General features: G+C 44.6%; 5 protein-coding genes across 27 annotated transcripts in view; 4 read left to right on the top strand and 1 right to left on the bottom strand.

The window, feature by feature from the left end:
- Positions 1 to 84,805: 84,805 nt before the first annotated feature.
- On the top strand, positions 84,806 to 160,298 carry SMAD3 (SMAD family member 3). 6 transcript variants are annotated; one of them, XM_083851251.1, is made up of 10 exons: positions 128,935 to 128,977; positions 129,055 to 129,482; positions 138,520 to 138,713; positions 139,595 to 139,729; positions 140,426 to 140,500; positions 142,272 to 142,322; positions 148,059 to 148,271; positions 149,585 to 149,722; positions 152,071 to 152,215; positions 155,484 to 160,298. In XM_083851251.1, the coding sequence occupies exons 3-10, from the start codon at positions 138,629 to 138,631 to the stop codon at positions 155,605 to 155,607; spliced, it is 966 nt and encodes a 321-aa protein (XP_083707377.1). In that variant the 5' UTR covers positions 128,935 to 128,977; positions 129,055 to 129,482; positions 138,520 to 138,628; the 3' UTR covers positions 155,608 to 160,298. The 6 variants fall into 6 exon arrangements, 5 of the variants coding, with proteins under 5 accessions (XP_083707374.1, XP_083707375.1, XP_083707377.1 ...); XM_083851248.1 differs by lacking the exons at positions 128,935 to 128,977; positions 129,055 to 129,482 and adding an exon at positions 84,806 to 85,395; XM_083851249.1 differs by lacking the exons at positions 128,935 to 128,977; positions 129,055 to 129,482 and adding an exon at positions 112,575 to 114,233.
- Positions 155,750 to 182,337, bottom strand: AAGAB (alpha and gamma adaptin binding protein). 6 transcript variants are annotated; one of them, XR_014588871.1, is made up of 14 exons: positions 182,176 to 182,337; positions 176,027 to 176,217; positions 174,969 to 175,065; positions 174,173 to 174,262; positions 171,811 to 171,894; positions 171,455 to 171,578; positions 170,710 to 170,756; positions 167,727 to 167,809; positions 166,951 to 167,044; positions 166,166 to 166,270; positions 165,596 to 165,645; positions 165,389 to 165,480; positions 162,622 to 162,766; positions 155,750 to 162,536 (listed from the first exon to the last, which is right to left on the bottom strand). XR_014588871.1 is itself a non-coding variant. In XM_083851261.1 (13 exons), the coding sequence occupies exons 1-12, from the start codon at positions 182,246 to 182,248 to the stop codon at positions 165,403 to 165,405; spliced, it is 1,116 nt and encodes a 371-aa protein (XP_083707387.1). In that variant the 5' UTR covers positions 182,249 to 182,337; the 3' UTR covers positions 155,750 to 162,766; positions 165,389 to 165,402. The 6 variants fall into 6 exon arrangements, 5 of the variants coding, with proteins under 5 accessions (XP_083707387.1, XP_083707386.1, XP_083707385.1 ...); XM_083851261.1 differs by having other exon boundaries at positions 155,750 to 162,766; XM_083851260.1 differs by lacking the exons at positions 155,750 to 162,536; positions 162,622 to 162,766 and adding an exon at positions 162,811 to 163,806 and having other exon boundaries at positions 182,176 to 182,336.
- IQCH (IQ motif containing H) lies at positions 167,822 to 253,117 on the top strand. Of its 6 annotated transcripts, XM_083851221.1 has the most exons (24): positions 167,823 to 169,836; positions 169,939 to 170,045; positions 180,154 to 180,220; positions 180,838 to 180,932; positions 183,355 to 183,477; positions 183,831 to 183,928; positions 184,282 to 184,396; positions 189,051 to 189,173; positions 199,640 to 199,751; positions 200,376 to 200,504; positions 201,532 to 201,746; positions 202,998 to 203,525; positions 204,156 to 204,222; positions 209,506 to 209,589; positions 211,916 to 212,091; positions 216,152 to 216,424; positions 218,315 to 218,506; positions 229,326 to 229,446; positions 231,192 to 231,478; positions 242,128 to 242,295; positions 245,288 to 245,413; positions 246,786 to 246,847; positions 250,027 to 250,135; positions 251,486 to 253,117. In XM_083851221.1, exons 7-24 carry the CDS (start codon positions 184,343 to 184,345, stop codon positions 251,585 to 251,587), a joined length of 2,928 nt encoding a protein of 975 aa, XP_083707347.1. In that variant the 5' UTR covers positions 167,823 to 169,836; positions 169,939 to 170,045; positions 180,154 to 180,220; positions 180,838 to 180,932; positions 183,355 to 183,477; positions 183,831 to 183,928; positions 184,282 to 184,342; the 3' UTR covers positions 251,588 to 253,117. The 6 variants fall into 6 exon arrangements, with proteins under 6 accessions (XP_083707348.1, XP_083707347.1, XP_083707345.1 ...); XM_083851222.1 differs by lacking the exon at positions 184,282 to 184,396 and having other exon boundaries at positions 167,822 to 170,045; positions 201,532 to 201,757; positions 202,985 to 203,525; XM_083851219.1 differs by lacking the exons at positions 167,823 to 169,836; positions 169,939 to 170,045; positions 180,154 to 180,220; positions 180,838 to 180,932 and adding an exon at positions 182,360 to 182,481 and having other exon boundaries at positions 203,007 to 203,525.
- Positions 253,118 to 256,180: 3,063 nt separating this feature from the next.
- Positions 256,181 to 258,714, top strand: LOC310905234 (uncharacterized protein C15orf61). Of its 2 annotated transcripts, XR_014588875.1 has the most exons (3): positions 256,181 to 256,548; positions 257,206 to 257,321; positions 257,978 to 258,113. XR_014588875.1 is itself a non-coding variant. In XM_083851268.1 (2 exons), exons 1-2 carry the CDS (start codon positions 256,218 to 256,220, stop codon positions 258,103 to 258,105), a joined length of 459 nt encoding a protein of 152 aa, XP_083707394.1. In that variant the 5' UTR covers positions 256,181 to 256,217; the 3' UTR covers positions 258,106 to 258,714. The 2 variants fall into 2 exon arrangements, 1 of the variants encoding a protein (XP_083707394.1); XM_083851268.1 differs by lacking the exon at positions 257,206 to 257,321 and having other exon boundaries at positions 257,978 to 258,714.
- Positions 258,715 to 268,397: 9,683 nt separating this feature from the next.
- Positions 268,398 to 285,821, top strand: part of MAP2K5 (mitogen-activated protein kinase kinase 5) — a 129,535-nt gene continuing 112,111 nt past the window's right edge. For 4 of the 7 annotated variants that reach the window (XM_083851243.1, XM_083851242.1, XM_083851241.1 and 1 more), the window contains exons 1-4: positions 268,399 to 268,666; positions 274,805 to 274,853; positions 279,004 to 279,071; positions 283,898 to 283,967. In XM_083851243.1, the coding sequence (XP_083707369.1) occupies positions 268,532 to 268,666; positions 274,805 to 274,853; positions 279,004 to 279,071; positions 283,898 to 283,967 (322 nt within the window). In that variant the 5' untranslated portion in view covers positions 268,399 to 268,531. Of the gene's footprint in view, positions 268,667 to 271,709; positions 271,920 to 274,804; positions 274,854 to 279,003; positions 279,072 to 283,897; positions 283,968 to 285,821 lie in introns of all 7 variants that reach the window. The other 3 variants (XM_083851244.1, XM_083851239.1, XM_083851240.1) reach the window with 3 other exon arrangements.

Below are 285,821 nucleotides of genomic sequence, written 5' to 3'. Positions count from 1 at the left end.
TGCGCAGGTGCTTTTGGAGAACTCTTACTAGTGGCTTTGTGTGATGCCTCGCTGTGAAATGTTCCCTCTGAAATGTTTGTTCTTGGAGCAAAGTCATCCCTGGAGTAGCTTGTCTGGGGCTAGTGGGGTTGACAGGGAAAATTTGGGCTATTTCAGGATGCAAATCCCTGCAGTTCTTAGGAACTTGCTCATGTGTACAAGCAGCTCAGATATAATCAACAGTGAAAACATGCTGTTTCTCTTGGAAGCTGTTTACATAACACTTCAGCAGTGTTTAAACCCAGATGTATTCATATGGAAAGGCTGCAGTGTCAAAAAGCAACGTGACATTACCTTTTGACAGCAGGGATGGAAAAAGCACCCATCTGTGTGCCACAGGTCTGGGACCAAAGCCCAGCAGCGTCCTCTCCCTGTGTCCAGAGCCGCAGCTTGCTCTGAACCCTGATTTCAGGGAGGGTTTGTCATTCCTCATAGTTTTTAAATTTTTTTTAAAGATGCTGGGTGAAGGTTGGCATTTCTGGTTGTGTTGTGGTGTAGGTTACAGATGTCCCCGGTTACGCAGGGGCTGTACCTTCTGGCTGCAGACTGCAAATCCCTGCAGAAGGGAGGATCTGCTGTGTCCTTAGGTCACCTCTTCCAAATGGAAATGATTGTCTTGGTGTCTCATTCCTATATGAATTCATTCACATCTGGAAATACTCTGCCCCACTAGTGTTAGTGGCACTGAGCTCTTCGCCTTTTCTCCTTTTCTGTAATCCTCCTTCGCAGTATGATCTTATGAATCCTTGCAGGCCAGCCTGGTTCACACCCAGGATGCGTTTCCCAAGCACTTCAGCCTTGTCACCTGCAGGATTTGCCATGCTGAGTCTTCACAGCCTGGTGGGATGGTGGCAATAAATGGGCAGGCGTCTGGAGAGCCTGATCCTCAAGCAATTTCTTGTCTTGCACTTTGCCTTGATCTAGGAGTAAAATCCCTTTTGTCTGTGTGTGTCACCGAGTAACAATAAGTTGCCAGCCTTCCTGAACACCAGACACGCTTTTGTTTTGGCCTTTGGCCCTGGGACTTGATGTTTGCTTGTATTTACAAGCCCAGTAATTACTGTCCTGAACCTGTTATCAGTGTAAATACATACAAGGGAAATTGCAAGGTTATGGTTGAAGCTTGCAGATTTTTAGACTAACAAATATTTTAGCCTGGAGTTATATTCAACTTTATTTTTCTTTTAAGTGGCTCTGGGTAAGATGAGAAGTTGCCTGTCAAATTTGATGGGGTCAGTAAAATTCAACCATGTTCTACTGTAATTAACATTCGAAAAGAATTTGCTTAGGAATTAGCTGTTGGCAGTGAAAAGCACCTCCTTGTATGGAAACAGAGGAAGCCCATCGGGGTTGATACTGTCCTGCTAGTGAGGAGTAGGAAGGGAAATCCATCTATTAATGCTTGTCTTCCTGACAGCTACTTGAGGATTCATCACGGGATGCTGACTAGATCAATCACAAGTGTCGGCTCCCTGTCATTCGGAGGTGTAGCAACCATCCTAGCTAGCACCGAGTGGAAGAGATTTCTGTAATGATGGGAAGAACATGATAATTAAGTGTTTAAGAATGCGATGGTCTGGAAGTTGAGTTGTCACTTATTTCATCAGGACATGCAGCCTTAAACAGGTTGTCCTGCTGGGAAACAGACTCAAGCAGTGCCTGTGGTTCATTTCTGTGCTCCCCAGCTCAAAGTAGGGATGATGCATTGTGCTTTCTACAGTGCCCTGATGGAAAGAGATCTGAGTGCTGTGGCCACAAAGAAGTTGCTAGCCTTATTGCTTTGGCCAGATTATTTTTCAGTGTGAAAATTAGCAAAATTTCAGTTTTCCTGAGTGGCAGGAAAATAGCCCTGTGTCATCATCGCTTAGTGACAACTGCTTTGACTTCAGATTTCAAAGCATTAAGGAAAAAAAAATCTGAGATCAGAGGGAAAGTGAGGTTTCAGTTTATCAAAGGTTTGGCAGTTCGGCTCTATCTGCAAAATCCTTTCCTAATAAATAACTCAACAGGCTTTTTCAGGGAACAATAGTGTTACTTAATAGTGTCCTGTAATTGAGGCGGAAATTGTATCGATATACACCCAAAGGCAGTTTTTTCAGTTGATGTAGATTAGAGCTGCAGGGACAGGAGCTGACTTCAGATGGTGTTGGGCTCAGCAAGCAAAGATGACTTCTGGTAGCTGAGTGCCATCTCTGAAATGTTACACAAGACTGAGCCTGAAAGCGTTTTTCTTCTCGATGTGGCTCCGAATGAATGTGTGCTTGCTGTTTGGAGCAGTAGGAGACTTATTTAAAAAAAAAAAGGCACTTAAACATCAGTGAGGACTACAAAACGTAGGGTCAAGCACTGCTTCATGCAGTGGTTCAGGTAATTTGGCTCATTACCCCGACAGCATGGCTGCTAATGCTGAGTCCAGATGATCACTTTAAATGTCAGCTCTCACGGATTTGCTTATCTTTTGCTGACCCCTGCCTTCGAGGGTCACCCTGTGTGTGTGGGGTGGGTGTGAGCAGAGCGAGGTGGGCATCTGCTGATGTAAATCAGCTTTTGCAGAGCTTGCATTTGTTATCGGCTCAGCTCTGCTCGGTCAGGGCCATCTTTATGACCTCTTCTGTGCGTTTTCATGGCAAACATGCTTTCCTCTTCTGCATCACCAGGTCGGAGCTATTTGGGCTTTCCGATGTTATCTCTTCCGAGTTTACCTTTGTTATTGCCTCAGGGATGTCACGGGGGAAGCAGAAGGGAATCCAAAATCTAGTAGCTCACATCAGGAAGGCCCACCTTGATTTTACAGCACTCTTGTAAAACAAGAAGCCTTCATCTCCAGCAAGGGACTTTTTTGTTGGATTTGACTTCGGGTTGCACTACTGAAGTGTGCAAATTGTTGGGATGAGAGAGGACAGGGTGTGGGGGGATCCATCAGGTGAGGTGGTCCCAGGTCAGGGACCAGCCACGGCTGGGTGTGGGGAGGTGCACGCCACAGCCAGCCACTTGGGAACTTAATCCCTTAATTTCCCCTCATCAAGTGGGTCAAGATAATAATAATAATAAAACAGGCTTTCTCATGGCGATGCGAGCTGTAATTCGGGACAACCTTTCTCATTTAGCAGAGGAGAGTGCATCAAGTTCCCGTCTCTTCTTCCAGCAGAAGCTGCCTGGAGAGCGGTAATGAGCTGCCCTGGCAGCACTACAAAGGGCTCCGCAGGAGCAGGTACGCGGGGATGAGGTAAGCGGCGTTGGGGTGAAAGAGGTGTGGAAAGTGCACTCTGCACACCTCGGGCTTCAAAGCCGGCGATAATTACTGCGTTTGAGACTGTATCAGCAGTCAGGGCTGTGAGTCAAGTGGGGCAGGAGGACTTTGTGTAGCGCTTTTGTCCCAAACTCCGCGCCAGTGCCACGCTGTGTGAGCGGGATTCCTGCCTGGGGGAGCTGGGGTTGCTTTCTGTGTAACCGTCACCCTGCCTCTGATGCATCTGTTCATTGTGCCCTGCGAATCCGTGAATATGATGGGACTGTAATTGCTTTTCATCTCAAAACCATGAAAAGAGAAAATTACACGTGGGGTGGGTGGCAGCAAGACAGATCTTGCACGGCGCTGGCAGCCCGGAGCTGCCTCTGCGGTGCCTCCTGGCAGGTCTCTGCTCTCCAGGAGTTGCTCTTGGTCCCATCTCGCTTCCCCTGGGCTCTGTGGTCACTGCAGGGGCTTGGAGTTGAACTCACATCGTGGGGCAGGTGGCCCTGAGAAGTGTGCTTTTCTTATAAGCACGTGCAAAGTGCAGCGTCACTTGGTGTGTAGCCAAAAAAAATAGGTCTCAAGTGGGAATTTTCAGTAGATCTTGATGAAGGAGGTCAGCATGTGCTCATTTTACAGAGCAGAAACAGATGAAGCGACTGTTCCCAAGTCAGCACCACGCTAGTGGCGAAGCTCAATAAAATGTTTTGATGTGCAGAGCTGGAGCTGCCCAGCTCCATTGCCTTAAATCACTAAATCGAGGTGCGCATCCCACCCAGCGGTGCTCTGCCTTGGTGCATCCCCGAAGGATGCTGAGGTGGGTGGTTGTAGTGAATGCCCTGAGATGAGGGCGCTGGAAGTGATGGGGTTGGGTAAGGGAAGCCCATCTCTAGGCCTGAGGATGCTGCAGGTGTCCCTTTTGCCACAGGGACAGGACGCAGCGGTGTCCCTGCGGCATCCTCCTGTACTCCTGGGGATGGCTTTCCAAAACAGGGTGCGCTTGCTGAAGGCTGAGCCCCGGGAGCATCGCTGCTGCTTCCCACAGCCCTGGGCTGTCTGCTCAGGGACAGCTGTGGGAGGCAGGCGGGATGTGGAGAATGTCCCTTTTTGTAACTCCCGGGGTTGCTTTCCCCGCTGGGGACAGCTGGAACAGAGGCAGCCCCGGCGCGCACAAAGGCAGTGTCAGACGCTCCCTCAGCCGCTGTCGCCAGTTTTATCTCGGAGCATAATAGCGATGAAGGGAAGCGGTCTAATCTCTCCGCGAGGGCACTCGATGAAACTTTTCTCCCTAAAGGGCTCTTGTGCCCTCGAACAATAAATGCCATGGATGCGCTGCCAGCCCGGGGACGCTAATCGTATTCAGGCCCGTGGGTGCTGCTTTCCCAGGGCTGCCGGGGGGGTCGGCACCGCTGTGGCCGCTGCCCACGCGAGCTGGCGGCGGCGGGGCCGGGTCTGGCGAAAGCGGGGATGTGGGGTCGGATGCTTCGGCCTCGTGATGATGGCCAAGGCCGATGTGTCTCGCCGTACAGCGTGCCAGCACGGCACAGCGTGGGAGGAATGTGGCCCCGGGGAGCCGCGGCACCAGAGGGGACCGTGGCCTCAGTGCGGAGGTCGGGAGAAGGAAACACAGGGGGCTTGTCTAGCGGGCAATAAGGGATGTGTTGTTGTGGGATGAATGAGCTGATCTAGTGGATGTCAAATGTTTACTCTGGGCTTCCACTGGGCGGTCAGGCGAGGACTGATGGCTCCGCTTCCCCTCCGAGCCATGAAGACTCTGTAGGAGCACCAGCACCCGTCTAACGTGGTGAGCTGTGGCCAGCCTGGGTCATCCTGCTTCTGCCCCTTTCATGGCTGAAGGCAGGTCACTAGTGGGAATGAGGAACGCGATTTTACTCAGTGTTGCAGGGCTCCACAGATCCCATTACCCCATTCAAATCCCCCTCTTGGGCTTCATGTAACCAGAGCAAGCATCTGCCACTGGTTCTGCTGTGCGCCCAAACGCCTCTCACTGTGGTGAAGGTCCCCAAGCCCTGGCCAGGATGACGGGCTGGGCAGTGAGAGGTATCCACGGGGTGCACATGGAGTGGTTCCCACATTGATCATGGGTACGAGCTGCTCAGGTGGGTGATCAAGGCAGTGCAGCAGCCTAGGTGATGCTCCAGCATGGTCTCTGTGTGGTGCAGAGACATTTTGAATGTGCTATAAATATAAAATCAAATGCATAGTGAAGTTGATGGGATTTCTTTCTATTGAATTTCATCGTACTCTGGCCCCAAAACAAAAAATTGTTTTATTTCAGTGTAAAATAATAAGGAATAATTTCCTTAGCCCCTAAGCTGCAGGAGTGAGTGCGAAGATGAAGGACTTCATCAGCACCCCAGCTCACTGCTGCACTTGGGCAAGCTGCATGAACCAAGGAGGTTTGCAGCCTGGAGAGCTTGACTTGTGTTGTCTGCTCCTCCTGCCAAAGCTCCAGTCCCGTTTATTAGAGAGAACTTCACAGGCGTTTAATATATGTTCCCGGGTTTAATTTACTACTTGGGGAAAGGTAGACAAGGTGACAAAGTGAACTGAAATATGAAATTACTTTAATTGCAGAGGAGGACAGTTTATAGGCTTCAGAATCCAAGTAATTTATTTTAATGATCTCCTCTGCCCTCGATGCATAATTGCTATTCGCGTTTAGAGCTGGTTTCAGTCGAGGTATGCAGTGAAAGCTGGTTGGACCTGTTCAGACGGCAAAACTTCTAGCAACTAATAATCTGGGATGAAGAACAAATTAAAAGCAAAATCTATTGTAATGTCAGAAACACTTCTTACTTGAGACATCGCTTTTCACTTAATTTCCTCGGGGCAGCTGTGGTCCATCTGCAAGCTGCAGTCCAAGGCACGCCGCATGCCTGGCTGAGCTCTCTTCCAACCCTGCATGGCCAAAAGCTTGGAACATCTCTAAAATCTCTAGGAGCTAAGATGGCCAAGGGGTAATGCTTCCCTCGGGGAGAGGAGAAGAGAAGTGTTTCTGGGGTTTCTGCCTCTGAAGTTCATTACATTGGTGGATAGGAGATTTGGGGGGATAATAGGGGGAAAAAGTGGACTTCAAGAGGGAATGGGTGCTGATTTTTTTGCATGAATATCTGTGTGTGGCTGGTCCTGCTTTGAAACCAGCTGGAGACTTTGACCCTCAGGGAAGAAGAGGTGCCCGTCGTAGCATTTTTGGGTCCCACACTGGGGGGGAAAAAAGTGGATATTGCTGAAATCTCTTATCGGGTGGTGGTGCACATGGCCTTCATGGAGCTTCCCAACTCTTCTGATGCACCTGTGCAGCTGCTGGGGCTGTTTGGACAGGCAAGGCTTGGCACAGGGAGCTGCTGGAGGTGTGGAGAGACCTGGTCTGGCTTCCCTGTGAAGGAGGTGGCCGTGTGATTGCCCAGCTTGGCTTAGCTCTGCCTTCACAGCTCCTCTGGCATCCGTCTCTTCAGCTGAGCTTGGGCTGGCTTCCTTAGAAGAGCTGATTCCTTCAGAAACCCGAGCATGGTGTTGGGTTCTGGTGGCGGAGTGAATTTGGATGTCACCTGGAGAAGCTGGAAGGCGATGGTGAGCCCAGGCAGGTGGGATCTGTGCCGAGGGGCTGGCTCTGCAGCCAGGCTGGTGCGCCTTCCTGTGAGGAAAGGAGGTGAAAATACCTTTTTCTTAAAAAGGATCATTAAACCTTTTGGACTAGACAGCCGTGGCACAGAGCTCTCCTAGCACTGTCTTCCTAGGATGGTTTTTGAGTTTTTTTTCAGACTTTTTTTTTGAAACCACAAGGATAAGCTGTGGGCTGAGTGAACATGAGAGTCCTCAATGTCTGTTAGCTCTGTGCAAAGCTATCATGAATATGTGGAGAAAAATGAGAAGAGAAATCCAAAGGCACCCAGCCCTGTGCTGTGAGCTGGGATAGCCTGGCTGGGATCTGGTGCAAGACTGCCATGGGACTTAGGGAAACTAAAATCCCTCTTCCCCCATAACTTTTCTGCCCACGATGGTGTTGGGGCTGGGCTGGATCAATTCACTGCAAACCACAGCTGCTGGGGATCTGGCCTTTAAGGCTTACCAGCAATATGAAATGGTAAATGAGTTTTCCTGAGCAGTTCTGTCTTCTTGGCCAGATCGCTCTGTGCTCCTGGCCCAAAGGAGAAGTGTGACATTCCTCCCCAGAACAAAATCTCACAGGTCCCTCACCCCAGTGCTCAGACAGCCTCTGGCCCCAATCCTGTGCCACCTCCAATGTCTTTGCTTCAAAACTGTGCTAGAAAGAGCTATGTTAAAAAGAATGTGAAGGATGCAAAGTTCAGCTCTTAAAATTGGGAAATACTAGGATAAAGCTGCTTTTGCGAACTTATTTCAGCTTTCTTGTGCAATAACCTGCCCTGATTTCCAACTTGCTTTCTCCTTTGTGCTGCTGCTAGTGGAAGGAGTGATGGAGGAGGCCATATGGCCTTTCTATGCCCTTTTTTCATGCTTGACAGCATAGCGCTGCCAGCAGCTGGGAGATGCAGTGGGGGCAGAGTCCTGCTGGGCTCTGGATCTTTGCTTTGTGGTGTATGTGGCTGTGGGAATAGCGTGGTGTGTGCTGATGGGTTATTGTAGGGACTTGGGGGAGATGCTTGGAGGTGCAGATGGTGCCTCGTGGCTGCTGTGCGTCTGCCCTGAGATAGCTGGAGGCTCGAGGCTGCGTGGCACATTATTATATCTGGGAGCTAAAATAGACAGGGATGGCTGGGGAGGTGGTGCCCAAAAGCTCAAACGTTGGCAAAGGGATAGGGCACGTGGGGCTTGGCTTCCCCTTGGGTGTTTGGTGGGCTGCCTCCCCTAATCCCTGCTCCTGGGAAGCTTCCCGAGCCCAGCTTTGCTCCCAGACCCTCTGTGCCCACCATCAGTGGTGATCAGAGTGCAATTGCCAAATTTTAGCAGCAGCAGCCCTTTGCACCTCGCTCTTTTTACTGGTGCAGCCCATCTGTGGTGCACACCAAGCCCCGAGCAGGTGTGCTTGTGCCCAAAGAGCTTTGCCATGTGCCATTAGAGAACTGTGGAGTGAGCATCCTGGGAGAGGAAAGCACAGCAGAACAGCCCAGGCTGGCTCCCATGATCGCTTACGATGTCATCTACTTTTTAGGGAAAACATCTTTTTTTTTGACATTCATACTTTGTTTTTTTTTCTTTTAAGCTTAAGTAACGACAGTTTCCAGACAATTCAGACGTAGGAAGTGGGGATCGAATTGCTTTCTTAATCCTTTGTTTTTTATACGAGGGTGTGTGAACTACAAGAAGGATCTTGTTCAAACCCTCGCTTGCTGATTTATGTCCAAGCCAATGGAGAAAGGCTTTTGGAACTACGATGCTTCTGGAAAAAAATAAAAGGCAGTGGGAACACTGTGGGATTGGTGGTGCTGCTCAGCAAACAGAAAGAGGAAAAGGAGAGCGATTTCTCATTCTGTTTCTTAACTCCAAACATGACCCAAGGTTTTCATAAACTTACTGCTCAGGTTTCAGGAAACTGCAAATGAAACTGCATTCCTCTGTTTTTTCTTTTTTTTTTTCGTTTTGAGATGTAATAAAATATCATCACCTACAAGTCTGCGGCCTTTAAAAATATTCTCGGGGGGGCAGCCGTGGAGTGGAGGCAGATTGACTGACGGCTGGAATAAAGCCTCTTTATCTCTGGGATTATAATTTTGCTCTATTCTGAGGGCTGCAGCAGCTTCGTTGTCTCTTTCTTGCTGGCTTCCTCATGTGTGTTTCAGAGACCAAGCAGCATCCATCCCCCTCTGGCACTTGGGGAAGCTCACCAGTGGAGGAAGCTGAACTTCTCATCACCTAGGAAAATGCACTGTTCTTTCCAAAGCTGGTGCCTTGAAGGTCTCAAGTGTAACTAGTGGGGGAAAAGACACATTAAATAGGAATGTAAAAATAGCATGAGTTGGGGCAGGAGCAGTGGGGAGGGGGCTGCAGTGCCTCGGGGCTCCAAGCTCTGTCCTCCACCAGCTCTGCTCACCCCTTGTGCCCATTCTGGTGGCAGGAGCACACAACGCTGCTGTGCTGGAGCTTCAGCTCTGGGCAGCAAAGATCTGGGAAAGGGCCAGGATTGGAGGCAAAACAAATGCAATAATGTTTAAAGAGAGAATTGTGTTCTGTGGCTATTTCCAAGTGGTTTAGGCATGCAGAATTCAGTAGTGCAAGAGAAGAGGGTGTGTTTTAGCGTTTGGATCCCATGTTGAGATAAAGATGAAGAGCAGCAGCAAGCCAGCACCATCTTTTGTACAAGGACCCATCTTATCTCTGGTACAGCTCACTAGTTAGCACTAACCAATTTCTTAATGTCAATGAGATAGCTTAAGGAAAAAAATAGGCAGGTAAAACTAAAGGAGCAAAATCAGAAATGCACTCGCTGCAGAGCTCTCCTCTCTGGGGGCTCTGGCTGTTGGAGCAAAGGTGAGGCTGGGAACAGGGTGCAAAGACTGAATTGTCTCCAGCTGCTGGTGTTGTGCTTGACCCAGGCATAAAGTGGAGGTAAGGCTTCCCTCTTTGCGCACTGCCATCCCTTCAAGGGATGCTCTTCTGGAGGCACAAATGGAAAATGACTTGGAGCAAAACTAAAGGAAAAAAAAGTCAAAGTAAGAACCTGTTATGAGAAGCTTCACCTCTGTTTCCCAGATTTTCACAGATCATGTCAAAATTGAGGCCGCTGGACAGTGGGATGGGCAGGCTTTTTCGGCTGAGCAGATTTGTGATGTGGCAATGTGTGGGGATGTTCTCCTGCAGCGTCAAGGCAGGACAAAAGGCTTGGGGGATGCAAGGCCGGGATGTGACTTGGTGCCGTGTGGTCCCTGGTGGGCTCACCAGGAGGTCGGGGAGCTTTCCTGAGCTCTTTGCTGGTAATGCTGGTAATTCCTGGTGTTTTCCCTGTGCTCCTGTTGGGGCTGCTCTGGGGGATGAGGTGAGAGGTGTGTGGGTTGGGTGTGATCCAGCATGACCACAGCTCCTCACTGTGCTTGCGCTCCTTAGTAAATCCACCCAGGCCAGTAAATGCCTAGAGTGGAGAAATCTGGGAAGCCTAATTGCTCCTAATAATTAATCTTCAGGGTCCGTTACAAGAATAACACAGCATGGGATACCCTATGGCACACACGTGCATGGAAATGCCCCTGAGATGCTGTAGATGCTCAGCATGCTCTGCCATATATGTTGGAGTCTCTTGGGACCCGAGGCTCTCACCATGACTGAATTCAGACCTTGGGGCTGTGTCTTTCTTGCCTCATTTCCACCCAATTAATGCATTAATGGCAGCTCCTCACCCTGCCACCCCTCTCCTGCACAAATTGGTACAGTGCTCTTGGAGGGGCTGAATTTGGGAGGGACGGAGCAGAGCTCAGCTGAGCCCTGTGTAGTACAGAGCAGTCCCTACAGGCAGCTACAGCCCAGCACCAGAGACCCAGCTTCGTTGAGCAAAGGCAGTCAGAATGCCTGGTTAATTAGAGAAGACCCATTGCTGGCAGACACGGGGGATATTTATTTTTAAAGTCTGTTACTGACAGTGAGAACATGCCTCTGGCGAGAGATCTGAGGCTCTGGCTATGTAATTCAGTTCAAAAAAGGATTTACTTTTTTCAAAACCAAACCGAAGCCCGATGTCCCACCTCCTCCCGGCCAAGGAATGGGCGCGATCAATGAGGCAGTGAGCTGGAAGGGGTGAGGGCTGTTATTTACGCAAAGTTTCCACCTCCTTCCTTCCTTCCTACCAACTCCCCGTGACCCAGACCTGCCTGGTGAGGAAAACGGTTCCCCAGCCCTGCCAATTCTGGGATAAATAGGTCATCCAAAATATGCAAAAGCCAGTTCCAAGTCTTCCAGCAGGCAGAAAGACCTCAGAAGTCTTTGGATGAATGAAGCCCATAATAACTGCTTTGCTTCCAACCTGAGCTTTGAAGCTGTGGCTGCTCCAGGAGCAGGCACCTCCACAGCAGTCCAGGGGGGTAACGCAGCAGATGAGGAAGCAGCAGCAGTTCCAGTTTTATCTCCTTGATCAGACCCGATGGCATCTGCAGCCTGCATTATTGTAAAAATGGTATTTTATACCTCCCTGTAGATGGTGACTGTATTTTTGCAATCAAAATAGAGAATAACCCAGCCAAGGATGTCTTCATTTAAACCTTAGCGGTGTTTTCAACCTCATAAAGTAGAGCTGCCAGCTATTTCTGGGTGATTGGGATGATGTAGGAGGGTTTCCTTGAGGTAGGAAAGTTTGTCAAGTTTGCTCCAGCCACAGAAAACACCTGGGGAGGAATGGGTTGCATTAAAAATAAAGGATGGGGGGAATGCACCAGACAGCTGCTGGAAGCTCTCATCTGCCCATGTCTGCATGTTCCTATTTCCACCCTCCCCACAGTTTGGTTTTACAAAAATCCAAAAATCTAGTGAAATCCTTGCTTTTTGAATTTTTTCCTCTTTTTTTTCTCTCAGAAGTTTTCCTTTGAAAGCCAGCTAACAAGCTGCTGTTCTTGCTTCTGAACTACTGTTAGCACCTGATGAATCAGCAGCCTTGCGTGGGGTGAATCAGTGCTCATCACTTGCATGGACTTAAGTTGAAATTGAATCATTGCTTTTTAGTGTTAAAAGCAGGTTTTGAGTTGCTTCATGCACTACGCTGATATCATAATTATATATCCTGCAGCACATATGTATGAGCTAAAAGCGAATCATACCTAAAATACTATTTCTTCAGCTTCTCCTATTCTTTCTATTGCTGTCTTTGGCACACCTCTACTCTTGGGATGGGCTCGGTGAACATTTGAGGAGTTGTCTGTGTTCCTCCGAGTCCCCTGGGATGGCAGAGAGGGTGTGAGTGCGTGAAACAGTAGAACTGGGTCAGACCTGCAGAGTGCCATGGTCTGAACCGTGAAGGTTTCGACCCGTTGCGAGTGTCTTTGCGGGTCACTAACCCCGCGGCAATGATCTCGGCATCCCCGTGGCATTCCCTGAGTAGCAGCACCGCCGTCCACGTGCGCTGCGGTGTTACAGAGCCTCGAGGGAGGCTTTAATCTCCATCCCGCTGAAATAACAGATGCTTGTACCTTTGTGTGAGCCAGTAAGTTGTACACCGTGTCGATCGCTTCATCTGTGTGTTCTCCAAGGCTTTTTTGGAGGCTCAGGGTGATGCAGCTGTTGCACAGGGATGGGAAACCAGCAGGGAAGCTTTACACGGCTGTGCTGTGGCAGGGTGTTGCATGCGTGTTGGGTGCCCCTCGGGGTGACTTGGGAGGGACCTCATCTACCCACCTAGTCACTGGAGGAGTGGGTGTGAAAACGCTGGAAAGGTTACATGGGGGTATCCTACTGCAAAAACAGAAGCCAAATCCTTAAGCACCTTTGCCTATTTCTTTTAGAATGTATTCCTTCTTAAAATATCTTTGAAATGGGAACTTTCTCGTGCATTGCTGCAGCACCTTTCCTTCCCCTCCTGCAGGCTGTCAGACTTTTGGTCTTCCAGCAGCCACAGCCATGCAGACACCACACGCGCAGGCAGCAAAGCCATCCAGAGGCTGGCTGGCCCCAGGCCCTTTTGGGAATGGCCTTTGGGGTTTCTACCAGGAGTGCTGGCTTTCAGCTTTCTCCTTCCTTTTACTTCTTGCTGTCCTGCATCAATCTATTCAGGGTATCTTTGCTCTCAAGTCCACTATTAATTAGTGGAGTAACTATAGATCTCTCGGTCAGCAGTAAGAGCAGCCCTAGAAGCAGCTCAGAAACCTTCCCCGCAAGGGTTATGCTGTGGCCCTGATATTGCACGGAAACGGGCTTTGTGCAGCGGAGGCATCAGGCCCTGGGTAGCGAAAGGTGGGAAATAAAGGAAGCGAATGTCGTTAGTGAATGTCGAGTTAGTTATCAACAACTTCCTCGCATTGTTAGTCCTCCCTCTATTCCTGCTCCGCAGGCTGGCACGCGGCCAGGCGCCGTCAGCAGGTATTTCCCTCCTGCCCATGGCTTCATCCATCAGCATCCTCCACCAGATCCATCCTGTTGCGCTCCGAAGGAAGCGTTAAAAATAACAATAGGAGCGGTGCGGTGACCCGGGGGTGAGAGCAACTCCGTGTACGCTCGGTATCTGCAGATCTGGGACTGGTTGCTTAAAATGCTCCTTGTTGTCCTTACTTTGAGCAAATCTCTCAGCATCTGGCGATAAGCAAAGGAGAAGAAAGCGAAGTGCTGCATGAGGATCTTACACGGGATATAGCTTTTTTAAAAAGTGACGTGAAACAGTTTCTCTTTTGATGCACAAGGAAAAGCATAGGTCCTAAATTTGTAAAATTACAGTAGTTTGAGAATATGCACATCTATATTTTTTCTCCCTTTTATTTCTGAGCTCTGCTCTTTCCCCAAATGCTGTTAAGAGAATGGTTTTTTGAGGCACTGGTTTTAAACCTCTCCTCGGTGCTATTTCTACGATGAAGTCACCCATGTGAGATAAACAGTAGCGGATCTCTTGTTAGGAGGTGTGTGCGCTCTCCTTCACGCCTGACTTGAAGGGAAATGCAAGAGCTCTGCCATCTGCTCGGGGCAATGGCCAGTGCTGCAGCCTCAGGGCCTCAGCCCCAGGCTGCGAGCGGAGGCTGCCTCAGCTGCACAGCGTTTCCTGGCAGGGAGCCCCGTGTTTGCATGCAGCTACCGAAGCGATGTGCAGGATAGTAGCTCTCCATACAAACTGTTTATGTTTCTGAAAATATTCCTCTGCTCATCTCAGACGCAAAGCGCAGCTTGCTGCACGGGTGAGGGTCTGCACCAGGGGCTTGGGTGCCCAGCAAGTGCTGCGCTTCCCCTTCGTGCCCTGCTGTGGTGACCACAGCCAGGAGATGAGGGAGGGATGGGGGCTGCACAAAGCAACCCAGCTACCCTTCCTGCAGAAATCATCCCTTTAAAAAAAAAAAAATCACTTCTCTCAGGGTGCAGCACGGTGACTGGTGCACACGAGAGTTTAAGCTGTTCCATCGGTGAGCTGACAAACACCAACCCCAAAGGCTGCATTTGGTCATTTTAAGTTTCCAGTTGCAGAGGGTAGTAGTTGCACCTAATGCTCTGTTTATTTAAAGGATGAAAAAATACTCTGACAATCAGATTTTGTGCCAAGTGACAGTGGGGAAAATGTTTTTAAAGAACTAAATATGCATGCAGGCAGCTGGTACGCGTGAGACCCTGGAAACAAAGGCAAATCTGCTTCCCACTAGGCGTACACCTTATGGTGCTCTGCCCATCACGTTCAGGCATTTTCCAACTGCCCCAGTTAATGTTTGAACCAGTTTTAACTCGGGGTCAATATGTGGTGGGGTCGTGCAGTGCTGTTCACTGCAGCCTTTGCAAACACATCGGCTTTGCAAATTCTCCGTCCTCATACCCGCTTCCATCCCCTCTGTCTGCTTCCTATCTTGGGGAAAACGGTGCAAAAAAAGAGATTTAATCGCATGAACAGTGAGCGTGTCCGTGGGGCAGCTGATGAATATGCTGAACTGCATGGCAGAGAGAGGCTCGTTCTTACAGCCCTGTTTTCGTGGAATTGGGCTGCTCCCAGGATTCGGGGCAACGTGGAAGTTTCTGGTTCAATGGGGCCCCAGGGGCTGCAGACTATCACTGAGATCCCTTGGGGGCTGCTGGCGGTGTTAGGAGCATCTGGGAGCTGCTTCTCGCCTGCACAGAGCTGGGCAGGGGGAACTCCCTCTCGTGGCCAGCAGAGCAGGCTTTGCTTCTTGCAAATGCGCCTTTTGCTTTTCCATACCAAGAATATTTGAAAATCAGGTTTCATCTGTCGCTATCCAGGCTGGGGGGGGGAAGGCAATGCTCGATGGCTGAGCAAGCAGGAGAGCCCCAGGTCGGGGGGGCAGAGGAGTTCCCCGGCTGGGCACTGGGAAGGGACGTGCCGCAGCGCCTGGCCCCGGCTCATTGCCCGTCGCTTGCCCTTTTAGGAGGTTTGCAAATCACATAGGGACTGTTTTGCACTGTGTTCGCGAGCCCAGGAACCAACCATCATTCTCCCAAAGCCGTTATTCTCTTTTCCATCGTTTGCCTCAGAGAAACGCTGTGGTTTGGGGGTGTCTGACTGTCATTTCCAACCACAGCTCCTGCTCTGGTGCTTGGACAAAGCAGCCACAGCAGCTGCCCCCGACCTCCCCCGTTATCTGATGTCCTCAGCATTTATAAGCAGGGCAAAACAAGTGCTCCTCAGACTGGCTGGCTCCTCTCCGAGCTGGCAGCCCAGATGGGAGACGAGACTTGTTCAGGATGGTGCTCCCTGACATGGATGCTGCTGACCTGACCTCTCTGGGGGGCTGATGTCTCCTGCCTTTTTTTTCGGTGGCCCAACAGCAGGGAGCTTCCACAGAGCACCGAGCCTGTTTGTTTAAATTAAAATCAAGCGTTAAAATAATCCTTCACAACCGTTAAGTGAGCTTGCATGACTCAAGGCATGATTTCTTTAGGGCAGAGGAGTTATTTTCGTTAACTCTTCGCCGCTCGCTCCCTCTGGCAGGAGGAAAGGTTGAATTATCCGAACGTCGCCGTGCGGCCCTCCTCAGGCTGTTTTAAATCAAAGCAGGGTAGGTAAACGCTCGTCTGTGTTTCCTGCGCCGGCCTCGTGGTCCGCAGCCTATGAAGCAGCGCAGAGGGCAGCTGTTAAACAAAGTGAAAACAGCGGCGGGGCTGCGGGGCTCCCCGGCACGCAGCAGCTGCAGCCCGGCGCTGCGCTGGGACTCCTCGCCGGCAGCACCCCTGGCTCTTTGGTGAGGCAGGGAGGGCAGCAGGGTGGTGTCGCTGGGGATTTCCAGGGCTCATAAAGCCCCCAAAACCCATCATGGCTATGGCCGAAGCGATGTGTGGAGGAATTTGCTCTCTCCTGCTATCCCAGTGGTGCCGGAGCAGGCTGGGTCTGGGTGCTCCGGTGCTCCTGCTTTTTCCATGGGCTTGCCTGAGGGCTAGGAGCAATGAAACATGATGGGGTTCAGTAGTCATTTCTTGCTGGATCTGCACTCTGCCTTTCTCCGGGTTCTCAGGTGGGCCAAGCTCATCTGCAGGCTACGGCAAAGTGGCCGCTTTCTCAGGCTGGCACTTTTGCATTAATGCATATAATGCATGGAATTAATAAATAGCCATAGTGTGCCTTCAATGCAAAGCTGTTCCTTGAGTTGCTGTGGATTTTCCTCTGCTCCAGTCCTATTTTTCAAGATTGAATGCCCTGCATTTGACAGCTGGCTTCCGGGGCGGCTCTCAGCATCGCTCGGTCAGATGGCAGCAGCGGAGGTGCTGGCAGCACAGGGACAAATTCAGCTTCAAATAACTCCTGGTTGCCCCAGCAAGCTTCATCTCAGGGATGCTGAGTTCAGACGTGTGGCCGTGCACCCAGCTTGGCTGTGGATTTTTCCAGACAAGGTGCCCAAAGCCTTCACCTGCGGCACCTACCAACAGACTGGCAGGGCTTCTGTAGCTCTGGTTTTACCATTTCCGATCGCATCCGTAGGTTTGTGCTCAAACCACAAACACAGCAACATGGGAAGCAAATTCTGTTTGTTTTATTTCTTAAACACTGCCTCAGCCTGTGGCAGGATAAATCCCTTTCCCTTCCCAAGGTGAGGGATTACGCGCAGTCACGCGGGAAGGGGAGCTGCCTTTGGATGCGTTTCTCCTTCCCTCGCAATTGCTGTGAAGTGAATTTAATGCAGTTTAAGTTTGGGTACAACAAAGTCAAGCTGCAGATCAGAAACACATGTTGTAAGTGCTGCAGGCACCGAGTGAAACCTGATCTGCCGAGGTTTCCCTTAAATCTGCACTTTCTCATTTGGCTCTCATATTAAAGCTGTATTTCAGAGCTGTCTAACCCTCTCGAAAGATGATGAATAACAATAAAAACATTCACTGGAGGACTGTCATCATTTCCAAAGGAAGTGTAATAAATACTTTACGACAGGACTCTTTTTTTTTTCTATGTACAGCCATAAACTAGTTTTAAGTTACAACTTATTAAGCCTCTAAACAATTAGAGCTCAGCTTGTGGGTAAGGCGCTGGGGCTGGTCCTTGTGGGTTTGCCTCGTTTTTGGGCTTGGGGGACCCAGAGGGAGCCACTTGGCTTTCCTGTGCCTCAGTTTCCCCCTGTGATGGTTGAGTCGTGGGTGTTTGTGGCCACCGAGCTCACAGCAGGTTTGGGCTATGCTCTTGGTATGGATAATCAATGTCCTGATGTCCCCAAGGCTTGTCCCTTGTGCGAGCTGTCATTCCCCTCAAGGGTCCCTGTGTCTGTCCTAGCAAAGGTGGCTGTCTGTCCTGAGAAGTCTGCGAGAACCTTGGCTGGCTGGGGTCAGTGCCAGGACCCGGGCACTTTGTGCCTGCTTGCTTTGAACCCATAGCCCCACCTGCAGAACCCATGGGAACAAGTTTTCCCTCCCCATTGATTTGATTTCTGCTCCTTATTTTAGTTAAAAAATGGGATGCTGTTTGATGGCAAGAATTAAAAATAATAATCCAGCCAGTGTTTGTGTGAGCTCCCCCAGGCCGCCGTGTCTCTGCCTCGATGCACAATCCCTGCAGAAATAGCTGGCCCCACAGCTGCTCTGCAGAGCCCCTTCCCCCTCTGCTGCCTTAGCAGGGGAAAATCTGAGAGCAGCTGCCTGCAAATCCAATCAGGAGACGTCCAGATTGCCCTTTATTGTGCCTTTTATTTTGCTTTTGATTTTGCTTAAGGGTAATAAAAATAAAACAGAGGGCTCGTGGCCTGAGGACATCGCGTTTTGCAGCATCACCCTGCCCAGGGCGCAACATAAGTATGTAGGAAGAAAAACTTTTTTTTTTGCTCGTCTTCTTCCCTGCCCAGTCCTTCAGTTGTTGTTTTAGACGATGTCTCATGCCTGTGGCCAAAGAAGGGCTGCTCTGGGACTGTACGGACCCGGGGTGGATGGGAGGGGGCAGAGGGTGGATGCTGAGTGCTGGAGCAGTGCTTGGTCCTGCCAGAGCTCCCAGTGCAATGCTGAGGACTCCAGGGCAAGGGAAACCCCCTCTGCTCAGCCCTGCGGAGCACCTTGAGGCAGCTGAGCTCTGTCACCTTCCTCTTTGGAAGAGCCCAACAGCCACGATGCTCCTTCCAGTCCCTGGGAGTGGCTCTAGGTTAAAGATCTGTATGGAAATCCATGCTTAATCCTCTTTCTTCAATTAGGGGGTGGACAGTGATTATCGTGGTTTAGGATTTCTCCAAGTGGTCCCTGGAGGCATGGTCTGCCCGCTCCCCTGCAGTTGCAGAGAAACCACAGAACGAAGCTGAGACCTTCCTGGTGCGCCTGCAGGCAGCCGGTGCCACCAGGGCTGCCCTGCTCTTCACGGAGGCAGGGACAGGGGAAATTCCTGATCAAGAGCTGAAATAGGTTCTGAATGCAAAGCTTCATAAATTGCTCCTCTGGTCCTGTGCTGTAATTCAGCTGTGGCTTTTAAATCTGCAAAGGTAAAGTGCTGCTGTAATGCAGGGTTGAGGATGCTGCCAACTGATGCAACCCGACGCTGTCCGTGTGATGATTGCTTCTGTAATTTACTGATAAATTCACTTCTGACAACAGAAATTAATTTGTGACTCGAGTGTATTTCTAATGAAGGCTTTGCCCTTCTTGCTAGCGGCGATTTCAAGTTTCTGATGGTATGGAATTTTTAATCCCCACGGAAAAGGCAAGCAGTGGCTTTAGGGCCATTTGGGAGAAGGTTTCTCAATATTGATCGTGGGAAGTGCTGTTAGGGTGCTCGTGCCTGGCTCCTAGCGAGCCCTACGCGAGGCCCTTTCCCCTGGCGTATCCTCTGTTGATTCAGAAGGATCTGAAAAAACACTTTTTTTTCATGTCTCTTCCACATTGAAGGATGAAATTTCTTTACCCAGCTCCTCCCGGTGCTGCTGGGATTTCGGTGACTGGGTCGCCCTGAGCTGGGCACCTCGAGCCCTCGGCTCACCATCGCTGCCTCCAGCGGGGACCAGGGTCAGGGCAGAGGCACCCTGAGGCCTGCCCACAGCCCCTTGCCTCCCGCCAAGACTGCTGAGGAAACGCACTTTATTGGGCTGTAAGGACTGGTACAGGTGTTGGAAAACTGGCGCGTGGGGAGTGCTGCTAATGCTCCGGGAACTGCCCCGGTTTTGCTTGGATCTGAATCAAGGTCTGCAGCACGGGCTGCTCCCGGCGGCAGCGGGCTCCGCAGGTCACCTCGGCCCTGGCTGTTAGGAGAACACCAACCCATCCTGCTTTGTCTTTAAGTTCCTCCTGGTCGGGATTACGTGCTCCCCCGGCTTTAAATGGAAGCGCCAGCACAACTAAACCTTCACCCAAATCCAGATGAAGCCTCGCGCAGCCAAACCGGCAGTGAAGCAACTTGAAAATCTCCCCGGAGCTGCAGGGGCAGGAGGGGTTGGCATGGCTTCTGATGGTGGTGCAGGACGTGGGGTATCCTACTTAGGGCATTTTCGCTGGGCTGAATTGTGAAACCTTCCCAGCCCATGGACTTTGCTGGTGCTACAGCTTGCAGGAGGCCGGGGTCTGCAGCTGGAGCTCGTTGTGTCCCTCTGCGGTGCCAGCCATTTGTTAACTGGGCTCCAGCGAACCTGGCTACCTGAAATGAAAATGTATGTCTTAGGTTTTACGGCTGCTATGGCAAGTGAATGAATTTGTTTTCTTGTACCGAGCGGAGATTGTATTTGCTAGACATATTTGCAATTCAAACCTGCTTGTGCCCGTCAGAAAAAGAATTCACCACTGTCTGAAGGTCTCTTTATGCTATCACACGCCTCCTACACCGCGACTATTTTTACTTATTTCATATTTATTGAGCTCGTACCCTTGCAAATACTGTTACAAGGGAAAAGTGAGGGCTGATACCCCCAGTCCCAGCCACTGGGTTAGCAGAAGAGACCCCAAATTCTGGGGTCCCCTCCAGCACTTCCCACGCTGCAACCCCCCTCCACCTCCTCCCTTTGCATGGGGCAGAAACATTTGCCCAGAAGCAAATCCCCAAGGATGGCTTTGGGTTTGACATGCAGCTTGTCAGTTTGCTTGGAAGATGGGTTTTGTCCTTGACATCCAGGCAAAAAGAGCGGATTTATTCTGGTTTCTGCCAAGTGCCATTCGATCACGCATGGTGGTGATGCCACCGGGCGCTGTGCCTCGTGCCCAGCGCTGCGGGGACCCTCGCGTGCATGGGGATGTGCTTCAAGTTTTCCACACAAAGGCACAAATAGGAATTGGTGCAGCCTGTGAAACATTTTATTTATTTTCTCCTTTAAAGCCTTTCCAGGCAGACTTTGGTTTGGACTGCTGGCTCACTTATTTTTTTTTTAATTTTTTTTATTGCAATTAATGTCACAAACATTTCTCATGTCGCACTAGATGTTATTGGCAGGAGGGTTATTAAAAAGCAAAACAAACCCCAAACCTGACTGTAACCTGAAACATATTTGATCCAAGCTATTTTATATTAAAGAGGATTTGCACTTTGAACATGGAAGAATTTTTGGTTATGGGTCCAGAATATCTGAAAACCTCATTTTTCAGGTGCCTGGAAACCACCCTTTTGTGGCTTGCCAACACTCGCAGAGCCCTCTGATCTCTGCTGGGCTGCGTGGGCACCCTGCAGAGGTGGCTCTTGGTTAGGCTGTCCATCCGTCTGTCTGTCCCTCGGTGTGTAGTGCAGAAGTTGGGGTGATATGTTGTCACCTCAGAGTAGAAACTGGAGGATCACGATGACCCTGCCTGGCTTGTTTGCACAAGTCTTTACGAAGCACCAAAATCATTTGTAATGTACGTGGATTTGTAGCACATACCAGAATTATTGTGTGAATTGCCTTCAGAGAGCACCTCTGCTAAATGCAGTCTCTGATGACTGGCTCTGAGTCTAGCACTGATGGACAGCGTATTTTGTTAGTTGTGTCGTTCTGACTTGTTTTGTTGAGTTAAATGGGTCTGACTTGCAGATACATTAAGAATTCACATTACTCGGTGTTTGTTTACCGATCTCAAATCAGCCAATTCTTGTGCGCATTGAAATGTTATGTATAAATGTTATGCATAACTAATTCATGGATACATATGCATAAAAGCAGCATTAAACACAAGATCATTTGAATCCATGTCAGGATTCAAAGGATGCTCTTAGACAGGGAAAGGCAAGAGGCAGGGCACAGCAGGGAAGACGCTCTGCTAAGACCGATGCTGGAGCACTGCTGGGCTGCTGGAGAGGAGATGACAACCAAGTAGAAGGACCTCTGCAAGGCCCAGAGAGCAACTTCTGTCCAAAGGTCAAAAACAGGATTGGAGCTGGGTGAGAGGAGATGAAATGTCTGAGCTGGAAGGGACCGAGGAACCTGGTGCACAGGCTTGGCCCTGGACCCATCACCTCCTCCAAAACGGCAGCCCCGTGGCTGTGGACTCCTCGGAGGTGGCCGGGGATGCTCGCCTGCTCCCTGCACCTGGCATCTCTGCTTGTCAGGGGTTTGTAATCCTTCCTGCTGGAGGGAAGCTGCTGAGGCTTCCTTTTTGCACATATTTATACCTAAAAAAGTGATAGGCTCAGTTTCTCAGAAGCGTTTCCAGGTTTAATTTTCTCCTTTTTCCGTTTGCCAAGCCCAGTGCTGTAACAGCAAATCTTCCTTTTCTTTTCCTTATTTTCCACACCGAGCAGAAAGCTGCTTTTCCCATTGCTCTCTTTACAAGGGTCAGCCTTACAGCATCGGCAACGCTCAGACGTGGCGTCCAACAGCTTTTGTGTACTGAAAGCAGCATCAGCCCTGCATTGCCTGCGTCTCCCTACAAATCCTGCCTTTGGTGAAGGCTGGCTGTGGTGACCACAATCATTAAGTGCACACACCACTTGGCAACGAGCAGGTTGTTGATTTATACAGTTAGTTTAACCCTTTTTCCCCTCTTTGATGATCACTGTCCCCTGGCTGTTTGGAGTGATCTGGGTGCGTGTTGCATTTTTAGGCCATGCTGTGAGCAGTGTGTTGGGGAGTAAATAGTGCTTGGAAGTGGCCCCGACCTCTGCTCGGATGGATACTTTGGACACATGTGAATGCTCAGGCATGTGCTTTTAAATTAATTTTCCACAAATCCATGTGGCTTTGAAATTCTCTCTCCAAAACTATTCCTGCTGGTAAAACTTGATCACAAGGACGGGGAGCTGGGGGCAGGGGCCACGAGCAGAGAAATCCAGAGTGATAGCAGAGAAATACGATTGCATAGGCTCACCTGTGACCATTTTATATAGGTATCGGGTATACATCCAGTTCTGTTCTGAGCCAAAGCACTTTAGTTCTGCCTCCTTTGCTCTTGGCAGGTATTGACTCAGGTGTGAGCTGGACATGCAGGGCTCCAACACTGAATTCTGGGTTCAATTCATGCATGCAAAATCTGGAATTCGTGGAATTAATAGGAAAAAAAAAAAAGAATGAACCAGCTTAGCGCTCACCTGTTAATTCATTTTTTTACACCATGAAAAAAAAAACAATTTTAGAAGGCCTAGGCAGTATATGAAACAGGGTTTATTGTCTGGCAGCTGTACAGAAACATTTCATTACCATAGCTGGCAATAAATAAAGCAGACCATGCTGGAGGTCAGAGAGCAGGATGGGGCCACAGCGGAGGTGCCCAGCACCAGGCAGCCTCCCCAGCCACCCATTTCCCAGCTGAGCAAGGACACCGCTCCCCTGTCCCCGCTGCACCGCGCAGGGAAAAGCGCTGCAGGTACCCGGGCCTGTGCTGTGGCTTAGCTCCAGGGCCTGGGGATAAGGCTGAATATTGATAAAATAAAGCATTTCTCAATGGCCTGTGCCATCTAGTGGCAAAGCAGAGCTGGAGCCAGCGGAGCAGCGGGTTCATGCGCCAGGCGCGTCGTGCGCTGGGTGAGTGGAGGCCGCAGCACAGGTGCTGTTGGTGGTGGCCTCCATGGAGAGCCTCGCACCCGGGCTTGGCTTCAGGCTTTTTTTTTTACATCCTTACTCTATGGATATAATTCCCTGTCTCGGCTTGGTCTCAGCCGTGCTCACCCCTTGCCAGCAGCCCAGTGTCCTTCAGGTCTTGCTTCAGATGTGTGCTGAGGTGGGGGAGGCATCGCCTGGAAAGGGTTTGAGAGCATCACGCTGTGTTACAACACAGAGGACAAAAGCAGGGGCTACCCGTGCTTTGTGGGCCCCCCGTTTCTCTTTGCGTATTGCTCTGAGATACTCCTCAGGTTAGGGCAGCTCTTCCGAGGATTTCTGCATGCCCTTAGTGCTCCAAACCTTAGTGTTTCTCTGTCCTCTGCTGCCAGTGCCATTTCCTGATCTTGTCCTGAACCCTAACAAGTCTGTGATGAAATATTTCTGTCTGCTTCTCTCTAATCCCAGTTTCCTAAAGCAGGTTGTACTTAGGTTTGATACCCCCTGTGTCTCACATGCCTGAAAGTCCGCCTATTTTCCCAGCTCCTTCAGGTGGACCCCTAAAGCCCCTTGCATCCTCCTACAGACCGTGTCCTTGCTCAGGTTGCTGGCTGAGAGACAGGAAAAGGTCACCAAAAGCCTCTTCTGTCTGGCCACCGCCTGCTTCAGGATTTAGGTGCTAGGCAGCTTCCTCTGCATCCTGAAGTTCTTTGGTGGGCAGTCTCAAAGCCGGTTGCTGGTTGCCCTGCCCCAGCAGGAGGACTTCTCCAGCCGGGTCTCCTGGGCTCCAGCTCAGCACGGAGGGGCTGTTCCTCCGATGGGACTTCCCAGCCCACGACAAACCAGGTCTCATGGAGGTGTCGGGCTTCCATCCCTGGGGCTGGACGCAGTCTGCAGTGAGGATGATGTCCAGAATTCACAGCTTAACCCCCTCTTGGTAGCTCTTTGGAACGGTACGTCTTCCAGATACGGAGCAGTCGAGCTCCTTTTCGGGTGGCAGATGAGCAGCTAAGGTGCAGGGGCAAGTCGCACGGAAAGTAAGGCAGGTTGATGAGTCTGTAACCAAAAACAGAACCTGAAACAAACCATCCCATTAAGCTGTGTATTTACGCTGCTATTTCTAAACTAATGCTCTCCGCTATTTACCAAGCCTAAACCACAATATTTTACCAAGTGCTCCAGAATCCAAGATGCATTTTTGCAACTCCGAGTCAGTGGAAACTTAGCAGTTTATTTTTCCCTTTGGAAAGTAACCAGTTCCTATTTTTATCTTGGTTAAAGCCCACAGCGTCACCCATCAGACTCCTGCAGGCAAACATTTCCTCTGTCCTTTGCACCAAAACTGCCAGGCTTCCCAACAAATCAAACAGTGAATTGTTATTTGTGACCCCGATTCATTACTCCCAAATAGAAATGGAAAATGCCGTGGCAGGAATACAGAGATCTGTCAGTAAAGAAAACCAGGCAAACTATTAAAGCACATTTAATCTGGGGTTGCTGGATATAAACTAATCTTTCTTAGAGGGCTGGACGAAAGAGGGTGGGTTACATGTCTGTCTGCACCACTGTTTTTGTACCTTCCTCCCAAGCACCCAGTGCTGGCTGCTCGCGGAGGCAGGATGCTGGACCAGCCAGACAGTGCCTTTCATCCTGCATGGCCATTTCGGTGCTCCGATAAATGGGCCCAGTCTGTGAAATATATTGGGAGGTCTATTGGAGCTCTATTGGAAGATAAATAAATATATCTGCATTTTAACAGTAGGAGCAGTATTAAGCAAATCTGTACATACGTAGGAATATCACCTTAAATAACCCTAAATAATAAGGAGCAGCTCAGAGAGCAGGTGCTGGATTTATGAGCATGGCCGCGAGGAGCAGAGCAGACAAGGGTGGCGCAAACCTGGGGGACAAACGTGCCCGAGGGGCAAACTGGGGGGGCAAACATGCCTGAGGAGGAGGAGAGCTCAGACAGGGCCGAGAGACCCATGAGCACCACCACTGCTGCCAGCTTGGCTCCAGGCTTGGACCTCAGCTGGAGTCTCCGTTGGTGCCAACACAGAGGAGCGTCCCTGGGAGATGCACAGGGCAGAGCCCCCGAGCCAGGGGAAGCTAGCATCTCAATAATATTTTTATCTCTGTGTCCCAGGTTGCAGATGAGGTCTCTCTGGAGCTTGTAGGATTAGAGGCTGCGGTTTCTGGAGCTATCAGTGCACCACCACGGTGTTTTCATTAGGTCTGAGCGCAGATAATGTTGACTGAAACCTAATCTCTTACAATGGCTTTAACGGTACGAAGGCAGGAGGCAAAAAGAGGCGCATGAAGGGCAACCTAGGAGCAATGAGGGGTTTTCTCCTGCCAGATGCGTCGCGCCACGTGCAGCAACGCACAGCAAGGCGACAAACGTGCCAGTGCCCCATGGACACAAAGCACAAACAAACCGCGGGCTTTGTTTGCCAGTCGGGCACTTCCAAGCCAGCACAATTGTCTCAGATGTTAATTGCTCAAAGCGCACGTTACGTGGAGACTTAGCTGTTGCGATGAACTTTTGTTGAACCACGAGTTCCCAAGGGACACGGCTCCTGTCGTGCCACAGAGCTAAATGCCTCGGGGCTTCCAAGCAGAAGCCTGTGGGGAGGCTGCTCCTCCCCTGGGGCTCTGCAGGGCGAGGATGAGGAGCATGAGTGTAGTAACCGAGACCAAGTTGAGAGGATCCTTTATTCCTCTATTGAGACAGCTTGTATTAAGCCATCTTAAGAAATAGTGGCTTATTTTTAATCAGCTGTGACTTAAATCCAGCCTGATCTGCAATCCAGGCAAGAGCTGTGATGTCTTGGGGCTACCCTTCTCCGTTTGGAGGCCAGTAGTTCTTCGGGCAGATGCTCGTGGTTTGATACGCAGTGTGGAAAAAAAGAAGACCAGGCTTTTAGAAATACTTAAGGACCTTCTTCCTTCTTGTTTAATAATTTTTCAGTGCCTTCTCTTGGTAACTCAGGTATTTCTTCCCTGCTCAGCTGTTCTTGGATGTGCAGAGAAATGTCACGGGGGTTCGGTAGGGAAGAGCCCCGCTAATTACCCATCGCACTTAGAAAAAAACAAGAAGTGCTAAATTAATCATTAGCTTGAAAACAAAGAGCTGCGCATGTCCCACGCATTTCCATGCAGGTGGGAAATATTTTTTTCCCCCCGTCTGGCTGGATAAACTGTTTTACCGGAGGAGCCCAGCAGCTTAAACCCTCCGCTGGAGCCCGCTGGTCAGGGACACAAAGCACCTCGTGTGCGCAGCCGTGAGGGATGGCGCAGGCGCGCTGCGAGCCCCCGCGAGGTGCTGCACCAACAAAGAGCAAATTCACGGCCGGGTCCTGTCCCCCATGAGGTCATTTTCTGCCGAAGCTCGGCTCATTAGGCCGGCAGGCTTGTTGATACAGCTCGAAGCGAGGGTGATGAGTGTGACCGGGTTTGCTGAATGAGGCCTGCCCGCCGCTCCCGGCACGCAGAGGTTCCTCATTGTCTCCGGCTGGGAACGGGACCGTTAATTGCACGAGCTGCCCAAGATGATTCTTCCAGCCACGAGGCTCCGCAAGGTCACTCCTGTCCCAGCACCGCCGGGCTTTGACAGCGGGGCTGTCCCCGGGGGACAATGAGGTACGGGGCCGGGTCACGGCGCTTTGTTAGGTGACTTCCTCAGCTCCCCAGAGCAGCGGGTCTGGCTTCTGCCCAAACCACACCAAAACCACCCCGAACCCTTCCCGCATCCCTCCTGGTGTGCTGCGGCCTCGCTGGAGGGGGCTGTCGGTGCTGCCCCCAGCCCGAGCACGCGGGGTGGTTGTGGGTGGCAGGAGGCAGGGTGTGATTTGGGTAACCCCCGTCAGGGCTCACCAAATTCACCGGGAGCATTTCTCTGTCAGGTTTCAGGAGTCAGGTACCGCAGGTCCTGTTTTCAGAAGCCATTTGAGGTGTTCGACCCTGCAAATCATTGCACGCTAATTGCAGAGACGATTTACCGTGGAGCCACACCAAGGAGACGCCTAAATGACATTTTAGCAATTTTTGTTTTAAGCCAATTATTACTTGAATCTAGCTTGTTTATTAGTAATTGTGGGCTAAACCCCTTGACCCAGAAGTGCTCTTTTTTTTTTTTTTAACTAAAGCTGCGTAATAAAGTCATTACATAATTTGTAGTAAATTGCTTACAGAAGCGATCCTTTAAACTTATGACAAGTGAATCTTTCACTTCTCCGAATGGGAGAGCGTTTCTCTCCCAGCCAAGAGGCTGGGTCAGTGCTGAAGAAAGAGCTTACATGGAGAAAGCCCAGCTCAAAGCAGGCAAAGATGCGGCACGGCCAAGCAGATGTGGGGATGCTGCTGGGGTTGCAGCACACCACAAGAACGCCCCAACCCCTCCAGCTCAGCAGCTCCTGGATCCACCTGGAGCTTCTTCTCCCTGGTGTTTCAGCAGACAGAGCCAACTTTGTGACCAGTGGTGGATTTAGGGGTGGACTTGAGCCAAAATCTAAGTGCTGAGATTTGGGGGCAGCCAGACCACGGCATCTCTGCTTGGGTCCGTGTATCCTTGGGCTTGTTGTACACAGACGGTGATGGATTGCAGCAACTGGCCATTTACGTGGCATTCTGGAGATTAAATATTAGTGTGGGTTTCCTACTTGTTGGTCTGGATTTCGTTTCTGACCTGTGAGGAAGAGCTCCCCATAGAGAGAGAGCATCCCTCCTCTCCAAACCCCTGCCAGCACAGCTCTGCCAAAACCGAAGGGAGGATGCTTCAAGCATGGATTTTCCTGCTGCTGCCACGGGGTAACGATGAGAAGTGACGGGCTGTAGCGTATGGGCAGCATCACGGGAAGGGCAGCTACACTTCATTTTACTCCGACCATAAAGTTTGTTCACCAGGAAGCCCTTTTGGGGGAGCTACTTATTTTCTAATCTTGCAGTAATAACAAAATGATACAGAAGTCCCGGGGTAATGAAGACGAACTGATTTCCAAATACACCGAGTGTGGAAGGAAACAGAGAAGGGTTTCAGCAACGAGACAAAAAAAGAGTTTATTTTAAATAAAGATTACAAAAATAACCTACTGTCAAAGATGATGCGAAAACCATTAAATAGCAATTTAACGTAATTATAATCACGGGTGAGCTAAGGGCTAGTTTATACAATTACCATCAATCCTTCTGCCGGCATGTGTTATCTTGAGCCCTTGCTCCTGACTTCGGCCCTGGAGGAAATCCTGAGCTCGGAAAGGAACTTGGTGGCCACCGGGGCCACCGAGAGCGAGTGGCAGCCTTCAGAGGTGGACGGAGAAGCCGGCGGTGGCTCTGCCTTGCGCAGCTGGGAGTTAATAACGGGGAATGGCACCGTCCTGCCGCCGACTGCCATAACGCCGCGTCTCGCCGCTCGCCGAGCAGATGGCACCACCATGCTTGGCTGTGCTGAGATTTTATGAGCATGGAGGATCCTTATTTACTAAGCTGGCTGAGCTGTGCAGGCGCTCGCCGCTTACAACGAGCGGCATCGGGCGTCTTGTTCAAGCAGCCGGGCTGCACCGGGCTTGTCCACGTAATGGGCTTCTGCTCCAGAGGAAGAAGAAATAATGTTTACAGGCAAAAGGGATTTTAAAAGCACTTGCAAAGCCGGCCTTTGGCCTGCAGCAGTGGTGCCAAAATGAGTGCTGGGATCTCTCAGGAGCGGGTGGGAGAGTCAAGTGGGTGATGCTCATGTCTCACCGCAGCATTTCCAGTCTGAAACAAAGCCCCCTCTGCCAGCATGAACTAAGAACCCGAGGAAAAATAATAGAAATAATCTCAGAAATCTCGTTTTGTGCTGGTTCAAAGGTTTCTGGAAGCGTGGGAAGTTGATGAGAGAGACTCTTGGATAGGGTCTGGAGCTGCTCCCCCTCACCCAGGAGCTGTTGGGGTTGCACCGAACCACCAGCCCCAGTGCCCTGGGAGCCCCCTGTGTCAACCCATGCTGAGGTTTCCAGGTCGGTGTTAGCCACAACTTGGTCTGGCTCCAAGAAAAGCCGTTTGAAAAGGCAAAGGGAGTGAGTGGCAGCCGGGACAGAGGGGGGAGATGCCCAGCATCGCTGTCAGCAGCGTCAGAGAGCTCACTTCATCTGCAGGCGAAGAGGGGCTGGGGCTCAGCTTCGCGTAAAGGATTGTTCTTAGGGGGAAAATGTACTAATTAATTTGGTTTTCGTTTGGAAAAGGGGCCGTGATTTGAGAGCTGAAATTGTCAGATTATTGCCAGCACATAAATTTCCCCTAGAAATGTGGCTGCAGTTTATCCTAATCATATTCAACTTTAGGCAATGAAAATACTTCTTGCTATTTGTTTTGGCTTCTCTTGCTGTTACAGCGTCTGCAAAAATATGTCATGCATGAAATGCTCCCCTATAGTTTGACAAGTTATTCCTTATGCTCACTAATTTTTCATTAAGAAAAATGACAGAAACACCAGATACCCAGTAAGGTCTCTGAAATAGCTGTGCACCAAGATTAAAGACTGAGAAGTGGGGGTCTGCTGGAATTGCTTTGTCTCCATTATTTTAATGTGTTTGCTAAGAAGAAAGTCTCCCGACCCGTTCCTGCTACGATAGCTGGAAGCCTGCCTCTGTAAAACATGCACGATATGCTGTAATGGATAGGTTGTACAAGACAAATCCGCTGGCTAGCCTGAGCTGTTGCACGTGCGCTCGGCCAAAACCTGCCGATGGCTGGCTCGGGGTGCTGCTGTTGGTTGAAGGGGGGGCGTTATTATGGCAGAAAGCAGAAGTTCCAACAAAAACAAAGGGGTTGGTGTGTTAGGCAGCACAGGGAAAGTGAGCACCAAGAGTCTCTGCCCCAGCTCCAAAGAAGTCATTTGGGTGGATGTGCGCTGGGTGCAGGGGACCCAAGGGGTACCCAGGCAGCTTGCTTGGGGTGCAGAGCACCAGTCGTGGTCCGTGCTGATGGGGGTGACGTGGGGAGGAGCAGGAGAGGTGTTCTGGAGGTTAAAGACAAGGCTAATGGTAAGGGTATTTCATTTTATTTATTTTATTTTTAGGGTATTTTAAGGACATGTTGTACAACTGCCTCCATACCCCTGCCGCACCCAGTCTTGTGTCGTTGCATCCTAAAACACAGGGAAATCATTTCTAAATTAAATAATTTCCCATTAAATAGGATTTTAAAGCTGAAGTGGAGAGCCCTCAGTGTGTTGCTTAGCTGAGCACTGATTGCTAGGGGACCCAAGGCCCCTACAACCAAGCTGCGGTGGGTGAGCAAATCGGGATTCGGGTACCCAAAATAACAATTTCCCTTCAGACGAGCAAATAAAGCATGGAGCAACCTCAAAGATGTAGGAGTGGAGATCCCTCACACCAGCTTCCCAGGCTGCTGGTGAGGAAGGGGCTGAGGCTTTGCACAGAGTCATTTAAATGGTAATTAATAGCGTCTGTGCTTTTTTTGGCATGTTAAGGAGCAAGGGCAGGGGTGTCCCCAAGGACCTGCCTCGTCCCAGTGTCCTCATGGGGAGTCTATGCCCCCCAGAGCAGGGAAGGAAGCAGAGCCCCCGAATAGCTTCATTTCCTCCAGGACTTTCCCCAGCAGATGGGGTGAAATTGCTATTAAAAAAAATAATAAAAAAATAAGGAATCCCAAGACAGGAAAATATAATGAGCTACGGGCAAGGGGAAAAATAAATGCTGAGGGATATTTATACAGCATGGGGAGCAGATAGATCAAATCAGAAATTCCAATTAAGTCCATAATTTACTTCAACGGAAATAATAAAATTAGAGATGGGCCCAAGTGGCAAAATTCAGCCTGGGAGCCCGATCCAGACGGCGGGGTCTGTGTCTAGCACTCTGCAGCCCAGCCCGGCGGTGCTGGACCAACATCCCAGCGAACCGAGCGTGCTTTCCGCTCGGAAACTCCCAGCAGCTCAGCCGGGGGCAGAGAAATGTCGTTCAGGTTTTTCTCCTGCATTGTCCAGGCATCCGCATGGCACGGCTGGCTCGTGGGTTTGCCTGCACCGCTTTGTAAGAGGAGGGTGAAATCCCGCAGCAGTGGGCAAAATGGGAAGGGGCTGGACAAATGTTCTTGGTGCCATAACAAGTGGCAGAACCCCTTGAAATGCAGAGGAAGACAAAGGCTGGTGTGATTTACAGGAGGATGAGAGCATAGCATTTTTAGTTCTGTTTCAGCAAGACTCCATGCTGCAAATATTTATTATATTTTAAAAAAATGGTCAGCGTTTGAGCTTTAGGGTTTTGTACGTTGAAGTACAGTGCATGGCTCAGCCCCATCGCTGTTGTGGGCAGTGGATTTTGGGGGTCTGGGCAGGGGGGGTGGCGCGCACACGGTGCCATGACCCTGCACACAGTCAGGGCATCCCCATTACCGTTAACACTGATGCTGGTGCTGCTGAGATGGGAACCTCGAGGAATTTCAAGGGAAAAGCCTCGTTTTCTCCTGTAAGAAGTGACCCAAATGAGCATCGTCCTGTTGGCTGCCTGTGCACCTTACGTTAAATAACGGGGATGGGTGCAGGCAGGGTCACCCAGCAGCAACCAGAGCTCCCCCGCGGGCCAGCAGGTCCTCTTAAAATCACCTTAATGACACGCACAGCAAGGTCTCCTGCCCTGGCAGAAACTCGGCCAGCCTCCCCGCTGCAGTACCGGCTGCTGGGCTTTGCTTTCAAAGCCCCGCGTCCCCCCAGGAGAGCAGCGCTGGAGTTTCGCTCCCTCCTTCCAGCTCTTCATGTACCCAGCGCTCGTGAGTCATCTTTTCCACCCCCTGTTACTGAGCACCGCGTGTTGCGCCAACATATTTTATGGGCTGAACGCGCGTGATTGGAAATGCGTGTTTTCGGTAACGACACCGTACTTTCCCTCCCTCCGTCCCATTCAGCCCCCCGATCTGCAAAATGGTGAAAAGTATTTTAAACATGTAGCTCGAAATTGCACACCAGCTTAAGTGTGTCACTTTTTGGCACAGGCAGCTCATTTCTCAGCCGAGCTTTGCAACTAAAATTTCTGCTCCTCTCCTTTATTGACTACTTTTTTTTTTTTATTTATTTCCAAGTGCACAAATAGCCACTTAACAAAAAAAAAACGTTAACCCCTCAGCAACTGCTCCTTCTGCTGCTCGTGGCTTTGTGTCCACACTCATCTGCAGCCTTTCCCAGCACCAGGGGGCTGCTCCTTAACCATACTGAGCTCCTCAGCTTCTCCAAATTGTCCCTGCTCCTTCTCCTTCCACTGAGGCCAGCTGAAGGCTCCACCTGAGATGTCCTTCAGCAGACAGTTTTTTTGGTTTTTTTTGCCAGGTGCAAATGTAGGTTACTTTAAAAAGGATTGAATCCTCTGCAAATAGAGGTTAATTTGTGTCCTAGCATCTCATTTCAAAGGATCTCCGAATTTCTCAGATGTTGTAGCCTTTAGTGCACAGCATGATTACAAGGCTGCAAGCAGGATGGGCTGCATTTGCAGCTGGGAAAAAAAAAATAAAGAAAAAAAAAGAGAATATGAAATGTTTGTTGTGCTGTATGTGTTAAGGGAAGATGCCACCAGGCAAAGCGAACTGGGATGGGAGGCCTGGAGCACTTTGTGCGTGCTCCACCCAGAATATCCCAGCTGTGGAAGCTTTCAGGGACAGAACGGGGACAGTGTGGGACCTCCTGGCTCTGCCCCTCTGGGTGCTTGCAGGGCACAGCCTAGGGATGTATGTGAGCAGGGTGCTGGCCCCTGCACCTGCCTGATGCAGCCAGCAAAGGGCTCTGCCAGCACACCTGGAAGGGAGCATTGCAGCTGCCCTGAGCACCCAAAGGCACCGCCAGCCTCCCCTCCCCGACAGCTGCGAGCTTCCCAGGCTGATGCTCCATGACAGGTCTGATGTGAGCCAGGGCTTTCGTTTACACTATGTAGCAGTTAGCAACAGATGGAACCGTAAGATCAATATATAGTCCAAATAATTAAGAATCGTGTTTTTAATTGTGCCTTTTCAACAAGCATTTCAAATGCTGCTTAAATCAGCCGTGTGGTTGTTGATACAGGGAGCGGCTGCAATATATTTCTTTTTCGGAGACGCGTTGAAACTGCAACAAGACTGATCCAAGGGAGACGAGCAAATGCTGCCTTGCTTTTGAGAAAGGATTTTTGGCAGCTCCGGGGCTGGGTCATCACCACGTAAATGGGTTTTGATACCCAGAAGGGTAATTTGGTGGGGAAAGGAAAGCAGAAATGATTTTATCCTTCTTCAGGCTTTGGGCTTTATCCTTCCAAACGCTATGCTTTCAGTGTTGTTGTGTTTGGGTAAACTGAGGCAGGGTGGTACAAGTACGCAGCCCAGAGGAACAAAGCCTGCGATGGGCTGTGGCCCCCGCTGCAAGCAGCCCAGTGCGAGGGCTGGCACGGGCGGCGCAGAGCTGCTTGGAGCTGCTTGCAGAGTCCCGTTGGTGTAGTGCCCGGACCGATGCATGTTCTCAATACGTGTGGAGGTCTTGGTTCATGCACGAGCAAAATGTTTCCTGTGCAAATCTGGGGTCTTGGTTAACAGAAGTGCCGTTGCTTCTCCCGTGGGCATCCCAGAAAAGACATCCATCCCCACCTGGGGTGTCCTCGCCGGGCCTGGGAGTGCACGGGGGGTGTGTGTCTGCCTGGGATTCTGGTATTTGTCCCAGCCATTTGCTTCATTTCTTGTTCTAAGGGGTGACAGCCACCTAGTGAGGTCCTTTGGGGTTATTGCCATGTGGGGGCCGTTGGTTTATCCCCTGCTTTGAACAGAACGCGAACACAGAACTTCTCGAGAGCTGGACGCAGCCCGTGCAGGTGAAGTGCCCGGATTTGCCACTGGCCCCGTGGGTCCAGGCCCCCGGGGACCAAGAGGGGACCGAGGGCAGCACCCAGCTCCACCACCCCCAGCGCCCACCAGCCCCAGTCCGACCGCGAGCGCTGCCTGCGCCTGGTTACTCCCCGGCTTAATTTGTATTAAAGTTGGCCACATCATTCAAACAATCTCTGCGCTCCTCTGTTTGTGCAGGTAATGATGATATAGACTCATTTATGCAAGATTATCCTTTTATCACATTTCCAGACTCATTTATGAGGCTCATGTTTTCCCCCCAAGGGCATCATCAAGTGAGTTAAGTTGTACTATTTGCCTCCCGCAGTGAACTGGCAGGAGCCTACTTCATTGACTGATGAGGGCTGCTGCCTTCGCCAAATAGGGTCTGTGTGATGGATATTTTACTTGTGAATATTATAGCTGGAAATTAGCATGTTTATTGAGGTAGAATGCGTTTGTTTACATTCTGCTACCCATGGTATTACCTTTTATGACCTGAGCTATTTAGCTGAAGATAAGCATTAGTGCTCCCCATCTGGGGGAGGGGAGAGAGGAAATGAAAAAAATATATATACAAAAATTAATGAACTACTAGATATTGAATTATGCCTTAAATAACAGACAGAGACGCCTCTCTGGGAGCTGCCCCAGTGCCCTCACCTGGGCTGGACCAGCTCGAGCACAGAGGGCTGGGAGGGAGGGAGGCACTCAGCTCAGCCTTACCTATTTTTGCCTGCCAAAAAGGAGGCTCAGCAGGGATGAAGCCATCCCGCCTTGCTTGGAGCTGGAAAGCACCCAACAGCAGTCGGGTGCCCCATGATGAGGAGGGCAGGTGAGAAGTACCCCACATGCTGCCCTGTCCCCATCCTTCCAGGTCATTGCCTCGGCACACACAGAGAGCGCCATGGAGGATTAGGAGACCGGTTGTCTTTATATTCCTTTATAAAGGTTTTATATTCCTTATGAAGACTTTGTATTTGAGGTCGATGCTCTTTCTCCACAGTTGCTCTTATTTTTCTTTTTTCTGGGGGATGCCATTCATCCTTTTCCATGTCACCTTCCTGCCCAGGCCTGGCCAACGCACGAGGTCTGACTCTCGTTCTGCTCCATATCAATGCTGCCAAACTCTGGCAAAAGCCAGGGAAAGAGGGAAAGCTCCAGCCCATGGGATAATATATAAAGTGACTTTGGTTGGCTCAATTTTGGTAAAAAAGAGTCATTCCGTGTCTACTTAAAATGAAGGTGCATCGTTTGTTAGGTGAATTACCGGGATACAGAGCTAAGTGCCATCCAGTACAGCACTGTCAGTAGGGTCTGGAAAACAGCACGTTCCCAAATGCTACGAAATGGATGTTGTGAAACTTCCTTCAGCCCATACATCAGCTCTTTGGGCACCTTCTCCCCTCCATACTCAGAAATGCCCAGAGCATGGGGTTCACTGGCATGGGATTCAACTGCAAATGGCCAGAGCCTGTCCCGGAGTGCTGCATTGAGGACAGATTGCACTTGAAATGGTGCCTGCCAGGCCTCCCTGCACTTGGTGCACGTCTGCAGACAAAAATCTGTTTTCTATCAAGTCAAAGAAATACCCCTTTTTCAAAATTTGGCTCTGATTTATTTTTATTTTTAAATATATACAATCGCACGTGAGCAAGAGAGAAGGGAATGAGTGCTGTGGCAGCTCTGGGCAGCCGTTCCCTCGCCTCCCCTGGATGTCGGGTGGGAACTGTGCTACCAGCCACGTCCCCTGCTCTGTTTAGTGCCGTGCACATGACGGTGATGTTGGTGGCCTCGGAGGGCTCACTGCTGGCACCGGCAATGCCCATGCTTGGTGTGCAAGGAGCGACGCCCCCGGAGAGCCACGGACACAGTGCCCCGCCAGCGCCTGCCTATCTCGCTTTGCTTACCACGTTAATTTGCTGCTGCGTGACTCTCTGGGGTGAGATGGAGACAGATCTGACTTCACTGTTACGATAAGTAGTAATAAAAATTATGATTGCCGATATCTGGGAGGCACGCACTCGTGAGTCGTAAGATGAAGCGAATTAACAGCTTGAAAAATTGTTGGCCCTGGTAGAAAGCAACGCTGTAAATGTTGGGATTATTTCCCCAGTGACACTGCTGTCAGCAGAGACATTCTCCTGCCCTCACGAGAAATAATCTCCCCTTGCCCTTGGCTGTGCAAACCCCTGCAGCACCGGCAGCCCCAGGACCTCATGTGCAGGGGCTGTGGTGTGCTGGTGTAAAGAGAGGAGAAAAATAGGACAGCTCCCCAAAATACCAATGTTATCGACATGGTTAGGGCTGTGCAGAAGCTGCTGCTCCCTTCTACTCCCCCCCCAACAAATCTGGGCTCAGCAGTGGGTGATTGGTGCCGACACCGTGCCCTGTGGCTGATAGTTGGGAGCTTTTTAACAAGCATAGGTGAAATACTGCGGTTACACCTGGAAAGGAGTAGAAGTCTCTGGCTGTTGGATCTTCTTGATGTGTAATATACGGCACGTGTGGACGTGCTATTCACAGTGTGTGTAAATCTGCTTTCTTGGTGCCTGCAGGTTTTTTTTTTCCCCATTTCTTTTCTAGGAACAGTTGTGGGTTAATTTTTACCTTGCGGTGTGCGGGCAGAGCAATTGATCTGTTTATAGCCGCAGCTGCAGGGCCTCAGAAAGGATTTCTCCCGAGCAGGTCTTGAAATCAGTCTGATTCCTGGTTTTCGAGTTTTTGGACCCAGACGTGACCCACATTAGGTGGGTCATCATGTGAGTGTTGGCAGCCACGATGGTTTGACCCAGAGAACCTAGAAAGCCATTTTCTTCCCAACCTCTCCCCGACCATTTGATGGAAACCTGAAGATTTATCCTGGTTCTGTGTGTCTCTGCTCTCCAAAAGAGCTCTCGATGCTTTCGTTCCATGCTGTCTTCCTACCCTATGCTTTTGGCCTTGAAGATATGATAATGTAATAAATTCTTGGGGCTAATTGTGCGTTATGCAGCAAATATTCAAAGCAAACAGTTTGCTCAATAGGCTAAAATACATTTGCATGAAGTGTTCATTGAGCAATTATGAATAACACACAAGTTTTAAAAACTGCCTCTTTGTGGATAATTTGAATGTTTGCTGCAAAGTGCAGCATTTGCTGAATTAATGACTCATTACAATTATTTCACTGAGCTCTGGTGGCACTGCCTGCTGCTGCATGAAGTTTTTTTTCCTTCCATTGCACCTGTACCATCTCAGCGACATGCAATGCTTAATTTCGGCAAATTACTCCTACTAGAGCAATATGAAATACAACTAACTTGGGGGAAGGAGAGGTATACTTTAATTAAATCATCTTGCAATTAGTCCTTGAGTGATGAGGCAAGGTGCTTTATCTGCATGCGAGCGGTACCAAACCACCCAGGAGATGCATGGCGAGGGAGTTCCAGAATTGGACGTTGAGATCAGAGGAGTTATTTAACAAGTTGAGGTTTCTTAAAAGCAGTTATCCAGCTATTTGGGGGTTACATTTCATGGTTGCTCGGGACCATCCAGATTTACAGCATTACAACTGGTTCAATTCAAACTGGTATGTTCTGGAAGTGTATTTGGCCCCTAAGGACTGTGTTTTCTGCAGTAAAATAAATAGACAAATTCAAATATGCTATCAATCATATTTTGGGGTGAGGAGGATGTACAACACCATGTGCCCTCTCTATAGATACCAGATTTGGTCTTTTTTGATTCATTTTTTTTTGACACTCTGGTGTTCCTCTTCTCTCTGAAGCAATTTTGGTGAGCGCAACGCTTCTTCACCCCACAGCAGAGTTCTGCAGCCCCCAAAGCTGCTGCCGGGGCATGAGGAGCAGCGCTCATGGTCAGAGCACGCTGGAAGTCAGCCTGATTGTCCTTCTGGCACTCTTTGAAGGAAAAAATAAATAAATAAATAAAAGAGAGACTAATAGCCATTCCCACCAGGTGTGGGTGTGGTGGCCCCCTTTTTCCTTCTGTGGTCCCTTTTTTCCTTCCCCGACCACACATCCACCCTCAGAAGTCAGAGATACAGCCACCACGTGTCCAAGGAGGGACACAGACTTCACCATTTACCTCCCTTTGAACTCTCTCATGGAGGAGATGACTGGCTGTACGCCTCTGAATATAGAACTCCCCAGACAGTATTTAGCATGGTGTGAAGCTTTTGTAATGATTTATTGTCTTCCGTGTTTTGGACAGACAGAATATGTTTGCTGTCTGTCCATACTGGCAAAAAAAAAAAAAAAACACAACTGGGCCAGCATATTGAGCCCTCCGAAAGAGAAGAACGTCTTGCTTGAAGACATCGAAGAGGCTCTCAGGAAGCAAATGTGAATTCCTCTGGGCTCTGGTCTAAGCGTCCATCGCACTTGGTGCAGGCCAGCACCAAGCTCCACGTGCTCCTATAGCACACTATTCACATGCAAGCCCAGGAGAGCTCATGAGCATTGCATCAGCCTCCATATCTGAGCCTTGGACCAAGTTCAGTCAGAGTCCAAAAGTCCATTTCACTGATTTTGGCAATCGCAGGGTCAGGTTTTTCATGCAGACTGAGTTGGGGCGTGCTCGGGGGAACCTGGGCCCAGGAGGAGAGCGGGCAGAGGCCCTGGGGAGATCCTGCCCCTATGGAAGAGCAAGAGTTAAGCAAGGGCAGATGCAGGATAAAGCTACTTGTATCTTTCAGACCACTATTTCCCAGATTTAAAAAATAAAATTAAACTATTCAAACAGAAAACTAATGCAAGTTCAGTAGCAGGACTTGATAAAACCATCAAAAGCAAGGAAATTCAAAAGGGCAGCAGCAATTCTTCCCTCTCCTCCTAGCAGACCTGAGTGCTACGCGAGGCAGTGGGATGAGATCCAGGATCACACAGGCAATTTCATGCAAAATGTCACTTCTTTGTAATCTAGAAAACTGTGTATATAGCACTGTGACACCAGGTCCAGCTCACCTGTGAAGCCACTAGGTAGCACGTTCAGGAGTATATGTATATAAGTTCAACGGAGACAACAATAAGCAAAGAGCCTGGCTTGGGCGTAGATGTTTGGCTTGCATAAGATTGCATAACAACCTTAATGTTACTTAAATGTAGGTGTTTTGTGTGTGAGTGCACGCGCGTATGTGTGTATGTGCATTAATAGCAATTTGTGATAGATGCCTTTGGGGCCCACGCATTCAATAACAAAAAAGGAGTTTTTATGGGAGATAACATAACTGTTTGCAATTTGGCTATTCATTGTATCTTTGGCATTTTATGTACTGCATTAGCTGAGGCAATTTCATGCATATGGATATAATGCATTAAGTAGAAGCATTTAAATATAGTGAAACTAATTTTATGATGATTAGTTGAAGGAAAACATTGCATTCGTATCATCTATATAGGAGCCAATTTGCATGAAAATGCCCAAAGTTGCTATGCCAACATTTTCTGTGTTGTCGGTCGGGGTCGTCTCTGTGTCAAGACTTTGTATTAAAAATCGGTCTCCAGTGCCCGTGTCTTTTAATTCATTGCAAGCTGTAGGCCATTTGCTCACAAAGCGCTTGCAGTAAAACAAATGAATAGCTAAAATACTCATTTGCATGATTCCCATTTGAAAACGATTCCCCTGAAATTAAGGAAGCGTGTTACTCGGTTGTGAAGATGGATGGGCAGATGAGCCATGCAATTAATATTTTTCGGCATTCTCTTTTAAAGCCCTCCTAAGACTAAGAGCAACACATGCTGCCTTCCAGACAAATTGGGTCCCGCAACAGTTCCAGGGCTGCCATGGCAGCAGCTTGTTCCCGCTCTCTCCCCTTTATTGTCTCACTTACATTATGCAGTAATTAAAACTATTTACCATTCCTACTTATCTGCCATCTGCTGCCATTGAAGTTTCCTCTTCTTTATAAAGCCATCTTAAACAGCAACAAGGAAAGTGCCAGATTCAAGGACAAGGAGGGGGAAAAAAATTCTCCCGCGTTTTATTAATAGGTAGCAGACCAGGAAGAGGGTTGAGCACTACAAACGAGTGCATGCGTTTGTGCAGTGCGTCTTTTGCGTCCTGGCCATCGTGGTAAATAAGAGCTTTTTCTGGAGCAAACGTGGGTAAATAGATGCACCAGCTGCATGTAGGGATCCAGGCACCGCGGCGCAGATGCTCCGCTATTTGTACCGGGGAAAATGGGAGGAAGGACTGTGCTGGTCGCTTCATTCACTCCTGAGTCAAGTTGGGGGCAGTGAATGAAAGATTTTAATCTGAATGGACTCTGGCTTGGAAACACAGATGATTTTTAACAGATCCTTGAATGGGACTTGGGTTCCTGCTGGACAAAATCCTGTAGGAAGTACCAGTTGCAGTCAGGTTCGGATACTGGGGAGAAACTGCTCTGATGATGATGAGTCAGGGAAATGGGGACGGAAATACCCAGAGATCTCAAGCCACGCAAGGGTACTTGAAGGTCATACGGAGGAAAATACGGTGAGGGCTCGGGGCCCCAGTAGCTCTCAATCCTCCTGGGAGCTGCAGAGGCAGGCAGGGGGATGGCAGCATGTTGCAAGCCAGGTAAACGGAGCCTGCGGGAGCCTCCGGAGAGCCGAGCCCGGACGGCAGATTTAGGGAGGGCAGGACGTACCCCAGCAGGGCTGTTACACAGTCAAATGCGCCGATAAAACAGCTCCTGGCGTGCTGTCGGTAATAAAAAGTGAAGAAGCCGGCAATTACCGCCGCCCTCGTCGCATAACTCATGCTCCATATTATTTACAGGGACTCTAAAATTTAAAAAATCCCCTTGGCTTCGGGGCCTTCCCCGCTGCAGGAACGGGGGCGTGGGGCGCATGAGGCTGCGGGCACCAGGGGGTGCAAAGCAGGGGGAGGTGGGCACCCACGAGGGGTTCGGGCACACAGCAGCAATGCCCAGGAACATTTAATTTTGTTGGCCAAGTGCTAAAAAGCAGCTCGTGTTGTACATCCACCTTTAGTAAAAGTCCCTGCGCCAGCCGCGGGCTGTGTTTCAGCTACGGCAGCCGTGGCACAGAAGAGCCTGGCTGAGCTGGGGCTGAGGTTTCCTTTTCTTAGAAAGCCGCGCTAGTTTCAGTAGTTTTCCACCTTTTGACTATGACTGATTTTTCTCGCTATTAATTTGCTGTCAAAATGTTGGTTCTGTACTTCACTTTCTTTTGTAGAAGTCTGCGTTTTTTCCACCGTCTCCTGGCCTGAGTAAGAAGTCAATGAAAAGAAAGATGGGAAAATGTTTAGGTTTTTATTTATTTATTTATTTTAACCCTAAGTCTTAAACACCAGTGACTTTGGTGTAAAACGTCATCCAAAAACTGCAGCAGAAATCTTCCCAGATTTATAAAAATGCCCAACACAGGGAAAGCGATATGTTTGTACTGCAAGCGGAGCTGGCGAGTAGCTGACCCTGCGCTGGGGGGGCCGATGAGATCTCACTCTTCCCACATCTGGAAGGACTTTTTGGCTAGGTGTGAAGCAGCATCCAGTTTCCCAGCACTTTGTGCAAGTCCTCAAACAGAGTGGCAAGCCTGGTGCTTAAAGCGACAGTCATTTTCCAAGCCATTAAATTCCTTTGTTAACGTGCAAATAGTTTCCATTCCTTCCAAAGTACAGTAGGCATTGTTGCACCAAATTATTTACAGGCAGAGCTGAAACCGAAAAATGCAGGGCTCTTTTCTAGTCCTTTTGGTAACCTTAGCGGGCTTCTCCCCAGATCAGAAATGCTTCAAATTTGGAAAGATTGGGGCATCTCACTTGAAACCTCCTCGTGTCAGCAGGAGGATGCCCACTGGCCCCAAAGCAGGGCACCAGCTTCTTGTGGGTGCTGCTCCCCTTGCGGGGTGCCGGGGGTGCCCAGACCCTGCCACCCGTGGACTGGAGCATCCCCCGCAGTGCCAGGGAACTTGCAAATACACCTTTCATCCCGAGCTGAGAAACTGGCCGAGTTTCCTTTGCTCCGTGCCATAACAGCATCGCCATCCCTTTTAGTAAATGATTTTGCATCACAGCCCTGCAAAAAAATTACCATACAGATCCCATTTAAGGCAAAAAAAAAAAAATATGTAAAAGGAAATATTTTAGGTAGGAGTTGAATAGCAAATGTTTTTTGGTCTCTGTGGGGAGTAATGATCCACAACAAGGACACAATTCTATATGTATGTAATATTATCACATGCTTCAAAAAGCTTTTAAATCACATAAATGCAGTTATGGACCATTGTACAAAATAAACATTCCACTTGTGTTTAGGCTGTTTTTAGTTCTTTGATCTAAAGTGATGCTTGCAGATTTTATTGCTTTGTAAATTAAAGCGGCTTTGATTTGATTGAACTAAATTAATAAGACTTCTGCCTTGTTGCAAAATAACTGCTATAGTATATTTTGGCTGCACTGCACACAAGCAAACTGCAGTCTGTAACAATTCCATTGAAGCTTCATGGAGGATTTCAATACCTATTTTAATTAAAACAAAAGCCTATGTAGCACTAATGTGTTCCTTAAAGAGCAAAAACTTAGAGCATCCTTTTAAATCTATTTTAATATGTCTTAAGGACTAGAAGATAAATGGCAGCAGGAGCGGGCTCTGACAAGGTACTTTTTCTGTGCCTTTTGAGTTTTCTTCCTGCACATGTAGGGCATGTCTCATGCAGAAATCCCACAAAAAAAAGAACAAATCCTGTGTGGAAATGTGAGCAGATTCTGGGTGTCCTCTCCAGCACTGGTCCAGCAGCAGTGGCTCTGGCTGGAGGGCCACAAAGGGCTGGCATCACTGGAGGAGGGCACTGACCTTGTAGGTGCCCCAGAGGCACACAAATAGCTCACAGCAAGGCATGGGACACGGGATGACATTATTTAAAATAATGCTTCGAAATAACGCTCTGAGCTGCCCCATCCCAATGGCGCAGGGACAGCGAGGTGGGCACGGGGCCCCCCAGCCTCACCCGCCCAGGTGGTACCAAAGGGGTGCGAGCATCTTTACTCCACCGGGCAGGGCAGGAATTCGGGCTTGGCTGTGACAGGAGGGTGATGCAGGACAGTGCTCACCCAGGGTCATGTCTGCACCCATGTCTTTGTTTCAGGTCTTCTCCTCGAAGCAGAGAGGTCCTGCCTGGGGATACTGAGCTCCAGCCTCACGCCCTGGCCCCTCTGCACTGCAAGCTCAGTAGCGTGATAGAAAATAAATAAAAAAAAAAAACACAGCATGCTCCTCTCCCCCCACAGCAGCCCTGAATCCCCATCCCTCCCATCCTCGCTACCCGTTTCATAAATAATTTTAATATAGTACAGAGTGGCTCAAAACAGGAAACTCTGCTGTTTTAGTTTGGTCTGGAGTCAATTTTCCTAATCCCTGCGGTGGAGTTGCTAAGTTACCCTATCCCAGGGCCCAGCGCTGCTGTTTTCATGTGGAAAAAAAAAATCCAAAAAAAAAAAAAATCTGTTCTTCACTAAAGGACTGGCGTTCGGAGGAGCTGCGGGTCATTGCTGCGCGAGAGGTCCCGCGCGCCCGGCGCTTACAGCGGTGTCATTCAGAAATCACATTTACCACTGCTGAAAGCCGGCCAGCGAAAAGAAAAGTCTTCGCAGGCTTCGGCGAGGTCAGGCGGGTCAGACATGAGATGAAACGAAAGACAAACAGTGGCCATTGAAAGCTCTCCCTGCCATCTCCTCCGCCGTAATGAGCCCTGGCTGCGCGCTTGGACAGCGGCCAAGCGTTCATTTACCACAAATCTTCTGTAAATGATTACATTACCTTACATTAGTTTCTGTAGTACCCCCAACTGTTCCTTCCAAAGCAAGTTAAGCAGAAGGAAAGCTGCCACTTTCCTGTAATTATTCCCCTCGTCGGGGCCGCGGCGATGCTGCGCGTTCACAGCACCCGGCAGAGGAGGCATTGGGTGGCCTCCAGTGGTGGTGGGGATGTGGCATCCACGAGGCTGAAGGGCATGAATGTGTCCTAAAGCACTGAAACTTCCCCAGATTGCGTCCTGAGGCAGCAATGGACACCCGAAGGGTCTTTGTGCCTGCAGTCATCGGTGGCACGTTTTCTCCCGGCTGCCTTCCGCACTGCTGGAGTCTTTGGGGTTGTAACGTGGAGCTCGGCGAGGTGACCTGGGCTGGCACTGGGGGATTTCGTGGCATTTCCATGCCTCTGTGGTCCAAGCCAGGGTGTAAAGCTCGTGCTTTGATAATTCTCTGGCTTGCAAGCTCTGAGCCTGGCTTCATCCCAGGGTGCAAGAGCCTGGATGTCTTCGAGGAACTTCGTACCCCCCCCCGGAGCAGTTCCTCTCCTCTCCCCCAGCACCTCCTACTCTCCTTGGCCCACACCAAGGCTGAAGCAAAGCCGCTCTCCCGAGCTCCTCACCCTTCTTCCCCGGCACATTTCTCTGCCGTACCCTTTTATTCAAGCTGCACGTGGAGGGGCAGAGCAGCCGGGACGTTTCGGGTGGGTGTGCGCTCGCGCTGCCGGGGGGAGCCCATCCTTCCAGACGGCGGTGACAGCCACGCCGTGACTTCTCCCCTCTCCAGCGCTCCTCAGATGACAAATTCCTGTGGCTTGCAGTTCGGGGCCAGTTTATTTATTTTTTCCAGCCCTACATGTGCAGCCCATGTTGCAGCGAGGCAGAGTGATCTGTGTCCTGACTTGTTTCCATTTCTCCGAGGCACAGGAAATAGCATCACTCTGCGGGCCAAGATGTGAATTTACGCTAGAGGCTGGTGCCGGGGGAGCACGCTGCTGCGCACAGGGGAAAAAAAATAAAACTAAAAATCTGCTGTGGGACCTGCAGTGAAAAACAAGTGGCCCCCAGGGGCTGTGCACTGCCTGTGTCCTGCACAGCCCTGTCCCCGTTGTCCCCTCTGCAGGGAGCACTGATGCTTGCTGCCATCCCAGCGCTGCTCCCACGAGCATCCCTCCCCGTGTCCGCCTGTCCCTCTGCCAGCCTCCTCCCAAGACCTTCTGCAAATCTGTCATTTGTTATCGATTTTCTTTAAGCCGCAGCTGCTTGTAATTAATATTAACTTCGTGCACGTTTTTAATAACACCGGCAGGTCACAAAGAGAGCAGTGCTTTCAGTTGCGCACGCTTGAAGCTCGCTGCAGCTGATCTCTGCGGCGATACCAAAAGGAAAGTGGTGAGATTTGGCCAAAAGTCAGCAACTTGCTCTTGAGTTTGCCCTCGTGCTGGCATGAATGCATGCTGGAGGAGCATGTTCCCATCCCTCACAGTTACATCTGTCGCCTCGCCCCTGGTCTCCTGTTGCTGTTGCAGTGTTGAGGATTTTCCTAGGAAGGGAGAACGTATCTGTTAGTATGAATTTTGACATCGATAAGCAGCAGCAGTCTTTGCCTTGCTTTGCTCCCCAGCTTTGCACATGGCAAGGACACCTGCCTGCTCCCACCGGTCCCCGCCACCTTTGTCACCACCGAGGTGTCACCACCGATGACGCTGGATGAGCCCAGGTTATGTTAATTGCACGCAGAAGCTCATTAGGACTAAACCCATGAGCTGGACCCAAAATGGGGCAGCCCCAGCCCCACCAGCCCCATGGGTCTCAGCTCTGAAACCGATCCATCCGCGAAAGGATGCGAGGAATTAGGAACAGGGGAGGAGAAGCACAAAGGCGCTGCCTCCTCTGCCAAGCCAAGACGCTTGGCAAACCACAGCTTGCATGGGCACAGCGAGCACCTGCAGAGCACCAGGGGACCGTAGTGGGTCCCGCTCTTTCTCCACGGGATTTCCCCCCTTGGCACTGCTCCTGCTGGGCAGGGACAGCCCGGAGCAGGGCAGCCCTTGGGAAAGGCGGCCTCCTGCTGCCAAGGACCTCGGTGCAGGAGAGGTCCCTCCGCAGGGGGATGCTGGTGGGGTCGGGCTGCCCGCGGCACCGCGCGCCCTCCCGCAGCCGGCGCTGGTCTCGCTCCTGGGCGCGCGACTCCGCTGGGAGCCCTCGGGGCCTGCCGTAAATTAAAGCAATCAGATTAACAGTGGGACGTGAGATGTGTGGAGGAAAAACCCAATTTCCAGGCATCACAGAGGGGCCCCAGTTCGAACCAAAGCTTCTGCTACCAGGAAGTTTGCCTTTTGTTTGATCTATTTTGCACATCCCTATTAAATAACTAATTATTTAACATCTTTTAAAGCTTTGCTATATATTACAGCAGGCAGGGCACAAATGGCTGCTTTTAATAATATAAAAGCCCATTAGCTTCATTTACTGTTAATGTTAAAATAAACATGAGGCAATTTAGATATACTATTCCAATTTCACGGAAACTTTGATGTTTTTCTTCTCCACTCACATAATTAAGGGAAAAAACTACTAATGATATTAAGTTTGTACAGTGTTAATGACAGAAACAAGCTGCAGTAGAAATTGCAGCCATTAATATGGAAAAATAAAATATTTAACACGGGAGATAAATGAAAGCAATTTTAATAAAGTAAAATGAAGAAAATTAATTTTGGAAACTTTCAGCATTCTTAAAACGCTCCCGGTTTATGACACGTCTTGGTTGGGATTATTTATAGGCACTAGGGGAATCTATCCTCATGAATACTTGTAACAACTACCTGTTTTCTCCTCCTGTTGCCCTTCGCTTTCCCGAAGGCCAGATCCTGCCTGGCTCGCGCGCCGCAGGCTGGCAGCAGCCGAGGGCAGGCGCAGCCCCGCGAGGTGCGGGATGTCCGCGGGGCTGGAGCATCCCCAGCGCCCTGGGTGCGGGACGAGCTCAGCCCCGGCCCAGCTGCATCCAGCATCATCGGTTCTGCTGCTGGAGCTCCAGTGGGCAAAGAGTAAAATGTCCACGAGGAAGCTCGCTGTTACACCAGGGCTCGTCGGGTCTGCCCCGTTTGGGGTTTCTGGGGAACCCTGTACCCAGCCCAAGGCGTTGGATGGAATGGTACAGAACGTGTGCTTTCCCAGATGAACAAAGTTTAAAGTTGCTCATGGTTTTACCAGTGCTTGCGGCGTATTCCTGGCCCCAACAAGAGCAAAGAGCCTTGGTTTTGGGGGGCGCACACACAGCAGAGGGGCACACGCTGTTATTGGCACCTGCAGGCTGCAAGCACAGCCCTGACCCCGCCGTGGTCCGAAGGGGCTCAAACCATCGGCAGCTTCCCAGCACGGACACGCGGCGTCCCAAGCGGACGGCGTCGGGGTGACACGGGGTTAGTTTGGGTGACGTGGGTGATGCTTCAGCAGATAGTGCTGCGTCGGTGAAGGCTGAGCAGAGAAACAGCCACCACCGGGGCTTCGCCCAGGAGCGAGGCACTGGCGGCTTGCTCTCGAGGAGAGGAGCTCTTGCTGCGTGGCTCAGCCACTTCATCCCCCGTGCCCCGCTCACTCCCAAGCACCTCCCAGCTAAAGCAAGCCCAATCCTTTAGAAACTTCCCCGGTTTTCAAAATTTGGAGGAAGGGAGACTGGCACCTACTTAATATTTCGGCCTGCCTGGCGTCTCTTCCACACCATCAGCTCCAGCACGCTAACGCGTGGCGGCCCTTTTTAAGAGACCCATTTTTAGAAACAACGCAGAGATTTATGTTATTCTGATTCATTTATTTACAGGGAATGATTAATTAAATAAGTTCTTCTCATTGCCATTAATTGTTTTGCAGACAACCCGAAGAGATAATCATCGCCTGCTGACAATCACTTGCCATCAGTTATCCGCACGCGGCTGCTGGCGATGAATCACGGCCCCTACCTGGTGGGAGAGGCGCCGCTGGTGCCACTGAGGCATTTCGCCAGTAATGTATAACGGGGGAGGACGTCAGACGCTCCTTCCAGACAGCCTGAGAGATTGATATTCAAGCCAAAGGGAAATGCATTAAACTATTTAACTGCCTGGAAATCCAGCGTGATGAACATCCAAAGGTATCTTATTACTAGCTCACTGTAGCTTGCCTTTATTTATTTGTTAGCATTTTCAATTTGGTTCAAATTAGTTCTTGCGGTGGAAACCCTCTTGCTGCCAGGGCTGGCCCTGCTCGTGCTCAGCAGGAGACCACCCTGAATGTGAAGCTGAGGGGGGGTCAGACCCAGGCACGGGCAGGTCGAGGACGATGACAGCACCTGCAGGGACCCAGGGGCACCTGGTGAGCGCGTCCGTGCCGCTGAGCGCCGCTTCCCCGTGCCCGCCCCAGGTGCTGCACCTTGCAGAGCTGTGGCTCAGGGCCCAGAGCAGACTCGCCAGGCACCGGGATGCTCTGGCCCAGGAAATGGGAGGAAAGCAGGCGTCCTGTTTCCCCTCGCTGTCGTATTCCTATCAAATTCCCTGTGAGCCAGGCAGGGGCTGGTCACCACCTTCGCTCCCCTTTGCCAAGCCAGCGCTTGATTATTTTTGCCGGTGCTGCCCATTGCCACTTCCAGCACCATGCCTGGTAGATATTTTATTTAGAAACAAAATCAGAATTTCCCTCTGTGGCTAGCCAGGGCTGTGCCGTGCCCCAGGAAGTGGGGCGAGCGGTGGCCAGAGCAGCGAGGCACCAGCCAGCAGCGTCCCTGTGAAACGGGACCCCTGTGCTCAGCGACGGCTGAGCTTCTGAAACGTGCCAGAAGGACATTAAATGGAATGTATTCAGCGCTAAGAATTATGGTATCTTTAGAACCTAAAGTGTATAATTAAATTATAGCATCTGAGATTGGAATTGCTTTTTCACTTGTAGGGAAAAAAAAAAGAAAAAAAAAAGACATTTTAATAACATGTCATAAGTTTTACAGTTATTGGATTTTCAAATTGTTTACAAAAGCAATATTGTTAAATTGCATAGTTTTTTTTTTTCTTTCTTAAGTCTTTTGATAAAAAGAATAAACTAACAATAATGTTCCCAGGAGGTAAAACAAAATTGCGTTTCACTTTTGTTATTTGTTTAATTATCCATTCAGCCAGTCAGTATATAAAACTCATTTTCAGCAGATTCCTTCTGAAAAGTCTCCAGCTCCAGCTGTAACTGCGAAGAGCCTCCAACTTTTATTTAACATTAATAAGCCAAGGAAAATCCTGGCGGTTAAGGTACCACCAGCACCTTCCTGCGATTCCAGAAGGGATGTGGGCGGGCGGCGGTGTCAGGCTGCTGATTCCCAGCTTGTAGGGCTGGGGAGGAAACCGCAGGTCATAACGTCCCCTTTATTTTAAACAGGGAACTCCTGGGGACTCCTTCCTAAAAACCAGCAGCACCCAGCGGCCTGATACCAGCGTGGCTTTACTGGCCGTAATGCCAATCGCAGCTGGGTGAGTCTTGAGCAGTCCCGGGGGGGGGTTTGCGAGCTCTCCAGCTGGGGTTGCTGGAGGTGGTTTGGGTCTGGTGGGATTTTTCCTGGTTTTCTCCCCGCTGTTGGCACGAGAACGGAGGCGGCGTTCTGCAGGAGGCGGGTTTCTGACGCCGCAACCTGCGTGTCTGAAATGCGATTTGGCTCGGTGCGAAGCCCGGGGCTGCTCCCACGCTGCTTCCTGTGGTCGGGCCTTGGTTTTGGGGAGATTTAGTCCAAGGATTTAACTGACAGGCTTCTGCCTCCTTCAAAATTCCTGTAGTTTCATGCGTCCACCTCTATTTAAGTGTCTATTTAAGCGTGTATTTTTAACAAAGGTTATTTCCAAAGCCTCTTAAAATGTGATTTTATGACAAAGGGAGGTTCGCATAGCTGGAAACCTCCCAAAGCCCTCCGTAACCACCCTCCGTGTGACGCTGCAGGATTAGTCCGTGCCGTGCAGAACCTCCGTAGATGTTTTCTGTCTTCCTTCAGCGTCTTATCCCAGGGACCGGCTCCAGCTGTGCTTAAGGCAGCGACGCTGCCGTGTGCCGTCACCTCCCAACCCCACACGGCAGCAGGGAGCCGCCTGCATGCAGCAGGAGGAGCAGACCTGCTCCCGGCAGCTTGGCAGGACACCCCGGGACCAAACACCATGTAACCCCCCAGAGCAGCACCTGGGCTGGGTGCCTGGGAGGAATCGACCAGAAACGGGTTATAAAGAGGCAGAAAACCGAGCCATCCTTCACTGCCCACAGCCAGGGGGATGAAACAAAAGGGGAAAGTATCTCATCCTTCTGGACGAGCGATCTGCTCCTCCCAACACAGCGTATCGGCGTTTCAACGCTTACCCGGCGGTGTGAGGGAGGTTATTAAGAACAGCGAATGCCTTCAGTAAGCTCTCAAGTCATAAAGATGCTTGACTCCTCATTTGCACATTTCTCGTGGAATCAATCAAAGCGGAAAAGCTCGAGGATAAAAATCAATAAGGGAAAACTAGTACGTGCAGGGCATTGTAAGGCAGAGAGATACAGATGCAGAGGTGCAGGGCAATTATTTAGTGTGCTAATAGATGGGGAGATGATAACTCAGAATTGATCGGACGCTGCCTAAGCCGAGGTGATTTCGCAGCTCCAAAAGTCCCGGCCCAGAGGCTCTCACAGAGGGATGCTCGGATTAGCTGCGTGCTTCCCAGCCTGCTCAGCGCCAGGTATTGGCAGGTGTTATAGCCCAGGGGAGAAGCAAAATGAGCCTTGCTCTGGGTTAAATACCTAATAAAGCAGGGCTTTGCTAATAAGTGCCCCCACTCCTCCAGCAGATAGCCATTGCCCACTCCATCTTGCACAGTATGGATTCAGGGGCTGTCACTGCACCAGTGCACTACCCACAGCCTGCTCCTCCTCTGAAAACTGCACTATCAGCTGATGGCTTTCCACCAAAGCATCGCAAGGCTTTAGGGGATTAATTCGTCCTCCTGACTGGCCTGGAATTGGCTCTGTCTGAAAGTCCCAGTGGGGAAATCGAGGCGCAGGGAAGGTGCCCATGGCAGAGCTCACCCCAGCATCCCGCCCCGCTCGGACCCAGATGACCACTTTGGCTCTCCACCTCTGCAGAAGCTCTTGCACCATGATGGGGTGGTTTCCTGTGGTCTCCAGAGTGCAGAACGAGGCCTGCTCTGCTCGCACGCAGATATCTGTGTCAGTGCCAGAAGGGGGCTGAAGGCGACGTTGGAGCAGCAGTAACTGATTCGAGCCAAATTCAGGCTCAGCCAGCTGGGTCACTGGGATGTCTTCAAACACTGGTGATGCTGGAGGACGGAGAAGACCTGGTTGCACTATGAGAAGAGATCAGAAATGCACAGCATAGCTGCTCCCTGTAGGCTGCTCCTCTTTTTGTAGGGTGGTCCCGGACACGAGGCAGGGCTGTTGTAGGATGCGACAGAAACCTTCCCGCCCAAAGGCACAGATTTGGCATTCCCAGTGAGTATTTCTGGAGGAAACTTTGCTTGAACACCACAGAGAAGCCTACAGACCTGTTTTTCTTGGAAAGTGTGCAGGAGGGTAATCCAGATACAAACCACCTGCACGCACCCTCTGGGGAGGAATTTCGTGGCGGGGCCGTGGGCCAGATCCTGTTCTGATTCCCACTCCGGGTAACAGCTGTTGGACGGCACCATCCACTCACGGAAAGAAATGATGCTTCGGGGACAATTTCTGGAAGATCTGCCCTTAACCTGAATGGGGTGGAGGTTACAGCATGCAGAAGTCCACAGAAAGCCCACTTCTGCTGCGTGGCTCCAGCAGCGGCCCTGCATTGGTGCCAGCCCGCTTTTACTGCTGGAAATTTTGAAGACCAGGTCAAGAAATATGCCCAGAAAGCTGAGACTGAATCGGGCCTTGGGGCAAGGGCTGGCGGGTGACCGGGTGAGATCTCCCAGACCTGTTCCCTGCCTCGGCTGCAGGGCTGGTCCCAGAAAGGGGGCTTACAGGTGCTTGAGCACCTTGGGCTTCTTCTCTGCCCTTCAGCCAAAAGAAAAAAAAGGCAAGGAAAAACAAATTTCTCGGTAACAGCTGTGTTTCCTTTACAAACAAATGTTCCCTTAAAACACCCAAGATGATGAGTTGACAGTAATGAAGTAACATCTGTCCAATCAGCGCACTTTTTGGCAGCTCCCGAGCCTCCGAGTGAACGTTCCCTAATGCTCACCAGACACAGGCAGCACCTGCTCTCCGCTACCAGCCTCGTCCCGCCGCCTCGAAACGCGGAGCAGATGTGCGGGCTGAGATGAAAAGCTTCCCCGAACGATCTGTCAGTTTAATAGCGCCGATCAAACGCGCCGACCTCGGAGCATCCCTCGGCTTTGCTCCTGGCACCTTGTGCCCGGCTGGGGCATGAACTCTGCCTTCAACCCTCGCCTGGTTGCAGCAGGCACCTGGCGGGGCACTGGGATGCTGCTTGCCATGGAGCAGGACTGGTGCTGGGGCTGCTGCATGCAGGGATGGGTTAAAGTGGCTGCAAGGGTCTGCGGGAGCCGTGGAGGGGCAGAAAGCCCATACGTGTATGCATCAGGTACAGCACGGCTCTGGGCCTGTCGAGGGATGAGAAAATGCAAATCGAGGGCATGCAAAGAGGGATGTTTTCCATGGAGGATGGGGAATGTCGGTGGGACTGCACGCGGTGCTGGGGAGACCTGGCAAAGTCAGGTCACACGTGCCCAAAATGAATGAAACCAACCCAGCTGCCAGTGTTAGCTTCTTGGCTCACGCTTTCTTTACAGAACTCCGCAAAGTGGTGATTTAAGCCCAAATTCAGTAAGTGGGCATGCACCCAGGGCCTGTACGCCACGAGCCTGCAGCTGGGCGTTCTCCTCCCCACCAGCCCAGCCCAGCACCAGCACCCACCCCGCCTTTCCCCATGCAAGTGGCACTTCAGGGCTGTTTATTTTCGATTTAATTAGCTCAGCCCCAGTCTGCAGCTCAGGGGTCAGCGGGTCCCAGCCCTGAAAGGTGCTGCCATCGCTGCTTTGGTGCTATTCATTTTCCAACAGCCTGTTTCATCCCCTTGGCTTGAAGCACTAACTCCCCCCTAAGAGGAACAACGGGGAGGAGGATGGAGCAGGGCATGGCTGGAGCTGGCATGGGCATGTGTCCCACGCTGATTGCAGCACAGGTTAAGTGAATGGGAGCCTTATTAGTCATAAAAGATGTGATATGGAAACACTTAAGGGGACCACTCAGATAGAAAGAGCCAATTTAGAAATCTATTAGGTGCAAAAAGCACAGCATATGTGGTGCAATAAGGGAGAGCGATGCAATCACCAAAGCATACGGACACCTTCCCGTGTCTAAACACATCTATTAACTTGGCGTATCGGCTCCTGCGAGTGCTGCCACCCAGGATTATTAACGTGTCCTCGGAGCACCTGCAGGGAGCAGCCCCCGGCTCCTCTCCAGGCCCCAGGCACAGCCTGCATCCACCCCCAGCCTCTTCCCAAAACACAGGAGGGCAGGGGTGGCAGAGAGCTCTCTGGTGCTGCAGCTGCATCTCAGTTTCTCTTGATTTCAGGGCAGGTGAGGCTGTGGGTGCTCCAGAAACCTGTGCCCAGGTACCCAGCTGTGAGGCCCTGCTGTGGGGCAACAGCAGTGGGCTACCGGCCACTGCTGCTCATTGTCCTGCCCCATGGTTGGTGAGGGACATCCACTGTGGTGCTTGAGCAGCAGCAACACGGCCCAGAGGCAGGAGGGATGGGAGCCCCCGGAAATCTGGGGAGAAGGAGTCTTGCAGGGGGCTTGTGCCGAGGCTGTTGTATGGGGGAAACAGCAAATTGCAAGGCAGCGAAGCATGCGCAGGCCAGGCTGGAGACCGGACATCATGGTCTTGGGGTCAGGAGCGTCCCCAGAAGGGCTGTGTGTGAGTACCGCGTGCTGTGTGCTGCACGCTTTGTGCTGTGCACTGCGTGCTACGTGCTGTGCACCGTGCACTGTGCACCATGCCTTGTGCACCATGCGCTGTGCACCGTGCCCTGTGCACCATGCCTTGTGCACCATGTCCTGTGTGCACTACGCTCTTTGTGCACCATGCCCTGTGTGCACCATGCTCTGAGCACCATGCCCTGATGTGCACCATGCCTTGCTGTGCACCGTGCCCTGAGCACCGTGCCCTGATGTGCACCATGCCTTGCTGTGCACCATGCCCTGAGCACCATGCCCTGATGTGCACCATGCCTTGCTGTGCACCGTGCCCTGAGCACCATGCCCTGATGTGCACCATGCCTTGCTGTGCACCATGCCCTGAGCACCATGCCCTACATTCACCAGTCCCCCCGCGCTCCGCCGCAGGCCGCCACCGGAGGGAGCCCGCACACCGAGGACGGCCCCGGCGCTCGGTGCCGTGCTCTCGCCTCCCCCCGCTGGGCCCGGGGCTCGGGGACTCTCTGGGGCCGTGGCCGCACCGAGCCACCGGGCAGCTCCGCGCGTTGCTCGGCCCTCGGCTCCCTCTGCCTTTGGGATGAGGCTTTGGGATGGGGAAACCCTGGGGAAAGGCTGCCCTGCAGCGAGACCGGGCACCGAGCAGCCCCCTGCCTGCGCTGCTTTGGGTTTGCCGTCCCATAAATCCGGATTTGCTGTCCCCAATGCTGGGTTTGCTGTCCCATAAAGCCGGGTTTGCTGTCCCATAAAGCCAGGTTTGCTGTCCCACTAATGCAGAGCAGAGACGAACAAAGGAGGGCAGGAGGTGAGAGGTTTCCCCGGGGGCTCGCCCGCAGCCGCGCAGAGGGCTCTCGCTGCGCTTTGCATGGAGCACAGCAAGCTGAAGCCTCAGCCCCGGGGCTTACAGCCCTTGGATTTACGTGCATTGATTTCACACCTTCACTCATTTGCCTCGGCTTTCCGCAGCGCCTTCATGCAGACAAATTTAAGGCCCAGCAGAGAAGGAATATCCTTAGCCGGAAAATTCAACTGTGGCAAATTCGCGATAAAAGTCAATCTTCCATGCACCTTTGTTTTACGGTGTGCTGCAAGAGATTGGACGTTTATTTCATCCGGCCGAATGTTCACCCCGAGCAGGCTGAGCTCTCCTCGGTGTGAATCAAACGGAGCGGGATCGCCGTGTGCTTCGCCTTCCTGAGAGCTCTCAAGCTACCTGACGAGGCAGGGGAGGATGCTGGGGGGATGGTGGGGTCCTTTTTAGGCAAATTCCAAGCTGCTCTGACTTCCAATTGGCTTTAATTTTAGGAAAATCCAATTAACCATGTAGGCAAGTCATGCTGAAGTGGGTGCTAGCGGTCTAACACTGCAGCATAGCCGGGCAGTGCCACGTTCAAACCTTGGAAGAACACAGGAGCAGGAGCTGGGGTCATGCCCCCCCATTTCGGTCGCTGTTTCCAAGCTGTGGCCCCTTCCTTTGTGCTTCGGTTGGAGCTGAGAGTCCCTGGGGCTCTCCAGGGCAAACGCTGGCTTACAGCTTGTTTGCGCTTTCTTCCTGCCTTGTGCTGCAACCTGAAACAAGTCGTGGGTATTAACGCAGGGCAAAATAAGGTCTGTATTGATTCCTGCATCCTCTGCAGTGCCGTGTCTCTATCTCCAAAGAGGCTAAACCCAGTTTACGAATTTGGCAGACGCAATGTTAGGGCACTGCTAACACCGAAAACAAGGTGATCCTACTGGCTTCTGCGCAACACTGGGCATGTGCTGCAAGAAGCAGCTCGGCGCTGAAAGCTGTGGGGTCCCATCCTTGGGCTAACACCTTACCTGTCCCCGCAGAGGGACCCCGTCCTTCTGCAGGAGAACTGTTTTGGCCCCCTGGATTTGCTGTGCTCAAAGCTGGAGCTAGTGGAGGCATCTCCATCCAGCAGCTGCTTTGTCTGGGTGAAGCAGCACCGCTCCCGGCTGCATCACTGGAGCTTTCCCCAGGGCTGGAGGAGATAAGAAGAAGATCACCTCCGAGGCGGAAAACCCTGCTCGCCGGAGCCAGGGTGAGGTGAGTACTGCGTGCGGGGCTGCAGGCTGCTCTTCAGGACCACAGGCTGCACTTTCACCAGTGCATAGCTTGGCAGGAGCAGCAGAGCAGGATTTAATCCCAAATCCCCGTCTGAAAGCAGGGAGCGAGGCAGAGCTCTCCCACCCGAGGCAGCAGCCCCCACCAGGCTACAAACCCCATAGGAGATGCGGCTGAGCGGGGTCTGTGGGGCTGAGCCCACCATAAGCATCAGTGTTAGGGACAGAAAACCATGCCCAAAACTCCTTCTCTGGACGTAAAATGGGATTCATTACCAGTATCCCACAGGAATGCGCTTTAATACTCGGGGAATCCTGGAGAAAGTCTGTGGCTTCATACCCAGCATCTAAACACGGGGAAAAACCCTATTTCCGCATACCCATAAATGGCTAATTTTCTTAGACGAGGCTGCAGGAACAGGGTGACCTGGTTAGGGGTGATTCATGCCCGCCGCCGCGTTAGGCATTCCCTGTGAAAGGTGCCTTTCCCTCAATCTGCTTCACCGCCGGGTGAGTAACAGGGAACCTCGGCCCTCTGTTATTAATATGCCATCAGACCATATGCTCTCAGACTCAGCCCATATGTATTTTTTGAAAAGAACCACCTGTGACTAATTCTGCCTCCTCGGGGCAGCGAGGAAAACCTGCTTTGGTGTGGGAAACTGCAGCAGCATCTCGGTGGCTGGGTGCTCCTCTGCCATCCGTCCCCGTGCTGGCAGCAGTGGGACCTGAGCAGCCTCATTTCAGGGACCCAGTCCCGGGCCAGGCTCCGTCACTGTTTTCAGGGCTCTGTTCATCTCAGGTTATTTTAACAGCCGTCAGGAAAGGTTCAGCTGGGAGCTGGTATTTCACCTGGTGCTGAGCCACCGCCGGTGACTCACCTCTGCTGCCAAGGACAAAAAGGGAGAGCTGCTCGGGGGTGCCAAGGATGAAGGGCAGAGCTGCTCGGGGGTGCCAAGGATGAAGGGCAGAGCTGCTCGGGGGTGCCAAGGATGAAGGGCAGAGCTGCCCGGGGGTGCTGTGCCCTCTCCTGCGGCGGCCGGGAGAATGGCAAAGCAAACAGGGACCTCGCCCTCCAAAACAGGTGACCACCAAATAGGTCGCCTCCAAATAGGTCGCCTCCAGCCCTCCAAAGTGGGGAGCTCAAGATCTTCTTGCACCAGAGCTGGTGGCTTCGTATTTGAGCCTTATGTTTTCCTCACACCGGGTACTTCAATTCTGGGGCTTGTGCGTGTGTTTTCTCAAGCTCTGTTTTCCTCTGTTTCATTTTAAAGGCACTCAGAAGGACCGAAGCCTTTCTCCCAGCCCTCGGAGCTGCTGCAGCCCCGGGGTGTGCTGCTCTTTGTGCTGCCAAATGAGCAAATCCTGACCGTCCCTCTTCCCAGGGATATCAGGACAGCAGGTTAAGTGGCAGAGCCGTTCGGAGCAGTGGCTGTCACTCAGAAAGCAGCTTCACCTTTTTCATTTCGGAGGGGCTAATGCTTTTAGCAGCAGCGATCACGGGCCAGTGAAAGTCTGGGAGTAGCTATTGTTTGCAGATGCAGGAGAGAATGTTTGCTAAACACTTTATGAATCAGTGTTTAAATGGATTGAAACCACATGCTCGTGTGGCTTGGCGTGTATATTTTTTCATGGTAAAACATTAATGAAAAACTTTTGGGCAAGCCCGTTCCAGTAAGCCATATAGCCCATGCCTGTGCAATGCTGGGAATGCAGGAGGGAGATGGGCAGATTTACTGCTCTGGCAGAGACAACAGAAGCGTGCTGTATGGGAACGGGTGGGCACAACAGTGGGGCTGTTTCGCATCCTCTCCGTGCCCTGCCCATGCCACCAGCTCCGGCACCTGGGGTTATTCCTGTCCCTCCCAGGGCACCGAGGAGGGACTGGACGGCTGCGTGCGTGGAAACGCGGCCCCTTGGATCCCTCCCTTCTGTCTGCCTGGAACTCACAGAGACTTTTTTTTCCCCTGCAGACGGAAAATATTCCTCAGCGGAGCCCCAGTATTTGACTGACAAAACAATAATCTTCCTTTTAAACACGTCGAGCAGCCAGGTAAAGGGAGGCTTTGCTGGCATCACCCGGGATGCTCTGATGGCAGCTCCTGGTCTCGAGCGAGGGCTTCGAAGTGCAGCGAGGGGCTTTCTGACACGAGCCCTTGGCAGAGGGGATGCTCCTGAGGGCTCACAGCATGCTGCAAGGGGCGAGCACGACGGCAGCACCCCGCTGGCACTGCCCTGTGCCTGTGCCCAGGTGGATTTCCATCACAGGCTGGACCCACCTGAGCTTTACACGCCAGTTCCACCAGTGCCCAGAACTGGGTGTAGGAGAAAAAAAAAATGTTTGGGGGCATGTTGATAGATTTCAGTCGGTCGCTGGTGCTGTTCAGAAGCTCCCACTGCAAAGCCCAGAGCCCCAGCGGGCGGGGGCCAGGCCGGTTCCTCTGCCCCCTGCTCCCAGCACATGTCCCCACGTCACCCTCAGCACAGGGACAGCACCCAGGCATCCACCAACTTCATTTTTGGGGAGAAATAAGGCCAGCGGAGGTGTGTCATACCAGCAGCAGGTGATTTGCTGTGTGTGCTTGTTCCCTTTCCAGACTGCTTTCTTTTCTGTACCGTTTGGGCTGCTACTGCCTGATCATCCCTCTTCTGCTCCCACTGCAGAATTTCGCTCTTGATTTTAAGAAAAATCAGGAAGTTGTAATTTCCGTAAGTGCAGTGTGCACGTGGGATGCGAGGGGTTCATCCATTTAAAAGAAAGGAAGAGAGTAAAAGTAAAAGATGGCAGTAAAAGAGAAAGTAAAAGATGGCAGCGAAACTCAGAAAACAGAAGGAGGGAACTACCCCCAGAGAAGATGGGATTCAGGCCCCTCAGTGTTATGTACCATGTGTCAGGGGATGGAGAAGGAGTGGGTTTAACAGCTCTTTGCCCTTTTTTTTTTTATCTGCCTGAGCTGCAGAGACGTCTGTTCACAAGGGAGCTGCTGGATGGGTCAGTAGCTTCTTCTCCTGCCCCTGGTGTTGTACGGCTGGTCTCCAGCTAAGCCTCAGACCCCCAGGGTCTGGGCCTCCTGAGCAGTGGTTTCCAGTGTGTAGCATCAACACGTGTGTGTCTCTAACACCAACACGTGTCCCAGCACGGGAAGGGTTTGTACCGGTGAAAGAAACGCTTTCCCTGCATGAGAGCATCACAAGGTTACGGCAGCAAAAGCCCTCCTCGGCCTGGTGGCAGGGGTACCTGAAGGGCCTTGGCTGGCCCGTAAAGGAGGTGAAAACCCGTGGTCCTGAGCAGCAAAGCTGTGTGAGAAAAAGCTTCCAGAGCAGACCTGGCCCTTGTTTATGAATTACTTGAATCATCCGTTTAATGTAATACAGAAGGATTAACCCACTGCAGATTTTTGAAGGGAAGCTTTAGAAAGATCACTGTCATATATTGTAGTGTTTTTTTTTTTTTAGAACAATGACTCAATTTAATCTTTCAGGAAGCTATTATTTAAGCCTGTTAAATTCCATAGGATTTCTCATGGGACTGAGGATGAGAGAGGAAGACAGACAGCTGATGACCAACGCTGACTCTTCCAGCTGCTCTTTTCTGTTCAAGGCCTCTCCTTTAGCGGGGGCAATCTTAAATGTCACGCCTTGAACAAGAGACAGAGATATTTCAAGGTCCCCTTTCCCCGGTGATCTCATGTCTTCACCAGGGAAACCTTAATTACAAATCATAGTAACACCAAGGGAGATGTATCATGCCCATCCCTGCGCTCCCAGCTCGCCCTCCCTATCTGCTCCCTCCTCTGACGCTGTTTACAGCAGCCTCCCCGCGCCGGCGGTCGGAGCGAAGGGAGGAGCGGGGTTTTGGCTTTAGGGATCAGCACCAAAAATAAATCCCTCTGCCAAAAGCCACGCGGCGCTGGGAACCTTGAGAAATGCCCCCGCCCAAACACACAGCTGGGCTTCCTCGGGTGGAAAATTAGAGATCCGTGTTGGAGCATGTGGGCGGCAGGTCGCTTCTACGGAACTTGCAGAAACCGAAGCTGCCTTGCCATGGACATCCCCAGGGCTCAAATAACCAGAGACGTATGCTGGTGTGACTGAGAGGAGATCCTGATGGGCTGCGCGGAGCCCAGGAGGTCCAGGAAGAAGCCCCGAAGTCACCAGGGATGGCCACGTCAGGGAGGGCGCTGGGTCAGTGCTGCTCTGTTTAAAGCTCCCACCAGCATTTGATTTTCAAACAAGGTTATCTCCCGTCTTCAAGACATGTGGAGTGATTCTGCTCTCTCTTGAGCTGGTCTAAGAAAAGAAAGAGTCTACCGAAGTCCGTGATCAGCTGGTGTAGGGCAGGCCTACTTGGTGACCCCGCTTGCTGTGCTCTCCATTTCCAAGAGAAGTCTCGAGCTCAGCCGTCAGCAGTTTTGTGGCACAACTTAAAACGCCAGCTTGCTGTCACGTACAGGTGCCACAAACCCACCTGGTTAGTACCACTGTGGTCTTGGCACTGTCACAACACAGTGACACGACGGCCCTTCAACAGTACCACGCTTGTGCTTGAGTGACTTGGTGTAAGTCAGAGGACATTCAGGTGAGGGAAGCCAGGGTTTGGTAAAAGCAAGAGGGGAATCAGTTCTGGGCAGTTATCTGCTTATTCCCTTCCTGAGCATGACTTAAAACATCCTGTCTGGATACTTTCACATAAAATGAATTCGGGTTCATTCCACACTGCCGAATACACTGGATTAATTCTTTAATCTTAATTATCAGTCCTAGATCATTGACCTGTTCTTACACAAAATGCAGCTGGAGTTTTAGAGCATTGAGTTGGGAGATCAAGGAGTAAAACAGAGGTGTATTGGTATAGAATAAGGTTTAAACCATGGACAAATGGCTTCTCAGCTAGGACTGCAGGCAGCCAGCCATCTGCTGGTGCTGGCACCCTCTTGGCAGAACCGCTAGGCCCCGCAGATCTGAAAAGCTCCAGACCTTGCAAAACTACTCTAAAAGCAGCGAATTGCCAACATTCACTACGCACAGGCAGCACGGCCAGCCTTACGGACAGAGCAGCTCCAGCGCAGCCACACGGTGGTTTTTCCACCCGTACTTTAGCTGCACGCTTGTGACAAGCATGTGTGCACCGTGCACCGAACAACTGCTGCGTCCCCAGGCAATTCGGAGCCCGGGGTCACCACACCATATTGGACAATCTGCTTCCCAATATTTTGAGGTCTTTCGGATGTGGGTGATGTTGTCAGATGCGTCCCCAAGACTTCGCCCTTCCATCCGCCCCTTCTGATGCACTGAAGGATACCTCCGGCTTTTGAGAGCCCGCAGAGTCAACCTCCAAATTCCTATTTGCAGGAACGCATTAATGTTTGCATGCGGTGTCAGAACAAGATAAGTGTCTGTGCAATTAAGAAACAGCTGTTGCTGGCAGCCGGCCCTGGCCAGTCTCAACAAGGAGCAAGACAGGTAACCTGCTTTCATCAGACCCTGGGATCCCTTTCAAACCACCCCAGCACATTCACAACAATGAAATAGAATAAGCATTTTTATTAGCCTTTAGGAATAGCATGTTGGTTTGGGTCCAAAACATGAGATGAAGTTGTTCTAAGACATAATGCGCTGTGGCAAGGACAGCGTGTTTCCACAAACAACACCTGGCAGCGGGAATTAAAAACAATGCTGAAATCGCGCCAATCTAAAGATTTTCTGAAGTCGATAGCGATGCGAAACGAGGACAGGTGTGGCCATGTTTTCAAAATCGCCCAGGGCCAGTGTTTCAGGAACTTGGCACCAACTGGTGGGGCCAGATTTTCTAAGGAGGTCAGCATCCAAGATGTGGAGCTTGCCTGAAAACCTGCCCCATAGCACCCAGCAGAGAAATACATGGCTTGAGGGTGTCACAAGTTGTTTCCTCACTGCACCAAGCGCAAGGAGACCTGAGACCCCTCTCCAGACCCCTGGGCACAGCCTGGCAGTGCTGATTACCTCTCCTACTGCCATTCAGAGGAGTCCCTTTGCGCTTCTGGCAGCCTGTGTCTTGCAAGCAACTGCTGCCATTTCTTGAATAAAATCCGTGCAATTCCCTTCCTTTTGCTTTCTCTCCTTACATTTTTTCTTCTCTTTCACTATTTTTTCCCCCAGTTGGCTTTAATTTCCAAAGCATTGTGATTTGCCATTGTGATTTGCCATTGTGATTCAGCCATCGTATTCTAGCAGGAGCTCTCCCAGCGTGAGAGCTGTACAAACACCTCTGCCTGTCCCGATTTCCGTACCCAGGGCTCGGGCAGGGTGGAAGCGAGCCAGCTCCGCTGAGCCAGGGTGGGATGCTCAGCCCACCGGCCCCCGGGTTGGTGCCTGTTGCGAAGAGGTGCCTCCAAACCATCTCCTCGGGATGAGGTGGGAGCTGGATCTCGGCTCGGCACTTGGCATGGCTCACACTGGGCTGAACCAAACCCAGACAGGGACACCCATAAATTCTGGGAAAGTCTGGTTCTGAACTTTGTGGCTTGGACTCCTCTTTAATTACAGGTCACTGGTAAAGCTGGTTGGAAAACTTTATATATATTCTCTGCAGAAATGGCTGTTCAGTTCAAAATTTTCGCAATTTTTTTTTCCTTAATTATTGCATCTTCCTACTGAGATTTCACAGGAAGACGCATTTATTTAGGTCTCAATATTTTCTCTCAGATTCTGTTTTTCCAATAGAGGAGCCGATTAAGTGACAGAAAATCAAAACCCTCGTGTGCAGTTTTGTCGGAAAACTTGGAAAATTCCAACCAAAACAAAGAACTGTTTTAGCCGAGGGCCCTTTTTGTCAATGAAGCACTCTGTGAAAAGCAAAATTGAAACCAGCCCTGGTCGCAAAGTTAAACTGGTTTGCCACCACATCCACAAAGTGCTGTGGGAAGAAGCTGCTTGTTCACCCGCTGCTCCCATGCCGGGGCTGCCGAGAAGCCCAACGTGCAGCCGGAGGTGGTGCAAGCTCTGCTAAGTCCCCACCAGCTCGTGCTGCTCAGTAGCATCTCCTCTTCTCCCCTGCCTTCGGGGCTGGAGTGAGCCACAAATGCCACGTCCACGCACGGTGTGCTCGGGAGGAGGATCCGAGCAGGCAGATGTTCCCGGGAAGTCAAGGGTGTGGAAAGAGAATTTCTGCGACACGTCAGTGGAAAAAATAAGATGAAGGCCAAGTGTCTTAAGCAACGGTACTTCCTGCAGAGCCAAACAACAGTGAGGACAACCACCTTTGGGAATTGGTGATGTAGAAGTGCTCTTCTACCGGAGGAGGAAGCGAGGAAGTGGGAGGAAGCAAGTCAGCAAGAAAGGCCAACGCTTCTGAGCAGCTTGACCCACATCCCATTGAAGTCTGCATTTTATTATTAGAATCATTATTATTTGTATTGTGGTCGCATCAAGTGGCCCCAACTGGAAGACAGCCTCATTGTACTAGGCACTAAACAAACACGGAATCGGAGACACTCCCTTCCCCGCGGGATTCGCCGGCAGAGGAGACACACAGAGAGCTGCAGAGGACAGGAAATTCTCATTTACTGGCATGCACTGTACATAAATCAGCGCTCCTGTGCTAATAAGACTGTCTCCCACTACCCTGGTTCCCACCTAGGGCCTAACCCAACACCTGGTGGAGTCAGTGGAAACGCGGACTTGAGCACAGCACAAACCAAGACGTTTATTTCACCCTCCTCCCGCATGTCTGTCCACACGATACCTAAATATGCAAGAAGTCTGGTTTCCAGCCACCACCAGCTGAATAAAGACACAGCCACGAGACAGAGGAGAGACAGGGAGATATGCTCACGCTGCTCTTGGAGCTGCTGAGGCTAATTTTAGGTTTATCAGCCTTGACAAAGTCCTTTTGAAGACTGACCCGGGAGAGAAAAGCTAAGCGTGCAGCTGTGCAGAGGCCACGCACAAGGATCTCTCGTCTCCCTGGTTCCCGCAGCCTTCAGCTTCGTAAGCTGGAGATTACTGCAGCAGCCAGAGAAGGGAAACTCGAGATAGACCCAAGGCTGGTGGGTCTCCCAGATTAAGGTCACTTGTTTTGTAAATTATTTCTACATTCAGCTCTTTGCAGCCAAGTGTCTGGGAGCTGTTGCATGCGTGTTCAGAGACAGAGGGGCAGGAAAGCGCATTCCCCAGGAACCAAAGACAGCCCTTGCGATGCCAGACATGTGACACATAGCAGTTCTGGTTTACAACAGTTTTCATCCTTTTATTTTATTTAACTGACCAGTACCAGAAGTCCAGGTCTGGCAGGTGACTTTGAAATCCATTTGAAATGACGGAGAAACTTAGAATTGCAGCAAGTGGTGCTCAAAAAGAAGCGTCAGCCCGTGCTTCAAAGGCAAGGAGCAGGACCTTACAGTGGGACACAGCAGGAGACCCCTTGCACATCCATAAGCAGTGTATTTATGGACGGATGCATAACATTGTATATCCCCGATGCTTTCTTTTAGTGCCAATGTGGTGCAGAGGGACATGGTTGTGGCACTAAGGGACCTAGTTTAGTGTGATGTGACTTGGCAGGTCAGATCGATGGTTGGACTTGATGATCCTGAAGGCCTTTTCCAATCTAAATGATTCTATGATTCTTTTTTAGAGCCTCGCAGAAAACAAACAAACAAACAAAAGTCTCTATAACCCAGCTGAAAAGAAAGCTAGTGCTCCAGAACCGCTCCCACTGCAGCGGGTGGGAGTTCTGCCATTTTCCATGAGCACGACCAGGGCTGTTGTTGATGGAGGTGGAACAGAGCTGCTCCAATCTCTAGCAGAAGAAAACAAACGGGCTGCTAGTGACCTCCAGCCAGTGTCACTGCTTTGCTGATCGAGAAGCCGTGGCCAAAGGCCATCCTAGGGTGATGCTGAGTGCAGATTGACATTCCCACCATTGATGCACGGCTCCTATTCGTCTCATGCCAGACAAAGCCAACCCACCATCCCCAGCATACACGACGATGGCCAGAGGCAAACCCCAGCACCATGCTGCAAAGCTCGAGCCACAGCCGTGGGGGCTGTGATGGAGGGGTTCAGTGAATGGTATTTAGCAGGTCGCTGGGAGAGCCGTACCGTCTGCCTTCCCTGAAGCTCCATGGGGCTCCCTGCTGGTGTCCCAGGAACGGGGACACGAGTGCAGACAAACACGGCAGCTTCTGCCCGGGTTTGTGGCAGCTCTGAGAACAGGAAACTCTCTAGACAATTGTTCGGAGAGGTGTGGGCAGGGAACCACTGGTGGGCAGAGACTGAAAAGCAAGAAATCTTTTCCACCCCAAAGTGACCCCTACCCTTTTTGTTGCACACAAGGTATCCACCTTATCTCTGACTTGAACTGTGCTTCTTTGACACAGGAGGACTAATTTTGTCAAAATCAAGTACTCAAATGGTGATGAAATCAGGTGCTCACAAGGTTGGTAGTGCCACTAAGGAAGGATGCTCACTGAGCGTATTTGAACATAACGCACCCTTGTGTTATGATGTTATCTTCTATCCTATGACTGCATAATTTTCCTGGTAGGACTCCTGTCTCTTTCCATGTACAAACTTGCTTAGTGAACCATTATTCAACCTCTTGTTCTTCCTGGTTGTGCAATGTGTGGCCCCATGCCTTATTTACTGCACACTATTCAAATCCTGCTATGAAGACAGAATTATTCATTTCCTTACGAGCTCTCATAGGGCACTGATGACAAGCATTATTTTAATGGCAATAATTTATTTTTCACCGTTCCCCTGTGAGATGTGGGGGTGGTATTATTCTTGGTTTATAGATGACATGTGAGGCAGAGAGAAATTAAGTTCAAAAGCACTCACCAATTCTGGTTTGGGACACGATGTGTCTGAGGTCATAGGCCCCTGTAGCGCTGCAGCCCCTCGAAGCCCGGCTGACCTCAGATCCAGCTGGGAGTCAGGAACTGGGCGAATGAGGGATGCACATTTAGTGGCCATCTGGGAATACTGTAAAATGTCTTCCCTAAAACTGCCCAACAGTTCTGTTGAAGAGACAGGGATTGTACAGGCACTTTTCCAGGTCAGTTTTCAGCTGCATTAACCGCTTCTTTCTCTAATTTCCTCCTTAATTTGCTATATGCTTCCCACCTTCTGCAAGGAAAGGAGCAGGGGCCCCTCAGGCCACAGCCCCCATCAGCTTTCAGTCCTAACTCACCCCTAAGCAGGGTCTTGCCTGCATGCTGATTGAAACTGAGCGGAAACCCAGGACGTGGGTCTATAATTCGTAATAAATGGGCTGGTGGGGTCACAGACAGCTCAACAGGTCTGTGTCTTCTCGGGTTCCTTCCACAACTCCTACTCCTTTCCATTTCTAGTGTCTCTCCCCACTCTCCTTCTGCATTTATCTCCTGTCCCATCCTCAAACGTGGCCATTCCAAGTTTCATTGCCCTAACTTTATCTTCCAGGATCGCTGCAGAGGAAAGGCCAAGGAGTTATTGTAAAAGAGGCAAAATAACCGATGTTAGTCTGCCCTCCCTTCAGAAGTGGCTGAAATGTGTCAGTTGATTGAACTTAAATTAAAGAGAAAACAAAACCTCAAGGCAAACCAGACCATGGCAAGGCCTTTGGCATGAAAACTTTCAACCCAAGTGAGGAAAGTTTGGCAAAGATTTCAGCAAGCCTTAGCACAGAGGCAGAACTGCAGCATCCGCTGTAATAGCCGTGTTTTACTCAAGAAGGGTGCAGTGAGCTCATACTGTTTTGCAACTAAAGAAAGTGAGACGAGACAGTGATATTAAAGGTATTAAATCATTAAAGATTGCAGAGGTGGCAATCTTTGGTTCAAAGAGTCTGCACGCTCTTGCGCTGCCAGGCAGAGATGGCTGGAGATAGGGCTGAGGGCTGCATCCATCAGCAGGGGCACCACCAGGCTGTACGGTGGCTGTGCTGAGATTAACAGAGAGAAAGCTCGACCAAGACTTTCTAGATCTTTCCTTTCCTTTCTTCTGGGTATAGAAGCGCTTTATGAAAAATAAAAAAAAAAATAAAAAAAATAAAAGGAATCATTCACGTGTATCATTTAAAAATAAATAGGCTTTAAAGGGGAAAGCACTTCTTTTGCACATGCAGGACTGATTTGAGTCAGGGAGCCATGTGATGTGATCACTGAGCTAGGGGTTAGTAAAGGAAATGCAGAACAAGTTCTATCTTGAAAAAGGCAAATAAAGTCAGGGATGAGAGTACATCTATCTACAATTTCTATCTGGTCAATGGAGCTACGTGAAGGGGGAAGAATTCCATTCAAGCACCCTCTATCTGGCTTATCCAGGAGACCCTTTCTGAAAGCAGTCCCAGACACCAGGAGGAGACAGGGCTGAGTCTTCCTTAAAAGCCTCGTAGTGACCTACTTACTGTTTAACAGACTGCTGGCGATGCGCTTTGGCAGTGTGAGCTTACATTAACCAGAGATCAAGCAGAGCACAAAATTCAGATGTGATAAGCAGGTGAGCAGTGTCTGGATTTATCAACACGAGTCTAAATTCATTACCAGTGCCCAAAGCAATGGCTCTCTTTCTAGTGGCAGATACTAATCACAGATGTTCTTGATCCCGCAGGTTCCCAAAGGTGGAATAATCCATTCAAGGCTATTCTGTACTCTCCTCTAGATATTAATACGTGCTTTTTAGCCCACCTTTGCGCTGGCTGTTCTGTTGCCTCTCATACAGTTGGGCATAACGCTGGCATGAAATGAGCATCAGCACAACTCTTCCCCATGCACGTCCTTTGGGATGGGGAGCACTGATGCCCAGCAGTTGTTTTTAATTGCTGTGCTGTTAAGGAAATTTTCACGAGAGGATATCTATTGCTCATAAACTTTTCCTCTAGAAATTCTTCTGTTTAGAAAACAGAGTAACAACCATCCCTTAATATAATATATTTAAACATCGTGACAAAAATCCTCTCCGGAGAATCTGACAACGCACTATTCCACCAACATTGTAATGGATGGCTTTCTTCTTTTAAATGCCTTGCCATTAAAGTTTAACGAGCAATACTTACTTTCGTTCTAAACTTATTTTTCTCCTTGACAGATTGGATACTTAGTTTGGATTTGTTAACATAGCTAGTCATAAAAATGTCTGCTTCAAACAAACTGATAGATATTCTTTAGGAAATTGGGCTTTGATGCCTTATTTGATTTCCACAGCAAAATAAGTTCATATTTTCTTACTTGGACAAAATGAACATGAAGTACTATGCAGAACAAGCTAATAAGCTCATGCCCCTTTTTATTTGCCTGGAGTTTAAGTTTATATCAAGCATAACAGACAGTGTAGTTCAGAACTGATCCCCTAACTCGGGACCACACTTTTTGTCAACAAGGGGGTTCATTTGTATTATTTCTGGTCTATATTCACATGTTTGTAGGATTTTCTATCTTCTAATCCTTTGATCAAAAATATAGAGTGGCACAAGGAATAACCAGAAATGAAGTTGCAATTAAGGCTCACATCTTTACACAGAGGGTATCTGTGGCATCACACATCTTAACCGAGTGTCTGGTAATGTCCCTTGGAGCGTTCCCAGTTTTCACAGTTTTACATTGAATCTCACAGTATCGATATTTCTCTTAACCTTTCAGTTTCCTACCAAAAATGATTTCTATCCTTAAATGTGGAAAGGGAAGACTGAAAGTGTGAATTCTTATGCCTCAAGACAAGAACACATTTTTTTTAACCCCCAAAACAGAACAATCTGAAAGGAAGGAGAGGTGAGCCTGACTCATGAGTTTGTTACATTCGGTTCATCCTTCCTCTGATGTACTCAGATTCTTCTAAAGGTCTCTCGGTGGTCTTGCCAAGCTCTGTGCTTCAAGAACAAACATTTGAGGACAATCTCCTTGACTTCCCTTAGTGCTGTGATACTTAATGGGTTAGTTTATTGTTAAGGGTTACAGGAAACAAGTGAATCAAACAATTGTAAGAAATATTCACAGAAAAAAAAAAAAAAGAAAAAAAATGCTGAGCAAGGACATTCAGCATTGCTTTAGCATCATTTCCTTACAGCAGCTCATCTCCAAAGCTGCATTACAGCAGTTACTGATAAGCCTTTTCCTAGCTCAGACATGGGCAGAAATCATTTGAAATTTGAAGTCACTAAGATCCACTGGAAAGAAAAAGAAAAAGACCACAAATAGACAGTAGAAACCCATACTACATCGCAGCAAACATTTCCTAATTTACTGCAATGCCAGAAGATGATTCACCCCACTGTTCCTGTTGCATAATCTTCCCCGCAGCTCAGGAGAATGAAACTAGAAAACCAAAGGTCTCGCTGGGTTTTCAGTGACATTTATGTTTAGACTGAACTTTCAGCTAGGAAAGTGTGAGTTTTGCTCTGATAACAAAGGGAGGAACTGGTAGAGTAAGGTGTTGTTTCAGAAGTGATAAACTATGGAGCGTACCAGATTGCGATCTCCCTTTGCCCAGCGTAAACCCCGAGCCAGACCACACGCTTCATTCGCCCTTTGTCACTTTCACATGGGTTCCCTTGCAGTGACAACCTGTCCCATTCAGCCTGCCCAGTCCCCAGCCAGCACACACCACAAAGTCCCTGCAAAATGTGCCTGAATCCCCCAGGGCTTGGTTATTGGGGTGGAAGGAACTGTGGGGGCTCCCTGCTGAAGATCTTCCAGCAGCAGCAGGAGGCCGGGAAAATCCAGGTAGGACCAACAATTTCCAAAAGCGTCAGGCTGGCTGCACACATGCAGGATCTCCCTGGCTTACAGGGAGCCCTGGGTGTAAGCAACTGGGAAATTCCCCCCTTTGGCAGCCACTGGCAGCTGGGAGGGAGTGGGTAGAAGGGGGGAAGAAAATGGCAGGCAGCAAGGCTCAGTGCTTCAGAGCCTCTGCGAGGTGTCCTGTATAGGAAGCTACAGGGGCCCAATCTACCATTTTGTTCCTTAAAATAAAGTCGACAGCTACTGAATTAGTGGGTACTGCTGAAGACAGCCTTGTTAGGCCACGTTTGGCTGGGTTGGAGGCTGGGTGCCAGGCATGTTTCTGTGCTGAACGCTGTTTCACAAGACCCAGCGTGAGCAGCACACGATCCCTCCACACCTCAGCAGCTTTCTGCTCTCTGTTACACCACAGCAAACCTGGTTAGTTCCTCCTTCAGGGCAGCATTACTACAGGCAATGTAATTTCTTCCCCTCTCTGTCGAGAGCAGATAAATTTCCTTTATTCAGAGAAAAAAAAATGTTAAACATTCAGGGGGTGGCTTTGTCTTTTCACCGTCTCTGCTTCTGCGGGATTTCCACTGCTGCCTGATTTCACATCCCCTCCCTCAGGCCCATGTGCGGCATGGTTTAAATGAGCTGCCACTTCCCAGTTTGTGGGGCAGATAAGACATTTGCTGAGCGCTTGCCTCGAACAAACGCCCTTTGCAGCAGGGACGGGCGCTCTTCGGCACAGCCCCAGCTCTGCAGGTGCGCGGCGCTGACTCACGGGACGGAGCCGTCTCTTTCCTGCAGCAGGGAAATTCTCCTGCTGGCTCCCTGCCCCGTGCTCTGCCCTCCCTCCTGGTCCGGGCACGCCATCGGTGTCTGAGGCCGGGCCTGAACCATCCTGGGCCTGGCCTCCAGGGCCCTGGAGGAAGGGGGCGATCCCCAGGTGACAGCAGAGGCTGTCAGAGGCTGTGGGGAATCCCAAAACCGAAGAGGCCCCGGTGTTTGAAAACAAAAGGACGGGCAGAGGGCAACCTCAGTCAAATGGAGAACACTGTGAGCCCCATGTGAATGTTAATGACGTGAAGGTTCCTCGCCTTTTGCCAGTGGAGACCACAAGGCCGGCTGCCTGCGGGCTAGAGGGGGCTGCCTGACTCGCCGCCTCGGATCACTTCTTCGCGCCACCATGGGATGCGAACAGGGAGCTGGAGCGGGGCTTTTTCTCTACGAGCTAGAGTGAAGCTGAAATAGGAGCAAATACCAAAAAGGGAACAAAAACTCATCAACTCAACCACGGCTGTGGCTAGAGAAGGGAAGATGGGGTTTCACAGCCTCTCTCCTCTCTCATGAGGACCGCATGCCAGAGGAAGGAGGGGTAAGCCAAGTTGCTCCCCACCCAGGCCCTCTCCGTGGCAAGGAGATGAGCCTTGCAGCGTGATTTCCTTGTCCTGCTACAGTCACTGCCCTCAGCAGCAACGTGGCCACACGGCAATGTCACTTGGCTTAGGGACAAAGAGCCCTGCCAGCAGGAGGAGACATCAAGGGGTAGGTGCCTCCCGCATCCCTGAAGTAGTTGCGTTCAATGGAAAGTCGTCCATGAACAGTAAAGCAGAAAAAAAAGAGCAAACCGTGTGTGTTGGTGGAAATACAGGTCTTAGCTGGTAGGCTGAGCAGGGAGATAAAAAGCTGGGCCTGTGGTGGTGAAGATGACGCTGCGAGAGCACACAGGGCTTATGGATCACTCTGAGGACCTCACATGCAAGGCACATCAGAAGAGGAAATACAGATATGCACATATTTAAAGATACCTGTCATCCATAATCCATACAGTAAACAATTAATGTGTCATGCTCTGTACACTGAGGAGTTTTAAGAACTGGAGCTTTCCCTTGCTCTGATGAGCAGGATGGTGTCTCAGTTCACTCAGAGATACGAAGTTGTTTTGAAGCAACAGGAAGGCCCAAAAGGAAACTTTATAAATTGTAAATATTCTGCATTAAAACACTTGTGGAATTCTCAGGACCGGGCTGGAGGGAAATGTTTTCAGAACTGCTGAAGGACTGATACTTCTGATGCCAAGTCTCAGTGTGAAACAAGTGTTTATGGCCAAGTTGTTAGATGGTGTCTATAGGGTTTCTCTTGGAAAGGCTGGCACCACCTTAACTGTAGTTACTCTGGCAGGAGCTGCTACAGCTCCGATACTATCAGCCGTGGCTGCAGAAATGGGAAACAGCCTCTTGTTTGTTCCTCATTCTGATTCGGGAAGGGCATACGTACCTCCCATGAAGAACCCCTTCTTCCTCTTGTATCCTCCAATTTGTAATTTTTAATATCCTGTTTTAACTGGAAGTTAAGATTTTAGCTTCAAAAGGCTGCCCATATACTAAGAGTATGAAACTGAAGCACAGCATTAACTGCACATTAAGTTCAAAGTCCAGCAAAACAAATATATGCTGAAGTATTCACTCAAATCCATTCTAATTCAGGAAAGAAATAAGAAGATATTTCAGTGTTTTGATGAACAAATACAGCTTAAAGCATACACTTAATTTATTTGCAAACTTTAGGCCTATCCTGCTGCAGAAGACTTAGGAGATGTTCCCTTTACAGAAGATCTTAAAGAGATGTCTCCAAAGTCTAATGTTATTATTCTATCTTATTTCATTACAGGCTAGACTTTTCCACTTGAATTAATGCAAAACCATCCCTTCACACTGAGCTGAAAATAGCTAAAGGTAAAAATCGAATTTAACTCTTAACATGAAAAGAATGTTTGGCAGTATATGTTACCTGAGAGTGTAGGTTCTGCAGCACTTGTTTTCTATTTTATCTGTGTCAGCTGCTGCAGCAGTCAGGCCTTTGACATGCATTGTTCACTGGAAATGAAATTGCACACTGTCATAACAGTCTATTAACAGCACTGAATTTCTGCAGAACTTTACCTCTTTTCTAGAAGATAACATCTCTCTTTCCTTCCAGGGATAAAATAGCTTCCTTTCTTGCAAGGGTACATATAATGGTGCTATTGCTTGACGGGGATGTCAAGTTCTTTGATTATTAAGGAGAGGGGAAATGTCTTTGTTACACATTTCTGTTCTCCTTTTATCCTCTTCAGAGAGGCCCCCAGCTCAATATAAACAAAATAAAGCCAGGGTATCATTTAAAAACAAAACCATTTTGAAAACTCTTTGATCTCCTTGACTTCCTGTTAAATATACAATCGACTGTTTCTCTACATCCTCGACCACTAAAGATCTGATTTGCTCTGCAATTTATATTGTCTTTGGCACTACACTAAATTAACATAGCATTGGCTGTAAAATCTCTTAAAGACAAAGGCATCCAGCCCCTCCTCAGCTTCACCTTTGCCTTTCCATGGCCTCTTCATTGCGGCCCTGCCATCCACCTTTCAGTTACGTACAAGGACATAAAGGCTGGTCTGGCTGTGTTGTTGAACTCTTATTTTCCAGCTCCCCATCAGTCCAACTCAGACTGTCGTCCTCTTTCCCCCAGTCCAGTGAAAAGCCCTTATACATGTTAGTCCTGGAAAAAAACCTCAGGACCTCTTCACTCAGCATCTCTTCCACGTCCTTCTCTATCTACACAGTTTTGTTATTTTTTTCCCTGAGAAGCTTCTCCTGCCTTGCTCCACCAGGTCACCCTGTTGACTTTGGTCTTCTCCTTTGCCACAGCAACCTTGTCCTCCATTCCTTCCCGAGGCTTGTGTCATACTTGGGTGGGGGGAGTATTATTGCCCAGCCCTCCCCATGCCTCCCTGCCAGCCCCTCATGGCCGGGCCCTTCCTTCCCTTGTCCTCCCCATTCTGCTCACCTCCGACATGTCACGTAGCTCAGCTGCATCCCAGCCCTGCCCTTCTTCCTTTTCAGAGTTTAAGTTTACTAGTCTCCTCACGATGCCATTTCACTTCTCCTTCAATCAGCTTTATGCTTTTGTCCTCACTCCATTGTAATTTGAACAATTGTCTTCTTTTATTTAGCTATTTATTGAGGTGGGTAGAATGGGTGGATGGCAATGAGACAGCTCGCTGTCAGCTTTCTGTTCCTTAATTTTATCTCTAAACTGCCCAGTGCTCATCAGCTCTGGTGCCTTAATGACTCAGGCAACGTATATTAATTATTTGGGCTGAGAAGGGAGTTATATCTGATATAGATGAATAGATGGTAAGGTATTTAGGTCTTACTGTATTTGTGCAAAGCACTGCACATAATCTATTGAGTTATACAAGTAGCAACAGGAAGTCTAATCCTCTATACTGGCAAACTGTTGACTTGGTGTCTTCCAGATTTAATTACATTGAAGAAAAACAAAACATTGCAGCTTTAAGGACTAACTGCTCCATTAAGTGTAACATTTTAAGCAAGAGAAATGTTCGCACACAATGGAAAGACACATAATGTTGTTCCGTGCACAAATCAGATAAATTGTTCTCTAGCTTTAGTGACAGCAGAGACAAAAGGCTCTGTCTCCCACATCGCAGCAGCAACATCTGGGTGGCTGCCTTTGAATTTCTCCCCTTACTTGAGGCCTCTCTGTGTTCACACAGCAGAAGAAAGAGCATTGTTTCACATACCTCAGGTAGCACCATCGGCACAGGCCTGGAGCAGGCTGTGGGAGCGTGATGGATGCAAGTTTTGACATGACAGTGCAAAAGTGGGAATTGAGTTTGCATGCATCACGGGGAGATTTGCTGTCAGAATAATAGATCTCGTGGGGCTTTGAGTGGCTGATCAGAGAATTATTTTGCAACTCGCTTGGTTTCCATTCTTGTCTCAGAGGTATTCAGAAAATGAAGCCAATACTCCATAAAATAAAGGGCCCAGAATATCAAAACAAATTGCTACGGAGCACAGTCACTCAACTTACCAAGTACTAACCAAATGCAAAGCAAAGGCCAAATTCTCAGCTCACCTAAATCCATTCAAATCCCACTTTGCACTGCAGCATCTTTGTGTTCATCCTGTCTTCCAGAGGTCTCATAACCCCAGCAGCAATGGCCCTTTTTAGGATTCCTCTCCCATGAAAGCACAAACAAACGATGAAGAAATGACACTGATATTGGGCCTTCTTCCCTGCTCACAGCACCCATACAGCCACCTCCTCCTCGCTCCCCAGCTCCCATTTTATAGTCAGTGGGAATTGTTGACACTTGGGCTGCATAAAACCTTGTGTTCCACACAGTGTCAGGCTCCAGACCCAAGAGACCCTCAGGCTACAACTCAACAATTTTTGAGGAAATTTCATAACTCTCAGAATTGTCGGAAGAAATCAAAAATGAGCTGGCTAATTTCAAACGTCCCTCAACCTCACCAAGTTTGGTAAAGTTTTAAAAACAAACAAACAAGAACAGAAATCTGGGTTGAAAGTATACCTCTTTGTACTCTTTTATTTCAAATTTATTCTCTAGCATGACGTCCTTTCTTTCAGGAATAGTGCATCTCTTTGGAAATGGCTGGTTCTGCGAACCTCTGTCCCGCTGATTTGTCATTATCCCATCTGGTCAGAAAGAGCGATGGTACAGGAGGCGAGTGAACTGTTTCCCACTTACTGAATCAGCTTCACTAGCAGGAAGGTCAGCCAAGAAGACAGCCCCTATAGACCAGAGCACAGATATGGGCCCATTTTCTAAACATATGCTTAATGTAACAGTGCATTTAATGTTCTTTAAATATATAGAACAGAGAAATTTCCACACAAAGTGATTGCTTTCTTTTTGTCACGATACTCGTGCTTTCTATAGTTTGTCTACTTGACAGCAGTTTAAGCATTCTGGGTTTAGGCCACAACAAATACAAATTATGCAGTATTACAAATGGTACTGAGGTATATATGCACTTTTCTATGTGAAAATGAGAAATCTATATGAGAAATCAAGGAATCAATGGGCTTTTTACAACTGAGCTATGCACTCTGTCTTTTTTAACCCAGGGGTCTTCAAACTCTCTACAAACCCTGATTTCTTGCCTGTATTGGGTTTTGGATCAGCTCCCCCCAAAATTAAAGAAGCCAATTCTCTTTTATCCAGCTCCTTCTTTGCACTGTAGGCGTAAATTTCATTTGACTTTCTCTAAGCAGGGAGCTGCAAACAACTCTGGTGCCTTTGGGGTAGGCGGGGAAAAGAAGTATGGTTGATTCTAAATAAAAGTTACTTGTCAGATCAACCTTGATAGCAGAAATAATGAGGCTGATCACATGAGAATATATATTCAGGGTTTAGTTTAATCATCGTTCCGTATCAGCTGCACTGATCCAGCTCCGCGTGACTAAGTGAAATAAATGTTAGGTAACTGAAATTATCCCCAGCTTCCTTACTTTTTATTCTTCCCTCTAATACCCATAGCACTTGTTTAATTGACTTTAAAAATAGATATATTTGTAAGGGACACGAGTATATCTTTAAGAGGCATAAGTGTTGACAGGTAAGGAGAGGACAGAAGTTTCATGATGAGGTGTTTGAGTTAAGCTATGGAAGAGATTTCTAAAGGCAAAAAATAGTAGCAAGTTCATCAAAATCATGTGCCTTTAAAAATCTCTGTCAAGGCTGTGTTAACTTTCATTAACTTCCATTATCTTCACAGGAACTCTCTGAGTGCTGAAGCATGGGATTTTCAATTCTACTCCCAACTCCACTGGGGGAAAAAGACGGTCAATATTGAAAAAATTGCTCTCAGATACATTATAAAAAGCCTTATACACGGTGATGTGGCATCTTCACTTAAAAAAATACATCCCAAAACCTCGTATCAAAACCAACAAGCAGCCTTATATAGGCAGCTTTGAGCTTTGATTTGAAATCTTGATACAGATCCAACTTCTGCTGGTAAGCTCATCCAAAAAGAAAGAACAGATAGTGTAGGGTCCCAAAGTGTATGATAAAGTAACATTTGAGGTTTCCTTAATTTGTTTAGTATCTCAGGTAAATTTCTAATTAATTGCATTTGTTCTATGGCTCTGGCTTCCTCTGCAGTGTTCCCACCTCTCCTGGGTTTACTGCAAGCCTCACACAGGTGATGCTTCTTATTGCCCTTAGCTTCTGGAAACATATAATTGCATCAGAACATCAGCCCTCATTTCATTTCGTCTCTCGTGGGGGATGAGAAAAGGTAAGAAACATGAACCCTTTGAGATGGATGAAAATGGAAAGCAGGAAAAAGGAGACAGCATTATTATTTTAATTTAATTGCTGCAATTTTAGGCCTGTTTCATGATATGGTGGGGTCTTGACTTGGGAGTTTTGAATGCTTGAGTTGGTAATTCTGCCTTTAGCATCCATATGAAGAATTACGCTGTATGCTTAAACTGATTTGGTTTAGCTTTAATTTAGGGCAGTCCGCCCAGATTGCTTTCCCTGTTCCTGACAGTCTTGGCAATGCTTTAGCAGAGCCCTGAGAGCATTTCAGCCTCGCCAGCAAAGGGCCCTCACACAAAGCACTTTATTTCTCCCAGAACAAATAAACAAGGAGTAAACATCCCTCCTCACACACACACATAGAGCAGGAGTGTGATTCTCTTCTCCTTCTGTGTGATTCATATATCCAAAGCAGGGCTTGAGCTTTATGAAAATGTTATGAAAAGGCAAAGCTGCATTTTTTGCAATAGCGAGCAACCAGAAGACCAAAGAAAACTAAACCCAAAGTTTTTTTTATATGCACAGCTTGCAGGCTTGTTCCAGCTCAGCCGTGTCTGAGGACCACCACACCAATGTGACTGTGCTCTCTAAAAGCTAGTGAGATCCCCAGCAGAAGAGACGAGCAGGCAGATATAGTGGTCTGATTTTTATTTATTTGATCCTGAAGAATGCACTTTCTCTGGTTACACATTAAGCTGTCAGGAGGTGAAATCAGCACTTGGGGGTTCTACATGGAGCTTGAGATGTTGTTCCACAAAGCATGGCTATACAAAGCTTCTCCCATAAATCTGCAAGTTGTTTTTCTTATCTAAGTAAGCTATGTATAAATATTAACATATTATTCATAGACAAATAATTCTATGCCATTCCTTGCTGCTGCTGCCTGAAAAAGGAGTCTTGATTCAGTTGGGAATTATGGTCTCCTGTGGGGCCCCAACTGTATTTCAGGTCAAAAGAATTTAAAAAAAAATAAAAAGGCAATGGCACTTCTTAATTAAGTAAACCTCAAAAATGAAAAAGTAAGCAGCCTTTAACTGCTGGTTTTAATGTAGAGGAGCCACCACATAAAAACCACTGGCTAAACTCTATGGTAATTGAAATAAGTGAACTCCCACTTGACTTTGGTGAGGCAGGGCTGAGATCCAAGGCGTTTGTCCTCTGGTGTGTGTGCGTTCATGTGTATGTCACCAGCAGCCTCAAGCCCTGCCCAGGTTCAGCACAAACGCTGCAGCAGGCAGGTGGTGTCTGAGCTGTGCAGTTTGAAGCTGGTTGGGGATCTTCCTGTAGCGCGGGGGCTTGGTTCCAGCACACTGGTTTGGGTGGCTTGTGCTACCCAAGTCTCCAGCACAGTAGTGGTGTTTACCTCCTGGAAAAAAAAAAATAAAAAAAAATTATTTTTAATTAAAATATTCCTTGAGAATCCCTCTTGTGTGCAACAAGTAGAAGTGTATTCCTCCAGAAAGTGTATTCTGCCCTTAGAGGGTTTGACATGCCGGCAGTTGTGGACAAGAGGCTATTGCAAGTGGAACATGTGAAAACAGGGGCCTATTCATAAAAATAATATAAATATATTGACTTGTTAAAAGCCTTTGCTCAGGATCTTTTTTTAAAGTTCAGCTGGATACAAAATGCCCACTTCAAAAGCCAAAATGAAGACTTTAACAGATGTGCCCTGGCAAAGAAAAGGGTGTAGACACAGCAAGGAATTCAGAAGGGACAGACAGTCGTATATGGGCATAGGAAAAGAATCTCAAACGAAATGCTTGTGGCTGGGAGCTCGAGTTTTCGTGTTACCTGTAGCGAGCCTCTGGGCTTGGGACTTTGGGGCCTGGCCCATGCCTTTCTTTTTTGTGTGCAGCTATTTTACTGGTGCTCTTTGCATCATTTTACACAGACGCCCATCGCTCCTGCAACCAGAGTAGGGAAACGTTTTACAGGGATCAGTTTCCCTAAAACTGAGGACTTGGATCTTATTTGAAGCGACTTTTTTTTTTTAAGTAAGAAACTTCAGGTTGCAAGACATGGAGCAGGCCGTTGCTTGCGTGCGTGCAGCCTCTCGGAGGGCCAGCCTGGCAGCAGCTATTTGTATGCAAAGTCTCGGCAGCGCTGAGCGTTTGCAGGTGCTGGCTCCTCGCAGAGCTGAGTGTTGAAAATCCCCCACTCCGTGCTGTCAGGATATCTGCGCGGCCGAGTGGATGTCTATTCTAGTAGACAGTTTTATCGCCGGGTTAATTGGAAGCATATTAATTTGAGGCTGTTAACACGTTTCTAAAGATTAGATCAGGCTTTATCCAAGTGATTGTGGTTTGACTGAGGGCTCAGCCTCAGGAGGCCTCTGTGTCCCTGTCTGCACCTCTCTTCTGTACCACATTGACTGCCATCTCCTGTCCCTTACCAAGCACACGCAAACCAGGCTAAGAATTGTAGAATATCCCGACTTGGAAGGGACCTCCAAGGATCATTGAGTCTGGCTCCTGAGAGTTACCATCCTAGGTATTTTAAGATTTCAAAGTCAAGCTTTCAATGACCAACGGAGAACAGGATTAAAATTGCCCATGGAGCCTCTGTACTCCCTGTGTATGTTCCTTAGCACACTGTTTTTACTCTCATGGGCACGTATCTTTTTTTCCAAAGGTCTCCCATCTCATGTACAGTATGTTTCTTGTATCCTCAGTGTATACTGAGCTAGTATTTTGTCCTGTCCTCCCTGTTCAGTGTCTGGGCCTTTTATCTTATTTATGGTTCGCTTTCCAATCTTCTGATGAAACAATTGTCCATGTCTCTGCTGGCTTGCATATGGTAGTAATCTGTTGCCTCTGAGTGCTTCACAGACATCAGGGGGTATTCAGCCAGCAACGTTATTAGACTGTGGTGACAAATGGGGCTAGACCTCCAGAGACAGAAAGCTGAAATATAAAGGTTTTTAACAGCCTGTAGGTTCCTACAGATTGATTTCAGTGGGACTTGGGTCTCTAAACACCGTGGAGGATTTGGACCCTGGCCATTTTCGAAACTGTGCTAGACGTGTGGTTTTTTAAGGAGGTTTGTAGGGACCCCAAGCACCAGGACGTCCCGCTTTACTGGAGCAGAGCTCTCAGCAGCTTCCCGTGCAGCTGTGTGCCCGGCTGCAGACCTACCCCAGGGGAGCAACCAGGCCTCCACAGGGGGAGGCACTCTCAATAAACACACGCAGTTCTGCTTGAACTTGTCCTGTATCACCTGGGAATGCTGTGACAGAGAGGGGTAAACTCGAGTTTCCTAGGAGAACGTTCACCTGCCCTTTCTCTTCTCTGTAATCTCCTGTCACTGTCACCAAGCATCACAAAATTGGCTGAGGTTGAAAGGGACCTCTGGAGGTCATCTGGTCCAAAACACTTTTCAAGCAGAGATACCTAGAGAGGGTGCCGAGAACTGTGTTCAGGTGGCAAAGGTCTCTTCCAGTCTGTAAAACGAATAAAGTGGGGATCATATAGGCAGTATAACTGGATGCCTTCGGTTCATCTTCAGAGTAGCTCTGCTCGGTGTCCTGGATGGGGTGGGGACCTAGCAGAGGCCAGTGGTCACGTAAGGCAGAAGCAGAGAGGGCTTAGGGCCTAGGACTGGCCCGTCTGTGGCTCAGTGGGGAGATCAACTCCAGGTCAGAAGTGTCTACACAAATAATTGCCAAAAATTAGGAGAGTATATTAAAAGAAAGATTGCCCTGGACATGCTGCTACCTTGTCCTTTTTCCTTAGGCCAGAGGTACCATCACGGTCACAGACAGGATTCCGGCTTAACTAGACCTTTGGTCAGAGGTGGTTGTGTGATTTTTACACTACAGAGCCTCTTGGAACATGCAGCGAATTAACTTGTATGCATTAACTACTATGAATTTTCAACAAAGCAACTTTTTATTAGATCTGTGTATGTGTGTATGTTTTCTCATATGTAGAAGAGAATAATTGCTGCACCCTGGAAGGATTTGTCTGAGCTGGGTCTCAGAGTTGAAGTTAACTCTGAAGACATTAACTTTGAATGACCTTGCTTTTTTTGTGACTCACCCCAAAAGTTATTTTCCTGTAGGTTTGTTCTGAGTGATTAAGATAGGTTTGCTTGCATATAAATGCTGCTCTACATATATATATATATATGTATTACCTTAACCAAGGAAAGCTCCCACACTTTCCCTTGTTTATGCATATTATGTGTGACATAGATTGAAAGTTAAATGTCATAGCACTTATTTACAATGTATGAATATAACCTAATTTAAAACTCTCTCCTCATTTTCTCAGCTGCCTGTCTCACCCTTCAGTGCCGCTGCTACTTGCGTAACATGGAACAAATGGAGCTGAGGAGGTCACGGCCCTCCGAGCAGCTCCAGGAAATCCTTATCTGCTGTGAACTTCACAGGTTTGGCCACCTGTTTCTCAGCTGTCCTGGTCAGTGCCGTTGTAAAATTTCCTTCCACAAATAGGTAATGCCCACGTAGGAAATCATACTTAATATTTGAGTGAGTGAGAGAGAGATGGGGGCAGTACATTAAAAGCTGGTTCTCGACCACTCCCTGATTTTCAAACTAGCCACAATTACATGTTAAGACAGCCTGGGAGCTGTTTCAGCAGGCACCAGGCTCCCCAAAGAGCCGTCTGTTGGCTGCATGTAGCCAGAGAACAGCATGCTCTGGCCACGCTTCCTCCAGCCTGCCTGTTCCAGCAGGCCCCTGCACAAGGGTGTCGGGGAGGGCGCCGATGGAGCTGGCTTCACGTCTGCCCAAATATCCCTCGTTCCCTTCTCATTGCTTGAAGGATATAAAGGGAATGGTAGAGCAAAGCACAGAAGCGATTCTCCAGTCTCAGAAGCTGTTGAAATATTTCTAATGAAGGTACAGATGCATGTGTGTGAGCTTCAGAGGACACTTTGTTTTTCCTGCTAATTTTATGTTGTTCCTGAATCAAAGCCCAATTTTCCTTTGTGAAAGTAAATGCAAAATCCTGTTCTTAGTTATTGATTGATCCTATGAACGAACACGGTATGTGAGGATTATTTTTAGTAAGTGTTAAGGTGCTAGTACATTAGTAAATGACTAAGAAATGTAAGATAGCCATTAAGGGTATGTTCCTTTTTGTCAAGTGGATGAAATATGGAGGGCTGGGTTTTCTCACATTATTGCAGACAATATGGTATCCTTACTTTTCAGTAACAGCAAACTGCAACAAGTTAAGTCCCTGAACCTGTGCTACATCACAAACACAATCTTTAAAAAGGAAAGTAAAACATATATCAAAAATGAATGGATAGAATTATCCTGCTCAGAGGTGGCTTCCAAGATGTCAGATGTTGTAAACCAGAGAACAGATCCAGACCATGCAAAACTGGGACAGTCCTGCTTTTTCCTGTCTGATAACTTCTCCAATATGATAGTGTCCAAAACTCTCTGAAATAAAGGATGACTGTCTAGGGGTTCAGAAAGTCTTATTTTCATAGAACTGTTCATTCTGACAGATAACCCCAGCAGGCATACAAGTCATTCCTTAAAATGTAACATCCCTAATCTCAAAAATTACTCCTACACCTTGAAACCAAACATCTATTTGTTTTTACTAGTCTTAACAGTGCTGCTGTGGCCTGGAGTTTAGATCAGTGATTTAGCTGCCTATGCCTCATTTGTGATGCTGTAAGCAAAGTGAGACCCAATTTGGTTTAGTGTTTAGTTAATTCTATTCACCCTTTTGCCACTAAATCATTGTACAAGTGTGAGCAAACCACTCGGCTCTTCCTCTCCTTCCCCTTATTCAAATTTACCCTGTTGATCACTTGTGATATGACTGTAATGGACTGAAGATTAGCCCATGAATATGTACAGAAAATTCTGGAAGCCCTGCTGAACTGAGGCCACGGCATGAATTCTGAGTGTAGAGATGAGATCTGAGTATTCCTACAAACCTTCTGGCTGAAAAAAGTATGGAACGGTTGCCATGATTTTCTAGACAGAGTGGCTAGAAAGTAATGGATATGGACCCCAGCAGAAATGTGCACTGAGGTTATCGTGGCATAGTATTGACTAGTCTGAGGCAAGGCCTTCAGGCTTAGTTGTCTTCTGGGCTTCTTTCAGTTGCAAAATGTGCTGGTCTAAGAATTAGGAAACCAGAAAATGATGACTTTACTTATTATGATTCTAGATGTGGTGAATTTTATACCTCTTTAAAAAATAAAAAGTAAAACAGATATTAAATACTTGGTTCACACGTTCAGGTTATTCCCTACAGTTGTGAGAACTTTTTTCTTTTTTAAATGAAAGCTCAGATTAGTTAATCTCCAGCTACCAGGATCTAGGCCTTTTCTGAAAAACATAAATGCACGGCAAGTCAATGAAACTAGCAACAGTCAGTAATCTGTGCATCCTGCTTTTAAAGCAACTACTGTTTTAAAAAAAAAAAATCTGCATTGTTTTAGAAGTACTGAGGAACTACTTCCTCAAATGATGTTGGGATTGTCTACAGGGGCTCCACATCTCTGTACTTCAGTCATCTCAAAGCAGCCAAAAACTGGGTCAGGGCGATGATCCAAAATTTTAGTGGTGAGCCTCCAAAATTCAAGACACTCAGGGAATGTGTGTTGGGGAATAATACGAGAATTCTGGAAGAAAAAAAAATAGAGGGAGTATTTAATTTGTACCCAATACTGATATTTCAAAATTTGGTAGTCAGTTTGGAACAAAACACGCTGTTTGTTTTAAATCCCTGTGAAAGCTGAGCCAGTTGCCTTTGAGCTTCAGACGCCGTCTGAACCCATAGGTTTCTAACTTGCCACAAGGCAATCCATACGGTTGGCTGCTTCAAATCCGCAGGCACGGGAAGTTTTTGGATGCCGGCTTTCGAGGAGTCTCCCCACTGGGTTGCACTGGAACCTGGAATATGAGAATGTGGGTTGGCAAGAACCTGTGCGTCTGGGAGCTGCCGAGCAGCCCCGGAGGCTTCCCAAATTCGGCTCCCCGTCATCCCGTCTGGTAGGATGGAGGAAGCTGGGAAGCCTCTCTCAGCTCAAAACCTCAGAATCTGGGAGCCAGCCCCCCTGAAACTTTCACCCCTTTGTTCCTGGGCAGCTGTTGTGGGGAGCTGTGAGGCAGCTGGAGCACAGAAAGATGAACCAGCCTCGACGGAGGCACCTGGTGACTCTGCAGGTGGCCCCAGCCTCCTTGCTTGCTTGCCAGGCTGCTGTGCGCTGCTCAGCACCATTTTGGGGTGATTTATCACAGCACCGGACCACAGAAGAGCTATGGTTTGTATTCACACGGGCTCCCTTTCAGCATGAGGGGGTGATGCCAGAGACTGGGGAGTGTGACAGCCCAGTCTGCCCAGTTATGGAAAGTGAGGAACTGGAAATTTACCTGGATGTCATCTGGAGTTAGTCAAAACCGAAGCATCTCTACAAAACACCTAGATCTGAACAAACTGCCATTCTCTGACAAAAATGTTCCGTCTGAGAATTTCTGACCAGGTCTGGTGGTAAACATCTCCAGGATGTCATTTGTGCCTGATACAGGGCAAAAATTATTCGGGTACCTGGAGTCCAGGGTGGGAGGATGAGGGAATGGAACAGTAAATTAAAGGGGTTGAAACAGAAACTGCTGATTGTCCAAGCCTGACTGACCGAGTTGTGCTCAGCTATCTGTGTGGAAACGCTTTTTTTTTTTTCACAGAGAAAACAGCCACCTCAGGGGCCACATCCACTGTGCCCTGCCTGAGGGGCCCCTCGCTGAGAGGGGACCCGGTTGTTTGTGTTTATTTTCACTGCCTTCCCCTCGGTGGGATTTCTCCAAGGGGTTATGGCCGTGCTGACCCTCCCTGTCAGCCCACAATCCTGAAGACGATCTCACACCGTGGGGCTGCCTCGAGGCGGGGGGTCTCCACATTACAGAGGCCGAGGGCAGGGGGATCGGCCAGGCAGAACCCCCGGGGGTCTCCCGGTGTAGGGTGAGGGAGTTCCCGAAGGGCTCAGCGGGGGCTCCGCGGAGGGAAGGCCGAGGCCGCTGAGGGGGGCGCCTTCCCCCGGGCGCTGGAGCGGGGCTGAGGGCGAGGAGAGCCCCTGAGGGCCGGGGGCGGGGGGGGGGAACCCGCACCGAGCCCGGCGGCGGTGGCGGGGAAAGGGGGAGCGGAGTTCCCGGCGGGCCGGCCGCCTCCCCGCCCTCCCTCGGCGGCGTGAGTGAGCGTGTTTGGGAGGGAAGGAGGGGGTGGAAGCCGGGCCGGGGCGGCCAGCAGGCAATTTGCATGAGAGACAGACTGGGAATGAGCTGGAGTGGGCGCCTCTCCGCGCACACAGAGCGGGGCAGGAGGGGGGGGAGGAGGGAGCTGCCGCCGCCGCCGCCGCCGGGGAGAGGCGGCGAACTCCGGGCAAAGTTTGGTGCCGCGGGCCCCAGGCGCTGAAAGCAGCTCCGGGCCGGGCGGAGCGGGGCCGGGCCGAGCCGGGCCACCGGGGCCGGGCTTTGTGCCGCCGGCGGCCCAGCGGGGCCTGCGCGGCGTGGAGCGGAGCGGAGCAGGGGGCGGCGGGGCGCTGCCGGGCGAGCCAGCATGTCCTCCATCCTGCCGTTCACCCCTCCCATCGTCAAGCGGCTCCTGGGCTGGAAGAAAGGGGAGCAGAACGGGCAGGAGGAGAAATGGTGCGAGAAGGCGGTGAAGAGCCTGGTGAAGAAGCTGAAGAAGACGGGGCAGCTGGACGAGCTGGAGAAGGCGATCACCACGCAGAACATCAACACCAAGTGCATCACCATCCCCAGGTAAAGGGGGGGGGCAGGGCCTGGAGACGGGCACCCGGGGCCTGCGGGGTCCTCCCCCGGGCTCGGGGGTGGCCTGAGAGGGGGTCCCGGGGCCCTGCAGCCCCCCCCCCCGGCGCCGCGTTGGGGCCGGTCCTTCCCCGCGGGCTCGGTCCTGGCTCTATATATAGCGTAAAAGGGGAAAAAAAAACAAAAACCAGGCTGCAGAATTGGATTGCTGTCGAGTAACGAGAGGGGAAGAAAGTGAGAGGGGAATGCAAGGGGGGGGAATACGTCTCCAGCCGAGATTCCAAAAAAAAAAAAAAGTTGGACGCGCTGTGGATAACAGTTCTGCTTAGTGTGGATGCTCTCATTGTCAGAAAGTTTCAGCGTGTTCTCTAGTACCGTTACAGTAAGGTCGGTTTTCGATAAATATATCAGGGAAATGGTTTTGGTTGGGTTGCCTGCCGGCTCCCACGTTAGCTGGGCAGGCGCCGCTCCGAAGCGGTGCAGGGGGGGTGCTGCCAGAGCACCTCTTGGATGGGGAGAGCTGAAGGGGATTGTCTGGAGTGAAAAAGCCGTGTGGGGGTGAACGTAACCGAGTCTTTTACTACTACTAATACTGCTTTTGTACTGGCATAAACTTTATTTTTAGCCTCGATTCCGAGATCGGTCCGTAAGGCCGTTATAAATCATAAAGGACGTGTATATAAGTGGCCCATCTACGGAGAATTTTCCAAGTAACTTGCGAATAGCTGGCCGCGAGCGGTGTTTTATTGCTGCACATTTGTCGATTTCTGTGAGCCCGGCCAGATGACTGCCGAGGCTGTTGTTGGTTGTTGTTTTGGGGGGGTGCTTTTTTTTTTTTTGTGTTGTTTTCAACAAAGGCCAAAGTTCATTCCAAATATTTGAATGCTGCTTAATTGTACGCTTCTGCCTGAGAAAATATCTGTGTGTGTGTGTATTCATGCTTCTCTCTCGCGCAAACAAATGTATGCTTTCTTGGTTGTCAGAATGATTTAATATGCAGTAGCTAATACAAAGCAGCATCTGTTGCATGAAAAAGTAAGCAAGTAGCTTAGAAATGTGGCTGTTTGGAACTCCGAAATTTTTCGTCCAGCAACTGTGGTTCTTTATTTATTTATTTTCAACCGAAAAAAAAAAAAAAAGTCTCCTGGTCTTTTTGGTGCTGAATGACTGTGGCTAAGATTTTGTCCACTAACACAAATGGACCCCCCTGCCTTTGTTAGAGTTGCTCTGGCCTCTTCTCCTAGTTGAAGCACGGATCAAAACACGTAGATACACCTGATACAAATGCCTTAAAACCTGTATTTTGAAATTCTTGGCAAGCAGCGTGCTTTCCTCATCGATAGTGCCCTGTTTAAACCACTTCCCTTAAATACCTTTTCAAAAGGAGAAAATGACTTGAGCAGCCCTGCTGGTGGGACCCTGGACATTGTGTCTTGCTGATGCTGACCTGTTAGGGAGCAGGGCGTGAAGCCTCCTGGTAATGCTCTTACCAGTAACAAGGTGGTGTAGCAAAAGGGGGGGAGGTCTTGATATTTCATGATTCAAAGGAAGCAAAGAGAGAGGTGGAATAGGATGCTTTAACTTAGAAAAATATAATTGTAAAGCTTGAAAATAAGTAACAAGACAAGCAGATGTCACGCGTCATAAATATTATCACCTCTGGAGATTGGCCTGGAAGAGCCTACTGTGCAGAAGTGATCGTCTGTTTCTTGTAGACCTTACTCTGTTAAAGGAAACCCATGCAGAAATTAAAACATTTCACATCCACCTGTAACACTTGTAATTAGCTCCTTTTGTCTTGGTGCTAGTTTTTAAAGGCAATGTCGTGTGTAGGGTTGTTATTGTTTAATGTGCATATTACAAAGATGCAAGTGGCAGTGGTTGGGTTAGTTTGTGCTGGGCCCCCTGCAACGACTTACCAAGAGGCTGATACCTAGATACTGGGGGGTGGATTGGAAAGGAGAAACTGCTTGTCTGGAAGTTGGTGGCTGGACTGGAACCGTGGCAAGGCCTTGTGACTTTGTGCTGGGTCTTCTCTTCTGGCCTGTCCTGTTTGTCATAATGTATCTGCGAGTCTGACTGTCGTGTCACTTGAAATCAGCGTTTGCAAGACTGTTCTGGGACGGTTTTAGTATTTACTTTTTAAATAGTACTGCATATGTTATTTTACTATTTAGGCAAATAAGTATGTGGGGGGGACAAAAGGGGAAAAAAGCATCATTAGGGATTAGATCATGTTGTGCATTGTCTGTAATGCATCAGTAGGCTGGATTACAGTGGAGCTATGCCAGTGATGACTCTGGCCCAGCAGGAGTAGGGTAAGTCCAAAATTAGCTATTGTATCCATGAGACGAAGCAAGTTTCAGATGTAAAAGTGCTCGAGCTTTGCAGGAACATTGCCTGTGGGACCAAGGGCTACAGATGAGCTGGCAGCTTCACGTTCCTGTAGTGACCAGGTGGAATTGAGTGTAGGTTTAAGAAAGAACAAGAAAAACATACATTATTTTCGTTGTAGGGGTAAGGAATTATAAGGAAATATAAGGCCGAATTTGTTTCTGCTTTTATTTCTATCTGCTTGGAACTGGAAATACGCATGCTCCTCAGTACACAATCTCCCAACAGTTTATAAAACAAAGAATGGTTTATTTGGTTGTGTATTTGTTTAGCATGTGTTACTTTTCCAAGCACTCCATTTGTAAGATGGCAGACACCTCAGGGCCCAGGTTTCTGTTGGAAGGGCCTGTGGCAGACAGCAAAAGCCTGGAGAGACCTTCAAGGATTTCAGCACTGCACCGATGCTGGCAGGAATCTTCTTGTGTTGGTTTTTTTTTTTCTGCTGGAGTGGGAAATCGTTTCCACCTGAAAAACCTGCCAGTCTCAGACCACCTGGTTGTTCCTCGTGCTGCCGTTCGCAGTGTTGGATGGAGTGGCTCATTTAGAGTCCTCTCCTCCCTTCCTCCCCCTGCGGCCACCGAAATCTGTCCTGCTCCACAAGCGAGCCGCCTCTAAACCAGGGTGCACTGAGCGCTGGCGCTAGGAGCTGACCTAGTGAGCTGTGGCTGCGTGGCAGCAAGATATTTTGTCATACTGTGTCGGGCGATAAAGTTGAAAACACGCGTTCTTTTGCAAATTAAAATAAATCCTTTGTGGTAGTTGCGTTGATCTTGAAAGGCCAGCTCTCAGAGTGGGCATTTTTATCACCCTCTGGACCAGCAGGGGATTGAGTTCCCTTAGCGTGTGCCCCAGCACTGCCACGTGTGCGAGTTTACGGCCTCTCTGCTTTGCTCTGCAAACGAGCTCGGATCTACTCCAGCTGCTATCAGGTTGTTTGAATTTTTGGTGGGGCTGTTTGCTTCCGAGACCAAAGAGTGTGGTGGGCACGGAACCCGATGGTAGCAAAGCCAAGCACATGCCTGCAGAGCTTGGAAGCATCCCTGCGGGCTTCATCCCTGGGAGGAGAGCAGTAAGTTCACGATGCTCTTCCTGACCTGAAGAGAGGCCACGCTGTGCACCTGGCAAACCATTAGCATTTTGCCCTAGAAACAGCGCGTTAGGCTGAGTTTATCTTCTAAATAGGGGTCGGAACTGTAGAAGTCAGGAACATGTGGCAAGCACTTAGTAATTTCTGAAAGCACATACAGTCTGACTGGTACGGCAGGAGGTGGCAAAGGCTTTGTCTGGAGAGCCCTAGTGGTGCTGCACGTTAAGACACAAACCTTATGACATTCTGTAGTATATTTTCAATGCCTATTTTTCTTTTAAACCTATTACTGTTTTTTTTTGGTTTTTTTTTTTGGTTTTTTTTTTTTTAAATATCACCAAGGGGGGTTTAGGGGAGCCAGGAATCTTGTGTGTTAAGAAATACCTTCTTTTAAGTGGTGTTTTTTTTTAATTTAGAAAGTAGTTTTGAAGAGAGGTGGGTGTTATTTCTTGTGGAACTCATCTGATAAGGATAGAACGTACCAGCTGAAATGGAAACGCGGCACATTTGCTTTTTAAAAGAAGCTGAACAAAGTGTTCCTTATGTGATTTGCATGTCGGTGGGGAAAACCAGGAATAATAAATAAGTGATTTTAAGAAGATCTTGGGTGTGAGCAAAGCTTCTGTTATGGTGATAGCTGACCGCACAACATTTACGAGAGTTGACCGTGGTCTTAGGGCTGCCTTGATACCAGGAAAATAGGAAAACTACAAATACAGCAAGTGGCAGAGGCAGCCTTCAAGACCCTGAAGTACGTTTTCCTTTTGAGCCTGGTGTCCATCTAGCTTCCGTACCATGCAAAAGGCTGCTCAGTTCTGCGTGTCCCCACATAAATTCGTATTTTTAATGCCAGTTTAAGCCGTCTGTTTTTTAGTTTGGCCTGTCACCGTATGTAGGGAGCTTTGCTGTTGCAGCAATTTGTTTCAGAGCGTGCTCAAGATGAGCTTGGCGTTACAGCGGCGTGCTGGAGCGGCCCAGTCCCCGCAGGCAGACACGGCCCATCCTGCTCAGCTCCCTGCTGCAGGTAATTTTACCGCTACCAAGCAGCGTGCTAACCTGTGCGCTGACCTAGCTTTCTGGGCGGGTTTTTACGGCCCTGTCCTAAACTTTGTGCTGCCACGGGCGTGCTGCTGGCAGCACCCACGTGAGCGGGTTTGGCTGGGGCGGCGGTAGCGGCTTTGCAGGTTGTTTGTGACCGGCGTCTGCGGCGTCCGTGTGACTTCGCAGGTCGGTCTAAAGGTGAAAATCCGGGAAGTGCACGGACGCACGCGGCCTTTAGTCGGTGTACTTTCTGCCTGCGGTCACTCATGCCCTTCAGTGCCCTTCTCCTCTGCCTCCTGGTCATCTCGCCAGCGGGCCAAGCCCCACGGCCGGGGGCTTCTCCCCACGGCCCCTCCAGCTTCTCCCTGCCCTTGCATCAGTCACTGCCTCTGGTGTTAGCCTGAGGAATAGCACGTGTAGTTGACTTCTAGTTCACACTATGCCATTTTAAAAAACAAAGTGCTGCCGATGAGCTGAAGCAATGATGTTGATACAACCAGTTTGTGCCTCCACATTCAGTTGTGTTGGCCGAGGCGAAGGAACTGGGGAAAGGAGGTCAGGGAGAAAGCATCGCAGCCCCCTAGCTCAGAGCAGCCGCTGCTGGAATAGCACATCCGACCCAGCCCTCGGTAAGGCATCTTCTCAAGATGTAACCTCTTGGTCAGCTGGCAATGCTGTTCAAAACCTTGTCAATACGTGGGTTTTGTGTGTGTGCTTTTTTTTCCCTGAGAAGTATGGGCCGGCCAGCATTTTGCAGTAAAACCAGTGCTAAAACTCTCGACTCGAAAGCCCACAGGGCAAGGTTTGTGTAGAACACTGACGGGTTAATGGGGAAAAAATCGTATTTTACCATTTCTTGAGATGTTTTCAAATATTCATACCTCTGCTTTTTTTCTTCTCCCCTTTCTCGAGAGACTAAATATTTAAAATAGCTTCTGAAAGGACTCATAAGATTCTCATTATATTGTGTAGTAAGTGTTGAATCTTTGTGAAATAAAATGTTTAAAATGGTTGCTTAACTTTTATAGTATTAGGAAAAGACCCTGAACATTGCAGTCATTTAAATATAATGAGAAATAAATGCAAAAAATTGATGAAATCAAGAAATGCACACTGTACAGGATTATCACATCAGGGATCCAATTAAAATGAGCTCTTCTAATAAATATTGGTTTAATAATGTAAACTTGTGATCGCTTTATTATTGCAACAAAAATAAAATTAACAAGATTTAATGGACTGAGCAGTCATTAATTTTCACTTGTTAATTTATTAGGAGCTTCTAACACTGTTAGATGCACAATAATGCTATTATCCTGCATGAACTACTTTCTGAAATAAATAGGGCCAAACGGTGCTTGAATTAAATTGAAATCAGATTTTATTCCCAAATTATCTTTTTGTTTTTTTTTTTTTTTATTATTGTTGTTGTTGTTGTTGTTGTTTCTAGCTTTCCTCTGTTGAGTGCAATTAAATTTTCAGGGATGGGATGCAGCACTCTCTTCCAGTAAGGCTTATGAATAGTCCTAATTAACTTTTGTCCTTGTCTGCCTTGATGTGCTGTGCAAAAAGCTTTTTCCAGTCCAAAGCTGATTGCGCTGATTGGCAGCGAGGAGAGCAGACGGGAGCGGGGGGAATAAAGCCAGAGCAGAGGTTCTTGTCCAGACACTCCAGTCCTAGCGGGCTGACTCCACCGAGCTTAGCAAATGTTTGCTAATTGCGTTTGGTTACGTGCGCCTCCAGTCCAAGGAGAGCCGAGGAAGTTGTTAATAACCGGGCTCTCGTGCTTGGCACTGGTAGCACAACTTTCTGCACAGCGGAAGGGACGATAACGTGTCGCTTGTTGCATCTGATGCTGCTTTTAAAGGCGTTCTGAAGCCCTGTGGGCCTGATCCTCATCTGCTCGCGGGTCTCTTTGCCATCGCTGCCAGCCCGGCAGGACCGCCCTGAGGCAGGCGGGGCAGCTGGGCTGGGGCTCCTAGAAGCAGAAGGAAAGGGCAGAGCTCGCTCTTTTGGCCCTAAAGGCTTGGTCTGGAGAAGCACAGACCGTGAGCATGAAAAAACTACTTACATATGATAGTAGGAGCCTTTTAACAGCAACAACAAAGTAACCCTTGTCTTCAGAAGAGCTCAGCCAGGTAAGAAATCCCAACACCCTGCTTCCTAGAGGATCGGACAGGAATTGCGTGAGCTCCAGAATACAAAATCTTCATCGTCAACTACAAAGATGGGTAAACCATGGATGTTGTAGGTGCACTGCCTTGGGTGTCCACACCTGCTCAGTTAGAGACGAGGCAGGTTTCTGTGCCCTGCATGGCTCTGCGTAGCACAGGCAGACTTAGGCTGTTCAAAGCGAGCAGGTCAGGATATCAGCATGCCCTAGGAGTTGCTCGGAGCATCGAACCAACCTTCCTTTCTCTACGGTGGAGGTCTCCCCGTGTGCTCAGCGTGAGCAGTAACCGCTGACACTGGCCTCGCTTGCATCCCCAACACGCTTCTGCAGAGGCAGATGTCAGTGGGTAGGAGCAGCACTGCGGAAAGGACACCAGGAAGCGTGGGGAGCAAACAGTGGCTGTTCCTTCTGGGTTTGCCTTTGCCAAGTTTTCTGCTTGTGTTCAGAGTCACGCTGTTCCACGAGGAGTCGGTTTGATTGCATGTTTTAATTACTAGGAACTGCTGTTGATGTGGGAGAGATGAAGAAATAACAAAACTAATTGGCGAGCCTCATGAGAAGGCGTACTTAAAAATAACAATGCAGTAAAATTTACCTGCTAGCAGCGTTACCTGTGAAGTCTAGGAAAGGCGAATAGCTGATACCGATAACTTGTCACTAAAACTACGTGCACAGCCCACTTGCTGTTCAGCACGGAGGTTGTGCAGACAAACAAGTTGCCTGTTTCAGTGTGGTGTGGTGGGACTGGGGTCTGCATGTGCCTGACCCCGAGGCCAGCAGCAGCTGCTTGTGGATCTCCAGAGGAATATACATCAGCTAACAGAAGGTGAGTCTGTGCATCCTGGAGAGAAAACTGCAGGCAACAAGGTGTCAGGAGAGGCAGTCTGCCTGGAGCCCTCACCTCTTCCAGGGTCCTCAGGAAGGAAGGACCTCGGGGGTCAAGGTATTTTGTGGACCATCCTTAGCTCACTTCATAATTTGTTGTTATCTAATCTGGAAACTTCAGTAAACCTTTGCTTACAAATTGTGTTATAGAAGAGGTTGGAGATTGTCTTGGAATTGGTGATGTTCGTTACCAAAACACAATCCTTCCAGAAAAGGAACTCAAACCAGAAATTTCTTACTTTGTGGTGAGGTTGCAGCCAGCCATAGTTGAGTGATGGATGCTGATACTGACTCTTTTCAAACAATAAAAGAGGAAAAACTTCGTCCTTCCTGTTCCAGTTGCTTTAACATAAAAGAAGAAATTCATTGGCTCTGAGTCCCTTCACAGACCTAAGCCAGTTAGCATTCCCCAAAATACTGGGCATAGCGGAGGACATCTGTGGCAGGAGGTTGCATCTTTGTTTCTGTGCCGACTGTGCAACTGTTGTTAGGGCTTTATCTACTCAATTTGGAGAACACTTCTTCCAAAATGTCCTTCCCTAACTGGATGGTAAGTGTTGCTGTGTGGGAAGACAAAGACCCAACTACAAGCACCTTTAATTTTGTTGTACACAGAAAGAGCAGATGTGGTTTTTTTCATAGAGATACAAAGTCTGTGGTTTCTACACATGTGGAACTGTTCAGAAACGTCCTTTTCTTCGCGTTATTTGTTGAACAAATTGTTGTTCCCCTTGAGTCAGGTGCATAGCCAATTTGTAGCACGCGTGTAAAAGTATCTGAAAAATTATATCAGCGTTTAAAAAACACACTTTGCCTAAAAGAAAAGCTGACAAGCAGCTGGAGCTGGGTCTTTTCCCACTCTTTTTGCATTTGTGTAATTACACGGACTGCAGTAAATTTCCTTGATTTACATGCAACTGAAAGGAGAGTCAGGCCAGCCCGAGAAGGCGGTGAACTGAAAATGGAGGAGAGAGGTGTCTGCAGGTTGAGTACTATCACGGCTCTTTCAAATTCAGGGCTCTTGGGGCTTCTGGGGGCTCTCCTTCGCGGGACCGGAGCCTGCCCAGCAGACCCCGCGCGGCTGCGGCGTGTCCCGGCCCTGGGCTGGGGCGCCTGCAGGACGCCAGGCAGGGCTGAGCTGCAAGTTTGGTGAAAACGAGCCTGGTCTGCGAAGCGTTTTGTTCCTGGAGGAGCGCTCGCTCTCGTTTCATTGAGGGTTTTCTGATGGGCGCTAGCATGGCTTGGCAGAGGGCCTCTGCCTTTTGTAGCTGCGATACCCCTGGCAGCGGGGCTGCCCTTGGCAGCGGCTCCCCGGCCTGTGCACAAGGCATTTGGCTGTTCTCACCGTGGTTTCTTGTTTTTGTTGTTGTTTGCTTTGTTTTTTTTTTTTTTCTACTTTTTGCTGTTTGGCCAGCTTGCATGCCGATGGTGAAAGCGTTACAACGTGCTTCTCCTTGAGCACCCCGCCACCTCCCCGCTCACAGCCTGCAAACAGAGCAAAGAGCCGGGCTGTGCGCTCAGCAAAGCCCCCCAGCAGTCCCGGCCTCGAACTCAGAAGCTAATAACATCGATCCTTTCTTTCTTCCCCTGTGGCCAGCTTGTTGGAGGCAAGGTCTAGAACAGTTCCTGATGTTGGCCTGGAACCTGAAAGCTGAGCTTGGGTGAGCTCTGGAGACCCCAGGATAATTATCTGGTACGAGTTTCAGAGGCTGGGCACGGTGACACTTGCATCCCGTTGGGGTAATCTTGCCCTGTACCTGCTTCTTGGGCCTGCATTTACTGGACTCACTGACCACGTGCTTCACATGAGTCAAATCTGTCTTTAGATTTCCTCAGGTTTGCTTAAACTCGCTTTTTTGCCTGCTTAATGTTGTTTTATTTTCAAAGTCCTTTCCTTTTTGTCTTTTTTTAATGAGCAGCGGAGTCTTTGCAGAAGATTGCTGTTAGCACAATGGAAAGTGGAATCAGGCTGACTGGAAGCCGCTGCATTAGAGACGAGCTTTAGAAAATAACTAAATGTGAATTAAAAAAAAAAAAAAAAGATAATCGCTATCTGATTATCAAAGCTAATGTTACTGTTTGGCTGATTTCTGTCGCCAGTAGAAGTCTGCTGGCATTCTGCAGACTGTTTTGAGCTTTGCTCTGATTTTCATGCCATAAATAACTTGTGTGTAGGTAGGCAGCTGATCACTGAAGCTTTTTCCCAAATGTAGTTTTGTTTGTTTGGTAGAACTCTAGGCTGAGGGTTCGAGTATCGGGCTGCAATTGCATCTTTGCTTTTTCCAGCCATAAATGAATTCAGATAGGTTTTCAGTTGTGGATTGCTGCCTAATGGATGTACGTTATTTTCAGTCTTCCCCAACCACATCAGGTTTTGTTCCTTACCACCGTGCACCATTGAGCAAAATATTTAACCTACTTGTACCTCCCTCTTCACTACCTAGAAAATACAGCACTTACCTCACAAGGATGTCAGAGAATTTAAAAACGGTTGTGAAAAGCTCTTCAAGTCTTGAGAGGGAGTTGCAGAGCTCAGTGCCTCGCTCTTTTAAAAAGCTTTCTGTTGCTGCTCAGCATCTCTTTCATACTAAGAAAGCAGTTTTAATTTTCGTTGGAAACTTTCCTTGAAAATATGTAGGTGCTACGTCAGTGAGAATATTCGAATTCCATGGATGTTTCGTGGTCAACCTTCTCTGGCGTTGCATAATGGTTATCTATTCATCTCGGCGTGGTACCTCCCGTACACACGGAATATTTTGACTGGTTGATACACATCATGCCACAGTGGTCTGCTACCGAGCTTAAGCTTCAAGTCTGTTAGCACAAGGCCGGGGGAAACGCTATACATGTAGCCTCCTGTTTTCGTTTAAGTAGTATTGTATAACCATATGTGGATATAATGCCATCCAAATACAAAACGTTAAATGAAATAAATGTGTTCGTCGAGTGATTGCGCTGTCGCTAGCAGACTTTTACGGCCGTGACCCACAGCAGCGCGTGTTGGAAAAGCTAAACGCTTGCGTACCTATAGCTGGGCTCTTTTACCCAGCTTTTTGGCAGCCGCTGAGTGCTGGGCAATTGTGAGCATCTATTCGCTGTAAAACTCTTTTGCATCTGAAGACTTCTGGTGAGTTGTTCTGAAAGAGATGACTGAAAACTAATAGCTGGCCATCTGGCTGGAAACAACATTATTAATTAAGCTTTCTCTTTTTCTTTTAAATCATTTACAAGTTTGAAATAAATACTCTTTTCAAAGGTATTGAAGCAAGATGAATTTGAATTCTTGCTGTGGGGCGCAGTGTATTTAATGTATCTCTTCACCAAAGTTAAGGATCAAGAAGTAATGTGTGAGATCACGGTTATTTAGATTTCTGAAGAGCAAAACAACCCCTGCATTAGTCCTTGTGTGTTTTAAACAGTTACTTTATATGAAAGACAACAATCAAGCTCCAATGCTGTCTGCTACTCCCATTTAAAGGTAAAAAAATCTTTACTATGCAGTATCCATCAAGTCCTTTTAAGCACCTTTTTCATTACGGTCTTTCAGCAGCCTGTTGAAGGGACCGTGCGCTCCTGAAGGGCGTTCGTGACCTCTTATTTCATAACGCAGATCTCAAAGCCCTTTACAGCAGAACAGTTTTGGTCCCCTTCTGCAGATGGGGATAATGAAGTCCCGAGAACTTGACTGAGGTGCATGGGGCAGAGGTAAAGCAACATTTAGGGTGCAGGCATCCTAGGGCCTGCTGCAGCGCTCCGTGTAGAAGGTTGGGGTGACGTTACTGTCCAGAGGGCACCTTCCCATGCTCTGGATGGAAGCAGGAGTCAGTTTGAAAGCTGCTCTTCCTGAGTCATACCGATAATTCCCAACATATTCATGGCATCCATAATTATATTCGTAAAGCTCATTTAAATACAGGAAGAGGCCGCTAGCATTTTGTCTTTATCCAGGCTGTTTTCTGATGCTTCTGGAGGAGAGGCCATGGTGTCGGGATCCCCCTGTGTCTGGACGATGTGTTTTCATTCTGTGGCTAAGCAGGCACGGTCCTTGCAAGACCTTCTGCGATGGCATTCGGGAAAGGTGTGTCCCGTGAACACAAAGGCGTTTGTGGCCTCGTAGATGTTTGTTTCTGCTGACCATGACCTTTTGCAAACGTCATTGCTGAGATGATTTTTTTTTTTTTAAAAAAAGGACTCTGTAGAGCCGTGTGTTTTTGTGTACAGCCGTGTGGCTGCATAACCTACATGAAGAAGGGCTGAAAGTGCTGAGGACCTCTGTGGATACTTGAAAGATGACACGTCATTTAGTATTCGATTTACTTGAATCTTTTCCAGGCTTGGGATGAGCATATCTCTTTACTGTCGTGATTGGTACCTTCAGGGTCCCTTGCGATTCTTATTGATATGTCTGAAGGCCAGAAGAGTAAACTTCAATTCAAACCTGCCTGTAAGTACTGCAGTTCTCCAGATATCCTGGGGATACCAGGAGAGCAGTATAGCTGTGTAGGTACACGGGATGGTGTACGGCCACAAAAAGAGAACCTTTAAATAGTGCTCTGGCTTAGAAGAATTGTTTCATGTAAACATCCCCTCGGTTTCCCCTTTAGTTCTCCATTTGCTGATGGTGCCTGTGCTGTAAAATCGGAGTGCCAGGTACAGCTGAACACACGCAAGCGAGCGGAGGCCTTGGAAATGATGGCTTGAAATTGAGTTTTGTAAGCCACTGCTTTGCATGCCAGGCTCTACTGGTTTGAAAGCCCTGTTGAGATAGCTGCTTCTAAACAGGAATAAAAATAGACATTTGAGTGTTCTGATTTTAGAAAAAAAGCATTTATTGGATTATGATTGGCTGATGACTTTGAAGCTGGAGACAGTTTTATATTACAGAGCTTCTCACTCTGCTTATTCTCTCAGTTCCCGTTCTTTCCCCCCTCCTTTTTTTTTCTCTTTTCTTGCTTTCTATTTTTAGGATGGCATTTCAGAGTTTCTGCTACTGGCAGGCCAGCTATTCCAGAAGAAAAAGAAAGAAAGGTGGGAGGTAGAGCTAATGAGCACTAATAATCTGTTATTAATTTGGTTTTTGAGTACTTAGGTTGAAAGTTTGTATGTTTCCAATTTATCTGATAGTGGATGAAAGCTCTGCTTGCACTCGAAGCCATCGATTCACGCGTTCTGACAGTCCCTGTGCGCTGCGGTGGAAGAGAGGAGAAGTGGGAATTTCGGAGCTTCAGTTCTTTGTGTCCAGCAGAACTAGCTCCAGGTAGAAAATGGGATTTTAGTTGGCCTGCTTGTGGAGGAAGAAAAGAAGAACGCGTTGGGACTTAATGGAAAAAAATCATAGTAGTCTATTAACATTTGAACAAAAGGTGAATAACCCCTGTTTAGTATATACGTGTGCCTGTATGAATAAACTCATGGGATAGTGCTTCTCCGCTCAGCTCTAACGCTGGTCAGGGACCCCAGTCGCTCCATGGGTGCGATGAGTGCCTTTAGGACTTAGGTTTTCTTGCGGGCTTGGTTTGCTTTTCTTCGTGTGTTTAGGGGCTGCGGGGTTTTTAGGTTAAATACTGTTTTTCTTCCTGTGCTGTCGAAGTTTTAAACAACAGGGAGGGATGGCTGCTTGGAGGGCAGGATGAACAAAAGCGTTCTTTGTTACAAAAGCAAACAGTGCTAGTTAGCGTGGCAATGTGTAAAACAATCCAGGCATAGGTGTTCTTGTTTCTGAAGTCTCAGCAGGATTTAATTCTTGTTATTAGTCCAGTAAGTCATTTTTTCATCTCTGTGACTTATGGGCTGTCCCTTTTGTATGTGTAGAGCAGCTCTGAGTTTACATCAATATGAGGGAATAGTTGGGGAAGCATAAAGAACTTTGTCACACTTTTGCTTTAGAATCGCATTGTGATTTTACAAATCACATTGTATTTCATCCCTAATTGTGGTTTGCAGCACTTGAAACTATGAAGAATATTTTTCTAGATTCATTCGAGGGTTGATCGTTGCTAAAAGCTGGTCCAGCGTAGCTGCGTATGTAATGTATTGCTACATGTTAAATCACTGAAGAATTATTTTTAGAAGAGCAGGATTATTTCAAAACGCAGGCCATAAGTTTTCTAACAGTGATTCAGTAATTTAGTCCTGTCAGTCAGAGATTGCACCTCCCATTGACTTGAATCCAATGCGAGCTTGCAGGATATATATATATATATATTTATTTATATATGTATTTTATTATTATTATTATTTTTACAGTAAGTAAAGTTTCTCAAAGGTACTTCTCCTCCTCAGAACAGCACAAACGTCTCTTGTTTTGTAAAAGCTGATATGTGTAGCCTGTTTTGCTGGCTATCACGGGGACTGAGGTCTGCTTCTTAATCTGACGTTGGCAGCCCTGTGGGAATGCAGTGTAGAGGCTTGCTCACAAGCTAACCTTTCTCCGGTTTTGTTTCTGGTGTTACCTCCTGGCACAAAAGACTGGCGGAGTGAGCGAGTGAAGGGTTTAAATTTTACATTTGTTTGTACCTACTGCAGTGGGTTTTAGGGGCTGAGGAAGAGGTGACAAAGGAAACTGTTAGTGTGTGTCAGCAGCGGTCTACATGGATGAAACTTATCACGGGGTCTTTTCTTGGGGGAGACTTCAGCAAAGTTTTCCCCAGGTGGAAGAAAGCCACTACGAACGTGTGCCGCTGGCTGGCAGGTGCATCCAAGCCAGCTTGTAGTTGCAAGGCTGATGAAAGCTGGGGTAGCAATAACCCCCAATTTCTGTCAACTTTTTCTCTTATACTTTAACCCTGAATACTTTGTTATTGTGCCAGTAAGTGGCAAAGCAGATTTGGGCAGAGTAAACATCTGAGGCTGCACTTCTGTGTCTCGTTAGCGTTGTTTGGAAGCCAAGTTCATTTTAACAGAAGTGACAACTCCGAATTATCTTGTTTCCATGTGCTTTTACACTGTCATATCTCTGCATGTTATGATAATGATACATCAGTAGCATCATTTTGTTTATAATTTCCACTTCTCCAAGCATAGTTCTCGTTACCTACAAACCACCGTAGGAATATTACTCACCGGGGGAACCACTTGGCTTTGAAGATGCGACTACGAAGAAGCATTTTGTTTTCTCAACGTCCTACGCCGGTGACTGGTAGTTTCTTGTCGCTGTCATTTCCAGGGATGGTTCAATACAGCTTTGTGGCTTTGCTAGCAAAAAGGTATGTAGTGATTCCTTGGTGAACAGGCATCTAACCTCATGCAAAGCCTTTTACAGTTGGCCATGTGGCAACTGTCCTTACAAGAGCCTCTGAAGTGCCCAGCGCTGAGGATTGAGGCTCCCTTCTGATGTCCACTTCAAAGAGAACGCTGAATGATGCCTCCTTGTGCAAGGTAAGGAGCCTGCTAGAGGTCACATCCCTAATGGAGAACTTGTGCTACCCTTAGCCCAGCACTTTTCGTGAGGGTTGAAAGTGTTTTGCATGCTGGAACAAGGTGTTACAGCCAAGCGAAGTGTGGGTACGGGACTGCCTGGGGGTTGCCAGACTCTGCAGGGATTTGGCGTTCTTCGCGTGGAAGGTGAGCAGCCAGCTGACCCTTGTGCAACTAGTAAATGAGCAGCCTTTGAAATATTCCTACGTCTTCTTAACCAAGTCTGGCCCTGCAATTCGAGCATTTGTTAGCACACAGATAAGTTAATTATACCAGAGGCACCATTGCCCTGCGATTGCCTAATCTTTCCATGTGCAATCGTTGGTTACTGAGATATCTGGGATAATGCAGATGTGAAGTGTTACAGCTTTATGGGACTCTTCTTCATTGAAAATTGGCTAGATCACCGCTGTGCATTTCGTCAGAGATGAGCATGTTCCAGAATACGGCAGCATCACTGTCAGTGAGAGGAACTGTGCCTTGAGTGTACCGAATGAAGATGTACTTATAGTCTTTTTTTCTTTGAGTAGTTTAAGTTAAATAAAATAATCTCGTGTAAGTTTAACGTATTGTTGCCATCAGGTGGTGGTGTTCAGATGCATCTCTAATGTACTTTACTTGTCTTTTGCCGCAGTTGAAGCCCTTCATGAGGTTATTTCAGCTAAACCCTCTCGTTCTCTGGCATTTTGTCTCTTCTCTGCCTTGCGCTAGCAGTACTTGAAGTGATAGATCAGCACCTAATAAAAGTGGGATTATCTCTAAGCTGAAAGTAAGTAGAAAGAGCCTACTGTGGAAATTAGAGGGTTTGCTTGTCATTACTGATTTGTTTCGTAATACTTGTGGTAACTTCCAGCGCTGTAATCGGCACGGTGAGGGTCTTCAGAGGACTTTGTCACGAGCTGGATTTTACTGCTTGCAAACTATTTAGACTTTGGCTGCTCAGCCTGTTCAGATGATCTCCCCCAGTCATGCAAATATCACAAGCTGTTCAACCAGTTCATTTATTCTGTTGGAAGGGCAGAGGGGGAAAAACAGCCTTGACTTGCACCCTGGAGGGACGCTATGCAAAACCAGTCGAAGGTTTCTGGGGCGGGAGCTGCGGAGTTTTCTATTCTTCTGTTTATTACACTTTGCTTTCTGTCATCTCTTGGTGAATAATGAATAACAGTAATAGTATGCTGCGAGACATGAAATCTGGAAGTCTTTATTACAATATGTGTGTGAACCGTAGTCATCACCAGAACTTATTTTCTCACGGGCTGGTCCAGTTACTGCCTGGGGGAAGGAGCTTGCAGCTATCTTTGTAATACGGTCTCGGGGATGCTGGTATTTCAGCTTCCCAGCTCTCCTGTGCATAGCAATTACCGTCCGGTGTGCCGTCAACACCTGTCTCTAATTTCTGGTAGCAACAAAGGACGCTGGGTGCTGTATAAACCCTTTGCTGTTTGTGTATTAGAGTGCTTTGCTTTTTACAGTCGAGGGCTAGGAAACACCGCAAAGGCAGATGAAAGCTAAGTAAAGCAGTTGTTGCAATAGGCCTAAAACAAACATAAATTTTGGTGAGGTTTTTCCTTCCTTCCCTTCGTGGTTTATTTTTGTCTTTATTTTTGATAGGGGGGAGGGGGTGTGGGGAAGACATCTTTAAGCACGAACGCTGCGAAATCGTCTTGGGGTTTGTGTGCACTGCTTGGTGCTTTTTTGTTGTTGCTTTTCCCCTGCCAGCTCCTCCTTTAAGAACAGCTTTCTTTAAATTAGGATTTCCATGAGCTCAGTGCCCCAGCGAGCTTCCCATGGCCGGCCCGGTGTGCCTGCAGAGCTGTAGGAAACCCTTTTGCCCTGCGAACGCTGGGATGAGTAATAGCAGACCCACCAAATTCACATGTGCTTGAGGACAGACGTGTTCTGGAGAGTCCTTGCCAGGCTGAGTCTCGTAAAAGTCACTGGAACTATTCACATGTCTGAGTCTAGCCATGCGATTCCCTTCCCAAAATCTGCAGCTGCTTGGGCACGGGATTGCCCGAGGTGTTGTCAGATGCGTGTGTTTCTGAGGGGCTGCTTAGCCTGCGGTGATATTTCTTTAATTTTCCTCTTCACTTTTCGGAGCAGATCTGTTTTATGGTCGGGTTGCTGCTGTTTGGGCTTGGGAAGCATTTCGAGCTTTGGGTGAGGATTGCTTGGGAAGTGATTTTTAGCTTGCAGTGACTGCAGTCTGCTTACTAAATATATATTTAACGTTGTTAGTTGGGTTTTTAAAGAAAATGGAATAAGTCATAATTAGTTTAGGTACTTGTTTCTAGAAACCCAGCCTCTACTGGCAAGCAAATAAAAAGCAAAAGGGAGCGTTCCGGGGCTGAGTAAGGATGCAGCTCCATGCTTACCCTGATCTAGTCTAATAGGAGATTGCTTTTAAAAGGCACAATCCCATTTCTGTCTGTCCCTGCCCGAGCCTGCTGCTTGCTGGTGTGGGGTTTGCTGTGCTTGTTGGAGCTGCTTTGTATCTTCACAGCGACAAGATCACCTAGTGTGATATCCTGTAATCGCACACTGCTCGATCGCACTTGTGGGTAGAGATGGGACCTCTGCGCTGAATTTGGTAACCTGTACAACTGTATCTTCTAGAAACGCATCCTGTCTTCGTTTAAAGAGATGCCGCTCTTGGTTTTTAAGTGCGGAGACTATTAGCTGTTGAAAAAAGTGTGGCAGGTATCAGCTGAAGCTGCCTGCTGTCAGCTTACAGCATGGCTTCATTATGTATACCTCATGGCTTCACTATATATACCTCTCTTGGCTGACCTGCAGTCCTGCAGTATTCCCTTTTTCCCCTTCAATTAACATATTCTTACATTGCTGTGATTAAGTCGTCACTCAGCCATTGTCTTTGTGAAAATAATGGATTGAAATTCTTACCTTTCATTTAAGACATTTTCTTTACCCCTAAACTGTTTCTGTGGGTGTACTTTTACCAAGCTATACACAGCCAATTGCCTTATAGAAGTCTCAACATACTATGTCCAGAAAACTGCTTTTTATCAAACAAACTTCTCCTCTAGTAAAGGAATGAAACTGAATTTGAGAAGACCTTTAAACTCGATTGCCCAAAGTTGTGGTGTTCTCCTATAGTTCTGCTGTGGTCATGTATTTTTTTTTTCCATTGGAGATAAAAGTTACCCTGTACCAGCTTCTAGAAGTCCCCTAGCCCTCAGATGATATAAGATTTTGTCCCATGCTGTTGTTTTGTTTGTTTTGTTTCCCCTTGTAGCTTGGGCCGTCCTTCAGAGGAGCTTTCAGAGGAGCAGCGGTCCCTGCAAGCACAGCTTTTGGGTCTGCTGGCACCAAGAGGGTAAAGGCGCTTAAACGGCATAATGCATTGCTGACTTAGGCTGAAGTTAAGTCTGTGGTTTGCCCCGTGATTTGAGAGGGATGGGAGAGAGCGTGTTGGAACACGGGTGTCCCCGTGGCCTGCCACTTCTGACTGTGTGGAAATAAAATTTCACAGATTCCTCCGTACAGCCAGTGGGAGGAGAGGCAGCCATCAACCACCGGGGGCTCGCTCCTTTCCACCTGGCAAAGCCCTGTGATCGTTTTTACTACTTCTGATTCTGCTTAGAAGTAGTTTCGAATAGTAGAGAGTATTGTCAGAAAATGGGCAAATTGTCCAGGAAGGTGTCTGAAAAGGTTTCATTGAAAAAATATGAAAAAAATCCCCTGTATGTATCGCCAGTGGTGGAGTAGAACAGCAGGCAGGTGGTGAACAAGCTCACCTGCACACTTGTGTGTGTGCATTTAAGTGTGATATCCGTAATTCTGTGAAAAATGGCCATTTAAGATCTCCTATATTCTTTTCAATTTGTATTTGTTTTTACTGAAGACACTAGTACAATTCTACAGTTTCAGGAGGGGTGTGGGAAAGGCACAGATTAACAACGCTCCAAGGATTTCTTTTATGGGTAAACTCAGGACAAAACAGTATCTTGTTGTTTCAAGCTATGCTTAGCATTTCTGCCCCGAGGAGCAGAATATGATTACGCAGCACATAAGGCTTGCTTGGACAAGTTCTAATGAATGTTGAATAACTGTTTGGTAGTAGCGCGCGTGCTTTTGACTTAATAAATATACATTGTGGTAATGTTCGAGAAGACCTCAAGATTATAATTATTTGAAATATGCTTCACAAGTGCTTAGCAAAGCACACCAGTCCGTAGTCTCAGTCAGGAGCACGCGCTCGAAGGAGAAGCAAGGAATTTTCGTTCACCCCATGTGGCTTGAGCCAGCCGAAGACATCTGCAGGTCCCTTGGCAGTCAGCTCCCTCGCAGGGGCTGCGCAGTGCCCTTGTAGTGCTCGCTGCAGCAGGACTCGAGGATGTACCTAAATACTTGCCTGAACCGGGGTTGGGATGGCAGACCAAACTTCTGGGGGCCTCGGAGCCGAAGTTGCTGAAGATTGATGGAGCGTTAGGTCAGCGGCGTGGGGCTGCACTGAGGCACCCGGTGCTGGTGCTTCCCGTGCCAAAAATCTGCAGTGCCAGGGACCGGTTGCTGGCTGGTAGGTAGGCCGAGGCTCTTGCAAAGCTTAGAGCCCTGGGCAGCGGGGCTGCTCGCCCGTGAGCAAAAAGGTGAGTAATTCAGCAGTCACTCGAGCGGTTCTGAGGTCCAGAAGCAGCAGCCTGTGCCTTTAGTTCTTTAGATTTTATAAAAGCTAGAGGGTCCCTTTTCGGTGCCATCGGCTTGGCGACAGAGAAGGGGCTTTTACCAGCAGAGCTGCGTGAAGGACGGTGGTTTGCCATTTTGAGGAGTTTTTTCTTTGCTTCAGTCTTGGTTTTAATCCAGCGTAGAATGAACTTTGACACTCTGGGGGAATTCAAGTAGATAGGATTACTAAATGTGGTGGTGGAAGTTGTCACAAGGTGATTAATGCTGGAAGCTCCTATTTTTTGTTGCGTGGACAGTGTCCAAAGTGGATCTGCATTATTAATTGGTGTGATGCAAGCTCTGCGGGGAACGCTGAAGGTTGCTGTACTTTTGCTCGGGATTTCTCGGGCAGAAACGTGTGTGCATTGATGGAATTACACCCATGCAGTAAGCCTGCACTTCGGGCAGGGTGTTAGAGCCGTTACCTGTGGGCTGCCCAGATGTTTGTACTGCGTATGAACTGGCTCTACAAAACGTGTAGCAGCTGAGATGCCTCTTGCCACTGTCAGATTTGCTGCATGCATGTTTGCAGCTGGTTTGTGCATGTGCGATGGATGTTCCTGGACTTTCTGGACTTGTCATGGCTTTGACTTGGCTTCGGGAGGTCTGGAAAGCATGAAGAAAATGTAGAAAATCTTCCCCCTCTGCCTGAACACCTTTCTTCGGATGGAAAAGAGATGGTATGCCTGGGGAAACCTGGAAACACATTAGCTGTAGGAAAGCTGTTTCAAATGGCAATGTGATTAATTTCCACTTCATTTCTTCAGCTGGAGTCAATACTTGGACAAGAGTTGCACCCTGGGAACCAAGCATTCAAATGCAGGCTGAGAAGAAAGGAGATTGCTTGCATGCCTTTTGGCTTGTTTCTGCTCAAAATAGCACATACAGATGGAAATTGGTGCCCAGCTTCTGCAAACTGCACTTTCTCTCAGCGCTGGGGGGACTGTTAAGGCCCGTTCCTAGGTAAGCCTGTAGCGTGACGTGCGTTTAGTCATCTTCCCTCCCTCCGGGGAAATTGTAGGGTTGTCATGGCTCTGTGCAGGGTCCCTCGGGCGGAGAGGAGGGCACACCCGGGGTATAACACAAGCACCACGAGGAAGAGCTCAGGCGTTTTGTGGAGCTCAGAATTTCCCGGTCGTACTCATGCGGTAGCTTGCGGTAGCTCTGATGCTTTGTGGGAACGTATTCCTTGCTCTTAATTCTCTGCACAGCACATGAGCCCGTTTCCTGCCGGCAGCCCGTTCCCCGCAGGGAAGAGCTGTGGTTTAGAAGCAGCCTGCCACTGCGTTCCGGGGCAGCGCTCAGCCAGCTCCCTCCTGCCCTCTTTCCCAGACACTCTTCAGATCTAAGCAGGGGATGGGATGCGAACTGGGTGAATTGCCTTTGTGGCAGCAGTGGGCTGATTCCAGCCACCATCTTTCCTAGAGAAAGTTTGTTCTCTGCCACATGGAGGAGGAGGAGGGCGGCAGGATGCGGCCGGTGGGCAGCACAAGGCGTGAGCTGCCTTCCTCCTGGAGCTGCTGTCCGGGCTCGCCGTCCACTCTAGCAAAGCCTATGGGTTGCTCAGATGTACAGGTTTTTTGGTGTCTGAAAGCAGGATCAACTTGCCGAGTCTTAGATGTTGATGCCAGATGTATTTGGATGTGGTTTGCTTTGTTCTTAGACAATAGAGAGCTTTAAAGAAAGAGGAATATTACTTTTGCCCATATGTCCCATTGTTTCCATCCTGGGCACAATCCTGGCCACGGAGTTCAGCTTTATCATGCTGATTCTGTTTGCAGTGACTCATGGAGTTGAACATTTGTCATGCATTTTGTTGAATCTTTGATCTCTTCTTCTTTTTTGATCAAACTCTGAATTTGCATCCTGTGCTGCAGTAACTGGTGGCTTTGTGAAGCCCTTCTCAGGGAGCAAGCCCTGTAGTTGGGCATTGACCAGATGCCTGAGCTGTTGGGTGTGTTTGGTTAGTTTCGCATGTTTCTTTCAGTTTTCCATGGTCTTGCTCTTTACCAGCAACAGTTTATAAAGGGAAATAACATGCAGATTATTTTTGAAATACTGTTAATGGCAGCCCAATAGCATGGATTTAAAAATAATGGGCAGAATGCCCTCTGTTAAAAATGAATCAATAAATCTCCCTGACGCTTGCTTTTAATGTAAGCTAGGTATTTTTTCTTTGATAGAGGCTAGACAAAACGGTAGTTTGAAAAATAGGAAGCATTCAGGAGATCATGCAGGTGAAGATCATTTAGCTTTTTCTATTTGGAAGTCTCGGGTTTTAATTAATTTACCTACAGTATCAGTGAGTACCTTTCATTTCTCTCTGAATGCAGGGCTGATGGCGGAATTTGAATAAACAGATACTGTAACACAATTTCCTGGCTGCTGTGTGAACCAAACTTGAAAAACGGAGAGTGATGAAACCGTAATTGGATTAAATGTATTCCTTTACCCGTTGGGAATATGGATAAAATTTCTGTCTTTCAATAGTTTTGTTTTGGCCATGTTAGTTTAAGATCCTAGGCTGATGGCTTGTGTTACAATGGGTTGAATAGCAGATGGCAACTATGGAAGTGTAAATTAGCTAGCAGCTGACATTACTTGGAGAGCTACTGATTGTGTTGATACCATTATATGGGGATAAGTGCTAGATAGCTGGTAAGGGGAGAGCAGAACTTACTTGGAATCGTTTCATTAAATTAACCCATCAAAAGTTCTTACTTGTATCTAGTTATAAGACTTTTTTTCCAAAATAACTTGTTGCTTTGACACCTAGAGTCAAATTCTTCGTGGGTGTAAATTCCTAGGCTGTAGAGGAGCAAAAAATTTTTTTAATGTTATTTTTTATTTTTAAATATCGTGCCCTTATTTCCTGGACTGCCCACATTTGGGCACACGAAGGTGAGGGGAGGAAGGCAAGGGGGCCAGACACTCCCATCGGAAGAGCCCGGGGGAATCTTTGTTTCTCTCGAGCAATTTCTTCCTCCTCGGGAGCAGTGGTGACAGGTTTTGCAGAGAGGAACATCCGGCTCCCTCGGCCAACGCAGTGCTAAAAGTGATTCAAGGTTCTTCAAAGAACCGGCGGATTTAGCAATACAGGATTATCGTATTGGCTGAGCAACTTGGGTACCTGCCTTGGATCATAGCTGCTGTGTGATGCATGGTAGGAGTTTCCAGGCCTTCCCGTAAAGATCTTGGCAAAGCTGTTAGCAAAAGAAAATAAAGTCTCTGTGCCTCGATACAGCACTCAGCGTGAGATGATTGACTTGCCTTCTACAGGGAAAAAAAAAATACTCGGCAGTCCCATTTTTAAATCTGTTTTTAGTATTTGATGTGTTGGCTTTTCTGTGTCAAAGACTTACAGAAATCTGATCAAGGTAAGGCATAACGTGAAGGCAGTGAGGAGAGCAGCACGCCCAAAGCATGGGACACTTTCCCCGGGGTCATAAATAAATAGACGTGCAGCCTGTGGTGCTGCAGTGTTTGGATGGCGATGCTTCGCTCCGTGACTCTTCCCTAGCGTGGAGTGTTGCATTAACACTGGTCAAAAGGCAAACAAGGACTTAGATTCAGCAAAGCTGTCTGGCTTCCTTTTAATGATCTTCCGAGCTGGCTGCTGGAGGACTGGGGACCAGCCTGGGAATTACTGTCGTGTGGTTCAGAACTTCTTCAAGAGGCCCTTCGCTTCAGCCCTGGAAAACGTGGAGGGTAAGCACTGTGCACAACATCCACACGATGGGGATGCTTTTGCTACCATCCCCAGCATGTGTCACGGCAAAATCTTCGCCCATTGCTGGGCTTCTTTGTGGCCAAATGGAGCCAGTGGAAGTTGAGAACTGAGCCCGAACTGCACATTCGCTAAAGAAGTGATTTTAAATGTAAGCAACATAACGGTATGTTGTTGGGAATTTATTTGTGGCCTGATATCTCCGTTTGGAAATATTTCTGGCCCTGTGGGGGGAGAGCCTTTGCTTTCCGCGGATCCACCGTCCCAAATTGCTTCCGCAGCTGCTGGAGGCTGCGAGCCTTCCACGCTCTGCAGCCGGAGCTGCTGCTCCTTTCTCAGGATCCTTCTCCAGTTTTAGCCCTGAGCAGCTGCGCGCGCTGCCCCCGTTCCCTAGAGCCACGTTATATCCAGCAGTGCAGGGAGGCCTCAGCGGGGTGGACAGGCAGCGAGAAATGGGGTCGGTGCTGCAGGGAAACCCGGACTGCGTCCCTGCTGCTGACTGGAGGGCAGGGGAGCGAGGCCAGGCCCGGCAGGTTGAGCTTTCCCCGGGCTGTGGCAGCCTGCCTGGGCTTTGCATACCCTCTAGAATAATGTGCCTTTCTCCTCCTGAGTGCAGGCCTGGCTTCTGGGGGAGATCTCTTGCTGTTTGTCCACATCTCGTGTTGGGCTTTTCTGCCTGAATCAGCGGGGAAGTGCGTGCAGGTAACAGCATCACCCAGGGGCTGCATCTCAGACCTCGCACTTCCAGCGATGCCGAGACAGCTCTGGGCTGTGGCTGAGAGGCTTGCTTTCAGACTTCATTCCCTTTTTTTCCCCCCCTCATGAATTTTCCGTCTTTAGTTTACAAAAAAGAATAGAGAAGGCTGTGTCAGGGGCACCACATTTTGAAGCAACGCTCGGAAGGGAGTTAAGCTGAAGGCAGGAGGGGTGCCCCAAGCTGCCACCCCAGCGCTGGTCTCTCTCCGGGCTGCGAGGAGCCGTAAGAAAGCGGCGCGGGCTCCAAGCGACTCCTGTTATTCAGCGCTCAGGAATGCAGAGGCATGCTCCAGCCGGGGTGTGGGCGGCTGTTTGGTTTGCGGTTCTTGCTAGGGGGTGGGTGATTTTGAAAAGCACTTGCTGAATTCGCATTTGGTTGAATAATGGCTACTTTATGTACAAATGATAAATGTTAGTCACAGCGGAGCAAAGACGATTCTTGTGTTGGTCATGGATTTGGCATATCAAAAAAGGGAGAGGGAAAAAAAGAGCAAGCCCGGGGTTTCACTGCTTCAGAAACTGCAAAATTAAACAGAGCTGCGCTTATGTTATGTGACATCTTTAAGCCTTTGGCTCTCTCCACTTAATGCCAGATATCTAAATTGGAAATATTTATTGCAACTGGCATATCTTTTAGGAGCCTGTCATCACAGAAGAACTGTCATCAAACTGTCCTTGCTAAGTTGTTTCTGTTAAGTGCTTTTTTTTTTTTTCAGTGCTTCAGTGTTGGATGAGTCATTTCGGGTTTCCTATGGCAAGTGGTGGCTGCTACAAACTTATAGGGTCTTCACTGGATTTGCATGGTTGTTCTTTTTCTTGTTTCGTTCCAGAATCAAAGATTCTGGTCAACTAAGCTGTATTGCTAGATTTATGCAAGTTTCTCTGACTAAGCACCTTGGTTTCTCTTGGAGAAACCAGCCCCTCTTGGAGTCACACTTTGCTGACACAATTTTTCAGGTTATTTCAGTGCACTAATACGCGACGAGAACAGGACTGCATGTGAAAAAAGAGCATGTTAAAGCTAGTTTGCTTTGTCAACACTTTATTCCCTTATTGATTACTTGCTGTTATTGCTTATCTGGAGGAGCAAAGCTCAGCACTTGGCTGAGGTTATCTCCGTGCCTGGGCTGCTGCGATGCTTCCTGGGAAGCGACCTTGTGGATCCCACATTTTTCCATCCTTCTCCTTTGGCCCTGCTCACAGCCAGGTGCCCAGGTTCTCCTGCCTTAACTTGGTGTCGCGTCCCCAAAAGCAGCACCAGACAGCAGATGCTGGGATGTGGGCTGCCACAACGGGCCTCGCCTTTAGGGTAAACACGGGCTCCAAACAAAGTGCATCCGTCCCTGTAGCAGCTCCTGGAGGGCTGCGAAGTGGCTTCGGTGGGTGCAGATGCTGTAATTTAAAGCAGGGTGCTGCAAAACTTTGGCAGTCCGGTTTGTCACCGCTCCGCTTCTGGGGTTTACGCCGAGCCTTGTGCAAAGTTTAAAATCCTCTTCTTCACGCCGCTTGTTTTCCATGACCCTGCGTCCAGTGCTGAAGCTAGGACCCGAAAGGAACCGATTCAGACCGCTCCTGATGAGGCCGAACGCAAAGCCCCGGAGCCTGGGCAGGGTGGGCTCCAGGACCCGCTTTCACCGAGGGCAGCAGGATTCCTCCTATTGCCTCGAGCACGGCAGCTGAAGGGATTGCTGCCGCAAGGTTTTAATTAATGGGGGAGGGGGAAACCCACAAATATTTCCTTGCTTTCCAAAAGATGAAAAGGGGGCTGCGTATCGCTTTTAACGTCAATAATGTTAATCACGCAAAGCCACAAAAAGGAAATTAAACTTTAAAAACCATGTTAAAATAACACTAAGGGTTTGACTATAGCCCACAGAGGCAAGAAAGTTCAAAGGGAAGACTGAACTTCATCTGACCCTGCTGTGCCTAGGAATTGCGACACAGTTTGTCTGTAATATTATCCAATTTTTTGTCTTCCGCGGAGCAGGAAGAGGAAGGTCAGTGGCACCCTATGTAAACTTGCAGTTCCTACAACTCTAAAAAGAAAGGCTTGAAAATTGCAACTTAATACATCCAAGCTATCAGATGATTATATATGTGTGGATTTATATGGTACTTATCAGAAAAGAAAAGATCTCTTTAAACATAGTAGTGTCTTGCTTTTTTTTTATGCCCAGAGCTGGTCTATGAGCAGAACGTCTTTCCCTTGGCATCAATACTCTGTTGTTCCTCTAAACTTTTCGGCTTTTCAGTTTAAATCCTTCTTATAAAAAAAGCATTGAACTCTTCTGATGGTAGCTAACTGTGTCTCCCTGACCTTTTTTCTCGTTCTGCTACCGAAACCTTGGTTCTGGTGTGTGGGGGGAGCTTTTTAAGTGTTTCTCGCTCGTTTGGAGTTTTCTTACAGATGTTGGTATTTTTTGGCCCGGCACTTGAAATGCTGTCAAGAAAAGTAACACTTAACAAGCTGGGAAATTCTTGAGTTAATTACTGCCGCCTTTCTCACAGGTGTTGCAACTGTTTCACTTTTGGCTTCACCAGAGCTTTTTAATCAGAGGTTTGAGTATCTCTTGTGCCTTGGCACCCTGCAGAAGAGCTGGGTGCCAACTGCGTCTTCGCAGTGTGCTGGTATAACCCGATACTGCAGAGGAGAGGTGAACTTTATGCCATACTTTCGGTTTTAGAGCAGTCTGATGAGGGTTTGAACTCTCTTGGTTCTTTGTTTCCTTCGCCCTTGAGCCCTGAGCTCAGGAGGTGCACCCCCACCAGCACCGTTCCCCATGGTCCATATATCCGTCTACCTCTGCAGCTCCCTGCAATTTCTCCTGTTGCCACTTTTCCATTTCCCCCGTGTGCCCTCGTCCGTTGATTTTTCTCTCCCGGCTGGGTTTGTCCCCGGCCAGGAGTCCACCCCTGATCTCCGGAGCTCGCTGCACTTTGCCAGCGGGACGTTCCCCATAGCATGTACAGAGGCAGCCTCTGTGTTTCCATTTCCCTCTGCATCACCACTGCACGCTTTTTCCTCGCCGCTTCACTTTGAGGGTACGATGTGCTGGACCCACAGGCGAAGTCAGCAAGCGTGGATGTTTCACTGCAAGGTGTTAACAAAACGTCATCTTGCGATGTGATCTGCGGGTTGTTATCGGTCTGGTTTAAGTCATCGGCAAGACGCCTTCTGCTTCTGTATCTCCTGTCATTTACAGTGGGAATTCTGGCTTTTTGGGGGGTTTCTCACTAATGCCCTTAGAAGTTACAGTACCGCAGCCCAACGCTTGCTCAGAGAAGAGCCGGCAAGCCATGCAGACAGCCTCGTGCGCTCAGCTGACCAAAAAAGCCCAGGACCCAGAGCAGCCCAAACGGTGACCTAGGATGAAATCTGCAAGTGAGTAACGCGGCGCTCAGAAGCAGCTCGTAGCTGCTCCCGTGGACCCGCGGCGTCGTGCTTGGGTGGCTTGGAGCAACCCGTCTGCGAGGAGGGAAGTCCCCAGAAGATCCCCGCTTTCGCCGGGGAAGCCGCGGTGAGAGCACACGGTGAGACACGGAGCGGAGCCTCGCTGCCTGCCCGCTGTGGGTGCATTCGAAGAGCGAGGTCCTGCGTGGTGCGTTGCCCTGCAGGGACTGCCGGGGGGGCAAAGAGCTTGGAGAGGAGTGTTTTTTCCCTAGGCCCGTCTGCCTTGACGCTGCGCAGAGTCAGGACCCCCTCAGTTTCGGGAGCGCTGTTTGGGGTGGGTTGTCAAACCCCTGCGGTTTCGCTGTGCGTGTACTTCACGTGTGCGTTACTGATCCCTTAGGGGTGCATTCTGCAGTTTCTCAGTGCGAGGGGGAGGGGTTTTTTTGGTGAAGCGTGAAGCCTGTAGCACGGGTACGTGTGGTTGGTTTTGTATTTACTTTTTTGGAGCAGCTCCAGTGAAGCTCTTCTCCTCTGAGTAACTCCAGAGGCCTCCTGCACAGACTGAGCAAATGGAATTCCCACAAGAGACGCTCCAAAACTTTTTTTTTTTTAATAACAGCCAATTAATAAAAGGCTGCCGCTGCATACACTCACCCCATACTCATTCAAAATGCATTTGATTAGACCAAACCACATGGCGTAGATGGGAGAAAGGCACAATTTGCAGCGGGGGTTCAGGATTTCATTTTCACAGTGACCCGTGAGAGACCCGGTGAGGCCGACTGGCAGAGGGCAATCCACAGACTTCGCTGCGGAAGCAGCGTGGGAATGACGTGTAAGCCCTGGACTGTGAGAAGATTTTTTTTTTTTTAAAGTCATACAAAGCAAATATGTACACAGACGTGACCGGCCTGGTCCAAAGCCCGTCTGCATTTCACAAACCCTCCCTGAGCTCTGGATTAAGTCCTAAGTCTCTGAAGAGGAACAAGGGAGTTGCTTATTGGGATTCTCCTGGGCTCTGCCCTGATAGAGCAGGGGTGACTGGTTCCGCGAAAAGGAGATAGCAAGGAGGCATGCCTGATAGTGAGGAGCATAGCGTGAGCGCTCCCCTGCCTCTACGCACGCGCGCCTTCAGAAATGTTTAGGCAGAAGGACTGTAACAAGGAGGGAGGCTATTAAAATGTCAATTTAGAAAGGCAAATATAAACAGTAAATGTTGCTCGTCGCTGTCGTAAATTGGTATGAAGAATTTCCTGCCTTGTCGCTGTCAGATGTAAGATAAATTTTATTTTTCTCATTGCTCTTACTTTCCACTAAGCATGCGCATAGGCATGATGCAGAAATGGTATTAAATGTTGGACACAACAGGGAACTTGCGGACTTAACGCTCTTGTTCCCTTCATTACTTGAGATCGGTTGTCTCCCTTTGCCTCAGTTTCTTTTCTTCGAAATGGAGCAAATAATTATTTGGGGGCTCTGAGACAAATTTGTGGAATTGTATCAGGCATTCGAGTGCTGTGTTAATGAGGGCCATATAATTGCATAATTACATACAAAATGCAGGTTTTTTTTTCTGGTTGTGACAAACTTTGTAGTATAATGATGTAAGGAGGGAAAACTTAGAGTGCTTGTAAACATCACACGGAATTTCAGCATTGCAAGCAATATTTATACTTGGGGATAGAGCACGGTGTAAAGGCTGTATTGCAGCATCTTTTTGTTAATAAAGTTAATTTGTGCAACCTTCAAGTTTTGCCCCAGCACTGCAAGGAAGGACAGATGCCACGGCAGCAGGCAAGCAGCGAAGTGTGACTTCTAACCCTTGCCCACTACGTGACCGCAGCCAGGAAGGGGAAGCAAGATGCCTACTAACGCTGGTGTGTGTGAAATGTGATTGTCACTGCGCTCACATACCCTTTCCTGCAGACCTCTGAGCTCTGCAGGGTTGTGGGCACAGTCATCTTCTCCACTTGCATTTCTTATACCTTGCTATTTAGAGTAAGAGGTGTAGTCGTGGGCAAGCCTCGCTTCTTATTAGACAGTGGTTCTGCTTGGACTGGTTTTCTGCGAATGGCAACTCTTCCAAGTTGGCTCTCATACCCCTCTCTCCTTTCCTGCCTCCTCTTGGGGAATAACGAAATGGATCCCTGCCTCAATTAGGCACAGGAGGGAGCAGACTGCGTAGTCCATAGAGAAAGCTAGGATAAAAAGTAAATGGGTTCCTAAAGTGCTAGGTTAGGGTGGTTTGGTGCAAAATACCTCTTGATGCCATATGGAGTTGTCGTGGGTCTGTGTGTGCCAGGAGGGATGCTAGCAGCTAAGATATCATTAGGTACCCTACAGGTTTTATGAGGATAATCAAGCAGGATTTTCAGTTTGAGCAATTACTTAGTGTTTTTTAAAAGAAACTAATCCCAGTTTTCAGGAAAAATGCAATCAAAACTTGACTTGCCCAAGAGTCACGAGCAGATTAGTAAAGGAAAAGAGCAGTAAGTAAACATGTTTATTGGGCAATGCATTTTTAAAGCAAATAGGCATGATCAGTGAGTTACATTTTGGAATCGTGAATATTTAAAAAAAAATTGTGTCAAACATTTGGTGTCTCAGTGATTTCACTCATTTAATTTTGGTCAATTATTTCGTACAACTCCGTCTCATGGGAGGGTCCCGTCACAGCACAGAGGATCTTGTATTGCATATATCCTGAATTGCCATTAAATTTTCTCAGAACTTCAACGTGTAGTATTCTGACATCTGCTAATGAAGATCTGGCATTTCACATGGCTTTTTGTCTTGCACGTATGGATAGGACCACACCATGACTGCACTGTTGTTAGCTCCGGGCCCTGCTGCAAAGGAATTAGTACAAGCAAAGATGTTCACTACAAAGCTGTTACTCTTGTCCTGTATAACTCTTGTTTCTGGCTGTAAGAGGTTAAGCAAGGTTGAAAATCATGCATTTCACAGAAAAGCGAAGTTTTACTGTAGCGTGCCTTAGCAATATTCTCCAAGATAGCTAAGCAGTCTGTCAGTAGGATTTTATGTCAGTTATAAATGTTAATTACTTTATAATGGTAAGAAGAGACATCTCTTACTGATACAACTGCATCAACAAGAGGGCTATTGGCGAAAACGTGATTACAAGAATCACGCTTTTTAATTCACATTGCTGTGCCAATCAAGATTTCAGGCCTAGCTTGGTAAAAACAAAAGATAAAGGAGCTGAGGTTTCACATTATGAAAGTATTCACCCAGGAGTTAGGGCTGTGCAAAACCAGGCCGGAGCAAAACAGAACTGCACAATGATGAGATGCTGAACCACATGCGGAGCTGAAATGTGTCTGTGTGTGTGCCTTGTCAGCAGAAATACCTTCCTGGGGGTAAAAGAAAGTCACAAAGTTCTGTATGGGATTGCTGCCAATTTGAAATATGGTCTTGTGCTTGCTTGCCTACCGGCATGTGACACGAAGCCCATATGTTGGTTATAACTGGAGTTAGATCATGGTTAAGAGTGAAAGGCCTTAATTGCATAAACAGAAGCAAAACATGGGTAATAATTGCTGGTAGAAAGAACAAGGATAAAAAATGTTTTCCTGAATTGTTTTTAACCAGTAACACCCCACATGAAGGAGGGCTTGATCTCTGGGAATGCAGTTTCCACAAGGAGTGGTGAATACACGCAGCCCACAAGGCTTACAAGGTCAGAGCATAGTTTATAGCAAGGCTTTTTTTTTTCTTTTTTGCTTTTTTTTTTTGGCATTGCAGGTTGTTTCTACTTCATCACCTTTGGGGCGATCTTTAGGGATCATCATTGGTGCGTTATCCCTCAGTGAGGAAAATACAGGTTGACTTTTTGGTGGTGTGCCGCCTGTTAGGGTGGCCGGGTCAGCCGATGGTGATACTGACCTTCGTTTGTCACCTCCCCGTGCTCAGTCGTTAAGATGTCCTTCAGTCTGGTAATCTGTTGTGAAATGCCATCAAAAAGCATTTCATAACGTAAATGAAAAACAAAACCCAGAAAAGGTTGTTTAAAAAGCATGTTACATTTCTATGTCGTGTGTGGAAGATCTTCCCATGAGAGAATGTTATATGCTACCTGGAAAAAAAAAATACATTAAAATGAACTTACAGACAGAAAGCACGGACTGAAGTGACCGCATTGCTGACTGGCACCCAGCTGTACCCTGCAAACGTGGACAGATCCTCTCGTAAGTAGCCGGTGCCGAGCAGGCTCTGTTCTGCAGCCTCTATTTTTGAAGCCCGCACCCCCTGCGTTTTTGGGGGCACCCGCGTCAGGCCGACAGGCGGCATGTGTAACGCGGGCCTGTGCAGTCGGTGCCCACTGCTTCGCACTGGCTCTCAAAGTGCCTCGCTAAACACGGTGTAGAGCTCTTACTTCTTTTTAGGGATTGATTACTCCTGAAAAGTTGAGGTTCGAGCTATAAATGAGGTGTGTGAGGAGGGCGCCAAGCGGCGGTTCACGGATAAAATTGATCGCCTGTGCAGGCGGGATGGCAGCTTGCAGGTGAGCCTTCCTTCCCGTCACCCAGCACTTCTTGCCAGGCTGCTCGCTTTTGTTCATCCCTAAAACTCATGTCTGTGCTAGAACCTGCTTTCCCGATAGATGGGCTTCGCTCCTGCGCGGCCACAGTTGCTTTATCGCGCCTTTAAAAACAGCCCATTGTGCCTCTCGCCTTCCTGTCTCTTTGTGCCTTTTTTCCGTTTCTAGATCTTCTATTAGAGGGCTCGTCCCATTCGTTTCAGGGAACTGCAGACTCCCTCGGGGCTTAGTTTCTTTTGCTGGGGACAAATTGTGACACGCTGCTTTTTTTTCTCTAGCTGCCACCAGTGGCATAGCAGAGGCCGGGTCTGCTCGGGGTGCCCCACGCTGCTCCCCCTTGCTCTGTCCCTCGGCATCAGCCTCCTCTGTTACCGCTCTAGATTGAAAAACTGGAGCATGCTAGAGATAGGAATCTGTGGCTAGACAACAGCGTGTTTTGGGTTTTAACTTTGCCCTATCATGGCACTTTTGGCCTAATTAATCTCCCGAGAGGCAACTATGGTTGTTACCAGCTTCTCGAGGAAGATTTCGGGGGCTGTTACCTTTTGTGCTCTCGAGAGAAGGCAAAACCCCGATTCCATGGGATGGTTTTTTCAGTTCACTAGTGAACGTAGCTGTTTGTTTTATGCAGCCTAATTATTGCTGGGTTCTGGAAGGTAGGCTCTGGACAGCCATACTGCTAAAATAAACATGCTGCTGAAGGAAATCAGCTTGTGGTTAATTAGCAGCACAGAGGATGAATATGTATCAGTGTTCAGATGTTTGAATTGGAAGCTCTTTATATGACTTTATAGGCTTGGATGCACTAGCTTTTTTTTTTAAAATGCTACAGAGCCACTGAAAATGTATTTTTAAAAGCTTCTTTGAAGGCAGCTTTCTGTATTAAGCTGATTGAACCGATGTCATTTCCCTCAAACTTGCTGCAAAACTCTCCTGTAAAAGCATAATGTTAGGAAAACCGCAGCAAAATGAGAGAAGCGAAGGCATGTGCCCAAGGAATAATGCCATCAAAGGCGGAATAACAGCACCACTCCTGCACCATTCTTACACCACTGCCTGGAAAGGGCCCAGGCATTGCCCTGAGGAGATGTCTTAAAAACTCCCCTCCTTCCCAAAGCCCATTTGTGCAGCGCTGCCACTTTTCAGGAAGGGCGTCTTGAGGATTCCTGTGATCCTGACAAGAAGAAAACAGCCTTGTTGTAAAACAGCCTTGTAAAACAAAATGTTCCACCGAGAGCAAGTTGGCAGCACCATTGTATGCTTTCTTTGAAATGTCCACGGGCTTCAAGAAAGGCCCTTGTCATCCACCTCATCTGTGAGCTCCTTTGGTGTGGTTTCTTTCATAGCATCCTTGGCTTTTTTTTTTTTCTTTCCCAGGTGCGTGCCCTCTTCAGATAGAGCTCCCAGCATGCTAAATGTGATCGCTTCACATGCATGGGGTGAGCCCTGCCAGCAGTGCTGCTCTTGAGCAGCAGCGCATATGGAAAGTCCTGGCGTTGTTACTGTGAAGGGAGCCTTATGTATAGGGTAACTCAGACTGTGGATGCGGGAAAGCGAGCAAGTGTAAAAAATATACGTTGCTAAATTTGCCCACACGTGTTGTAAACATTCTGTGTAAAATATAAGTCAGAGGGGTTTGATGTTGCAACAAATACAGACTGGAGCGAAGTAATCTTAAAGAAGGAATGTAATAAACGCTTCGCCTCTGTTCATCTCTTCCCTCCCCAAAATATCAGGCAGGCCGGTTGTAGAGCGTGTGATGGGAGTGACCTAGTGCATCTCCTGCAGTCTGCCACGCTGAATTTTGGGCAAAGTACACTTCGGGATTTCACTAGTCAGGCTGAAGGCTGAATCCAGATGGATTTGGGAAGCTTGGGCTAGGATTGCTTAAATGGGAGTACAATCAAATGAAGTCCATTGAAGGCTGAGAATGCGTGGCCGGCTGGTGGGACGGCTGAGCTCTGCGGAAGGCCGGGATGGGGCCGAGCATCTCGTGCGTGGTGGCTGCACGTGGTGCTGGGCAGCACAAAGCCCAGCGAGCTCCCTGAATTGAGGCTGTTGGCTTTGCCCCGGGGGGAAGGGGCCTTCTGGATGGAGGACAGGCAGGAGCCCTACTGACCTACTGGCTGAGGAGCCCCGTGGAGAGCACAGCAGGCTGCGGGGATGGTAACCCAGCATCACTGTCAGCAACCCAGCCGGTCCTTCCCACCGGCTGCTGTGACTCCAGCAATTGTTTATTTTTAAGGGAAAGGCATTTGAAGTTAACCTTTTCCATTCAGTGGAGTTTGGCTTCGAGTTTTTTCAACCATTCCAAAAAAGAAAATGAAATGTTGACTTTAAGCACCTCTGTTAAATACTCAGAAGCTGTGAAAGTGCATACTTCGTGAGGGAAAGTTGTGTTTTTAATGCGGTAGTTTGCATTTATAGGAAAGATAAACCTAGTCTGAAGTAACATTTCTCTAAGCCTTTTTTGGTAGAATTTGATCGGTGGTTTAAGCAACTGTAACCAATTCCAGGAACACTTCAAAGCAGGCACTTCTCATTGGCCATTTGCAAAATCACCTTCTGAGACTGAGGCTCTGGAAATGCATTTATTCATAGAATATGTCTTGCATTAGTCCTCAGTTGGCCAATAAAATTATCTAAGGCATGTCTGAGGCAGCTACTAAAAAGTAACTTAAAAGGCATTACTGTTCTGGTGAAGATGATGCAATACACTTGTGCTATTATCACTCACAAAGTAAAATTAAATACATTCAAATGATTATTTTTTTTCCTAAAGGAATGTGATTAATACAGAGCTTTAAAGAAAAGTCACTCTGAGTAAAGGCTTATCCTTCTCCGTTTATTGTGCAAGAAGGCTTAGGTGAAAGGAGAGTGCCTTTACCCGCCCCGTCGCTTACTCCAGGTTTGCAGGCAGTGGAGAGGAAGTGACACACGATATTCCATGTTGGTTTTCCTCATCTCGCAGACAAGGCCTACGATTGTCAAGCCTTTACAGCAGGAAGCAAAATGCTAAATACGTTGGCTTTTATTCAGATAGGAGAGCAGAGTGGGGCTGAATACTGTCCTTAAATAAGCATGCGTAGTTGTTGCCGTGAGGTGTGTTAGTGTTGCCTGCTGGAATTGAAATAATAGGTGCTCGCAAAATAAAATATTTCGGGCCTTTTTTTTAACGCTTCATTATCTAACAGCAGTATTTTAAGATTTCAAAGCCTCTTACATCCTACCTGAGCAAACCATTTAAGTGCTTCCTCAACCCAACCCCTTCCTGCAGAGCCCTCTGAGTGCAGGCTTCGATTTAAGCGCCGAGTTAAACTGCTGGAGCTGATGCACGACCTCTAGCAAACGCATAAACGTGACGCGGGCAGGGTGTTTCTGGAGCGCCAACGTGGGTAACAGGGCTTGTTTGCTGGGGACCACGCTGGGAGCTCCCCGAGCCCATCAGCGGGTGAGAACGGCGGCGATGCCGACGGAAGCAGGTGGCTGCGCTGCTCCGTGCCTGCTCGTGACAAACGGCACGCCGTCGCCTTCCAAATCTCTGGCCTAACAGCCCTCTGGAGAACGCGTAGTGGCTGTCAGAAAACAATTAGGAAGCCATTACGAAGGGAATGCTTTTGCCAGTCCTGCACCTGACGCCGCCACCGGATGCACCTTAGCTGACGAGTCAGGACCGCGCCAGCCTCAGCCGTGGTCGTGCGAGGATTCCCCGGGTGCTGGTGCGGAGCCTGGCCCTCCTCCAGCCCCTCGCCTTGTCTTCTTTCTGACCGTCTTTTGCCATCGGAAGCATTCGGCCCAGGAAAATCCTTTACGCGCAGTCCCCGCGGCGCTGGTTTTTTTTGTTTTTTGTTTTTTTTTTTTTTTCTGTGTGAGCCAGAACTTGGCGTGTCGCTCACGGGTAAGGTGCCGTGTGTGGTGCCGCGGGGTCCCGGCGCTGGTCCCACCGCAGCCCTCCCGCTCCTCCCACGCGTGGGGAAGCTGCAGAGGTTTTGTGTGAGCGGCTGTGCGGTGTGCAGGCATACCGAGCAGCCCTCAGCGGCTTCTGGGGGCAAGCCATTTGGAGGTTTGTTTTTGTCTTCTCTGCGCCCTGCAGCCCAGGACGGAGCAGGGTCTTAGTGCCTCTCGTAGCTGTCTGCGCTGCCTTTTTTTTTTTATTGCACCAAAGCTACTGAGCAGTAGCTGGCTGAGCAGCCGGAGCTTTTACAGCAGCGAAATTCTGCTATGTGGGAGGACACGGCCCTTGTCGAAGTTTCAAAACCAGAGACAACCTTATCTTCCTTAAAAATAGGAGTAATAATGGAAAACAGATTAGAAAAATCCCTAAAGGAGACATGATAATTTATCAAGGGTCATCTGTAAAAGAAAACAGAAAGGGTTGGTGCGCTTTGCTTTGCTGATATGCACATTTCCCCACAGCCTCCTCTTCCTGATAAGGTATATTTTTAGTTTTGTGTGCATCTCTTCCCCCTCCCATTTCTTCCCCTGCGTTTAAGTAGAAAACACTTTCCAGATTTGCCCACCTGGATTTTAGCACACGCGTTCTGAAAGTAAAATCTGATTAACTGCGGGAAGAAGAATGTGGGGGTGATGCTTTTAATTTCTTTTCCCCGTGAAGCCCTTTGACACTTCTGGCATAGAGCAACTGCTCCTGCGATAGCCGCTCCGTCCTGTTGGTCCCTTTCATTTACCTGTTGCATCCTGTTGTAAATGGAAATCCTGTTCCCTTTAGATCCGGGACTTTTTCTTTTATACTGGTTGTGTATTAGCCACGATATTGGATTGGGGTTTAGTGGGCAGTGCCATAAAGCAATTAGTATCCTCAAAAGTGAGTGGTGTAGAGGGCTGGACTGGAATTTACTGAATACACCCCCATGTGCAAATGAGCGGCTCTGCTCATTCCCTTCCTGAAAGGTAAGTGACCTGTCAGGTTTTGGGAGCCTGTTTTTGTTTGTCTTTCTGAATGTCCTTTATGGCTTAGAACTTTCCTTTACGTAGCTCTGGGCAGGCCGTAGGTCCTGAGAGAAGCCTGGCTTGTCTGAACGCTTGCGGGTGTTTCTGGCTTTTTGTTTTAGTGACTGTTACACGTAACTGCACTGAATAAAATCAAGTCTGACATCCATTCTCGTGGTGTGGAAGCTCTGCAAAGTGTTCCCAGTGTGCTTACATGTTCCCACAAGAGGGGACCTAACACACGTACTTTATATAAAAGCGCCTGGACCAACAGGGGTGATTTTGGTAAGATAAAAAGCCTAAAAGGTATCTGAAGGTTTTGAGGATTTGCGTCTAATTCACCCAAATCTTGGCAAACTGCGTCTTGAAGAAGTGAATCTTCTTTCCTCGGGTGCCCACGGTGCTGCGATTTTTTTTTTCATCCTTTACCATTCGTTCTCTCGTTTCTGCTAAACAAGTGTTTTCCCTTTAAAGCTCAAGTTTCGCAGGTGGGAAGAGGGAGTGCAGGAGGCGAGGATGCCTTCTGGCCCTTTTCGCCGGTTACTGCCCCAGAGAGAAAGGAGCCGGCGAGGGAAAGGAGCTGCCGAGGGCGCTGTGCTTGCAGGGAGGAGCAGGGCTGCCTTCGGGGGACCCGCGAGCCTGCGCCGCCGGCAGGGACCCACGCTGCAGTGAGTCAGCACATCTCGAGGCCTGGGCTTCCTGCTGCCGCAGGCCGCGGCGCTCCTGCAGGTGCCGTGTCAGAAAATGGACGGTAACACCGCTTCTTCCTTCCACACCTCCTCCCCGGGCCCCCGCTGCCCGTGCCGGAGGTGTGGGCGGCCCAGCCGTGCTCCCCCCCCAGGTTCGTGGCTCTCCCCGGACGGCACGAGGTATCTGGGAGATGGAGCAGAGCCGCTGTGGGGCGAAGGCTGCAGCTTGTACAAACTGCTGCCCTACTTCTGGTACGGGTGGCCTGATTCGTACAGCAGTGCCAATGCGCATCGTGGTGTTTACAGAGCAAAGACAGGATGTGCGCCGGCCTCTCAGTGCATTATCTGCTCGTGTTGTATTTTTAGGCTCTTGCTTCCATGACAAAATATTCGGTGACAGTACGTTTGCCTACAAGCCTTTGAAGGTCTGGTTTTGCCTCGTGTAAGAGTTCCCGTTGTCCGGGGTTCAGCAGCACCGCTACGTCCTGCGGGCCATCTCCGTCGTGTTTCTAGAAACAAACTTCTGTGTTGCTTTCAGCAAAGCCACGGGTCCCGCCTTAAAAAGGTTGAGTTTGTGGCAAGCTGACTGCTGATGGGTTCTTGGTGCCAAACAAATTGTGGCGAGCGCCCTGAAACCAATAGGATGTGTGTGTGGTGCTGTTAATTAGAATAAGCACAACAGGCTGTGGGGCAGCAGCTCGCAGGGGCTGCCCCAAAAGAGCCTGTCTCGCAAGTGAGCCTATAAGTAGCAGGGGGAAATCTACCCCGTGATCCTTCAGCAGAGCAGAACAAAGGTTGGTGCAGGTCTCGGGGCTGAAATGCGAGAAAGTCGTGCTCGGAGGAGGAGGAGGAGGAGGAGGACAGATGCTTCTGGTGCGAAGAGCTGGGCCAGAACTGTGGAACTTTCCACCAGCAGAGAGAGAGCTAATTCCCCCAGCTCAGCGATTCAAAGCCTGAATGCGAAACTCATCTTTTCCTTGAGTCGTTTTTTTTTTTTTTTTCACGAGAGCACACAATGGATAAAAATAAAATCTTAAGAACTAATCCAGCTAAGCTTTTTCTTGCCGGCTGAGAAGAAAGAGAGACAGAAAGAACAATAAACACTTTGCTTCTCTTTTGCAATATCTGGTCAGTGGTCAGATACAAGAGGTAAAGAGGTCGTGTAAACACAGATAACTTGGAGCGGGATACGCTGCGGGGTCTGGGTGGGAGATGGAGATTTTGGCGGTGACAGAACCAGGACAAAGCTGTGTGGGCACGATGGCTTGGATTGAAGGAAGACAAATCCTCTCCTTCGGTCTCATCTATAAATCAATTACCATTTGTTCCTTATTAATAATTTAGCTGCCAAGAATGTGCTTGTTGCTTTAGAAGGGGGAAAAAACACAGACTGTCCCTGCACTGAATAGCTGGCAGCCTAACCGATGGAAGACAGCACCCAGGGGAATATCTGGAGAAAACTGTAACCATGGGCTGTATTAATTACTTTAATATTTTTGCACCATCCCCTCCCTGTAAACCTTTTTCTCTGCTTGCATCATGGTGGTGGCGTGTGGCACACTCCATTTATCTGGCCTTTCCAACAACATGAGTCAGGAAGGGATCATCCTTCCATCCCATCAGGGCTGGCAGCCTTTTCCGTGCCCCAGAGAAATGCTGGAAGGAGAGAGAAAAGGGGGCGAGGTGGGCAGGGAAGGAGCAGCAAAGGGGAAACTCGGGGTGGATGTCCAGAGGGTGCCAGGAGTTTGGGGCGGGGAGGGAGCTGCCGCTGCGATGAGCTCTCAGATGTGGGCTATAAAGAGTGCTGGAGTGCCTTGAGGACAGGGCTCTGGGCTGTTTGAACTTAATACTCTGTAGAAGATACCAGACAGATTAGGAGAGGAGTGTGATTGACGGGCCAGAATGATAATTTTAGCAGCTGTGTTTTTTGAGGGGTTGAAGGAACAAGATATTAAAGTGTTGTGCCAGCGAGGAGGAAGAGACTGGATGGGATGACATAAGGACAGGCAACTCGTTCTGGTTGCAGAGAGGAAAAAGAAGGGGTAGGGTTCTTTTTTTCTGCTTCTTTTTTTTTTTGTGTTTGTGTATGCAGGAAAACGTAGCAGGGCACAAACAGTGAGCTAAACAGGCAGCAGCCTGGGAGGCAACTAGGTAGAGGTAGGGTGGAGCAGTGGCTGCCGAAGGTGGGTAGGTTCCTGGGGTTAGGTTTAACATGTCAGCACAGTCTGTAACCACGTCAAACGTCATGATCTCTTCTGTGCTAGGCTTTACAGTAATTTGTTTTGGTTTGTTTTATGACACTTAGACCTTAAAAGGCCACCTATGTGGCTTTCCTGATAATGAGGAGAGGAATTATTTCACCATCACGTTTTACAAATCTGTCCCCAAGACAGGATCTTGGTGTGGCAGAGCCCTCAAGGGATAAAAGGATTTGCTTCTTCTCCTCAGGCTACCAATCTTAGGTGTTCCTCAGTAGGAATTTTTGCATGTTTTTTTAATCTTACGATCCCAAAGCCTGTTGCAGAATTGAAGAAGGGATTCTTGCTGCGTCAGAAATGGGAGGGCGGCGAGAGGTGGCGGGGCTGTGCGCCTCAGCGTCGCGCAGCAGGTCAGTGCCAGGACACAGCTTCTGAGCGCTCTGTTGGGATCCGTCATGGTCCCCCAGCACGCTGTGCACCGCTCCTTTCCCTGGGAGCAGCTAGGAGAGATTTCAGGCAATCCGTCCGCGTGAACAACGGTGTCCACAGAGGTGGAGGTTGGGGAATGGGTAAGGCAAGTGGAGAGGAGCTGGGCTTGCCGGTGTTTAATGTCCCGTTGAGAGGGGGAGTTGGATCCTGTTCCATACAAAGCAGACAGTTGGTGCAGACTCTTAGTAAATAGACTTAGTGCTGTGAGGAGGAGGAGGTGTGCTTGGTCACTGCCTGTGTGTATTTTAGAGCAATCAAATTTGTTTCACGGAGTTGTTTTTTGAGGACGGAGTGGGTGTGTGGACCAAAGGCTTAGTCACGAGGGGAGGGGAAAGAAAACTGTCTTGACTTGTGAAATCAAATATTTGTGACTTATCCCACATTGTTTCCCTGTCTTCCTATAGCTTCTGTCCGTAGCCACTTGCTGTAGGAGCGGGCTGTGCCGTTGGGTCTGTGTGTGTCTCGTATCCCCCTTTGCACCGCCCAGGTGCCGGGAGAGGACGGCCCGCTCCCCTGCAGCCTTGCTCACGTGCTCTCCCTCACACCCGCTCATGCCTCGGACAGCCCAGTAAGTATTTAGGGAAGGTGTAGGTAGTGAGACATCTCCCAATCAACAAGACCTGGAGGGTGCTTAAAAAGGTGTGGATGATTCACTGGAAGCCCTCTGTTCTCTGAGTCACTGCTGACCCGGGGACCTAGCGCAAGTGCATTATGCCGCTGGAGAGGAGACATAAAAAGAAGGCCATAATTGCCTGTTACTTCTACGTGTCTCATCGTGTTGTTTTAGAGAAGCTGGGTGGCGTTCCTGGGTCTCCTGTCTGCATTTCATCTTGGGTAGTTATTGTGGTTTGCTTCTCAAGTTGCCCTCGAGCTTTGATTTGGAGCGAGCGGTGGTCTTCGCCCTGACCACGAAAGTGCTGCGCGGCGTGGTGTGAGCTGCTAAGCAGCCTTTTAGTGCTGCTCTCTTCTTGGCTCTACCACAGCGATGGACGGACCAATTTGTGCACTTGCGTAGTTTTGAACACACTTTAGGATTTGAAGAACCAAAACTTGGTTCGTCTTCTGTGGATTCCCCTTTCAGGTCACAGCTGAGGCCTGGAGGCATCCCTCCGGTGGCCTTGCGAGCCTCCGGTCTTTGTCCAGCGCTGTAGCTCAGGCCAGTGCTCACGGTGGTTGGCAGACGGCGAGGTGAGGTGCAGGAAGAGAGTTCTGTGTGGTTATGGGATGGAGGGAAGGCAGGGAGAGTTTCCTCACCCCTTTTCCAGGTGCCAAAACCACACGTGGCAGCCCCGCCAGACTCCCGTGTGGCTGGCGTTAAAGGCACCGACCAAGAGGGGCCAAAAGGAAAATGACGTAAAAAAAACCTGTCTTGTTTCTGGAATGCCGCTGATGGTTTTCCAGAATTTGGCTGATAATGGCCAGCAGTATCACCGACACCCTGGACCAGCCGGCAGAGACGCCAGGCGCTCGTCCCCCCTGCATGGCCGTGCCCTACCAGCATTGGACGGAGCAAAGTTGGCATGGAAATCAAAAGCAGCTCTAAAACATACTCGGGCTTTTTCAAGTACAAACTAATATTTACCTGCGAGTCTACTTCCCTCCTTGTTCCCCTCTCCTTGGCAGGCTCTAGATCTGTTTCTGTTTTAAACTTAGTGCTTCAGCCTTGATCCAGTGGGGTTCCCAGGATGTGAACATTAAGTTTTCTTTTTAGTTTGGAGAGAGAGGAGGGGGAGAGGACAACAGGAGAGCTACTTGAAAACCTGTCTGTTACTTAAATGTGAGCTTGCATGCAGCTGATATTTTCAGCTGTTCTTTACAGACACCTCATGGAAAACTTCTGAAAAACATCCCATTTAAGAACCGTTCCGTCTCCCGTGGTGGTTGGATGGTGACTTGTTTTTGTGTTGTTTTTTTCTGGGCGTTCTTTAATCACTTCTTGCCTCGAGTTTTTATTACTACTGACATTTACATAAAAATAAGATAGTTGTTTATGTTGATTTGGCTGTTCTGGCCACTTGCTTTTTCCTGCTCCTTTTTATGTCGTACCAGCTGGATTTCCATGCAAGCAACAGTAACGATAAAACCTTTACAGGAAAGGTACTGTGCACGCACATGCTTCAGATCCTGTTTGGATGATAAGAATGACTTAGCGTGATACTGATACGTGCTTTATGGAGCTGTTATTCGTGCCGGGCGCTGCGCTCCCACACATCCTGCATTAGTCAGAGTTAAGCACAGAAATTATACATCCTCGCTCCCAGCCCTATCACCGGTGCAGGGCTGGTGCAGCTCAGGGCAGGGGAGGGTGAAGGGGAGAGGGAAAACATCTGCGCCTCGTGCTGCTTTCCTTCAGGCAGACAGCGAGTGCCGGAGCTGCTGGTGTCCCACCAGGAAAACGGTGTGTCCTGATGGGCTTTGGTGAGCAAGGGAATTCCTCGTGCCGTGCAGCATGGGGAAAGTGCTGAGGTTTGGGGTTTTTTTTTTTCCTTTTTCGCAGCTTTTTTTTTTTTTAAACCGTAATCTGTAATTTAGGAACGTAGCGTTGGGCTTCCGTGAATAAGATGGTTATCGTGGCCGGAGGGGAGGGCTGAGGGAGCGACTCCTCCGGCTGCACAGCACCTCGGCTGTGCCCTTCAGCTGCGAGCCTGAAAAAAACCCTTTCAACTGATCTGTAGATTTACTAGAAGAAAGGAAGCTTTCAGGTGGGCCACGTACACAGCTTCCTTTTTTTGATGTTAAGTCCTTCTGGTGGGGAAAAAAAAATTTCAGCTGAAGCCTTTTCCATCCCTCCGGTACAAATAACGCTCTTCTCTTATTGTATAGAAGCAGTCCCACAAAACAAACTAGCGAACCAAGAGCCTGTAACACCACCTCCTCTCCTGCCTGCCCTCCTCAGACGTGCTGTAAAAGCTGATTATGAGAGGGAGAAGTTTACAAAGTTGCTCCCCCCAAATACACACGAACAGAGCCCTGACTCTGCGTTCACTCGTAATTACAGACATAAGAGGCTGTAAAATATTAACTTCTGCGGGCTTTTAATGAGGCGTTCCATCTTAAATCCGCAGCGCTCCCCTAAGACATCACACTCTCGTAGGTTTACTTTGTAAGCTGGATTTCTCCTGCATTGCTGGTGAGTCATAATTAAGGAAGTCGGAGCTGTAAAATTAACGCAGCCCTCTTCCACTACCCTTTTCACCTCTCTCACAGGGCGCCGCACACCTTCTGTTAACTCCTCGTGGAAACTCGCAGCCTTGTTTTGGTAGCGGAGGTAGCTCTTTGTCATCGGGTCCGTGCGACCGGAGAGGAAAGTCTGTGAGAATGCTCTGTGTGACGAAACGAGAGGCCTGCACATGGGAAGTGATTCATCTGCAACTGATTCATTAACAGCTCGCGGGACGCCAGAGTGGGTCGGAGGCTGGGAAAGCTTGGAAAAGAGAGGTGGTTAATCGCAGGGGACAGCGGCAGAGACCGAAGGCGAAATAACCCAGACTAAAGGTTTTTTTTTTTTTGCTTTCTGGTTTGTTTTGTTTGAAACAATCTGCGTTTCATTTCAAGCGACGAGCAGGCCCTCGTGTCAGAGCCACCGGAGCACACACAGCCCTGCTGTGGGATGGATCCCAAAGGACGGCCCCGAGGTGGGCACGGGGGCGAGCGGCTGCGGGACCCCGTCCCCGTGTCTGTGCGGGGCTGTCACTTAGCCCCGGTTGTGCAAAAAACCTGCTGGAGTTGCTGCTGGAGTGGCTCCAAAGCAATGCAATGTAGAGGCAGAATTAATGACTTTAAGGTTTGACAGGCCCACGTAACTCAAGGATCCTATAGATCTGTGGGATGGGCACCTGAGCTGCTTCTGAAAATGGGAGGTGGGCACTCCGGAAAACTGCACCCTGGATCTTGTTATCCACGCGGGGGAGGTACGAGCACAGACCTTGAAATAGCAGCTTTTCAAATTACAGGAAAAGCAGCAACGTTTTCACTATATAATAAAGAAAATAACAGCAATGAGCCTCAAGTAGCCTCAAACTATTCCAAACAAGATAATTGGAGGCTGTCGCGCAGTATTTTTAGTTATATCTGCTATAAAGTAAACACGTTCTTTGCCCAGGACCACCAAAAATGTTTCCATAAGAAATGTTGGCTTTGTCCCAACCTGATAGAATGCACAAACATTTATCTGAGCAGTCAGTTCTGACTCCTGGTATTTATATGAAGTCTCTCTTGAAGGCACTGGCGATTGTATATGTTGTGAGGGAGTGTCCAAGGCCTTAAAACTGTCATTTTTCAGCACTCTTGATGATAATCATTCTTGCTTTTGTTAGCAGCCGGTATATTTGGGGCAGCAGTTCTCGGTGTGAGACTTCTGTCTAAACACTGTGCAGTGCCTTAATTTCTTTTCTCTTTGGGCAATTAAGAAGCACATTCATCCCATGGTTCCTTTGCTCTGGTTTTACTTAGGCTATATCCACAGCTGATGCTAATTTGCAAAGTGCTCCTGGCTTCAGTGAAGCTATGAAGATTTTTTTTTCCTTAGAGCATCAAGAAGATGGATTCTGAAGCTAGATATTAAATGTAAAGCGGTGTAATTGCCATGGAAGCTAACACAGTAACTGAGTTTTGCAGCAGCTTTTTTGTTTGGCTGTTTATTTGTTTGGCTGTTCTTTTTTTGGTGGTGGTGGGGTGTTACTAGATTGCTATCAGCTCCATGTGCTCCAGTTATTCAGTCTTTCTTGAAACACATTTGTTTTGAATACACTCTGCGTTATGGAAGGTTATCTGAATGTCTTTGGCATTTCCATCCATCCATTTTCTCCTCACGAAACTCCTCCCAACACAGAAACACGCAGAGCCGTCAGTATGCCTGGAATCTCCTCGGAGAAGGGAAGCTGCTGGTTCGGTTGGATGAGAGCGTGTTGTTGCTTTTTGGATTTCACGTTTGGAGTTAGACGCAGGGTTCTGGGAAGCAGTGACGAGCTTGTATGATAAATGGGTTTCCAAAAAGGCACGCTCCTTGGGAGAGGCTGAGCTCCTCACTGTGTCTGTCTCCTCCACCCCCGGTCCCCTCAAGGCTCGAGCTCGAATAAATTTAGATGAGTCTGACAGATTTGGGCAAATAAAGTTTGCTGAAATAAACAAAAGGACCAGGACTGCTTAGAAAAAAAAAATGGATTTAAATTTAGAGGGGTTATAGAAATCATGCAAAAGGTCAAGTTTGCTCCACAAAAGATAACTGTGGCAAGGGGCTTGGATGCGATACCTTCAGAAACACTTTGGCTCTCAGATGCTGCTTGAGTCCCGTATTTGCTACCAATTTCTGTGCAAGGTGAACTAGTAGAAGTGCACTTCTACATTCTTCCTCGCAGCATTTTGGCTGCGAGATTCCTGCCCCTTGAATTCCCGTTCATCGCCTTCCCTTTAAGCATCAGGAGTAGGAGCGTGTGTCTCGTCTGAGAAATGCCATCCGCCTGGCAGATCCAAGTGTCATCAGACAGGTGTAAACGGCAGAAACATCGGGATGTATGTTGGGAACTTCAGAACTGGGTTCATGATTAAATAAGCCTTAATTAAGCAGTAGGATGGATTGTGGCCAGCCTAGGGCAGAGGGCGGTGAAGGGTCTCCAAATCTGCCGTCTTCTGTGGTATTGGTGATCAGGAAAAGGAAGAGGTGAAAGATGTAGGGCCGTGTAATTACAAACTGGTTAAAGGTAGAAGAAAGGGCTTTGGTAGCCAGTAGCCAATATTCTGTAGCTGTGGCGTAAGCAGAAGTGGTGTAAGCAACAGAGAGATTAGGAGAAAGTACGGAGGAAAAAATAGATCATGATATTACGTGACAAAACAAGATCTACCCATAGCTTTAAAGAAATCTAAATGAAACTAAGCTGTTATTTGCATGCCAGCATGGAGTAGAAGTGGACACGTCTCGGAGCAGAGAGCTGCGGAGTACAGGACAAGCAGGAGGCGGCTTTAAGGAGCAGCAATGGACAGTTTATGGTAAACCAATAAAACGTACTTATGTCTGAATCTGAAATTAGACTCTGAAAAATATGGTCTCAAGGCACCTGCTAAAGAGCTTAGCATTACTGGAATCTTAATAAATGACTCATGCTGTCATAATCTGATCCTGACATCAACTCTCCGTGCTGTATTTCTTCAGCTTTCAAGTGGGGGCTGGGGAAGTCTGCGAAGCCTTGGTAAAGACAGAGATGTAAATAGGCAGCAAGACGCACACGGGACGTATTGGTAATTTCTGTATTGTCAGCTACTTTGCAAGCCCGGAACAAATGAGCCTAGAGTAGAAGAATTATGCAGCCTCAGAAGGAACGGGATTTGCTCTCTACCTTTAAAATCTTTACCTGGTGCTGCAGGCTGTAGGCTGGAGCAGGCTCTGCTCGGGACTCGATGGCCAGCGGATGCATGGAGCTGTGCCACCCACTGGCTGTGATCCTGTGCTTACCTGTAAGTACCCACGCAGCGGTGCGCCCGAAGGGTGCCGCAACCTTTGCACGGGTTCCCCGGGGTGCCCATTGCTTCACCCTGCGTGCCTTCTGCTCCACTGCCTCTGCTCCTGGGAGCAGCTCGGTGCCAAGGTCACAAGCATCTGAAGGCAGCTACCGTCCACAAGGGTAGAGGAGATGTGGTTTGCTTCCACATCCAAAGGAGTGGGAAGCGTGAGCAGCCCAAATGAGAGGCCAGCAGAAAACAGCGGTGGTCTTTGGTAGCCTCGAGGGGGTAACAAGTCCTTATTCCTGGTGGGGCTCTGATGCAAACTTCTGTTTTCTTTGGGAGAATCATTTAACTTCTTTGCTTTGGGGTAGTAAAAACTTATCCTTTCCACAGAGGTGTGTTGCAGATTAATTAGAAGCCTGTTAATTCTTCTAATCTCCTATAAATTTACGTGCTAAGTAGAAGTATTACTAGTTTCCTCTATGGCAGTGTGATAATGTGCATTGCAAGCCTCAGCTGGGCACAGTTACTTCTATTTCTTGAGCTTGAACGACAGTATTGTTAAAACTGCACCAGAAATTGGAAAATTTAGTGATGCTGAGCAAATTGAGGGGAAAGAGATGGCAAGGGTTCAGCTTTTGAATTACAAATGTGCTGCATGGGTCATTTTTTTATTCAGTGTTTTTCATTTGGCCAGTATTCAGGGAAAGTTGTGATTTTATCCAACTTTTCAGTGAAGCCCTGTGGATATTTCAGTGCTCTGCGCACAACAGCCAGGTTCTGCTACAAGAATAAGTGCTTGCTTGCCTGGTGGAGACCAGATGCGGGGCCAGTAAGGAACTACTTATCATGTTTTGTGCTCAAGAGAAAATCACAGCCTGTGGACATAATTCCTGGTGCATTTTAGAGCATACTGGTAACTTATTTGTCATGGTTTTAAAAAACAGCTTCTGCTCGTGGTTTTTAATAAGAACCCCATGGAAATGTGTAACTGAGACTTTGTCTTCCCGGTTGTTTTTCTCTTCTCCTTAACCCCTTTTTGCACATACTGGTGTTACTGGATACTTGAGCGCTGAGACATTTTGCTCTCTTGGAAGATTAATGACGGTGATGGAAAACTGATGGGTTTTGCAAGCAGGAGTGAATATGTGTGCGCAGAAGGGGAGGGAAAGCAGTGGAACGGATCTCTGATCTAGCAGAGTACTTCTGAAGATTTCAGCCTTGACAGAAATAACCTCCAGTATCTTATTGCTTACATTACTTTGCATGATCTGTGCTACTGCATTCCACTGCTTTTAACTTTACTTTTAAAGGAGAATGAGTACAAGGAAGAGTTTTATTCCCTCTCTGGAGGGAAGATATCTGCAAAATGCCCAATGAGGAAAATAAGTATTGTGTTGGTTTTTTTTTTTTCTTTTCTGATTCAGGATCTTACAAATTAAATCAGGGTTTAAAAAAAGAAAAAAGAAAAGAAAAAAGAAACACTGTAATCAGGCCTAGAAATCAAATTCCTGTTATGCAATGTAATGTTCTCCTATTTACTCCTCACTCTTTTTCAAACAGTTACAGAGGATTGTGTAAAAAAAAATAATACTTCAGTGTTTTTGTCATTCTTTTTTTCTTCCCTTCTCTGTTTTTGCTATTAAGAGTCGCTGTTGCCCTTTGTTCTTTCAGCAGCAGTAGTCTGGACAGTTTGGGGTAGCAGTTCCACGTGTTAAACTTCCCTGGCAAATGTACCAGCATGTACGGATGGATCAATCCTAAAGGTGTTCCGCCCGAGGGGCTTCTTGTTTGCTTCTCATGGCTACTGCAACGTTGTCCCGACCATGCCTTGTGCTGTTGTGCAAGCAACTAAATTACCTGACTGCATTCCTGGAGCCTTGGTCTCTTTCCTTACTCATTATTTTTCATCTCTGGCTGTAACTGGCCTAGCTGTGGAGTAACCTCTCCCCTGGATGCTTCTTGGTCCTGTGTGAACACACTGTGTTGAGTGAGCGGCCGGGTCTGGTGGGAACGAGGTGATCTTTAAGGTCCCCGCCAACCCAAGCCATTCTATGATTCTTCAACATTGTAGCCCTCAGGCCTTTGGCTAACTCGCTCCTGCACTCGCAGGCGGTGATAACTACAGGCTTGTAGATCACAATATTTCCTCCCTCTTACCCTGCAAGCTCAGGATATGTGCTAGTTAAGAAGGTGGCAGTGAGAGTCTGCATCACCCACTGGGGTCTGAACATCGGGGCTGTGAAGGGAAGAGTTCTTCCCAGCCTCTGCTATTTAACCCCACGGTGCAGCATGGAGACACGAATGTGTTCAGGTGCATTTGACTGGGAAGAGAGAGACATACTGTCCCACCAAAATAAGTGGTGCTGCTTTAGAGAACCCTCCAGCACTGAATTTTTGGGCAGAGAAGCTTTGTTATTTTTAGAAGAAATCCTGTTAGGTATGTTATAAACTTTATACATCACAAGGTAGTATGGAATAATAAATATATCAAGCCAATTGTACATGTTCAACACAGGCTGGTTAAAAGAAAGGTAAGAGGAAGGAACAGTTCTGTAACCTGATAGAAATTTTGGCAATTAGATTCTGTAAATGTTAATGAAGCCTGGATGTGCCGAGCTGTCAGGTGGTTTTGGGAATACTCCGATTCAGGATCAGACTGTGCTTCAGAACATGACTGTGACAGGCTCAAGGCTGCGTGTTGTATGGAGCTTTTTATTATCTGATTGTTCTGCACGTGGATGTGAGAGACAGCCACGTGTGTGGGTCGTCCCTGAGGGCTGCGGGCTTGAGAAGCAGTCAAATGCATCCTGAGCTTTGGTGCGCGTTAACAAAAGCATACACGAGCTCATCTCACGCGGGCTTTGGGCGTTCATCACGTTCCTCCAGGAACTGCTGCAGCCAGGGAAGGCCTTGGGCAGGAGGAAGGCCTCTCAGGCAGTGCCAGGCCCATTCCTAGCTCAGCTGCCCCTGAGACCACAGCCTAAATCATTTCTAAGTGGGATGACTCAGGTGCTCGAGCCAGTTCTTGTGCTCCCTTAGAGGGTTTGCACCCAGGAATGAGCATTCAGCTAGCTAATAAAGACGTGACAATTGATTGTGGTAATTAGAGTGCTGTCTAATTACCTCGGGCAAAAGGCTGCCTTTAGTAGAGCAGTGTTTGCCTATCTAATCTTGTGTCCCATCTCAGCCACAAAATCATTTGGAAAAAATACTCCTCCAGGGTTGAGGCAGGACAACAGAAGGAGATAAAGCTGCCCTGTCGCTCAGCCCTGCCCTCCCAAGAAGATGTTGTTTTGTCCCAAGTCTCTTAACAGAGAGCCTGAGGAGAGGTTTCACAATCATAAGAATGTAATTAGCCTCCAGGGCTTTGGGGGAATGTCATTTCTTTTACCTTATCTTCCTATTGGGGGGAGAGGGGAGAAGGGGGAGGTTGTTGTGTTTGAAAATAAAACATATGGCTCTGTCATTTTAAAAGTCCTTTTAGATAAGATCGTGAAGAAGTCTATCTCTTCTGCCTTACGGACAGCATTCACACTGTGAGCAGTGGCAGACAGCAAGCCCAACATGTTCTCCGCAGCGTGCAGTCTCTGCTGACGGCAGTGAGTAGCTGTGATACCAACAATGGAGAGCTATTTTAGGCTGGTTTTGGTTAGATAGCCACTGTGGAGCTAATCAGGATTTGGGGGCTGCACAGACAACAGTGGCTTGGTGTCTCCAGCTGCTGTCTCCTGCAAGATCTTTGTCATCAGAACTGCTCCGTTAACCTGGCTGGGCAGCAAGGGCCCAGTACTGCATCCTGGGGCAAAATGCTGCAAGTTCAGTCCCTGTAGCAGCCGTGATGTCTAGGTTTGCCATATTGCTGCATGTCTCCCTCCTGGCGTGTTTGTTTTAGGTACAACTTGCATTCCAGCAGCATGGTGAGTTCAGAGGACCCGTGAAGAAGCATCGAGGCATGATGCCATCTTCATGGGGTTTTGGTAACTGCTTGGAAAGTGCGTGGAGATGTCCGTGTGTTCTTGCATGGCTTCCAGAGAGTGAGTCAGGCGTGTAGATGTACTGGCTCGTCTCCTGTAAGACCTGATAGCTTTTGCCGAGAACCCTGGAGCAATGGGAAGAAGTATGCGTTGCCTCCCAGCTGACTGGGAAGTTTGCTGTAGGTGGGAAGAGATTCTTCTCTCCTGGGAAATGCAGGGAGCGAGACGTCCTTGCCAGTAATCTCAGTAAGTCATGCACTCTCTGTTAGGCCCTCCCTGTGCTTCTGGGATGTCCATCTGTAATGTGCTGCCAACGGTGACTGGCAACAGTAAGAAGCCTTGCCATGGTCATGCCTCCTGTGGGACACTTGGAATAATCTCTCCAAGTCTTCTCTTTTCTCTTTTACCCTCTCTAAGAGGCAAGGTGTCCTTCCAAGTGGACAAAGATGGTTGAAAGAGGTACAGAAAAACGTCTTGGTTTGGTTCTTGCTTCAGCTCTCTGGCCTAATCTCTTTTTCTTTGAATTTAGAGAAGATTTTCACTCTTTCAATGTGTGTGTGTGTATATTTTATAATATATATATTGAATTTTTTTCACTTTAGCAGGAATAAGGCTTGTGTAGGTCAAGTGTTGCCCTCCCTGAAATCAATACCAGGATCCCCACTTCCACACAAGATCAGTTCTAGACATTGCTGCCATCCTTTTGAGTCTCACCTGGAAAGCTTGTTTTCTGCTTTATCCTTCTCAGAAGGAGCTTGGAAAATAAACCAGATCCTCAGCAGGTTGGTTGCCCTGCCACAGAGCAGTCTGGAGAGTGGCATCCGCCAGAGCTCTGGTTTCACGTGTAAAGAATGCATGGGCCATACATAACAGAGGCACAAAATAAATAAATTGATGTGTGTTATAAATAGTAGCTGTGGACGTTGTGCGTGTTTCAGCGCTGTGATATACTTGGAGGTCCTGGATGTTTTGAAACCTGTACCCCCAGGTCCCTCGGTGATGGTGTAGACTCCTTGTATCTGATACATGTCCAGCTGTGTGATGTGCTTCCCTGTCCCCCTACACCAGGTGTAGCTTGACTCGGGTGTGCTTTGCCTTCCCCGTTGCTGTAGCAGTGTGTACAAGAGGTGTGCGTGTTACCAGGCTCTGCCAGAGAAGCTTTTGGGAAACATCTTCTAGGGCAGCCAAGACTAGCACAACCACTGTTTGAATAATTGTTTGTGTGTTTTGGTTTGGGTTTGTTTTGCTTTTCTAGATTGGCAGCCAACACAAAGAACCAAGGGAAATAATTCCGAGAAAAATTTAAATTTTCTTTTTTTCTTTCCTTGACCAAAAAAAAAATCACTTCACCAAAACCCTGAAGTGTTTTGTTTCAATCATTAAGGAAAGCAAGGGAAGTGAAGGGTTAGACTTCAAAGAAGCTGCCTGGGGGCAATTCAGTGGCTTAGGGAGTGGAGCCCTCATTCAGGATGGAGGAGACCCTGCTCCAACTCTTTCCTCTCCTGGGGAGGATTTGAAGACGCTTGTCTTGCTTCCCAGGAAGGTCTGTTAGGAACAGGCAATTCTGGGATGAGGACAGGATTAGGTGAAATATGAGTTGGAGGAGACACGGGCTAAATGTAAAAACAAAAGCAAGCAATGCTGAAAAAAACTTTATTTGCTTTCAAGCTGCAATTTGGAAAATGAAAGTGGAAGCCTTGCTTGTTTGTAATGTTTGTGAACACCATTTAAAGAAAAGGTACTTTTATGATTTGTGGATAATTGTGTCGCAATTGAAATTCCTGTCTGTCTGTATTCTAAAAGTCCGGTTTCATGAGCACCTATTTTAAGACTTGAAGCCTTTAAATGCACAGCACAAAATGTTGAGATCTGTGCAAACGACCTCTTTGCTAGGACACGCACAAAGGCTTCGAGAGTACCACTGAATTCGTGTATTCTGACTTAGGGTAGCTTTTTTCAGTGCCACTTTTCAGAAAGTTAATAACTCCGGAGCGAGGCTGTTACACAATAGATGTGTTTGCCATTTTCAGAGACACGCTCCCTGGCTTTAAGGCCAGGAGCAGAAGGCCTCCGTGCAGCCTTGGCCGGTTTTGAGGCCTAGCGCCTTCGGGGACGGTGTCGGGACACGGAGTTGGCTGGGCAGCCCCCAGTCTTCACGTTCGTCTCCCTGGCATAGGGTTTGCTGGGGCGTATGTGGTCAGTGTGAGGTTTATTAATGCCGGCCTACATCGCCATCAACTTTCTGTTCTGCTTGCAGATCGTTAGATGGCCGGCTGCAGGTATCTCACCGGAAAGGCCTTCCGCATGTGATCTACTGCCGGCTGTGGCGGTGGCCAGACCTTCATAGCCACCATGAGCTGCGGGCCATGGAGATGTGCGAGTACGCCTTTAACATGAAGAAGGATGAAGTCTGCGTGAATCCTTACCATTACCAAAGAGTGGAAACCCCAGGTACTGCTGCCCCTGTGTGTGGAAACCTCAGCTTCTCGGTAGCAGCATAAGGGATTTATAAGTGCATTTCTAAATTGAATAAAGCAGCAGGCGTAGGTTTTTAAAACCTAAGTGTATCTATTATTGATGATAATCTCTTACTGTATGCAGCAGAATAATTTATGAATCTGCACTCGAGGGGAAAATATCATTTAAAATCAATAAAAACCAAGTCGAGCAGGTTGTGTAGTTGCCAGCTTCCTAATGTGTCATTGTGTGCCCAAAACCAGCTCACACATAGGAGGTACAGGTACAAACTACGGCAGTGTTGTGCATCCCTAGCCGTTGGTATTGTTGGTTTTAAATTAAGGATAAAACCTTACTGTTAAGTTGAAGTAGATCTAAGAATAGCTCCCAACACATCTGAACTTCCTGTTCTGAACTCTCCTCCTGCCTCTGAAAGAGACTTTCATCTGGAACTGCAGATAGTTTTGCTGCATGTCAGTACAAATCTGCAGAACCAGTCTGGATGCTTATGCTAATCCTACCTTGCTGTTTCATTTTACATGAAATTTCTTCATTTTGAATCATGTGATATAACTTCCTTCAAATGGTTTTTCAAGAAGACCTGTTCCTTTGCCTTGCAAGGGGCAGACAGACTAGGTGTGTTCAGCTAAGCACATATCCCATCCCCAGCTGAGATATGTTAAGAATAGCATCTTTAACTGCTGCTGTTATTTCAGAAGCAAGTATCAAATTGTGTCCCTTAATTAGCGACTTCAGTGTTGCATGTGTTTAAGGGTGTTACTCCAAACTGGTTTCTCTTCATTTTCTAGGGTTTCAGTCATTTTATTTTAAAGCTGCTAATGTTCTCTCTATTTTTTTCCTTTCCATTTGTGCAGTGTTACCTCCAGTGCTGGTGCCTCGGCACACGGAGATCCCAGCTGAGTTCCCGCCGTTAGACGATTACAGTCACTCTATTCCAGAGAACACTAACTTCCCAGCAGGTATCGAGCCACAGAGCAACTACATTCCAGGTACCGTATATCTTCCATCCAGCGAGCGGAGGGAAAAGGGTCATATTGCACAGTGAATCGTGTCTATGTATGCTAAGCTGGATGAGTAGAAAGTCTTTGTTTCTATCATTGCTATGAAGCTAAGAAGCGGGAACCTATATGAAAGCAGATGAAAGCTGTAAATGTAGACACACGGGAGTGCTGTTTATAGTTCTGTTTTCTTTAAACTCACCTCTTTCCTTTGGTAGTACGCAGTCATTTTATTGTGGAATCTAAAGCTGAATGTTCCCTTAACAAGTTTAGATTTGAATGAAATTCAGCCATTCTAATTTGAGTAAAACTCAGTAAATTTCTGATGGAATTGAGCTCTTCTATTTATGCATCTTTTTTTAAAAGCAATTTACACCTTATTTGCATGGGCAAACTATGCAGCTGCACACCAGGAGAGGAAAAATATCTGGACAGAAAACTGTCGACACGGCTTAAAGTTTTATGGGACTGAAAATCCTGATTTTGTTTTTTCCATTCTTTGTTATTCGCAAGCATACCATGCCTATTACCCTGATTGTGCCAGCTCCTACCCTCAGAAGCTTGAGGAAGAAAATAATTTAAAAAAAAAATTACTTTGCTGTGAATGACAAAGTAAACATATTTGGTGTCTAAAATCCAGACTTTTCATCCAGTTGTAATGACAGTATGATCATTTTATGATTCTAGAGACACCCCCTCCAGGCTATTTGAGTGAGGATGGAGAAACTAGTGACCACCAGATGAACCCCAGCATGGATGCAGGTAAGTCGTCTTTTGCCATTAGTAGCTTTCTAGGTCATACCAGAGACTTCTAAAGCTTTTCTTTTGAAGCACTGAAAATCAGATGGCGGTGAGAGTTATTTTATCCCTGTAGGAGTGCAAATGTAGCCTGACATCTCATGTAAAGCACAGGACAGTATGTTTTAGAGCTGCTGGTGAGTCTGAAACAGTGGAGACACACCTAACAATGATAGTTTGCATTGTGCTGCATTCATGCATCTGTATGCACATGAAAATTGTGCAAGTAGCTGGCACCTTCTGAAAAGGCATTTTTCTCATTACTTGGCTGTTTACTCTACATGCTGAAATGTCCAGTTAAGTATATGTGAAATGACCGCTAGCAGATTTGTTTTTAAATGGGTTTATCATTTTGTGAGTATATCCCAAAGAATGTTGAAGTCTGGGTTCTCTCGCATTGCCAAGAAAACATGAGGCATTAAACAAGATTTAGACTGAGCAGCCTTAGACTTCATGATAACCTATATCAGCACATTAAAATTAAATATGTGGGTCTTATCTTTCTGTGGGTAACTGTTTAAGGCATCCTGTTGATTTGAGTTGTGTTAGTGCTTGTGAGTAAGAACTACTGAATTAGACACTTAATTCCGAAAACTTTTGCTTGAAAAACAAAAACACATCTTTGGTTAGAAGGGCTGATGCTTTACAAGAGGGATATGCAAATATGTGGCACTTGCATAAAGATAGACATGCAGAACCTAATTAATGCAAATACTGCACGCAAATACCCTGGTTTCTCTGTATGTCTTCAGCCGTAGAGCATACGTGGGATTCTAAAAGAGGGATGACTTGCAGTCTCTCACCAGTTATACAGATGGCGGAAGGGAGTGTGGGTTTGTTTGTCTACATCAAACATAAGCCTATTGACACAATACGTTTCAGCACATACAATTACTGGTAATGTGGTTGACATTTGGAATGTATGTATGGCTTTTTGGGAAAGTGGACTGAAAGAGGATTGGCCTGGAAGATGCTATAAATACCTAGTTTGTGTTCAAATGCTATATCCCTTCCTTCAGATGTTAGGGATTTCCCTCTTTACAGAAAAACAAATGTTAAAGAAACCAGCTGAAGTCAGTGTGAGAGGAAAGAAAGGGTGGGATGTACCACCTGCCTGCATCCATGTGGCATCCAGAGGCTATGGAACTGGCTCTGGACATCAAAGTGCAGATATCAAAGTACATGCACTAAATTTGTGGGCAAAATTGTAATGACTGGGGATAAAATTCTGATAATTGTTTGGTCAGATCTGTATAGCTTGATCCAATACTCCGTTGTCCCAACACCAGTAAGATTCATTCATATATTGAGTGATATTTTTTCCACTGTTAAGAGTGAGTATATTTTCTGCCTAGCGATGTACAATAAAGTTCTTTAATGCACAGCTAGCTGGGCTTGAGTGTAGCTGTGATGATAGTGCCTGGAGTTTTGATAACTGCATGTGAAAATAAAAGAGACAACTGCATGTGCATTTTTGAAAATTAATGGGTAGAGTTTAAGTGAATTAAACTGTCTGAGGGTGTTTAGCAGTACTGCAGATGTCGCAAGTTGATATCGTAAGTAATAGCATTCAGAAGCTCATGTAAATAGTAATCAACATCAGAGAAGTTGCTAGTGTCACAAAACGAGACTTAGCTAAGAAGTGGGATTTCCCTCTCAACAAGCCTGGGCAGCACAGATTTTGTTTTTCCTTGTGCAGATGCCATAGCAATAATTATAATGTCTTGATTTTCAGGTTCTCCGAACTTATCACCAAATCCGATGTCTCCTGCACACAATAATCTGGGTAAGCATGTGATCTTGAGCACTGTGTGTAATTACAGTCAAGATAGTGACATTTTAATAATGACGTTATTTCTTGATGTTGTGCATGTTTGATGAGGTTGCGAGCACTGTTGATAGTCCTTTCTGCTAATCCTCTTTACCGTGATAACTGTGGTTCATAGTAACTATGTGAAATAAGAAATTTGAGCTTACATCACAAAGTTGAATTGAGGAAGAAAAAAAAAAGAAGAAATATTAGCAGATAAATACCAGAAAGAATGAGTGAAGGACTGCAGGAAAAATACATTTGTTTGATTATATGAGTTTGCAAGGAATGATACCTGACTGTTTTGCTGGTGGCTTTATGTTCTTGCCCTTTTTTTTAAGGGGACAGTTGGAGGTTAAGTTCTGTCTCCTGGAAAGTTACTTTAAAAATTTTTGGTGCTTATTGGTCTCTTTTATCATGTACCAGCATGCCTTATAACTTCTTATGTTTGTAACTTGGTGTTACATCCATTACAGGGCATATGCTGCTATCCATGTACTGTGGGACAGGGGGGTGAAGTTCAGAGCACCAGATTTGCCTGCATTGCTTCGTCAGCTCAGGCAATTGTTCTTGTAGTTATTGTAGTATGAAATTGGGCATGGACGGAGCAGAGCTAAGTGGAGGAGGCTGGTTGGTTGGTGTATGGTTGGAGAGCCCAAATAAACAGCGAGAGCAAGAATGCTAGCATGTGGAGAGAGACAGAAGTCAGAGGCATGAGCATCAGAGGTGTTAGTGGGGTCTTAAGCTTTCAAGAGCCTGGAACAGTGTTGTAGGTGAGACACGCAGACCTTGGATGCCCTGTGGGATTTTTGTGGTTGACCGGACAGCTGGTTTTCTTCAGGAGAGCTCAAGGTACACCACGATCTTGCGTTCTCTTCAGAAGCAGAAATAGCTGTTGAACAGGGCCTTTGCCTTCGAGATACTGCTAGAGGTCTTGTGGTTCTCCCCGAACCTCTCTTTATCTTCCCAAATGGTTTTGCTCCTCATTTTCATACCTACAGGCATGGAAGGTCTGATCTTCATTAGCTTGAGCTCTCACCTTATTTAAAATTGCTCTCAACAGTCTCTCCTAAAAATACTCACAGCTCGGGCTAGCTGCAGGATCAGTTCTCTACATGTTCATTAAGCCAGCAGACACAGGCCACTTGAGATTACTCTTGAATAACCATAGCCATAAAGTTTACATATGCTTTTAATCCTGGCAGAGGGTACTTTGACACCGCTCCAAAATTTGTCAGTCATTGGCTGACTTGTGGATATCTTGGGGCTGTTGAAGGGGATTTATTTTCTCTCTTCTTCTTCTCTTTTTTTTTTTTCCCCAAATTCTTTTTTTAAAGCAAGGAATATGTTGCTACGGTGCCACTAAATTTGTTACTCATTTTAACTGTTAAAGGCTCAGAGAAGAATACGTAGCTGGCTCTTTTTCCTTCTTTTTTTTTTCCTCCTGTCTGAATCCATTATGCTCAAGTATGCTGCCTAGGAGTTGATGAGAATTTCTAGCATTTTTTTGTCAACCTAAAAATAAAAAGCCAATTATGTGTAACAAAACCAACCTGGCAAGCTGACTGTGGCATCTGCCTTACATAAGGAAAAAAGGAGTTTCTAGGAAAGAGGCCCCAACGCATATCCTTTCTAACCAGGACACTGCTTATTAACACATGCTGCTCGGCTGATGGGCCTGAAGGATGTCTAATGTGCAGTCTGGTGACAAAAAAGTAAATAGGAGGAGGTGAAGCTGGTTAACCGCAAGGAATCTCTTTGTAGTCTAGGGAGCAGACATCAGAAAAACATTTCAACTTATTGACATTAAAAGGTATCTTTAAGTTTTGAAAACCAAATATTTATTGCTCTTAGGCAAGATCTCCCACAAATTAAGAACCCCTTGTCTCTTTTTTAAAATCGTATGGTAAATTTTTGCACGCGAGGAAGCTACAAAATAATAAATGGAATGGCACATCCCTGAGCAACTCGTAACAGCTGTCAGTGAAAATTTGTCATCATCCGTGTCTTGTAGGTGGCAAATCTAAAGGAAGGAGTTGTTTAGAGTGGTGCAGGTAAAAGCACAAGCAGCCCACGGTCCGTCAGCCTGCCAGTCTCTGCAGGCCACAAAGCACTCTCTGTAAGAGCCGAACTTTTTCTCAGCCTTGCTGAGTCTCTCCCCGGTTAGACAGAAGTTAGCTGGTGCCTCACGGCCTGCAGTGCTGCTGCTTTTGCTGTGCCACACAGCTCTGTGGATGAGCAGAGCCTAGGGCGTTACTTTAATCTGCAGACGTTTAACCAGGATTTCTCTGTATGTTTGTTAAGAAATTTAAATAGAAATTTAAAAACACAATGGCGTGCAGTGAGGGAAACTCAGCAAGCTCCCAGCAGCAGAATGTGAAGTATTTTTGCAGTTTCACCGTTAAGAAAATAATGTCACGGTATTGCAACTGGCCGCTTATTTGAACAGAACTGCCTGAAGCTTTTAAGACAGTTTACTTTGCCTAAGCTGAACTTTGGACTTCCATCCCATGGCTGTGTTCCAGAGAATTACGAAGACAATAAACTAGCATGAGGCAAACTGACTGGAACAATAGAAGCGAGGTTTGTTTGAGCTGCAATGCATTTCAGTATAAAGCTGTAACTCTGTAATATGGGACTGAAGGAACTTAGGGACTTTCAGTTCCCCTTTTCATCCACGGGCACAAAAAGTGTTGCAAGTAACATTTGGGGATTTTTTTTTTCTCCTTTCAGCTTGTGCATTTGCTCTGGAAGCGTTGGGTCCACACTTTCAGTAGTCAAACAAAAGATTTAAATGGAAGTTGTACATATCCAATGATCTCCTCCGTGTTACTGAAATTTGAATTGGAAAAAATACAGCAAACCAAACTGAAAGCAGAGCTGCCAGCATTATGTGGACATTGGGAATGAAGTCAGGGAGTTTACGCTGGCCGAGGGCCAGGCCTGAGGTTGCATGCGTATTATTTTGGAGTGAGGCAGTCCCTTGGTGTACAGGAAATCCATTGTCAGGGTTTGCTCCGCAAAAGACTTGACGCAAAAGCTGTAAGTGAAACAAGCACATACCCTATGGACAAATCCATCAGGAACGTAAGCCTCTGTGACTCTCTGTGTTGAAACACTAATTCCCAAAGCAGGGAAAAGACAGCCCTCCTCCTCAAAGCACAGAGGGGAAGTGTGCACGCGTATTTCTCTCTTAACCTCTGCGGGAGTCAGAACTAATGTGGCTGCAAGTAATGCACTGGGATAACATAAATCAGTAACTTCTGATATACGTTGTGTATCAAAAACATTAACTGAAACTGAGATAACCACTACTCTTATAGTTAGAGCACATTGTAGAGTATGCAAAGCACCCAGCAAGTTTTTAACTCTGAATCTGAACAGTCCTTTGACCTTACAGAGAAGATGCAATGTGGGTAGCATGACAACAGGCAGTGGACATTTATGAAAGCAAAGCTGTAGCAAGACAAAGTTAAAAATGTATGGAGATGATTCAGGCAGGATCTACGTGATTTTAATGCAGCTCACCCATTCAATGACAGCTCACGCTAAAGCCCCAGACCACAAATCACAGGAGAATGCAGCACCATTAAAAGTGTGGTTACATTTTTTGAGAGATGAATTTTTCTTTAAAATAGGATTGGTTTTGGTTTGTGTCTGTCCTCAAATTGCAAATAAGCTTGAAATAAAATTTCTGTACATCCCTCGATGGGGTATCCCCACTTCTGAAACCACAGAGAGCAATATAGGCCTCATTTTTATAACTTGTAGTTACAATGCTGCAGGCTGCAACTGCCGACTGATTAAATGAGGCTGGCATTGGAAAAATAGACCTGGTGTGGCAGTTTCCAATGGGACAACCAAGATGTAATACGAGAGAAAAAGGCATCGTCTGTGCATGTCAGGAGAGGGACTTGCTTTAAGCTGTCAAAATAGTTTACAACGTGAAGAAACAGCAGGTATGCTTCACAGATTTCTTACGCTGGTGTAACTACTCCTGTTCTGCTGAGCTGCCTTCTGCTAGCTTTTGCTCGGGGCAGTACGTCCTTTTCCTTTAGGGGAAGATAAACTTTTTCTTTTGTGGGTGTAATTTGTGGAGAAGAACAAAAACATTGGGCTTTGCTTATGACAGAACGTTTTTCTTTTAAGTGATATAGCTAAGGAAAGATAGAGACTGTAAAAGAAGCTGGGGATGGGTAAAGGCTCCAAAATTCACAGATTTGCAGATCTGCTAAGGATTGATGGAGTTCCCCAGATACACTTCTATTCAATTCCTTATTTACTGTCAGCAGAGCTTGTAACAAAGCAGAAACAAAAGCATTTCTCTGGGTTTTAGCTGCTTTGGGAACTCAGGTGTCACAGCAATGGAGAGGAAACCATCGTGCCTTCTGGCTGAAGCCAGGCTGCTGCAGCCTGTTACCGACGCTTACAGAGCAAAGCAGGTACCAGATGAAAAACGACTCTCAGACCCCTGCAGAGACGCTCTTAGGGTGAGAGGAGGCTGGGAAGGAGCTGATCTCTTAAGCCCAGATTCACCTAAGCCTTTCCAGAGCAACAGATGGGGAAGCCTAGGGAAAAGGCTGCGTTTTGCTCGGTGGTGTTACCCCTTGGCCAGATGGGAAGCTGCTCTGTTCTCCGGTCAAGCACCTGGTGAACGGGGATGAAGTGATAAATCGGGGGTGGGGAGGAGGGAATGAAGGGAATTCTTCTCTGGCTTTTATTTCTTGCATTGAATGTGGGAAATAGAGCGCCTATCAATTAGCTTAGTCTGCTTTCCACTTTCTCTGCTCAGCAGATTCGTGGCTCACAGTACGACTGGACACCATCGAGTGCAGCATTTCCAAGAATATTTGGCTTGGGCCTTCCTCTGCTGAAGTTACTAGCAAAATTCTCAGTGAGCAGTTAAACAAATCATCCAAAGCCATTTGAATGCCCCACCTTTCATGCGTTTGTTGTCTTCCTGAGACTGCCTCAGTCTGTTCACAAAACTAATTTCACTTGGTCCACAGGCTGAGTCACACTAGCCCCAGTACAAGACATTGGTCGTCATCTATTGGGGAAGTGGATTTTCTTTTGAAAACTTGGCATCAAGCAGACTGGAAGAAAGGATCTAATTTTTAAATCACTTTGATGGCATTATTATAGACAGTTTGGTCTGTACTGCAGACAACTCTATTGGTTTCAGCAGTGCTGGAGAGATCGTAACAGAGTCAGTAAGAACAAAAGTCGGACTGCCTTATTTGCTGGCTACTTTGGTGTAAGTGCACAGCATTAGGATTAGGGGTTCTGTGTCATTGAAAGCAGATTTGTGGTCTGCTCTTTCTAGGGTTTTCTGTTTCTTCCTTTTCTCTCTCTCTCTTTTTTTTCTTTTTTTTTTTAGGGTGCTGGCGTCCCCGAAGTGGTCCTACATTTCATCGAAAAGCTAGTTTTCTATTTAAGATTTTCTCCAAGTATGAGGATAGCTTAGTGACACCCCACTTACCAAGTGACTAATATCTTTGAGTATTTGTGATTGTTCCATGTGCCAGAAGCTTCAGGGATGATGTAACTTTCTAGCTGCGCTCCATTAAAATCTGTCAAGTAATTAAAGTTTGATTGTTAGAGTGAGCCCAAGGAATGAAGCAGAACGATATTTCAAAACAAGTGCTTTCTTCATTCCCCCCTTCCCCTCCTGAGGGCCTGTGACTCACTTTGCTTTTTGTTTTTGTGCAGATCTGCAGCCTGTTACCTACTGCGAGCCAGCTTTCTGGTGCTCGATATCCTACTATGAACTCAACCAGCGAGTGGGGGAGACTTTCCACGCCTCCCAGCCCTCTATGACCGTGGATGGGTTCACCGACCCATCCAACTCTGAACGCTTCTGCCTTGGTTTGCTGTCTAACGTGAACAGAAATGCAGCAGTGGAACTCACGAGACGACACATTGGTAATTTCTATTTCCTTATTTTCGTTGGTGCTTTTCAAGGTGGAAGGTGGAGACCTGCATGCAGAGGTTTTTTGGTTACCCACCTGGCATGCACTTTGGTCAGTTTTAGAACACAGTGATACTTGAATATTCATGGTGATTTAGCAGGCTAGTCTTCCATAAAGGAACACTAATTGTATTCTTTCATAAAAGTATAATAAAAAAAAAAAAGCACTGGGGAATGCTAAAACCACTGAATGTAATAGAGATAGACAGAATTTAAATTTCTACACACATTCTTCAGAACTTTTTTTGAATGGATGCTAGTGCTTAGCTTGTGTTTTCCTTTTCCCTCCTGCACTCTTTTATTTTCGAACTTACTGTTCTCTTAAAAATGGAAACTTAATTTTCATCTCAATTTCCTCTTTCCTTGCTTATACTGTAAGATAAGACTCATTTTTGTTTTCGGTTAAGCTGGTGCTAAATAGAATATCCCAGATCTATGCAATTTTAATGAAAGGCAAAATTGTTTATGGTTTGCTCTGTTTTCTGCTGGTTTCTGTCAGAAATGAACACGCTCTTTGTCCTGGCTTTGTTCCCCTTTATTCCTTTTCTGGGCAGTAAAGTTCTACAGGAGGATCCTTCCTTACTTGTTTTTAAAATGATTTGTAGCACCAGTAAATAAATAAACAAACAAAAGGCAACCCACAAAACAAGCAGCAAGCTAAGATTCAGAAATCAATCCTGAAATACAGCAGGCTCCTTATGCAGCATGGAAGAATGAAAGCAGGATTTTTAAATAGCAGTGCAAGACCACAGCAAATATTTATTTGAGTAATGAAGATGTATTCCTGAAATTTGTCTCTTTATTAACTGGGAATTTAGGAATGTGTATAAACTCAAATGGGAAATAGATATTTGTCCTGGTTTACAAATGTAATCTCAAGAAAATGTAACTAGTTGAAAACATTGTATAATTTAATTCCAAATCAGTAAGTAATAAATAAACAAACAGCTGTATCCAGCTGTGATGCCTTTTGGATAAGGCTGAAGACCGTATGTTAGCCAATAGTACCTTCATATGGAAAATATCAGAGTTGTGCACATTTGGAATGAGCAGGCTGTGAGGTGGTAAGATCGTGCAGCCCCAGGCTGGCACTGACAGCAGGGCTGGAGAGAGTGGTTTTGAGGTGGGTTTCATTTTCCTCATTCATAGCTCAGCTGCTTTTTGAGATCTCTTGGATGCAGAGATTGTCTGTCTCGGCTACCTCTTCCTCCAGTTTTTGCAGATGAATGTTCTAAACTAACCCGAAACTCTGCTGTGTGTCTTGTAGGAAGAGGAGTAAGGCTCTACTACATTGGCGGCGAGGTGTTTGCTGAGTGCCTTAGTGACAGTGCCATTTTTGTCCAGTCTCCCAACTGCAACCAGCGCTACGGCTGGCACCCAGCAACAGTCTGCAAGATTCCCCCAGGTAAGGAAGCGCGCCCCGCCTGTCGTCCTGCGCAGGCTTCGCCTTCTGCAGGCAGGGGCTTGCTGTGGAAAGCAAGCGCTTTGTCAAGGTAGGCATGGATCTGCTGACCCCTGCTCGTGACAGTAAAGAGAAACTTGCGCTTTCTCACATGCAAATAAAGCGACTTGACACCTTCAGCGTGGGAATTTTCACTAGCTTAAAGGATGAAGGTACTAATAAGGGAAGCTACTGTGTGTGCTCCAGCAAGTATTTGTTTCTTCATGTTCTGCGTGGAAGTAGGAGCAGAATCTGCCACATGCTCTGTGCAGTGTTTTATCAGTCAATACTGTAATTATCTGATAGTTATGCTTATAATTTTATTTGTATCATTAAAATACGATAATATAAGATTTTTTTTAAATTTAGATTAACTCATAATAATTTAAACTGCTACTATTTTCTGGTTTGTAGTAAAACATTTTTCCCATTTTTTGTGAATGAGTTTTATTTTAGGGAAATCCCCTTTACAGGTACTTCGTTGCTCTGGTTACAGCAAACACTTCTGAGGTATGCTGAAAGGTTGCAGGAGAATTGATTGCAGCTATCTAGGAAAAATACACTTTTTTGTTAAATACATGAAAGAGATAGGATGGGAAGATGCCTTTCCAAAGGGTATTTAGCTAGGCTTACAAAACCTTATTTTTTACAGTTAAAAGTGTGTATGTATTTTAAAAAACTAACTTTTTTGTGGAGAAATATTTGAATAAAGATTGTCTTTTTTTTTTTTAGAGATCTGTACACTACAAGTTCTGGCCCATGTTAACGGGTTTCCTTTCTCAGATGCTTAGGAAGCAGCTGTTAGCGCTACAAACATGACTTAATTCTCCAGCCACATCACAAGAGTCCACCCGGGCTGGAGTCAACATCTGAAAGCATAAACAACCCACATTTCCGCTGTAGATTCATCTAAGGCACATTTATTGGACGCCAGCTCTCTGCACTTTTGCCACAGTCTTTGGCTGCCTTCTCAGATTCATCTTCAAATCTTTGTTGGTTTCGAAGCAGTTTCTTCATTCCCATGTTGACCAGACCACGTCGTAGCCCTCCTCCTACCCAGCACAGTCACAGAGTGACCTGTTCCCATCCCATCCTGTGGTCTGAACAGCTTGGCAGGCTGATCGGCTCCTTTGCTTTCCTTGCCACAGCTCTTTCTCTGTGCTCAGCCTGGCCCTGATGCTCTCACCCTTGTTTTCCTCTTAGAAAACTGTAATACGCCTGACACGGCTTCCCTTCAAACTCTCTGCAAGATGCTCTTGGGCTGTGCTCTTTTATGGTCACAGAAATGGTAGCTTTTTTCTGCAGCTGCTGAGCCGCTGAATGCGGTTACGCTTTGCTATATGCGGTTCGACCCAAAACAGATGACAGTATGAGTCCAGCCCAAGAGAGTAGGCTCAGAAGTGATTTTAGAAAAAAACAATTCATCATAGTCCAAATGGTTGTTTTTCAGACTTGGCCCATATGTAATCCCAAATGAGCACTAGTTGCACGCCAAGTTTCAGAGTTTAACTTGTTTCTGGTTATCTGGGAGAAAGCAAGCATGGCGATGCTTTTTTTAGTTAATGTATGTTTTTAGAGTTTTGTATTTTTTTTATTTATTTTAACCATGATGAATGTGATTATATTTCACCTTTATCACCTAGAACAGTTGAGCAGGTTGTTCTCAGCCCTTTCAGCTGTGAGTAAACATTGGAGGGACAACTTCAGTTTTAAAGGAAAATTCTTTGGCACATCACACTTGAATTTAAGAGAGGATTATAGCAGAAACAGCTCTGCTATGAGCCTTTTTAACCCTGATAACCGTTTTCTAGCTTGCCAGAACGGTTTCACTTCAGAACTTCTCTGTTACTTCTGCTCACAGCCACCACGTAAATCCAGCGGCAGCGAGTTCCTCTTTTTCGCCTGGGCATTCCTTTGTTTCAGGCCCTGTAGCAACTGCTTTTAATTGGCATTATGGTCATAGTTAGGCTCTTAAATTAAAACATGAAGGAAATGGTTGTAAAGGAGGTAGAAGGAGGTTCCACACGAGGACCCCAAGTCTGACCGTGCAGATCGCAGTCTGCTGCGAGCACTTGCACTCGTTGTTCTCTGTCCATAGCGTGGTTTTCTTCCTTCTCAGCCCATGAGTTGTGGATGTGCGGTGACGTTGATTCCTTTTTTGCAGTCCTGTGTTAAAGCAATCCGTATCTGCTATCGCATGGTCTGGGGACATGGGGGAGCGGCACCGAGTTTCTTTCCATTCTCAGCCAGTAATAGATTCCTTCATCTGGTTAAGCTAATGCCTCGGTTTTTGTCGTGTTCTTCTTTCACAGGATGCAACTTGAAGATTTTCAACAACCAGGAATTCGCAGCTCTCCTGGCTCAGTCAGTGAACCAGGGCTTCGAGGCCGTGTACCAGCTGACCAGAATGTGCACCATCCGGATGAGCTTCGTCAAGGGCTGGGGAGCAGAGTACAGGTCAGCCTCTGAAGGAAACTTGCGCCGTGCTTGTGCTTGCCTTTGCCTCTCACGTACTTCACAGCCTAGGAAACTGTTCTGCAAAGCTTCTTTATTCAGCTTGTAAGATGGGGAGTTACCAGGGTGTCTCCTTAGAAATGCAGATAGCTTGTATTTGTTGCGAATGCATTGGTCGCATTTTATTCTTCCCATCCTACTGGTGTAAAACATGCATCATGTGATACACTTGGAAAATCGTGTGCATGTGGTCACAGTGCTGTGCAGACCAAGAGCTTCACCTGAAGCACAGTAGATAGATCCAGATGGCCTGTGTGGGAACAATTTTTTTTCTTGAAACCAGATGTATATTTGATAGTTTGAGTGTTGTATGTCTACGTTGTTATCAGGTCACCATCAGTGTGAGTGCTTCCTGGTTGATATGGGTTGGGTTTGATGTTGGTTGTTGATTTTTTTATCAGGGACCAATGGGATTAAAATAAAAGCAGATCAGCTTGAAAATCTACATGTGGAAGGACTGTTAGAGTTGCCACAAAATTACTGTTAATTCTCCTCATCCTTTTCTTAGTGCTTGTCATAGGGCGGTTGCTTAAATGTGACTTGAGGCAATGGGAGAAGCAGGGTCACTGTTTTTCCCAGTGAATATTAAAGGTAAAAAAGGAGATGTAGTGGGGTCTGGTGTCTGGGATCGATGGTGTGGTTATTCTGCCAACACAGGGAGAGTGTGAGGGGCAGAGTACTGCAGGGCTCGTGCTGCTGCTGCACTAAGAAGCAAACGTCCCTGAGTAGCAAAGGGAGTAAAATGAGTGCTTGGTAGTACAAGTAGGGGAGACAAAATTCATCGGAAAATGAATGTTGTTTTATGAGAGAAAAAGCTGGCGAGGATTTCGGCCAAATGTGATTTTGAAACACTTACTTGCAGTGTACCCTTGAAAGCCGTGGCCTTATTTTAAGGCCTGGGGGCAGCCCCTGCCTGGCGGCGCGGCGAGGCTGTCTGCGCTGCGCCCCGCGCACGGCTGCCCGCAGCAGACGGGGGAGATGCCGTAGCATCAGCTGGAGCCCGGGTCCCGCACGTTACTCTCCCGCTTTCTTCATTTCTCCAGATGTTTGGAGTCCATTTTGTTTTGAAATTGTCCTGCAGCCGGGCCAGAGCCTTTCAGCCCTGGCTCGCAGCCACGGCTCGTAATGAAATCCAGATGAGCATGACTTACGGAAAGTCTACTATCTCATTAGAGTATTGTACTCCGTGAAACCCTACGCTCGCGCTGACCGCGCCGCAGCCGCTCTCCTGCTCCTTCATTTCCTTGCCACAAAATACTACATCTGATCGCCTTTGTCAGAGCACGTTTATTTGTTGAACTGATTCGTATACGAAAACGTTACCGCGGGAGCTGCGTCCAGAGCGCTGTTCCGGTGATTTCTGCTTCAGCTGCTCGGCCGTGTGAGCAGTCTGGTCGGTGGGGTGTTCGGTGCTCGTGTGTGCCAGGGATTTGGTGGAGGGAAGCGGGGAGAAGCCGATTGCATAAGCAGCCGGTGATCCAGAGGTTCTCCTCTGCCCTGCGAGAGGCCGGCAGAGCAGGCTGAAGTCATGGAGAAGGCAGAGCGGAGCTTGCCGTGATGGATTTGCAGAGGGCAGAAACACGGCAGCCCCTCGGAGCTGGGTTTCTGTGCGGTGTTGCCAGCACGGTTGCTGGACTGCTCGGTGCTAACCTGCTTTGGGCAGCAAAGGGGAGCGCTCTGGGTTCAGGGGGACTTCATTTTTTCTGCACCCTTGGAGGTTTGTTCGCTCCACTGAGGCTGATGGAGCGAGAGGGCTGCTCTGCGCTCCCTGCCCTGCGGCCCTCCTGCGCAGGCAGCCCACGAGGCACCCCGTAATGCAAACCCCGCTCCGTTAGGTGGCTGCATGGGACATGGGACGGGCCCTGCCCATACGCCCACCCTCGGGGCATCGTCGCCTGCCAGCTCCGCTCGGCCGCGCCTGGGCTGGGAATGGGTGGGGTGCCTTCAGGGAGCCGCTGCCATTTTCGGTTCAAAGCAGAAGGGATGCAGATCCGTCGACACGACGCCTTGCAGCCCTCGGCCAAAGCCTTGCAGAGCTGTACCCCGGAGCCCTCCGCCTCTGTCCTGCCACGAAGGGGCAGGGATGGTGCTGGGAGCAGAGGGACTGTCCCCCAGGGAAGGGTCCCTCTTTCGGCAGCGGTTTCTCCCAGGGCCCCGCAGACTTTGGCTTCTCCCTCCCACAGGCAGATTCCAAGGACAGCTTCTGTGGGAAACGCGGGTGTAAAACAAGGCTGTCTCCAGGCTGTTTCTCTCTCTTCGTAATCCTCCTCCTCCACAGCAGCTGTCCGTGCCTCTCAGCCTAGGCCGGCAGTCCTGCCGTCCCTCGGCACAGCCCCGCACCCTGAGCCCCGGCCTCGCTTCCCTCCCCTTCCTCCCCATCTCTTCCTGCTTCGCCATCTGGAGACACTCCATGGGGTCCTGAGGGCAAACAACAGAGAGGCAGATAGGAGAGGGAGGGGAAGGTGCTTGGTGGCACCGAAAAGTCCTCGGACCCAGCGGGGTGTCCCCCCTCTATTCTCTGGCCACAGCCACCAGCTCCTGAGGGGCTTTAAACCACACGCGTTAATACCAGATCTGTGCCTCGCTGCCCGGCCTGCCTGCGTGCCGTGGGGCCCAGCACGTCCCCCGGGCTGCTCTCTGTGCTGAAAGGGTGCTGAGCAGCGGCTCCGGCTGCCCGAGGGGCTCTGCGGGGCTGGGGTAGGGAATTCAGGTGGCTGAGCGGTGGCCCCGTCACTTCCACGTCCTGCCAGGACTGAAAGATGTGGCGAAAAGAGAACATCCTGGTCTCACGCACAGAGGAACCAAACGTGCTTGGTGAACAGCTGAAGTTGCTAACCAGCTAGGAGGCGCGAGGCCTGCAAAATCAAACCGGGGTGTAGCTCAGATAAAAGCCTTCCTTTCTCTTCAGGGAGTCAGGTGCTGCCCGTTTGCAGAAATCTGAGGAGCGAGCAGATTATAGGGGGAGGTTTTCCGTTGAGATAAGAGATGTAAAGGGAAAAGATCGGGTGTTAAAGAAGCCGGCAGCATAGGCCAGAAGCATGTTGAAGAGGAGAGAGACATTCCTTTGGCCCCGCATGCAAGACTATTGTCTAAGCAGGAAAGAATGCTTCGGTAGCTGTAAAACCTTTTCACATTTGTGAAGTTTTGTAAGTCACATTTATGTTTTTTTTTTCCCTCTCTCTCCCTCTCCCCCACCCCTTCTTTCTCGTAGGCGGCAGACTGTGACCAGCACTCCCTGCTGGATCGAACTGCATCTCAACGGTCCTCTGCAGTGGCTGGACAAGGTCCTCACCCAGATGGGCTCCCCCAGCATCCGCTGCTCCAGCGTCTCCTAAGGAAATATCTCCTGGGGGCGGGCGGGGGGAACAAGGACTGGAAAATGGAATTGGCTTAACCCTTAGCAAAAGGCATAGAAAGCAAACTCCCAGTTACTGAAGTGATAAGGAAAAAGATCTGCTACAAAGTGGGTTGTCTTGGTTTTGTTTCTTTCTTTTTTCTTTTTTTTTTTAATGAAACTTAAAGACCCATTTAAGCCACTTCCACTGAACCTGTTAGCACTTTGGTTACGATGCTATGGGCCATTGCAGTTAGCATGAAGCTGAAGCTTATCACGATGAAAAAAACGGACTTTGGTTTCAGCGGAGAGAAGCCAGTGCTCTGCCTCCAGCCGCGTCGCGGTGCCGCTGGCACCAGCCGGCCGGGAGGGAACTTTCCCTTTGCCTCTCACACCTCCAGCCTCGGGTCATGTAGCATCTCGGAAAAGCCAGGTACGGCGGGACTTTGGGATGACTCTTGCTCATGCGTTACCATCTCCCTCCATCTGAGGACACCTGTTCTCCCTGCGATTGCGGCAGGAGGGGGGGAAGAAACATTTAAAGCACATGCAAGAGCGAATTCCCCCAGCGATGCTCCAAAATTTCCAAAATTTCCCATGCTGGACCAGTAACGAGGAGGCAGAGCCTTGCTTCGTGCCCGAGAGATGCAGCTGACGCCCCGAGCGCCTCAGACTGGATTTACATGAAGCAAAAGGCCTGACTTAAGGCACCTTCTGATATTGCTGCAGCAACTTTCGACTGGAGCTGCTCACAGACAGACATTTGTGATGTGGGGAGCTCTTGCTGGATAAGTTAAGCCTTTGTTATTGTGCAGTCTATTTACATTAACTACAGAAAGTTTGTATTCTATTTTCTCAGTATGTCAAACGGTATCTGCCACTTCTTAAGTCTTAGGGGCGGAGTGAATTCAGCGCCCAGGTCTGCTCGAGAGACGGGAGTGAACAGACCCTTGCTGCCATTTGCAGAAAACACAGTTCAGTAGGTCATCCCACGCTGTCACCATGACTGTGCATGAACCAGGGCATCTCAGACACACAAAAACTCAGTTAAAAAACGTATTTCATCTGATCGAAATGCTCTGAGATGTGGTTTTTGCCTGGAGAAATTGGGAGAGTGTATTTACGTGTATTATAAAATGTTCATTTTAAATATACATGCTCCAGACTGTTTAATACTTTTTCCCTGTAGCAACTGTCATGGCAAACAACTTCCACAACTGGAAAAAAAAAAACAACACAACAACTTGTTTTTATGGTTCAGATTTGCCAAATCAGTGTCATAGCTTTGTCAGTGCTATCCAATTATCCGTTCCTTTGTACCTCTGTTGAACATCGTACGCCTTTGTGCCAAAATGGAAGGGGGAGGGGAGAAAGCGATAATCAGTTTCCTATGGAAATCTTTTTTATTTTTTTTTTCCTTCTATATCCAAAAGGCAGAGACACAAGATCTGGCTCTGGGAAGGACAGACTGTGACGGACATTACGGTGGTTTGTGTTAACTTTCGTCCTGCACAGTTTTAGGCTCCCAGATGCGGCCAAGAGCCCAGTGGAAGTTTCCCTGCGTGCCAGAGCCCTGCTCCCCGGTGGGGAAGGGACTTGTGCGACCCCAGACACTCACCAGCAGCTTCCATGCACCCGCCTGTCTGTAGGGAGAGGCTTTTGGGATGTGCCTGTTCCTCTGAGACCGCCCTGCATCAGCCCCACTGCTGGGGCTGCGACACCCGGCGCTTCTGGACCCGGGGCCCCGGGTGCGCTGGGCACAGAGACCACCGGGAGCCCCCTGGCCACTTTACCAGGCGAATGGGGGAGGCTTTAGCAGGGAGTTTTCTTCCAGAAGTGAGAAATGACATTTTGTATGTGAAATGTAAAGCCTGGGGAAGCCTTTCAGTGGTGGGCACGCTCCCGAATGATGCAGGGACAACGCAGGCACGTCTCAGCAGCCTCCTGCAGGACTTTGGAGCTTTCACTGTGTGCTCAGCACGGCTTGTGGCATAGCGCTGGAGGTTTTCTAGGATTTTTTTCTTCTTTTTTTTTTAGTTTTTGCAATGCGTCTGATTTTTTTAGTTAAATCTCTTGATTGCATGGACTTGTGCAATAAGAGCATCTGTATAAAATAGCGTTCTCTAGCCGCTGGAGAAGTAGGTCTGTCTGTCCTTGTGGGTTGATCAGGCACGTACTTTCGGATGCAGTTTTCTAACATAGTTGCAAACAAATTTATGCGGACTTCTGTGGAAATATTTGACTTGCTGTTCTAGTGAGAGAGGAAAAAAAACTGCTCTAAAAATGGCCCCAGGATTCCTTCCTCGAGTGGCGTTAAGTCACATTTTGCTTTATTTTACCAAACTTTTCTTTATCTGCATGATGATGGAGGAGGTTGGGCTCTCTGGTGTCTTGTGCATTAGCACCAAAAACAGCATCTTAAATTCGAGGCTCAGAAAGCTCGTTACACGCGGCGGCGTGTGCAGGAACCCAGCCCGACCCGGAGGCGACAAGCTGCAGTAACCCGGCTTCGGCTTCAGGTCTGCGCGCAGAATCGCCGCCGCCTCCGCCCAGCTGAGGGCTGGAGCTGGGTTTCCTCTCTGCCCAGACCTGCAGCTTTTGTTTGATAACAGATAGCGAATCGCCAGCCGCTGCTAACAGATGCCTTTTGAAACAGGATTGGGATGATGGATAAAACCTTTGGTTAATCTCACCTCGTCATCCCTTAAGTAAAATGGCTTCAGATGAAAAATGCAAGCCAGTCCAGCAGTACCGTTAGATCAAATTGAGAGGAGGTTATCTTCACTCGAGTATTAATTTCCTCTCCTCCCCTTTGCCTTCTCACTAATTCATAAAAGCTTTCTGGTTTCTGATGTTACCTTATAAAGGCAAATAGAAAGTCCTGCCCCACGCAACACATGAGAAGATAAAGGCTGGGGAGGGTGTGATCCAAGGGACGTTTTGGTTGTTTCCTTGCAGTTGCGCAGTTGAGGTGAACTGTACAGAAGAAAGGAAATTAATTCCCCTGCCAGGTCTGAAGTGTGCTTAATGACGCCATCCGTGCGGACACTAAGGAAGGGAAGAGGTAGCACTCGGCTGCAGCTTGTTGGAGGCAGCGGTGCCCCAGAGGTACACGTGGCTTACTCTTGATTTTACTTTTCTTTCTAAAACTTTATTAAAGTAGCTTTGATATGTAGCACAAATGTATGCAATCAGCCGCGCCCTAGCTTAGATTACACGACTGTACTGGAATATCTTCTCATTTAGTGGTAGTCTTGGCTAGTTTTACCAGGATTTCATACATTTTTGTTACTAGTAGAGAGTCACTAGCAGGAACTTTGACTCTTTTTAATTGGTGTAGCCGTACACAAGGGCCTGGCTGCTGGCAGATGATATTGATGGCCTTGTGGTTTTATATGTCTGTGGTGATTTTTTTTTATTATTATTAATGTATTGAACTGAATTGCAGTGTGTATTTTGTGTTAAGCTTGTCTTAGAAGTAATCCAGTGCTATCCATTTGATTTAATTGTCAGGAATCAGCATGCGTTTATACAAAGATGGAGAAATCTGATTGTATGACATTTCCTCAAAGCTCTGGTTATCCACAGTTACCATGAGAAGGTTGCAGGGTAACCTTTGAGAAAGCAGTAAGCAAATCGGTTTCCCCTCCCCTAAAGGATCAACATGCTTTGAAGCGTGCAGAGGACTCCCTTCCAGGTTGAAGAATATTCAGGACTCCAGCTCAAGCAGCAAGTATTGGCATCCACGCCTTGTGCTATTTACTAACTAGAAAAAGCACAAGGAGCGAGAAGAACCCAGCTCAGTGAAGTACTTCAGCCATATCGCAAAACACCCGTGAGCTTTCCTAGTTCTCTAAGGTACTGGATAGGTAGGAGGAATGGAATATCACGAATAAGCTGGTAAGCTAGAATGAGAAATAATTAGTCGCTATATAGTAGCTGATTGAGCGGTATGGTTAAGAAATTCAGTATATGTTTTTTATTATGTACATGCTTGTATTTATGTTGTCTTTCTTGAATATTCAGATGAATCAAATATTTAACAGAAAGGGCGATAACAGATTCAGATATTAAATCCTTCATACGTCCCTTTCTGGTGATTGCTAGAAATGAGGCAGTTACTGACGTCAGAACAAGAGACTCATCTCAGAGCTGAGCAACAAGCCCTGGCACACAAAGCAAAATAAGGACTCCTCCAGCAGGAGTCTTTGCCCGAGTTGCTGTTGTATTTTTAGCAATAAGTCAGGTTCCCAGAGGGGCCCTTGAATTGTGGTCTTCAGGTCTTTTCAGATTAATGAGGCTTTAAAAAGAAAATAACATACTATTCCATAAATGTTTCGGTTCATCTTACGTTTCCTCCGGTATGCGGACACTAGAGGAGTCTGCACCGGTCTCTGCTGCTGAGATGCATCTAGTTCACTCTCCCAAAGGAGGCAGCCTACTTCCTTCACTCTCGATTGAACTATTCCCCCTTTGATAGATATGTATGAGCATGTATGCAGTAGTGTTTAGATCTTCTTAACCTGCGATTGTATGTTAATGACCGGTGGTGTCACCTACATGCTTTAGCTTGTTAAGCATTATTCACCTATTTTGTTACTAAAGACCTGTACTATGTATGCCCTCTTATTTCATATGTGAAACTGTAAGTTCTATTTTTGACATTTTAATAAACTTTGATTTGAAAACTGAGGCTCATGAGCAAACAAGGATACTGTAAAAATATATTTAAGGACAGAAACTGAAAGCATTTGGAGTTTTGAAACCACAGAGAATACAGAGCCAGCAGTGTCCTTAGGTATGACAATGGACGTTTCCAGCAGCGCACATAAGCTCTCGGTTACAGGTAAGGTCATCTTTCTTTGGGCAGTTTGTTCGTGAATTTAAAGCCAGAAATAGCATTGCTTAAAAAAAAAAAATGCAACCAGTTCTTTTAACTAATGGGTTTCAAAGGTGAGTAGAAGTGGAGCACTGCAGCTCAAAGGATTTATTGTCGAATTGCTGGAGAAGTCAGAGGTAGCTATCCCACCTAGTCCACCTATGCCACATAAGCTCCTGCATGGCTGCATTACGTTCCTAGATGAAGTTCTGACCTCCTAAGATGTATTTTTGGCTGTTGCCCCTTGCTATAACAGGTTTCTCAGGCCCACGGTCTCTTTGCAGCAGTGCTGCTCCCGCTCCCAGCCACTCAAGGAGAGCATCTTCAGCAATCACTGTAGCCAGCAATTAAACAGTAGCCAAACTTTACCTGGGTAGAGTCCTTTACACCCAGCCTGAGCGAGCTGGGTGCCGTGGACGTGTCCCTGCTGCTGTCAGTACCAGCCTGCACCCAGAGGTGGGCCCGGGCTGTGAAATGCCGAGTGAAGCAGGAGGCAGGCAGCGAGGAGCCGGGCTGGGAAGCAAGGTGCGTACCCGCTGGCGTTCAGCCGGCCTCGGAGAGGGCATTCTGCAAATAGTGTTCCTGACAAAGCCAAGGCACACTATGATCTAAGTCTGTGAACTCCTAACGTTCCTCCTAGGGTTTCACCGAAATTCAGATTTTTTTTTTTGTTGTTTTTCCTGACAGAGGATTTACGAGAATACTTTTTCCACTCTGTTTTCCAACAATGTGGTAATAAAAGGGTCTTGTCCAGGTTTTATAGTAGGGTTGCCAAAATGCATGTGTGATGTAGTAAACCAGTTTGGAGCTGTGAGTTCTGCTAGTTGTCACCTGAATATATCATGGATTTCAGTATCAAAAACTCGTTTGCACTGATAAAAGGAAGCTGAAGCAAAATACAGGTTTGATAATAAACAAAAAACCTCAAAGATTTAGCACCCCCCCCCCCCCCCCCCCCAAAAAAAAAAAAATGTGAATCAACATTCCCTGGAGGTTTCAGTTCAGAAGAAAGTTGGGTAACCAACAGTTATCTGCCAAGGGGCAGGAAAGTCCTCTCGCAAGTGTAAGCCTAGACCTTGGTCAGGACAGCAGCCTGGTTTGTAGGGCTACGCCTCGCCGCCAGCCCCTAACGGAGCGCCCTACCAGCAGATCCGTTCTGAAGACAAGGGGAGCAGGGGGGCTCTGATGTTAGACTTGAGGCGTGTGATTCTGTTCAGGTTTCATTCCCTTCTCTATGCTTCCTCCTGGCTGAAGGGCGGGGTGTCTCCTCCCCAGGTTCTGCAGGAAGCTCCCTTGTTAGGCAGCTGGGTCCCCGCTGGCTGTCTTGCAAAGGGTCGGACTTTTGTGCACGTGGAGAATTGGCTTTCCAACAGAGCGCTGTGTCTGCTAAATTTGGAGGGGGGAGGATGCTTTCCGAGCACCGCGATAAAATCCGTCTGAAATGCACTAAATCAAATCTAAGGCCACCGGGTTAAACCAACAGCAGCGGTCTGCAGACGATGGCGCAGGAAGAGAAAGGCGTTCTGCAAACCTTTCCTGGAGCACGGCTCTTTGCCAAAGGCGGCGCACGTGTTTGCAGGGTCACAGCTGCCTCCAGAGTGGAGCAATAGGAAGACAACGTTACGTTACTGTTTGATTTCCTCGCTGCCTTTCACACACTGCCTTTCTGTTCGTCACATCCCCACGCCGTTACGCCCTTGCCACCCCTTGCGTGACAGCTCTGCGCCTCCAAGGAAAACTACCCAGAGGCGGTCAAACAGGCACCGTGTAGGCTGATGGAGCCTTCACAGTTCAGCTCGTTACGCTGTGTTTTCATGAGATTCATCTGATAATCGGTGCCATGGCTAACGATGGCATTGCAATTTAATCAGGCCCGTTTAGTTTAAACTAATCTTCCACAGCCTTTGGAGTGTTTGCTGTAACCTCTTAAAGTGCTCTTTGCTAACAAATGTGATCGCTTTCCTTTGAGCTTTCTTACAAAGGCCACACACAGAAAGTGATCCTTCCCATTTTCACTGAAGCATCGTTGTGTTCTCCTCCAGAATCATGTCCTAAAAATAATGTACTGTATATCTAGATGCTCTTGTGACCATCGTTACCTAAGACAAGCTGCTACATCTAGCCACAGTGCATTACCTCAACTGTGGCACGTGGCAGGACCACAGAGCTGTTGCAGAGCCTTGCTCAGCAGTGGAATACCAACACCTGGGAAAGTTAGCTTCAAAACTGTTACAGGGATGTAAAACCAAGGCAGGAATTCTTCTGCTATTGCTACACAGTGCTGCGAAAGAGAAAAAGAGAAACTAAGACGCAACAACTTCCAGGTTAGCATTTCAACTAATGCCCCTTTTATTCATTTCTGTAACACCTATTTTGTAAAGAACTTCTGTAGCCAGAAGCAAAGCTTCTCCAGAAAGAAAAACCCAAGTCACCAGCAAAGTAAACTTTAAAAATACAATACAATAATCTTCATGGATCATTAAAACTAGTTGCCGGTACCTCTCAGCCACACCTCCTACCTTGATGAATAAATAGTGCTTTCTTAAAGCACAGAAAGCATCTACTAATGAGACAGACATTTACAACAACATTTTGATTCAAAGAGTTCGTAGTATGTTAGTAAGCTCTGCATTAAAATATTATCTGTACAAATGTTTCACCAATCTTAGATAGAAGCAACAGGGATGCCTTCCCTAGGGGATGGTGGCTATCAGACCTACCTCCTACTACACCAGAGTACTTCTGATTAAATCAAGCTTGCTTGTGCTGTCAGCACATGCTCTGTGCTTTCAAATACTTGTTCTCATTACGATCGCTCCTATTTGTAGCAGGCTGACTGTGCCCAGACTGGTAACTCTGACCCTGGAATAAGGCATCGTTTATGGGAATTCATCTGCTTGCACCTTGTAAACAGGCAGGAAAGAACTTAAAACTTAGTTTTTATCATTTTATTCAATTTAAATAAACTATCACAGGTATATCACATGTATGAAAATTGCTTTTATAAAGTATTCAAGTGTATTATGTTCTTCACTGTGTTCAATTAATTTACTCTGCACTTTTGCCACTTATCTCTATTGCACAACTACTATTTAGAAAGGAAAAAAAAAAAAATCTTCAGCTACCAAGAAGCAAACAGAAAACTGTTCCCTACTTGGAAGGCACCACCTTCAGTTCTTTATTACAGCTCTCTGTGTTGGGGAAAAAACAAACAAACAAACCAGGAGCGAATGGGAGGAGATGGCAAAGTCATGGCAAGGCCTGGCAGATGGGAAGAGGTGGCGCTGGTAGGTGTGGTTCCTTGAATGTCTATGTGTGTCCCTGTAAAAGGAACATTTCTTCTTGAAAATATGTGTTTTACTGTGGTTCAGTCTTTATATAGCTTTTCAGGCTACTAAGAAGGCATTGTTTCTATTCCTTAAGAGTTGAAAACACTTCAGATTTTACCCAGGACATGATTTACGGCATTCTAAGAAGCCTATTATTTTAGCTTTGCTTAATCTTAAAAGAACAGGCAACGAATGTCAAGAACCACTGTGAAAGTGCTTTCAGAATTTAAAGCTGTCAAATAATTTATGGAAAGCCACTGGTTCAAGACTCACTACATTTACTAAAATGAAAAAACAGACTCTAGAAAAGTTCATTTCAAATTTTCAAAATAAAATTGCTTAACACTGCCTATTTTCCGATTGATAAGGAAATGTTCTTTGGGGAAAATACATGCCATTTCACGTGGTACATCTGACAAGCGCTAGAGAAGGTCTGCTCCTTCAGCAGGGAATCTGCTGGCTGCCTCCTTCCATTGATCTGCTGACTGTGTCTGACAGTTGACGGTAGTAGAAAAGGGGGATGTGGCAGCTGACTTTTCTCTTCTCTCTTCCTCACTGACCTTTGCCTTCCTTCTTGTTGTCCTAGAGCCACGTTTGTTTACATTCTCCAGTAAGTCTGACTACGTGACCGCGTAGAAGATGGCAATATTACTAATGAAGGAATTTTTTAATCCTTGATAATATGAAGCAGTAATTTGAGACTTGCATTCTGGCACCTTCTAATTAATATACAGGTGCGCAAGTCTGTAATAAATGCACCAGGAGCCAGTGTGGGGTGTTTGAAATCACAGCTTCTCTCCTTAGATATTTAGGCTAGAATTCACCAGCAGGAGGTCTGTGCATTCTCCTAGGCCTTCGAGGCCAAGCACTGCAGAAGGTTTGGGCAGGGAACTTCACCCCTGGAACAACAGCAAAAATCTGTCTTGCATTTAATCTCAAATTTAGTTTCTAGTGGAAACCCAGGGAGCGTGGCACGACACCTGAGTTTTCACGGAAGGACCACATACTTACAAACGCAAATAGAATTCAAAGCCTATGGGCCATTTCTAATAGCTTTGGCACTCAGCAGGATTAACCTCGCAGACTTGGCATAGCAGCTCACAATAGGGCACAATTCACCAACTTTCTCTTCATGGCTCATATAAATCTGGTTTGTTTTAACTAGTAAGTCAGCTATAAAGCTACATAAAAACATCAAACAGGCTTACATCTAAAATGTGGAATTTAGAATGAAGTACTCATTTAACAACCACTAGCCATATGTAGAAAGATAACTGGTTGTAAATTTGTTTATTTAAACTCAAAAGAGGAAACAATAAAAATGTTAATTTGAAAAATGTAAACTAACTTATTATTTCCTCTAACTCCATCCTTGTCTTCTAAAACTCTCAGAGAGAGAATGAACGCTCAGACAAAACCACTCTAACCATTAGGTGTTGTGGAATGTGTTACTTAATACAATGATTACGGAGAATCCTTTAACCAAAGAGAGCAATTAAAGCTAAATGGGGCTATTTGCAATAAACACTCATTGCAGGAAAAGATCACTCTTTTAGGATCGCTTTGTCGCTTACGGCTACAGAAGAACTTAGTTTTCTTCGTCTGAGGAGAGACCTTCAATTTCATCTCTGTCTCCTCCAATCGCCATCCAGAATGCTTTGGCCACCTAACAAGGAAAAAATGGGAAAAATTCCCCTCAAGTGACTGAAGGTTTAGCAGTTTAGAGCTCAGAAAGGAAAACTCCATTTTTAATAATTTCAATGTGAACTTCAAAATCTCACCTTTTCCGCATGCAGTTTTCTTTGTTCATGAGGCAACGTTGCAGCTTTTTCTGTGGAAAAGAACATGACTTGGGTTGTCACCCTCAGAAGCAAGCAGGCAGAGAAATGCCTATTGCAGTTATTTTTAGGGGACTACAAAGAAACATCTTTAGGATTATAAAAAAGGAAGCATGTTTAGTAAGTGCTATTGCAACTTGCAAACACCAGAAAGCCAATGCTTCTGAGCACACTGGATTTCATCTCAAATGTTTGTACCGTTAAACTGCAAGACTGGCGCGCAGTTGTAGAGCTAAAATGAAAGTTCTGCTACAGGTTCTTGAATAGAAAACTGTAATGTTAATTCATGGTGGACTAGAACTGTGCGATAGCAGTCAACTGAGCAATATCGACTTTCAAAAGCATTATTAAGATGATGGACAAATTAATGAAAGGATCAGCAACTTGTACAATACCTCAGGCAGCAGAATAAGGATTTGTAGGATTTGTACAACCTCCCCACTTCACACACTGGCTTTCATGCCTTTGATTGATTAGAACAGGCGAGCTAGTACCTCTCTCCCCAATACATACCTTTCATTTCTTTCAACTTTGAAAACAGCCTTTCAAAGTTCTCCAGGTCACCTTCTCTCGTGGTTAGGTTGGCTAGCTCTTGAATGTCCATATCTAACATGGGATCTAAAATAAATGCACATAGGTTTGTTCTAGGTAAATTATTCTGTTTTGTCAGTAGGCATAAAAGCCTTAGTGGCAATCTGATGAAAACAATATTATAACATCTACATATCCCATTCGTACCCCCTCTCTTGCCCCGGAGGGAAAGAAACACTTAACTTACTGATTGTTCAGAAAGACAACTTATGGCACCACTGCAGTGGTAACTAATTTGGGTATGTTATATTGCAGTAACATTTTTGAGTTCAGCCAGTATTTAAGGTTTCTTGCTTAATATAAAATGATCCATTTAGGATGGACCTATGTAGAGTGTGCTTCCTGCTGAATGAGGCTGTAGGATGTCAAACTGTAATTATTTTTCTCTCAACCATAAAGCTTAAAGATTTATTCTTATAAAGATGTTTCTGAACAGGAAGAATACCCTCATTGGGAAATTTCACAAATTCAGATCTGAATGTTTCCAACCAGCGGTACTGCTGGCAGAGCTTAGCTGCAGGAGCCCTATCCTTTCTAAAGCTGGGCCCATTTTCTCATGGAGAACACCTTAATGCTAAACAATTAGCCTCTACTGGCTCTGGCATTTTTGCCATATTTTTCATTGAGAGCAAGCCAGGAGCTTTCTGGGAGCATTCCAGCCAGGGTTGCCGGCTCCAACACATCTGCCAAGCACAAAAAGAGCTTACCTACGTGGTTGTCAATCTGTAAGTTGTTTGTGCTTGCTGCATCTTCTCCGTTGTCTAAATGGGATTCTTCCCTGTCTGCTGCTGAGGGATTGGGCTGTCGGGAAACAAATAGATATTACAGGAACTACTGCACCCTAAAAAGCATCATCAGCAAACCAAGTGCTTCCTTTTTTAACTTCAAAATCTTACTCTTTATCATAAACTGCTACCTACTGTGCCCTGTGTGTCATGAAAGGCCACACTTTTGTAACACTGTACATAGCCACTACAAAAAGCTTTTCTATGATAGGTTTGCTTACTTTTTTAAACAAAACGTTCAAGCGACAGTTTTTTGTTTTGCACAAAATACTGCTTTTGGATATTAATGAGAAACAGCATCTTGAATGGAGCTTTTATAATCTTTCCTTGGCTCCAGTGGGCTGTCTGGGGTAAAATACACACAATGCCAAACTGTGTGTGCAACCCACACCCAGCAGGTTTCCACCCTGAGCGCACAACCAGACATGGCAGGTAAAATGACAAGTTCTGAAGCAATGTTCTGAAAGACAGCGAGCTCACAGCCACGAGGTGACAGCTACCAGGAACAACTGTCTCAGGAGGGCTTTAAAAAAAAAATGCAGACAGTTTTTCAGACTTCAGAAACCTCCTTTAAAATAAATTCTGATAAGCTGTGCAGTATCCCTTGAGAAAGGAGGAAAAAAATGAAAGCCGCCACCACTACACCCAGTGCGACAACAGGAAAGAGCAAAGAACAAGAAATAGGAATTACTGTTTACTTCTGTATCTCGGTTCTCCTCTGATCCAATGCTACAGTTCGCCCCTGCTAATGTACTGAGAAGGCCAAAGCCCTGGGTCCTGTCTAGAAACAAAACAGCTGTTAGTTTGAAAGAAGATGCAGTATTATTGCAAAGAGCTGCAACTGACCGGGGGGGGGGGGGGGGGGTAGAGATTATTTTAGGAAAGACACATCCCCATACCCCCACACCCACAAAACACCCTATAAAACTGTATAGGCAACTTTTAAATATCTAATACAGAATTCATGGAGTTCATTTGGGCTTTCCACGGTTGCTAACCTACTGTGTTTTTCAATGGTATTTTATAACCCAACTTCAAAAAAAAAAGTAAATTGAAACCTGAAACAAAACAATCATCTTTTTCATCTGATAGATATGGCACAGTATTTTTAAATTAAGCTAACTGTATTTTTAAAACTTTGTTTATAAACAAAAATGTACGTGCAATAGGCGGTATTGGGATTTTTGCTAAGCCACGTTTTCTGCTGGCTCTGCCTTGAATAGTAAATATTTGTAGTTACACAGGAGACTCAGGAGAGTTTTCTTAAAATATGAGTATTTTAGTCAACTAAAAAAGAAATAATGTTACTATACTACGAATAGCTAGGAAACAACAACTTACGCCAGAAGAAAGATTAATATTACTTTCTTTAAAGAAATGTGGTCTACATTAATATTACAATAATGACTAAGCTCTAGATTCAAATGTTGAGATGATGTAATTTTTATACACGGTCCAAATTTACTTGCCATTTATACAAAATTTTGCAGAGTCGAATGTGTAACTAAAACCATCAGCTATCTAGAAAACATGTAAACATGTCTCAGCTGGAGAATTACTAAGACTTCATTTCCTGTTTAATAATCTCCACTGTGTTCTTAGGCTAATGTGAGTCCTGTGCCAGTCCTCTTGTCCCCCTAATGCCCCCCCCGGCAGGTATTTGTTTCAATTGGCTCTGTTCTATACAGTTTTTCTGCTTTTACAGATCACTTGCCAAAGGTTTGGGAAGAAGTGAATCAGTCTAGCCGAATGGATCGTCTTAAAAATGTTCAGTTGCAAGAAATAAGAAAGCCCTTAAGTCTGCCAGAGATATTAACAGGCAACTAAGCGATAAAGATTGGGACCTGCAACCCAAAACAAAGTAGCTTCCCGAAGTTTCAGCAAGCTGAGCAAAGCGTTGTCTTTAGGGGAAAAAAGTAAAGATCAATGTTTAGCCAATTTCTGAGTCATCTGAAGCCAGATTGGACATTGCAGTCCAGAATGTACTTGAGAGAGAACGTTCCCACATTGGCAGAGGGGTGGATTAAGTGACCTAATCGTGTACCTCTTTCCTATCTGTGATTTGAGTTCATCCTGTACAGAAAAATGGCAGTGTATCCATCCCCACCACCACATACACGTAACCTCAGCCTGTGTAATTAGAAAATGTTGTCCTAATTAGAAAGTACTAGAATCTACGGCCGGGATCTCTGAAAAGCAGCTATTTGTTTCTCGATCCGTGGTTAGGGAGGTGGCAGACACAACACTTGCTTCCAGTCACACCCTTGAAAAAAACCTTCCTATAAACTCTTTTTATTGGATGTAAAAGTTGTTTCAACTTCTGGGTGCAATTCAGGAAGTGGGTGATGTCTTACACAGTGTTCTTACAGAATCAAAGCCAAAAATTATCTCATTCAAATTATTGTAACAGCCGATGGCTCCATTATGATGCAGTCTATAGGGTTTCACAGGTGCCATCAGTCGCTGCTCTGAGCATGGCTTAGTAATTCATATATGCTTGTTTCGTAGCAAAACGTTCTCTACTGTCTTTATCTACTCCTCTTCCATAGTCTGTCTGCAGCTGACGTGACACTCATACAAAAAATGGAACTAAGAAGTGGGAATTCAAAATTTGTTTAAACAATTAAGTTCAAATATTACCAATAAATTGGGCTAATTCTTTGTAAAGGGAGCCAGGCTAATGAGCGGCTCCACCCCAGGTGACCAGCTTCAGCTGCGATCACTGAAGCACATATATAAGCAGGAAAGCAGGCAGCCAACCTCTTTCAGAGGGCAGCAATTTGTTTCTCTTACTGCTGAGTCAACAAGGTTTGCTCCTGTTGGGTCAGCTAAGAACAACAGCAGTATTACAAGCTGTTGGGGGTGAGAAGTTTGTTAACTGAAGAAGTGTTGATGTTCTTCTGCACAAAGGGAAGAAAGTAAGTCACCTGATTCTCAGACTGAAGAGGGCTCCAAGACCTGGAGAACAAGAAACTTTATACCAACCAGAAAGGGGATTGCTCTCTAAGTCTTCTCAGGTAAGGCTGCTTATTTTCCTTTTCTAGAGACAATAACTGCTTCATTTACACACAAATTATGTAGTATTACATGATGTAAAATTGTTTACAGTTCAATTATATTTAATGCTTATCCTTATGGATCAGTATAAGAATGAATATGTTTAATGGTTAGAGAAAAAAATCAAAAAGTCAAGTTTTTCTTAATAATTACATGGTACTTGACAACTTCAGAAGAATTGTGCTTGGGTTCAGGATAACACACTTTAAAACAACATGGTTTTGATGCTCATAGCTTAAAAAAAACATTCCTATTCCGTCCATTAATTTAAATTCTCATACAAACAGCTACCTGAAGTAAGGTAATGCTGTAATATTGGCTTTTTGGATGGCTACACTTAACAGTGCTATAAACCTTTCCTGCTACTCAAACATCGTATATTCTGTATGAAAAAACTTTCACATGAAGTGTGACTGTATGACTTCTAAATGGTCGGCAGTTATAGGTAACTCAGCAGAAAAGCTAAGGTTTTATTTACACGGTGGCTAGTTTCCAGGATCAGGAGGAAGCTGAAAACAATAGATATGCTACAGGTTGTAAAAAGTTCTATTTTAGGTAAAATGAGCTCAACCACTTCCCTTTGAAAGCACAGTCAAGTTGCAACAACGTCCAAATATAGTTCACCTCCTGAGGGGTTTGTAGTAACATATATCAACACTGTGGTTTCTGTACTGTGGAGATAAAAAAAAAAAAATCTGGATTTTTAAGGAGTTTGACCTTCACATAATATGCTAATGATGCATAGGAATTTCCCCCCATAAAGAACTGAATATGTGACTAAGTTCTGTTCTTCTGTAATGTGACATCTGTCAAATGTTAAGAATACCATTTTTGTACTAGTAAGATTAACTTCATGCCATCTCAAATAGCTACCTGTTTCCTCTACAATGGTTACGGTAAGCTGGAACCAATCTTAGCCTCGTTCTGATGTGGGGTGAGAAATACTGAAAAGGCAACCTTAAAAAAAAGTTCAGGAGTTCTCATCCTAGTTACACTGAATCCCCAATAACCATCTTGCAGTTACAAGAACAAAAACCTCTCAGCACTTGAAATCATTCTACAGTAAAAAGATGTAGGAAGGAAGAAGCCACAACAGTGGAAAATTGTACATCAGGGAGCAGGCAGACATCAGAAGGTTTCAGAGTTATCCCACTAAAAACAAGAAATATAAGGCCAAACACCACACAAAAATTCATCTTCCTACATTTCCTGCAACAACTTGTGTAATTAGAAAGGTTATTAAAGGCTTTCAAGAAAACAGAAGTATTTACACTAGTAGTAACTCTGGGCTAGCCACACATTTCCTCTTCTACTGTCTAATCCTGAAGTGATTTTTCCAAAACTGTATCTCCACCTGATAATCAATTACCTGCAGGAAACTGGGTTGTCTGGTTTTTGTGCTATTTCCAAAAAGTTCTGCAGTTTCCGTTTACTTAAGTGAGATTTCTGTTGGGAACTCAGTCCTTCTTGCAGTGCACTTAATGTATTAAAACCTTCAACAGACATTTGAGAGCAAGTTAAAGTATAGAGGAAACAGGAACAAATATTGAAATGGGATTAAATCTCACCCATTGCCCCTCCAAGTCTCGGTTTATCAAGGGACAGCAAGTGATACCTGGAAAAGCCTATTTCCATGTAAAAGGTTGGAGTACTGTAGCTGTCTGCGTACTGATGCATTGGCAATAACACCGTAGAATTCACACAGTGGGGATCTGTATTACATACCAGTCTTCATGACTACATTCGACCACACATTGGCATTCAAGGCTTGCACAATTCGTTTGACTCCTGTGGACTCCGGAAAGTCATCTAAACAAAAAGATGTTTCGTTCCTCATAATTAGACCAAACACCAGTACATACTTCAAAGTAATATTATGTGTGACTGAATACCTGTCCTATCTTACACCAATGGATAAAGGACTTTGGTTAGCAAAGAGATTTCTTGCCTTTGCTTCATGAAAGGCCAAAGAAATCTAGATTAATGCCACACCTCTTGGTCTAGACTTGTGGGTGTTATGAACTGTGAGGTCTCTACCTTTTACAGAGAAATCTACATTTTGAGTGGAGCTTTTAAATGTTTAGCACTGGACCTACATTAATAAATTACTTTTTAAAATTACCTGGAAGTTATAAACCATTTTTAAGTCAGTGTTAGAAGCAAGACCTCTTTTACCCCAAGATCTCTCAGAATGCTGTATAGTATAAATAGATTCTAGAATTCCTTCAGAAGGTAAAGAACTTCAGACAACCATTGAAAAGGGTGCAATGCTTGTTAAATGAAAACTATTGTACAAAAGCTATTTTCACAACATCTAACTAAGGGTTGCAGTAATCCTGTAAATTACAGTAACTTCAATGTTTAGGGAAAGCATTGTTTGGACTTCAGCTTACTGAATAGATCTGACACCACTTCATATAAAGTCAGTTTTCCCATTTCCTCGGCTTAGTCAGCTTCCCATGTTTGTGTAGGTCTCACAAAGCAATAGGGAAGAAAAACCCTTTGGATAGGAAAATGTGATTGCTTAAAAATCAGCTCTTCTTGGATGACTCAGGGACAGGTGTAATAATTGAAACTGCCTTTAATAATGAATTTAAAGCTGTTTGTGACCCCTTAGATCAAATACTCTGCCCTCCATGATAATGTTGTTTAGTTTTGTATTGGTCATTATCTAGAGTCTCAGCTCTTGTTCTCAGTACACACTACAACTGATAGTGTAGTTAATAGTAAGAGCTCCAGTTCATTTGGGATGAGATACCAAGAATGTCTTAACTTTTAAACAGATATTAGCTCAATATGTTTACTGAATCTATTTTATCTTCTGTAATTCATATAGAATGCATACAAGGTAAATGTTACTGAGTGCAATGCATTTCCTCTCATGCATGAGTCACAGTGAATCAAGCAGCATGTTAAAAAGTGCAGGAGAGAATGTATATCTTAATATTCCGAAGATTAATACCTGAGTTATTATTCCCATTACTTATTATTTAAAGTGATTATGTTATTTAAATGGTGCATAACTTGTTCTTTACAACACTTATTCAGTAGAAAAATAACTTAATGTTACTAATGTTTCCTTTAAAAGCACTTCAGAAGAAAACTTTAATGGGTATCAATTTCCGATCTTCCTGTTTTCTATGAATCAGATTTATAAACATCCCTCCCACCCCAAATTAAAAAGTGTTAAACCGAAATGCATCTTAAAAGACACAGGGGCAGGAGTTCTTACCTACTTGGGATAAAGTTATAATTTATCTCTCTCTTTGCAGGAGAGGGGAGCTTGAGTTTTAGAAGGCCTTTAGACTAACATATTTTTAGTGACAGCTATGTACTTGGTAAACTTGAAATGGAGCAAATGTTAGTGAATTATTCCACTCAAGACTGGAAATGGAGTTGGTTATCTTATTTTTGGTTCTGTAGTGGTAAAATTTAGACACTTTCTTAATCATTGAGATGAGATAAGGCTAATTCTGATAAGGCTGTCAGGAAGTGCAGAGTCACTTTTCAAGAGTGGAACATCACAGTACTGACTTTGCTTTACGGGTTTTCTCAAGTTGTAACTGTATGGCTAGGCAAGTTATTTTGAAACTGGTTTATTTCCTGTGTAACAGTGCATGCACTTCTAAAACGTTTTTTAATAATCTCCCCTTTTCAGCCTATCATGTCACTGAATAACCTCTATCTTCTCTTTGTATATACAATAGCTTTAAATCTTCTTCAAAAAGACTAAGAATTTTCCTCCCCTTATGCATCTATCTGCTGCTTGTTTTGAGACTGATTTCAAAATGGAATATAAAAGCTTTTTATGTATCAATAGTCTTAGGATTAGTGCCATAAAAGGAGCTGATATTAGTTCTATGTAGGTACTACAGAAACCAGTAGTTGTACTTGGGAGGAGACCAGTGTGATGTCTTGGAGGAAATTCTTCCTCTACTTCCTGACTGCATATAGCTGAGACTAAGCCTTACCGACTGGGAGCATTCCATGCTGTAATCATGTAGCACAGAAATAATCATGCCCCTTGCAATTGTTTAGAGGTTATTTTGGTGTCTTTTTAATTCTAAAAATTAAAACAAGTACCTACCATCTTCATCTGGCAGTTCCTCGGGGCTAAGTTCCACCAGTTCAAAGCCATGCTTGATGCACCATTCCTGAGCTTTCTGTCTGTTAACACCTAATGTGGGGAAACAAAAATGCTTTCTAAACATACACATTTGAGACTAATACCAACAGTTGAATTTCTAGCTGTGTTTTAGTCTCTCAAAGTTGTTTGCTTGTTCTGGATTGTATGGGCAGGGGAAAAGTAGTAGCTGGTTTGGGTCTTCCAATCGCTTTAAATTTAATTCCAAAAGCCCCCAGAATTAAACTTCTTTGAATTATTTTTAAATACTATAAAATCAAATGGCTTACGGGGGAATGTAAGTGAAGTGCCATGGTGAATGAAGGTTTCCACTACTCTGGATTTGAACCTGACATGTGTTACCTTATACAACAGCAAACTGTAAGGAACAGATATGCTAATACAGAACCAAAGCAGCCATGTGTATTTAATGCCCAAATGATTAAAAAAAAATTAATATAATTTCCACTAGAGTTAAGCAACTCAGTCATCCTTTTTCTTCACTAGCAAGGATCGTGAACATCAGTAACATGCCTGCCCTGTTAGTTACCTTGCAGTGCACACTAGCATACTAGGAGTGGGATATGCAAAGTTCATTTTAAGCAAACTTGTAAAATTCTGATTCAGTTTTAGGTACTACTAGTTTAATACTTCTGTTCTTGGTCATGAGAACACCCTGGCTCTTAAATACAAAGCCTATTTTCACCCAGGTATTTTAAGAAATCTTTAAGTCAGTTTTGGATTTCTACAGGTATCATACCATTTTCAGATACCCTGTTACAGACCAGGATCATGACTTCTGGTAGCCACTCTTCTGTCAGAGGAAGCCATTCAGAGACACTATCAAGTCCAGATTTCTAAAGGAAAGAAAAAGATCTTTGGAATACATCCTCAAATACTTTACAAGTTTTACACCAGTTTTAATCATTAATAGTACTAGAAAAATAGCAATGAGATAAGGAAATGTGCCAGACTGCACATTAGGTACGTTTAAGATGCTTGTGTTCTAACTACAGAAGTTGATTTATATACAGCAGCCTTCTTGATTCTTGATTTACCTTTGACCTCCCTTTCATATTTAATGCTAATTATGCAACCCTAATTTAGATTAGGAAAGTCTTTCACTTAATGTTGATCACTAGTATTTGGTTTTAAGCAGATCTCAGGTTTGATGTTCAGCTATTCCATCTTCCACACTGAAGGGGATGTTGTGGTAACTGATGAACAATGCTCATTGCTCTGTTTTATTCTGAGACAGTACTGAGATGTCTGGCTAAAGGTATCTTTGCAGAGTGTGTGGTATGCATCCTTTCCCACCTGTAGTGGAAAACAGTTCCTTGTAGCATACTCCTAAGTTCCTTGTAGAACAGCTCCTATGTAGAACAGCTTGTCTCAATCTTTCTGGCTTTTGCTAAAGCACTAGATTCATTGCTACCAGCTTTGTAGAAACAACTTCAGGTAAAATAACAGCACTGAGCCTCACATTTAGCTTCCTTGTCCTTGGCTATTCTCAAGCAGCCTTTCTGAACTAGCATCAGCTATGAGTAAAGCTGGAGGTGGTGGGTTGGAAAAGGATTCGCCTTAGTGGCATATTTACATCCTGAAGAAATCTCTCTTCCAGCCAGGGTGTAACAGCAAAAGGGAAGGAAATATTTGCTGTTGTTACAAGGCATAATTTACCTTTGATCTACTGATAATTAATAGAACAGCTTAAAAGAAATGGAAGTCACAGGATGAAGATACTATAGATTGTGGTTATCACCATAAGGCAGCTATACCATACAGATAAAGCAATGTAATGAAGCAGAAGACTCTTACTATTGAGCTGTCAAAGTACACCACAAATGCTTGCACAGATTCAGCAATTTCTCCAGTAACATGAAATGTGCTTGGTACCACACAGAGGTGAATATCTGCAGAGTAATATTTATTATCTATTGTCCAGGGGTAAAAATTCACTCCTCCACTTGTAGTAGCACCCACAGTAAGGTCGTCTTTTCCTGTGATACCTGTATAAAAGAAAATGAGAGATTATAAAAACCAGCATCAAGAAAATAATTCAACTAGCAAAGCTTGGCACAAGGCTGATACACAGCCATATTTACTTGCTATAATAAAATGAGTATGTATTTAAGATGTACAAAAATTAAAACTCTATTCCTTACTTGATCCTACTGTTTAGTACCCTTAGATGAATTCTAACTTTCAAAAATAAAACATGGTATGGAAGGTCTTGAGAGTAAGCCTTTTTTTTCCCCCTGGAAATGCCTTTTAAAGTGTTAGCCTCAAACTCACGACCTGTAAACAGGATGTATGGGGAGAATAAAAGGCTTCACTTCAGCAGAAACAAACCTTGCACGTTCATTCAGATGTAAAGAACTGTTTAACTGTGACCAAAATCTCAAGGTAACTAATGAGAAAATAAAGTGACTGGAATTCAGTTGTGATTCCCATTAAATTCCACGTAGGAGTTCAACAACTAAAATCCAAGGCAGTGCTTTGATAACACAATGCTGAATGCTGCCCTTGGTGTGCTGGTAGCAACTTTTGCAGAACACTCATGGCGTGACAGCCACCTGGTGGAGCTGAATTATAGCCAGAAGGGGAGCATCCCATCCACACCTTGCTGGAAGGGGCAGGGTATCTTGTCCAAGGTGAACTAACTCGTGGGCATTTTACAATGCAAGTAAATCATATATTAAATTGACTGAGTCATCTGGGCATTGGAAGAGTTTTTTTAAGTGGGTTTTCAAAGATTTTAAGGTTTTTATCTCAAAAGAATTGAGGCAATTCCTTAGTTGGCTGGGGACATCACCACTGAGGTAATCCCACGCAAACCTCGACTCTGAGCTCTACACTCCTACAGCATAAGCTTTCAAACTTATGTTCTTATAAATATGGACGAGACTACTGATTTGGGTTAGGTGTTTTGATACTCTTGAAAAACTTGTTGTTTGTCTATTTGCTATTTCAACTGCAAAATGGAGCATTTCAGTTGTCACTTGTAGCCGTTCCTCCTCCTGTTTGATAGCTCGGGTACAACCATGGTTCTGATGCTCTGTGGCCACAGGAATGATTGAAACTTGGAAAATCAGCAGTCAGACTTGGGCAAAGGGTGGTAAACAGCATGAGGAAAGGAAATCTGTTCAAGCTACCCACTATAGCAAGAGTACAAAAGGGAAAAATTCCAAAAGACTTTCATAAGCTGATGAAAAAAACTTTCATGTCTACTTTGTATATGATCTTCTTACAAAGGAGTTCATGGACAAATTTAGGTCTCAAAGTGCTGCTAGAAGAATGAGGACACATCCCATTTCCTATCACATGCTACTGCTCGTGTATTTGAAGCAGCCTTTCATCCCATTGTGCCTCTGATTACCTGTCATTTGCCCGAAGATTTTGCCAACCCCCTGTGAAATTTCTCTCCTGGTACAAATGGATGCTGTGCGCTGACCTCAAAGCGCTGCGGGAACGTTTTGAAAGGATTCGAACTCGCTGTGTCTGGGACAGCACGTGGGGTTGTACCAAATTACTGCACCGCAGCCCGATCGCTTGCGGCAGGAAGCAACTGCAGCTGGGGCTGCTTGGGAACAGTGCTCTCCTCTCCCTCAAAAGGCGCTTCGACCCACTAGTCTGGGGCTTTGGGGCACCCAAGGAAAGACTACAAAATACTGTACGCTGCAACTCCAACTGAGCTGTCACGGGTACGTTTCACCAGGCCTAAGGATGGTATTTGCTGCCTTGGAATCCCAAGAATTTCTTCCCAACAGTCTGTATTTGAATGGAGAAAAAAATAAACTCAGCCAGAATAGTTTAATTTGAGAGAATAGTCATCGATAAACTCCATTTAGCTTTATTTGGATATGGAATAAATTTCCAGACAATTAACATGGCGAAAGGAGGTGACCTGTCCAACTTATCTCCAGCGAGTTACTCATTTTTAATTTTAAGCTTTCCAGCCACTGAAAGTGTCAGTGGTTTGCCATCCAAAGAGCTCGGAAAACCAACTGAGTCACCCGGTGACCACAACAGCAGGCAGGCGTACGGGGCTGACTTAATTAGCTCGCCTTTCCATAGAGCAGAGAGGCTGGCTTGGACGGCAGGCACGGAAACAGGCTCCAAACGCACCAGTATTAAAGAGAACTAAAAACACGCTTGGAAAAGTTCACGCCACAAAAGAATACTGCTTAGTGTCATTCAAAAATGATTTGGAGTTTAAGATCCTCTCTGAAATGCTTACTTGGATGCTTATTTTAATGGAATAACGTTTCTTGGAACTTTACCATCTCACCAATAACTGCTGAACACTAGGATATATTTCGGTGTCCCCCACTTCTGTCTAAAAGCACTCTGGAGTAATGGAGGCCTCCTCAGACAGGGTGAGTTATTCCGGGCTGGGGGCCAAAGAAACCATTCCTGAGCCAGCTCCAGCGTCCTGCTCAGGCTGTGCCCTCCTGCACACAGCGGCTGTGTTTGCCCGTGTGCCCTCCAGGTTCCCTGTGATCAGCACCCTGCTGGACATGGACGTTTATCTTCCTCCTCCGTGATGTGTGCCTGCACGGCACGCAGCAGATTACCCTGCTCCGTGACTCTTTTTGCCCTCAAGCTGCAAACCATTTGGGAACGAGGCAGCAAAAATGGCATGGGGTCGGTTTGCGGCTCGGTCCAGCGCTGGAGTGACTGGTACTGTATGGATCAATGGGCTTCCGAATTTCTGTCCAAAGCAGAAGGGGCTTTTACTTCCAGGCTGTCAGCCACCACCTTATGGCTTTCCAGGAAACTGATTGGTCATGCTCCTTCTTTACACACAAGTATCCATCATTTTTTAATCCGAAAATATTCTGATACATACTTTTGGAAATGAATTTCAGCTAATTATATAAATGTTTGCTCATTTCATTTTACTGATTTAAACCTGATGACTTTTAATTTCATGGGCTTGCATATAGGCTTTGTAAATTAAACGGTTTAGAAGACAAGGAGGAGGACAGTGTAAAACTGTAAAAATTCACTTATCTGTCCCCTTTTTGTACTAGAGGCTTGTGTATTCTGGAAGGGTAGGGCAGTAATTAATTACTTTAAAAGGCCCATTAGAGACCAGAACTTCTCAGAGAAGCAGAATACAGAGTCACATGTGGATCTCGTGCCTTTTGTTGCTGTGTTCCCTGTTCTCTAACATCCAACTGGCACTTACGCTCTTCTGCCATTTTGTGTTTAAGGTCACTGGGTTAGGGATATCTTTTCAGAACCATTCCAACTTTTTTCAGATATTCTTTCCTAAAGAGATGTTAAGTGTTGATCACTCTTCCCAGTGGTCTTTAGATGGAATAGATGCAAGAACACAACTGCTTTTCTGCTGTGCCCCAAGTGATCCCAGTCCTCTCAGCTGGTAGGTACACCAAGTAGTTCTCGCATTCTGGGCCTTGAGAGCCACCTGGTGGAATACACCATGCGAAATACTCCTGCAAGTTACACAAGGAGTAAAGTGAACTCAAATGTGTGTTCACCTTGGGTTCTGCTGTGGGGGAGGAAGGAGAGGTAGACAGTCCAAAAAAAAGTGGAAGATGACATCAGTTCTGTAAAACAGTATTTGTCTGCCAGTATTTTTTTCTAGTAAAAACAAAAATACTTATTTGGTGTTTTAATTCATAATGTATCTGGTAAGGGCCAATCCTATCTTGCGTGTTCTATAGATTAGTTTTGCCACAGTATACAATGAAATCAAGCATTCAAGGTATCCCATAGAAACTTGAAAGGATAAAAATGTATCTAGCAAATGTACCATAATAATCTCATCCTCGAGCCATTTTCTACTTAAAAGGATTAAAACAGTGGAAAAAGCCTTGCAATTAGCGCAGAAACTTCTGGCAATCCGCAGAATTCAGTTCTTGCATACCTCTGAGCAGCAAAGCCTCTAAGCAGCTTCTCTCTACTTACAAAACCAGGTTTGCCTACAGAGAGCGTGTACCAGGGGAGTCCAGGAACACAGTGGCAACAGCAGTGACGACAGAGGTAAGATATTTTTTTCATGTTGTAGACCCCAAACCCACAGCTATTACATGGACCTTACCAGGCAGTACAGTATTTAGCAGCACATTTAACCACAAATATTGCATATCAAACATTGAATTGCTTCAGAGGTGCTAATATAAGACTCTTGGTCTCAGCACTGAGCCAAACCACTATCATGTAACGCCTTTACGCTGGTGTGACACTCATGCTGTGAAGGCACAAGTACTGAGAATTGTACCAGTGCTTTGTTCCAACCCACCAAAACCTTTTAGCCCACCCAATCTACTGTAGCCAGCCATAGCCATATATCCCCATCAACGTATTCTTAAATGTTTTATAGCTTACTGTGTTCATCTCCCTGGTGGAAGCCCCTTTACTGTGCTCCTAAGCAAGATATCACTGAAAGAGCAGGAAAAAAGGGGTGTGTGTGTGCACTCATGTTGCTGAAGTTATGCACCTCAGCATGCACATCAAAGAGCTCATGCCAATTCCCTAAAAAGCAAGACTGCACTAACAAGTTGTAATGGCAAAACCACCAAGACCTAAACACTTCTTCCTGGAATGCCCCTGATTTTTAGAATTACTAAAAATTCCACCAAAGTTTTCTCTACTATTAGGTCTTACCAACGTTCCCTTTTCCAAGCCATAAAAAGGGGAACTGGGTCTCAAGATAACCACTTCCCGCTGTACGAATGTAGTCACTCGATATGGGGTAAGCGCAATCTTTAGTTTTGACAACTGCAGAGAGGCTGCTTTAACTTTCCCTTTTTCTGTGCTGATGCAGAGATGACAAATGGTCAAATGCATCAAAGAGAACCTAAGCAAGTGCTCAGACCCATCAGGAGCTTTAGGAAGTTCTCCGACCCTGAAGGTCCGAGATATTCTCTGGTCGCTTTATAATTGGAAAGGTGAAACCCGTGGGATTGTGAGCGGCCTGCTTTTGTGTTCCTGTGCCTGCAGTCCTGAGCTGCTGCTGTCACTCTGCTCCCCTCCCTCCTTCTAGTGGCCACCTGGGGTGTCCTGGAGGAACATGAGGCCACTTCTGTGCTGTGGATGCCCAGAATGGCTAACAGCGGGGCTTAGGGTCTAGCCAAGCTGTTACTTGTTTGCACAATAGCAGATGTACACTAATGTGTTTATTCAGTTGTGAGTTGCTCTGGTTTAGTCCATGCTTTAGGGACATGGTTTAGTGGGTGATGGTGGTAGGGGAACAGCTGGACCAGATGAGTTGGAGGTGTTTTCCAACCTTAATGATTCTAGGCGGGACTCTGACAAAAACCACCTCAAGGCAGCGGCTGGCTCACACCAGAACAGATGGGGCTGTGGGGCTTCCTTTCTCCTGCCACCTGCAGCGATGGTGTCAGAGAATGTTTAAGGTTAGAAAAGCCCTCCAGGATCACTTGGTCCAACCACCCCCTACCACCACTGTCACCCACCCAACCGTGTCCCCAGGCACCATGTCCAACCTCTCCTTGAACATCCCAGGGACGGTGACTCCACCACCTCCCTGGGCAACCCGTCCCAATGCCTGACTGCTCTTTCTGACAAGAAATATCTCCTCATTTCCAACCTGAACCTCCCCTGGCGCAACTTGAGGCCATTCCCTGTAGTCCTATCCCTGGTTACCTGCGAGAAGAGGCCGAACCCAGCTCCCAACAGCTTCCTTTCAGGCAGTTGCGGAGAGCAATGAGGTCTCCCCTGAGCCTCCTCTTCCCCAGACCCAACACCCCCGGTTACCTCAGGAAGGACACAAGTCCTCCTCACAGGACTGGCGTCCCAGGCCCTTCACAAGCCTCGCAGCCCTTCTCTAGACACCACTTTATTCCCTCAGTGGCTTATTTATTCCCTCGCTAGCTTATCTATTCCCTCCCTAGTCCATTTCCTCGCAGCGCGGGGGCCGGGGAAGGGCCGTGGGGGGACGCGGCCGGAGGCCCCCCCCCGCGGCGCCCACTCACGTTTGACGAGCTCCTGGGCCGCGAAGCCGCGGGCGCAGCTCGTCACCAGCGCCAGGGGCCCCGCCGCCGCCATGGCGCCCGCCGCGCCCCTTCCGGCCGCTACCACACGGCCCCGGCAGGACGGGGGGGGGAAACGCTCCGAGAGGCGGCCGAACTCGCTTTGTCTTCTCGACAAACCCCCTCGCGGTGCGAGCGGGTGGCACGGCCCGCCTCGCGCGTCCCGTTGCTAGGGCTGCGGGCGCAGCCGCCATGGCCGGCTCGGCGGGGCCGGGCCCGGGGAGGGGGGCGGAGGCCGCCCTGGTGCAGGTGGGTCCGGGAGGGGCCCAGTCGCTGACCCCGGCCCTGGGGGGGAAGCTGGGGGCGGGGGAAGGCGGCAGCTCGCTCTGGGGGGCGGAGGGGTGAAGTTGGTACCTCATAAAGCTGTCCCCTAGAAGCTGTCCTGTGGTGCGTGGCTCTGTCTGTCACCCAAATGTCACCCGAAGTGAGGGATAAATGCCTCGCTGTGGGCTTCCTTGGGGTCTCCTTGGGATACATCTCCGCCGGGGATGTCTCCTGAGCTCCCCTCGGCACTGAAGCCCTCAGCGGTTGGACCTGGGTTGGATTTGGCAGCGTGTGCCCGAGAAATGCTGTGAGGGTTCGGTTTGGGGGTTGGAATCCCATTGGAGTCCCTTTGAGTTGCTCGTCTTGCTGTAATCACCTTGTAGTCCTCAGTACACGTGAGCCACAGCGTTGTTTTCTTCGAGTATCCACAATTTGTACTTCTGTGATGCTATTCACGTAACCAAAATCACAAAATGGTATTTTAAAGAGTGATTCTATCACGGTTAGCAAATATTCTGTGAATCACCAGATTGTTTGTACCATCAGCTGCTTAAATCCTATTGCGGAGAATTGCGCTGTTTTTGAGTTGCGTGTTTCCTCCATGCTTCTCAACTAATCTTCCAAACCGAGGATCTCGTCAGCTTCAAATGGAAGTCACCCAAAAATGTCCAGAGTCCAGGAGGCATCAACCATCCACATGGCACAAGACTAAGGTCTCCGAACAAGCCCCTGCATTGGCAGCAGCATTTGGGAATACTTTTGACAAAGCAGAATCAGTGAAAATGTGGATTAAATGCTAATACATAATCCCACAGATTTGGGTTATAGGTATGACTTCTGTCATAACTTGCTTTTTAGGTTCAAGAAGACCTTCACAAGCTTAAAGACAAAGTGAAAAATATCAGCTTGAAGGGAAATGTGAAAGATGTGGATATCAGCGATCTGGAAACAGCAGTTGAAAGAGCTGAACTTGGGCTGAGAGTAAGTAAAATGGAACAGATCCAGAAGACGCTTCAATCTTTGAGATTTCTGTCAGCAATTCACTTAGGGACATATGTCTGTCATCCTGCAAGTTCCCTTTCTGATCAGCAAATGATGGGATTCATCAAATATTACGCACTACAATAGTGGCTTCCTTTTTTTTGTATGGCCAGAATTAATTGATTTTAGGCCTCTTAACTTTAGCCAAAGTCTGATTTAGTCCAACAGAAGTACAGATCCTATCAACTTTTCAGTCACGGGAAGATCTAGATTGTTAAGTTAACTGAGTTAAATAAATTTAGTATCACTCATACCTTTATAATAGTCTAAACGTTATTTTTTTTCTCTGACAGAAACACGCTGAAAATTATTTAAATGCTATAAACAGACAAGTGTTAACTATTTCTTCTACTGATAATGAAGACGTACGTTCAAAACAGCCCACTAAATGGTAAGTGAAACAGCTGTTTTATTGCAGAGACAAATGCATGCATCAAGACAGAAAAACTATGGTACCAGGATCTTATAAAGCAAATGGAAATATTGGCCCAAATGAGGTTATTTTGGTCATTTACTATTTTAGTTTTATTTTGTTTAAGTTAAAAAGCAATATAAAGCAATACAGAAGTAAATGCAGTCCTAAGAAGTGAAAGCAACCTTCAGTTAACTCCTGTAATTTTTCACTAAACACGTTTAAATAAAAATATAGCATTTTAGATTCAACCACATGGAAGCGGTGTGGATTTAATGGGTAAAATCAAAATAAGTTTTAAAAACCTCACTGTTTCTTTCTTTCTAATTCAGGGGGCTTCATTTTGGTGCTCCTCAGAAACAGCTTGTTTTACCACGAGTGCCTGTTGAGCCCATGACTGTCCAGGCATGCAGCAAATCAGCACTACGTATTTCTCAAGGTTCACAGGTCTGAAATAACATATTACTTGTTTTGCCAGAGACCGCATTAAATGAGTAGGCTGTCATCTTGTAGGTTACCGGTTGATCCCATGACCTTATGTTCTGACTCCACATGAATTCAGTTTTTCATAATACACCATCTGGTGACTGAATATGTTAAAAATTCTCAGTAGAATGAGAGAGCTGAGAAGCAGGAGCTTTCTCACTGCTTCACGGTTAGGATAAAGTCTAAGTTATGAAGGACCTTAGTAGTATCATGGGTGCATCCACAAGCCTTCCATTCCTTATTTTTCTCCCACAAGTACATTGTTAAAGAATCCTGAGACTATACGTTTATTCTGTTTTAAGGTCCTGGTTCTGCAAATATCATAGGCTTAACTGTGACTCTGTGAGTAATGACTTTGAAGTAAATGGGACTGTATATTGGAATAGCAGGAGCACAGATATAAATGTTTGTGTAATTTGAGACTAAAGCTAGTTCTCTCGTTTGTTTCTGTGTAGAAGACACGGAGAGACGTGGGAAAGATTTTCATTCATATATAGGGCAGTCACCTCTGTAATAAGTGTAGGTTTTTTCCTTTAAATCTGATGTTTCGATGTCTTTCATAAGTGAAATCCTTGTAAATTCATTTAAAGCCTTCTTAAAATAGTTGTATTGGAAGGTTTTTTTTTGTTTATTTATTTATTCTAAGGTGTGAGTTTTAACTGGTGAGTTCAAGGTGGTTTTCTCAAACATTTTAAAAACAAATTAAATAATTAATTGAATAAAATATTTTAAAATACCCATTTTCACAATTTTATGTTATTATGGTTTAAATTCAAGGGAACTTTGATGAGAGAGAACTTTAAGAGGAGGCTGTCTGTTGTACTAGGACTTACCAGAAGCTACACAAAATTGTATAGCCAGAATGAGCAGCCAAACACTTCTGTTGCTGATTTTCTTTGTAAAAGAAGTCCCACTGTAAAGCAATATTAAAGTATTGCTTACTTTTGAAATGATAAGATAGTGAGATCTGTTTTTTATTTAACTTGAACAAATTTCATTATGCAGTAGAACTATGAAAATGAATTTCTGTGAGATTGTACTGCAAAAGTCAGTAATCTTTATATATAAATTTTTATATCTTTGTATAAAATGTTACTGTTATTGTTGTGAAATGTTTTCATTCATAATTTGCAAAGAATATGAACTTTGGAATTTGTCGAATGGAGTACCCCGGCATTCCCAATTTTGAATGGTTAAGGATAGTGCTTAATCGTGTTCTGAAAGCAGGATACAGTTTGCTAGACAGTACTCTAACCCTGTCCTGTATGAACTTCTGTTCACTTACATTTTTGGAGACTTATGTTTTGGGAAAAAAAAAAACAGGTTTCATTTACTCTGTAAATTCTATATTATCGATGGTCTTTCAACTCTTCATGTGCATGAATGAGCTTAATTTACAGTGGAACATATCCTATGTCCTGCCTTGTCTTTCTCTTTGTCTTTTAATGTCTGATATCCATGGCATCTGCTTGGAAATGCATATCCAGTGACACACAAGCTAGCCCTCATTTCCCATTATAAAGAAAACGACAAACAGCGCTGTTTTGCCAGCTGTTCTACATGCCCGTCATGCCAACATAAAAAGCTTTTATTATTAAATAGTTGTGAAATCCAGCTGGGAAATTCTCACCTACAATTCCTCACTTCCTGTCTTTTCCTCACTTGCAACTATAAACAATTTTTGTTTGTATTTAAGAGTACTTTCCTGTTTCTCCAAATTTCAGTCCACTCAGAAGAAATATTTGTGAACTGAATAGTTTTCCATTTGCAGACAGTATTTCCAGGTACTTAGGCTTGAAGGAATCAACTTTTACCCACAGAGGTTCTGAGAGCAATGAATAATTCATGTAGTAATATTTTTGTGCTTTGCAATCCGTAGTAGGCCATGTGAGAGTAGAAATGGAGCATAAGTTGTATTTGTAGCAGTTAGGATAAAATAAGGTTGGAGTCAAATGAGCACAGATGCAATTTTCACATAGAATACTTGTCATGTGGGAAATAGTTTGCCCACAGGTGTCAGAATAGGCTTAAAATTATTGTTTAGTCACACGTACAGTATTTCTGAATCATAAGAGCAGCAGCATGAGGCTGTTCGAACCTGACTCATAGGAGGAATTGCGAAGCACTGTCCCCCTTTTTTTTTTTTCCTCATGGTGTGCTGTAATTGGGTTCCTTCTTCTAATGACACTTAAGAACCATAAAGAGGCATCTTCCTTGTGCAGGAATTGTAAAGCCCCCGTGTAGCAATGTCTGAAACGACGCTTGTCCATAACCAGTAGGTGAATCAGTTCAAATAAAATAGTCGCATAATTGGAAACACCCAAGCTTTTGCTTGTGCAGCTTAATTTTGTTTTATCAGTAAAAGTTGACATTGTGAATGTACAGTAGAAGTTAATGTTCTCTCATCTTTAATAGAATTAAATATGTAAACAAAAAGTTGTTTCTAGAGGGCTCTAGAATTTGCACATACCACAAATAGCCAGACATGAAAAGCGGTTTAGTTACTGTTAATACAGATTGTTTCAAAGATTAATGTAATGTAACTCCTTCATAAAGGAATTAGACTCCATTTGACCATGCACCACCTGCATCTGCAAAACAGAATTACCTAGAGAGTCTGATTTGTTGGCCTGCTATGCGATAAAATGACCTCTGCTCTGACATGACTTTTGTGTTGAAATAAAACAGGATTCAAATCTTTAACTGTACTGAACACGTCAACTTGTTTTGTATATTCCTCTATACTCCATGCTAATTGTTGAGCACAATAATTCTCATTCTTGTAAAGCATTATATTTGTAATAATGCACTGTTTGCCCTGCTCTTCTCACCTTTTTTTTTTGTTCTATATCAAGAAGGTTCAGGCCAGCTTAATTGTAAAACCTTGGATGATATAGATGGAAGAGACCAATGATACCATCCCGCAAGTGTAGAATTGTCACTTGCCATAGATTATTATTATTTTTTATTATTAAGCATTTCAATTCTTGTTACACTTAGTGGAATTTGCCACTCCAACGCTGATCATTTCACTGTCAGTCTGACTGGGGAATCTGAATTGTGAATCATCTCCTATTTTAATTGAGAAGGTACTCAATTTTCCCCCAATTCTTGTTTAATAGCACAAGCAGTTTCCTTTCTGTACAGTGGTGTGCTATAGTAATAAAATAAATAACACAAAATCACTGACGAGGTGAAAATTGAACTTTCTGTCTCTGTGCAGCCATGTGGGTAAAAGAGTAATTGGCTTGGATAATAACTTTTGTTCTTATAAACCCAAATCTAAATGAGCGTCTCATTGATACATCTGCTTGTAATTACTATCAAAAGAAGGGAATATATTGTGCAGATAAATAAATTCAACCGGTTTTAGTGCTCTCACAAAGTAATACAATTGCTTAATAGTTCAAATATACCTCTAATGATTCTTACACTTTTTATGGACTATTTTATTTGTCAAAAAACATAATTCTCATAAATTTCTTTTTATGTTAACACAATGGAAATCTCAGTAGAGAGTTCTCATCTATAAATATGTTTAGTTGGATCTCACATGGTAAGAGGGGTTTTTGTATTCCCCTATCCATGCAGTGGGAATTAAGCACATAAAGTGGCAGGCCTCTAGCTCCTCTGAATTGCCGTAGCTCTGTGGACTTGTCTGGCAATCCGTTAGTTCCTGCCATCTGAGGATTCCTCCCTGTTTGGCATTGGGTGGTAAATAAACCCTGTTGAGTGCAGAGACTAGTTAGCAATGAAAGCACTGGGAGAAATTACCACAATTGATACAGATCCAGGTGTAAATTAAAGCACATGCATGATGAACTGAAATGTTTTCACCTTAAGATGCTTTTATGACAGGAAAAGCCACCTCTGGCTTCTATACAAGAAGTATGTGCTTTAGATTAGAAGGGTGTTGCGTATGTCTGAATCCACATTTATGGTTAGACACATACTTTACATACTCTTGACTAGTTCACGAAATAGTTTTGTAAAGCAGAGATGCAAACTCCGTCAAAAAGCTGATCTGAGACTTACCTGAGACAACATTCAGGAAAAAAATAAATAAATAAAATAGCATCATAATCAAAATACTTTTTATGTGAACAGCTATATTTATAAAATGTGGCTGTATTAACTCTTTCCAACAGGATAAGTTGTATTAATATTCATAACAATGAGTTGGGATTTTTTTAAATATTCTTTGTTTTGTCCGTGTTTCCTAATTTGTATGTATCGAAACATTTGTTTTATAGCAAAGGTAAATGGAATCAACAAATGGCCTATGTTAATCAAATGAGTCAAGCTTGATTGTCCTTTCCACTTAAAATTTAACTCAAAGACATGCAAATCTGGAACTTTCAGTACTTATACTGAAATGAATTGAACAAATGTTGGTAGAAACATGTATAGGAATGGTAATTTTATGCCTTGCTAAGTCACTTGTGTAATCAAAAACACTGTTTTTGTCATTGTTTGCCCAGTTCTGTGTGGACAGTGAGTTAACATGATTATTTAATCATCCTATTGCAAATTTATGAACATGTTAGTCAATTCCTGTTTATAAACGCTTCTGGCCTAGTGCAATTATTTTTAGACTGTGCATATTCTGTTTCAGCACCAGCTGGAAATGGATATGAAAATTATGCTTGACCCAGAGAACATCAACAAGAAAGTTGTTTTAAAACAACAGAGCTACGAGATCAGGCTGCCACTTATAACTAAGAAAAGACCTGTTCCCGTGAGTAACTTTTACGTGTTATGGGTTTATATACATTGACTGTTCATTATTAAAGTTAATACGTATCAGACCTAAATAATAAAAAAATGTATATATTGTAAGTGAAAGTACCCCATAATTTTCCATTTTTTGATATTCCTATGTAACAATCAAAACATTCTGAGTGACAAAGGGAAAACAAACATAGAATGTAACGGGTTTAGGTAACAAGACCCCAGTACAGCAAAAGTATAAGCATACATGGGAATGTGCGTGGTGAGTAATCTCAGTAAAATCAGGGTCTGAAGATAAATTGGAGTTTGTGGAGTTCAGAACGTGACACAAAGATCAAGGAAGACGTAAAAGGGGTTTTGTTGATAAGAATGGGCTTTCAGTTGTTTGTTCCATGGCTGTTTCTTTAAGAGACATGAATGCCTTCAATTTTCAAATGTCAATAGGATTGTTATGAATGAGTGAAAAATGCTTGTACATTGCTTTGATGCTGTTTTTAATTGACTTTTTTTAAAGAAGCAATCCTACCATAGGGCTATCACACCAGAAATCAGTGTCACTGCAACAGAAAAATAGGGGTTATACTAAATAAGAATCAGAATCCTAGACTGAATGCATGAATTTAGGTGTCATTTGCATCTTATTTTTCTGACGAGCTTTGGGAGAGAATGTCCCATTCTGCTTCTTATTCCCGTGCCTGGAGGACTTGCTTTGGAATGTGAGGGACAGATTTAGATCCTTGGGCTGCATGTGGAGATATTTCAGTGTCTTATAGATCCCAAGCATGCTCACTGTCCACCTACAAGGTGTTCTGAAGCAAGCTTTTCTTTTATCTCTGGTCAAGATATTTCCCTTAGTACAAAATCATTATCTAAAAAAGCTGAGACTGAGCACTGCTCATAACACGCTAGTAGGAGTATCCTGACCAGCGGCCCTGCTATCGCTCTTCTCTCTGGTCTTAGAATGTTTAAGCTGTGTAACATTAAGTTTTGATTCTTCCAAATTTCTGTTCTGCAGAACTGCTGCTCCTCTTAAACAAACATGAGGATGGTTTTCTTTAAAGTATGCTTTAAAAAAAAAATTGATAGCCACAGGCATCCTCAAAAATCAGTTATGTTCGCAAATTCAGCGCAGCACTGTCCACATGAAAGAATATGCCCAATGGTCTCACACAAGGATGCTCTTCTAGAATTTAATGTTTGTAATAGAAGTATTATGCAGCAAGCCCATTGCCATAAGATTCTAGGGTGCTTGGTTTTAAACAACGTAAACAGAATCTGTGAATCGCACGGTTGTAAGCTGCCACTTATAAAAAATGATTTTTGAAAGCTGTTGCCCAGACTAAGAGGTGATTTGTCTAACCCTGTGATATAGAGTTAATTAGAAAAAAGCATCATGGCTAATGGCTTTTTAGAACCACTCTAAAACACTCACAGAGAAGAATATTATACTACTGTGGAGAGCCATGTGTTTTACCACTCTCACTGAAATGTATACTGATCAGAGAAAACTTCTTAATGTTGACTTAAATTACTAACATTTAATGTAAATTAGTCAAGCTCTCTGATACATATTTACAGTTGCTTAGAAACTGTTTATGACAGGGAGATTGGCTGAAAAAAAAGTAGGTATTTTCCATCTGTAATTTATTCTGCAGTTTTACTGAAGTAGACACTAAAAAAGTTCTTGAATTTCATGGCACAATCTGTGTTTTGAAATGTTCTGTCTTCACTGGGGGGGGAATTCTGCAATTGGATTTGCAAAATCCGCTGCCAAGATTGTGAATGAAGGCATTTTTGTTAAATATGATGTATACAAGCACTCAGTGAAATGATAGCTATAGATTGCCAAGAGTAGCTAAAATAAATCAGTGTGTAGTTGCGGGTCTAAAATTATATGGTCTTTGATTTTGGAAAAATAAACAGCAATTAAAGTACCTATAAGAAGAATTAGGTTAGCTACTACCTACCCTGTTTTTTCTAATCTGCCATTAGAGGGCAATATTTGTACATACACACACACGGGCGGACATATGCGTATACCCATGTACATGCCCTATGTATGTACATGAATTCAAAGATTATCTCCCAAAAAAAATCAGTGGCAGAAAGATTCCTAGTGACAGGAATGAAAAAATAATCACTCGATTAACTGCATTCAGTTTTTTTCTAAGAGTTGTCAGCCTCCCAGTTTTCAAGGAGACCTGAGCATTTTAAAATGTGATTAGATTAAAAACAAACTGGTTTTGATCTAACTAGTTAGGTCAAGCACAAAGTTCACAGACTTTTTCCTATCCTACCATTTTAGTAGCATGAAAAATTATTTTCATTTTCGAACTTAGTAACGATCTCATTTTTTCATGAAAATTTTCTTTTCTTACTCTTTTGGTGTTTACTGATGCTGAATTTTATTACAGAAACTAAAGGAAATTAATTATGTGGTTACTATGGCCCTTTTGTACTTTTTTGGTTTGATAAGCACTAATGCTTTATCCTCTGTAACATTCCGTAGTTAGTTTAAAATGAGAAATGTAATTCTGTTTGAAACACCATTGGTAGACTGGGCATCCCTTTATTTTGTAGACTGTATCTGGATAACAAATGAAAAATGATGAGTAGATAATTATTAAATATGTACGCTTCCCATGGAGGATCTAGCAAAACAAATAGCAATCTGAATTGCAGCAAAAATAATTCTTACTAACTGCTGCAATGTAGAAAAGATTCACAACTATACCTTTCGTTTTCATAGGACTGCTGTTCTTTTATAGAATTATTCTGGCACTTCTTGGTCCCTGTTTTCATATAAATATATATTATACTGTAAACTTAGGAACCTTTTAATTTATTCATGAGTTAGAATTTAATACGGTGATGATTTCTAGCCTTTATGAGTTGCATCTTATATAGCGTGGCTTTAACGGTGATGGCAGTGATTCTGTTTTGTTGGTGTTTTTTTTAGCTAACTTATTTGAGTGCAGTCACTCTAATCACGTCCTCAGTTATTTGTTCTTTATTTGGTATTTGCATCATACTAATCACTAATGCTTATCACTGAGAGTCTATTCATTTCTGAAATTTTAAATTAAGGCAGAGCAGGGCAACTCTTTTCATTTCAAATGATTAGAAGAAGCTGTAGAAGAAAATCAGGTGTTTTGGTCCTCAAAATCTGATTGTGTTTTAAACCTATGCATATGGCTATAATTATAGTCAAAGCATAATTTGGCATTGGTAGCAGAATGAGACTTAAACAAATCGATGTTACACCACAGTAATTCAAAATAAGCTTGTTGCATTTGTATTATGGTATGTAATCATAATAAGCAGTACAGTGGATTAATAAAATCTTCTCGTCAGTAAAAATAAAAAGGAAATAATTGGTGAGATGGAGTTAACTTAACAGATGACTAAAGTCAGCATCCTTTCAACCTAGAAATGGGAACGTGAAGGTCACCCCCATCTGAGATGACAAACGTTGAACGTTTTGTTGGTAAACAAATTAATCTTTTGAAAGGTCACCATTTGTTTTAAGTTTTTATCCAGTTCTTGTCATCTGGAATTGGAGATTGACTGTCATTTTGCTAGGTAGGGGTGCAGCCAAAGCTGCTGAAGCTGCTTCTGTACGTATCAGCATTCCTTGACAAAACTCAGTGCCTGATTGTGATGCTATGGGCTGCTGGTTTACAGCTGTCTCTGGACAAGAATGGAGGCCCACCCCTGAATTCCAATAAGATGGTCCTGCATATTCTGCCTCGTGTAAGCTGGCCCTTTGCCCGCAAGTAAAATGTATTGTAGTTCAAGCCAGCAATTATCTTCCTTACTTCCTTCTGTGCTGCTTCTGTTCCCTTTTTCAAAAAACAGATGTGGGATTCACCAAAGTTCTCCATCTATTCTCTCGTGCACCTGCTATGGCAGAGTTTTGATGGAAGTAAATTTCTGGGAGAGCTAGCAGTAGGTTACGAAGGAGCAAAGCTTGATTTTTCCAATTACATGGAAAATTGACGATTCAGAGCCATCTCTGGTTAGTTTAAGAGCTTAAAGTAGGTAAGAATAATGCATAAGACCTGTTGTTAAAGATGCCTAGCTGCTGCATATTGAAGGTTATATGTTGGGCTTTCCATTGAAATTGGAGTTTGTTCTATTTAGATAACCAAAATGTGACAGAAATATTTATTATTATCTCGGTATTACATCTCAGGGAAACTGTATTAATCATTAGGTAGATAAAATGCTGGACTATGTAAACTGGAATGAGAAAGACAAACTTGCATTTTCTACGTAATTTTCCTACTTGGAAATCTCCTTGAATAAAAAGACAACCAGTCTTAAAAATGGTTCTTATTTTAAAGTTTGTAGAGACTGTTACAAATTTTGACTCATCTGACTTTAAAATAGTTCCACTCACACTGATGAGAATTTGTCCTTTACTTACCATTGGGTATTTCTGCGCTGAATTCCATATGCTGGTTCTTAGTCTCGGAGGACCAAAATTAGGTCATTTGAAACCAGCATCAAACACTTTATTTATTTACTATTTATTGCTAAGATTACTTGGCTTAATTATCAGAATGGGATTCCTTTTCAGAACAGAAACTGATAGATAATGGAAATGTCAGTGAAGCTATTCTTTTATATTGCTTCCTTGCTTTGCTGCTTACTGTATAGATCAACACCAAAGCAAACACATCAGTTTAGACTGCAAGGCTGTAAAACTACAGAATGCAATTAAATCCTACAGTAATCTCATCTAGAAAAAAAACAACGCTGACCTGATCTTGTGTGGTTAGTAGACTCAAGACTGGACTTGATGTCCTACCAAGATCCCTTCTAACCAATATTTCTATTAATTCTATGATTCAGTGCTTGAGGACAAAGTGAAAGTCGCTTAGCACCTCTGTCTTAATTTCACTTGAGTTTTTTGCAGTCTGAACTGATTTTCTTCCATTGCTGGAAACTTGAAGACCTCCTCCTTCTGCGTGAGCAGCAGGACCTGATGATTTGTAACCAGTCGTTGGGCAGACTCATTGAAGCCTCTCAATAGCCTTCCATTCTGACATAGAACTTCTTTCTGAATTAGTTACCAAAGCAGCTTTGCCTCTCTCTTATAGCAAGGATGTCTAAGCCATACTTTCTTCATGTGTTTATATAGTGTCATGATCAGGAAGCTTCAAAAGTCTTGGTAAGGTAGTACTTAAGTTTTCTACCCTATTCATAATTCTCACTAAGCTGTTGTAGAAAAAATAAATAGGTGGGTCTGAAAATTTTGATCTTGATGGCTTCAAGTTACATATTTATTTGCTACTTTCCAGATATTTGCAATTAGTTTGGTTGCTTAAGAGTTGTTGGTTTTTGTTCTTTTTTGTTTGTTTGTTTTTTCTCCCCAAGAATTGTAGTTAAACCATTAGGGCTAGAATCCCTCAACATATCCTTCACCTTTCTAAAAACAGGCACTGTGAACTTTTCCAGTCTTCTAGTAGAGTTTCCATTCTACAAGAGTCCTACCAGCAGTTCTGAGATTGTTTCAGACAGCTCTTCACGTATCCTAGAATGCATTTCATCAGGATCCACCGATCTGAAAAACTCTAAACATTATCTGTTTTGTTCCTTAAGGTAGCCTGAGACCTCTTCCCTTTTGCACTAGGATAAAGCAAGTTGATTCTACTCATAATTAGTTCCTGTTTTAATGATAATTATGAATGTACTCGATGATGGCATTTTTTATTACCCAGAAGTTTGTTACTTGCATCTCATTGTGTCTTACCTGTTCACTTTATGATCGTTTTCTTTTCTCTGCATGTTTTTTTACTTCTTTTGAGATCAATGAAGACCATGATTTATCAAGTTTGGTAACTTGCTGTCCTTCTTATCCTGCTTCATCTTTGGGATAGTTTGATCATGTTTCTCAAGTACTTTTTGTCTGAGGAACATGCAGTTCGACAGACTTCCAGTTTCCATTAGAGCTGCCTTCTATAAACTCTTACCTGCCTGTTTTCTGAGCATATGGAAAACTGACCTTAGTTCTATTGATTTTATTTGACTATGCTTCATCCTTCTCTTTGTGGGGATTACAAACATCAAATTTCAGCAAGATCTTCCTAATCAAAAATATGAAGGTAAATGGCAATTTGCAGCAGATAGTTATGAAATGATAGATTGCTGCTATATACCTTTTCCACCATTGCTATCAAGCTATGTGGTTTTCTGATAAGAAAATCTGATGTATCTAATCTTCTGGGTTGATAAACCATAGTTCTGACACATGATGTTAATCATCTTTTCTCTGTATTTAATACCAGCCTATATTCTTTTCTAGGGAAAAAAAAAATATATATATATAAATGTATTTTTAAAAGCACTTGTTCTAGTTAGATATTGCTGTCTAGGTAAAAAGAAAACAAATAGGGAACTAATCAGAAAATCCCTACGGTGTTAAAACAAGTGCCCTATTTAAAATGAAGCAAAAAGAAAAAAATCAAGTGGGAGAGGTTTATCCACAGGAGAAAAACACTTTAGAAAGGGTAATAGAATTGTTTTTCTCGTGTCCCAGGTTAATTACACTCAGAAGTGCTTGAAATGAAAAAATAGTTTTTCAGCACACTCCAAGCATATTATACAGAGTAAGCCTTACTCTGCACTACAGATAAGTGCTCCCTTCCAGCCCTGTAAAACTATACTTTAAAAGTACCCATGATGAACGAGCAGGCTTTGTGCTGACTTCAGACAAATATACTTGCTGAATCATAATCTTCATAACAAACTTCACTAGAAGGCGTTATTCATGCAGGAAGATGTCTGTGACTCCATTCACCTCGTAGCAGTTAGGGTACATTGCAGCTCTTCAGAGTTTGGTTCTGCCAGACAGAAAGCAGGTGAGGTGCCTACAGGTTAGGGTTAGAGAAGGTGTGATCTTTTGTTCCATGCTGGTTTGGGGCTGTCTACACTGAAAACGTAAAAGCGCTAGTTCTAGGAGCTGCCAGTTCTGGAATAGGTGGTGTTAAATCCACTAGTTTTTGTGCTTATGCCATGAAAGCTTTTAAGTGTGAGTAAAGGTTTTAAGCTGTGCTGACCTAAGTAAACATAAATTCATTGAAAACCCTTTAAAAAGATAAAATCTTATAAAGATCTTTGTTGAGTTGTCACTGAATAATAGCAAAATAGTAAATAGTAAATGTATATGTTGATACTAAAAGTAAACATTTTTCTTGCAGTCCTTACTAGTATTTTAAGCTATTTTTATTTTGAGTTGTCTTCATTTTAATGAAAATAACTGATGGCTGAAAGTGTTTTGCCAAATTTTACTTTGATATCTCACTGAAGCCTTCAAGAGGGAAAATAATGCAGCAAATAGGATGCTGAAAGAACATAAAAGAAAGGTGTAAAGCTTGTGTGGGATTTTCTTAGCTAACGGTTTTGGGTGAGCTCCATAGTTCCACTGTGTTGCCTGTATCATGTAATTTCATGGATCATAGTGGCACTGTGCAATGTAAAGCAGAGCTGAAATTGCATTTCAGTTGCATGTGTCCTTTTTTGAAGTTGACACCTACTATGGAGTTTATAGAATTAAAAGATATGGAAAAGAAGAATTAAATATCTACCTCCGGTTAAAAATAAAAACCTCTAGGTTGCTTTTGAACTCATACACTCCACCCGAATTGCTTCTCTATGTAGCTTATTACATCTGTATGAACACAAACAAATACATGCGTTTCGTAGTGCTGTTTATCATAAAAAAAACTCCTGGGTTTTAAACTAGGATAAAACTGACCAATGGTAAAATCAGTGCTGCTTTACTGATACGATAACAATAGTCTGAAAAAAGTAGTCACTGTTTAATTAAATTTTTTTCATTTTATATATTTTTCTTGTTTCCTCCGCAAACTGCTTGAGCCGAGAGTGAGTAGAAAAGTGTGGTTTATTATTTCCTTTTCTCAGTATCAAGCCACTTATACGCCGGCTGGTATAAAGTTAATCTTGGTTATATGCTTATTGCTATTTTCTTGGAACATGAGGACATGAAGGTTCATACAGCTAGATCCCTTAAAGCGTAATGCTTCATAATGGCCGTAACTGAAATGAGTGCCTATGATTTCTCTGAAAGATTCTCTATTATGAGAAAGCCTACATATTTCCTATCTCCCTAATGTCTCTTGTGGACAATGTTGTTATACAAATTGGAAGGAAAAATTATAATAGTTTATTTTGATCTATCTCATTTCCCTATTAGACTTACAATCAGCTCTTTAGAATTTCCTATCCCTTTCTGTAAAGTTGATAGCTGATGTTATTTACTAATTGCGACACACTAGTCCTCAAAAGATGCCAATCACATCCTGGATCCTAGTGCACTAAAAGATATACATAAGCATGATAATCAGTCATTAAAAGCTAGTATTTTAAACCATGTAGTCCTGATGTGTTCTATGAAAGCAGTAAGTAGTATTATTTTCATTTTGCAGATCTATCAATATTTTGTAGCTTTCAGATCTTATGTACTTAATGCTATTTTAAGGTAGTTTATCCTTCATAATGAAGCGATTTTTTTAAAAAAAGTAAATTCAAAAAAATGTCCAGCACATGTTATTAGGTTGTCTTCCATATAGCTCGTCAGTAGGTTTCAAACCTTTTTATACAATATAAGATTTTCTAATCATTAGACTAATAGAGTAACTCATAGCAGATCATTACCCACAAAAGCATGGGACATTTTTTATTGGGCCTCACAGTTATTTAACAGCTAAAGATGAGACCGGGAAGTTGAGGTCCACTCCAAATTGTGACGGAGAGGCGTCTTGTTGTGTACAAACCTGTCTGCTTCCCCGTCTCAGTGTGTCCCAGTTCCTCCTTTTTACATTTTATCTTGCACTAATCTCTCTGTTCCTTATCAAGCATATCCTAATTTTAGGTGCTTGATTCTCTGTCCCCATCCAAACCCTTTAATCCTAACCTATGTGCCAAGCTCTTTGTCCAGCCTGTCTCAATGTTCTTTGCCCCATTATCGCCAGATCTTTTACCTTGTCCAATCTACCTGTTGGCTTTCCTGGTTGCTAAAAGATCTAATATGTGCTTCCAATACATTTCTTGTTCCTCAGATTAATAATAATTTGCACCCATGTGCTGGCACTTTTTTACCCTCTTCATTCAATTTTAGTCACTTGCTTCTTGTGTTGTTGGGACACAGCATGGGAGTTACTGGAGAACCTGTACAGCTGCACTTGCAAAGGAAGTTCTGAGCATCATATATGAGAGCATACCTACTCCTTGGGTAATTTAGCTGCTAAAACTAATAAAACTTTATTTAGATTTCCAAACCTCCTTTGACAGAGTAAGGTTTGATAGACAGTTTAAATTTTCCTTTTGCTTCATCAAAACACTTGAGTTTAAGGTGAATCATTCATGTCTCTCTATGTTTATCTTTGTCTTATGTTCCTAGCATCAGCCAGGTAAGAGAAAATAGTATCATCTTCTGCTGGTAGTGGTTCACTATCTTCAAGTGAGAGATCTCAGTGATGTTACTTGCCGTGAAGTTGCATGTGCTGTGATGCTTTAAATCCGCTGAAGATCTGGCTCTCTGTTTCTTTAGGAGTTGAGTACAATTCACATTCTACATGAAATAGTATGTATATTCCTAGGCAGAAAGAAACTGAAGATACTTATCATACTGGAGAAAGAAAAAAGTGTGATGATAACGTAGAGTTTTTGTATTTTAAATATGAAAGTGTAAGGTAGCAATATGTTCTTTTCCCTGCACAATGCTCTGTTTGTGTTCTAGTGATCATAACAATAGGAGACATGATATCACTATCCCAAAGTGATATGTGTCACTGCTTGAATTCTTGGCACTTAGAGCCAGCAGGTTCCATTTTCTTCTGGCAAGCACAGGTTAATTGGGGAAGTAAGGGAGCTTTAATCCCCACATTAGCACAGCTAGTGTGGCACATGCTTCCACATCACATTATCAAGCTGTGTTGTTCCCTGCTGTAGTTAAAGAAAACTTCAGAAGTCTGAGATACTTTTTGATCCCTGATTTCTGAATAGTTTCACATACTTTAATTCCTTTAGTATTCTTCCCTGTAAAAATTTATTTCCATATTTTAAGAAACTTCCTTTTCTTTCTGGTGCCTTGTCTGTGTATGCATTTTATATATGCAAAGACTGTTCTATCAAGAAGCACTGTGTTTACAATGTACTCATTAAAATTGAGCAAACTTCTTGTGATCTCTTTAGGAACTAGTACACTGATCTTTGCATAGCAGAAATCACAAGACATCAATTGGATTTAATTAACTTTATTTTAAATTAATAAAGTAACAACAGTAGAAAATACTGTAGCATGTTCATAAGTGGTAAATGCTTGTTCTGTTACATTATTAAATCTTATTCATAGCGGAAATTAGATTTATTGTTACCTGAGTAGGCAAGTGTCTTTTGCAAATCCAGGATTTCTGTGTGTTAAAAGAAGGTTCTGTCTCTTCCTAGATGTGTAGTCAGAAGACAGTGAAAAGTCACACAGCTAGCAACCTTTGGGTTTTGCCTGCCTCTCACCACATGGATTCTTCCTTACCCATGTTAGATGAAGATATAAAGAAAGGTGAGTCACAGAAGCCTGTCTGGGTACTGTTGCCAGGCACCAGATGTATGCTACATAATCAGTGTTGTTTGCTCTTTGTAGCAGGTATCTGGTAATCAAATTTTCCGTCACCTCAAAACTTTTAAGAATTGTCCTCTCAAACATTGCAAAGGGTAGAGATCAACTTCAGACTACTTACTTCATGTGGTAGCTAACCTTAGGAGACAGTATGCTATTTTCAGCATCATCCTTCCTGATTAAATTATATTGTAAATCACAGAGTTTAGTTGCTACTTGAAAGAAGAATTGTGTATGATGGAGGATTCTTGTGTGACCAAATAAAATGATCAAGATAAAGAGTCATGATTAATCTCTGGTTATTAATCATTCAATTTTAATTAGTCCTGCACTTGGGCTATTTTAGCAATCGATCCATAGTCATAATTACATTGTTTACGTAATTACAAAGATTATCTTCCTTGTGTGTCCTCATTAAAAAAAAATACCTGCTGCTTTTCTAGTTTGGATTTGGAATTGAAAGAACTTGGGTCTACCTTTTGTTTAATTCTTTCATTATTGTTACTATTTTTTTTCTTTCATTACTGGAATGTATATGAATTGTTCATTAATGTCATATTCTCATAGGTATTCTGAGCCTAACTGAACGAAGGCTTATCCCTCCGGCAGCAAAGATAACTCTCCAGACACCTCCTGTTGTATCCAAAGCAGCTCCTCTCCATGAATTTCACAGGCAGCACAAGAAGTCAACTGTAGGTGAGTACAAATGATTGATAACAACCATGAGTTGCATCTCCAACTTCACTTTCAGTCCCTTGTTTTGTCTCTCAAGGAAGAAGCTGTCTAACAAGTACTCAGTCAAATTCTTAAAAATACTTAGTGCATAAAGATGCACATGAGCATCCTGTGTCTTTCAATTGAACGGGAATGATACTTAGGCCTAAAAAAAAAAATATTAATTTTAATATTAAATTAATTAATTAAATATCAATTAGAAATTAATATTTCTTAATCCCTGTGAGGATTTGGTAACTGCTCATTTCTGAAAATTCTTATAGGTTCCTACCTGCATGTTTCAGATTCTAAGTGCCTGAATCTAATATCTGACCATCAGAGTTATAGTAAAGCCAATGATACTGAAAGTGATTGTAAACATGACATAACATCTGATCAAGCCTCTGTTTTGCCAGTGTGATGAGATGAATGGCTCTTCATAAATGAACGTACTCAGGGTAACAGGGTTCTGATCTACTACAAAGAATGCTCAAAACTGTTGTTGCTACAGCTGCTTGTGGCATCTGACAAACATACCATCAATGTGAAAAGGAGTGTGAGCAAAATGAGGTGTGGGCGTAGTAGCAATCCCTATAAATTTCAAAGTTTTTCTAATGAAACGTAGTAGTTGGAAAACTAAAAATATATATGGAGTAACATGGAGTATAAGTGCTAATATTTTGATGTTATTATGCTGTATGTTACTACTAGCTGGCTTGGTATGAACTTTAGAACATTATAAATTAAAGCTGTGATACGTTTTTCCTTAACATAATTTCAGTCTTCGTAATAGTAACCTGTTACAGCTTGGTTAGGCTTAAGGCCAACCAGTGACATTTCTACATGGGTTTTGGATGTGTCCTGAAAATTGTAACGTGCTTGGACATGAGAGCAAACTGGAGCATGCCAGTACCTACTAGCATATGGTGGAATATCACTGTGATGCTGTTGTTGTGCTCGTTTAGCAATGAAACTTGTGAGTATTTATTTATTTATTTGTTTGGTACAGGAGAAATTAGTACTAGGGTGGACCGTGAGAATACAGACACTTCCACCTTTCCAAACTCAAAGGAAGCAATTGATGGCCCAGATTCCTCTAGCCAAGGTAATACTGCACGACCTCTATCCAGCAGCTCCATGGTTTCAGCAAGAAAATCAAAGCCAGCGTGGACATATCCAGCTCAACAGCTGGAGTCTGAATTGCAGACTCCCTCTCAGACACAGGTATTTAGACGGTGAGGATAATGAAAGTTTTATCCATGTTGTTAATACTGTCTTCAGCAGAGTTGTTTTAGGAACTGACTGTGAATTACTGAATTGGTACAGGAGGGTTTGAACCAAAGCCAGTAAATAGCAAATGTTGAAGTAAGTCAGATATACTTCCTATATTGCCATTTTCTACTTTTTCAAGTGTACCTGCCTTTTCACTGAAATTTAGAAAATCCATCTAGAAAGGATCTTATGAGGTTACCTAGACCTTCAGGCAGAATTACCTATACTTGTAATAATGTGGACAGATGTTTTTCTAACCTGTTCTGAAAACTTTTGGTGATAGCGGCTCCACAGTCTCCCTAGGCCATCTGTTCCAATGCTTAACTGACTATCTTTACTGTTATAAAAGAGTTTTTTAATGTCTCATCTAAATCTCCCTCATTGCAGTTAAGCAAATGTAGTGTTTCCCTTTATATTTATAGAAAACTATAGGGGAATTTGACCTTGACCGCTTAATGCTTGCTGATTATTCTTGATCCCCATGCAAAAGGGATATTTTAAAAAAAAAAAAAAAATTAAGCCTAAGTATCATGTTCCATAGGACACTGTCTGGAGTGTTGTTTGATCTTCCCAGACTTTTTGACTTGTGTGCTATTGAGATCTTTATTTGCAAGGGAACTCAAGAAATGGAAGTCAATGAGTTATTAAACTTATAAATAAAATTAATTCTTTAAAAATAGTGCATTTAGATTGACAATCCGAGCTAATGCGTTGCTAGCTAAAGTTGCCAGAAAATAGGAAGTTCTGTTAAGATGCAGGAACGTTTCTGTTTCAAATTTTACCTTGGCTGAATTTATAGGCCAGGATGTTATCCATTCTCCTGAGATAAGTGGAGGCAATCTGAGTAAAGACTGCTGTTGCAATTACTGTTTGATGTGAAGTGCTGTGGAGCTTCATTTTTATGTTTGATAAATCAGTGGTTGCTTTTTGCAATTAATGAATTTCAATGAAAATGCTCATAATCTTGCATGACCTCTGAGGTTTTTGCGTGGCAATGGTTTTTATGGTAAATATGAGATAAACGTTGTGGTTACGATGTATAAATCAATATAAGGAGTGTATTTCAAATGCATAAATTCCCACAGTGAAATGGTAACTGGTAATATAGTAGTGTGTCTTGACCAGTCATTTACAGTCAATAGCAGTTATTCTTAGTCTGTGGCTATTCTCTTTCCATGGCCCCCATAAAGGTCTCCATGTCAGTCCTTACAGGATCCATGCTTTGACTGCGATGTTGATGTTTGCCACGGCACTATAGACCAGCAAGCTCCAGGCTTTCTGGCATTCAAGCAACATTATTGTTTATCCTGGGGGAGCATCGTCTTCTTTTTGGAACACTTGGAGAAGCTTCTCAAGGGCTATGCTGTACCGTTGGCTACAATAAGCTGTAAAAAGTTGGTGGAAGTGGCATCAGACTTTGTGCTTAATGAGAATCCCACCAAAGGTGACATACTGTCAGTGATAAAGAATCGATCAACCGTGGAAAAGATCTTAAATCGTCCTGGCCAAAGATACAAAGGCCAAGGGGGTACTGAAATGGCTGCTATAAAGATCCAAGCAACATGGAGATGTTACCAGGCCAGAAAAGCCTACGTCCGTTTCAGGCAGCAGCAGTGGGCATCAGGTGTGATTGCCATTTCTTGGCTCTTGCATAATCACATGGCACGTGTGAAAAAGACCCTGAAGGAATCACGTCAGAGACACCTGGAGAATTTTTACATCAGGGCCAAGGTGTGCAGTGCTACCAGCTGTTACGGCAGCATTTCTTTTCTAAACATCTCTTGCTTCAGTGATTGCAATAAGCTGTTTCCATTTTTTTCCCCTTTAACCATACACTTGTCCGAGTATCATATTTCATCCTTCATCAGCGATTCAGCCTTTGTGGCTGCAAAATCTGTTGCAGTGTTTCTATTGAAAATGTCCCTTCACTTTGACTTCAGTAGTTCTGTCAGAAAATCAATGTTTTAACTGCATTACCTTAGTTCCCTATATATACCTTGTGGCACTTAATTTGCTGGAAAAAAATCCCTCTCTTGTCTACGTTCCTGTCACTACTTTGTCAGAAAGTATTTAAGTTTGCAGACAGCCTCTTAATTAGTGCTCACAATTTCATTTATGTTTGCTTTCTTTTTTTTCATTCATATTCTGTTAATTAAGTGAGCAGCCTCTAATCTTCCCCTGCCAGTAGCTTCATGTAGCCACCTAATTAAATTAATTGGGGAAGATGTTTTAAGTATGTAATTAAATCAATTAATATAATTTATGCCTGGCTTAACTGTACAGTGGAAAAACAGCTGAAGTTTGACTAGATGAATCCACTACAGCTTCCTGTCACTGATCAATGCTCTTCTTGATTTTTAGCATCTGGCAGCCAACTGGAATCGCATCAGGACCTCCAGGAGGACTATTATCCATATCCCATCATTAGGTATAACACTTTTGCCTGCAAATCTATCAGCAACCTCTATTACCCACCACATTATGACTCCTTGATTGAGTTCAAGGAAGGCCCCTTGTTTTATTCAAATTGGTCTCGGCAGGAAAATGTTCTCGACATGATGAGAGTAATAACACAGGGCCTTCGCTCGAAACGGCGTTTAATTTGGGGATTAAGCAAATAAAGTCATTATGTGGGGGCCGCTATTCAGTGGAGAGGTGATTTGCTGTAATTTGCTTTCATCTGTATGAAATGAACTAAAAAGTTGTATTTTTCCCCCTGAAATAACAGATAATGTTTTCAGTCTTCTTTAATGATAGGAAAACATGGGCCTGTGTGTGTTGTTGCTGTTACAGCAATAAGCCAGGATATTGCTTGTACACTGTTTTTAATCAAATGTGCAGTCAAAATGATAAGCTACATTCTCTGAAATTATTTAGTTCTAATTACGAGCAGATGGGATGCTTTATTTGCACCTAGGGCGCCTGAGCAAAAGGAAATGCTGTGTGAACAAGAATAATTAAGAAGTTGAATAGTGTTTTTTGCGCTTAAATAATCTGCAGTTTCATGTTAATTAGCACTAATGTAATTATTTAATTACATTTATGAATTGGGGAGCTTAAAAGCTGTTTTCTGCTAAGCAATGGCAAAGTGTAGGTGTTTAGAAATTACAGAATATCATTTCTTGGGAATTTCTAAAATGCACCAATAATCTCTTAAAACATGAAATCCTGTCAAAATGCTTGTAATTTGATTTATATTTTGTACTTACAGAGCAAATTAATTGACCTGAGAGTTTTAGGATTTCATAAAGTGAAATGGTTAAGGCTTGAATTAATGAAGACTGTAAATAAGTTTTAGGCTCTCGTTTTTGGAACCCAGATAGCCTTTAATTTCATGATTCTGCTGACTATGTTTAACATAAATATACATTTGATGAACAACTGTTTTTAATTACACCTCTGTCTTAAGTCTCATGTGAATATGTTAGGTTAAATCATGTGACTGGATCCTATTCTAAAGCAGGATCATTTAAAAATAATTTTTACATTCCAGTGTTTTAAACTGGGTAAAAATGTGAAGGAGTGCATTTATATAGGAAAACGCAATTATTAATTAGGCGTGTGAAATCAAAAGTCAGCAGAATTGTTGCACAACAGATGCTTTCAAAAATATGTTAAAAAAAATCTTGGTATAATCAAAACAGGCTCACCTAAAAAATTAATCAGTATGTCCCTGTTACTGCAATGGATATGTAACATCCAGTGGAATTTATAAGTTCTGAAATTATTTCAACCTCATAAGTAAATTCTAAAGCTATAGGGAAAATGCACTTCATTTAGCACTTCACCTGGAGCCCAGGCTGTGATGCTGTAACATGCTTCATACGGCATTCTGCTGTAAATACAGGAATTTGTGTATGTGCGCGTAGGAGGCTGCAGTATTCAAGTGGAACTTCTTCCTTAATGAGGAAAAAAGCAAGCAGTAAAGAGAATTTGAATGCAAATGTTTTCTTAGAAAATTAGGAAACCTGTTCAAATAAGGCATGCAAAAAAGACGTCATCCAAGGGAGGGATTTGAAGAGGCTGTTTGAAGAAGTTACTCTTGCTTGTTTATCCTAAATTCATTGACACATCTACATTTTTTTTAAATACTTGTGAAATTTTGGGCCCATTACTGGGACACTTCCAGCTAGCAACGTTTTATAGTTTGTTCGTTGTGCCGTTTTCCAATTATGCTTTTGTTCTGCCCTATCTTGTCATTTTTTGTTTTGAAAAAGAACTGCTAAATACCCTTAACCATGATACTGAAAAATTTTGCTTTCTTTTCTTTATCCTTTCGGAATGTTGCAATTAAGAAGACTGTCTGGGTAGACTTCTGGGAAGCCAGGCAATTTAAACAAGTAACACTTCCTTCAGTCTAGGAGGAGTAAATATACAGAATGACAGCTGATATCAGCAGGTTTTTGGTTTTTGGTTTTTTTTAAGGCCTGAGTCTGGGTAATCATAAGAATGTGTCTGAATTATAAAAGCTGGGACAGCAGATAAGCACCCAGAGACGCTGTTTGACTATATGCCGTTAGTGGTTTCTGTCTTCTGTCTTGTAAGCCAAGAACACAGCCCCAAACTCTCTACTCACATTTCCTTGACTTCAGCATTTACATCAAGCCCGAGTCTAATTTTTCTTCTTGTGCAAATAGAATTCTAATAAATGCAGATAGACTCATAACTGAATTTCTCAGCAGTCTTCATTTCAAGAACATTTTCAGACTTATGTCAAGTTTCTAGAAATGATCCAGGAAAGGGAATAGTGAAGGGCTTAAATTATACTACTGTAAGGAAAAAATGTTTCCATTTATTTCCCCAAAACAAAACTTATGGTTTCTAGTACAGCTGAAAAAAAGGATATCATTTTCCTTGTTTAAAGATTGTTTAGCATTTTTGTCAGCTAGTGTAATGAAAAATGAGTTGGAAGTTTCTAATCAGATTTACTCCCACACTCTAATGGATGAATACAGTTCTGTAATATTTGGGATTCAAATACTGTTTCTCTTGCAACTATTTTTAAAGGATTGATCAGTCTTTCTACCCAAACAGTTAGATTTATGATAAATAAAATTTGGCACCTTGTATAGCCCTCTGTGTATTCATCAAAGCTTTTTCATGTGATCCATGAATCCTTTTTAAAAGCAGTTTCAGCTGAACAGTAGGTGAGTAAAAGTTAAGTATTATTTACTAGACCTGTCCCAAGCTCTTGGAAGCACACGGTGGCTGAATCCCAGATAGCTTGTTTTCCTCCTTCCTCTTCAGACATCGCCCCGTGGTTACTCAAACTATCCCCCTCCTCCATGCTGCTCCTTCTGTTTTCAAAGGTGAGTTTGAAAAGTGTTGTAGTTTCTTTGCTGAGGGAAGACACTTTGAGACAAGCAAAATTTATTAAGAAAATCACAATTAAGGGGCATTAGGTCATGGTTGAGGTTGAAAGGGGAGGTGAAAGCAGGCCCTTTACCATTATTTCCTACACCTGTTATTTTAGCACTTCTATAACTCTCCCTATAACTTACCCCTGTGTAAATTGGGAGCATTCCACTGAAGTCGTTGCACAAACACTATCGTAAAACTCATGCAAGGGAGGAAGTCCCTCAGTGTCCTTCCAGTGCCACTAAACTGAGAAATCAAAATTCTTGGTTCTCACCTTGCAAGGTCAACCCTCTCGTAGACCCGCTCTGTCAGTCGGATGCCGTGATGCTCTGACGCCTCGTGCAAATGAACAGCCATATCCTCAAGTGCTCTGCCATTGCCAGCTTTTGTCAATATCACTGTTTTCAGACACGATTTGGAATTTAACTTAATCAGATTACAGGCATAGATCAACGAAAGTAGTGGCTGTTTGAATCAAAATAGGAGCTTTTGCTTCTGGCAAATGCAAATTTATTTGAAATGTTTTGTGCTCTTGAGACCAAATGCAGAAGCTCAATGTTAGTGACACATAAACTACGAGTACATTACAAAGCAGAAATATTGGCCCAGGTTATGGTTGTACTGGAACATTGGGAATATGAGCACAGTATATGCAATTCATTTGGGCAGAATTTTGTTTAAACTGCAAGGAATGAAACATTAAGCCTCTGCCTTTAATAAGCATTGTCAGGTACCCAGCCATGCAAGTGCAAAGCATTCCAAACGTGTCAGGTGTGAGGATTAACTTGGTTCATGATGTCTGTTGGAAGGTGAATGATTCACGAGAAATGAATATTCCTCTCAGTAAATCTAATAGGATCTTGGCAGTGGAAGCTAGTGCATTGTTAATTAATGTTTTATTAATCCATCGTAGAAAAGGTCTTGTAGTAGTTGGTATGATGCTGTAGTGTATCTGCAGAACCGTAAAAGAGCACAAATTTTTATTTTTGTACTATTGCTACTTTATTATTCTCTTCAAATCATTTCTGATTTTCCAAGCAATATTTGCGTCTTATTTTTCTGCCCAGATGTAGATCTTCAAAATAAAGCTGTTTTCATGAGGGCAGTTTAATGTAGGGAAATCAGCTACTTTCTACGCTTGAAATTTAAATGTTTTGAAATCGTTAAGCAACACTGTTAGTGATTTAAAAATGATCCCCATCTTGGAGAACCTTGAGACTGAAATTAAGATAATCAGAGCAAGCTTCTTCAGATTATCGTAACTTAATTTTAGAGTGGCAAAACCCTTGATATCTTTTACATTGATGTAATTCTGCAGGTGCATAGTACCATTGTGCTAAGTACAATATGTTGATTTTACAAGAAATTATTACAAATGAATCCGGTGATTTACATTTCTCTATTTGTTTTGTTTTCCTGTGTGCAATATGGCATTGGCACATCACCTTAGAATGTTTGTTACTTCTAATAATTGTCCTTGCAGTAAAAAACAGGTGGATTCACATGAAAGATCCCGTTATCATCTTCCAAAAGGAAAGCAGTGAAATTCTAATTTTAGTCAAACTAAGTTTTTCATAAATGATTGGTCATGTGCAGATACATAGGAATATTGTAAGGGTCTTGTTAATGGATCTTAAGATTTCATGCCACGTACTGAGTGTTAGGCTGAACTTCCATATTGATTTAATCACAGCTCACAATAACAACTCGCATCGTGTGGTTGTGTGTGTTTGTATATACATACTGATTCATTTAGAATGAACTTAATTTAAAAATTACGGGATTAGAGATTATAGTCACAGTGGTCATGTCATTTGCAGCAGTCTTTTCAAATGCAAGTATGCAATCAGTTGGAAGTCTGACCTCCAAATAGATTATCCTAGCTCAGACAGGCTGCCACTCATTCATCCTCTGCAACAAAGTGATCAGGTATCACTGAGACATCTTCTTAATGAAGTGTTTTTGTTGCCTTTTATCTGTGTGAAGGACAAAATGTACTGCTCTACCGGGATTCTTGCTTAATGATGGTGTCATTTTTTTCAGTTTAAAAAGAATCCAAACGCATAGAAGATGAGCAAAATACTCAGATGTGGCCACACATCTAAATTATAAAGCTCTATAGGTTTGTAGTGTTTAGGTCTTTATTTAAAATCTCATGACACAAAAAAATGATGTTACATCAGTTCATTAGTAAAAGTAAATTCATAAAGATGATGTAATTTATGCAATACCTTGTTTAGGATTTGAAATACTTATATTACAGCTTTTTAATATAAAAGTCTGATTTCTTTTAAATATGTATCAGGGCTTTTTGAATACATTTTGGGGGGGGTCGACTTTACTTGTTTTCCAGGATATTCCCAGTGCATTCGTGAACACATTCCTGATTTTGCTCTTCAACAGAATTTACAGATGGGAAGACTGTGTGACATACTGGGTATGTTACGAGCTGTCGGCTGCCTGTATCTTGATTGTTATTTGCCTGTACTTGTGAGTAAAAGAGAATGGTGGGTGAGGACTTTCCTTTTGTATTAATATTAAATATAGAGAGCATATAAACTCAGAAGCAATTACGCCATTTTCTCCTGTCCAAGTTATTCATAAGAACATCATACTGATTTTTCTGACTCTGTGATAATGTAAAGCAGCCTCATCCTGTGGCATGCTGAGCACCACAAACGAGCAAAAGTGCTTAGTGTTCTACAAAATTAGGTAGCTAATTCCGCCAGTGTTCATTCAAGCTCATAGAGAGAGAAAGATATGCTGGGAAGGAACAAGGCCTTATTTAAACCAAATTTTTTTTAATTAGCAAATGAGGTAAGAGGCATGCATTAAAAAGTTTTTCCTAGAATGACAGTCCTCTTTTAAGCAAAGCAATGAAGAATATTATTTGTCAATGACCAACTTCATTGGCTTCCTGGAATGACATACTTTACATGATTCATATATATTTCAGTATCATTATTATTTTATAAATGCCATTTAGTAAGTTTCTAACAAAAATATATTAGATGCAGAAATTTACAGTTGCCTAAAATAATAATGTAATTGCCTTTATATATTATCTAGACACTAATACTGTTTTTCCACAGTACAGTTTTATTTATTTATTTATTAATTCATTTTGTCTCTGAAATGATACTTAGAAACTTAAAGGTACAAAGTCAACACATTATATAGGCAATCTTTCTTATGAAAATCTGTGAATGTGAAAATTGGTTTCACTCTAAAATGTAAAGTAGACCATGAGTAAGATGCAAACTAGGTGATTATTAACTAAAATATTAACTAGGTCAGATGCCTTCCCTGTGCCTGGCAGAAGAGCATTGACATTTACCACCTTGGTTTTCTTTTTCTTTACTATACCAGAGGATTTCCTTGCTTGATGTGACTTGCTATTAGCTAAGCTGTCTCTGAAGCCCCACTGTGTCCGAAGCAGACTTGCCTCTTTACAGGGCAGAGCTAAGAGTAGTAAAATCTGTTGCAGCATTTTATTCACCAAATGCACTTGAGCTTGTCATTTTTTGTCAGTGCAATACTTTCAGCATATAGACAACATGGGGAAGTAGGGTTTTTTTGTACCCAGGCTGGTAAATTTTCAGGCTGATTTTGTCAGTCTGAATAAATGCATAAAAGAATATTGACTAACAGTTCTAGTGAGCTCTTCTTTTAACTATTTTTAAAAGTTATACGGCAATGAACTGTGTTAGGTAAAGGCTCTACCAGTACTCAGATGTAAGGCTGACTGTCGGATGCTGTACTGCTTTAATGCTTCAGTTGAGACTCTGGCCTTACATTTTTAATGTGTGGTGTTTGCCTGTAGCGGTGTGGCAAAACAAAAGTGAATGAGTGGGAAATCTTATTCCTTTATAACGATAGGTTCAGGGTTTCCTTAGTCCAATAGTTCATTCACGTGTAAGAGCAGTTGTCCCTGGCACTTTCAGGGCTCTTGTTTCTGTGCCTAGTAAAGACACTGAAAGACTTCCTACTGATTTCAGCAGGAGCTGGATAAAAATCTAGGAGTGCTTTTTGGCAGCATACCCTATCAACGTTACAAGGCAAATTAGTTCATTAACTCATTTATTAATATTTTAGAAGAGCACAGTGGTAAAAATTTTCCAAAAAGGCCTATATTAAAGACTTTCACTTTCTCATCTCTTAGTGTTTGTGTATGTGCAGTCTTTCAGACCAAGTTGTTTTACATGCAGAAAACAGATTTTCACGCAGTGGTATTTAACTAGCTAATCTGCACACTCACATGCTCAACAATAGTTATTAATGGTATCCTACCGTGAGCTTTTATTTGGACAGGACAAGAATAGGAGCAGGCCATGCAAAATCCAGGCAGCGTATGAAATTGCGATTTCATCAGCTTTCTAAACTTAATAGCTCAGTTTTATAATTTACTGAACTTAATGGGATATATTTTTAAAGCAGTGTACAATTCCCATTGATGTTTATGTGAGTCGCGTAGATAAATCCCCCTGCAAGACTTTCAAAATTCTGCCCCCAATATGTTCTGCAGATTGAATTCTGAAAACTAGCTATTTCTTTGGGTTGCTGACCTGTCTTCAGAGAAATGCTGAAGCACAGAAAAAGCAGTTAAACCACTAAGATTGGGGAATTAAAGATCCTGGTTTTATTTCCAGTGCTTTTTTTTTAGGGAAGCTGTTTGTTAGCAAATGTTCAGGAATCATCAGATTGCTGTTGTGAATGGAGTCTACCTTTCTCCCAATAATGAACATTGTGCCCCTTTGTTTTAGATGCCAACGTGGACGTCATCTACATCTGCCCCCTTCATCTGAGTGAGGAGTTACTGCAGTATTACAATAAACTCCTGGGTCTGCAGGCAGCTGTTAGATCTGGGAACCCTGAGGACATGGGTGACCTGCAGGACAGGTTCAAAATTCTCACCCCTGAAGCTATAAACAGCTTCCCTGTGAGTTTGTCTTCTAATTACTACAGCTTGAGGGATGCAGTAAAATTAAATTGGAAATTTTATAACTTGTAACGCTCTGGTACACATCAGTGAAATATTATTGCAAGTTTAAGGGCTTTACTGATTAGACTACTAGTTAGAGCATTGGAAATAAATATCCTGGTTTAGCTTTATAGACTTAGTTGAGATTGTCCTATATTGGCTGTTTGTAGACCACTGTTCATTCTTACTATATGCTTGGGACTGTGAACTTGATAGATTTATATCTGTAAGCAAATCACAGCAATAAACCATTCTTATTACTCAGACTTTATCTCTGGGTAGCCCGGCATCCAATCATCCATGTGTTGGTAGTGTTTCTTGCAATTAATCCAGCTTAAAACTTTTTAAAGAATAGAACTTAAAACTGTTTAGGTTAGATAATATAGAAACATGATTTCTGAACCTGCCAAGTCATTTTTAAATCCACATGCTGGGACACCATCTAAAAAGGGACCTTAACTATTGTGTGCTACATACAGTGCTTCTGATAATACTGCAATGCAGTGAAGCTCCTTTACAGTGGAGAAAAATTAAATATTGTAAATATTGAGTTCACAGTATCTTAGCTAAGATTTGATTTGTGTAAAATTTTGTGATACATTTATATCTCTAGTGTCTATGCTTGAATCCCTGTTTTTGTTTTCAATATATATGAATAACCCTTTTCTAGTTATTTAGTTGAACAAGTATTGGTTATACCCTATTTTGATGAAAATTGATGTGTTCAGAACTTAAATAAGCTTTTTATAATTAATAAATGTGTTGGTTTTCACATGTAGTTCCATAGCAGCATACTGTTCAGCAAAGCACTTGTGTGTATGAATCCATTTCTGTTGAAATAGTCTGAAACCACCCATGGGAAAAAGTGCTTAGTGCTTTTGCTGTATAACAAGGGATCACTGAGTCAGAGCTGCCTGCTAGTTTTTCAACAGTTAAAGTGAATTCTGTAGATATGAACGTATTTTGATTTCTCTGAAGTTGGAGAATCAAGATGATATTTGTGTTTTTAGGAGCTGTCTTTTCTTTAGTGTTGGTCTTTCATCTGAATACTGGTGTAATCTGTAAGAATCACACGTGTCTGTGCTGTGCCATAATTTGACCCTTCACCTTGTAAAGTTATTTGGATGGTAAATCCTTGAAAAATACCAGCGATATATTTTATTATTTTTCAATTGCATTTTGACAATTCTAGCTCCCCCCAACTCCCACCCTCCCCAGGTACTGGGCTATTTCTCCAGTACTAGCTACCAAATGTTGGAAGCTTTAAAGAGCCACCTACATAAAACATACTAAAATATCATCTAAAACTCATCATATTATGGACAAATGAGGTGCTGCTTAACATGGACATGCTGACCAGGAATGAAAAATGGGTTTCATGACTGATTTTCATCATGGTGATTTGGTTGAAGCACTTGTAAAAGCAGATCATTTTCTGGCATGCATCTCTTTTGTATAGCCTTCACTCTTGGAATATTTCTGCTAAAATTTTCCAAACAAAGCTTCTTTTCCAGGTGAGGAGCAAACAACCCTGTGAAAACTGATTATGCTGCTATGTTTTACTGGGAAATGTTTATGTGCTTTGATATAGGGGATAATTTTAGTTGCAAGGGCTGCATGGTTCTTTCGTGGATATGGACTGTGCCCCCGACCCAGTTACAGAATGCTGAGAAGTATGCTAGTGCCATCAATACGAATGGGAAATTGCAATATCTTTTTTACGTAGGGAAGAATCTGTACTCATAACTGAATCTAGTCACCCGTTGGCCTCAGTGACCATGAATTTAGCTGTCATTCTGTCTGTGTAAGGGTTAGAATCTTGCAGGTTCTTTTGGGGCATCCTTCTTCTGGATTACTCTATAAAACCTTTTGTTGTACCAGTGTGTCTGAAATTACTCCTGAAGCATGAACGTCTGTCTTGAAGGCCACCTCAGCAGGCTACTCTGAGCAATTCCAGAAGCACAGGTCAACCGTAACCAGCTTGCTAGTTGCGTTGGTGGAATGGGATGGAAGGAAAATCTATGGAAAAGAAAACCAGACACAGAGAGCCCTGCGCCACTATTTGGTGTCTGCAGAGGGGAGACAGAGAGACTGCGAGGAAGAGGTGTCCACATACCTGTGTCCTTTAGTCACTAGTTATGAGAATGATCTTGTGTGACTCTGTGGAGCCATCTGCAACGTGTTACACTCTGCTGATCCTCAACTAGCAGCAAATTCCAGGTGGGGTAGTGGTAGCCTTGCTCATTGTGGTGAAGTTGATGCCAAGTTCAGCTTCTCTGATCTTGAGAAGTTTAAAAAAAAAAAAAAATCAACAGGCTTGGGAAACAAGAACTACATTTTGGTTAATCTGTCAACTATTATTCCACTGTGTTGTGCTGGAATTCAGGGGAGTCCTCAGTCCTCCTGCTTTTACCTGCTTTCGCTCACACTACCATATATCATGGCAGCCATACCGCTCTCAAAGCAGGAATGAACTAGCTTTTACAGCCTGTTTCTTGCACTCCTTAATTAACTGTAAAATCTATTATTGAGAGACACGAAACAAATCTTGTCCCCATGGCCCCAGGGAGCAAGTGACCGGGGCTGGAAATTGATCCTGTTCTCGACATGGCAGAACTCTGCCACGAGACCAACAGAACGGGCCATCTCCGTGCTTTTGTACCAGTGCTCAAGAGAAAAGAAACAACCGAATCAGAACATTAAGAGTCTCTGTTTTAAAACTGACAGAAGGAAAAAAGAAAAAAAAAAAACTCCAGGAAAATGTGTTTGTTGTTCTCTTTGCCCTTATACTTGTGTGACTTCCTTTTTCCTACTAGAAGTCTGAAAATTGTCTCATTTCTCTGACCTAGAGACGTATCCCCCTTCTCCTTGCAGTACGTCTGGCTCCTTTAGAGAGAGTTGAGCACTTTGGGGAGCGATGTGTTTGGTACAAGAAAGCACTAAGCAAGTGACAAAAGGGATTCCTTTTGTCCATTTCTGGGGGCTCCCCCATCATCCCCATCCAAGGAGTTGGAATTAGGATTTATGCTTCAGTGCATGTGAAGGAGCATCCAGAACTTTGAAGGAAAATAGGCCGAGTTTCTTAGTTCTGCATATCCCTAAGAAAATCTAGTATTTAGGCTACCCTGGAAAGGAATACTTGGGCCTCAATTAGATAAAATCTCAATGTAAAGAAGTTTTCCTTGTTTATGGCAATCTTTTGCAACGGACCTCTATTGTACTGTCCCATCCATCTCAACCTCAGTGCACCTCTATACCTTTGTAAAGATAATTGGGTTGTCTGCAAGCAACACACAGCAAATACTTGTGAGGTTTCACCTGCCACGACTGACATTCTTAGATTAAATTTAAGGCTGTCACAGGCAACTTGTTCAGCAATAGAGATTTTCTTTTTTAGAAGAAATGAAAAATTCCTTACAAAAAGTTGAAAATCTTATACTGAAAAAAAAAATCTCTTACCTTGAGTACTCTGCAGTTGCATTTACAGTAGCTATCACAACTACTGTATAATGGGAATGTATATCCCCAGTAATTTAATGTGATCAGTGAAAGCTTTTGTAAATCAAAGTGTTTTATTCTCAGAGAATCGCTTAAAATACTGCTGAACTGTATGGTGAAATACATTCTCTGCTATAGGGGTTTTTCTTCATTTTTGTATTGATTTTTAGGTGCTTTAGAGTTAAACCATGCCAGAAGTGTTGCTGAGATGAATCACTATTATCCAAAGGCCACCAGCCTCTCTGCCGACTGACAGAAGGATAATTCCGTATGGATCAAATAAATACAGATGTGTAGTAATTAGTTCTATTCCCAGTGAGCCCATTTCCAACACACTAAAGATGTGCACGATTATGGAGCCTCACCCCAACAGCTTTTATCAATTTAAACTGCTAAGCTACAGGATAGGTCATAACCCAGCCTGCTATTAATAATGTATTTATTGTGTGCAACATTATAAATTAGGTTCATGGAATAGAAAAGAACACCTTTTAACAAGAATAATGTTATCTTTATACAGAAGCATCACATGTGCCTAGCCACTCAGCTGAAGTACAGTCCCAAGACAATCAAAAGAATAAAAATCCTTATCCAGAGCAGAGATGCCTACATTATTGGAGGGGTTCCCCACAAAGATGATTTAGCAGTGGCTGACATGTTAAATGTGCCTATATTAGGCTCAGTGCCAGAAGTGGCTCATCTCTATAGTACCAAGTCTGGAAGTAAACGAATTTTTGCCAGTGCTTGTGTGCCAACCCCTCCCGGAGAATCTGACATCTACAACAATGAGCAGGTAAGCAGGATGTGCTCTGGGATGTGTCAACATGCAGGGGCCTGTTTTCACTTGATAGGATGCAAACTTTGTACAATTGCAATGGCTGTATTGATTAGACCCTAACTAGGTTTGATTAAATCGTGGATGAGGTTGGGCTCTTTTTTGGCTGAATCCCACCAATTAAATGCAATTCGTGTCCCAGTCAGGAAGCAATACAATTGTTCTCATACTCTTCGCATTCGATTTTGAGAATATATAAGCCCTTTTGGATCAGTTACTTCAAGCAGCTTGTGTTGCTGCTCCATGGATGAAGTCATGGCCTTAATGAAATTAATAGGACTTTTACCAGTGACTGAAAATAGAACAGGAATTTCTGGGAAGCAAAGTATTTGATGAAGGGGAAACTTCTTCCACTTAGGAAGCCAGCCATTCAATTTGAGGTTCTCTGAGCATATCTCCAGCTGAAGTTTTACCTTGTCTCTGGCTTGTCATTGCTAAATTTGATGATCTTGTCAGCATGACAACACAAAATATTACTAAACTAAAATTACAAGGCACATGACTTTTCTATAGCGTATTCAGCTGACATTTATTTTGCATTCTGCGCCTCAGTATTTCATTCTAAAGGCTGAGTTTGCAATATGTTATTGTATGTCTAAATACAATCTGTACTGATTTTTATCATATTTTTATGGAGGTAATCAGTGCCATTGTTCACAGGTATTTTTTCTTAGATTTTTCACGTTGCTTTTCTTTTTATTAATCACCTTTAACACTGAAAACAACCTAAGCTACACGAATACGTTGCAACTTCTATAGCAGATGAAATAAATACGTGATCAATGATCTGTAAAACCACTGTTTGATTTATTGTTAAATAACTAACTTACGTGAATCTAATACTTTTGATTCATACTACAGTGTTATGGAAGTTCTACTTCTGCTGTTTGCGTGTATGAAATATTGACATTTTAGGTTAAATAATCAAAGCAAGGTGACACTATGTTAAAGCACAATTCAATTTTCACTTAAAGATAGCACATAATTCTTTATGATTGCTACAGTCCTTACAGTATTATTGATCCTTTTCATTACTGTAGGGGAGTCATCAAGAAAAACACATTTATGGGATTCTCAAAAGCCACAAATAATAGCAGCTGAAACACACATGTAATTGTACTTGAGGTCAGTGGAAAAAATAATAATAAAAAAAAACCTCCCCAAAATTGTTATGTAAAAACACCTTCTAGCTAATGGAAAAATATTTGATAATACTGTTACTGGGTTCAAAGGCATCTGCAGTTTCTACTAAGCTAATTGCATCCTACGCCAGCTGGGCAAAAGGCATTTGAAGCCCATTTAAATCTGTGTACATATACAAATAAATAATTAGCATTTTTATAAAGCCTTCCTGGTAGCTCCTTCATATATTTATAACCATATAATGTACTCTCCAGTAGGAAAATTCCACAGATGTTTGGCTGGTGTTAGAATCTGGCACAATTGTTTCTCAGATTTTGCAAATAGGGTAGTCCATCCCACGATATTCCCTGTCAAAACCATTTATTTAGCTGTACCGATTATCCAAAACCTAAGATTCTGATGTGACAAAAAAAAACCCTGGACAAACAAGATTCTGTTTTCTTTTTTGCAGAAAACAGAATGTTGCTGATTGGTAGTCTGCCCAAGCGGACTCAAGTACCGGATGAAGACCATAAATTCTTCATCAAAAAATGTTCAGGGTTGCTTTCACTAAGTGTCCGAGATAACTGTAAAAAGAGGAGCATCTCTAAGAAAGAGAAACCATAGTTAGGTTTCAAGTCCAAACATTTGAGAAAGGGGAGTCTAAATCGAGGAATAATTTGATATTGTCCTAGTACAAAATATCTTTGTGTCCTTGCTCCACAGATGATTAGTATTCTCAGTCAGCTGATCATTGACAACATGGAAGTGCGGCGCTGGTTGTTTAAAGTGAATGATGAATCTGGAGGAAATGGCACCGCCTACTGTGATATTATCCTGCATTTGAAATGCTACCACTGGGTTCAGAAGGAACGTCAGAAACACAGCCCTGAGATATGGAGTAAGAAGTGGGCACATGTAAGTAATAAAGGAGCAGGTTATCTTGTCTGCTGGCCTGGCTTCTTCCTGGTCTGCTGGGGTTGTTCCTCACAGCAAGTCTTTTCTCTAAGCTTTTGTTTGAAGACATAGATAAACGTTGATGTGACAGAGTCCAGAGCAGCTTGTACAAAGTAGTAGGCAACAGTAATTCAAATAAAAAAATAATAATTAGATATCCCAAAATGTAAGTAAATGTCTGATATCCAGCTGTGGAATAAGTTGGGCACAGAACGCTTAATTCATATGCAAATTTTACGTAGTGTTTTTTATCCAAAGAGAGGGCACGTAGAAACGAGTCTATCAGTGGTAGAGTGTTACAGCTACATAGAAACATTGGAATTACTGGAACAAAACTGTTGGACTGATATAGTGAACAACACTAATCAATTTGAAACCACATACAAACTATTTACTTTTTAAGCTGGCTTCCTAAGGATTATTTTTTCTATATATTTTTCCTCACTAATAACTTTTAAACCTGTTAGGGATTTTCAGCTGTATAAGACAGAACACTTGAAGTATCAGAGATCATTAGACTCCTGCATGTTTCATTACAGTGGGTGTTTAGGTAAGGACAGAGAGAGATCCTATAAATATTTAACTGAGGAAAACAATATAGCATGAACTGTTGCACTAGTGGATTCATAAGAATCCATATGCTTGAGAGAGATTGTAAGAGGATACATCTCAACTGCAGAAAAATCCATCTGAAACTGGAGTTCATTAGTTCTGGTATTTGGAGAACTATTTGTTCTTTAAATATTCATTGGTGTTTAAATATGTTAATTTCAATAAGCATTTAATATTTCTGTATATGGCGCCGTATTCATTCCTAATGTAATGGTTTTAAAGCCAGAAGGAATGTATCCAGAAAGAATTGTTTAATTTACATAAACTACTCATTATAGCTCTCTTGATTTTTTCTTAATTCAATCAAAACTGTTTTGGAATTTTTCTTTGATTGAATTATATTGTATATTAAAATTTTGAATTGGGCTGATTACAGTTCTGTTGCATTTGACAACTACAAAATAATTCCACGTTATGAAATGGAGCTTATCATATAAAACTGAAGCACTGATTTCATCAGTCTGCTGAGGATCCCTGTCTACGAGTCAGTCAGTACGAAGCAGATCATTGGAGAGCTGCCCTAGTGGGAGCAGTGTCTGGCCACTGAACTTTCTGGGACATGATGCTAGCAGAACATACCTAGATCCTGCTCCCACCGTCAGAGCTGGGGCAGAAGACATGATAAAATGCAGTTTCACCAGGTCTAGTTTTTTGCTGGTATAAATTCCCTATACAGGTGTTATTACCTAGCGTTAATGTTCCTGTTTCTGTGCCTTTTTAATTATTCCATGGCTAAGTGACTCTGAATGAAGGGACATAGTGATAACTAGCTTTCTCTGTTTTCCCTTTCATACTGTGTTTAGGTTAGGCTTTGATGTAGCCAGGAACCAATCCTTTAGAAGCCCTTAAACACAATCGTTTATTGGAAGTTGGAAAATATATATGGAATGATGCATTTGATCTAATTTCCTAGAGTCAGCAGGAAAGCTTCCATAAATCCAGACCAATATTAAAGTGAGCTTTGGCACAGTGAAACTTGCTGCTATTTCGAACGTCTTGTTTGAATATGTGTGTTCAAATTTTTCTGCCTTCTGAGTTTAGCCCCTTTTTGTAAAACGGGAGACCTTTTTTATATATAATGAATTGCAGTTTCCACTGAGTATTACCATTGAGAGCAGAGGATTAAAATCATCCTTTGTTAAGGAATACCATTGTAATGATACACATTTAAACATCAAAGCATTAGTTTATGAGCACAGGCATGCTTTAATGTCCTATTACAGTATGTAGACCTGTTTCTTTCGATAATGAAGACATTGTGTCATCGGCATAGGCTGCCACATACAAAACGTATGCTGGCAGGTTATTAAAAAATTCAGCTTCTTGATGAAAGACTATCCTGCAGGCTAAGAGTACAGTGAAAAGACTCCATTCTGGTAGAATTATTAGAAATGAGAATATGACTGTAAGCACTAAATTATGTTAATACTTACAAATAGCATCATTTGCATAGCAGTTTAAGACACGATACCCAGATTTTCCTCATTGGTATGTAGTAGACAAGAGATTAAAAATAATGTAGTTTTTGAGTTTGAATTGTGTAAAAATCTATTCCATCTAAAAATGAGACTGATTTTAGGTTCCTCATTTCAAAAATAGCATTGGGCAAACAAAAATGCAGGACAAGATTATTGATGTATTTTACCTTGTTAACTTAATGCAGCATCTGAGTTATCTGAACAATTATTTCGCAACTCGTAAGGGATAGAATTTACAAACTATGCTGAATGTCTCTGCAAGGCCTTCATCCTACTGTGCACTGCTTAAGTCTGCCAGTTTATAAAAAATTTCATCCTGAGGCCCAGATTCTAATGATATTCAATATCAAGAGAACTGCTGCCACCATAAATGCTCATTTGGCGGTTTGAGGCCATTTGTAAAGACATTTGTTTTCATATTGTTACCTGAGCATCTACTTGTGGCTGTGGTCAGAGGTAAGATTCGTGGCTAAGCAGACCTTATACAGCCCTGCTTTATGTGGGCCTGAGGAAAGATGCCCAGATGCTCACTCGGAATTCAAGCAGTAAAGAACAGCGGAGAAGCAGTCTACCACGTTTGTTATTTGCAGTATTTTGTTTGTTTTGGAACAGACACAAGGCTGTCAAAGTCTGCAGTGCCTCCTGCTCTTTGACTCCTCAAACTGCCTCCTCAACCTCACAACACTCGCAGTCCTCTTGCCTATTAGAGGGAGGATAATGTTGCCTTTCTGTTAGCGTTGCCTTTTTTTGTTCTTCTAGCAGCCCTCACATAAAATAATACAGGACTGTGCAGAGATCCCACCGTGATGTGTAACTATACATGTGTAAATAGTAGCTAAATCATGAGGTTAGATTAATAGTCAAATTAATTTCAGAATTAACTTTTATTACACTGCAACTCTTAATTAACCACCAGGACCAGCAACATGTGGCAAGTTTACATAGCAGCAAGGCTAAGATAAGAAGATCAGGCTGAAAACAAAAGGAGGGGTATATGGGGATAAAGAGGAAAAGAGCCAAAATACGAGAATAGAACAAGACACAGAAAAAGAAGCAACAAATATTCTCTTGAATAAGCTATTATAATTGGCCGTGGCTACACAGCCGTTTCAAAACTCTTCATTAAATATCTGTTGTAGAAGAAAAAAAGCTATTTAATCTGCTTGGGCAGCCTACTGTTTTAAATGTTAGAGAGTTTTAATCTCGTTGTCTCCATTTGTGTTGCAGTATTTTGTCATGGTTTCTTTTCTTTATAGACCGTATCTTGGTTAATTCACTAAAATGTGTAATAGGAAATCAAAATCTTTTCAAAAGGTGATAAATCCAGAAAACCCACCTTTCAGTCTGAGTTGCATGAAGCAATATTCAGATGCTGGTTTCAGGATTGTGCATTGATTGCTTTTGGAAAATTGCAATTTCAAAGGCCAAGATAAAGTGCTATGAAATGCTGGCTGTTCCGTTATATTTAAGTGTTTTGGGTCAATATTCAAAAGCCTTGCAATAAGTAATTAGAGGAACTTTGTGATTGCCTGAAAATCAAGAATAGTGGTGAGGAGGTTTTTAACTGGTTGAATGAGTTGCATTCACTATAAGAAACCTGAAGCTTAAGTACCATATCCTGTTGCTTTACTGAAGCAGGAATTCAGAGTAGAGAGCATGCTTACAAGCAGATAAAATAAAATCATCCATAGTCCTGTCAAAGAAGTGTAGAAACATGGTTTTTTCGCTGTTCTGGTCACCTTTTATAATACTGCCAACTTTGTTCTGGGGCAAGGCTACACAAATATTGGTGGAACTGGGATGAAGTGCAAGCAATTGAATTGTTCTTGGTGTAACACCTACAGTCTGCTGAGGGGGTTCTTAAGCAAGTAGTCTTTGCTGCTGCTGTTATTTATTGGACACATGCAATTGCAGGTGTGCTAATTTTTTCAGCCTGAAGAGGGCCAGAAACTCTGGCAGATACGCAGAAGATCCATTTACAGAATTTTGACAGGCTTTCAAAATTTCTTATATCCAATGTGATATTTAATAGGAAAAGAGAAAGAACTCAAAGACTTAAAGAAGAACTTGATTGCCAGTAAAGCAGTACAGTTGCAGGTTGTCTCCTAGTATGGGCAGTGCTCTGTGAACATTTATCTAAATAGTTGAAATAGTCACTGTATCTGCAAACAGTCAGTAGTGCTCTAACTCAATTTATTAATATATTTGTGTAGCTGCCTTAGTGATGTTTCAGGTGATTGTTAAATCCTAAGTAAACTAAAGCATGATAATCGTATTCCTTGGTTAAATTAAAGCCGTGATATCCATTCCTAAGACCTGGAATAATCAGATATGCAAGCTGTTGGTGTGTATGTCCTATTGATTTAATATGCTTCTAATCAGTACATAAAGCTATAGGCCTGCAGTGTTAATTTTTCATATGCTTACAAAGTACCCTTTGATTTTCTGTCACGCGTTAATTACAGCGTTTTGCCATTAAATAGGAAGCTTTGTGTAAACTAATTACTAGGTAATCATTGTCTACCGCAAGCGTGCTGTTTGTACCTTTTATTTTATTCTAAAAATGCACAGATCTCGCAGTCTGGAACCACTATACCTTCCAGCCATTAGCTCTCACTAATTCATAGCATTATTGTGTTAAGATTGTAGGAGTTGTAATTGTTGTGGTATCAGTGCTGTTAATTACCGGAGTAAACAGTTGAAATGGTGCCAAGGTCTATTGTACAAGGCAGAGGAAAGGAGGTTTAAATGTTACTTCCACCATCTGGGGACTGGAGTAGAGGCAAATGCTAGAAAACAGCAGTGAGGCAATATCAGAACTTCAGCTCCAGGGTTTGAGGCCATATGGATCCAGAATATTTTGAATCAATTGAATTTAACTGCCAGTTTTTAGCAATAACAGTGCGGAAGGAGAGGATAAAGCAAGAGCACTAAAGAAATCTGAAATCCGTTAATGTTATCACATGCAATAAAATGCCTGCTTGGATTATTTTAAAAATGTTCATTTTGCTAAAATCCAAAAAAAGGAACACATAGGCAACTCTAAGAATAAAAGAAGTTTAACTGTGTGTTGTTTGTGAAATGCAGCGCAGGTTTTTTCTGACAATTCCTTTAGCGTTACAGCTCAGCAGTTTAGATAAAATTCCTGGCAAGTGACTGTGCATTATCTATACGGTGTCTCTTTTCTTTTTGGAATTGCATTGTTTGGAATTCATTCATTCATTATAATCCTTTCTTTAGTGAAACAAGCCAGAAATGGGGGGGGGGGGATGGACGACACGACTGAACAAAATTTATAGAGTTTGAAATATAGACAAACAATCTAATTAGGAAAATCTTATTAATCTGAGAGTATCTGAATTGATTGTGCATTTGCAGATATTAATTAAAATTCAGAAAAGATTCACTCAAATATTAGTTATCTCATTTTGTGTAAGTATTATCATCCAAAAGTCCTGAACTCACAAATCTTGCATTTGAAATAAATGTAGGATTTTTTTTAATTATTTTTTTTAAAGGACTTTTAGAAAAGTATGAAAACTGTGTAATGTTTTTCTCATTCTGAAGGTACGCTTGGGGAGCCTTGAAAAATGAGGGCCACGATCTTGCCAAATAGATGCTCTTATGCATAAAATGCCAATGCACAGAGAGTATTTTTTGGAAAAGGAAAGCAAACTCTTTAATGAAATCCTCATCATCCCAAATTAACATGCCGTGCATAAACATGCAGAATTATTTGACAGGCTCGTAGAGCTTTCAAGATCCTCCTTCTGCCTGATTCTTGGTAGCACAGGCGGTAGCGATTTTGTATTTGATTTCCCCGCATATATTGTTTTCCGAGATGACATCTACAAAAAGGGATCTCGGCAGCATATTGCTGCTGCCAGTTTAGGAGTGTTCAGAGGAAATAGAAAGGATCTCTCTTTCTAAACAATCCTGGTTTATTTATCTTTTATTGGTCTGTTAGCAGATGTTGAAGCAGTTCAGGGCACAATGTAAACATGTGCTTTTCAATAGAGGTATGGTAAGTAGCAGAGTATACAATGAAACTGAAGCAATTGGGAGGGGTGTTTTGGACCAGGCCAGTATTTTTTGCTTTGTGTGCGCGTGTATGTAGCTGAATTTAGAATTAAAAGAAGTGCTTGATCTTTATATATTGAAATCCTCAGCGTGCAGAGTGACAGCATGAGCCAGAAGAGAAAACCATGGCCCCATGTGGTGTGAAAAAAGGAACAGCAGTTTAAGTGCTGGAAAGTTGAAAGAGAACTAACCTTGTTCTTGTAGTCAAGGAAAGTGGCTGTTTTGTGCTTTTGTATTGAAGCATAGCATATGTGCCTCAGTTTGACAAAAAGCCTCTTGAGTCAAAGCAACCCTAGTCCTGTGTGCTGATCCAAAGCGAAGGCCGTGATAATGAGGGACGGGCTCTCAGGAAGCAGTGAGTAGATAATACTACATAAGTGGAGAATTCTGTGCACTGTTTTCGCCATTCTACTTAATGCAAGTCGCAGCCACGGTGAATCACTTGCCATACAGCTGAAATGGGCCATTAGCTATCAGGGAAAATTGTCTTTGCTACTTTCAGCAGATGGAGCAAATATTTTACAAAGCAATTTTACATACGAAAAACATTTGTGTTACTTGGTAATGATGGCTGTTTTACATGATGTTACCTTCTATCAGAACATACTTTTCCAGCTCATGGAAGGCAAAATTGGCACTTTTTAATTTTGAAATTTGCAATTTATTATTAAATACTCGGGCTCTCAATCAGGTTGCAAACTTTTAAGTAGATAGGGTAATCAGTGTATCATATCCAAAACTGTTTCGATTTTTACAAACCTTTCAAATTGTTCTGTTCAGTGGGGTAGGTTGTGGTTCTGGTCAGCAGGTATCTGTCTGAATTTGAAGAAATTGTTGAATCAGTTTTGCAAAATAAGAAGTAATTAAACTTATTTGGACTGCAGTCCGAAAGCAGTTACTGGACTCTTCTAATACTGCCGTGTTTGCTGATGTTATTGAGAACATAAGAATAAGCTGGGCTGGACCAATTCACATCAAGGCAGCTAGAATAAGTTATCATAGCTCCACTGATCACAATGTAAAGGATATACTGTATAAACAGTGTGAATTGTCATAGTGCCATTGAAGTGGCATAAATTGCCATAGCTTCATTGACTTCAGCAAAGCTATGGCAGTTTGTTTTGCTGAGGATCTGTCTGCTGATTTTGTTCTTCTCTGGCCCAGTCAGCTTTACTTACTTGGAAGTTACTTTCTTCACTCTGTTTGCTTGCAAGGTCTAAATAATTTCCTTTCAATCGGATTTTTAGCTAAAAATCCCCAGGACTTTCTCATGCATTCTGCTTTGCAGCCTCTTTCTGTTCCCAGGTCTTTCTTCCTATTTCTAACTCTATTTCTTCTTTCTATTTATGTACCTATCTTCTCAACAGGCTTTTCTTTGTTGACTGATCTTTCTCGAGAAGATTTCCTTCAGCATATGCCACATTTGGTCCTATTTTTTGTTGCAACCACTATTCTAAAAAAGCCTTCTAAAATTCAGCATGCAGAAGGGCAAGAAACTATTTTGGATTCAGAGAGAACATGTGTAATTTTTTAATGTGCATTCAGCATTATAAACAGGTGCAAAACATTTGGACAGATTTAAAGGTTTCTACATGACGTAAACAGCATTTAGGCTGCTCATTTTTTTCTTGTACTAAGAAAAATCAGCTGAAAGATTTGAACAAATGCTCCCTGTTTACACTGAGCCTATGATTCTGAATCGTTTTGGGCCACATCAAGAGAGAAAACATTGGTAAGCTCTGCTGGAGATACCGTACAATTTAAATGAAATTAGCCTACAGAGCACTGATCCTTTTAAAGGGTTTGACTCCATGAGTGAATGTTGGATCTGGGCTTGAATTTGCCTAGTAAAACTCCCTATAATCAGGATTATTGCCTTTTTAGAGCTTACAGTTGCAAAAAAAACTTCAACTAGAATTCCAGGTGCTGATCCTGAAAAAGCGGTCGCTTATCTTCCTTGTGTGAACACCTGGATTATCTAGGCGTTCCTTGGTAAAAGCACCGTTAGGTTGAGTCTGATCTCTCAAGAACATTTCTCAGATTTTCTTGAATCAGTTATTTCTGTAAAAACCCCCATCTTCTTCCAGTAAGGCGGTTGGTTCTGATGCGTGCAGCCTTCGCAGTCAGCTAGTACAGAGGGTGCTTTGAACTGCAAGGTGCTCCTGAGCCTGGCGATGGGCATCCCCACGGCCCTAACAGGCATTTATCCCGAGCTGATGACCCTTTCCCGTGCTATTTCACCTTATTTAAGCAAGCAACACTGGGTCCATTGAGGAAGTGCCACAGGAGTCTTGCCTGTCTGATGTCCCTCGTGGACAGGCAGTAGTGGCACACGATGTTCCTCTGCGTGCAGGTGAGGTGAATGGGCTCTGTGTCTTGCCAGCAGCCTCCACTTACGAACCAGTGAAGTTTCTCTTCGGAGTATGGAAGTTCTGCTTGATTTAGCACCCAGTTTAGGGAGCTTTCTTTCGCGGCAGCGTGTGATCCATGAAGACAACTCTGGCTAAAAGGAGTCACAACTGTCCCCAGCACTGCTCCGTGGAATTGGCATGGCTGCCCTAATGTCCCTCAAAATTGTTGCAGTGGGAAATTGCGGCCCAGTTCACATAGCCATTGTTTAATTTTTATTTATACAGGCTTGGTCACAGCACTCTCAAATGCTTCTACGCATCCAGCAGGGATTATTGTTATTTTTTTCCCCCTGTAATTCATCAAAAGCTTTCAGGCAACCATGGCATACCTCTTCTTTTGTTTGTTTGTTTTTAGATTTCTGTTTAAATTGCTCAATACCCAGTCATTAGATCTCAGGGATGAGACTCGGTGTGACAGAGGTATTGCTGAATGCACTGACAGGTGCAAACTGATTTGTAGGTCAGCAGCTCCATGACATTCATCATGGCTCAGATTCTCTCTCCAAAGCTCTTATTTATTTTCATTGTGTAACAAACCACCTCATCTTGTGACTTCTTGGCTTAGCAATATTTCAACACAAATACAAACCAAGACAAGGCCAACTGATATTTGCTCACTTTTCTGTTGTTTTAGTCAGCTGAGCTATCAAAACCCAAAATTGCTAGTTACAGATTTGTTTTGGAAGGAAGCTATCGGGTAGGACCCAACTCTGGGTGAATTCTGAACTTGAATCTTGCTTTGTATATAGTCCTTTGTTTTTGCCATAAGGTTAAGTTTATGCTTTGCAGTATGTTGATATGCTGACTCAAACCATTTTTAAATATTTTTTTTCTGAGGTGTTTAAAGTCAACAACTTTTCTCCTTATATGACAGGAGCTCACGTAGCCTAGATCACTGTCATATCTAAGCACCTCAATATTTTCATACATTTTTTCCTCGATTCCACACGATCTAGGTAGGGCACAGCAATTATCCCCCTTTTGTGGCTGGACAGCCGAGGCACAGAAAGAAAGTCACTTTTCCAAAGTCTCACCAGGCAGATCGCATAGAGGAACAAGATGTACCAAGGTCTCCCATACGTGGAGTTGACACCCCAGTTATTGGCCCATGCTCCTTCTCATTTTACTAGATAAATCACAGTACGCTGATTTTGAATTTGTATTTTTGGTTACGTTACATCATGTTTTTCATGACAAAACCCATCTCTTCAAATTCACTTATCTGGAAAAATAGGTATTTTTTTTTCTTATTCTAGATGTTAGCCATAAGGTTTTATCGTGTTCCTCCAGAGCTCCCGATAATATGATTGTGGCTTAGGACATTGCCAAGATCAGAGGACAGTTGGTCATCTTCTGAAGCACTGGATGCTGGAGAGAGAGAATGTAAAATAGAAGCAAAGAGACCCAGGGGAAGCAGGAGGATGCTTATGAAGCAGCAAGGAAAGGAGCCTGAAGCAATAGAGTCAGGGTCCTTGCACTTTATATGCTCGCGTACTTCTGGGACATTTTTGAACAGTAAAAGCAATGCAGTTAGTTTCTGTATTTAATGGGGTTGTTTTGTGTGTGTAATAATATAGTAAAGAACTTGAAACTAGGAAAAAGCTTGTTTATCTCCTATAATATGACTAATCAAATTCTACCAGAGATAGAGGCACTAATACACTTCTGAATTTGTTACAGACTGGGGAGTGCAATAAGAATGTCTCCCATTTTAAAAACACTCGTGGTTGATTATTCCTCTCCCCCCCCCCTTTTCTTTGTGACTAGAGGCTGTTTGTGTTATATAACAGCTCAAACATAAAGTCCATAAAAGTATTTCTGGTATATGTGACTATTTCAATATGCTCAGATCCAAAATATAAACAATGTAGAAGTTATTGACTGCTGGTATTGATCACTAAGCAGTTACCAAGTGCTTAGCATTTTCAGTTGCCAGATCAAATTATTGATATAAATTATAATGAAATAGATGCTGTACTGAAGGTGGGGGGTGGAATTGTCTTTCAGAGAAGGAAAATTTTCAATAGGAGGGAAGAGTAGTAAGTAGAAAAATTAAAAAAGGCTTCCTGACTGTGGGTAAACAGTAACCACATTTTTTTTTTTTTTTGCCTGTTGGAGGCCTGGTTTTTAATCACCCCACAAGCAGTTTTCATTTCTGTAGTAAAATTGCTTGTGGTTCTATTTAATTTGTTTCTGCAGGAGCCAGCTTTGGTGAAGATCTCCCAGGAGCTGCCGGGCCTTTTAGCACAGCACGTACAGCCAGTCAATGAGAAACGATTCCCTACATGGGAAAAATTCCTCCAAACATTTCTTAGTCAAGGTAAATAAGACTGCAAAGTCGCTGTTAAGTGTTATAAGGAGTAATTATACCATATTGTATGCCATATTCTTGTTAATCTTGGGCCCATTTAAATATTTATCTCCTTTTATTTCTCCATTATGCTTCAAATGTTCATTTACGAATGAATTATAGGCAGCTATTCTATCATTCATATGTCCTATCCAAGCATGTAACCTATATTAATTCTGGTTTATCCTTCTTATATAATTCTAACTCAATAAGCACCAACTCCTTAATTCTGGGTTTCTGTACTGGAGGCTGTCACATTTGGCAAAGAACTTCTTTAGAGGATGTTAACGTGTGAGTTTGCACACGGGTAAGTGTAAGAATATTTCATCTTTGGCTGTTGGTGAGCAAACATCTGCGAGTCGGTTTTCTCTCCCATAGGACTAGGATGCAAGCTGTATGTAAACTCAGGGTGCTACATATATTGCTTAAAGTCAGGCCTGGAGAAAAGCTGAGCTTTCCCCCCAGTTTTTGCTTTTCAAGCAGGTGGTATCACTGCTGAGGATCAGTAATGCAGTGCCTTATTGTCCTTTACAGTCCATTGTTACAGACGCCTAGTTAGACTGTTGCCGTGCTCTTTCTTGCCCTCCAGCTAAAGGAACATTAATAAGTTCCAATCTGAGAGCTGGAAGTTTTGTTCTCTCACGGTGCTGAGAGCTCACCAGGGCTTCCTGTGTTAACTCCATCATGGCACCTGCATCAGAGCTGACCAGTGTCCAGCTGGTGGGGAGCTCAGAAGAGAGCCCAGGTTTGTCCATATTGGGCAGTGCAGGTAAAACCATCTTCTAATCACTGCAAATCAGGGACTCTGTGAGGGGGCTTTCTCCAGATATGTTAACATCCTATATTTGTATGCCAAATTTTAGATTGAAAAGATGCAGTGTTTGTGCTTGGGTAGTAAATTTCTGTGGTAACTCCATCCTGCTGCTGCGCCACTGTTTCGCATTGTATATAATGGATATCCATGTTTCATGCATCTCTTCACGTGTGGAAGAGACAATGGTGATTCAAAGCTTGGAACATATTTTTGGGAAAAACAATGCCATGTAACATACAGAGTACCAGTTTTCATTACATATTAATTTGTCCTAACTAAATGAGTTACGGCATTATATGCACTAAAAATGCAAACCCAGAATGCTAAGCAAATTTCTTTGTGATTTTCCTACGGACAACCATGCTAGGAGTTGTCAGCTTTTCCAGCATTCCCATCTACCTACCAAGTTCCTTGTGTGGGTGAATACCAAAAGGCAGACTATGTATCTCAGACCATTGTATGGATGGGAATCTCCAAGAGCAGTTCCCAGCAGGAGACACCACCCCCTGGAGGTCCCGACACTGCCATTTCACTGCTGTTCTGGCCCTGGCATTTGGCTGTGCTGCAGGACAGTCCAGGGTTCATTCATATTACCCAAAAGCATACTCCTCCCATCAGATGTGTGATATAGTTCAAGTTCAGAACTGCTTGCAAAGCATCTGCAGATCAAAAGCCACTGGTTGAACTGTTCGGTGCTATAGTAGCTGAGATCTCTTTCTCTTCTAAGAGATTCATGGGTCCTAGCTATGCTGCTCACATTACATTTATTTACTTGCTCTGTCTCCATAGCAGTCCTCCCTGCAATGTCTGAGCACAATAGGAGCTGGATGGTTTCATTCTGTGCACTCTGAAGAGCGTCGTATTTGATTACTAGCTTAACAGCTAATTCATTTCTTACTAGGTGGTGTGATAGAAGCCTTCCCGTTCTCAGAAAATGTCACAAACCTTACAGTGGATATGCTGATAGAGCCGACAGGCGAGATAACAATAGTGTCGTCTGGAGACCAGCTCCATGCTGATGGACCTTTGCGATCATCTGGCACTACCATTCCACAGTGTTCTGTTGATCCAGCAGTTCTTAATTCACTCTGCTTAAAAATTGGCGAAACCTGTAAATCGAAAGGAGTGCTTGGTTACTTCTCAGTTGATTTTGTGACTTTCATCCATCCACAAACAATGGAGCAGCAGGTGAGTGGGGCAGATGCATTACTTCATAATGTCCCTCTGAGATCAAGAAATGCCTGCTTTCCAACTTGACTCCAAACAATAGTCAGGAGAAAGCTTTGCCCTCTTAAACATTTTATTTCTCAGCGGTGAGGCCTGTGGAGGTAGGTAGACCATGTGGTTATTTTAACAGTAACATAAAATTTAGACCTGATCTGCCAGGTGGACCTGAGGAACCTTCTACGTCAGCCTGAAGAGAAACAACCCAACAAAGCCTGAAGGGTTTCTTTCAAAGCCGAATGATAAGAAAATAATATTTGAATTTCTTCCACTGACTTTTTTTTTTCCTAAAATAAGTGCATTCTGCATTAAGCTGGTAGTTACAGATGGTGGTCTCATGGGTAAGACCACATAGTGCATTTTAGTTTCAAAATGTTCTGAATCTTTTGTGTTTTGCTCTGCAAAAAATAATATATATAAAAAAAAAAAAAGAGGGGTTGTACAATGGCTAATTTAAGTAGAGAACAGATAATGGGAAGCAGTCCGGTTACCATGTCTCAGAAAGTTACAGCCCTGGGTCAGGAGTTACTGTCTCTGAGCTGGTACAAGATAGCTGATAGATTCATGCCTTGAATTTAAGTTCCCACGTGTGTCCTCCAGCTGAACTTACCTTGCAGCCTTTCCCATTGTAAGGTCACTAGTAAGGTCTCTTTCCTCTATCCAACTATCCTAGGAATCTCATGGGATATTAATATATACGAGTTTTACCTTCTTGCGAGTTTGGTTGGTATTGGCCAATAAGGTTGAGTATTAAGGCAGGTGTACAAACTTAAAGCATAATGCTAGAAAAAATAAAGCAAATTCTGGGTGAAGAAGCAGAGCATTCAGCATTCAGGTAGTGGCCTTCTGTTTGAAGACTAAAGAAAATGAGATATTTTTAAAAGAAAGTAAAATTGCTATTGTTAGTGATGGATAGTGTCATTGAGCTTACTAGGTACAATCGTACAAATTCAAAATTAGTATTTGCATGCAGATGCTAATTCAAGATGTCAGCATCAAGTCTCGATTACTTGTATTCCCAATATATTTCCCTGTTTTTTAGGTCTTTTGCCCTTGCATGTGCACTCATCTACTTATCTGAGCAAGTTTGTTGTCTTCTAGAATCCTCAATTAGCCACCTCACTGTTTAAAAACTGTTTAACTGTAAAAGGGAACGTGCCTCTATTTAATGGGATAAGCTGGGATGGCTGGACTTTCAAAACGTGGTGTGGCTACATGCACTTGAATCCGTTTGGGTGTCAGTTTCTCCTAGGCAGCTGAAAATCACAGCTTGTATGGTGTGAGAAAGGCTCTAAACACAGGGCTTGTATTTAAAACCCAAGAGTTAGCATATGGTATCTATTGGCAAAAGCTGGCTCTTTGGCAGTGCAGTGATAATTGTATTCCATTTTAAGCACAGAGAAGGCTTAAAATCAGACTTTTGGTAACTGATACCACTGTAGGGTGACTGTGGTAAACCAGAGAATCAGAATAAGGTTAGCTTTGAAATACAGATCACAGTTACATTTGACTCCCAAAATGTATTTACACAAGCATTGCAATTAGAACTGTGGATAAGCCATATTGGACAACTTCCATGTAAAGTTGCTTTAAAAAGATTAAGGGATGACATTCTCACCCACTGAAGTCAATGGGAGTTTTGCCAATTGGTTCACTCAAGCCAGGAGGAATTCACCAAAATGTAGAAATGCTCCCTAAATTATTAAGGTTGTGACATTTCCTGGCATGAACAAGGACATATTAAATCAATCGGTGTTTCTTGTGGTCTCATTCTTCCTGTTTGTTCTGTCTTGGATTTCTTCCCTTGTTTCCAATTGATTCTACCTTAATATTTCCTGTTTGTCAGCATGTACAACAACTTTAACATTATTTAAGCACAGGTTTTTAAATTTAACTAGATATAGAGGCAATTAATGATGCCATCTGTCTTGTGAGAGAGAGATTACACAAAAGATTGTGCTCCTGAAAGCGCTATTTTTTTGGCAAACAAGAAATCCTATTAGACTCTAAGAACATTTGCTCACTAATTTCAGAAGCGCCCATTTTAATGCAGTAGCTGAAAGGCTCAGATACATTTCCCTGGAAGTATAGTATACTTAGGCATTCTTTCAGAGTTATATTTTATGGAAAATATCAACTGATACATGGTATTTTCAGTAAAACTAAAAATTAAATATATCATTGAACATCTGTTACCAGTACAGTCGGAGTATTTAAATACTTAAAAATCCCTGAAACCTTCATAAAGTTACATGCGATATAAATACAACTCTTTAAGAAATGTGAAGGGCCAAATAAGTGAAAACATATTTCTGCCTTTGCGGACTGAGCAGGCACATGCAGCAGCACCTGTCCTCACACGTATGGACCCCGTGTGCTTGGGCAAAGGGGACTCTGGAGCAGATACACGTGTATTTGAGTTTCAGGCTCTCCATTCTGAAAGCCTTTAAAAATCTTATATACCATGTTTATAGGCATAAAATGAAATTTGATATGAACAACAAGGTATTGCTTCTATTTTTAAGACTGCTACTGTTAGAGAGTATGTTCCTTCAACATATTGTTTCCTTCTACGTGTTGTTGTGATATTGTGTCCCTGTGGAGCGATAGAAGCAAACAGACTCTGCATGATGGATAAGTAACAGTGCATGTCTGTCCTACAGGCAATTCCAAGGGAAAGCTGGAAGGAGCGTAGAAATGAGACAGTAATCCCCGTCTGGGTGAGGGTAGAGCTTTGTGCGTGTCACAGACACGGCAGTATCTTTACTCTCTTGCAGTTTTTGCTGTCTGTCTGACTAACAGGAGACAAGAGGGATGCTGCCCAGCTCTTCCTTGGGTTATGACAGAACTGCAGGAGGTCGCAGTTTGCAACCAGAGCACTGTAGGGCCTGTGGGAGGATCTAACCCCTGGCAGATAGTCTGCACACCCGTGCTGCAGCCTCCTGCACATTGCACTTCACTTGTAGCACGCTGTTGTTTGGGTTTTGTACAGCTAAAGCTGTACAAAATGTTTGGGTTTTGTACAGCTCCATCATGGCGAGGCAGAGCCTGCTGCTGGTGGCATCGCCTCTCTGCTCTGTCTGCTCCGGAGCGCTCCGTGGGGGCGAGCAGGTGAAGGCATCCTCGGGACTACGTACTGGCTGCCACCAGCCTCCTGGCTGCGAGGGCCCGGCAGCAGTGCGAGGGACTGAGAAAGCTGGGGCATGGTGAGCTGCTCCGCTCCCCTCTGGCATCCGCTTCCACCTCGGTTATCAGCATCTGCAGCTTGCTCCCTAGGGGAAGGCAGGTGGAGCCACGCCGTTTTCAGTGTCCTGGGGAAAAACACAGAGGAGAAACGTTAGGTGCTGAACTCGGACTGAGTCGCTTCTGATTCCCACTCAGTTCTCCAGAACTGATCTCTAAGAGCAAGGCCTTGACCCTTTGAAGTGAAGTCTTGCACAGTATTGACTGAATGCTTCTCAGATCCCATCTTGACAAGGAGTTGCACCTAGATAAGTCCATTTAATTGAGTGGGACTGCTTGAATGCATAAACTTACATCCATGGATTTGTGGACAGATAATTTGGAGAAGCGGGGTCATAAGTCACCTTTTTCATTGGTCTCATAGATTGCACAGCCCCACGCCTTTTGCAGCGTTAGCGAGAGCGCCGGGTTAAGTTGTTTACCAGGGAAGAAAAGGATAATATCATCTTGAATGCCCATGAAAAGAGAAATCTTGGCACTACGAAGAGCTGGGGTGGCCCAGCTGCGTGTTCTCACCCCCATCCAGCCTGCTCAGTCCTGGCATAAAAGGGTCCTGAGGAGGCATCAGGGCTGAGGGCCTCAGCCCCGTGGGCAGGTCTGGGGTTGGGAAGAGGGAACTGGAGCAGACCTTACAGACCACTCTTAGCCCATCGGTCAGCTCTGTCGCTATAATTTAGGTAATGCTTTGAGGGATGCTTTTGGTGGGATGCCTTCTTCTGTATTCACGTGTGCATCCTAAAATTATTCCCAGTGTTTCCCTACAGAATATAGCAGTGTTATTTTCAAACAAGAGCCACGGTTTTCTCATGAACCCTCTTCCAGTCCTGAATTCAGCAGGATAGAGTTTAGGGCCAGTTTTTGGGCCCTAAAATTTAAGTTTTCAGCCAGCACCAGACCATCCCAGCAGCTGCCACGAGATGGCAGCCGGTTAAGATCCTGTCTGTGATTGCAGCCGAAATAATCAATTCTATTGTGAATTTTAAAAGTCATAAAAGAAGCTCTATTTTCACCACCCAAGTAGCATTAATATTTTACTAATTGACATTTTTACAGTGTCATTCAACCACTTCTTTAAAAATAGCAGGTGCGCTCTTTACAATAATGCAGACATCAATACTAGATGCAGATAAAAACAATTATACTGGAGAAAGAAAAGCTATAATTTAGTAACTGTTTAAGAATTTATGTTTCCTTCCCTTCTCAAGTTTATGTTTTAAAGCTGAAGCATTTTTATGGTAGTAGTAAAGAATTACACTATAATTGTGACTCTGCTCACTTGAGATGTCTCTACCACGAAGCGCAGGCTCGTCAGCTGCGCATGCTTCAGGAGAGCGTCTCCTGGCAGCACCTGGCAGCCTGTGTAAAAGGGAGCAATTCCAGACTTGATCATATTTCCTTGGACAAATAGCCAGCAAGGCTTGTAGGATATATTTCTAACTGGTTTTTATCCAGTGGCAGGAGTCTGGAAAGTCCTAATCTATGTTTTGAGATCTAAAATCTTACCTAGCGCCTCTACTTTTTCTTTTTGACTCTAAGTCAGTATAAAAACACAGATCTGATTACCTTTGAACTTTCATTTGTTGTTTGAAAATCAAATAGCAGTTCTAGACTTCACAAGTGGGCTCTGTTCCAGTTTGATTTCTGAACACGTAAGTGTCCTGAAAGTCCCAAAGTCTCTTGTTAAAGCTGTGAATGTTATGCTATTTGCCATGCAGTCCTGTAAGGATGTGATGTTAAATACCTATGATTGCATAAATGCACTTATTGTATATCCTCGGATAATGAGGATGGACTGAAGTATTAGCTATTTGTTAATTTTTATGATTCTATCACTCTTTTAGTTTTACTTAAACTTAACTTTGCACAGGCCTGCTTCTGATGGCTTCTGATTTACTGGAGGAAATGATAATTCAGCTGGTTATTAATTGCCTGACCTCCACAGATGTTGCTTTATAAACTGTGGAAATATATTCATTAAAACACACACACACACACAAAGCCCCAGCTCAGACTTTCAAGGCATTCTAGAAGCTTTTGGCACTCCTTTTATGTTACTTTGAAGGAAAACTTGTTGCAGTCCAGAAGATGGTATTAGAGTTGAACCTAAACAAACTTTCTGGCCTGTTCAGAGAACAGCCTAAACTAAGAAGCAAGTCTGCTAGGTCTTCTGTTCTGCCTGTGCTAGCTCTGTGGAGCTGTTGGACTGCTTTAAAGACTAAATGCCACAAAGGTGGAGATGGGTTGATGTTTCTAAGAAATGGTTTTTGTGGTTTTTTTTTTTTTTGCTTGTTTGTTTTTTTGATAGGCTGCAGTAACAGCTACTACTCTGAGACAAAATGAAAAGCCTTTAATAGATTTCAGTAGGCTCACATCCCTAGGAGTAGATTTTTTAGTTGTCTGCTGGAAATGTCACGTCCTGCTTGTTTCACAGCTCTGTCAGTGCTGAGCTGAGAGGATAGCCCTCCCTTTGAAACTGAAACCCTGCTGGAAAACATTTTTCCTTGCTCTGCTGTAACCCTACGGAGTGGTAGAAACTACATCAAGATCTGTTCTTCACTTCTGTTATCTGATGCTGTGTAGTTTTTCTGCAGACCTCATGTAGTTTCACTCTCACCTTTCCTTCCCTGACATTTGTATCAACTGTTTTTTCTTTTCAGCTGTTTTAACATTTCACTGTTTGCACAGACATTAATAGCCTGCCTGAGCTCCTTCTCCCAGTTATGAGTGGTCAGGAATGATGAGTGCCCTTTCCTTTGCCATGTACGATCTAGTGCTACAAAGCATGCAGGGAACCAGTGAGCACACGGGTGAAGCCTTCAATCTGATACCAGTGATGGCGGGGAGCAGTGCTGGAGGTCTGTAAATGGTACTCCTTCCTCCTTGCCCAGTGCTGTGCCTCTGAGCTGCGGGAGGAGCCAGCTGTGGCATCAACTCTGCTATGAAAGTCTCCTGTGTCCTTCACAGAGCCTATTCTTTCAGCTGAGGAGTCATTTCTCTTTTTGGGGTGATTGGTGCCGCCGTTATTAATGCTGCTTTCTTCTCCACCATACTTCTTTTCTGTGCCTACCTCTTTGCTCACACCCTGCTTGATGCTTTATTAAGCCTGGCCAGCAGCATCAGGACTGCAGAACTGGAAGGAGCAGCCAAGCTGAGAGCTTCCCGTGCTCTGACATTTTAGTATGGCAAAAGAAGCAGGAGAAAGAGCAATAGGTATGTTTAAGTTATATTGCCCGAGTTGCTTATGTATATATAATGTGTAACTCTATTCTTACTCTAACCTTAGATGTTTTTCTCACTTTATGCTCTTCTCCATGTCTGCAGTTGATGGCAGCTCCAGCTGTACTGATTTAGCTTAGTGTCTGCATGTAAAACAGCACTTGCAAAGCAGTGGAAATACGTGAGTTTGGCATGAGTCTGGTAACTTCTCCACAGAAAATGAGAAGTCATCAACTATTGAGCCCACCTAATTAGAATTCTTTAGATGCAGATATAAAGGATTCTGGTGCTTTTTTCTTCATTTATTACAATTAATTTTAGGTCATTACACTCAGGGGATGCCTGCTAACTTCAATATGGTCAACATGTGCTTAGTATGATATAATGAGCTACCCCTTTCCATTTGGGAATATGTATTGATATATTATTGGTGAAAGGTGCCAGACTGATAAAGCCAGCAAACAGATGTCCACTGCCTAGTTCCAGAATAAGAGCACTATAAGCAGCTGCACAGCAACTGTCTTCACACGGCTCCACCAGCCAAACTCAGGCCTGCTGAACTTCCATCCTTGCTTGAGACTACAGGAAATGTTGCTTGATGGTGATCGGTACAGTTTTGCAAAGAACACTTATGACCTTCAGAAACTGAATGGGACTTGGAAATCCTTCCACTGAAGAATTCAGTCAGCTAGCTACTAATGATCTGGCCTGCATTTGTACTAATAAAATGGGGAAAAAATTACCCTGTTTGTATCCCACGAACACAAAGTTGCCCAGGCCCTGTGCCTTTCCTGTTTCTGCACCAGTACAAAGGGAATTTAAAGGTTATTTCTGGATTTCCGTGGCAAAAGGGAATCCCCTGCTAGGTTAAAGCTGGAATCTCATGCCATCTGATCCTTCTTCTTTCTCCGCACTTTAGTGATGGTCTGGGACATATCCAGGGCAGAAAGGGACATGGATCCAGTGTAGTGTTCTGCAATACTCCCGAGCCAGCAAAAGCATCCTTGGGGGTGATCCCAGCTGGCACACGTTAATGACCATTTGGCTGCTTCAACTTGCGGTAGGGGTGGTTCAGCCTCCGGCTCCGGCCCAGAATGCGAGGAGGCGGACAGGTGGCTTGCAGCCATGTTTGCCTTCCTCCCCCTTGTGCTCGGGGCTGGGGAGACCCACACCCAGTATTTAAAAAAGCCAAAACCACGGTGAATTTACCAGTGTAGAATGTAACCGTGACTGATGTTTAAGTAGGTATTAATGAAGAGAGTAGCAGGCAGGATAGGGGAGGGCACCTTCCTTTTTTACGCAGCTGGGCCATCAGACCCCCCTGCTGATGTGAGTCATTAGTTTTGTAGGCAGTGGTACAAGACTGAGATGATGAAGCCATGTCCAAAGCAACTAACTGGTGCACTCTGAAAGTGAACAGAAACTCCTCAAACTGGAATTTGGCCATTCTTACAATTTGCAGCACGAAATTTGCCATGCTAAGAGGTTTTTCTCCTCTTGTGTGCTATAGCCCCTTCCTTGGGCAGGGGTGATGCTGGAGCTATGTCCCTGTGCAGGGGCATCCTGTAGGGCTCCCTGTGCCTCCTCGGGGACTAGGAAGGTGCAGTCGGGCGTTAGAGCCAGGTTGGCATGCTGGGTTTTTGTTCAGGTTAAGTGAAATGTATCACACAAGTAATTAATGGGACTCTTCTCTAGATGGGAAATTAAAGCAATGCTATTGGCACGTACTTTAGTTAGTGACAATATGCGACGTGTTGAGTAACTTTTGCAAAATATATGTGCTATCCCACGTTCTGTGTGGTTTATCTGTGTCTCTATCAGGGTGTAATGAATTTGGCTTGTGATAATGACTATTTATGTTTGCCAGGCTGCATTTTCTAATTCTTTATCTGCTGTTAAATGCCAGCCCATTCTCTACGCATTGCCAGAACACAAGCCTTCCACTTACAGTGCAGATACACTACTGTCACACCACATCTTTGGTTAGCTTTCATGGGTTTTGCATCTCAGCCACTTTGTGGTGCACTTGCAGCCTAACTTGCCTTCCGCCCCTCTGCTCGTGCAGCAACAAAGCTCCCAGATAGTGAGTATTGACTTTGAGGCTAGAGCAATGCAGATGTAGTATCGGGGTCTGGATTAAGAGTGACCAGTTCATTTTTCCCTGAGCTGGTGAACAGTCCTTGGATGTCCAGGCTTTTCAGTTGTCCCTACTCTTCTCACATAGCCTGGCCGTCTCTTTCTGGGGGAAAAGCTTTGACTGAGAATCCAAAATACAGCTCAGGCAAGATTTAAGGCACATTTTGCTTTTACTGATCTGTTGATAATATTTATGGGAATTAATGTAGCACTTTTACTGCATTCATGGTTTAAAATTACCACTTAGTTATTGGAAAGGTTGGCACATACTGGAAAAGTACAAATTGATATGAAAGTTCCTTCCTGTCTTGCAGAAATGATGATAAAGAATAAATTATTGAAGAAAATTAAGCATTGTAATTGGGGAACATTCCCTATTACTAAGTAAAGCCAGCTATTTGCATCCAATTTGCATTTTATACCATGCAGCAGGAAATATTTAAGTTGACAAATAGGATATTTAATACAGCAACAGATACTTGGCAGTTAGTTATTAACAACTGTTACTGATGTGATTTATTCACCATTATAAAAAGGGCATTACTATGTGAATATGATTCAGAAATTAACTCCAGTTTACCAAGAGGCCTTGACTGCCTGACCTCTTAATATCCTTATAATGATGCCATTTAACATTCAAAGGCTTATTCAAGTCATTCGCTGCTAGATTTGTTTTAAAGGGGTTCACTGTAGGGCAGATATTTGCGTGCGTTAACATTTCTCATTGGTGTAGTAGGCACAAGCATTTTTTAAAAGGGAAAAACCCATGGGTAAAACCATGCTCAGGTTGTTGGGGGCGGAGGAGCCTTGCAGGAGCAATCCACGGTGCTTCCTTCTGCTACGCCCTCGGTGTGGACTGGCTCCACAAATCTTGCATGAATTCCACAGGCTTTAATGCTTTGAAATCCTCTGGAGGATATGGGATGGAGGATATGAGACTTTATCCTATGGAGGATATGAGACCTTTACCATTGCCTGCATGTGAGTGCGATGAGCATCCCTTCCACCTGGCCATGCTACCCACAGGGGAGCACGCTACCCCCCTGCAAGGGGCTTCTTTACTGCCTCTGTGCTCAGTGAAGCTGCAGGAGGCACAGTGCTTCCCTATCTCACTGCAGTGAGGATTCGACCCATCAAGTGGTGGTTATATCGCAGGTTCTTGGGCTGATTGTTGTTGTTAGTACTGGGCTTGCGGGATTTCACAGACTCGGTGCAGCAAAGAGAACCACGGAACGGCTGAAGCTGGAGGCACCTCTGGGTCCACCTGGTGCTCAAGCAGGGCCACCCGGAGAGGTTGCCCAGGACCACGTCCAGGCAGCTTGTGAAGATCTCCAAGGAGGAGACTCCACAACCTCTGTGTTGTACGTGATAGCACGTAATAGGACAGGATGGATGTGCCATGTTTGGGGTAGCAGCTGTAGGTCCAGGCATCGTTTAGATTTCTGCTTTTGCACAGACTTCCTGGGTATAACTGGACTGGCTCCACATGGTGCTTTAACTACCCCTGAGCAAAGTTGGGTTTCAAGCCTCAGCCCCTGGGGAGCTGGGCGCAAACATCCTGCCTGTATTCATCTGCACCGGCAAACGCTGAGTGTGCCCAGAAGCCCAAGAGGCTGAGGAATGCAGCTGCTCATGCGCTGCAGACTGGCAGTGATTTTAGCTGCAAGGCGAGCCTCAAGGTTGCCCCTGCTCCTTGAGGTAGACCTGCCACCCATGGCTGGGTTCCCTGGCTGGAGAATAACAGAATCACAGAATTATCCATTTACTTTTTCTAATTCTTGCTAAAATCTTGGTAGTACAGGTAGCTGTTTTCTCTTTAGCCTTTCAGTTTTCACTGAGAATTTATTTTTTGAAGTGACTTAAGAATTCTGATTGTTCCAGTTTGGAAGGGATGCCCCAGCACAAGGAAACCATAAGTATGCATTATCAGCATGCACAAAAATTAAGGCATAGATGACAATTGCTGGGTTTCACCTTTCTTGTTCTGTTTTTTAATGCACCTGTTTTTGTTTGATTAGGTATGGGCAACAGACCTTGACCTTTGCTATAGTGACCAGCTGGCCTTGACTCAGCTCATGTTGTATGTGACAGATGGAAACCTGGATTGTCGCTCTAGCCTCTTTGAAGTACCTCTTGGATCAAAGAAAATGAAAAGCCAATGTACTCAGCATAAGGAGACAAAAACTGTAAGCAGTGATTTGTTTACAAATAAAATTATTAATATAAATTACTGCAAAATTAAAATCTGTCCTAGATCACTTCTCTGAAGGAACTCAATAACAAAATTGCTACTTTTAGATTTTAGAAGGTTAATAAAGTAAACAGGATACTATCACATTAGAAATTAAAAGAAAGGTTCTGGATGTTTAGGGGTACCTGATTATTTATCTTTTTTATCAAACATTGAATTGTGGTAGCAACTAACTTCTAAATCCTTTACATAGCTTTCAAGTTATAAAAAATTCTCTGTTGGTTAAACGTTGCAAGAAAAGGAAAGAGGTGAAAGCACTGCTCTGACTATGGGAGTTACTTAAAAGCAGTCAAGCAGAAATATGAGCCTTCAGCTCATGAGCTCTGATTGGGAGTCAGAAGTGAGAGCACTGAAGTTCTGTCCCAGCTTTGTGCCTTTGTGCACAAAGCTGAAGGTGAAACAATCAGGGCTATAACCACAGAAGGATCTGAACACATAAATCCCTCCCAGCTCTCACTTGAGTTAAACCCAAATGTTAGTTCTCAGAATCTTCATTCAGTTCTGCTTAGCGCTGGAGCCATCTAACTGTTCGGTGTTAATAATCAGTATTAATATTCAGAATTAATTATGGACACAGCCATTTGAACAGGGAGGAAAAACTCATAGTGCCCTAACTGAGGTGAGTTCCCTAAGCAGGATTATGCAGCCATACTCCCTGTTGCTTGCTCTCTCTGGACCAGAGTTAAGAAGCCCAAGGAAGGCGTCTGTTTGCACTGCAAAGCAAGAGAGCTAAGCCCTGGAGTCTCCCCTGCTTGATCTTACTGCCCTCTGTTGAGAGGTGAGATTCACCCGCACTCAGTGCCACGTGTTGTGCGCTTGGGGCTCTCCATGGGGACTGAACACATGAATTTAAATAAGATGGTATTTGTGTATTGCTTTGAAATCCATATAAACACACTGTCACAGAAGCATGGCTAACATATGACTCTTGCTTGGTGATCTGTTATATTAGTTTTGTTATTGGTGCAGGACTTAATACGGCTTCTCAACCTAGACTGTCCCTCTTAGAGGGAAAAATGGCTTTAGAAAAGTCAGAGAATAAGAAACACGTGTATGTACATATATATATATGTAAGACAGATGCTGGTTTCACACATCCTGACTGAAGAGTCCCAACTCCCTTTTTTCGTACGAAGAGCAGGAATGTAGCACCATTCCAAAAATGTCGTGGAGCTGCAATTCAGAGGTTAATGAGCTCTTGATCTATTGTTCTTGTCAAGCAACCACTTTTAGTTGGAGAGAAGTAAATTAGATATGATTAGTCCCAGTAGTACAAGTTTTAGAAATGAAAAGTAATCAAGTAGCAACTTTTTTTAATTAAAATTCTGTCAGAATTAACATAAATTGTCACCGTATCCTTTATTTTTCTTCTTTCTTTAATTCTGAGGTTTTTATCTCCTTAAGAGTTAACTACAAAGATACTGTTCTGTCTGGAAAGTATCTTTAGGGAAAAAAACAAACAAACCAAGAGACAAATGCTTTTACAGCACATGATCTGTAATGAATGATTAAGTAAAACACTTTGTGTAAAATTATGATGTTAATAATGATTCTGTCCCTTTTAATTTATTATATATTCTCAATCCTAGTAGGTTTGATTTTGATAAAATGGAGCAGCAACTCAGTTTGTGTGATGATTTTATTTTTAGAAATCCTTCTTTGAAAGAACAAATTTCCTAGATACTGCTGCTACTGTAATTATGTACAAAACCAATCACTCATTATAGTTAGGATACATTATCTTCTAGACAGATGAGGCTAAATAAGCAACACATTAATAATTCATACTGCAGTTCATTATGCATGTGTATGCATGCTTTGTAGCTGAAATAAGCACCTCATCAACCTGATGCCAACCCTTAAACAATAGTTCTGTGTTATTGCAGCCACATTCAAGTTTACGCTTGTTAAACTGCTACTTGGATTATTTTATCAAGCATTCATTTATTTGTGGTCCCCTACTGCAGAGAACAGATTTTGGAAGCTCCTTTTTTAAGTTAATGACTTGAGCAATGGGTGTTATTAATTCTCAGAATATTATAAACATGATTAATTTTCAGGCAGAGATGTATTATATAAGGATTTCAACTATGTCAACTTAAATGAGTCAATGTCAAAACAAATATCATTTTAGAAAAAATACTGTAAATTACATGCTTCAATGTGCAGTATCCCCACTCTGAACAAACAGTCCGGTATTTAAAAGATCACGGGAAAGGCTCGTTTTAGGAGAACAGCTCTATTCAGTTCTGTGCAATGCAACATCTCTATTCTTTTGGGCATTGATCGAGTTTAAACTCAAACGTTGCACTGAAATTTATCCATAGCATGCACTCTGCTGGTATCAGCTGAATAGCTCCTTGGAGGCACTGGGCAGGGTCTATTCAAAGGCTCACTGGAAAAATGATACTCACAGGAATTACATCCTCAATCTTGGAGAAACCCACTTGAAATTTGGCTTTAGAGAAACTGTTGAAAACCTTTTATCCTGTGGCAGAAACTACATATTGTTCACCTTAGAATTCCTGCTACCGAGAAGAGCTGGCTCTAGAACAACATAGCGTTCTGCAGGGCAGGATGGGTTCAGAGGGTCCTGACAATAGACACTTAGAACGATTTCACAGGGCTTAGCTGCCAGTGAAGTTGTGAAAATGGCAAGATGTGGCTCATAAAAAGTAATTCTGTAGACTTCACCTATGATAAACAGTTTTATGCATGGTGTAAGGTAAGGATTTACTTTTGCTGCGTAGAAATGCCTATGGTCAATGCACATTGCTATGAACAGGGAATCCTCCAAAAGGAGTCAATGGTCTTACTCCATGCTTACATGAATGCAACTGAGAAAAAACTGTCAATTTAGATAGAAAATTGTTAGTTTCTGTTATAAAATGTCATGAAAACAGAGAATCTTGTATTGTTTTCTTCAGCCTTCTCCAGGAAGCAACCGCTGTGCCGTAGCGAGCAGTCAGCTGAGGCACTCCAGTCTTTCCGTAATCTACTATAATGTTCTCCTCCAGATGTGTAAAGCTCACGGTGTTGGATTTGACCTCCAGGTATAAGCAGGAAAGATTAGAAAACGTGATGTTCACTCTGCATAATTTTTGTATGTAAATTCTAATATGGTGAAACCACTTAGCACAATGTAAAGTTCAAGTGTACTGTTTAGCATAATACAACGTTCAAGTGTTCTATTAGACTAAAAACAGAGCAAGGTGTTTGCTCTAGAGTTACACTCAAGAGGACTTGTAAGAGTAAATCAGAATTGAATTGATTTTAAATTGTTTTCATGATGCTAATTAATGAATTCTAAATTGCATAAAAGTCTTCAGCAGTTTCCCTAAAAATTAGGCTAACATTATAACACTTAGCCTACTTTAGCTGGGATTTGAGTCTTGAAGAACTGCAGTACTGAGATACATCACCTGCTTTTTGGCTTCTGACTGGAAGCAGCCAAGGATGAAGAGCATTACCATGTTTTTTTTTACACCACAGAGAGTGAGGCAGTGTCTCCCTTGGAGACTGCAGAGAGAATGCTGTCCTGGCTGGTTTGTTTGGGTGGCTCTGTGGGTAAAAACGATTAAGGCTGTCAGACAGGAGCTGTGCTTGGACTTAGGACACTGCTAGCACAGAGTTTTCATGAGAGCACTTGGCGATAATATGGCCATTTCACACAGTTCTGTACCCATAATAATATAAAATGATAATATAAAATGCTTAAGGCTTATGAACAGAATTATACAAAGAAAAGAATAAAACGTAAAAGGGTTTAGAAGATGTTATGAACGACAGAACAGCAGATAGAGATTTCAGATCCTAAGGCATGGGCTTTCATTGGGAAATGCAGAGTTTTACACATTTTGTCAGTAAACCCTCCCCAGGGATGGCACCTGTTCACGAGACCACTCACAGCGCCATGCGCATCTAAAAATCCAACTGAGTTTTGCTGCGGACCACATTGTCACCAGTATCAGCCCCACGATGAACTAGAGCAGAGGTTAATGAAAGTTCATGTCCTGTTCGTATCTATGGTAAAGTACAAACTTTAAGAACAGGAAAATCTAAACATTTTCAATGTCTTTCAATTTAAGTTAGTGTAAGGCTTTTAGAAGGTAAATTGTCTCTTGATAAAATAACTGTAAAGGGATAGTTTTTCAGATACTTATGACCATCTGCTATTGCACTGAATCAAAAATATTCGCCATCAAATAGACTCTGATGAATGTAATCTATTTATATAAAGTTAATGTATTGTATTCTGTACAATACGTAGAGCAACAATCTTCTTTACTGAGCAGTAATCCATCACAATTCCAAACTAGTCTTTCTTAGATATGACTATGAATTTACTGTCCCTGTGCAATCTATTTATTATAATTATCACTATTTTAGGAATAATTAACACTGATTTGTCTTTCTATTTAACAGGAAAAACAGGGAACAGTTTTTATATTGTATGACGATCAGAAGCGACACAGATTGGGAATGATGTAAGTATACACTGTCAGTTACATAGGCTGATAAACAGTTGGGAACACAGTTGATCTGCAGAAAGTGGCACCACAGTGTATGCTGCCTTGGGCTCTACCAAAAGTGCAGAAAATGAACAATCTCAGCGTCACACACTCAACAAACAAGTTCAGTGACTGTCACCTACTGTTCGAGCAAGTATAGTGACTTTGCATAAGATTGTCCTTTTGAAAAGTTTTTGGGAGGCTTTAAGCATTTTGGTTATAACGAAAATTAACGTACAGGAATCTGCTTAAAGTCTGACTGCACTGCAGACTGAAGGCATACAGCAATTAGCTTTAAGAGCTAGATTCACTGTCAATAGCAATCTAATTGTGAGAGTACACACATCAGCACAGACATACTTTACAGGCAACGTTTTGAAAAACCTTACTGTACATGCTGCAAAGGTCAGAATTTAATGCCTTTTATATTGCTCTTCACAAAGTGATCAACAGCAGTCAGAGAGACAACAGCAGGTCTGATAGTCTAGTAACGCTTTAGACATACGAACCTCTCCTAAGAAGTCCAAGAAAGCATAATCTGCAAAAACTTCATATACACTGACTGAAAACCTTTCCTCAGAGAAAATTTATGTAAAGTTTACTGCCAAAATAGGATATAATGTCTGACAGGCTGAAATGGTCTGTTCTCAGTCTGCTCTCTATTCCTCTGATGTCGGTGCTATTTCATTAAAGACCTGGATAAGAAAATCAGCTTCCATGAGTACTGGATGTCACTGCAAGTATTTTGGAGGGCAGGAAAAGAATTCAAAATTATTTTGACAAAATCGAGAAACAAACTGCAAAATAGAATTAAGTTCAATTGGAGTCAGGTACAAGAAATTGCACTTAGCAGTAATGAAGATGAGGAACACTAGTTTTGCAGAAAAGGATCTGTGAGTTACAGAGGTCTACAAACTGTCCACAAATCAACAGTGTCATAATCTTATGGAAAAAAGGTTAAAAAAAAAAAAAAAAAAGTACTTCCAATGTCTTCCAGGTAAACAACTCCTTTCATTTGGAGGGAGGTAATGAAACTGTTTTAGAGGTCTAGAAAGTATGAATTACAACAAAAGACTAAATGGAAAAGGAGGAGGCAGAAGGGGTATCTGCTAAAAATATAAAAATTGAAGCCTCTGCAGGAAGGAAAAATCTGTTTTCCATGTATTTGCTAGTAAGACAAAGGAAATGGATTTACCTTCCAGCAAGAAAGGTTCAGTGTTAGCATAAGAAAAAATTTTGATAGTAACGAAAATGGAGCACTAATTAGATTTTTCAGTGAGGTCATCATTGATGGTGTTTAGTAATAGATGAGACAAACCTCTGTCAGAATGAAATAAGTAGCATTGATCCTGCCTTAGCACAGGGCACGGACTAAATGAATCCTAAAGATTGTTTCTGGGGCTCTGGTTCTTCCACCTGTACCGAGCTTCTTGTGGATGAGGCTGTGGGCAGTAAACAAGCCAGCCAGATCTGTTTAAAGCTCAGATACTCCCGTACTATACGACACTTACCTTCAGTCACAATGTAGGCAGCCTGTATGATTGAGCTGTAAGATGGATTTGAAACAAAATCACTAAACAAGGACTTTTTAAATGGTTACTGTAGGTATATTACAAGTGATTTAGGTGTTTGAAAGTGTTCCATAAGCCACTAAACTCTCCTAACAGCTCACTGATGCTGCAAGGTAAGCTTTTTCCTTTTTTTTAGACACCAACTATGAAGTCCTCCTCACTCCTGTCCCTTCTTTTGCATTCTTTAGTATTTTTACACCTCTCTGGGAGCTGATTTAGCTCAATAACTCAGCAGAAAGCTTTCTTTCATTGGATCAGTTTTTTTGTGAGGCTAAAACAGAATGAGTCCATAGATGGGTATATACTGAATATGAGAGTTGTGCAAGATAGATGGGGAGAAACTGAAGAAAGAATCATTGGTAACCGGCCCTTTCTGGAGTCTGTGAACTGCTGGATTGCCTTGTACCCATTGGTGTGATTTCACTTTAATTATCAGCTGTGTACCTTGGAAAATGAAGTCTGTATGTTAGAGATACTGCATCCTACCTAAATTATTACTAACTCCTTTAGATTGATACCTCAGAAGTTGCTCTCTTTGTAAAAAATGTAACAGCACCTCCTGGATCGCCAGCTTGAATTGGCAGTTATTAATATTTTACTAGAATACTCTCATGTATTTCCCACACAATCTGATGCCAGATTCGTCTTCCATTAGCTTTCCAATGCAATTTAGTGTGGAAATATTTTCCAAGATATAACAGTTTAAGGTTATAAAGTCACTGAAATACCTAAAATATCTATATCATCCATTTTACAACATCGGAGATACATTGTCACTTCTAGTCAGCAAATGAGGGACATTGTCAGGGACTGTAGTGATACAACGGGGGGTAATGGCTTTAAACTAAAAATGGGTAGATTTAGATTAAATACAGGACAAAATTGAGGGTGGTGAGGAACTGGAACAGGTTGCCCAGAGAAGCTGTGGATGCCCCATCCCTGGAAGTGTTCAAGGCCAAGTTGGATGGGGCTTGGAGCAACCTGGTATAATGGGTGGCATCCCTGCCCATGGCAGGGGGTTGGACTTAGATGATCTTCAATGTCCCTTCCAACCCAAACTATTCTGATTCTATAACATTCTTCCTCAGCACAACATCCTATTCCGTAAGATAGTACGTACTGAGAGGCTGTATGTAGCACTGAGAAACCAAAGCCCCAAAAGATAAAAATTTGTACTTCTAAGTAAGCTGCAACAACCTAACAAACACTGATGGTGCTGAAATTCCTATCAGATGTATTTCACAAATTGTAGGCAGAAGTAACAGTTCTTCCAAAGTAATCCAGAGATTTAATGTGCTCTAGTGTCTCAGTCCCAACTCAATGGTAGTCTTTTACTTGGAATAGCTGAAACCTTACTGCTTACTTCTGCTGTTGATTAATAAAAATTATTTATTACACAAATCCTTTCTGTTGACAAGTTAAAATGGAGCCTCATCTTTCATATCTCCCTGAAGATTGCCACCTTGTGAGATTGAAAATACTCATTAAATTCCATCACCAGACAGACACAAATGAGAGGGCGATTGTTTTTAAGCATGTGAAGGGAATCATTGGTAAACTCATTTGTTTGGATATCATTAACAGAACAATCGGAGAGGATCTCCAGGGGGTCCTCATGACCTTTGCTCGCAATCTCTTCATCATCCATCAAGAAATATCAGCACCTAATATGCAAGGCGAGACCAATTTTAAGGTGAGGTGTTAATTAACTAACGATCCTGGTTAATTTCTGTACAAGGGCTGAAAATACCTCATGCTGTATCATAAACAAGTGCTAAACCATTCCTTTTTTATTGTTAGCAGTATGTATTTTACAGTGTCTAGGTCAATATAGTAAGTCTCCCAATGAACCTGTTAGTTAAATGTAAGCTTGAAACTTTTTATTTGAAAAGAGACATACTTTAGCTTGAAATTATTTGTTATACAATGCTCCTGATTTTCCTCTGTAAGAAGCAAAGGAGCCATTGGCGCTGCTTCAGACAGTTCTGTCAAAATGGTCTATTTTATTTTAAAGGGTCACCGTCAAGGTAGGAACCTTAAATTAGAAACAAACTTCTCATTTTCTAATAGCTCCTTATATTATTAACACTGATTTCTTGTAAGCAGGCAGACACTGAGTACTTAGTCCATTAGTTCACATCTTGCAACGTGCCAGCAATTTCACAAGTTAATTTTGTTCCCAATTTTTCTCTGCTCTTTCAATCTGCCCACAGTGCCCATCCCTGTGTGCTAGGGGATGCTCTAGGGGGGTGCCTGTGGAGGCAGGACAAAGCGCTGGGGCTTATTGCACTGGGAACGTTCCACCAGGAACGCCTACATTTGCTCTGAAGCTCCTTTGTGACAACCTTGCTGGCAAAAGGAGACAGTAAAGCAATCACGAATCCAACTCCGTGCCCTGAAACAAGCACTCATTACAATGCTGCTTTTTGATTCCAGAGAATAGCTAAATTTTCCAGAGGGAATTCTTTTGCTAAACTGTATGACCTTTTTATAAAAAAAAGTTTCTGAGATCTTGTCTGTAAGCATTTTGCAGAAAGGTGAAGGGGAGCAATGTGTTATAGATTCCTATCTTAAGTCACATAACATAATTTATATTGGATTCTTTCCAGTGTTAACTCTGTCTGTATTTTCCTCTGATAAGCAGACTGTGAAATGACAGTTTTAGAGAACATACAATTAAATTTCAACATGTTACAGAAAAACAAACATTTTTTTCAATCTGAGGGAGTGAAAAACAACCACTGAAGAAAAATGTAAAAGGGAAATCATAGTGAGTTAACAATGATTTACATTTGTGAAATAAAGCACCTGTTAGTTGATTAGAATTACAGATTGCAAGGAATTATATTTTTATTTATCCAAGATTTGTGCATACTTACTATTACTTCTAACCGTTCAAAGTAATAGTAAATTCACTTGCTGCATCCTGTCCTGTGTAACACTGGTTACCTTTTCAAGGCAAGTACTACCAGCTGTGCATTTTGGCTGTTGGATTTCATTATAATACCCATTAAATAACTTGTATTCCTTGAATCTGTTACAGATGGCAATTCAAGATATTGAAGCAATTCTAGGAGTTACAGCAGAAAACAAACTGAAATTGGAAAAAGAGCAACCTTCTGAAGCAGATGCTCTGAAAAAATAGTTAACTGAAGATGTTTAAGTGCCTTACTTTATGCTTCTGGAAATGCTTTCTCATCTGTAAGAACAGGTTTGGTTTTCCTTCTGCATTGGCATGTGAATATTAACTGACACAGTCAGTACATATCCATGATTTTTGAATAGTGTTTAGAAGAATATTCCTTATTTCATGAAAATGAACTTCAAAAGCAGAGGATCATAATAAATATCCTTGATATTCATACGGTGGATCCTGAAGTACAGTATGTTTTTAAAACCTTATTAATAGAATCAGAGCCTCTCAGGGAGAGGAGACAATGTACCTTGACCTGCAGAACGCAGACCTTGTAATTTTACCAAGTGATTCCTCCATCAAGCCCACAACTTATAACTGACCTTATTGTATCTTCATAAAGATGGGTTAATGAATATAAACAGTCCACTACATCCCTAGCTAATTCTCCCATTGGTTAGTTATCCCGACTGTTAACACCAGTGCCTTACACATCGTCTGAACTTCCAGGAATTGGATCTTGTTATGCTTCTGTCTGCGAAACTGAAGAACTGTTTAGTACAAAATGACACCGATCTGTGGAAGGAATCTTTCTGTTCCTTGAGTCAAATTCTGTCACTGATGTTATAAAATGAAAATGACACTTTCTTCTTTTATATGGCCCTGCACGCACCTAGAGGTATCATGCTGTCTTTGTCACTATATCAAATCAGCAGATCATACTAGATTGAAAGGAGTTCTGTGATCCTAAACTCCTTTGCAAACCTATTGTCTTCTAAAATACAGGCTTCCAACATGAGAGTACGTCCCGTGTTCTTTTACCTATAAATACACTTAATTGCAATCTTATCCATAAGCCCAGCAACCCAGATTCCTCTTTAGAACTGATTGTCTTTAGTATCGTTCCTCCTTCTTTTATTATCTACAGATTTTTGCAGCAATTATTTTATGCTCATTTTCAAATCATCAAAAATAATAGTAATAGGATTGGTTCAACAATAGATTCTGAGAGGACCACGAGAGTCACACTGGTACTATCATTCACAGTATACCATGGTTTTGCAGATCGCTTCATCAGATATATTCTGGATTCCAGATACTGCTGACGTTTTTGTCAGGAATCTGGGTTGTTATATTAAAGGACAACTGCTACATTTGTACGATTATCTTTGTTCATCAATCTGTAAACTTATCCCAAAAGAAAAGACATTCTAAATTGTCCTGTGCAAGAGCTTATCTTTCTCCCTTCGGTGGATGCTGTTGTCCCAAGCACAGCAAGTTCCTTACTTCCCAAAAGCAAGTGGCTCACTTCCCCAAAATCTCAGGCAATACCTATTTTTAAGACAAGTCACAAATGTGACAAAGCAATTGCAGCAGATCAGTGTCCAATTTTTCCAATGCCTCTGAGTCTTTGATCCATTAGTTTCATAGATAATCTTTTGTCAACCTTTTTTTTACTTTAGTCACAGAAATAATTCATTGCAGATGAGAATGTTTGCAGAAATGCTGATCCATGTTTCAAATAAAAATCTAAGTATTTTTAATTATTATTTGTTTGTTCTTGTTCCTTTTTGACATGTCATCTCAATATTGTTGTTTGTTTTTTCTACAGAAATTTTACACAGGTTTTTCTGATGTGAAATTTAGCCAATGAACAAACTTCCTAGAAGTCTTTATGGTTAGAAATGAAAGTCTTATGGTTAGAAATGAAAGTCTTTTTGGCTGCGGTAGGTACAACAATGATGTCTCACTTGCCAAGAAAATAATATGCCAACAAGCATAGTGTAATTGTTCACTAGTTCTTCCACTAAGATGAGTTATATTTGTCCTCTGTTTTTCTTTGAGGGGCTACAGACAAGCATGTTGTTCTGACCTTTTCCTCACTGCGTTTATAATATACTCACTCCTATTTTAGTGCCGAGAAGCTATTTCAGGAATTCTCACCTAGCTTCAAATCCAAGCTCTATTAATGTCCCAGTTTCTTCAATAAAAAAAGCAATATCCTGGGGGAGGAGGAGGCATACGAGAAGATGGCACTATCAGCCCAGGAGTCAGCCAGTTTCTTAAGGGTTAAGGAAAATTAAGCCTTGATCCAAGCCAGAACAACATAAGGTCTGAGAGGCTCATTAGTTCACTGGCACTTAATAGACTGCAGTGTCCTAGGAGTAAATGAAACCTGCACTTCCTTATGTCTTTGTTCTGTTCTGACAAAAGAAAACTGTACCTGTTTTTGCAGAGAACAAGTGATCTGAAAGTTCCCATGGTGAGAGAGATTTCTCAGTATGTGCAAAGTGTGAAATGTATTTCGAGGAAAAAAAGTTTTTAATTACTATTAACACTTCTGAGCGTTGAGCTGATGGAAGGATTGAAACTGCTTTACAGTCTCTCACATTCAACTCCCATGCTGCTGGTGCCAAAAATGTATTTTTTTTAGCAATACAGCAGCTATAAACTGAAATTATAATCTTCCCAAAAAAATCAGAAATATAGTTATGATTCTCCTGTTAAGATTAGTGGATTATTTATTCCCACTCACTAAAAGAATAACAGAGTTCTTGAACTGTAGCTGGAATTTTAGCACTATTCAGAACATGATCTAGACAGGGAAGAAACAAAGCAAGTGGGAAATGTGGGGAAATGTGGGAATCAAAAGAAAAAGGTGGCCCAGGTGTGTCAGCTTACCAGAAATTGCCAGAGAATTCTGCAGCTAATGACAGCAAAGACCCAGGCTGATTCCCCAGCTGCTAGGGGTGGAGGAATGCTTGTGGAATTACATGAGGGGAAGTGGGGATTGGCATCAACTGCAGGAGACAGACAATTAAAATAAAGGTTTTGTGCTTTTGATGGGCCAGGGCTGCAAATGAAGGCATGCATTCAGCAGATAGCATTTCACGGATCACAAAGAATATTTTAAAATATACGCATTAGCCATGTTTTTGCAAGAATCGACAGAGTCTGTAGCCTACGGACTACCCATTTGAGGTTGTTCTCCCCATTTTGTTGCCATCTGATGCTACAAGTGCTTAGAATCCTGTTGGCGCCCAGATGTTTACCCACACAGCTTCTCAGGCACCTAAGCTTGTTCAAGACTAGAAAAGGCCTCCAGGCAAAACGCACCAAGGGCCAACCTACCCGTTTCAGCGTCCTTAGCTACATCAAGTCGTATTACCTCTGTGTGCAGGGCTATGAGCTGTTGAGGGTGCTGTGGTCCTGTCCTGTAGATTGTCACTCTGATCTTAGACACCGCTGCGGTGCGTGTCATGGCAATCGTATTTTTGTGGCTCCTGCTGTTGGCCTTGACAGTATTGATAGCTTGGCTGCTGTCGGCTATTTTGCAGTGTGCTTGGGAATACTTTTGCTGTTTCATGTAGAGGCCCTGCCTCTTAACATTGACCCTGCAAACATTTCTGGAGCCTAGTGAGAGCACGTACACAGCAGAGGAATACAACACACAGATCTTTCCTAACATCCCAGGCCCGAGCATCTCTGAAGTATTTTGCATTAAACATTAACTGGAGTTGATACTGGACACTAGGTCTGCATTTGGATATTTGGGTTTAAAAATGCTTCCCCCCTCAAAAAAAAAAAGGGGGGTGTGTGGAAGGGAGAAGGGTCACTGAGCCCAAGTTTCCACAATAGGATGTTTGGTCTTGATTCTTGCATACTTTTTAGGCATGCAACGTTTTGCTATGCATTTGTAAATATTGAAGCTACCTCATCCCATCTGCAGTACACGTTGTGTAAGTAAAAATGCAATTACATTCTGTTAACCAGTGAAAGGTTCTGCTGCTAGAGGCTGAAGAATTTTTCCATTCCTCGTTCAAGCTTAACAGAGAGCAACACCAAGGTAACTGCAAACTATTGTGAAATAAATACTTCTTCAAACCAAAATAATTGTGATATGTTCACTTTATAGGCAACGTATACTTACTGGAGGTAATTTTCACCATTCAATATAAAGCAGAATGTCACTGTCAGGATGTAATGCATCAGTTCTGCCCTTCACCTCAGTGAACCACAGTATCAGACTGCACCTTCTTTTCTCTCCTCAGTCACTGTTGCCACTAATAAAGGAAGATATTAAAGCTAACTATATGCTCTATTAATTATAAGAAGGTGAACTTGAGTCAAATTTGTTACTGACGATGATTAATAATTACTGGTTCTACACACATGTAGTACGTTATAGTAAATAAACAGGGTACATCGTTGGGTAGTAATTGATTAATTAGCACATTCATACTACATAGCTCAATGGCTTAAGATCGCTGAGTTTGAGATATTACTTGCAATTATTAAAAGGAAAAATCTGCCCCTGCTTCCCAGTTTATTCTGTATGGTGTTTTTTTTCCTCAAACAGAACGCGCAGTGCTTCAACCCCCAGACTTTTATTCGGATAAACCACACAACGGGACACGGGCTGCGGATTTAAAACACTTCAAAGGAGTCTGGGGGCAGCGCAGGCTCCCGTCAGCCGGCTTCGAGGGGCTGCAGCGGGCCGGGCAGGCAGCGCCGGGCGCCCTTCTCCTTCCTCCTCCTCGGTCCCCTCAGCCGCCACCGCCTCCTCCTCCCCCCCAGCGGCGGGGCGCTGCGCGCAGGCGCGGCAGGGAAGGGAAGGGAAGGGGTTCGGGGGCGCCGCGGGATGCGGGCGCTGAGGCGGCTGCACGAGGCGGCCGTGGGGGCGCTGCTGTGGCGGGGGGCGGCCCCGCCGCGCCCGCCCGCCTCGGAGGTGCTGAGCCAGCACCTGCGGCAGCGCGGCCTGCCCCACTGGACCTCGTTCTGCGTCAAGTACAGCGCGGTGCGCAACGACCAGTTCGGCCTCTCGCACTTCAACTGGCGGGTGGACGGCGCCAACTACCTGGTGCTGCGCACCGGCTGCTTCCCCTTCGTCAAGTACCACTGCTCCCGCGCCGCCCCGCAGGACCTGGCGCTGCAGAACGCCGCCTTCACCGCCCTCAAGGTCCTCAACGCCGGTGAGTCGCGCCGCGGGACCGGCGGCCTCCCCTCGGCTCCCCGTGAGGGGCCGGGGCCGGGAGCGGGGCCGGGGCGCCCCCCCTGGGGGCGAGGGGAACGGGACGGGGCCCGGTGGCGGAGCCGCTCCGCACCTCCGGCGGCCCGGGGAGAAGGGGAACGGAGCCGCCCTCAGCTCGGCTGGAGCGGGTCGGGTCGGTCGGTGCCGGTCGCCTCGGCCCCCAAAAGCCGCGTTGTGGGACCGCGGGTGAAGCCCTGAGCTCGGCTGAAGAGAAGCGGTTCGGGCCTGAGGGGGTGCCCGGTGAGCCCCGTCGGTCCTAACGGGCTGCCGCAGGACGAGCCCTGGTAGGGACAGCTGCTGCAGCGACGGTAGTCTAAAAGTCGGTGTAGCTATGCTTTGAAATGTTACTCTTCAAAACCTAGCCAGCGGATGTAGTTCTTCATGCCACTGGCGCTTAACTTTCCATCAGTTTCTTCTTTTCATGTTTCGTTTAAAAGTAAATTGTTCTTCACAAGTCTTCAGTGATCTTCTGCTTGTAAGGTAGCCCTGCTAGCCCTCATTCTCTGATCCTTCTAGTCTTAGTGAGAAAACGTAACCACGGAAATTGATTTTATTCAATAATAAGTTTTAATACGATTTTATCTTTCCCTCCCTACAGTCAGACCTTTTATCTGCTCTCTCGCTTGCAGCTACCGTGTGTGTTTAAATGATTGGCAAGTGTGACTAAAAAGTCAACTCACTGCCCTATTTTGAGAATCTAGCTTTAGCATTTAGGTAACTAAGCACCTTAAATTGTTTCTGTCCCTTCCTGAATTCAGGGCCTAAACCCAGCTCCAGTTATCTTCTTCTGCCTGCTCTGTGGTAGGTGGATAATTCAGCTAAAAATGTGGGAAAAATGATGGCATTCTTTGCGTATCCACCTTTCTGCTCATTTTGGTTTTGTTGGAGCCGGCAGTCTTGACTACTGACCTCATTTTTCCCCAGAGCCGCATCATGTTGATCTGTGAAGTCGCTGCCTGTTTTCTTTCCTACTTCTGCCCTGATCCACGGTGAAACTGGGAGCTAGCGACTAAGTGGATGTAAAGAGTTCATGTTTGAGTGTCTGGATTTTTTTAAATTAGCAGGAATCAAACTGTATGCATGATCATGTTTCACTTCTCTCATCCCATTTTCTTTTTTGCATTAATTCCTGTGCACTGCTGCTCTTCTTCAGCTGCTTTCTGATTCTTGTGTGTTTGATAGGCAAGAAGCGTAGCATGTACTGATACCTACTTGTAAGCATTTCAGCAAAGGCAAAATCTTAAGGCACCTTGATACGAATGTTTTTCCTCTATTTTCATTTCTGAACCATTATTCCTTACTGTTAATAGGCAGGTTTAATTTTCCTGGCTTCTTATCTTTGTGTGTAACGTGTTTTTGTTTTTCCTTAGGCATCCCAACTTTACTATATGGAATTGGCTCCTGGTTCTTTGTCAGTGTCACAGAGACTGTTCATACGAGTCATGGCCCAGTTACTATTTATTTTCTAAATAAAGAAGATGAAGGCGCAATGTACTGAAATCATGCCCTCAAGTACCTGTCATTTGGTGGGTTTTCATGTTACTGCTGCTACAAATGTCTACTCCCTGTGACTAAAAGAGAACTGAAGGCAATTCTTTTTTTTTTTTTTTTTTTTTGCCGTGTATTCTTTTATTTAATGTGTTGTCCCCAGGAAGCTTCATGGAATTTTTTGGTCATAAGAGGTTTATTTTTGCAGAGGTTATTAAAGTTGAAAAAGTAGAAGCCTCAGGAAAAGAACTAATATTTCTAAGGGTGTTATAATTTATATAAGTCGGTGACTAGAACTGTTGAACAAGCTTCTGATAATTTAAAAAAGATAAGTGTGCCAACATATAGGACTGAATTGTAGCGTGTGGGCAAGGAAACTGTGACTATATCAGACTTCTCAGAATGTCTCTGAAAACACTAAGCTGCTCAGATTTAGACTGACTAGATGTTTTGTAATACATTAATTGTCATATTTGCAAGAATGTTTGAATGAATCCATGGCACTGACTTCTTCACAACTGCCCAAAAGGCTTTCTGGAAAAGTATGCCCAAGAAGTTAAAAATGGCTGTTTGTATCTCACTTCTTCAAATGATATTTAAATAAAATATCTAAAATACATTTTATGGTTGGTTTTTTTGTTTTTTGTTTTTTTTTTTACAATTTATTTGAATTCCAAATACCTTCATTATGTTGTTTGTCTTTTGTTTCTTGTATAGGTAAGTAACAAGACTAATGATTTAGTCCCCTACACTAACTTAAAATTTGCTGATTTTCTTTTAAAATAATATGAATGAAAAGGACACTACCCTCATTACCATCCGAAACAATTGATTTCTTTAGCTGTAGTTGAGAGCAGGCAAATACAGTGATGGAAAGATGTAAACTCAGCTGGAAGCCTAGGGAAAGAAAAAGCTTTAGGGAATTATTTGGATAGTGGAAAATATGGAATTATTAGATAATAAGCTCAAACAACAAAAACACCTGTATGGGATGTGTTGCTGTTGCTTAGTTTTAATGCCAGCAAATAATGCTGTCTGTTCTAAATCCTGAGTCTGGTGATGTAAGGTGATTATTCCGATTTTCATAAGTAGGAAGATAAACGTAAAATGAGTAGGTACTGTTTTTGGAGGGTAATAACTATTCCTAAATAAATTATTATCAAGCTACAGTATAATGTAATTTAAATACTTTTTTTTACTTAATTCCAGATAATGGAACTGTTTCCCACTTAATGAAGCAATACAGTTTTCTAAAAGCAACACTAAATAATGCTTTAATCAGAGAAACGTTTACGCTATTATATTTAATTTTGGCCAATACTCTTGATACAAGTTAAATGGGTCTCACAGATGAAGATACAGTATTATAAGAAGCCTCATTAATAATAAAAATGACTTAGTGTTATTCTAGAACTGATTTTCACTGTATTGGATAAAGTTAAATAACTGCAGCTCATAAGTTTAAAGTCAAATACTGCTCATTCATTGCTGCGGATCTTGTCAATATCTTGCTGTAAAGGTTTAGTCTCAACGCGAGGTTGATAAAATGGTTTTTAATTACCAGACTATAAATACAGCTCTTCATTGGAGTTGCACCTCCACTCACTGCAGCTTGTTTGATTTCTGATAATGTGTACTGCTGACTTTGCTTACCTGTTTTTCGATAAATGCAGGCAACGTGACTCCTTGTCCATACGGTGATGGGCAAGTCTCCTTAGAGAACATCTTTGACAAACTACCCTATTGATTACTGCAATTCTGTGCTGCTTGCAGTATTAAATAGAGACTTGATTTCTTGTTCAATGATCTCACTGTGTAACAATTAAGCAAATGTAATATTTTCTTGTATTACATGAAAATCAATAGACCTCTTGCTCTTATGAAGCTGATCATGCTAAAGGATGAACTGGAAGATGTCTGAGGGCAGAGTGCAAATACAGTCGTTCACTTGTTCCGTTAAGGCTTGCATGCGACCTGCTACAGTACATAAAATGGAAAATAGGCCATTTTTAAGGGGTAACAGAAGTTATTAAATCATAATGAAATCTTTCTCAAATACGAATATCAACCTCCTTCCTTGCCTTTAAACAAAGGTAAAATACTTCATCTCATTCTCTTAGCTGTAAATGGTGGCTGCTTAGCTTTGGCCCGAATGCCAGATGGAAATGTTGATGGCCAAGCAGGCTCATAGCATCTTGTCTGAAACATCTCTGTAAGGCTCAGGGGGATGCGGGAATGGTAAGCAAGGATGAGCGTGCAGTAGTCCTGTGAGGGCTCAGCGCTCAGCTGAACCCTTGCTCTTTTGGCTTTCTAATCCTCATCGCTGTAAGCTCTTGCCTTGGAGATGTCAAGATGGTGCAGTTTGAGGAGAACAGGCTCTTCTGTTGCAGGGAAGTCCAAGCGTTTGACCTAAAGGATGTCTCTGAAGTGGGCTTTAAGGATGAGCTTCTAGCAGTTTAATTGTTCAGAGATGAATTTATTTGTGTGGGTAGCACCTACCTGCATTCTCTTGCCTGTGAGGTCCTTCGGGGTTGTCCTGTAACCCCATGGCTTCAAGAGGCAAACTTACAGGGAACCGGTCTTTAATTCCTCTGGTCCACAATAGTTTACTTGCAGTTGTTTTGCTTAGCAAGTTCCTTTTTCTATGTATTATACTGTGCATATGTTGTGTACGCAGCATACGCTTCTGTTGACAAATTTTTGTATAGACGATTGAGTTACCAAGTGACCCTTCTAACTTTTTGTGGATTTCATCTGCTCCGTTTCCTTTGAAACAAAGTGCAGCTTATCTTGTAACTCGTGCCTTAATTATCTCTCTACACTTTATTCAAGGATGATGTTTAAATGAGCGAGAGATGACATAAAAAGGCAGAGAGCTTTGTTTCACCTCCCGTAACAACTGCTTGGGATAACTGAAACCTTACTGGGAACCCAGAGGATCGGGTAGCTACTTCTTGTAGCAGTCTTTTTAAACAGTAATGACTACTGGGGGCATCTTAGCCTAAACGAGTGCTTAGCATTACATCTTACCTAGGTCAATGGTCTCAGGTATCCCAGTTAAACTGTGTTACTGTAAATTAATGGAAAATGTAACTGCGCTTTGCTGAAAGATCAATGTCCAATAAAGGCTGCACAATCAAATCTTGTTGCAATGATTGAGGTCCTTAATTGCCTTTCAAAGATAAGGTGGTAATCAACATAGGTTTAACTGATCTTTTTTACCAGTTCAATTACATGCTAATGACTACAGCCAAGTCAGGATCTTTAACTACTTATACTTATTAAATCTTATGTTTGTAGTGAAAAATTACTTAAGCCACACAATCGATAAAGCCCAGGTCTTAATTACTATATTTCACTTTTATACCTTTTTGTATGTTTGACAAATGTTTCACTAGAGACTGCGTAGCGCTAATGAGAGTACCCCAAGAAATACAGTTTTCTGTTACCGTCTGCTTCTCCAAACTGTGTCAAGATGTGGGTGTTCTCATGGTGGTTTCAACAACATCTGGTGACTAGTAATGCAATTTACATTCTAGGCAGCTCATGGTACTTAAATACCATTTTTTATGAATAATAGCACTGCTTTTATCGCTAGAAGTTGTACTACCTGATAGCCTTCCAGTGGACACAATTTTAACTTGAAGTTCTTAGCTTTTTTCCATTGTAGATGAATGTTAGGCTTAGGTACATCTGCACCCAAGTACAGATGGATGTTCCCAGCTGTTTCTGGTTAGCACTTCACATTGCCTCAAACATCCCTTCCCCTGCATCGCCCTCCTTTCCATGGAGTACTACACGGTGCTTTTCTCCAGGAACCTGGAGCCACCACCTTTCTTTGCGTTACGCAGCAGCTGGATCCCTCCACAACTTACTTTGTGGCTGAAATGCTGTAACTCTGAGCGCATAGAATATTTTTTTCTTTATTTTTGGATATTTGTCCTTACTCTCAAATGTACGCTGTGAATGCTGAAAATCCTGAAAACTGCAGCAATAAACTTAGCCTGAATTTGAGTCAATCGTTTGAGAGAAACCATCGGTAGTTTCTGAGCTTTATGTTAAAACCTCAGTAACCAGCCCATTTCCTTACTGAAAGCAGCTCCAATTGCAGCAGGAAGGCAGGTGAATTGCTCGTCAACAGAGAGGCTCCCCCCCACCCCTCCCCAGCTTCTTGTTTAATTGCTGAGACTTGAGAGGCTGGAGAAGGGGAGGTGACCAATGGTTTTGGTACTCCTGGAGCCTGCAGGAAAATGGGGCGGAGGAAACGTTCTCTGACAAATGGACTGAGCAAATGAGACTGAGCAAGAGCTGCTTCAGTGGAATAAAAGGAATGGAGTGGTTTTTGGGTGGGAAAGGATGGATTTGATAGGAAAGATGTCTAGAACGTGACTGAGAATAAGCAAAATGTGTCAGGTTTTAAGTTGCTTGCCTCATCCTAATCCTGTTGAGATTTAAGTGTTCTCAAACCTGCTGACGTTCCTTCCAGTACTAACACGTTCTGGAAAAGGAGAACAGGAATCCAGAGTTCGTTCTTTCAGCGCTCAAAAGAGAAGCATTACTGCGTTTTGTCACAGGCCTTATTGTTTGTGACAACTTAAAATCGATGGAACAGGATTTATTGGAATCATTTTGTAGGCAAGAAAAATGAAGAAAAGTTTGAATTGACTAAATAGTCACCTTTGAGAAGCTAGCAGCGATATAAACACCCTTGCTGTCTAAGTCTCTTTGCAAACCATAATTGTAGATTTCCCTGATGTATGTTTTTCTTGAAAGAAAAGTAGGTATTTCTTAATAGTTGAGTGCCCTTAGGCTTCTGATTTACACCAACTTTGCCAGAAACAAAGGAGATTCTGCTTCATATATTATTTACTTCAGCCATTTAAATTAAATTGGCTTTGCTGTAACTCCTTAATCATGTTTGCTACAGAAAAGTAAGTTGTCTTGGTATTATTCTGAAATACATAGTTACAGAAGTGGATGACATGTTACGCGTTCTTGGGCTACTTCATTCAGCTGAAATGTGCCAACAAAAAGTGGCAATTTAGGAGTTGCAGGAAGGGGAATGTAAAATAGTAATTATCGCTAATACATTGCAAGTTTAGTTAAAAGATTTTTTGGTTTCTAGAAAAGAACAAGATGGTATTACTGGGTTTGCAATTAAGTCTTTTAAATAAAGCATGTGTGCAGTGGAACACCAAAATTTGCATTAATGATTGGGAAACTCAGTGGAAATTATTGACCTTTGCGAATTAGTAAGTGAATAAGCGCAGCCGAAATAAAGAAGGCTCATGTATCACAAAATATTTATTGCTCGTAGATGAGTGTAGTTTGACCTTAATTATTTATGCTAATACATCATAATGTTCTAGTAAATGCACTGCAATACGTTCTTAGAAAGAAATGCAGTCTACATAATGAGAGCTTTCTGCAGCGCTGTGAGAGGTCACGATTTTTGTCTGTGTTCAAGAACCCATCCAGATTATTAACATTTGCAATGAGGCGGTTGTCTTGCAGAAAACCCAAATATACATTTATTCATTTATATTAGAAAATAGAGAGGAAGCCACTAGATTTGAGATGATGGAGTACTTTGTGTTGTACTTAAGACAGTTTGGATGCATTATGGTTGCTATTTGCTTGGTAAGGTAGAATATGTATGGCTTAGATTTTAACAGCAATTGCATCACTTTAAGCACAGTTTATGAGCCCTGTACTAGTTCATTATAAAACTAATTTATTACTTGCGATGATATTAATAATCCTAATAGAGTTAAAACTGTAAAACATAATTCAAAGCAGTCCTTTGGACAACAAGTCTGAGGAAACTTTCAATTTTAAAATGCAAATTTTGAAATAGACTGCTTCTAAAGAACACTTGAAATTTCTGAATAAACTTGTAACTATTGGAAAGTCAAATCTACTTCTTAGAAGAAGAAATGCCATTAGATACAATTGTTATACGCTTAGTGATTCATGGGCCTGGTTATACGCATGCTTTGTGATGTATGAATTATTTAGTAAGAAAAATCACAATAATTTTGTTGTTACTCAAGAATTTATAGGTTGACAGAAACAATTATACAGACCCCGAAGCTGGTCTGGTGAAGTACAGTAATATCATTAACTATACACAGCCATTTTTGCTCAATCCAACTGGTCGAGTTTATGCTGCAGTGTTTCAGTAATTGTGCATCATATCTAGCGTTTAAACAATATTAATTTTATTATGCATGAAACATGCCTGTATTCTTTATTTTAAGATATGTTCGTAATTTCAAGCAAGAGCTGTAAACATCAAATTTATGGCTTTGGGTTTTTTTCAACTCAAGGTGAATTTATGATGAGAAAGAGTTTTAATAGATCTATTTAAGGCTGGATTCTGCTCCAACTGAACTGAAAATAAGATGAATTCATGTCCCGAGTTTTGATTCGCAACAGCCCTTTGCCTCTCGGTGGCACTGATTTGTGTCTGGAGGCTCTGAGCACTGAGTTTCTGCCTGTTTAAACCCCTGCCAAATGACTGAGGAGCAGTGGGAAGGCCTGGAAGGAAGGCAGCTGGTTTTCTGCAAGTTTTCAGAGCAGGTTTTAAGGGATCTTGATCTATACTTGCAGTTATCAAGGTGGTACACTTGGGTGATACTCTCCTGGGAGATGCATTTTGACAGAAGAAAGGCTGGACACTTGACCTACTCTTTTCATAAACCTAAGGGAATTCCAGTTGCTGCACTTCTGCGCTTGCTGGCAATATGAAGACGTGAGAAGGAAAAAATGAATATCACTGTGGTATGTTACTTCAGCCACACAGAATGTTATGTAGATTTATGTATTAATCTATTATTTATTTATTTATTTTGGGGAAAAAATGTATGCTACTAAAGGAATGACCAGGTGCCGTTTATTTATTTATTTATTTATTTATTTTTAGGAAATGAGGAGCTTCTCATTTCTTATATATAATAGCAATAGCATATATATATATAATAGGAATTAGAAATAGTACAGGAAGGAATCAGAGGTGATAAATTTGGTAAACCAAGGACTAGCATTTAGATTCTGCTTCCTGTGAGCCTGTTTTATATACTGTATATGAATTACATGTAATATAGTACAGTATTGCTAATGCAGTATACCAAAAGATTTTTAAGTTAAGTTAAAATGTTGAATAACTTTTAGCATGTGTTGCTAACAAATGTTAACCATTTAGTATGTTACGTGGTAAATGCACGTTGTTCCTGCATCATAACCTGGCAAATTCTGGTGGTACTGAGGTTAAAATTTCCCAGAGATGCACAGCAGGAGCTATAACAAAAACGTGGGACGTCCTGACTCTGCCTTATCCTCAGCTTCCTTCGTGTGCCTCTTTTCCTTCTCCCCAGTGACCTGAGCGTAGAATAGCGGAAATTATTTTGTGGTCCTAATGCTGTTGCTCATGCACTTCAGCTCCTCATACAGCCAAGTGCAGTTGGCATAATTTACCTGCTTTGATTTCCACTGAAGATTACAGTGTGTGTACTGTAAGGGTTAGTGTAAAAATAGCATGTAGGTAAAGAAGTGCTGTGTAGAGAAGACTGCGCGAGCTCTGAGCGCTGCATTATTCATCTGCACTGGCCTGATTCACTCTGAAGATTCAGCTCACGCATCCCTCCACTGACGGCAAGGAAAATGGGGAGGGGAAACCTGCCGGACACAGGTCCTTGAACAGGAATATTCACAAGCTGGGGCAGGAGCATCAGCTCTGACTTTGCTTCCCTTTCTTTCTGTGGAGTTTTTGCTAGCAGGACTAGAAATTCCATCTGTGGTAGTGAAACTTTGTCTGTGGTAGTGAAAAGATGGAAAACGAGTGTGTTAGATAGCTTCCTTTGCAGTGGGAATTAGAGAGGGAAACAAGTAATAACTTATTTCCATACTTTTTGAGGGCCTTGCAAATTGCCATGATAACCATGTTACAGGGAAGCACTGGGGTACAGCATTATTTCCACACCGCTTACCGATACTCCTCTGAGGTTCTGCAGCACGGCAAAGATGGTAATTTTAGTATTCTTCTGTGTCAGCATTTTGCTTTTCCTTGAAAACAACAATTTATTTCCTTTACGTGGCCATCTCCAGATCTCCTCTATCCTTTCCAACGGCAATGGAAAGCAGCAGAGAGCAGCAGCAGACTGCTCTGAGACAATTGTTCCTGCACTTGTAGCATACAGCCAGCCTGGCAGTCTGTGGCACTGAAGAAGGATGTTTCCCCCGCACAAATAAAAATAGAATTTATAGAAGTCAAGGGCTTTGTGATCCTCCTGTAATTAAAGAACTGGTATATTGTTCCCTTGCAGAATTTGAATGTTATGTCGTTGTAGTTAGAAAATAACTTCCAATACATAATTATAAATAGGAAATTCATGCATATTTCTTGCTGACAGCATGTCAGCTGGATTTAGTGGAGAAAACTGGACTGCTTCATTATTTTATTCCTTTGGAATTCTTGAACTTCTTGTGTCAGAAACTTTTAAAGAGGAGATTCTTTGGACGATTACTGAACTTTAAGAATATTTTATGAGACATTAAAAATACATTAAAAATACCTGTGTTTTGCTACCCATTTTTCCCCCAACATTGAGGAAAAATATAAAAATAGATTTCTGTAATTATACCAGAAATTCTGGAGGGTGATTAACTTAGTTACAAGCGGTGCAGGTAGAATGGAAATTTCTTATGAAAGATGGGTTCTAAAGAAATATGTAGCAAAAACAAACCTGTATCCAGACACACATACTTGATGCACTTTACTTCATACGATATAAGAAACTTGAAGTTTGATTACATCTGCATCAACACAAATCAGAATGGGGGATTAAGGTTATGATTAGCCCCAGAAAAGCTACATAATATTTATGCAAATTTGGCAAATTGGGTTGATTTTCCCCATAGTCTTGTAAATGAAAAAGACATTTTAGAAAAATTGCAGTTCTATAGAAATTCTATGATTTTGTATCCTATTCTTTAAAATTTAATAGAAAATGAATCTGATTGAAACGAACCTGATTGAAAGGTATACAGGGACCACAGGTAAAAGGCTCATTTGAACGGAAGGAAGTCCATGTGGGCAGCGCCAATTCCTTAGATATTTAGGAGCTGGGGCTCTATTAATTTATAGTGTAGGAACTAAATTATAAAGTTATTGAACAGAGATAGAATTTATCTCTGCTAATGGCCATTGAAAGATTGTGATTTTTTTTCTTTCCCCTCAAGCTCAAACAATGTAGAATTCTAATGTGAGGAAGCTTGAAGATGGTTCAGAATTAAATCAAACGCACGTTCCATTTTTCCCCTTCAAAATTGATAATGTAAGTCAAACAGTCCAGTTTGTCATATATGATAATGTGAGAGATTGTGATAAAATGCACAGATCCATAGCCTACAATTGAGATTAATGCTCTGAACTGAGCAGTAAAGTGTTGTGCTGCTGCGCTGTGCCAAGCAGAGAGCCTTCTCACCAACTTCTGTCAAAAAAGAAGCTTTTTTTCCTTTTCTTTTTTTTTTAATACCCATTCTTGGTGCTTCTGAAAGCCGGGCTTAAGCATTTATCGAGGACTTGCCTCCCTGAGGCTGTGGTTTGGAGCGGCCTGTTTTGAAATGGACAGTCTTCTGAAGAGCCATGAAGAAAATATTGGATGAATGACTTTTACCTGGACATCAGTATGAGATATTTAGCAGAACTCTCATTCTGTAATTTAGAGAAACAGCAATAGGAGGGATGAGCACAGCAGTCAGATCGAGCATCTTTGCAGAGCCCCATTTACTCCTTGGCCTTGGGGTCTGTTGCGTTTTGGGGCAGGGACCTGGCCCCAAAGTGGGAACAGGGCTGCGAGGAATGGCTTGAGGCGCCCATGTTTGGAATTTTATGTAGTGAGGGGAGGAATCTCAGTTTAAATAATCCGAAGGCAAAAGCCTAGTGAGGTCCTGTGGAACGTCTGCCACTTGAGGAGCCTCCGTTACTTTACATTCTGCAGGCCAGCAGCGCTGGACATTTCCCACACTTCTTAACTAAGGCAGGAGCCCCGATCTGTTTGACGTGCTGTCTCAGCAGCAGTTTTCCCGTTCAAACCGAAGGCCAACGCGACCCCGGGCCCCCCGGAGCGGGGCCGCCACCCTCCTCCCGCAACATGGCGCCGCCTCCGCCCCCTCCTCCTCCCGCAACATGGCGCCGCCTCCGCTCCTTCCTCCTCCTCCTCCCCTATTTTTTTTTTTTTATTATTATTATTCCGCCCCCCTTCTCTCCTCCCGGCGTCTTCGTTTTGGTTCCGGGGCGGCGGGGCGGTTGCGAGTCCTTCCTGCGGGCGGGGAGGGGCGGAGGCGGCCCGGCCCCAGCCCCGGCCCCGGCCCCGGCCCGGCGGGCATCCCCCCGCCGCCGGCCCGCCGCAGCATGTGAGCCCGGCGGGGCGGGGATGCTCTGGCTGCTCTGCGGCCCCTCCAGCGCCATGGAGAGCCAGGTGCTGGTCATCCGCATCAAGATCCCCGACGGCGGAGCCGTGGACTGGACCGTCCACTCGGCGCCTCAGCTGCTCTTCAGGGACGTGCTGGTGAGCGCGGCCAAGGGGGGGGGACGCGGCGGCGGCCCCCGGAGCCCGGCGGCTGGGGGAGGCTCTGTGTTGGGGGGGCTCTAACGGGGAAGTAACCCCCTGGGCTCCGGGAAGGGCCGCACGGCGGTGGGTTTTAGGGGAGGTGGTGATGCCCCGAAGAGGGGCTCGCAGCCAAGGGCCCGTGCTGCAAGCAGTGCGCAGGGAAAGGCCCCAGTCGTGTCCCAAGGGAAGCCTCCAAGGGTTTTTGTGTTGCCCCACACGCAGCATCCCCCCGTCAGCGCGGCTTGGGCACCGTGGGGTGGTCGTGAGGTGTTGCTTGGGAGCGACTGGGAAAGCTGTCATGTGGAAATCAGCGTCGCCTCGGCTCGGGTGCGGGAGCTGCGCGCCCCGCGTGTGGGCTGAAGCTGGACGTGGCGGTGCTGCGGGTTTGTTGCACTTCTTGGCCCTGAGCTGCCCCAGAGCCTTCTGAGGGCTCCCTTGTGCCCCGCAGAGTTACAGAAGTGCCTCCATCCCCACCCAGGTAATCCCTTTGCACCTGCTGCAGGTGCTGCGGGCATGGCTTCGGAAAAGCATTTTGCTTGTCAGTGCTCAGCCTTGTTGCTTCAGCACAAAATCAGCTGGAGTTACGTGCACCTTAAACGTGAGCTGTGTAGTCTGTTTAGCAAGTGGAGCTGAAAAGAAAACACTATTTAAGCTCGAACTGCCATGCAGTAGGAATCAGCATACGGTGTACTTGGTTTGGGGTAGCAGTGAGGTCTGGGGATCCGAGTCCGAAGCTGGAGAGGTGTTGAGGCAGCACAGCTGTAGCGCGGTGGTCAGGTCCCGTCGTACATGTGAGGCTCTGCGGGTGCTGTCGTAGTGCTTACGGCTGCGCCGTCAGGCAGCGGCTGTGGCCGGCGCATGACTTTGCGACCTGAAGTTAAAATGAAACTGTGCGTTCAGTTGTGACACAACCCTGAGAGCATGTGTTTTGGAGCCGGATCTCAGAGAAGCAGAAGTACAGTAGCACAGTTGCTCGAGGAGCTCCGACAGGCTTTACATCCCCTAATTTATTAGTTGGATTGGGATGAAGGACTGAACTTGGGTCTAGTGAGGTACCCACAACCTTGCCTTGCTGCAAGGAATTTGAGTACCTACCTCCAGCATACTTAGAGAGCCTGGCAGAGCCCTTGGCATCTGAAGTGCTTCTAGGAGTCATGATCAATGAACCACAAGGACTTCAAGGAGTACCTGAGGTCATCAGCGCCTGCAGTAGTCTCCAGTCATGTGGAAGTGATGCTTCCCGAGAGCCGTGGCCCTGCTAAGTGTGAAAGAAGTGGATCAGGGAGGATGTGTCGGGCCAATCTTCAGCTTGGCACATCTCTGGTTAGTGAGGACTCTGCTGCAAATACTTTTGGAGAGACAGTTATGTAGGGGATCTGACGTAGAATATGTACGACAAGTCAAAGCGGAGGGACTGCGATCTGACGGGGGTCACACAGAGCGTTCTCCCTGCTGCTCCATGGGCAGTTCCTGTGATCGGCAAGCTCGGGTTTAGTTACACAAATCCTCCACGCTCAAAAGCCAAGAACCGCAGGCAAGCTTGGCTAATGCAATGCCGGTCTTGCTCTGCATCGCTGTTGAAGTCATGTGGAAAAAACAGAGGCTTCTGATTCTTCCCCTTCCACGTGGATTTTGATGCTTATCCCAGTTTTTATTTGTAGCCAGCTAGCAGTCCTCTTTCATATCCCCACTCACTGGTGGAACAGAGCGAGTTGTTCTGGGTTGAAATGTCCCAGCTGTTTGTCGAGGGGGAGTGAACGGATTTCTGCATCAGGTCATGTCTGTGTGGGTGATGATGATTTTCAGTTTTCAAAGCTATCCACAGTACCTGTGCCCTCTCTGGCAGTGCTGGGCTGCGTACAGCAGGTCACACCGTGGTGACACATCTCGGCCCTGGTAGCGTGCAGCTGGGAGCACAGCCGCGCGGTCGTGCCGTTTGGTGACTGCCACCCGCGTGTCAAAAACACGCTTGTGAGCACTGAGATGTTAAGAGAGGGAGGAAGAAGTTCAATAAGGTCTGAATTGTCTCAAGGCCCTTGTTTGTTTAAGTGATTGTGTTGGAGGAGCTGCCCTCGCGGGATGCGTGTGTACTTAATTTATATGGTACCTTCAGAAATTAAATGAAATAAGGCTTGGCGCACTGAAGCGTGGTAGATCTGGCACCACCTGTGGCTGCAGAGGGCAGGACTGGGACAGACCCGGAGTCTTTTGTTGTCCTTCTGCCTTCACTGTGATTTCCACTCACCTTGTGGGTAATTACAGAGGGCTTATGTGTTCGAGCACCAATTAAAGATAGCACAGAGAATCGAGACATTCCCTAGTAAGGTAAATTACTGAACAGTAATAATCCGGTCAGACCCCACCGTTTCCCGTACCGCCTGGCTGTCTGTCAGCAGCAGGCACAGGAGCTCCAGGAGCCCCTTTTCTCCCAGCTCGTGGGTTGCCCGCGGAGCACTGAGCCCGCTCGCTCTGCGTACGGCCCTGTGCAGGGTGCAGCGGGCACGATCCCACCCAGCCACGTGCTCCATGCCCCCGCAGTCCAAATGCAGGGCCTGCAAGCACTGCAGTGAGTGCACCTGACAGCCAGGTCTGAAAACCAGGTGTTTTCCCCCAGATCTGGGGGCTCGGGGAAGCTGTATAGGAAGGTTGTTCTTCCTTCTTTTAAGGCAAGTCCATGTTCTGCTTTGTACTGAGAAAACCCCATAGAAAACCCTTTGAGAAGACACTTTTAACAAAAATCACATTTAAAAAAAAAAATTAGCATCTTAGAAGTAAGAACAGCCTTGCGAGTACGAATTACTGTAGCCTTGCAGCATTACTCTTCAGATTCATATTTTTTTTCAGCAAAGAAGCTGTGGTATTATCTCAGAGTACGCTGTCCATAGCCATGGGATAACCTCTTGGTAGCTGTGGGGCTGGAGTCTGAGAGTCTGATGCCCAGTGCAGTGCCTTACGCTCTAAATGACACTTTTTTTTTTTTTAATTTTATTTTATTTTTAAGTTTTCAGCTGCTCTAATTCTGCCCCGTGGAGGAGCCTTCCCAGGTCGCTGAGCCGTGCGGCGGGTAGCGGGGCTGCGCAGCCCTGGGAGCGGCGCTGCTGGTGTATTTGGGTTGGGCATTTGCCCGATTACTTTCCTGAAGTGGGTGCTAAGAGCCGTTCTTCATAATGTCACTTCAAATATGTCCTGCCCATATCAGCTCTGCGGACCTGTAAGTTACCAGTAAACAGATTTATTTTAAAGGCGCCGCTAAATGAATTACAATGAGCTTGTTTTTTTCATCAGGCTGTCTGGACTCATTTGCCCGAGCTGTCACTGGAGCATTTAAGCGCTCGGTGTTAATTCAGGATAACTTCGTGATGTCATACTGAGACAAGACCAATTTCAACTGATAAGAGAACGGGGCCCCCGGCTTCAATATTTACACTGTTATTAAAAGCAGTGCTTTCACATTTTCTGCTCTCTCACCCAAGATAAGTGCTCCACAGCTATTCTAGAGAGCGGATTTGACGGAATTCCTTTTTGGCTGCCTTTCCCTGGTATTGCTCGTCGTTCGTGGAGGCTTTTCAGTCTGTCAGAAGCTATCACACGTGAGCCCACTTGAGAAATTGTTTACAAGTCACAATATTTTATTCCTCGTGATCTCTGTAGTGGTAGCAGAAAATCACCGCACGCAATCTGTTGAAATTTCGAGTAATCCTTTAAGCTCGGGTCACCGTGAGGGCTGCTGGAGGGCTGAGCCTGGAAGTCTTCTGCAGCTGATGAAAATCCTGCGGTAGGAACAGGGTGGAGGTGTCATTTCCCTCCCTCCCACCTCCTGCGAGGCTGCCCTTTCTTCAGTGCCGTGGTTTCACAGAGGTACTGAAAGTCGGCCAGAGCAAAGTTTTTGTGCTTGTTGGTGGGGGTCGTCTTTTTAACCATTTAGCGTAAGGCAGAGTTACGGTGAACAGTTTTTACATTGGTGTACTTGGTTGCTACACTTTTTTGAAGAAGTCCCAACGCATTGAAAAAAATTATTTTGAACGGGGAAAAAAATATTATAGAGGAATTTACCATCACTGCTACAGTGCTTGTGCAGCTTTGTGAGCCTTGGGGCTGTCCTAGCAGACATTTGGGGCCTTCAGAAGCATCTCTCACTTAGCATATTTACACTCCTCCCAACTGCACATTGTAAACATCCCAAAATCGGGTTTATTTTCTGATACCAACTTTTAAATCCACGTAATGGAAGTGTCTGTGTCCCCACACACGAATGTTCGACAAATAGCTTAAACCTAATGCAATTAAAGCGTGTTTGGTGAGGAATTTTCAACGTTTAACTAAATAGATTTAGAAACAATTAGTTAACAGCACAGTCTTCTGGTTAGGCAAGACTTTAATTCCTTGTTAGGGACAGAGGGTGCAGCGTGTCTGGCTTTTGACAGAGCATCTACGGAGTTGTCGAACCGTGCAGAACTATTTAAATGGAAGAATTTTGATTAATATGGCAGTGCTTTGGATCTTTTTATGGTTGCGTAGGTTTACAATGTGTATCATTGGGTAAGCTGTATTGCACATCTTTTGTCTTTTTGTATACAATTAATAGTTGAAATTACTGTTCATTTATTTTAACATCTAAAATGGGAAAATGGGAAAGTTTTTAGGAATATTATTTGCTTCAGTTAGCCCTGTGGAAATCTTTGTCGCTTTCGCTGCCTTCTCATTATATTAATTGTGTCTCTAACATTGCACAGAGTGTTTAATTTCCTGTTTTCAGATGAAAAAATAGAGAAAGCAGGAGTGACAGGACAATGATTCCTAAAGCTTTGATACGGGGGAGTGCTTAGCACCCCAAGATGCTCACAGTGTACGTACTACAATAAATATTTTTGTTCATTAATTTCTAATCACTTTGTGACGCTGTCAGCGGAGAGACTGTCTGACATGAGAAATCAGGCAGCAGGAAGGAGAAAACCATGCTGTGCATTTCTGCCGTGCCCCGACATGACATATTGCAGCCTCGCGGAGGCTGACAACAGCACATACGCCGGGAGGCCGGGATGCCTTAAATCTGAGCACGACATTTCACTGGATTTTCAGTGAGTGCTGTGTGTAAAGGCTTTAAAAAAAAAAAAAAAAAAAACACACTCCAAACTCTGCTCACCTCGGTTTAGTTGTACAGGAAAGGCTTGTATTTGGCCCAAAGCAGCATTTTTGTGCGCAGGTGTGTGGTGTTCAGCGTGCACTTCGCATCTTCCCCGGGATAACGTCAAGGCTGGGGCTGCCCAGTGGGTTACCACGTTAACTGCTTCGGGTCTTTTAACCGTAATTCCTCCAGAGCTGCCAACGTATTCGAATCCCTCCGCCAAGCACCGAAGGAGTTTAAATTCTGGTTAAAAGTGACAAGGGGCCCTGCAGCCCTCCTGGTCCGCGCGGTGGGCAGCGCTCCCGGGAGCGCGGCGCTGCGAGGCAGCGGCCGGCAGCTCGGCACGGCTGCTGGGTCCTGCTGCTTTCCTGGGCAGCTGTGGAGTGAAAGCAGCAAAAATCCCTTCGGTCTGCAGCGGCTGTTTCGGTTCACGTGGGCGGCCCCGAACTCGCACGGAGCTGTGGTTGTTACCCCGCTGTCGGCGAGCGCGGGCAGGACGGGGCGTGCAGCGAGGCTGCCTCGCAGTGCAGGGGAGGACCGAAATCCGGGAATCGAGGCAGTGTGAGCGGAGGGACCGAGGCAGAAAACCTGCTTTCTCACTTAAAAACCCATTCGTAAACCTCTGCTTTTATGACTTGCCTCCATGAGTTAGATGGACGCTGTTCCATAACCCACGGACAAAATCGATCCTTTAAACCGCAGCAACAGGCAGCACTGACTTGTTTGCAATTATGATTGAGCTATTTAAAAAGAAGAAGGTATTCCTGGAGGTGACGCGCAAAGGAAGGAGAAGAGCGTGGTGATTCGTATTGATTTGTGTTGTATGCTGAAGAGTTGGTGATTTGGGGGGCAGTGGTGAGGAGCAGGACTTTGTCTTCTGCCTGCAGCCGGGGAACAATTAAGATGAATTACTCTACATCATCTTGGGCATCTCGCCTTTGATGTATAGCTAATTCTTCTTTACGTTTCAGGATGTCATCGGTCAAGTTTTGCCGGATGCAACGACAACAGCGTTTGAGTGTAAGTATGGCTTGTATAAACCGTCTCTTTTGTGATGGTATAAGGTTGTCATTTTTTACATAAATAATGTTTACGTTCATTATGTTACGGTTAAATATTTATGCATTAATGCAAGTTTAATGACGATACTCGACCAAGTAATATTTTATTATTTAATCACAACTTGAGTGAGCATATTTCTACAATATAGCTTTAATTACCAGCATGACCTTACCGTGCTCTTACTCGTCACTGCAATTATATTGCTTGAATTAAATGAAAAGTATAAAGTACCTGTAGGTCTGAGTTTAAAATTTTAATTCTCTGTTGGAAGAAATCAAAAGGGTGTTGGCTTTTACAAAGCTGTGGCACACAACATACCGATTCTGTACAAAATACGGCAGCATGGCCAAGGTGTCCCAAAGCCTCCCGGGTTTGCAGCGCTCCATGGAAGAAGTTAATGCTTCCCGTTGCCAGAAAGGCTGCTGGGTTGTTAGTTTTCTTTTTCTCCTTCTTCTGGGCACCATCTAAATACGTTGTCACCCTGTTGCCTTCCTCCTGTGCAGGAGGAGGAGGTGTGGACAGATGCTCAGCCTCAGCTCCTGGAGGAGGTAGAGGAGCTGCGGGACAGTGCCACCTGGTTAGGTTTGGGCACCTGGGTCTGGCTGAGAAGCTGGGAGCTGCAGCTTGTGTATGGGATCTGAGCAAGCTGTAGGCTGGGGCTGTCCCTGCTAGCACTTACACCACGTGAAAGCGGTTGTATCATGCTTGTGCTGGGTTAGGAAAGCTCTCAGTGGCCGTGTTGGCGTGGATTTAGACCTCTGCTGACGTACCTGCTGACTATTCCAGCGCTGTTCCCCGAACCCCGTTTGTTTTTGTCTTTGAAGGGATTCCCTGGGGGATTGTCCTGTGTGAAGAGCAATAAGGTGCAAAGGGGAGTCAAACCGCGTATTAGGGGATAAGATACGTGCTAAGAGGTTTCTTCCGAGTGGAGAGGACTCCTGCTGTTCCCCTTGAATATTTTTTTTTTCTGCGTATCTCCATGTTTTCCTTTGATGGAGATGAAATAACGAGGAGCTGGAGGGGATTAGGAGAGCTGCATGGGCCAGGTAGTGATGCTGAAGGTGAGAGGGCGGACAGGACAGCAAAGGGCCTTGCACTCTTATTAGCATTTCCCTTCTTTAGAGCCTTACAGACAATTCTGAGTGCAAATAATCAAAGGAAATATTGGTTTGTGAGCCTTCAAGTACTACCTGGCGCTTTCTATTTTTCTTTTCACATTTGTGTTTTGCTCTCCTAAAATGCCAGAACCCTAAGAACGGGCACTGTAAATGTTATTTCTCTCTAGCCTGGACATTTCGCCTGCCCTTTTTAAAACAAGACTTTCTACAGAGACCTGGGCAAAACCAGGCTCCAGACCTTGCCTTTTTTTTTTTATGATTTGTTAATTTTTTGTTGTTGCTGTTGTTAAACACACCTCCCACGTCACCCATTAGCTTTGTTTGAACTTCATGCACCAGTAGCAGTCCCTGCAATCAGGGCAGTAGCCCATATTAATGGTACCATGTGTAGAACTTCCCTGGAAATACTTATTTCATTGTGTCTTCTAACATCTGCTTCTGTGCTTTCAGTTCATGTCTCTAGTCTGTCATTTACATCTGCACAAAACCATTTCCCCTGCCATTTAACTGGCATCTAAAATATGTTATGTATATTGATGCCTGATTTTTCTGGTTCCTTTATCCACATCGAATGCCTGGATTTTTCCAGCTTAAGCTTCCTTCTCACCTGCTTCATTGCTTCGTCAGATGTGGATAATTGCCATCCAGTGTAGTCTCCTCTCCTGTTTGTTCAGTTATTGTTATCTACAGTGCATCATCCATTGCGGCTTCTACCTGGGGCTGCACTTCTCCTGCTATTGGACCTTTATGTGGATTTCACCATCGTATCGCACATTGCTACAAATAAAATCTCTAACAACATATGGCCTGTTATGATCCTTTTATCCAAACTCTGCCATTTTGTATATTTGTGACACACTGCAGATTTTGTGAAGATTGCTTCATAATATTTGTTTACCATCTGCTGCACTCTATTTGGTATCTTGCTAGGATTTCTTCCTCCATTTTAAGTGACATTAGCAAAAATCCAGCCAGTACGTAGGATTTTTTGGTTCTACTTTTGCTTCCCTAATGTCCTGGAAAATCGTATTGCTGTGCTCTAGGCAAGTAGAGAAGCCTGGAAATCTTTCTGAACCCATGCATTATATCTGGCTAGTTTTTGGGCTGTGCCCGCTTAAATGTCATGGTAGGATGGCAAAGGATCTCTGCACAGAAAGGAGAAATATATTTTTTTCTGGTTTTGCTCTTTATAAACATTGGCTGGCTATTTTAGATTTGGCTTTTTAATGCCAGGCTACAGTTTCTTTTCGTCAACACGTTTTAAAATTCAGTTTATTCTCTTTGCACCACTGTCAGGAATTTTAGACTTCTGAGAACTCTGCGGGTAATTTCTAATCTTTTGGCTCCGGAAATCTTCTGGTTCTTTTTTCTCTTTCTTTTTTTTTTTTTTGTGGTCCCAGCTCAGTCCGTTCCCTCAAATCAAGCCTGCCTAATGACTTTTATCTCTGCCTATTTGTCTCTCTCTGGCATACGTTTTTCCTCTTCTGCTTTTCACTCTGATCCCTTCGTGCTGACGCATGGCTTTCATTGTGCGCGCTCCTCCTAGGGCAGCTCCTTCCGCCTCGTTCTGCTTCCACAGCGCGGCTGTGATGTGGGTTTTCGCCAGAGAGCAGCTCCGGAAACGTTTCCAGGCGAGGAAGCATTCATTTTCAACTCGCTAACTCTTCTTAATCTTTCCGTCATTCATGACTCGCTGCGGGCTGGTAACCCCAGCAAGTAGTTTCAGCAGCCTGGCAGTTGATCAGTTGAACTTCCAGGAGGTAAGGCTCTGGTAGGACGCGGCCGTGCTGGCTGGTTCCTCTTCCAGCCTTCATGCTTCCAGTGGCCCATAGCTCTTTTCAGGGACATTTTCGAGTGCAGTTCCAATGGGATTTTTTGTTCCTTTTTTCCCCTTGTATTCATCTCTTGACGTTTCTTCTCTTCTGCGTTGCTCTTCTTATATTCTCAGAATTAACTGCTGGGCCTTCAGTGCCAGAATGCCCAAACTCCTCGTCTCGGGTAGTCTTAATTTGTTGATATAGATCTGCTCCCAGATCCTTGGGCAGGAGTCAGTTTGCGTCCAGGGGAACACCGGCACTTTTCGGGTGCTGATGTACCGCACGAGGGCTGCGGATGCAGAGCACGTGCGTCGGAGCCTGCCTGCAGGGACGAGGGCAGAGAGACTTCACCAGCCCCTGCTCACATCCTGAGGTGGTCAGGAGCAAATCTGCTCCGGTCCCGAAGCCGTATAAATGAGTTCACTCCATATCCTCACCTTTTGGTACTTTCCATGTGTTTGAAGTCTGGTGTGAGTGCTGCTCCTTGGTTTCCTGGTACACGTTGGCTTGGGCAGAGTGCTCCTCTTCTTATAAGTATCCGAGGAAGTTATTTAGATTGCAGCAAACAAAAATTGGAGACAGGTCATTAACCCCTCCCTTCTCCTCCAAGGCTGGAACAATAAAAAAAAATTACCCTTTTGTGGTGGAGTTGGAGGGGAGAGGTGCATGCGGTCGGTCTGATAACTTGTGCAGCTCTCCGGACGGTGAGCGTGTACGAGCTTTTTTTTGAGGAGTGGGGGAGAAGAGGACGGGGCCGGACGCTGCTCCCACCTGGGCGCAGGAACGCTGGGGTGCAGGGTGGCACCAGCTGGTGCTGGTGGGGGGATTCACCAGCTCCTCTGGATGTTGGTGTTAGTAACTCTGAACGCTTTGCTGGAGCTCTTCCGAACCTTGCTCTGCGCTCTGGTCCCGTGTCCGCAGCACCTTTCCTTGTGCAAAGTGTTGAGCACTTCACTCATGCCTCCTTTTTAGATGTAATTGTTGTCTTTGTTAATTAACACTTGGAGTCATTATACATTATTATTTCAGAGTACCTGCTTACCTGTGTTGTTGGTCTATGCATTCATATTATTTTAATTTACTTGTAAATGTCCAGGTTAAAAAAAACTTATGTATTCAAATTGTAAATATCCTTATTTTGTTTTTATTGCCTGTAATCCATTTCTTTGGCAGATGAAGATGAGGATGGTGATCGGATTACTGTCAGAAGCGATGAAGAAATGAAAGCCATGCTATCCTATGTAGGTATAGTATAACTTGCTGGTGTTTTCCATCTTTATTGCTTTCTGCTCATGTATTTTTGCCTGTGTCAAAGTATTAATGTAAGCTGTAGCGCTCAGTGTAATGTTCCTGTATTAAGTGTAGGTGTTTAAAAACTGTATCACACCAGATATATGGTCATGCTTGACTTTTTAAAAAAAGACTTGTACACTTACTGATCATATCATAAACATTAAGAATAATGCATCTTAATGACTTTTGCATTAGGTATAGTGCAGGCTAAATGGACTATCAATTTCTTGTATTTTTTATGCAGTACTTAAAGTAACGGCTCATTAAAAATGAACCCCTGGGCTCTAAAAATTTTTCAAAATCTACTTTCATCTGGAGACTATTTCACCCCTCCTAACAGAAGAGTTTCATTGTAGCTGCAGGCTCAATATTCATAGAGGATTTAAAGACGTATTTTCTGTTTTTTAGTATGAGATATGCGTATATCTGTCTGTGTCTTAATACACATATATCTATGTAAAATCTCTGTCTAGATACCTATAAATATAAAAGCAGTCTACAGAAACGAAATATACAGTTCTTTATTGAAACAAAATAATCTGCATATAGCTTAAATGTATGTTTCATGTTGCAGATGTAAGTGAAAAAATCACTTTTTCTTTCAAATAAAATAGCGAGGAAATAACAAATGGATGTTTGCTAGGTCAAATGGAATGCTAGTTCCTTACAAAGGGCACTTCTGATCACGTTCATTGCCTTAACTTTGAACTTAGCAGAACCAAGCCCTGTTTAGTACCAGCCACAGGTGCTTTTGGTGGGATGTAATGACTTGGTTTGGGTTAGTCCTCCTCACCAGTCCTCTGTTGTAGAGCAGGAATGCTGCCATAGCGAGATTCTCATCCTTTTGTGTCTGCAGAGATCATACTACGTCTGCACCCCAGCACCCTTGCCTTGCTGAGGCTCGGGTATTACTCGTGGATTGCAAGTCTGTCAGTAGGCGCTGGTTCAGGGTGACTTTGTCCATTGCCTACGACTTCATCCTGGGGTGAAAGAAGGCTCCAGGGGATCCTGATTGAGCTCTGTGAAATGCTCTCAGGGGATTTGTTAAAGAAGTCTTTCTCCTGTGTGATTTTATTTCCAGAGGTGAGACCACTGTGTGAAAAATCTTGCTCCAGCCAAGGGGATTTTGTGCTTGCTTTTTTGTTGTTGTTGGTTCCTACAACTAGATCCCCGGTGATGCCTCCCCGCTGGAATTCTTTTGTATTTATCGCCGTTCCTTACGAAGTGTCTGTCACTTCTGCTGTTAAACTGGAAAACTTGAATTTTCCTGGCACCGTCTTACGATTAATCATGCCTCTGTAAGGTCATCTTTTTGCTATGCTTCCAAGCTTACTGTTAAAGTTTCAGTACATTAGGGTTATGATTGCTCAACTCTCTGCTTTCCCTTAAAAATTATGGGATGTCTGTAAATGACTTCTTTCCACTTCAGCAGCTTTTCTTCTCTGAAGATTTTCCCGTCAGTTTTAAACTAGTTGGTTACTTCACTGCCGCGCTGATGGCTCAACCTTCTGACTTCATGTAGCAGTCGCTTTGGGATATGTTTATAGGAAAACAAACCTGAGGCTCCTAGACAAGGAATACAACACGCTCAGGACGGTGTTTTAGGCTGGGAGGGCACAGCCAGGTGGCTCAGCACCAAACCCCTCAGCTGCCCAGGTGCTTCTGAACCTGCTCGTTCTGCAGAGAGGCATTTGTAGGGTCTCACGGCTGAGACACTTGCAGTCCTTACTTGCCATTTGTAGCCTTTAAGGCTGTAAATGTTGTGGGCTTGAGGTGCTGCAGCCCACCTCTCAAGGTTACGACGTGCTGCGGGCCTGCGGCGAGTGTCTGGGGACTGAGCAGCTGCTGAAAGGTTCCTGGGAATCTTGGCCTGGCACAGCCTGCCTCCAGTCCTGCTCGTATTCCCCACAACAGAAATGAAGGGTTTTTTTTCAGGTGAAGAATGACAAAATAATGCTTTGGGATCGCAGATCTGTTCCACGCAGGCACGACATTGTAAGTGGCAAAGCTGCTCTGAACCGTGCGCAACCTTTTGTCTTTGGGTTCTTTGGTTTCAGAAGTTGACAGTAAGAGTGATTTCAGGCAGTTCTGGAATTACTTCAGAGTAAATATCTTGTATTATGCCTATGCAAACGTTTTGGAATGGTAAATAAAGTTATTTTTCTGTTGTGCAGTGCAGTTAATTACAGACGGCCGTTGAGTAGCAGTGGAGTTGCACTTCAGCTGTTGACTTGGATCAGTATAAAAAGGCAGTAATTTTTTTGACAGCCACTGATTGGAAAGTTGCTTGCAGCTTTCTGAAAGCAAGGGGTACATGCTCTGGATCAATAACTGGCAAATTTTCCATTAAAAAGAATACCTGAACAATGTTCCAAATAGCCACTGGCATCTTAATTTTCCATGGAAACCTCAAATGCTCGTATGTGGAGGACAAGTCATTTTCAGACAATTTTTCCAGACTACTTGTTAACAGTTATTGCTGTCCCAAAAGGTTGACAGCTTACATGATTGATATTTCATTTACTTGTCATCATCGTTTGAGTAATGGAGAGGGCCACACTTTTCTCTCTCCTTTTTTTTTTTTTTTTTTGGTAAGAAACATAGCCTCGTGTATGTCTATTTTAGTTTATTTTTCTGGAGAGTATGTAATATCTGTTTATACTGTATGTATATGTCTTGAGGTCATAGAATGCCACTAGTAAAGTGGCAGCAAAGAAAAGTTTGTGTTTTTTTTGTTTTGTTTTTTTTCTTCAGCAGTTTTGTCCCCAGTGGAGCAGGAGATCCTTTCACAGCTCCGTAACTGCTAGGTGCTGGTGATGCTTTTTTGTGAGGCGCTGGGGCATGAGAGAGGGGTTGGCTTGTTATTTGTGACACCCCCCAATACAAAATAAGGCTGTGGGGTAGTCCTGACTCCTGAAAAGCCTCTGGATCCCTTCAAAACCGTGGGCTTTTGTAATTAATATCTTTGCTCTTTATAAATGTATTGAGAGCACGTGTCAAGGGGTTATTTAAGATGTGGATCTGTTTGTTTACACACTAATATGAAGGAGATACCTCCCTCAAAAATCTTGTGCTGGGATTTTAGTAAGGGAAGTGCTTTCAGCAGCAGGCATTGCACTAAACGTACGCACAGGAGGTGGAGCTAGATGGATCCTTACGCCCTCAGCAAATTTCTTCATAATTATTTTTTTACAAAAGAAAATTTCTTCCTATTTCTTGACGTGAATAAAACAAATAAGCAAAAAAACAAATACTGAAAAATGTATTTGTGCCAAGCCAGTGGTCTGTTGTCACAGGTTAGGGTCTTTGCATTGTAATGGAAATTGTAAATGAGGTTTTGCACGTAAACTGACTTTGGAGTCCATCTAAAATCTACTTACTATAGTTCACATGTTTAATCCCATTATAAAAGGATGAGAAATGTTTAGTAACATTAAGCAGTTAATAAACTTTTGCATTTTTTAAGTTGTGTAAGTAAAAAAAAAAAAATCACATTATGGGAAATCATTGGTGGGAGTGAAATACACGTGCTCGATTCCACAGAGGCTTCGAATTTTTTTTCCTGTTGACATCCAGTCTTGCCAATTTGAGCAACAGTATCACAAAACGGCTGGTAACAGTGACATTCTGAAGTCTTAGACCACACTCAGCTGGTGAGAATTAGCATGAAAGTCAGTGGAGCTACACTGATTTATGCCATGAAGATCTGGCCCACAGCCAGCGTGTTTGCTTCAAAGATGCTTGGTGATTGCAGAAGAAATGTGCTTTGTGATGTGTTTTCAACACTTAACACATCGTGGTGAGAGATGTGCGGGTTATAGACAGTAAACTCATAGCAGGGTCCATCTCCTGCCCTGGCACTGTGCTGGTCCTTCTGTTAAAAGTCCTCTCTGGTGAGCGCTCGCTGCTCCTCAAGGAGGAGGCTTGATACAAAAAGCTAATAAGGATTCCTTCTTATTTAATCCAAATGTTTATCTCATCACTAAATGCCAGTGTTCATCTTCATGCCACATTAGATTTTTTCTGCCTTCCTGAGCCTTGATGTTCTCAGATGCTTTGGTATTGCATTTTGTCCATTCTTAGCCTTTCTTTATCAAAGCACTTTCCCTGCAGATTGCTCCTAGCAGTCCCTCTAGAGCCCAAGTGCTGTAGTCCTGGATCTACCGATGTCTGCTCCGGCTTTCTAGCACCACTGCTCTCTGTACCCTACTATGCATTAAATGTGTACAGTAAGGGAATGCACGACTTCTCTGCTTATGTGGCCCCAGCCGCCCTGGTTATGCTTCAGCATTGCAAATTCTTGGATAGCATCCAGGCTCTTTTCTCCCTTGGAGTTTTCTTAATTGCGCCTTTTTTTTTTTTTTGGACTATATTTACAGGGTTTCTTTGTTCCTGCATTTGCCTAGTTTTCCCAACTTCTCCAGGTGTGACAACTGCTGCGTTTGCTGTAAATGTTTCATTTGCTCGGTCTTGCGAATCACTCCCAGGTTTCAGGTGAGCCTGAAACTTGCATAGTTGGGCCGGGAACAGATCCCTGTGCTTGCATCAGTACCATGCTGGTTATCGCTGCCCTTGGTTATGTTCCTCCCGTGCCGCTTGATTGTGTGAGCATTGCAAGTGGAGAAAGTGTTGTGAAGGCTGGTAAGTATGATGGCATTAAAAAGAAAAAAAAAGAGGGTGGTGGAGAAGAAGTACAGTGAATTAAACAATCCGTAAGTGCACTTACTACTATTCATACGTTACTGAGTAATCTCTTTCTTTAATCTCTTTGCAGTATTACTCCACTGTAATGGAACAGCAAGTAAATGGACAGTTAATAGAGCCTCTGCAGATATATCCAAGAGGTAATGCTTAACAAATTCTAATCAACAATGATTATATCAGTAAACTGTTTCATCAACAGTTATGTTTTTGGGAGGTTTAAATGCACATAACATGATGTTTACCTCTTAATTTGGATAGAAGAATTCATTATTGTGGGGAGTGTAGCGAAAACTACATTTATTGCATATAAAATAGCTAATTTACTGGAGTAAATTAGACTAACAAGATTCAGTTTGCATAGTACGTATTTACGTACATTTAAGAAACTCATTGGTGATGGTTCTGCATGTATTCAAACCAAAGCAGATGAATAAATTAAATTTTGGATACTTTGAAAGACTGGGGTTTTTAAATATACTTTTTGTATGTTAATATGTTTCATCATCCAGACAGACTTGGGAAAAGTGACTGTCACTGTTCATTTTGAAAATGGGAGCATCCATCACAGAAACTCTGTGTGTGGCGTATTTTATTTGAGGTTTGGGTATTTAGCGGTGGTATCAAAATGATCACAAGTACTTTAATAGCTCTCCTGACCAGGGAAGATGTAATCAATTATGTGGGCTGAGGCAATTGAAAAATAGGTCAGCTACATCCTGAGCAAAAATCTGTAGGCAGCTAGTTAGGTTTCTGGGTATGCGCCGCTCTCTCTCAAATCAAATAATGGTTAAAAAAAAAAAAAAAAGCTAATACATTACATAATTCCACTGATTCATTCAGATGCTCTCAGTAACCAGTCTTTGAATCTGATTCTTAATTGACGAAACAGATAAGGTTTAAATTCTCCAAGTAAATCTCCCAGCAATAAATTAATTGAAATAATTAAAATTTTAACTCCTCTCACTTAACTGATATTATACAAATAATCATACTTTGAGTTTCCCAATTAAACATTCTAGGTTTCCATTACTTACAACTCTCTGAAGTTTGAATTGGGCAATTAACCAACAGTCTTCTCAAACACACGCTAATAAGGTCTCCAAAGGAGTCTGGGTTTCCTGGCCGTTCAGAAGGCACCTGTGGAAAAGAGACTCGAATGCAAGGGGAGCTAAAAGGTTTTTAGGCTCCAGGGTCTGATGGAGGAGGGCACCTGGCTCTGAGAGCTGCAGGACGGAGCACTTGGGGCAGTTTTTGGGAGACAAGTGCGAGGGCAGCTGTGAAGAGGGAGGCTGCCTTCTGTCCTGCTGCCCCTGGCCAGGCTGAGGTGCAAGGGTCTCAGCCTTCCTCCTGAACCCATCACTTTCTGTAGGTGGATGTTTTATTGGTTACTGACCAACGCTGTGTCTAAAAACACCACCACTTGCAAGAAATAAAACGCTAGGCTTTCGCGTGGCCTGGAGAAACAACGACACGGTGGATGACCCAAGCAGGTGGGGAACCCTTCGTGGGAATGCAGAGCGGTTGGGTGTCTCCCCTTCAGCAGGCGCTTCTCCTGTGGAGTAACTGCCTCATTCCTGGAGAACCAAGCAAGTGGACTCCTGCTCCTGCTGCTGGTTCCTTTTCTATTTGCTTTACATCCAAAGATAATTATTTTTGTATAGATTCAAGAATTCATCTCCATGCTGACGAGGCTATGATCCCCACTTACTCTCTCAGCTTATTCACCACTGGCTCATCTGTGCACCTCTCCTCACAGGTAGCTTGCTGCTTACTTCTCTGAGTTGCTGTTTCATCTTTCCAAATCACCTTCTTAAAACACCTCGTCTTCCTGTTTCTAGGTTAAAGCTTTAAAGCTGCCCTGCACTCCCTTCATACCCAGGCTGCCTCTAAGTTCTGCTGCTGCTTTTCTGCAAATTGAACAAAATGTGCCTTTCTGCATCTTTTTTCTTTTTAAATCTGTCTTCTGGCGTTTGAAGTTCTAGTCCTGCCTCAAT

The sequence above is a fragment of the Anser anser genome (genome assembly GCF_964211835.1).
Source record: "Anser anser genome assembly, chromosome: 10".
NCBI lineage: Eukaryota > Metazoa > Chordata > Aves > Anseriformes > Anatidae > Anser > Anser anser.
The sequence above is the reverse complement of the archived record's forward strand: the minus strand, read 5'-3'. Positions and strand labels throughout refer to the sequence as shown.

Bases quoted from the DNA above. Each gene is read 5' to 3' on its own strand.
- SMAD3 (XM_083851248.1), top strand. From the start codon at position 85,190: ATGTCCTCCATCCTGCCGTTCACCCCTCCCATCGTCAAGCGGCTCCTG. The intron at 148,272-149,584 runs GTAATTTCTATT...TGTGTCTTGTAG, and splicing joins ACTCACGAGACGACACATTG to GAAGAGGAGTAAGGCTCTAC. The intron at 152,216-155,483 runs GTCAGCCTCTGA...TCTTTCTCGTAG, and splicing joins GGCTGGGGAGCAGAGTACAG to GCGGCAGACTGTGACCAGCA.
- AAGAB (XM_083851261.1), bottom strand. From the start codon at position 182,248: ATGGCGGCGGCGGGGCCCCTGGCGCTGGTGACGAGCTGCGCCCGCGGC. The intron at 174,263-174,968 runs GTATGATACCTG...TCCCCACATTAG, and splicing joins TAACAGGGTATCTGAAAATG to GTGTTAACAGACAGAAAGCT. The intron at 170,757-171,454 runs GTAATTGATTAT...TTATCTCCACAG, and splicing joins GACAACCCAGTTTCCTGCAG to TACAGAAACCACAGTGTTGA.
- IQCH (XM_083851217.1), top strand. From the start codon at position 182,425: ATGGCCGGCTCGGCGGGGCCGGGCCCGGGGAGGGGGGCGGAGGCCGCC. The intron at 216,425-218,314 runs GTAAGCAGGATG...CTTGCTCCACAG, and splicing joins ACATCTACAACAATGAGCAG to ATGATTAGTATTCTCAGTCA. The intron at 246,848-250,026 runs GTAAGTATACAC...TATCATTAACAG, and splicing joins CGACACAGATTGGGAATGAT to AACAATCGGAGAGGATCTCC.
- LOC310905234 (XM_083851268.1), top strand. From the start codon at position 256,218: ATGCGGGCGCTGAGGCGGCTGCACGAGGCGGCCGTGGGGGCGCTGCTG. The intron at 256,549-257,977 runs GTGAGTCGCGCC...GTTTTTCCTTAG, and splicing joins CCTCAAGGTCCTCAACGCCG to GCATCCCAACTTTACTATAT.